The 219,449-nt window shown below is 36.5% G+C and overlaps 1 protein-coding gene across 1 annotated transcript; it reads right to left on the reverse strand.

Annotated features, from left to right (window-relative positions):
* Positions 1 to 1,750: 1,750 nt before the first annotated feature.
* On the reverse strand, positions 1,751 to 218,997 carry plxdc2a (plexin domain containing 2a). Its single transcript, XM_088643400.1, has 14 exons — positions 218,043 to 218,997; positions 140,042 to 140,259; positions 91,023 to 91,169; positions 79,908 to 79,977; positions 68,206 to 68,328; positions 64,263 to 64,381; positions 62,022 to 62,121; positions 51,511 to 51,606; positions 51,237 to 51,318; positions 35,924 to 35,984; positions 35,044 to 35,200; positions 27,129 to 27,167; positions 8,412 to 8,572; positions 1,751 to 6,146 (listed from the first exon to the last, which is right to left on the reverse strand). Exons 1-14 carry the CDS (start codon positions 218,146 to 218,148, stop codon positions 6,027 to 6,029), a joined length of 1,599 nt encoding a protein of 532 aa, XP_088499526.1. The 5' UTR covers positions 218,149 to 218,997; the 3' UTR covers positions 1,751 to 6,026.
* Positions 218,998 to 219,449: the final 452 nt, after the last annotated feature.

Genomic DNA, 219,449 nt, shown 5'->3' on the forward strand with positions numbered 1-219,449 from the left:
CACTCCATAATCCTTTTAGTATACTTAATTCTTGGGTGTTGTTATTCCTAGTAAAATCTTATTTAACTAAGTCTATTGACTGCTTACACATTCATGCCACATTTGCATTCTGCCTGTATGGAAAACAGACTTTACAAACAACTATGAATAAATGTAATTTAATGTGTTTTATGACACAGAAAGTTGTGCAAATCCATTTTTAAGATATAAATGCATTAAAGGCAGAGGTGTCCTTTATTTACCTTATACAAATATGGTAATATTTACAAATGCTCTCTTGCTGAGCTGTTGGAAGCAGACTCATTTTAAATTATGTAACCCTAAAGTACACGTTCTATGCATGAATATTCTGTCTTTCTTCTGACCTGTGTTTGCAACCTGCAGCTATAGACAATCTGAGCAAAGTAAACTATAATAAATCAATATTACAATAATTACATTATTTTGTAAGAACTGTAACCATACATATTGCACTGCTTGTCACATTCTACAGAAGTGTCTTTTACAGCATATTTCTCCAGTGAATTATTTCCCATGATTTGAGTACTTTTTTTCCTTTATGCTGAATACTTACTTTATTGTCCCAGATGGGACCCAGATGGTCCCAGATGGGCTAGTATTATAGTACTGCACATACAGTATTAATAAGATCTATATATATATATTCTAGGAATAGTATTTTATGCTGAACATATTATTGGTTATATTACCCTATCTGTACCTTGTAATATATTTTTTAATTGGTTAGACTGTAAAATTATTTTTCATCCTGGTAGTACAATGCATTGCTTACTTACACTTGCATATGAAGTTGTACAAATGATCCAAGTGTCTTGGATAACATCATCTGTTAAATTAATAATAACAATATATGGTGAAACTGAAGCGTCTTTCTGCTCCCTTGATTGGGTAAATTGAACACAAATGTAGTTCTCATTAATTCCTCTTAGTGCACCATACAACATACAACACATACAACAAATACATAATTATACATTTAAAAAAACCTAATACAAAGTTTCTATATATTAAATACCAACTATAAATGCATTTTACATAAGTGGACAATGAAACCTTGTATATTGCTTCAGATGTCTTCTGATTTGTCAACTGTAGTTACGCAAGAACAGTAAACTTTTTTACCTGCAACATGCTTTCAAACCCCTAGCTGAATCTTTGGTACAACATTCTGGTTTCAAAAGTTGAAGTATCTGGCAAAAATGTTGAATAAAGGTACTGTATATATGTTTTGGTAGATTATACAGCAGATCTACTCACCCTTCAACACTTCTGATGCACCCCATTGCAGTACTTGGTAGCAACCAGCCTAAGAGCACCAAAATGATCCTGTAGGTGTTTCAATCACTGGATTGGAAAGGCAGTAAATTGAGTATGCTATTATATACAGGTATCTAAAGACACATTTTGAGGGACATAAATTTTGACTCTTACCTAGAGGTCTGCTTTTTGTCAAAATTAATCACGGAAGACTTGAGCAGTACAGAATAACATTTCATTACATAAAGAAAAAAACTGATGTGGGATTTGTAGCTTTAAACAATCACTTAGGAGGCAAAGGAAGGTGATGTGCAATGATACGGTAGTTCTACATTAGACCTTGTTTGTGTTGGCTTTTTTAAAACTGATGGTATCACTGTAGTAAAACTTTCAAGGAACTGGCTATTTCTTAGCATTACCTAGATAAGACAAAGGTCATCAAACTCTCACTTTCAATTAAACAAACACATGGTTAAAACAACATTCTTTATTATTTCAAATGTAATCAAAATGACAGTAGTTACAGAAATTACAGATAGGGTATGATTTCTGTCTTTAACTGAACCCTAGAAGCAATGGGAAAAAGCTTTAAACAACCACCAACCTTACAGCTGTACATTTTCAGATGTTATTTTTTCACATTTTCAAAGAATACAGGCAATCCTAATTAAAGAAGCACAATGTGTTCTCCCTGCTTCTGTCAGCTCATGATTGTTTTCTTTTAAAATTGTTGCAAAAAGAACAGCCCACTTTAATAGTGTTATAATAACATCATAACATTGCTTTCCTCTAAAAGCATGTTAAGTTCACTTAAAAGTTAGGTAAAATGATGAAACTGGTTAAATGATGCAAGTGTCTAAGGCAGTACAATAGACCACAGCAAATGGATTTCAGTGGGGGTAAATCCACATGATTAACTCTTTCAGCTTAATACTATTGGAAAGTTTACTGCAGCACACCTCTCCCCAGTGAGGAGGAAGCATCATCACCATTACCTTTTTGTAGTTTATTTCTTTGTGCAACTTCAATGCGTCATCAAACATTTGCAGATTCAGGTAAATATATTGGATAAATTAACTGTTAAAATACTTGCAAGGTCATTTTCAAAGCTTTTTGTTGTCTATTGTAAAATGTACTTGTGGTGTGCTGAAATGACTAGTAGCAGATAATGAGAAAAGAAAAAGACTGATGAAATTAATGAATATGTCAAAGGTTAAGCTGGTAAATTCCGGAGCTAATACGGTTCCAGGAATTTTCTCACTGGAACAAAAAGCTTTTGAACTGTTCTCGTGAACAGCTTTTACTGTTTTATAATGGACAAAACACTTCAGTCTCCCCAGGTCACCAGCAGTTGCTATATTGTATGTATCACAGGGAAGTGAAAACCTAGAAATGTATTGCATGTATCACAGGGAAGTGATAACTTTGAGATTAAGTCATTGGCTCTGTAAAATGAAACAGTAAATAAGAATTAAAAAGGCTAAAAGCTGGTTGAAGCTGACCTGTGATGATTCTTTGGTCTCAAAGTAGTTCAGAGCAGATAGATGTTCAGCAGTCAAGACTCATCGGTGCCATTAGTGATATTAATATGTGATTTGCATGTGCTTATTTGGAGTTGTGGCATGAAAGTTAATAATCCAATTTATGTTTTAATTTTTTGAGTGATACAGTATTGCAAACACAGCGCTTTTCAATGAGTTACAGGGGTTGGTGTTGCATGATAAGCTGATGATACCTGGGCAGAACCAGTCAGCCCCAGTGGTGCTTGGACAACAGCATAGGACAATAAAGTATGTTAATCCTGGTCACTGTTGTTTTATGGCTCAGACCGGATTAATACCTGATCTCTAAATGTACTGTACACTATTGCACAGTTACCAGAGTCACCAGCAGGGGCTATGTTGGGATCAGCTATCCAGAATTCTCACAGCTCTTGGCAAACTGACTCTCCAGCACTCCAGGGTCCTGAACCGTCAAAGAGATCAGAGCTCAATGGCTTTGATGGGTGAGCAAGTTAGAGGATCTTATCTGCCTATTCTCATCAACCCTGTTCAGTACAGGTGTCACCTCTGGGAGCTGAATGTGAAGAAATAATAGGTCACTCTAATCTAAAGATGAAGAAAAACTAAGGAGAACAATTTTTCCTCAAAAATATACTTACAACCATAATTAATAACTAGTGCCTGTACAGAAAAATTCAGAATTTGGGGGAGTTAAACAATTTTCAGAGGTAGCTTTTGTTATCCTGGGTTAAAAAATCTTTGATGTCAGTGCACAATGTACTGTAAACACAGTTGAGTGCAGCCTTCTGCAAACGTGCTCATTTAAGGACAAAATGGCATAAATGGAAACAGCTTCATAAACAGAAACAACAAGTGTTAACTGTAAATCTTATTTTTTCTCAATTTCACCAAACCAACCAGAAGAAAATCTCTCTCTAACTGCTGTGGCTTACAAATGATTAAAACACAAATGCACCACATGCAACAGAACACAAAGTCAGGTTTCTCAGATGGTCTAGCTAGCCTAACCATCCATACTTGAATCCTGGCATGAAAGCCAGTCCTGACAGGGCACAGTAATGGGCGCCCCACTCCCTTCCTCATGGAATGGTAAGTTTCAATTTATCAATGTACAATAGCCCATTACACCACCCACCTTGTTTTTGGGATGTGGGGGAAACAGGAGGACCCAGTGATCAGAAGCCTCTGATCAAAAATCGAAACCCTGGAGCTGTGAGGCAGCAATGAGAAACAATGCTTCTAGTCACCCTTTTCAAATGACTTTCTCCACCCTAATTTCCAGTGTTTTATTTATAAGATTTCTTCATTGAAGATACCTACCACTCTAGTTTCTAGCTCTATACATTTCTAATCTAATACAGTTTTCATAAAAAGTAATTGTAATATTACCATGTAATGTCATTTAAGCACTTAAGGGGCAATGGGATTTTCCAGATTTCTATTTTTTTCAACTCCATAATCAAGCATTTTTTTACTTTGCTCAACAGTAATAATTCCCAGCACAGCAAATACTATGTCTAATAATAAATTTGCGGCAAGCATATTGCAGTTATGTCCATAGCAACGGAGCAGAAACAAAATGGTTTATTTTTTAAAGATGCATTTTAAAGGAAGGGATTACGTACAGCTCTGGAAGAGAAAATTAACAGAAATGTTGATGAGAGAAATGATATGCATGTTAAAATGTATTAAAAACCAAGGCTGATTATATTTTGCTACAGCGTATATTAAGGCTTTAAGGGAAGGAAATCTAAACCCATTTCTGAGACACAACCTGAAACTGCAAATGTTTTCAATATTCTTAATGTGACGTTTTGTAAATAGATAATTAAGAGATGTTTCCAGTTTTCATGTCAGAAACCCTTGCACTGCGAGGGAAGCATAACAAAGAAAAAGACAATCCACCCGATGCAGTGCAGAAGAGCTTCTGCCAGCCTTCTATCCTTATCACCTCCACATGATATAAAGAATTCTAAAATAACCCAAATCAATTCATCAGGATGAATTAAATTGCAGCATCACCATTCACACAAGATCCAGTCTAGCATACACTAAAAAAATAATGTAGAAAAATGTGCATTGATAGGATTGTGCAAAACTTCAGAAATCAAAATATTGAAAAGTTGATGTACCTCATGTACCTAAAGAAAGTAAGCCAATCTAAATTAACTACAAAAAAAAATTATACACACATGGAACAGTGTAACCTCAGTTTACAATGTGTTGGCATAAAAACATCACAGCTAACCACTGTCAGCTGTGATCACTTTTTCTGCTATGAAAAGCCACTGTACAAGACAGGTATCTGTCCAAAACAACAACTTAAAATGTATATTTAAGAAGCAGGACTTAAGAATATTTTTGCAAAAAAAAAGAAAACATCTGAAAATAGATCATTTTTAAACCAAAATAAAAGAAGGATCATTTAAGCAAAATTAAAATCCTAGTTTTTTCATGTGGAATATCACCAACTGTTGCAGTCATAAGAGTTAGCACCTCAGTGTCTCTTAACACAGGTCAGTTCTAGTTAACATTCCATAAAACATGTTAACTGTAAACATTTCAATCAAAATAAGGAATTTTGGGACAAACTGATGCATTTTAAAATGGTGTAGGGAATACCGTATAAAATCACACCCAAACCCCTTACATGATATGAGAACCTAACACCTTACCTAAACTTAAAATGTGAAATCTCTGCTCACAAAAACTGCTTTGTGATTTGAAAAATATATAGTCCCCGCCCTTCAAGCCTTACACCAGCAGAGCTGCAGAAAATAACACCTATTAAGCTAAATCCCTTAAAAAATTATTTCACTGCTTAAATGCTTGTCAACAAAAGAAGCTGGCTTCCACTGATCTGTAGAATTCGGTTGTAATTTAGCTCCTTGATAACATGAAATGTACGATTCACATTGCAGCTGATCTTTGTGAACCCCATGAAGAGAGAATCTCAGAACACAGTCATTCTGGCAGCAGTCCTCCCTGTATTTCCTGTGTGTGTCCAGCTGGTTCAGCCCGGGAGGAATGTTTCAAGATCGCTAAGGAAGACAACTATGGAGTGGTTCTCTCAAATTAGATGAGCCTCTTATTAAAATTCAAAGCTCATCCATGATTTGTTTTCTTCTGTCAACAGCTGTAGGCTAGAATGTGTGGTTTCACAAAGATGCCACCCAAACTCCCACACCTGTAAGCCAGCACTTGCACATGACCCTTCAGGAACATTCAGCACTGTTCTGACACAATAAATCCTTCCTTCTCTTGACCCACAGGCTCCACCTCGGCATAAGCTGGATGTCCAGAACCCCTGCGAAATTTCATAGCAGGCCATCTGCTTGGACGTCTCTGGAAAGCAGAAGATATAGGAGAGCAGGTATGTGACTGCTTGAGTTTTCTGGACTTCATTTAATTATTTATGGCAAACATGACTTGAGTCCCTGCACTGCTATTAAGATTACAGGCAAATATTTTTAAGCAAGGCACCTTATATTCATAAAGCTTTATTTTGTGATGCCTAATTATCCTGTTGCATAGCAAGCATTTGGAAGTCTGGAGACACAGTATACAGGACCTTTCTCAAAGTACTGAAATGTAGAATGACCACCAGTAGTGTTTGCCATATAATGATTTGTTTTTCCTCGTTAATGGGTTGAATGAATGACTTCTTTGGTTAAGGTGTGTCTGAAACTTTTGAAGGCTAGATGGCAACATTGATTTTTCATTAATCTAATTAAAACCGTTTTGATGGTTCAGTTTATTCATTTCCCGAATCACACATCAAAAAAGCTGGTACCTTGTTTCTTACTTGTTATGATTTTTAACATTTTTTTTTTAATTGCAGTCCATTCTGCTGTGAGTGTGAGTTATGAACTCATTATTTTTTTTCAAATTTGATACTACCTACTATGTTTCTCTTTATTTCCTCAGTTTGGAATCTCCAGTTGCTGCTTATCTCACTGCTACAATCTTTGAAACAGAACACAAATGTGCATCTTTTTTTACCCTGTATCAGAATTAGCACTGAGCAGAGGACAGTTCATGTTCATTCAGTTCATGGGCTGCTGGCAGGCTGCAGAGATCACCTTACTGCACCTAATACTGAGGCCACACTGGCTGACTAAGACCCTGTAAAACCTAACAGCACTTGGCCATTTCTGCATTGCTCCTTAGGGAGCCAAGGTTACAGATATCAAATTCTTTAGTTGCTGCTATAAATTGAGGGCTTCTTATCATGCATAGAACCCTACTCTCCTGAAATGTGTAGGCACGCATGTTCTGTGGGTCTTAAAAACATGCATGCAATATCACTCACTGGGAAATTCCATTAAAAAAAATGTTACTTTGTTTTGGATAATGCAACATGATAATGACATAAAAAATGATACAGCCACTTAGGAGTATGACACTGAACAATAATCCAATACAAAATTAAAGATGTAGGTAATTTCTAAGAAAATCTAAATATCAATCAATCACACTACATTATTTTAAATCAGCTCAAGCAAACAAGATAAAATCTTTAATGCATTCTCAATGAATTATCAACAAAGGAGAAATAATGGATGGCTAGTTGAATTATATATTTTATAGCTTAAATTACAAAGAAGTCATGAATATTTATTAAGAGTCCAATAGGTAAAGTTTAATGGAAGATTGCCTGCCAAAGCATATATTAATTATAACCATGCTCCAAGAGCTACTGTTTTAATCCAAAATTCGCTCATCTTAAAAATGTTTCAGTACAAAAGCTGTTCTACACAATAACAACCCTCACACTTTTTTTCCATTTTGGGGGACTACCTGTAATTTCTGAATGATAATTTTCACATCATAATTTAAAACTTCGAAATTTAATACAACCATTTAAGAGATCTAGCAATGCTCACAAGAGAATAAAGCTGTACAGGATGCAAAGCCGTTTGCCCATATCCTGAGGCATTTTGAGTGCTCTGTCATGCTCAGTAAGGCACTTTTATTGTGTTAAATCGATTTTGTTATTAGACTGTGTTTCTCTATACTTCTCTTGTGCACATGGGTACAATTTTTCAAGTGTGCAGACTTGTGTGTACTCCCTCCTGACTGTAGGGGACTACTGTTTTTTTACTTCTTTGGCATTATACCAGTTGTGTTTTAGCTAGAAATGGAAGCTTGCCGTTTGTTTTGATTCAACCTGTTGCCAATAAAACCATAATGTGGTGAAATAAAGTATTTATGTTTACGTCATTCTGTTGCCTCTGTAAAATCTAGATGTTAGAGAGACAATGCACCACAATTTATATGCCTTATTCTTTGAATTCAGTTAATTACTAAAGAAATGTTTTATTTGTTCAGCTTAGGTAATGCACAAATGAACCATAGCAAATGAAAATGTTTCTAGACTGTGTGGAACCATGCCTTTAACTTAATTTAATAGAGTTGCCACTACTGACAAAATGTTTGCTAGAATACGAGATGTGTATGTTGCTCAGGTCAAATTAATATTTCTTCAAAATCCTCGCCCTGGAGAAATGTGCAAACATTTGAGAATGCAATGTAGGAAATCTACCGTGGTGCATTTGTGAAAATAAAGATGCAGTGTATGTTTGAAAACCAAATCATGCAGGAACTCACCTCAATAAAGAAGAGACTTGCAGCAGATGTGGGATTGTGGTACATGTAGACAGTAATCAGGATGGCTGCAGCCAAGATGAGCACGATTAATAGGATGCCAACTATCAAACCAGCATGCAGTCTACCTCCTTTCTGTTCAGCTGTGCTGTCAGCTGGAGAGGCTGCAAAATATCATAAATGCACATTATAGTGTAGAAGCTAAGAAGTGATAGCAGCTATCCCTAGAATCTATGTAGGGATATACATACAGTAGAATAAAGGAGATTGGTTTACAAATCAGGATTAAGCATGACAAATGACATAAACATGAAAAATGGCAGTATCAAATAAGGTAGACGTAAGGTGAATATAGCTCAATATTTTTCTGTCAAACATCACTCAAAGTCAGTCTACTCATTCTATAGAATGAAGGTAGAAGACAGAATTTAGGAAATTTTCTACCTGAATGCTAACCTCTGGAAGCTTCCAGTCAAAGAAAAAGAAGCAAGAGGAAAACAACTGTTTGTGATTTAGGATAAAATGAGGGTGTGGCAAAACAGACACAGAAATGTTAGTCTTTCCCCAAACAAATTTATATCAGTGAACACCGATGTCATAGCTGGCTATATAGGAACATACCAGAAGACAGGTATGAAGATAACGTCCTAAAGAATCCTGCTTTGTGAATGTCGTAACAGGATCTTTAACCCATTCTTAGTCTGTTTATATAAAGCCAATTTCTGTTGTGTATAAAGGTAGTAATTAAGTTATTTATAGCACTGCCAATAATGTAATTAATTGGAATAACTATGATTTCTAACGAACATTTTTGGGAACTGCTTAGAAAGGTTTTGGACTGTATAAGAGAAGCCACATTATACAGTAAGTATGTGCAAATGACAAGGTTGGCATGGCTGCAGTGGTTGAAAATTAAGGTAAGATCTGTATTTCCAGTATCACTTCTTCAATATTCTCTTAACAGGATTCCCCTGCCTCTGCTTTTCCCCCAGCAGAGGTCACTCTGACCATGCTTCCTCTCTGCTATACTGATCACAGGATGAACAGCAGAGCTCTCTCACTACTCCCAAAACACAACAGCTTTTATTTCTTCCTTTTAATAAAAATGCAAAGTAGCTAAATATTACATAATGACCAGACCATCAAACAATATGCACATCGTTTGTTTTCCTTGCATTTCAATTTATATTTCCATGAAACGGTAGACAGATACTACAAGACGATGAGCTTCTTCCATGTGTGAAAGGCCATATCACATACATCTTAGTGAAAAGAAGGCCAAAGGTTCTTCTTAAAGCAGACACTACACACTAAAAGAGCCTGATGTGCATTCTGTAACAGTAAGATCAACATTGCTGTCTATCCGATTAGTTATTCAGAAGTACTGTAGATGCCTTGATGAAAAAAAAAAATCTCATACAAGGTTTAAAAGATCCTGCATATTGCATAAAAGAATATTACATTTACAGGAGGCACTTCATAAATAAATAGTTTTGCAAGTTTGGAACAGGTTTTACTGCCATGTTATAGAAGCTGATATTTTTCTTCTTTCAAGAAACAGCTGGCTGATGCTCATATTCTCATATCATTTAGTTACTAACAACCAAAAGAACTAGATGGGACAAATGGTTTCCTCTCATTTGCAACATTTCTTTTCTCTAGTATGCAATAACTTCAATTTATTCTCAAGGATCCCACAACACTTTTAAAAGTTAGATCATGAATTGCTGAAAGGAGACTGCGAGTCTGTAGAAACAAAATAAAGTACAAACCTCTTCTGACTGAGACCTCATATTGCATCAGCTGAAGAGAAGCAATTCTCCAAAGCCTCTGAAACAATGATATTCCAGCTGTGGAGCCTCAGATTAAGATCACATAGCTAAAATTAAACAGTATTTGGCCTCAAGATCCAAAAGCAGTTAGATAAGCCAAGGCAATTTAATTAGCAGGTTGTAATCTTCTAGCTACAATTATAAATGAACTGTACAACTTTGTGTTCTGAGATAATTTTGTTCTCCACCATTGTTATACTATCCTACTGATACTGTAACCTGTCATTAGTAGGGCCATCTGAAAGACTTCATCTTTATTGGCTGGGTTCTAATTCCTTTAGATTAAGGGTATGCTACCTAACCATGGCCACCATGCATATAGATTTGCTGAAGAAGAGTTTAGGAAAAAACCGGTTAATAAAGCTTTGAGCTTCTTGCTGGTGAAAACTGTCATATTTATACAGGTAACTTTCCTGTCAGCAACATTAAATATGATGCATCCTTACCTCTATTTAATCATGCTCTAACGTGTTGTTACACAGCTGACTGCAGTAATATTTTGAGGCATATTCCTTATAAACCTGTCCCAGGATTAAATTTGATTTTTCTCCCCATTCTGTCATTGTAAATTAGAATTTGTGTTCTAACTGACTTATCAAGGTTAAAAAAAAATATATTTTAAACAATTACATGTACTAGGTGACTAGGGCAGATGCTGCAGTAACTGACTGTATAACATCTTCCAACATCCAACATCTTTATACAAAGTGACTTTATAAGCAGGCCTACAGGGGTGCGTCATCACATCCGAATGTCCTTCCAGCAGAGTGAGTACTAAGTATGAGATCAGCTCACTAATGTAATAGGAAAGATGAACAGTTAATAGAAAAAGGAAACAGGTTACTGCTTTCAAGTTTGCCTAGAATGTAACTATATATTTTTATTGGTAACACAGATATTGAACATGCATATACAGGTAGCTATTGCAATATGAGACTACCAATTTTGGATGGGGATTATTTTCAAATAATGCTGGTTTGTAGAGTTCCAACTAAATTAACAAACCACAAGAACAATTGCCTTTCAACACTTCAGGATAAAGAATACAGGCTTAATGAAAAGCGAATTATTTACTGCCAAAGGAAAGGTATGCTTTCATTTTTCAAATGGCTTTTCCTAGATCTACATGTGTGGAACATTTTCAAAATATGAAGAAGAAAATAAAAAAAACTGATAGAATATAATTAAAAAAGGAGCTTTAGAAATATGGCTTTTCACATGATTTTCAAGGTATTAACATGCATATTAAAAAGTTAAAACCGACTATCAGAAGAAACAGGTATAGTACTATGGAATGAAAAGTGTTTTGTTTAAAAGTTTGAAAAAAGCCAGTGAATTGATGAAAGCAGTAGGAGAGGCAACCCTCAGCCAAAATCATTATTACAAATTGCCCATGGGTTTTATTTTGTGGACATCGATTGTACATGTATCACCAATCAATTCATTGCACTTCTGCTTTTATTTCTGCCCTTGTTGCTTGTTCATCCATCTGATGTTGCCTGAATGCCTTACTAATTTTAATCACAGATGAAAAATAATAGTGCATTAAACACGGATGGATGAAAAATATAAAGGAAAAAAGCACCTTTCCAAAGGTTAATTTTTCCACGTATGTAATTTTCCTTGTAGTGCTGGTAACTATTTCCGAATCTCTGGAGTAGTGTGTGTTATTGCCAACATTGCCAGATGCCAAATGCGGCAGGAACCAAAAATGATGTGAAAATATTTGAGAAATGTCCTGTCGGGACAAACTGGCAAACATTGGAATAACAAGTTTCTAAAAACTGTCATGTTTAACTATCAATCAATGAACTAGAATCTAGTTTACTGTATATTAATGTCTGTTTAGTCGAATGAATATCATCCTAGTATCCCATTTATAGCACCATGTTAAAATACATTGTCTTGAGATTCCATCCCTGTTTCCAGCAATATGATACAAATCAAAATCATATTAACCAAAGCCTGGAGTATGGAAATCGCTACATATCTTGCTCCATAAACACAGGGGTCTAATGCAGCATTTTAATCTACTGTAGGGCATTTTTGTATTAATGAAATAATGACCCTCATATTCTAATATATTTTAGTTACTAACAACCAAAGGAGCTAGATGTACTAGAACTAGGTGCTTATTTCTCTGTTTCCATTTCTATACAAGAAATGCAATTTTGTTTTACAGCAAACTCCCTAGTACCAAATGTGTGATGTGTAATACTTTCTCTCACACACTTCAAACAATCGGAGCGTTAATGCGCAAAATGAGAAAATTACAAGATTTGAGATTTTACAGTACATCATAATGACATAATTATTATTTAATCATTCCAAAAAAAATGAAAACCTGATAAAAGGAGCAAATTCTTTAATCCTGGATTAAAGAATTAATCTTTATGGACAGTTGTGTCATATTGTACAATGTGAAACTTTTAAGACCAGGGAGGATGTAAGCAAAAAAAAAACCTAAATAAGAGCAGCAGCATTATCAGCTGGTAACCAGTTATCAGAACCTAGACTTGGCTGGTCTGGTCTGTGGCACTCTTCCCTGTGAACCAGAACCCCAGTATGATGATTGTACTTTGGGTGACACATGTAACTGAGGTCCCCAATACATGGTCATCAAAGATCCCATGACACTGTTTGTAAGACAAGAGGTGTCACAATGGTGTCCTGGCAAAATTCTTCTCTGAATTTGAATGATCTGGCCTGTCTAAAGCTTCTGCTTAATTCAGCTGATGAAGTAATTTCTCTACCTGATCTTTTAGTGAGGCTTCTGGTGCATAATGGCTTCATATAAAACGTGGGTGAAGTGGTTCTCTTTTCCTCCTTTATATACAGTAAAGTGCTTTAGAATTCTTAAGGATGTAAAAGGCTAGATAATGTGTTTTATTACAGTTTACATAACCAAAAATGTTTTCTAAACAAGTTTTCATTATAAATCTTGTAACTTATGAAAAGTCACAGTAAATCCTTGCTGTTAAAGGTCAGTACAAGTTAGCAATTACACACAATATGATTTATAAATTCACGAATTAATGCAGCATCTCACAGAATAAAATGCTTTACTGTTTTAAGTGGAATCACTTTCTGTTTTTTGTAATTTTCAAAATGTATTACTTTCAAGAAAAAAAAGTAATTCCTATAATCAGACACTGAATTTGTTATCTTCGGTCATATCTCCAGCCAGATATTATACTTGCATATAGATTTTTGTTGTTTTGAAATATACCTTACCTTATAATTTAATTTATTCCATAGAAAACTGGTCAGCCTTTAGGACAAACATCCGGTCAAAACCATGACAAGTCTAAGTAAACACGATGAAAGAGTTATTTCTATTGTTGTACTAGCTCAGCAGGAATTCTGGTTTGCTTCAAAACAAAAAGCACTGTGACGAGGGAAATTTGCAGAATTTACTATGGAGATCTGTTGTGATCCCAGTGGGGAAAAAACAAGAAAACAGACTGACAACCATCACAAATTGTTGGATATTTTCTGTCCTAAAACTCTGTAGTAACTCTTCAGGGTTTACTCCTTTGTTCACCAGTACCCCCCTAGCTTACTTTAACCAGATTTATTTTGTTTAACTATTTTATTAGAAAGGCAATTCCCAACCTGGAAACCAGGTTTGCCTGCTGCTTTTTTCCAGAAAGTGTGTAATCTTTTGGTATTTTTGGAAGCACACTCAGGCTTCTACCTCCATTAGCCTGTGAGTGAGAAATCACATTGTAGAAATGGTGATATACAGTTTGTCACTGACTTTAAATTTGATTTTTAAATTGTTGTTACCACACACAGTGAAAACTGTCAACAAAAAGCCTACTGTCATAATCCCAAGTGATAACAGTTATGACAATCCAGAACAGAGAAGCATTAAAGCACAACTCTGTTATAGCAACACAGAAAGTGCTTGAGTGATTTTATGTTTTCAATAATCAGAATGACAGAGACGGTTTAGAACCATGACAACATTAGTGTGAAATACTGTTTCATGGCCAACAGCATGGGAAATTGGTTGACCAGTAGAGACATGAAATAAATTCTGGTATGCTGTTCTACTCTGCTTCAGTGAGGGATGAGAGAAATCTCACTGAACTGTCCCTGAACTTGTTCTCAATTTGAAATGGATCAATAGTATGCCAGATGCCAATCGCAATATATTGACAATTACAGTTATAAATTGCAGTCTGTACCAATGATTTATTAAAGACTGTATAAATCATGCAGTAAGTGTGTAATATTTTGTGAAGGTGCATTATGGTTGAATATAATCAATATTTTCTAAGGTTCTAGTGATGTTATTAAAAAAATAATTGTCTAACTTACCAACGAAAATATGCTGTTTCACCTTAAAAATATTTTTTCTAAAAAATAGTAGTTCTCTGTTAGTTGCTTTAATGTGATACTGACTCAAAAGAAAATGGGCTGTAGACCTTTTTGTTTCAGTCCTAGATAAAATCATTAAATTTCTGCAATGGAACAAGTAATAGGTTTATTCCTTGCTGAAAAGAGAAGAAAGAAAACAACGTTTCGGCTGTGGAACCTTCTTCGGGTTTCAGGTGACACATTTAATGGCCAATCAAGACATATTAAATCACAATGTTGTGTGTAAGGAAGTCTGTTGCAAGTTATGAATATTTCAGGTTTTAGTTGAGTTAAAAAATAGAATATTGTTCACTCTTGTAATAGAGCATGTAAACACATCAACCATCTGTATGTACTGTATTTAGAAAACCAAGAATATACAACATGAAAACAGATGTCAAACTTTAATTTGTAAAAGTCATTAATTTAAAGTGACAGTGTGAGAGATACTGTCTGAAGCTGAGAACAGCTGCTAAATTAATCAATAAATCAATCATAGCTGAGCATGTCAGCATGTTGCAGACAGATTTTAGACAGAAGTGTATTAGTTTTACTGTACAACACTACGACTAAATACAAAAGTTAGCCTTGGCAGTTCTTTAATAAATTTGTTTTAAGAACATTATCTACTCAGCAGAATTATAAACACACTGAAGCTTCAAAATGAGCATGCAGTAAAAAATCAAATAAGTGGCCTAATGGAGCAGCACATCGGTTTTCCACATGATAAACCTTGTACAGAGGGTAAAGCGTGATGCATTTAAGAAAATGCCTATTAAATGAAACACAGACATACATATATACATATGTACATATTATACTGTATACATATAACTGTCATGGTGCCACTTTAGGTAGACCCTGAGAGATAATACTTCATATTTCTTTTAGTACCTTTTCTTGAACTTATATTATTGTTAAATACACATACTGTACTGTAAATGTATTATGAGCACTTCCTCCCTCTTGTCTTATTATTTGATTGTCACTGATTATACGATGGTGTTTCTTAATAAATAAGAAAGTGAGATACATTATCATATTGCTTGGCTTGTATAGCTGGGGTGATTACTTTGATGACATAATAAGATGCATATAATCAAAAACAGAAAAGACAAAGCAGGAAGGCACAGAAGTACTAAAAACAATGACAACAAACTTAAGTCTCTCAACACTACGCAGTTCTAGAAACAGAGCTCATGAAGCACGAAACCATTTTCCTCTCAGTGAATAAAAATTCTTAATTTGGCAGCAATGTGAAGTGGAAATTCTCCTTTGTCTCATAGTGCATTATTTACAAGTTTTTAATTTAAGTATTATTCGGGAACCTGTGAGATCAGTGTAAATTCAGCTATCCAAGAAATCAGCACAAAATGCACAACAATCTGTGTGCTTGTATCTTAAGTGTATGACATTGGTATTAACTACGAAGAGTAAAGGTGAACTAAAACCCATAAAAATTGCAAGCTATCAGAATTTTGCAGAATGAAATAAATCCTCATAGGTGATACAGATACAGTATTAACAGGTGAAAAGGAAAAGTTCTGCATCATTCTGCAAGTGTGGAAAGCACATAATTCTGCCATCATATGGCCCTCTTTCCTGCCCACATGGTTATTAAGTGGATAGACTGTCTGATACTACAATGGTATGAAACTGTCCATGACTGAACTGCTGCGGGACTGGTAAGGGAGGTGCAACAGATGCTTTTGGCAACCAGACTGATGTTCAGTTCTTGTGTCCTAGTTAAAAAAAAAATACGTACAGTACAAACAGAAAATTCAATAATACAAGTCATTAAAATAATTACATCAAAGCCGCATTCATTTATAAAGCTTAAATGTAGGGTTGTAACTGTTTCCAGTCACATCTACCTGCAATTTAAATAGACTACTATTCCAATAACAAGAGAGTCACAGCCAATTAGAGAAATTTTTGGTTACATAGCAACACTAATTTCCTAGTTTTTAAAGACTCTGCGATAGAGAATGTGTGTCTATTATTCAATGTAATTGAATTTAAGAATGCAAATGGTGTTTACTTGGTGGATTATCATATATATATATACAATACATATTGTATATTTCAGTAATTTGGCCAAACCATAAACCATAAAGAGGTGTAAAGGCATGAATTAGACAATGCTTTACTGTCTAATCTTTCCTGGCTGAAGAGAAATCGAACCTGCTACAAGGGTGGAGAATGGGGTTGTCATGATCGTCATCCCTCCTCTAGAGGGTGCTCTGACCCTTTTGTGTTTTTAGTTTCATTATCACGTACACCTGTCCCTGGATCCACCATCCTTTATTTAAACCCAGTGCTCTGGAAGCTCGGGGCTCTGCTATGGAATGCGGACGACCGGAGGCCCGCCTAGCATCAAGTAACCCTACGTCCAAAAGTCCGAAAGGCTTCCAAACGGCATCCAGACCAGCTGAGTCTGGGGCTCGGAGCACCTGGCCTCGTCACTCTGTTTTTAATTTCCTTGTTCCTTTCCCTGATCCCATTCCTGGTTTTAATTGTGTGTCTTGGAAGGATCTCCTGGCACTTGGACCCTGGACTGTACCCTAGTTTCCCATTTTGGACTACCCTCGTTTGGACTTGTTCGCCTGCTCTCCCCCATGCACCTGGATCACTGTCGGCACCGCCCCCTGTTCGCCATCCCTTCCATTCCTAGCATTGTTTTCCCCGTAGCCCTTTTCCAGTCACTTCCGGATTTTCCCGTCTGCACATGGTCCTAAACTATGCACTACACGGGAGTAAGGACCGGCTCCACTTACAGGTGTCAATGGAGGAAGGCAAAAATGAAAGTGAGTAATCTTGAATCTTTCTGAACTTTCATTTAAAACCTCATATATGATATATATGGTATATACAACTGCATTTTTAGAATCCATCTGAAACTGGCCATTGACCAGAAGTTTTTAAAACTCCAATTCTATTTTTTTCTGAAAAAAATTATTTTACTGATTAGATTTTTGTTTACCAATCTTTCTTTCAATATATCATGTATCCTTTTTATAACCAAGCGCATTGTTTTTTATATATGTTCAAAGAAATTAATTTTAATTCAGATGCTTCTTATTTCAACATGAGAACTTCAGGACAAGAAATAAAATATAAATGACCCCTCGTTTTCTATGAGAAGTCACTAAATGCTTCATTAGGGACTTTTATGTTATTTCTATAATGAACATAAAATGTAATGGATTCCAATTCTAATTTCTAATCTCTCAATTAGAAATTACAATTCAACAACCAGGGCAGCACAGATGCACAGTGATTAGCATTGCTGCCTTGGCACACTGGGGCCCTGTGTCCAATTCCTTGTTTGTTTGTTTTTTCTTCTCCCCCTTGTTGTATGGGTTTTCTTTTAAGTGCTCTGATTTCCTCCCATAGTCCAAAGACATAGTGGTGGGTTAACTGCTTGCTTGGAAAACTGGCCCTGGTGAGAGTGAGTGTATGTCTATGTTTCTATCTCCTAAAAGTTGCTTGTAACTTTTGTTGTAGGCTTTGGTTCCCCCATGACCCTGAACAGGATGAAGCAGTTAGGCAACGGATGGATGGAATTTAATAAGTGGAGAACTAAAATATAATTTTAACTGCTTTAAGATTTTTTATTTAAAAACCTTATCGGTATTGGAGCTGAATTTCTCATAGGCAGTTATTATGAAAATGTTCCAAAAGACTGCTTACACCTAGATTTAAACAAAATGTCTAGTTTCCTCTGACTCAATTAAAGATAATAATGTTGTGTATTATACTCCTGCACAGAACAGCAAAGACTTTATTAACCTCTATTCATAACTCTGTACCTCTGAAGTCTGCCCAGACCTGCTTAAGATTAAAATATTCTTGAAACTACTTGCAACTACCCCAGCGGACTGCCAAATAGGTGGGGCTTTTAGATGTTCACATAACTCTGCAGGTGTTGAAGGCAGTTGTTCAATCAAGCCAAACTCCTGGCCTTGGCAGCATTCTCATATTGTACCTGAGCTTCTGCTGGCTGTGAGAGAAAAAAAAGTGTCTTCAAATACAGGTCAGAAAATAAGTTTTAATTTAATTTCTTCTTATGAAGATAAAGACCAATTTGATCCACTTTAGCATAAGCTATAGGCCACTTTTGTTACTAAATGTGGACATTAAGCTTTTTGCAAAGGTTCTTTTTAAGCGAATACATACATGTTCCACCTAATACGTCACAATCAAACAAGCTTTTTAAAAAGGTTGTTTTGCTTGAGATCGTATATAATGCCTTATCTACACAACAGTCATTTTCTGCAGCATTGGATTGTTTAAAATTGAACTACCCCAGTGAAACAAATTTCCTTGCAGGGACTCATTACAACCAAACATGGAAAGCAACAGCTCTCAAGATGCTGGTAGTGCAGATCCTGAAATTCAGCCACCTGTTTTAACAACTTCACACAGTACTCTACACTAAAAGATAAATGGTACTCTGTTCTCAGAAACACTGCAATAGATACAGTATATGTATCCGCATTAGGGAAAGGTGCACTGCGGTATACTAGTTTTGTTCAACATGCCAAATTCAGCTCCTTACTGCTCAAAGAAGATAGGTGGCACTTGGGTTGCGTTATGCACTTATATAGCGCATTTCTAGACACTTCACTTGAAGCACTTTACAGGTAATTGGGACTCCCCTCCACTAATGTGTACGTAGCATCCACCTGGATGATGCGATGGCAGCCATAGGGCACCAGTACACTCACCACACACCAGCTATCAGTGGGGAGCAGAACAGAGTGATGAAGCCAATTCAAAGATGGGGATTATTAGGCGGCCATGATTGATAAAGGCCAATGGGAAATCTGGCCAGATTTACCCCTACTCGTTTTGAGAAACACCTGGGATTTTTAATGCCCTCGGAGATTCAGGACCTCGGTTTTACATCTCATCCAAAGGATGACGCCTTTTTACAATATAGTATCCCTGTCTCTATACTGGGGTATTAGGACCCACACAGACCACAGGATGAGCACCTCCTGCTGGCCCCACTAACACCTCTTCCAGCTGCAACCTTAGTTTTTCCCAGGAGGTCTCCCATCCAGGTACTTGCCAGGCTCACACCTGCCTAGATTCAGTGGGTTGCCAATTGTGAACTGCAGGGTGATACGGCTGCTGATGTCACTGAAACATTTAATCTGTTAATCTGTTTTTTTTGTTGTCTAATAATCATATTTCTAGAAAATATTACATCTTTGATGTTATTAATATTTGATGTTATATAAACATATAAAATACACAGCCTAGCTACTGTTTTAAAATGTAACATGGTTAGATCCTTTAGATTTAAAGCTCTCACATTAGACTTCTATGTAAGGTACTGGAAACCTATTTTTTAAATCCACTTAATATGGACTCAAGAAACTAAAGGGACATTTTGGTTGCTTGATGTGACACTGCAGTAAAGTTATTTCATATGTAAAGATATTAGCTTGATTTTGATTTTCTGAACTTAATTGAATCTTAACAAAATGATTTAGATATATCAAATGGTTTCCATTTTGTTAAGCATGATTTGTGAATTTTTTACAGCCTTCACTTCTTTTAAATGCCTTTTGATTTTTGACGCACAATGTTTCAGATGTCAATAACTTTAATAATAATAATAATAATAATAATAATAATAATAATAATAATAATTGCTCACACTTATATAGCGCTTTTCTGGACACTCCACTCAAAGTGCTTTACAGGTAACGGGGTCTCCCCTCCACCACCACCAATGTGCAGCATCCACCTGGATGATGCGACGGCAGCCATAGTGTGCCAGAACACTCACCACACATCAGCTATCAGTGGGGAGAAGCCAATTCATAGATGGGGATTATTAGGAGGCCAATGGAAAATTTAGCCAGGACGCCAGGGTAACACCCCTACTCTTTTTCAAGAAACACCCTGGGATTTTTAATGACCACAGAGAGTCAGGACCTCAGTTTTACATCTCATCCAAAACACGGCGCCTACCGTATAGTGTCCCCATCACTATACTGGGGCATTAGGACCCACATGGACCGCAGGGTGAGCAACCCCTGCTGGCCCCACTAACACCTCTTCCAGCAGCAACCTTAGTTTTTCCCAGGAGGTCTCCCATCCAGGTACTAACCAGGCTCACACGTGCTTAGCTTCAGTGGGTTGCCAGTTGTGAGTTGCAGAGTGATATGGCTGCTGGCTTATAACTTTGCAAGGAAAACACAAGACTTCAAACCACTGGTATTTTAAAGATTGCTATTTATTAAAATGTTCACATCTTTTATTCAAACAATGTCTATCACCTAGTTTCAGTTTTTCTAAAAGTTTCTAACCTTACCTTTTTGTGTATTTGTAATTTTGTGTATGTGTTTATTATAATAATATAATTATAGTGAAGAGATTTATGTATGTGCTGTATATTATGTAAGTGCTGTATATTAATGAATTGTTTATTAGTGACCCAAACACATTTCTAAATGACGTGCTGTACAGTTTGTTTGTAATAGAGTTCACATCAACTCTATTAGAGTAGAGTTCTATCAACACTGTTTCCAATCATGATAGTAGCAAATAGCAAAATCTGGGTTTTCCATTAATCTGTACCAAGAGATTTTGCTATATATTTGAAACTATTTTATCATAAAAGAAAATACTCTTTGAAAATTGTCCGCTTTTTAAAAACATTTAACGTTACAAACTCTACTGCAATTGTAGCATCAACCAGCAGTTTGAGGAGAGACCATTTGCATTCATTTCCCTTCCCCCAGCAGTTGACAGAAAGCGTATAAATTGCATGAGAGATGTCTTTATCATGTAAATTGCCCATTGTTGTTTTTTGTCAATGGACAACAGGGATAAATGCAGTGACACCATTTATAAAAAAAGGCTGACAGACTAGTTTTCTTCAGAAACTGAGGTTAAGATGGATAAAGATATTTTAAAACTTTTCAAAAGTGTTTTAAAATGCTTCCTTAGTTGTTTGTGTGGGAGCATCAGTACTGATAATTGTAATAGGTTCAGAAAATTAATGAAGATAAGCAACAAATTCATTGAAGTAAATTAAATAAAACTGAATACCCTAAATGCATCTCTACAAAAAAGGGTACTAAATAAGGCCAAGAGTATTATGGAGTCTGGTTCACAACCTCTCCACTATGAATTTACATTACTCTCATCTGGTAGAAGCCTCCGTGTCCCCAGGTAAACTTGTCAAACCTGCACTGAACTGCTCTGTGCCTTTTTGCATTACACACTGATTTAGGCAATTTAGGCAATCAATATGTGAACTGTAAACATTAGTAACAATTCCAAAATAAATAAATGCTAGTAGACTAGTCATGTTTGAAGATCTTATCATTTTTGTAGGGTTAACAAACACTGTAAAATAAAATTAAAAAAGATTTTGATAAAATTCATATGTGGGCAAATACCTGATGTGCAGATGGTGGGTATACTTTTTGCATGCAAGAAGTGAAAATGCGATCTATACTGTATGAATACAAAATGGAAAATGCAGAGCTGGAACAGGATACTTATGAAAAAGTTTAAAGAAAAAATGCATTTTTGGGGGGCACTTATTTTTTTCCCCCTGGAATTGTGAATTAGGATGAAACTACTATATTTTAATTAAGGACACCTGTTCCAATCAGAAAACAAAGAAATTGTTTTGGGGCAAAACTGAAATAAATTTTTCTTGGGGACTTTAAATGCTTAGGCAAAGCACTCAGAACTCTATTATATATAGTGAACAATGTGTTGATTCCTTTCCCCTAGAGCATTCGTTACTCTTTTTAAGAAAACAGTACAGGATTGCACTACAGATGCATAAAAATAGACCTGTTTAAAAAAATACTAAATTCTGTCTGCATTCTGCCATTCCACTGTTTCTGGTTTTTCCCAATGAGCACCAGAGATTCTCCTTCACCAGAAATTCTCCTATTTGTTGTTTAGAAATATATTGTTTATATATGATATTGTTAAAATGGGGAAGGGGGTTACAAAATCAGTAAATGACCCCCAAACTTGTAAGGATTTCACCGAGAATATACTGTACCTGAGCATTTTCATGGTTGGTATAGTTAAAGGCACATGATTTCTTTGTTCTTTGTCACAGCTTTGGTGAAAAGGGTAATAATTCAGTCACACTTAGTTAAACAAATATTTCTTAACAATGACAATACACACCACACTACACAAAAAATAAATATACAACATACAAGTTTCCCTATTGTATGTACATTACAATTTTACAGACAAGACATTTCAGAGACCTACAGTAATTCTTGACCACCCATTAAACCCCAGACTGCTATCAAGAACCACTATCGATTTTTATTCGCCAGTAAATTACATAACATACCATGCTGCAGTATCGCCAATGCAGTACTAAGAATTAACGGATGTTCTGAGTGGCTGCATCTCTATATAAAAACAAGCATTCAGGCACAGGCACTTAACTGAAACAAGGGACTCTCCATGGGTCACACTTACAAAAAGCCTTCAAAGGGCACAATGTTAGAGGTATACCTCAGGTTACCACATTAAGATATAAATAATAAGATAGTCTTTCAAGGTTTTAGGTTTCGTTACATAGATTGGAAAACATAACATGACATTTTAGTAGCTGAAACTCAGTTTCCTAAGGCTAAGGAAACTAAGGCATCCTTAATCAATTTCAAGAAAGATAGACTGAGCAGGATTGTCAGCTATCAGGGAACTGTGATCATAATATGATATGCTTTGAAGTATACAGTACCTTGAATGCAACAGTTTTGTCAGCTACAGTAGGTACTGTACAAGAAAATACAAAGAGGTAGAATTAACTGCCCTCCTGTCTCACCCCGACTTCAACAAGAAATGACTAGGTTGTGCTGCCACCTAAACAAGACATCTACAGCAATTTCAGTATAAGTTCACCAATTTCCATTCATATCTCTTTGCCAATGTGGCCTCTACCATCTTTCCTTTTCTGGGCATAAAAGTTTCTCTATCAACTCCCATGGACAGCAAACATAATTACATACATAAAGTACTGATATCACTCAAATTTCTACTATATACTGTACACAGAGTACAAGAGTTTGTGGAGTACTATCAGGATCTCTGTTAGGATTACTGCTCTTCAATCTAGAATCTGGAAAAACTAAGGAGTGAATGCTCTAATAGTGGTAGTAGTGGGGCGTGTAATTAGAGGAACAAGTAATAGGTTTATTCCATGCTGAAAAGAGATGAAAAAAAACACACCATTTCGGTTGTGGTGCCTTCTTCATGTGTAAGCTTACACCCGAAGAAGGCTCCACAGCCGAAACGTCATAGTGTAAAAATGATAACATAATATATTATTGTTACAGTGGTGAAAATAGTATTGCTCTGGAATCTGTCCAGAGAAAGCAACAAAGAAAAGCAAACATATTCATTTGAATTTTCTGCACTGACAGGCTAAAATAATTTTTTTATCATTTATAATGTTTCCCCATCAAAAGCTAAAAGACACTGTATATGAAAGGTGTTACCAATTCTGCAAGTGCTGAAGGAAGTGTTTGTTTATATGAGCAGGTTTTCATAAATCCATGAAAGAAGAACACGTGCAATATTCTGTATCTACTGACAATTCAACTGCAATATACTGTATAACATACTCGATGCTTTATGTGGGATTGTTATTTTTTATATTTTTATAAAGCCTAATTATATCACTCATTTTCTGTGTTATTAAGTATTTTATATCTCTTCAAAAAAACAAGACTATTCCCCTGACACGTTATATACAGGTACATGTTCATTTTAGTGCTTCATTGCCTGTGATAATAATGAATAAAATGGATGTGCCATTACGTGTCAATGGCCACCGACCATCACTCTTACACCAGGTTTACAGTATGTGCATAAATTGCAGTAAATGACTAATTGAAGTCATTACTGCAATGTGATGACTGTTTATTGAGTAGCTTTAGGAGAGACTCTATTGACTTATTGGTGACTGAAATATAATTTAGAACATTTTTCAGGAAAAACTAGTATACTATGATAAAGACCTGTAATAAAGAGTTTCTGGCTTTCTGTAGTTTACTGTTAGATCTAACTGCTATAACCTTGTGAATGAGCCTCAGATCTATCTTGTTGAGTCGGGTTAAGACTGAGATAAGTCGGCTTAATTCTTGGATCTACTCATTTATAGAAATTGTTCTTATCAAAAGAAGTACAGCTAGCTATGCTTGTTCAATAACTGGACAGTCTGGAAAGATGGATTGTTGTTTACAAAATATTTTTTATATCTTCTTCTTTCTTTTGTTTTTGAATATCCTTTTGTTCTTTATTTGTTCAATGTTTATTTTCTAAAATGATCATTCAAAACCCTTTTTCTTATACTTTTCTGTTGTACAGCTCTAAATTTTGGTCAGGTTTTAACTGGATTGAAATAAGCAGTAGAGATTCAGCATGCCTTTCTACCACAGCTTGATTTTCAATTATCCAAGTGGAAAACTTGCATTCAGGAATTTAATTTTTTCTTCCATTTTTGAATTTGCCTCAAGGATAACAGTTGATGTGATTGACTATCTTTGATTCTTTAATTTTTGCTTGTTCTTGAACTGTAACAGGATTAATAAAATTGAAAGCCTGAAGCCTATAGTACATATTCCCGATCACTACTACTACTAAACTGAAAGACATGGTTTAATTTGCTCCATAACTCAAGGTCCATCCAAAATGTTTAACAGGATATATCTCTTTAAATACTTTTCACGCACAAGACTCAACGTTTCATGATGAAACTTCCATACATATTAAACCTAAGTGGATCGTTAACTGCATGGTTTGATTAATTACATAATATTAAAGATTTTCTGTAAACAATTTAAATCACCAAGACATGTTTCTCATTTTTATCTTACTTGAATAGCCACAAACCCTACAAGTTCCATGTTTAGTCACTGTTGCTGTTCTCTGTTCCACAGATTAATAATAATAAAATTGTCATTCAACTACCTATGCACTCTGATTATATAAAATCATTAAACGAATTCCTGAGAAATCAGACAATGAGGTATTATATCATAATCTAAAATTGTACCTTAGCTTACTATAAATGGAATACATGCAACAAAATCTTTTTAATGGTATTTAAAAATATTCCTATTGTATCCCATCTAAACGTGTCTCGAGTCACTTTTTAAGCCTCCTCTGTCATTGACAAGTTACATCAAGTCGTGTTCTGGCCAGTCTTTTGAATTAATTCTCTTGACTACAGTAAATAAGATTTCATGATCACAAACTGTTTGATAATGTGTTTCTTGTTGAAGAGCCATCATACAGGAATGTGTGCAGCAATTGGAGTGTCAATCAATTTATATCTCCAAATCATTTACATTCATTGTGTAACTCCCGCCTCTCTTCTAGACTGGGGCTCCAGTCCTCTGAATCATAAGCAATGGGTATGTTTGATAAATGTTACCTTTTAAATGGTTCAAGTCACCCTCAAGTTAAAATGACTCTGAAGACAAAGTTGCTGTGATTTTGTATAATATATCTTCACATTTAAAAGCAGCCTGCAGCTTACATGTCCTTAATGACAAAATGATTTATTGCTTCACTAGAAGCACTGTACGGTGAATTGTTTCAATCACTGGTGAGTAAAGGGTCTAAGAGTAAACTGACGTGTGCACTTTTGTACAAGAAAGCAAGAACCAATTTTATTTAAAAATGGATAGAATCAGTCAGTAAAAAAATAAAACATTACCAACAAAGTGGAAATCTGATATGGAAATACAAGTCAGCTACAAGATTTACAACCTATAGGAAAGTTTCTAGAGAAAAATAGTGCTGTGTTGATAATATAAATTGAACATACTGTATCTCTGCTGACACCTGCATCATTATACAGAAATGAACTTTTTAGTACTCTCATGTGTCACAGACCTCCAGAAGAAATTTCCACCTGGAATAATTCCCTTAAACATTTTGTAATTGTTTTGTAATTTTGTAAGTACAGACAGCAGAGGCAGATGTAGGGCATACATTGAAGCTATAGAAAAACCTCAATATAATGTAATTTCTCATTTACCAAAATGTTGCAATACCCTGCTATATTGTTGTGAAAGTGCTTAGATGGTTTTGCAATAGGGATAATTCTTCTGTAACTAGTTTATAAGAGTGCAAATCTTTATCTAAGAGATTAGGAATCTCTTTAACATGATGCTAACAGCTCTTTGACAATATCTATTTCTATTTATTTTAATAGTTGTGTATTTTATTAATTAGCTTAATCAAATCAAATAACAACACATGTAAAAAGTGTAAAGGCCATACAGACAGAAGCTGTTTGTAGTTTAAAACAAATTCCAAGTCATAAATCTTCTTAAGACACACACTCACACAGCAATGTCGATGTGAAAATGAAGAAGTCTCTTCAGTTAATGAAAGGTATTAATGTCACTCAAATTAATGATGTGTGAAGACTAATTGCAACAGATTATCATGAAGAGATGTTGTGACCATCTTAGAGTCACACTTAGGCAAGTATATAACTTACCCCCATTGTCCTTCAGGTGTAGTGCAATCTTTGTGTCATCTGAATAATGAAAGTAGAAAAGAAAAATGTAAGATAATGTTATAATGATTTTCAGACCTCTTAGCATTTAGCCTGAAAAATTCATTTTTTTTCTCACCTGGGTCCTGCTGACAATAAATGCAAAGGTATCAGACATATCAGTTGCAACAGAAACACTCCTATTTCTAAACATGAAAATGTTTCTCTTTGATTTATAACACCATCTACTTACATTCTCTAACATTAATCAAATTATGATTTATGCCTCGTAAAACCAGAGTCAAATTATCTTTTATTGCATTTGCATTGTAGTTTATTATGTGATTTATGAAGAATTGTTATAATTTGGAGTAGGTTATTTTCTGAACCCATTAACTTTGATTTTCCAACATAATTGAGGTCACGAGAAATTGAAAATTAAACTCCCCATTTTTTGTCATACATTATATAAGTTAATGCATATTCCTTCCAAAAATACATTGAAAAAATGTGGAAAATAACATTTATAATTATACATTTTAATCACATTCTGTTTACCTTTTATTTCAAAACACAGCATTGAGGGATTAGACAGAATAGAACTACAGAAAAAAATCTGGACATACTTGCTGTTATGAGTACAGCTTCCATAAAACATGAATTCAGACTGGAACTGTATTGTTTACACAGATATTATTAAAGAAATGTAAAGTAGAGTTGCAAGGGCACAAACCATTTCACAAACATACTGTTAATCAGTTTAGCCCTCAGAATGAATCACCTTGCTACGAATAATAGAATAATACTTAAATAATTTAAACAAATATAATGCATTTTTAAAGAAAATAACTATCAAGCTTAATTACAAAGTGCCTATCATTCAGGAAAGGCAGACACATTTCTGAAAATGAAATCATGGTTTGAGCATTTAACATAAAAAGTAATGCTGAGAACTGAAACACACTTTTTCATTCTGTTACTAATAATCCTATTTATTCATTATCTTCTTTATGATATTCCTTCTGTCCACATTACTAAATTGTTCTAAAATGACAACTGTGTTTATTACCCACACTTACACATTTCCCAATGTTTTAAACAATGATTTAGTTGTGTATTGCCACCATCATTACACGGCTATAATTCATAAACTGACCTACTCATTTTTCTGATTTTCCATTTTCTAACCACTTTATTGAATACAGGGTTGGAGTCACACTGGATGGGACACCATTGCTTCCTCCATTGCTGGACAAACACAGACACAAGACACGGTGACACATCATGTCAGGACCAATTGTCCCAGAAGCCAATTAACCTACTACTGTCTCTAAATTGTTAGAAGAAACCAGGGCACCTGGAGGAAATCCATGTGAACACAGGAAGAACATACAAACTGCATGCACGTAGCACCCAAGGTCTGGTGTGAACCCAGGGCCCCTGCGCTGTGAGGCAGCAATGCTAACAACTGCACCACAGTGCAGCCCTTTCTAGTTTCTTTTCTCCCTAAATTATTTTTTACAACACAAAAAAGGGTGAAAATACTGTATATGTAACTTATTGAATCCCTTTTACTGTTGACCTACTGTAGTTTTATACAAGATTTTACCTTTCTGTTAATGTGACAAAAACAAGTTCTCATTAGGGTTTCATATCAGATAGGTCTTGAGAACTCACATTGAGCCAGAAACATAATTGTGTGGGTGCCTTAAGACACACACATGAATAACAAAAAAGGCAAGTGATATTCAATTGTGTTGTAAAATAAAATATTAACTTAATGAATAACTAAACACTCTTCACAGCAATAAAATGAACAATAAAACAAAATAAAATGTATTGAAAACGTATTGTGATATGACTGCAAGTATTAGATTTGACAGCTTCCTCCTGTATATTATGCCAGCCATCAAAACTAATCTATTTTACAGCGGAGAAGAGAATAATGAAAGAAGGAAATGTGACTTCTAATTCTAGGCTTCACCACGTCTTTCGAAATAAAGTTATTTCATCTTTGAAGAGCTTACCAATCACAGCTTGTGTGACTCTTTGGAGTATATACAGTACAGTACTCTATGCAACATGCATAGATGGTAGGCTATCATGAAAAAACAGTCCATTGTTGGTCTTTCCCACAGACTGCACCAAATGTGCAGGTACCGACTCAGTGTAAACTAAAGATGTTTGTACACTTGGTACGGCTACTCCAAACACCAACATGAACTCTGCTGAGGTATCTAAGTGTTTCTTGCATACAAAGAGGAGATCAGACTAAGTCTACTTGTTCATTTTGTTCACATTCCAAAATTTTAGAACACAAAATGGGTAAAACTAAGAATGCTTGCAAAATAGGTTTACACAAACCATACGCCTATGTATGTTACTGCTCCCGTCCTCGGTGTGACATTTCTATTTATAAAGGGGAGCAAAATTAAACAGTATAAAGCAAGAATCAGTATTCCTTAAAACTTTTTTTTTCCCACACACATAATCTGGGAAAAAAACAACTTTATAATGGATTTAAAAATTGTGCATTCTGTGTAAATGCATAAATGGTGACTGGTCCTGTAATGGAAAAAAAAAATCCTGGAACTAGTGTACAGGATGCACAAAGACAGATTTTTATGATTTATTTTATCTGTTTTTTTTTTGGGGTGCAGATACATTTGTTTTTTTTTAATGCAGAATCATTTTTTATAACCTTTTTTGGTATGAACTATAATCAAACAACTTGATATACCACTACAGCTCTTGTATGTGGACGGTAGAACTGAAAGTAATAATATGCAATACATCCACTAGTTTTCACAGTATATCTACTGTATGAAAAGATAAACTCCCTCCTCTCTTCTCTGAAACTCCCTCTACTCTAGGTAGAGTCACACTACTGATTTTTGGTAGAAATGTTTTGATTGCAGTTAAATTGAAGGTATTGAGGAATGAGAAGGCCATTTACAAGCAGTTTGTATTGATGTCCTAATATGTACACCATAACATAAGACACAAAACACTCCCATTGATAACATGGCAAACTCTCAGGTAAGCACCAGAGAATGACTGGTGACTGTCACACTCATACAACCCCAGCAGTGCTCTGCCAACAGTGTTCTGTCCAATAGGGAATTGAGCAACTTCAAAAGCTCATTCAGGGTCTTTATTCTTTCATAATACCCACTCTCAAGCCAAGCCAGGGTACGAGCCTATCTTGTACCCTGGTATTTATTAATGTTTCCAGTGAACCATTACATCTGTTTATCTCATGGCATCCGGCCGTGATGCTTCACACTATGTTGCTTCATGCAATGGGGTACAATGATAGTTATGAGACAGATTTTGTGGATCTATAAAGGGAGTTTCCCTACTGATCACTAGGGAAGAGAAGAAGGACAGACTATTACCAAAATGATAAAGAAATAGAGCACAGCAGATGCTAAATGTCATGCCTAGGGCATTTCAAAATTCACTAGAATGAATCCCAGCTGCAGTTCCGTATCACCTCCAACAAATGCCAATGCAGTTAATGCTTAGTTACAAATGAGAAAATTAACTTAGTGAGCTATGGAAAGTATTGTTAAAAGCACTAAAGGATACTTATTTAATCAGATATTTGAACCCATGGAAAAAGAATGTCTATAAATAATGAATTATTCACCCCAAAAATATCAGATGGCTGGCATGGGCTTAGTGCTGAAATCAGTCATCAGTCATTCACCACACATGCTGTGTTTGTGGCATGGAGCTTTAAACTCTTATTTAGTAAAAAAGCAACCTCCTAAGAATGAAACACATTGTTGAAGTGTTCAATTTCTGAATTGCCTGCACTAAACCTTTAGAGAAGCTTATTAAAGTACAGTTTAGCTCAGCAAGCATTCATTTTCTTGGTGGGCAGGGTGCTTACAGGAAATCTATTTAAACTTTTTAAGAGGGTTTCCACATAATCTATCCACTTGTTTAAAAAATGACATAAGGCAAAGACTACAAAATCTGTCCTCTTGAATGTTAACAATAAACAGAATGTATACACTAGTATTTGTGTTGCATTTGAAAGAAAAATGAATGATTGCGAGGAGCTACAGTAGCTTTAATTTATCTAACAAAAACAGGTATAGAGTCAGCACACGACTTGCATATAGAATTAAAGGTTTCCTTAGAGAATATTTAAATAATGAAACACAATTGCTATTACGGGCATCATTTCAGTGAGTAATGGCATTTTTTATTATATAATGCAGACAAAAATGAATAAAAAGGCATCCACATATAAACTAGATTATACTGTGTTATATTAATTCTCCAATCCTGATTTGAATGTCTTCCCTGTTGATGGCTTTTATGTAAGTAACAGGTGATAACTCACTCAGTCAACAGCAAATGATGACAGTTTTATAGTGCTTTCTACAAAAGGCAATATGTACAGTGTTACAGTACATACTGTACAGCTACACCGATGTATATTAATTATAATGAATATTTACAATTACTCTTCAAGTTTACAAAAGATCATAGCAGTCAACTGTCAGGCGGTAACCAGACAGGTTTATTGGAAATGACTATTACTATCAGCAATTGAACTTTCGTTTTACAACTAATTCTAGTTGTCAGAATGATGACTGCTGCAAATATTGGATCTTTAAAGTTCGATACTGTTTAATGTTATGTTTTACAGTATGATATTAATTAATAAGATAAAAAGATTTTTCATATTGGTATTCTAAAAATGCATACACTAAATATGGTCAGGCATTTACTTGTAGCAATCCTTAAGTAGAACATGTAAAACATGAATATGAAAAAGATTTTCTTATTCACAGATATCTCATTTACCAAATATCTAGGCACTACACAGTCTGGTTTTCATAATCATAAACCTTATCTTGTCCTCAGGAAGAATTACTTTGCATGAATGTTATTATGAAAAAAACATGGATTTGCATAACTTTGAAACTTCTGTACTGAAATAAACAGTCAAAAGTCTGAGAACCGCAAAGCAAAAAAAAAAAAGCATATGGACCATATACACAACAGGACATAAACAAAGAAAAAATGTGAATAAACACAAAAACTGTAATTCTGTAATTTCAGAGAGTGTAAAAAGTGTATTTATTATGTATAATTCTCCATTCCAGCTCTTAATTTAACTTTTACTTTATTATGTGATATTTGCTTAAATTAATTGTTTTCATGCATAGACATTAAAATCCCTTGATTCATGTAAGAATTTTTCCTAGAGATTTAGAATTCAATTTCAGTATTAATGGAAAATGTGAAAAGTATGCAGATTACATGGTCAATGACATTTAGAGGTCACACTGCACAAATTCTAGCAGTTTGTCAGTAATCTCATTTCAACTGAATCTGTTTTAGAATTTTGCATGGCTGTGTCATCTTCACAGCCACAGGTGGATTCCCTCTACTAATGAAGGATTTATTTTTCTGTTTTTAATGCTAAATGTAATTGATAAAATTCCATGCATAATATCCCCAAATAAATTATTATATATACTGTAAATCAATAAACTTAAATTTTACTCTGGGGTTCTTTATGACTTCCTAGATGTTTTTCTGTGTTGCTCTTTTTCAGGAGATCTTGGCAGGATGACTAATCCTGGGTAGAGTCACCATGGACTTAAATATTTTCCACTTGCAGACATCTGGCATTTATTTCCGTCCGTCTGACAGTGGAAAGATGTACATCCAGTTGTTTAAAAGTGGTTTTGAAACCCTTTCTTGACTGATGTACTGCTCTTTTTCTGAGGTGTTCTGAAATCAGTTTTGACTGTGGCATGACGTGTTTCTACTTGCCTTTATGGTGAAGGCCAGACTCACAAAGTTTCTGATCATTATATAGGACATTCCCCAAAAGAACTGCTTGCTTACTTGTTACTTAATTATTTAACCACCAGATTCTAATTAGTCCCTTAATTGCATTAAGTAAACAAAGGGTTCACTTAGTATTTTACGTACAACAATTCTTAATTATTCATTTTTTTCCTCTTCATACACCATTCTGTCACAAAAAGATTGAAGAGGTAAATATAAACCTTTTTACTTAATTAAGACAAGACTGGTTTCAAGTAAACAATGGAATCACGTTAAGACATTTCTATAATTATATTGGAGGGTTACAGACTTTTTGTGCACTTTATCTATATTATTGATCATGTCTATTAAATAAGCAATTTACGCTCCACTGTTCAGTTTTACAGCATATTAGGGAAAAACAATATTCTGTAATCTTTTATTTGGCATTCAGAAAAAAAACACTTATTAAATTGATATAATTGTAATTACTTGATTTGAAAAATCTTTTCAACTGCCATTTCTGTCCAATGTAGGAACTACTCTTGAATGCCTTGATGAAAAGTCTTGAAATACATAAGTGAATTCATTGTGAGCATACATGGAACTTTATGACCATTAATTTCTCATACATTTACCATAGATTTGAGTATGTTTATGAGTATGTTTCATTGTTAAAACTACAAAAGTACCCCTTAGCTATCATTTCATACCTACAGTACCTGGAATATTGTGGCACACAACTGGGTCAATGAATTTAAAGACTGATGCATTTATTTTCTCTGACAGAAAAATGATTAACTGCTATGAAGAACATTAACATTATTTTGCAGTTTGTCAATCCACTCCTTCTTGGTAACCTGCCATTAAGCAGGTTCACTTCAAGGCTTTAAAATTTTGAAATAGGTTTATTTAGCAGTATTTGTATTTCAGAGATGACCAAATCAAATTTATTGCAAATGTTCTAGAAAAGAAAGAAAATATTCTAGAATAAAATAGCAAATGTTTGGCAGCAATTAACACTATCACTTGTCCCACTTATCCTGAGCTTATTATCTTAAACATATTGCCATCCAGCCATCAGATTTCATGATTTTTTAATAAGAGATATGTAATAAATAAAAATAATAAAATAAATAAAAATAAATAAAAACATTTATAAGAAGTCCTTTGTCCCCTCTGCAACAAAACTACTCAATGAAGGTATGTAAATGTATTCCCCCCTCTACCTATTTATTTTTAATTTACCAAAGACAAATTTCCACAGCAGTGAACAATAAAGTATCTATCTAATTCAGGAGTGCTAATTGCTGTGTCTTGTGTAATAAACTACATTAAGGGCCTGTGAAGATATCAGGAAATTAATAACTTGAGCAATGAAAATTAAAATGCTTGTACAACGGACCTCCTGATTGGCTTAGCTGTTACATGGTCAGATATCTGCACTTCCCTGAGTGCAGTATGAGCTCTATGAACACAGGCTCGATCCTGGGTCAGGCTAATAACCAGCTGTGGTAAGCACCACTAACAGTAGGGTGAAATTAGGAGTAAAGGTGCTTTTGAACAACGCACTTCTCCTCTAATTGACACTGAATCTCCAGGTATAACATAAATAAATATTATTACTAAATTATAAAATATAAAATGTGCTGTACTGTATGTGAAATTGAGCATTTGTATAATGGCCAATTGTGTATACAGTGGAATAAAGCAAAACATGTCCTAAATGTTTTACCATTTCACTCTACAATCAGATGTTGTATTGGTGTTATCCAAAAGATCAACACAGTTCTGATATCTCAGACAGCTAAGATATTTTAATTACTTATGCAAAAATAAAGCAATGCATGGTCTACAGCACATTGTGGAAACTACAGTATATGGAAACTATATTATTTCCAGAAAACTTCAAACACAGGAAGTATAATTAGAAATTGGATACAATGTGTAATGGGAGACATTTAAATAAATCATTGAACTTTGCCAAATTAAAAATTTGGAATGGAACTTTGGCATTCAAATGCTTGCATTTTGTTCAGAAAAAGTATATTTTATCAATGAAAAATAAAATTTAACAATGACATAATGTTATACTGTAAGTGCTTCATCTCTTGCCTACCTTCTGTTGGGATGCTGGTTGGAAAGTGAGAGGTAGAGGTTGAAGTGCTGGTTGTCGTGGTGATCCTGCTTCTTGGTGATGTTTTAGGAGCTATAGTTGTTGTAAAGGGGTAGAGCTGTGTGGTGTTTATGATGCTTTCACAGTTTTTTCCTTTAGCCTGCAAAGATAAGGAGTTTTCTTAAGATATTTTGCTCTCTTTTATTATACAGCACATACTTTTTCTAGTTTCTTTGATTTTAGTAGCTGCATCTGTTTATAGGCTTTTGCAGCTGACAAAACACAATAATAAAGAAAAAGAGTTATCTTTAACTAATAATTAACGACATGTTACTGTTACAGAAATAAAAAAAGCTGAATTTCATGTTTTGTTGTTTTGTATTTTTCAAGTGATACGTTCAAGATTTTCCTGCCAATCTGGATTGACCTGATTCTAGTAAATTCTTATAATATATAAGCTAGTATTTAAAAGTGAATTGAAAGTGAAACAATCTGTGTCATCAAAAGGCTTAAAAATTAGAGTGCTGCCAAAGTGGATGTTCACAGAATTTGTATGCATTGAAAAGTTCTTTATTTTTTAAATACCAAGTTAACTGTTGGAGATGTTATCTGAACTTCCTCAGTTATTGGTGGCGTTATTTACCTATTCACATTCATTTGGTAAAATCTAGATAATTTTATCTTTCTATTCTTAAAGGTTTGGGCAGTTTTTTTCCTTGGACAGAAGACTGGATCTATCCAGCCAATGGGTCTCCAGGTTCTAGTCATTCCAATGGTGAAACAGCCCTGCTAACTAAAAAATCTAACTAAAGCTAAAACAATTAGTAAGCTTTGACTCTGCATGACTGAATACTATCATTATAAGAAAATTATATGTCTATACCTCATCAGGACAGTTGCTATCTACCCAGTCTTGGCGATGACGGTCAAATCCACTGGAACACCTGAAAAGAAAAAAGAAAATATTTATTAAACTGCCCCATATTACAGATGAAGTGCTTTCAGATCCTTTGGACTGAAAAGCTCTACAGAAATTCAAGCCATTATTATACATGTTGTCTCTTCTCAGGGCACTATTATCAAAGATATGATTTAATTTTTAATCTCAATATATTTTAAGACTTGAAAGTTAGTGGCAATAAAAGGGTAATCAGCTGCACATAAACCTTTTTTTAAAATAATCAAGCAAAACTGTGATTCAGTATTAGTACTTATGAGATAAGATGTAAAAATTCTGGCAACCACTATGAAATAAAACCAAACTGTGCCTAACATACTAAAACTGAATTTACAACTACATCCATACATATCAATGTCAGTATTTGCTACAGATACACTATTATTCCTAACAACACAGAAACACTGGACACAAGACAGAACTACATCTTGGCCATCTCAGACCACACACAAGCACAAAGGGACTGTGTGAGAGCTGCCAATTAACCAACAGAGTATGTGTTTGGAATATGGGAGGAAACCAAAGAACACACAGAAAACCCTCATGTCTCCAGGGTTATGCATGCCCTCATGTCTCTTCAGTATATGCATGCATACTGAAGAATTAAATAGACAAATTAATTTGTTCAAATGTTGCTGCCTTGGGATGTTGTCACACTATACCTCTTCATTTTATTGACTAATTAATGCAACAGACAACATTTTAATTTTCTATCTTTTAACGCACAGCTAAAAGCACCTTCGTTCCTTCTCTCAGCTCTAATAGTTCATCCCCTTAATGCAGGTGTCTAGAGCCTTGGTCCTGGGGAGACCCAATCCAATTTTACAATTGAATTTTGTTTTACAGCACTAAATCATCAGTTTCTGAAGGCTTGGAACAACATTTTCACGATCATTTAAGCAGGACATTTGTTTAATCAAGTAGTTTATTAAGTAATAATTTGTAACTATAATCCAAGTAGTCTTCAGCACAAGAGGAGCAGTTTTTGTAATTGAATATATTACTTGCTTAATTCATCAATAGCTTACAGATGTTTATAATCTTTACAAACAAGCGACCTACTGTATATGACTAACTCCACTTCTCAAAGTTGACATACAGTAACCAGGAAATATAACAATCTCTAGCCTAAAGATGCACATGCCATGAGTATACGAAGACTTTAAGCACCGACATTTAAAAGCAACACATTGAAGCTCAGATTTTCAGCTACATTGCAAAAGGCAGACTCTTTACCTAGTAAACAGTTGTAGCTGCATATATATATATTTATGAACAAAACATAAGATACATTTGTGCTTAGTCAGAACAAATTTGTAATTGGTAACAATGGTCACTGATTATGGTTTCTTCAAAAATAAATTATGTCCTTGCCTCTGCCTTTTAAAAATTACACATTTTACAAATTTAAGGAATTTCTTTAAGGAATCTTTTTTTCCTAATTTATTTACTGATGTGAGATGCTTCAGAACCTAAGGACCTTAAAATGTAGCTAAAATAATTATAGCACTAGGAATAATTTTACTAATGCTTTCGATGTAACAGAACAAAACTGTTCAGACTATGTACAGTATAGAGGTGCACAATGAAGACACAGTCTTTACATTGTTTTACATTGATGGATCATTGAGTACATCCATCCACTTTCTAACCAGTTTATCCAAAACAGGGTTGCGGAGGAGCTGGAACCTATCCCAGTAACGGACACAAGGCAGGATTCACCTTGGATGGGCACCAGACCAATGCAGGGCACACTCTGGACACAAACACACTCAAACCAGGGACCATTTTCCCAGAAGAAAATTTACCTACCAGTCTTTGGACTACGGGGGGAAACCCAAGTGAGCAAGAGGAGAACATGCAAACTCTGCAAAGACAGGAACTGAACACAGGGCCCCAACACTGTGAAGCAGCAATGCTAACCATTGCGTACCTTACCGCTCACATTGAGCACAGTGCTATTTACATGTTTAATAATAAGCAAAGATTTTGAGAAGTATTGTGATTTCAGAAAAATGCCAGGTGCTCAATATTTTATATTTCAGTTGAATTAAACTGTTGATTAAGAATCTTTATAAAGAGAAAGTCACCGTGAATTTATTTAATGAAAGAACAAGGTATTTGATGATAATGCTTAAGTTGTGAAAACTTTCTCTGTCACTATCAGAATGACTGAAGGCAGCTTATACACCAACATACTATTCCTTAGCAATCGGCTGACTGCCCCAGACAAACCAGGAAAGCAGCTCTGTGAGCGACAGGACTTGTCCTGGAAGGCTGGGGATCAACACAATAGCCTTGGACTGTCAGGTCTGCAAGATCTGCCTGCATAATTGAGGGCAACCTTACTGCTCAGTGATAGATTTGCAAGTCCTTGAGCCAACAGTTTTTTTTTACATTTTGGCAAGCTGAATACAGCAGGAGGATATAAAACCACACATTGCTAGCATTACAGTTTCAAGAAAATGTCAAGACCAGCCTTATCTCCTGATCTAGGTCCAACAGATCATCTGTGCTATCAGCCTGCCAATGGCATCAACAGGAGATATTGCAACCAGCCAACCTGTGCCAGCTGGCTGCAGCTGCAGAGGAAGAGCAGTGGAACATCTGCAGCAGTCTATCAGGAGGCCCATAAGCATGTGTGAATGCTGCTGGAATTGTAATGCTCAGGGAGGGTCACATTCCTTCATGAAAATGTATCATGATTCTTTAATCTGTATTTTTCAAATATTCTGTATATTTTGATATCCACATTATGCTAAAAATAATTGACTAAGTCTATCAGACCAGAGAGTTGTGTTTCTTTAGTTTATCAGTATATTTCCAAAACTTGATAGTACCCTTTATCCGATATTGATATCTATCCTCAACATTTCTTATCTAAAATTGAATTTTATTTAATTGTAATTTATATACAATATACAAGTAAAAATATAGAAGTTAATAAATCAGATAAGTATTTTCTATATGACATTCACTGCATAATTCATTTAAATTGAATTTTCAAACATTTTGCATACTGTAGATTCCCCAAAACACTGAAATAAACATCCATTCCAAGATTGTTCTGGAACTGATGGTTAAACTGAGGACTTAGAGTTTTAATTAATTTCACCATACAGGCCAAACACAATTTAGTATGAAACTAGAAGGATATTATAGTCACTGATGTTTACATACAGTAGGTATCTAGGTATTTATGCATGCATTTGTGTTTGTGTGTATTTTACACCTTTTGAATGATCATTTAAAGGGAGAGACAAGCAGTGAAAGGTGACAGTGGAACATTACCCTTGGGACTTTGATATAAAACTCATGGTACTATCTTACTGGAACACTATCATACTTAACAATCAAAGAGATAAGCAGAATATAAATTAATCTCACCTACAACTGCAAGATGGATGAAAAAACACTCTTGTCTATAACTATTATTTCTTATTTAAGCTTTTTGTTCAGCAATATGTACTGTTCAGTGTTTGCTTTCCATTGTAAATGCAATAAAAACAATCAAAATGAAGTTTACAATCTTAACACTAGAACTTAATATAATTATGGAAGCTATTTTGAATTGGATCATGAGTTTAAACTATAGTATCAGAGGAACAAGTAATAGCTTTATTCCATGCTGAAAAGAGAAGAAAGAAAACACAATGTTTTGGCTGTGGAGCCTTCTTCGGGTGTGAGAAAGACAGGGCAGACAGCAAAGATTAAATAGCATTGGAGCACAAAAGCAGGGAGAGTGGAGGAGGTGAGAGCAGGGGAGAGGCAGAGAGGCCACTCAGGTGGTGCGAAGTGAGGAGAGGTGAAAAGAGGGGTGAAGTCGAAACCTGCATGTGAATAGAGAAGATTCCACAAAAACAAGTCTGCCATTGAGAGAAGGGGGAAGGTGTGAGCCAAGTTTCAGGATAATTTTTGTTTCTGATGTCTTTCTGCCATAAGAGTTAAGAAGCCCTTCTTTGAGAACATAGATAGAGAGATCAGTGTGATCATGGGCATCTGAGGTGAAACAATGGGCTTGGAGAAATCTTTAATCTTTACAGTCCTAACTTGTTTTCCGAAGCGGTCTCCTAGTCTCCTTCTGGTTTCCCCAACAGAGATAGCTGGGTATTTACTGCAAGATATACAGTAAATGAGGTTGCTGGAGGTACAAGAGGTCGCCTGGGTGATCCAGAATTGTCCTGAGGGACATTGAATGAGTGTGGTGTTAGATATGTACAGTACTTGCAGGTGATGCAGCGAGCTTTGTTGCAGGGGAAAGTACCTGGTGTGGATGATTGCTGAAGGCGGGCGAGGGAGCTGTGAACAAGAAGGTTACGCAGACTAGATGGTCGGCGATATGAGATGATGGGGCGGTCAGAAAAGAGGGCCCCAATGGAGGGATCATCCTGTAGGATGGAAAAGTTGTCGTTAATTGTCCTGGGGATAGAAAGTGTGTTGGGGTGGTAGGGAAGCACCAAAGGAATGCAGTTGTTAGGCCGGGAGTTCTTGATCGAGTTGATTGTCCCAAGGGTGTTTTTGGCTCGGATGAGTGCCATGTCAATAACATGGGTGGGGTATCCTCTGTTGATTAAAAAGGAGTGCATTTTGAGTGCTTGGTTCTGGAAATCCATGTCATCACTGCAGAGTTGTCGTGGCCGAAGAAACTGTGCAAAAGGGAGAGAGTTTGTAATTGACTGAAGTAGAGAGTTGGGGATGGTTTATGGATAGGTTTATATCTAGAAACGGAAGAGTAGTGGAAGATATGTTAACTGTATATTTGAGGGACGGTTGGTGATGTAGAAAGTGCTCTAACTGGTCATTAGAGCATGTGGCAGCACTGACGCAGTCATCAATTTATTGTTTGTAGAGGACAGGGACAAAGTTAGAATAGGAAGTGAAGAAGTGTTCTTCTACCCGACCAACAAAAATATTGGCATAGCTGGGTCCCATGACCTAGTATCAGAGGTCATACAGCAAAGAGGCACAACAGCAGAGGAGTGGTAACCTTCTTTTAGATTCTCTCTCTAGCTCTCTTTCTTCACCATAGTACTAATAGAGTTGTGTTTTAGGATTTAGTCAGCCACCTACAGTATATGCTAAAACACAACAATAATAGTTTACTGTAACCACCTGTCTGAATTAATGAATATCCATTCCCATTTTAGATTCATACCATGGTTCAGCAGAATCCTGTAATTATCTGTAAAATTGTATAGTTTATCTATTTGATAATATAACTTTTAATAAATATATTTTACAAAAACATTAGAGCTTTGGCTTTTCATGGGAAATCCACAGTGCTTTTCTCTGACCTAATTTCACTGTTTGGACTGTCATGAATTTGTCATTGAAATGACCAGTGAAGTCCAGTGACCGATAGACTATGTGTTTTCTGAAGATTACCATCTTCAAGACTATCTGATCAAAACAATAAATTGCACAAGGAATTGGGTGTTTATTGTACTTTAAACACCACGTAATGTGAATTATAAACCTTTTAAAAATACTTTAGCAAGTTTAGAAATCTCTGATAAAGATCTATTGAAGATGAACCTCTGATAAAGCCAAACAGTGTCAATTATAGGAACAAGTAAAGGTATATTCCATGCTGAAAAGAAAAGAAAAGAGACCAACGTTTTGTCACCTGAAGAAGGCTCCACAGTCAAAACGTTGTGTTTTTTTTCCGCACGGAATAAACCTTTACTCGTTCCTTTGCAGCCTATGCATGCTGATGCAGCTACCTACTTGAATTAGCATCAATTATATACCATGCTGAAAAATAAGACCAAAAGGAATTATCTTAATGAGCCCTTTTTGTTACCTACATTTGGAACTGCTGGAACAAAAAAAGAACTGTGGGTTCGCTTCTAAATTAAATCAAATTTATCCCAATCCCATTTGTGTACAGGTCACAGAAATCCATGGCCAAACCTCTAGTGAAAGGCAAAACTTAAAGAAATGTTATTGGTTCCAATGCACATTTCAGGAGTCCTGTCATATTCCAATTAGGACAAAATAAACTGGCAATATAAAGGGATAATTAATAATAATAATAATAATTGCTTACACTTATATCACGTTTTTCTGGACACTCCACTCAAAGCACTTTGCAGGTAATGGGGACTCCCCTCCACCAATATGCAGCATCCACCTGGATGATGCGGCAGCAGCGATAGTGCAGCAGAACGCTCACCACACATCAGCTATCAGTGGGGAGGAGAACAGAGTGATGTAGCCAATGCATAGATGGGGATGATTGGTAAGGGCCAGTGGGAAATTTGGCCAGGATGCTGGGGTAACACCCCTTCTCTTTTTGAAAAACGCCCTGGGACCTTTAATGACCACAGAGAGCCAGGACCTCGCGTTTACGTCTCATCTGAAGGACGGCGCCTTTTTACAGTGTTGTGTCCCTGTCACTATACTGGGGCATTAGGACCCACATGGACCACAGGGTGAGTGTCACCTGCTGACCCCACTAACACTTCTTCCAGCAGCATCCAGGTTCTGACCATGCTCACACCTGCTTAGCTTCAGTGGGTTGCCAGTTGTGAGTTGCAGGGTATTATGACGGCTGGCTAGCATACTTAATACTTAAGTGTTTAGTGTTAACTCACCTGAAGGTCAGAGCTGTCACCAATCCCCAGAAGGATTCCCAAAACACAGATTTTCAAATATGAAGCTACTGTAGCACAAGCTTGTTTAATTTTGTCATGTGTAGAGTTTGATCTACTGTATGTGTGTAAAAGATTTAATTCTAAATTTGGTTAAGCTTTGCTGAGGAAGACAGGCAGACACCTGATTTTGGCAATTCAGAACCAGTGGAAATGGGGGATATTCATTGTTAAAAATACTATTTTACTACAGTATGTATAGATATATTTATGTGGGTTCTAAATACTGTACATATGCAAGAGTGTCTGTCTCCTAAACATAACATTTATGGCAAAACCTCATATTGACCAGAGCAGTAATCATAATATAAAAAGTCCACCAGAAAAAATACTAATCTGTGGGTCGCTGTTAATCTCTCAGAAAATGCCTTTCCATATGATATAAACATATATCAAAACTTTGATTAAATGCATTGTGACTACTTGAATCTTTACATTGTACATATGCGCAATGTTTTAGAGGATCATGGATGGAGACTGAAGAGAATGAGAAACATATGATACAGGTGCAGGAATGCAAATCAGTGAACATGTGGGATTACAGCCACCAAACACAAACTGGAGTAAGACTGGAACTCTGTGTGGTGGGTAGCAGGAGACACTGTGGTGACCCTGAAACAGTATCTTGAAATGAACTGAACTGAGATGGAAGTAGGATAGGAATTGGTAAAGTAACTGCTTGCTGAAGTTTGCCAAAAGTGAATAAAAGAGAATGGATTCCATACAGAATCCGCAAAAAAGAAGAAATATCAGTTACATTGTTACATTACAGTTACAAGTGTGGGGAGGAGTAAGTGTTGCGGGCAAACACCTCATCAGTTGGGTGCCAATGGAATGGGGGAAGCAGGGAAGAAACCTGTTGCTGTGTAGCAGCCACACCTGGGGAGTGGGCACCAGCGATGGCGAGAGTTGTGAATGAGTAACGTTGTCCCAGTGCGGACTAATGCCACGCACTTGTACCTTCAGGGTACAGGGGACATCAGTGACTGGGGGGACAGCAAAAAGCAGGACTAGGGGTGGATTGGACACTTGACTTAGACTGGACAAATGGCAAAGGGGGGGATGAAGAGTTAAGCAAGCGGGCATAGTGCGAGAAAGATGGGAGAATGTGGGGGATGAATAAGCTTGGGTTGTTCTGATGAGTGAGGGATGGTTGACAGCATTAGGAGAAGTGGAATTAAAGAGCAATCCTCATCACAGCAAGTATGTGGAGTCTGTTTTTGCATAGAGAGGTTGAGGTTGAAGGGCTGCTTGCTTGAGATAAGGTAAATAAATGACTCCCGTCCTGGCTCGATGGAGGTATATGGTCAAAGGTAAGGACTTGCAATGTTGAGTGCGAGAGACATTCTCCTGTCTCCAACAAGCCTGAAATTCCAAATGCTATAAAATCTATACATAGAGTTGTGGGCAGCAAATATTTAAGAGCAACCAACAGAATTTTTATGTTCTCCTGAACTTCTGTTTATCAATAGAATTTGTTATGTTTTCAATACCTGTTAGTATGTACTGTATGTCTGAAATGTAAGTGTAATTTTTGATACAAGTGACTGAAAATGTAATAAAGAAAAATTACCACATTGCCAAGAGAAGAGTATTGTGTATTAACGAAGCTGTTGTATTTGTATATTAAATTTGCACTGAGGAACTATGAGAGCTTTAGAAAAGCTTTGAAAAGGAGAAATTTTGATGATAGTCTGCTTTCATAAAAAATTAAGCTGGTCTAAAAATACTCACACCCCTGTAATATTTCAGCTTTGTGCTTTTGGGCTTGACATCAATTTACCACAGCCCTCACCAGATCTTACTTATAATGGACAGATGGATTAAGATAGCCCTGTTTTTAATTTGTGTCTGCACTAATGTAACATATTTTAGCTGCAAAATACTCTATCTCTGTGATTTTAATAAGTCAAATATAAAAAACACAGAGTGACACATACAAAATTCCCAATTCTGTGTCAACAGTGAAGTCTTCTAACATTATCTATCACATTGGTTAGATAGAAAAGTCTTACCAAGTCACTCAGCAATTAGTGCTGGCCAAGTCTGGGAGATTGTTTTGTTATTGTAATGGAAACAGAATAGAGTGAAAGACTGTTATGAGCTGCTCCAATTACTAATGTCTCCAAATGTTTTGCTTCTTCACAGATGAAGCTGTCTGCTCAGTAAGCCAAACTAAATTCCTACAGTTTATGCAGATTCTTTCCTCCCATCTCTAGAGATGAAGCTGGTGCTTTACCTAAATTATCCCCTGCGTGACACACCGCTCATGTGTTTATTATATCTTCTTTTTTCTCTTTGTGGCCATTTAAGACAGTTTCTTACACACTAAGCTCCACAATTACTAAAGACAAGCTTACCATTCTCAGCATGTTAAAAAATAAATAATTAATATGTTCCATACAGTACATACTGCCAAGCAATATTATAAAAGATCATTTTTATATTACATGAAATAGATTGCTTTTTTCTCAGTTAGCTGAAACCTTGCCATGATACCATTTTCATATTTTCATGTGGTAATATAGTTTCTCCAGTCTGCAGTTAATGGAAAATATCAGCTCACATGGAGACACAGCTGTGTTGCCTTCCAAGAATCAAAAAGCCAGAGGTCAGACTAATAAAGCAACGTGAAGTGGTGGTCCCACAAGCACTCCTCTACCAACTGCTTATACAGCATTCCTGTAAATGTCTCCTGAAATACAGGTTTTATTTCTACTTAAACATGTAGATCTTGAGCTCTTGAAAACACTGTGTATAACTAGAATATTGCAATCTGATGTAAGGCTCTTGGCAGAGTATCTTTTGTTTGTTAGTTTTAATTAAACAACAGGATATCCGGTTAGAACTTGAATTTGAAGGCCTTTCAAAATTCTATAGGAGAGAAAAGTGTACACACTGCACTTTTAATGAAACAACCTCCAGATCAGGAATTGTCCCATGGAGTATACTTTATTTTAGAATAACAAAATAACAAATGGAAATTTTTGGAAAGGGAATGAATTTGCTAAATTTCTGGGCATTTTTTCAAAATAGAAAAAGTTGCTGGAAATCAGAAATATGTTTAAAACATTAGGAACACGATCTTAGATTATTTTGCTTTTTTCCCTCCCATCAACAGAACTGGCCCAGTCGTGTTATTTGCAACAGAATAGTGCCTTCCATAAATACTGGGATGGTAAGGTGAAAAATTATTTTTGCTTTACAATGAAACAATTTGTATATGTGATCATGTGATTAATAAGAATGATAAGAACATCAAAAATACAAATTTTATTTTCTATTTAAATACTCAAAAACAAACTGATAAGGTATGCATAAAACAAATGCAGACAAGATACTTATGTATATGAGAGACTTACTGTCTTCCCCTTATGCAGGATTTACTTACAGTATATTGATATTTTAGCTCTTTCACTTTCTCATCCTGAAATCATGAGGTAAAAAATCAAAGGGGTACAGTAAGATTTAGTGTAGTTCTTCCAATCTGTTTCAATCTATTCCACAAACAGGTTGCAAATACAGCATCAGACTGTCTGGTCTGTCTATGATAGACACGGTCTATCAATTAAAATTCTTTTTAAATATGATATACATTAAGCAGGTGTCTTGTTTAGTCTATGCAAACATCCATCCATCAATTTTCTAACTGCTTTATCCAATATACAGATCCAGCCCTTCAGAATGATCGGGGGATACTGCAGTACTTTACAGTTCAGGTGCTGCAGAGTACCGAAGCTTTTTAAAAATACTCAAGAGACTGCACTACTTTGTAAACCACCAGGTAGGGCAGTGAAAGCTTAATGTGGCATGTGGAGAGTTTGGGCTGTTCCCAGAAAACACAAGGTTTCGAATCCCAGTCAATACTGAGGGACTATCTTTTTCCAACTATAGAATTTAAGTTGTATACTGTTTAGACTTTTATCAATTTTTAACTGTGTACTTCAGCATGTTAAATATTAAACTAATTAAAATGTAGGTATATTTTATAAAAGCAAGATTGCTCAGTTGGATATATAAAAAAGAGTTTATTATTATACTGTAGCTTGTGAACCCGATGTGCCTCTTTCAGGTTTACATCCACATAGAGAAAATCCAAAGGTAAATTTTGGTAGTGGAAAATAAAAACAATAGTATAACGTAATATATGAGGTGCCGTTTAGGCCATTATTTAAACTTCACCTCTCAAACACACAAAAGGCTCTCAAATTCTCCATTTTACCTCTCACATTCATATAAAATGCTCTCACACTCTCCATTTTACCTCTCGCATACACACACGATGCTCTCACGTACACAGAAAACCCTCTCACATTCACTAGTTTTACCTCGCACATACGCATAAAACACTCTCACATTCAATAGTTTTACCTCTTACATACACTACACACTAAATGCTCTCACATTCATTAGTTTTACCACACACATACACATAAAATGCTCTCACATTTACTAGTTTTACCTCACACATATACATAAAACACTTCTTTGCAATGTAAACGTGAGAGGTAAAACTATTGAACATGAGTGAATTTTATGTGTATGTGAAAGGTAAAACTAATGAATGTGAGAGCTTTTTGTGTGTCTATGTGAGAGGTTAAATGAAGAGTGTGAGAGCATTTTACGTGTGTGAGAGGTGTATTATGGCCCAATGTTCGCAGTCCGTCTAAATGCTCTCACACTCTCAGAGTGTGTGTATCAGAATGAATTATTATAAGTAATGGTTTTGTGTTTAAGGATTTCTTCACAGAATTCTTTAAGTTAAACAAAGGATGAAAGAAGGGTTATTTTTACAATTGCGATTAACTGGAGAACAGCTTATCAATATGTTCAAGCCGTACCATGACAGTGAAGACAGACGTGTTACATCTTTAAGTGAGCCAGTGACTGTTGTTTACTATGTTCTGACAATGTTGTGTGGCTCTGCAGGAATTGTTCTGTAAACTGAACAGTTATAGAGGAGACACGTTGTGTATTGTCTCTTTTTATATTTGAAAAACGTTCCAATTTAAATGCAATAAGGAATATATTATTAATAATAATAATAATGAATGACCATGGACAAGCTGTAAACTAAAGAGTTATAGAGAAGTCTTGTCTTTTCAGCTTAGAATTACCTTTAAAGCGATCCTTTTGGCTATATTTTTTACATAGCTGGATGCAAAAAAATAGTTTATTATTATAGCTTGTTGCGAACGCGATGTGCCTCTTTCAGATTTACATCCGCATTAAGAAAATCGATATTTTGCCTTAATACAAATTTCAGCAATGAAAAATTTAACTTAAAATTTTTATTAATAAAAATATTTCACACATACTGTACTGTAGTGGCTTTGAAACCATACGGTATCATACTGTATATACAGTATATTTACACAGTATACGAACACACTGCTGATCATTGCCGTGTACGCTACTGTTTTGGCATATCTGTGGATCTGACTTCATAGGATTCACATGTTTGGAACAGCAGGAAGTGAGACCTGGCGGGATGGGGTGGAGGGTTTTTCTTTATTATACTATGAATGAGACCCTGAGGCATATTGTCCAAGTTTCGGAATTATAAAAAATAAACCTTTGATGAGTTTGAACGAGAGAAATCTTTACAGAAGTCGTGTACTGCACAAAGTACAGTAGGTGAATTTGACAAACAGTTAAAGTCGCTTAAAGCATTTAAAATCGTTCTAATTGTACTGTAGCTCTCATTTAATTGAGCAGAAAATCACCTTGCTGTTATAAGCGGCTCCTTCCTTAATTTAACATCTGATAGGCCCCCAGTAAGCCGAGAGACTAAAACCCGCTATTGATTAAACATCTCTCTGGCAACATTTCTCAAACTGCTCCAAAGTCGGGTACAGAATAAAGTAATCTAAACTGAAAGCCATGATGGACACCACAATTACCCGTAATACAAACTGTATTACCGTAATACGTGTAATACAAAGGACCACCACAAACTAAAACAACGCCAAGTGCAGCATGCGTGAACCCAGATAAAATATCAGCTCCACAAAACAGATCAAAGATCCTGAACAGGCCCCCAAATATACTACATCCTCTCTATAGTTACGGCAAGGTGAAATTGGTAAGAAAATCAAAAATAAGAAACAGCACCATGTCCCTGCCTAACGTAGACATTGTATGACTTTAAAAGCTTAAACTTTAAACAGTATAACTTCAATTATATTCATCATTGTATTAACAGTTACAACAGATACAAATCTTAACACAAATTCCAAACCTTTTAAAACAGAAGCTGTTAACTCTACTTTACACATGCATGTCAAGATGAGGCCCTGAGGCATAGCATCCAAAGTTTTGAAATGATAAAAACAATCAAACCTTGTGTCAAAAATCAAAAGTCAAGCACTACTTGCAAATAATCTGATTTTGACAAACCTTAAAGAGCTAATTTTGCTTGAAGAATTTAAAATCTGTCTGCCTGACTGTATTGCAGCTTATTTCATTGAACTGTTCGGATACCTACGGAGATATCCGATCTAAATTTAAGGTCTGCTTCTTTCACGGTTTTGTTATGCGAAATGTTTTTGACACTTGATAAACTCAGAGATCCTGACTGATTTGACTTTATATTTGCCCAATTAAGCTAAAACAAAAAAAAGAAGATATTCTGTAGTTAATCTTTTTGGAATCCGATTTATTTATTGTTCATTATAATATTGTCAATAATTATTATATTATTTTTTAGAAAACCACTAACCTTGACACAGGTACTGCTGCTGCTGTTCATAGACTCTCCTTAATTTAAAATGCACTGAACTCTGCATGTATAGGAAATGGATGCCATGACAAGCTTCATAGTCAGAAACTTTCCTCTGATTTACTGTACCTAAACATTGCGATTCCTTCTAATATGGTATTTCTTAATTTCAGTCTATCCATAGTAATTTTCAGCTTTACTTTTGTATGTATTCTATCTGCTTTAAAATGAAAGCATCAAATTTCTATTAAACAAATTTCCTGTGGAAGTTAATCCTGATGGAAACTTTTCAAAGATGAAAATGAAATCACAAAAACTTGAATTAATCTTTCAAATACCATAGTCCTGTCATAAGAGAGACAGTTCACATACGCCTGTTTGTTTTTCTATAGGTACTGTTTGAAGAAAATGAAAAAGTCTAGTGATAACATTCCACGGTCTTCTAAATCTTTCATTTCGGAAATAAAATCCACAATGCTTTGAATAATAGATAACAAGTAAAACAATGTCTTGTTCAAAATCAGTCTTATTGTTTGCTTTGTGCCAAAGAGAAAATAAATGTTGGACTCTATGTCTAGAGTTGAGAAGGATGAATAGAGCTTTTGGGGTTCAGTAAGGATTAACAAATGGGCAGTTTTATAATAGAGCCAGTTGTTCAAACAGCTTACTTTCAAAAGCCATATCTCTCCTAGTCAGTCGTAACACAAAAACAAGACAGTCCACACAGCTTTTATCTGAAGATTTCTTACAACAGTAGAACTCAAACAAGACCATCTTTCCCAACTCAACAAAGAAACAAAAAGTGCACCTGAACATATTAGCCGGCATAATGGTCTCTTATAGTACTTAAAGAAAACTTTCACTTAGTTATTGTCAAGGATGTGCACACAACTATGTTACACTCCTCCCTAGTTATAGACAAACTGACAGCTATAGATATCTATGTTGTCACACTGTATTTTAAATCCATAAACTTGCAAGGTCCACTAATTTACTGCTTGCTACAGTGATTGTATGTTTAATAAGCATGGATACATGGTTCTTGAAATATTAAATATACAATGCTGGAAATTCTATCACTACTTGTACTCAGAACTACTGACTACACAATTATGCTATTATTACAGTAGAGTTTTGACATTTGTGAGGGTTCAGTGCAGAGAACGATAGTGAATAGCAAAATTTAAAATATTACCAAATGCACACCTATACCATCACATAATGTACTGCAATACAGCATGGTTTTAAGATAAAAGTTATATAAGGTTATAAAATATATAAGTAACCCTTGCTTATAAGATAATTAAAGTACTAATGTACTGGCTTTCAGTTAATGTTAATAGCATTGATCAACTAAAAGAAACAACAGTAATTGCAAATTTAAAGTAATCAGTTAAAATAAACATGAAGCGTGCACACAAGACCACGCTGAGATGCAGATGCTGGGTTGCAGGTACATGGTCAGGGGGCAGGGAGAAGCTCATTCACTAGCTAGATTCATTTCATGATTCTAGTCTGTTCCGTTGCTAATTTGAAAATGACAGTCAATCAGTTGTAGTCAATCTGCAAGTTGTGTCTTCTGTCGGCTTATCCCACTGTGCTCTTCTTCCGTACGAGACCTCGTCAGCCAGACTGAACCGCAAATAAGCAAACTTACGAATGTTACATTTGCAGATATGAAGACCATACTGTACATGGTACTGTAGTTTGAATTATACCTCAAGGCAGATTTAATAGTTGTAGGTTATTATTCTGATGGGAAGGAAAACAAAAAAACAGAGTGTGTCTACATGCAATACATTATGAGTACACCTGAAAGAAAATGTAAGAAATGCATATATAACCTGTCGCTTTAAACCTTTACCTTTGGAGCTTGTTACACCAGGTACAGTTGAAGCCAATTTCTGATGTGACACAAGGGCCGCAGCTTGTGAACTGGAGGCACGCTGAGGGGGAAAGCAAAGAAGAATTTCATATTAAATGTAAATGATCGTTTGGCACTGGAATAAGAGCATTGGTGTGGCAAATAATTTGGAAACTAATAATACTGATTCAACTTAATTTCATGAAACAGCCACTTCCATAAGCTGCTGCTGTCTGGCTAAACTATGCTCTGAAAACATCCCATACGAACTTACTGGGAAGGGGCAACATCTCGACGGCAGAGAGGTTTGTGATTTTTGTCTTGGGAAGCTCCACGCGGTGATACTCATAGATTGTCCTTCTGCGAACATCTGTTGAAAAGAGAAAATAAATCGTGCTGTACTGTACATGAAGCTTGAGTAAATGGTGAAAGTAGGACAAGAGGTCCCGAGAGAAACTGGGGCAGGCAGATTTGGGACAAAAGATATTTGCTGGGTTTTTTTGCACAGAAAACATCCATTTTTGGAACTGGATATTGAGTTAATTAGTTAATTAGTTTATGATGATACACCAGTATTCTCTCCACACAAGATGAGTCACTAATGTAATGTACTGTATACAGACAGCATATATTTGTATAGATACAGTAATGTTAACTGATATTTTTTAACAAAACAAAATGGTCTTGCATTCTAACTTCACTGTCCCCAGCTTTCCATTGTACGTATTACATAAATGTTATTTTCTGCTTTTATGTCTTCATTCAGGGTTACCACTCACTATCCCAGGTTTCCAACCTGCACTGACATCAGGGAGCCAAAAATCCTATATGGCTATCCTCAAAGATTGCTTCCAATTTGTTTCTTTTCTCTCGCATATTCAAAAATACAGAATTCCTTCCCAGGTGACAATGGGCTAATTACCCACTTCTTAATTCAGTCCGAATGTCAGTTCTTTAAGTGGAAGATCTGCAAGCCAAGACTCATTCAACCCAATCCTGGCAGGACCTATCAAACTCACACCTGTGAAAACTGCTGAGCACAGTCAAGCTCTGTCACAACCAGCTACCCTTACAGCTACGCTGGTCTTCAGATGTAGGTTTTTATTAGATGGTTCATTGAGGAGTCATGTATGAAAGAAATTTTAGTAAAACATATTAAAAAGGGGCGGCACAGTGGTGGAGTGGGCAGCATTGCTACCTTGCAATGCTGGGGCACTGGGTTCAATTCCAGACTTGGGGTGCTATCTGAGTGGAGTTTGTATGTTGTCACTGTATGTGTGTGGGTTTAATCCAGGTACCAGGTACCAGGTACTCCTGTTTGCTTCCACAGTCCAAAAGCATTATAATAGGTTATTTGGCTTCTGGGAAAACTGACCCTGTTGTGAGTGTGTGTGTTTCTGCAATGGACTGCTGTCTCATCCTTGGTGTATCCTGTCTTGCACCTGTTGTTTGCTGGGATAGGCTAGAACAGATGGATGGAAGGATCATATTAAAAACACATTAAAAATCTATATGTGTAACAGAATTAGAGGACACTATTTTATAAAATCTGTCAGCTACACTGGTCAGCTGTTAGAATTACCCCAAAACCAGTTTTGTGGTATGAATGGCAGGTAAATAACGGGCTCCTGCATACAGTAGCTCAAACAGAAGAAGCACACATTCAGAAAGCAGGTTCAATCCTACTACCCAGACATCACCAAACAAACTGAGCTATGCATTCAGCAAGCTGTGTCCAGGCACGCATCTGTCTGAGTGCTGCTCCTCTAGAGTGGGCGTGAGCCACCCCGGGCATTCTTGGCCTCTGTGCATCAGTGACCTCTAGGACCGTTTGGGTGCCACAGAGCAGCCCCTGAGCAAGACAGAAAGTCAGTAAGAGCTGCATTAACCGCGCCAAATGACACTAACCCCCCTGTAACCCCCCACTTTTACACAGTGTGTAAAACAAGTACTTAGTTATTCCTCCTCCACATGTGGATAAGAGAGCTGTGATAACCCCAGTTGAGTAGCAACAGCAGGTTTAGAATTTCAAATATAGAAAACAAATAATAAAACAAAAATATAAAAAATCTTTAAAAAAGAATGAATATAGGAATTGTTGTCTCCAACATTTATATTAAAACAGGTACTGTATGACAATATTCTCTTTTTAAAGATGTAGAAAAAAAATTGCAGAGATAGAGCAATTTATAAAATGCCAGGAAACAGATTTATGACTGTTGTCCATAATGCTACATATGAAGCATGAAACAGAAGCAGGGGCAGGCTGTCAGTGCTGCAAACAGTGAAAAATATTCTCGTGGTTTTCTCTGTTGGGGCTGCTTAGGTGTTGGGAACACAGAATGATACTGGTCGCCCTGGCAATCTGTCGTTTTTATATCTTCCTAATTTATCACCCATTGCACAAGTGAGTGATTTTGGTTACCATTCTAAATTATATTTTTGAATGGTAGATTTCTGCTTGCATTGGCTGGGAAAAAAAAACAATTACTGTACATTTTGAAGATGAAAATACAGCAAAGAAAGGGACCCGTTTTGCAGTCTGATATTATACCTGTTTTTTTGTGTGCAAGTGTGTAACTCATTCTTTGCATATTTTTAGATTTGAATTGAAATTTGAAGTATACATTTTATATTTGAAATTTAAATTCTTATGTTGTATTTTATTTCTTACAGTGTAATAAAATATTACTATTTTATCAAATCATTTTTCACTGAAATGCAATTTCTCCTTGTCTTTAGAATTTACTAAGCACTAATCAGAGAACAATGGCAGACCAGCGGGGTTTCTTCGTTAGTGATTCCATCTCACAATAATATTACATTTTTTTAATGGCATTAACCTAATTGAACACCTTATGTGCTTTTATGCTCTTTGCAGTCATCGAGACCCATCCGTCTATTTTCTAAACCCTTTATCCAATTCAGGGTCGCGGGTCAGGGAGGACATCGAAAAGAGAACACCATGACCGAATTGTGCACAACCTGCCAAAAAATGTCTATGGATTCCACATTGGTCTTATCAGTCAGCATTTGGTTAATGGAAAATGGTTAGTCTCCACCGTGGAAAACATAGGACTGATCAGCTACCGTAACATCTTCCCAGGTTTTGCAAATACCAGTCTCATACAAACTGGTGACACCAATATAACGTAATACACCCCAGATCATCCTTTAATTCTTAGTTAGCTTGTAAATTGATATAAAACAAAAAGTACTGATAAGGGTTGAATGCTAAAACTGGAGTTATATAATTAGTAGAGTACTACAGGGATTTGTGTTAGGACCACTGCCCTTCTTAATTTGTATCAGCGATCTGCTATATATTCTGATAAAGTCAGCAAACTAGTCCTGTTCACAGATGATACCAAAAAAAGGAGGATTACCAAACCCTTTGGAAGAAGCAATCCAACTTCAAAAATACTAAAATTCAAGTCTGAGCAACCAGTTGAAGCATGACATTTAATGTGGACAAGTGCAGAGTGTTGCATGTTACTACAAATATAAAATGGGAAACACTGAGCTTGAAAAGCCTACAGTACATAAAATACGTTCACACTTCATTGTTTTCCTCTGGATAACGTGGCAATGCAATATCAAGGCAAAACCAACATTAGTATATGTACAGTAAAGCAGGGGTGCCCAACCAGTTGATCGCGATTGACTGGAGTGCTTGCCAGTTGATAAATCGCAAGAATGTTTGGCAAAAAAATAAATGGGCTATTAGACTATTTACTTTTTTCAATAGCCTAAAAAATCATTCAGATCTGTGCATATAATGCCATACATTTGACTGCCCTTGTGTGTGTTTAACCCTTGTCGAATGGGTTGTAAGAGTCTCTTCCCTGAGCGCTGGCTTGGAGTGTTGTGTGTGCTGCCCAAGAACGTTCTCTTGGTTATTGCCGCACAAACCCCACATTTGCTACAGTGCATAGTGGAGTGAAACAGACTGGCCGTGACAAATTGTTTGATAAGCAATCAGTTTGATAAGTTTGATAGCTTATTTGAGTTGTACTGTTTGAGCGAAAATAATGAAGTAAAGAATCCGAAAACTTACCGTTACCACAAGGAATGGGAGTATGATTTTTTTTTGTACTTTCAAATCTGAAAAGCTAGTGTCTATGTGAAATATAGAACGAAATTTCAAAACTACATAAAAAACGTATGATGCAGACTTTCCCGCTAAAAGTGAGTTACAAAAATTAAAATCTCAACTAGCAGCAGTCGGTTTTCACGAGGCCTAATACAAGAGGGAAAGCGGTAATCATCGCATCGATCCGTGTGAGCCACGTCCTGGCTAAACACAAGACGTCCTTAAGGGATCGAGAAATAAAAAAGAGTTTGCTGAGGCTTCTGACTTGCTGTTTGGAGATTTCAAAAACAAACATTTTTGGCAAGGTTCAGACAGCTTATGCCTGAAATCAAAGAGTTTCTCAAGTCATCTAAACATGGTGAATATGCCAATTAGAGGATGACCAGTGGCTTCTGGATTTATCATTCCTCACAGACTTGAGCTGCATGTCAAGCTGCATGGACAAAATAAAAATGTAATCGGCACGATCAGGAGTGTCAACACGTACAGTATATGAATATACATACATATATGATATATATGAATAAATGTACATATATGATATGTGAAGGATATATATTAGGAGACTCAGAGACCGCTTCAGAGAACATGTTAGGGCTGTGAGGATGAAAGATTTCTCCAAGAACATAGTTTCTCATTTCACTTCTGATGGCCATGATCATACTGATCTCTTCATATGTGTTCTCAAAGTAGGGTTTCTTAACTCCTACCAGAAAGACATCAGAAACCAAAATTATCCTGAAACTTGGTTCACACCTTCCCTCTTCTCTCAATGACAGACTTGTTTTCTTGTACTTCTCTCGTTTCGTTTCGTTTCGTTTCATACCTCTCCTCACCTCTCTCGACCTCGCACCACTTGATTGGCCACTCTGCCTCTATCCTGCTCCCACCTCCTCCTCTCTCCTGGCTTTTGATTTCCCAAGCTATATTATCTTTGCTGACTGGCCTATCTTTCTTACACCCAAAGAAGGCTCCACAGCTGAAAAATTGTGTTTTCTTTCTTCTCTTTTCAGCATGGAATAAACCTATTACTTGTTCTATTGCAGCCTACGCATGCTGACACAGCTACCCACCTGAACTACTTCATTAGTATATGTAGTTAAAAGTAATACATTTTAATTTAGAGATATTCTGTTACAATTGTCACCACATTACAAAAAATATATTTATAGTCTGTTAGCAGTCAAGAGAAGGCATTAAATGTCTTCCCAGGCTTGAAGGAATGTCGATCATAGAACCATACAAACATAGAACATAGAAAGTGTTCTATGAGAAAGAACCAGAACTTTTCATCCTTAACATGGAAGACTAAAACTCCTCAACTGTCGAGTGAATGGATATTTCCAGAACAAATAATAAAGTATGATCCAGAGGACACAAATGAAATGTGCATTTGAAAAGAAATTATGCACTTTTTCACAAAGGGTTGTTGGCGTCTGGAACAACCACCAGCCTTGGCGTCAAAACGGACACCTTGCCTTCTTTCAAGAATATGACTGGATGAGTGTCACGCCCTCTGCAGCCAGAGGGCGCTCCTTCTCTGTCCTGTCTCTCATTTCCAGTTCTTTGCTGTCCTTCCGGTGTTTCTGTCTCTCTGGGGACATATATTTCCGGGTCTCTCATTCTGCCTTGGTTCAGCATTGACGTTCGGATGTCCTAAGACCCGCCTAGCACCAGGTAGGCCCATGTCCACTACCTGAGGGCATAGGTTTCTATACGGCATTTCCTGAACAGCTGAGCCCAGGCTAACCCCCGTCTCGCCGCTAAGCATAGGGTCTTTTCGCTCTCCTGCCATTCCACGGTTCGTCCTGTCCGACATCCGTGACAATGAGATCCTCACATCAATTTGTTACTAGAAAGCCCATGAACTAGATGGGCCAAATTGCCTCATAACTTACATTGTAGTTTATTTTCTCCTCATGCTCCTTTTTGCAGCAGGAGAAAACACTGGTAGGAAGAGACATAGTATTCTGTAACTAGGTTAAAACTGAAAGAATGAAAAACTGTGGGAATGCAAAAATGATTGTTTTCTTTAGGGATTAAGACAGAAGTGAAACAGTGTATTAACCTTAAATAAAACAGTATTAGCAATTACACAATTACAGTGTGTGGGGTAGTGGTCAAGGCTCTGAACTTGTTATTGTAGGATCAGGACCTGGGTGAGGCACTGCGATTGAAGCCTTGAGTAAAGTACTTCATTTGATTGATTTAAATACCCCAGATGCATAAATGAGTGCAAGTTATTTGACCAAATAACCAAAAATACCAAATATATAAAGTGGGGAGGAGAACAGGTGATAGAGCAAATTTATAAATGGGGATTATTAGGTGGCCATAATTGGTAAATGCCAATGTGCAATTTGGCCTTGTTGTGATAATATCCCTACTCTTTTTGAGAAATACCCTGGGATTTTTGATGACCACAGAGAGTAAGGACATTGGTTTTACGTCACATCCAAAGGATGGCGCTTTTTTACAGTTTTACATCTCTATACTGAGGCATTTAGAACCCACACAGACCGCAGGGTGAGCTCTACTAGTCCCACTAATACGTCTTACAGCAGCAACGCTAGCTTTCCCAAGAGGATTCCAATCCAGGTACCGACCAGGCTCAGACCTGCTTAATCACAGTGGGCTTGCAGGGTGATGTAGCAGCTGGCATCAGAAATGCATGTATTATTATCATCCTATATTTCTTTTAACAGTGGACATACGCTGCAAGGATCCCCTTTTGATTAAGGTTTTTGCCGTTGTTAATGGCAATTATAAGAGTTGCTAGAAATTCTATGAATTTGTTGCAGTTATGATTTATTAATTTAGTTTTCGTATTCTAAAACTAAGGGAAGATATACAGTATATATATATATTTATTTCTATGTTACATGGTTGCTGTCCCAAGACTGAAAGGGAGGAACAGTTCTTAACATCTAGACTGTAAAAATGCTCTTTATTTCCACTGATGGAATTTGAGAGAAATTTCATTAATATTGTTTGGGTCATTGTACAAAACCATTCAAAAACGTTTAGCTTGTCCTTTGAAAAGTCCTTGCTGTCCTGCTGATCTGTCCATTTTCCCTTATAAAGGAAATTCAGTCTGAGAGAGCTGTGGGTTATGGTGTTGTGGAATTTCAAAAGAAGAATCAGAGAAAATGAACTGATGCAGCAATCAATATGTTATTGAGGTTCATCACAAGTATTAGAGAGCTGATCTGAATTCCTGTCAGTGTTTACACTAATGTTAGGAGTATGACATTTCAGAGAAGAAAATTTGAAAGAAAGGGACAGAATTTTTATGAGCACTATGGATGACTCAAACTAAATTCCAAGGTTATGTTGTTTTTTTCAATTGCTCTGGGGAGAGGGTTACAGAATTTCAAGTCTCTGCTATGTACTCTCTTTTTTCCTGCCCTAGAAACCTCCTTTAAGCCTATGCATGTTTTTATTACTCAAATTATTACCTTTCAGCAACCATATTTAAACAAATACAGAAAAGTGTATATATATATAATATATGCAATTTAAAATGTTTATGAAAAGCAAATTCTTTCCAATGTACCCACAGATGAGGTTATCAGAAATTATTTTCCAAATTATTTTCTGCTTAATTATCTAAAAAAGACTTTAATAACATTTGAAATAGGCACCAGAGGCTTCAAACATGAATATGAACATGTTTCTGCACTGCATTAATATTGTCTTATCTACCACACTTAAATATGAATTTCACTCTGTGTAAAAAAAAAAATTCACAAGGCTAGTCATTAAAAGAAATGTTAACCATTTCATATTTGGCATGGATAAGAAGATGATTCCCATAAACAAATATGTGTAGATACATAATTAAATATGTTTTGTGAAATCCAAATATTTAACTTCTACTTGCTGTAATTAGTAACTGTCAATACTAATAATGGGTTGCCTAAAACAAAAATAACTTATAGTTCCAAAATAAATGCGAACAATAGCTTCCAATAACAGAAACTGCAAGGTGGAGAAGATAAGATACTCTCTTTTTCATCTGTATCTCTTAATCTACAAATTAATGCAAGTCTCTACATTTAAAATTTAAATCACACTACTCTGAGCACTTTTAATATTTCACCAAGTCATTTTTGAACAGCATTATGTAGAAGAAAAAATGTTAATATTGTAGAACAGCCTGTTGTCTTGAAACAGGAATAAAATTCAATAAAAAAGTGGAGTTTGTTCAATTTGTACTTTCTTAACTTTTTTCTTCCTTTTGGGACTACAAAATAAATTCAATCCAGTTAACCTTAAAAATTCCATGCTGCAGGTTGGTGATTTGGGACACACTGCATTGGAATGGGTCCAAGGGGAGAGGAAAGCACACAGAATGAATGCACAGCCCATAGTAAGATGTATCATTTTTAAAGCTTCAATTCATTACCAGTGGTGTCCAAAGAAAATCTTTTCCCCTGAAACTAGTCACATCTTATAGCTCAGCCCACTGAGAAAATGTTACAGTACTTGATAAAAATCCTTGTAACTGTTTGAAGAGTGCAAAGCTCCACAGAAAACAGGTCTAACAATACGTTCCCCAACTGCACAATGAAGAGCAGTTCCATTATTTGATATGTCTGTGGCAAGAGAAATTAGAATTGAATGCCTTACTTAAACTGTGACACCACAGTATATCCACAATTTGCAGCTTGTGTGCTAACTAAACTTCACACATACCTTGGCATATAACCCCTGATCTAATAACCCTAATCAAACTGTTCCTGTGAAATATAGATTGTATTTTAAGGCTTTTCTGCTTACATATACAGTAGGAAGGAGAGATTGCAATAATTTGTTAGATCCTGATTACCTTTGGAACTTGCTAGGGGAGTTTAGTCTAACCTATAGTGGCAATGCTTATTAATAAGACATAATTAAGTGTTGCTATGCTTTTCCCATCTCTCTCATCTCTGTGGTCCAAACCTTTTGCTTGTTTCTTTGCAGCCTATGCATGCTGACGCAGCTACCCACCTGAACTACTTCAATTTATATTGTATGTCAATAAAACTGGAACATGTTTCTAGAACCTGAATAATGCTATCAATTTTGACTTTCAAAAGAGGCATGAGAACAAAACATGTGAGAAAGTATACTCCTGTTAAATAACACACACAAGCAGATTCAATTAAAAGGATCTTAAGTTTGCACTTAAAAGAATCTGCAGTTTCAGCATTCCCAATACTGTCTGTAATGGAGTTCCACTAGCACAAAGCACAACAACTCCAGCATTCTCCAGCCCCAGCCGCCTGAAGTTGAAATCTTCACTTTGCCAAATCAAGAAACAATTAGGAAAATATGAAATATCTATCCACTGAGGACTTAATATATTCTTTCTATAGCCCATAAACACACATTACTGTACGATGTGGATGTACTAAATATACATGATTGACTTGAGCCAGCAGTTCATACCTGAATGTTCTCTTTATAGTATATTTGACAACATGCTGCCAGGAAGCCCAGCCCATTGCTCTCCCTCTCCCTTTTTACTGCAACAAGAGGAATGCTGAACTCCCACTGGCTCTTAAGTCAATCGGGTCCAGTGTCAAACCCCAAATCAGTCATTATTCTTCACTATACAGAAACTATACAGTGTCCACCAGGGCTCTGTTCTAGCTTTAGTTTTTTTAGTATCAATATGTTAGTTACCAATGTGCTAAAAACTCCCTAGATATGACAACAGCTTTCATTTCTAAGATGCCCAAATTTATGTTCATATGACCCCTAGCTTTACTCAAGCATTCACACCGCTTAGATAATGTTATAATGTTATAATTTGACAAGATCACATTTATGCTGACTATCTCTCCTCATGAACTTTGCAAATGTATTTGGTAATTGATGGTCCTGGAATTAGTCCAGGTCATGTATCAGGTCAGGTATCTTAAAGTTGCCGAAACTCATTTTTGCAGTGCTGTGACGGTCTATTTTGTTCTTCTTTTTAACACTGTATCTGAACACATCTCTCCCAGTCTGATGCAGAAAAATGAATACATGTTTTTCCAGGCAAGGTTATTTGAAAGCAATGCATGCTGATACAGACCATCTAAAATGCATGAGAATAAAATCAACCATTTTAAATTTCTAATACCTTCTCCCTGTGGATTTAGATTAAAATTCAAAATACTGCTGCTTGAATGGTTTTAAGGGCTTGAATGATTTGGCTCTTGTCTACATACAGTACCATAATCGTGAATTCACTGAACTGATAACACCTTATCTAGTACACCTAGTTTGCACTCTGCAAAATTTTTGCAAGTGTCAGATCTTTCAAGCCAGTCAGCACTTTTAAAACCTGTCTTATAAGTCACTTTCATACTTAAAAGCTTTTAATTATTTTCATTTTACTGCATTAATTTATACATATCTTTTTTGATTGCTTTACTATAAAGCTTTGTTGTAAAGTCCCAAAAAAGGTGAGGTACTTAAAGTAAAGAGTATTATTAAAACAGTGTACCTAAGTGTTGTAAATTGTAAACACAATAACATTTAGATTAATAGAATGATAATAATTTAGGTTAATAGGATGTACCATGACAATCACAATATCTGCATAAATGTAAAAATTAAAAAGCTTGTTTTAGAACTTAATTGTGGAAATCTGATGATAGAGCAGAGTGAAAGATGCATATAAAATTATATTTTAAGAGTTGGAAGCGTTTTCTACTTACTGGGTATTTGCTGGATCCTGTGGACGACCACAAATGCATCTGAAAGTCCCACTTTGACAGGGTGATTTACCGAGCTTATCTGTGTTACCATAACTGGAATCTGAGAGAGAACATAATGAGAGCATAAAGAGACCCATCTAGTTAAGAACTGGATTAATACATAAACAAAACGGACGCTTTCCAAGACTGGAAATGACAATGGTATGACTTCCTGAAACACATACGGTATGGTACAGCATTATTAGTACATAAGTTAAACATGCCTCCAGTTGAAAGTTGTTTTCAGTGGTATCAGACAGTAGTGGTTAGGGCTCTGGAGACTCAGCTGGAGAGTTGATGGGGAACTGGGATCAAGTCCCCACTGTAGGCACTAACATATTCTTGGCTTTTTACCTTGATGTTTCCAGCTCACCCAGCATTGCTCAGGATAAGCCTGAAATAGACAGCTTATTCTTGTTGGGGGTAATGTCAAGTTTGCTTAACCCTACAGAGACCACAGTTAGCTCTGACTTTTCATTCTACCCAGTGCTCTTAGACATTTCCACTGAATTTTATCATGTGTTGTATTTTTAGGATGTGCAGTAGTAATAGTGTTTCTTGCCAGAGTTGGCATAGATCTTTTCACCATGTATAACTCTCAAGTATATATTTTCATTAATACTTTTATTACAAAAACAGAGTTTACATTTAATTAATAATTGCTTTTCCTCTAATCTCACATTGGCTTTTTGGAAAAAAATAATTTATAGGTGAATTCAGCCTTTAAGCTCCCAATATTGCACATTTAGAGGTTTTATCACTACCATGTTATTTTCAACTGCTTTTGAACTAAAAAATCATAACCTATCTATATGTTATCAATATACTATAACATAGTATAGTGGTTATTCAACCAGTAGTCTGCAGCAGTTGTCTAGATCAAATTCAAAGAACAAAGTGCATTGAACAGCACTACTGTATGTTTACAACCATTGCTCAAAGTTTAAACAAATGATTGATTTATATTTATCTTTTGAAATGTCACTATTTCCACATTTTACTACAATTCAGTGCATAAAAAAGACAATTACTGTAGTAAAGGTTTAGTAAATAAGTGAAAAATTGTTTAAGGTTATTCATTTGAGTGGTTTTTAATTTTAATTTTATTGTTTAATAGTTTGTTCTTGTGAACAAATTTCAGTACTCCTATTTTACTTCGAATTTGTTTAAATAAGGGAAGGATCCAAAATCTAACGGGGCATCAGCATTCCTTAGAGCTACCTAAAATACATTAAATCTCTTTGGAAAGACTCTGACAATTAGTTTTCAGTGAGACACCTGCAGAGGAATATTAAAAAATTCCTTTCATGCACTACAGATTAAAGATTGAACCAGTGTCAGTATTTCAAGGTCACACATGACACTAGTTAACCCCACTAGTTCTTAAAATTTTAATATATTAAAAAATGTATATCCTTACTGTTGCAGCAACAGATCTTAAAACTTTAAATGTGGCAAATCTTTAAGAATGAGTATATAAAACAAGATATTTTTAGAAGTAACCTGAAACAGAGAAATCTAAATAGTAAGGTAGCAAAATACTGGTTAAAAGCTATGTAAAACTGGTGAACCGTACTAAGGGAAAAAGTACTATTTTTAGCTGTTTCCTTTGACTACATATACACACAAACTCAGTTTTCAAAGTCAAAAGTCAGTATTGTTTCCTATAGCTTTGTGATTAGACAACGCACCAGTTAATTTTGATGCACATAATTCACTGCACACCTGACGAAGGTTCCACAGCCAAAACATTATGTTTCTTTTCTTCTCTTTTCAGCATGGAATAAACCTTTACTTGTTCCTTTATATCTAATATAGTTATATGCTATTGTAAGAAACATAATGCAAATTATAATGAATGCATTCTGGATTTTTAAAATAATAAAAAATGCATTAGATTTTGTATTATTCCCTCTGCAGCGTGCATTTCCCAATCCATTGCAAGTCTTTAAAAACGTATTAAAATTTGTCTCCATGGTGATCATATTTAACACAGTCTGCTCACAAAGGAACTGAAAAAGTCCTTTTCACATATGGTTTATTTGAGAATGAATTAATTCAAAACTTCAACTCCCTCACCAATATAAAAATCTAAAGTTTTTTAGTGCCCCTACATGACTGCACACAATCACAGGCATGCCAGCCCAAGACCAAGTGGACTCAGAAGAGGGAAGGACACCACATATAAGACATAATACTCACCTCCTTGTAAGCGAAAACTATGCGCCCATCACTGTGCAGTGTAGCCTGGAAAGTGAAACTTCCCAAACTGTAGTTGTCTTGTAGATGAACATGGTCCCACTGAACCACCAGAGCCGTGCCTTGAAACAGAAGGAAAACTGATTAGAACAACAAATGAATCTATAACAGAACAGCAGTACTAAGAAAGTTTTGCAAACTGAGAAAGAGAATATTTTAATATTATATTTTTATAATCATACAAATATAACAATAAAATATTTAATCTTTGGACCAAACCAGTACACACAGAGGGTCGACTGTATCAAAGCTGTGAGGAACCTTTCTTGCCATTTTCCTTAAGTATAACTGCAACTTATAAGCAACCCCTAACCGAGAGTCTATCTGACTTGTGGGTAAGCGCTGAACCTGAATACTCATTTTGTTGCCAATTCCAGCCACTTAAACATCCACTCTAATTGACTTACCAAACCAACAGACTGAACTAACCCGAAGACTCCTCCTGAGTTTTTACCCCATTTAAAGAGAAACTTAAGAAGAAAAATGCTCTGTTGGCCACACCTAGTTTCTTTTCAAAGCTTAACCTGACAATAACATCCCAGAAGGACAGCCTCTCTGTTACAGGATAAAATAACAAAACAAACTTCTGTTTCTGCTCAGACTGTAAGCAATCAGTGATAGTTCAACATTCTATCTGCAGTAATCAATTGTAGTTTATGAAGAGATGCAAATACTGATGTAAAAAATAAACAAGATGGGTTGAGAAGCCAAGATAATAAGAAAAAAAATCTAGAAAGGTTCACGTTAAAATTATTTTTTTTTTCTCATTCATATTGAATTCTGTTTTGATGGATGGAAGGACAGTGAGATACATAAATTAATGAAAGATATAAACAATTCAAAAACATTATTATGACCATGCTTTTTCTGTTGCTGCTCCTTTATTATTCTGAATCTTTAAAAGGCAAATTATTTGAATCTCTTGAAATCTAAGCTCAAAACTTACCTTTTTACCAGGATCTATTTCTAACCACCCTACTTTATCTTCTATATGTTCCTGTATACATTTTTCTTTTACTTTTTGTTGTACTCTTCTGTGTTTTTCCTTATCACTATGTATAGCGTCCTTGGGTTTGGAAAGGTAAAATTAAATAAAAGCTCTCATTCTTATTAAGAAAACAAATCAGAATGTGATAAAATATGGCACTTTAGAAAGTTCAGTTCAGAATTAAAAGAGCTCACTTCAAGAAGGCAGATTAAGATAAAAATGCTTCCAATACAGGAATGCCAAGGTGATCTCATTGTGAACCTAAATGAGAATAATACAAAATAATTCACTGGAAAGTATAAAAGTACATAAATCATAGTGTAATCCAAATAAATGTGATAATATTATGTATGTTGGGGAGAAATCCCCCAAACAACTGGGTCTTGCTGTGTTACAACCTGTGGTGTGAGTTGTACATACAGTATGTATTAAAACTCAGGAAAAGAGATTCAGTTAATATAAGCTAAAACAGTGCTGATCACATATTCTAATTATAGTATGTAATCAGGGGTTCACATAATTCTAAAGTGTTAGTGTTACTTCTACAGATTTGCATACTATATTAAAGAGTTATGAGAGAACATCCTATACTGTATATCACACATATCTTGTGTCACAGTGGATCACAGCTAAACTGGGTGATGTATGTACTGTAGCATCTTGGGCATTTAAAACAGTACCATGAATTGCAAGCATCTTCTTTGATAAGAATCATTCTAAGAAACAATATAGAATGAAACCTTTTCATGCTCAATATCAGTCTTCAAATATGAGCTGAAGTACATAATGTAAAAGGCAGGAGGATGTTAATAAAACCCATTGAGAGTTGTATAGTGTTCTGATCAAAACGTGGGCTCATGTTTTGCAAATTCCCTTAGTGATTGGACATCTGTATTATAACTGCCTATCAAGTATTTCAACAGTATGTGCAAAGTTCATTGCCAATGCTCAACTATGTTAACTTAAAATATCTGTAGCTACTTAAAATGTATTGAGTTCACAGAGAATTCCAAGAACTGCATTCTCTTTTGGGTCTTTCCTCACTCCCAGTCTCTCAGTCAAAATGAATGTATTTATTGACCTTATTTTTCAGCTGCCTAATTTACATACTAAATCGCTTTGATATGACCGTTTCAGGGAAGGAAAAGGAGAATACATTGGATAAGTTGTATGTTTATTACATGTCTAAAATGATCATATTGGAGGCACTGCCATACTGTTATTTTTAACACTACTAACAACTAACAAAACTGCTAGTATAATTAGAATCACCCAACAACTACTAGCTCAGTGAAAGAATCATTCTTCACTCATATCATTGATATACTATATGAAGAGAAATGCACACCTCACCAGTCGTTCAGCATTCACAGAAAAAGGAAAGCATGTTGGACTGCTACTATATTTATCAGTTCCCCTTTGAATATACAGCAGCTGTCTGTTTAGGAATGAAAAGATAACTTTCAGGGGACTTATAGAAGATGAATAAGCATTCATCTCTATCCCACTCCCTAGTTTTTATTCACTGGTGTTATGGCACAACTCCCAATAAAAACTGTATGTTTATTTCCGTTCATTTATTAGAACTATGTAGGTGAGTGTAGGGGAATATTTAATCTTGATAGCAGGTTTGTGACTGGTCAATATTGTGTATGTTCTTTGTTCATGTTCTTCATAGACAAGCATTTGTTAGGTGATAGGTGCTTGTACCATCAGTGGGTGGTTTGTTAATAGCACCACACCTTCAAACTCTCGTGAGAAAAACCCACAAAATGAACTGACATCAATTCAGATAGAAAATCACTTGCCTGTAACTCAAGAACATGGGGCACGGACCTTTTCAAGGTTTACTCTGTGTAATTTATACTGTCACGACCAGGAAGTAAACCTACATGAGAGTATCATTCCCATTGCAAAGTGTCTGTAAATGTTAAGAGAAAAATCCAGTAAGACAGCTTTACTGTGTAAACAGGCCCAGCCAAGAGGGTAAGAAGGGCTCATAAATCAGGTCACACTGCATTTACTGGAGAGCTGAGTACGGGCTGGATCAGCAGTAGGTCCTGAAACATTAAAGCCAAAGGAACATAGTAACCATATCCAAATGCCAGCTGAGCATCAAATATAGTTCGAATGAATGACAAATACAGGGTGAATTACTGTAGGTAACTGGCCTCATTGTGCAACATCAGCCTCTGTCTGTGAAAAATTCAAGAACACTAATACTGTATAATGGGCACTGATGAATACATATTAAACACTAATGAAAAACAGTAAAATTATTTGTTACCAAATTAATAAGTAAAAAAGTCAAGTACTGAAGACATTATCAATAACATATCAGGATAATTGGTTGGACTTTTGACAACTGCTACTATAAAAAAGGAGAAGAAATTGAGGTGTAGAGACTGTAAGTGCAGAAAATATATTGTCTGTTGTGAATCCTAAATGACCCATATAGAACATGTTGTAGTAAAATTCACGTTTAAAAAATTCTGCACCTAATATTTTAGCATCAGATTCTGCACCTAATACTGTATTTTAGCATTATATTTTGAATGGATGCTTTATTCATTGTACTGTAGCTCAGTCAGTGTTCCAAAACATTTGAAAATGAAGTGCTGTTAGAATATTGCGATTCTGGCTATCACCATGAAGTGTGTTAAGTTTTTGTGATTGTGTCTAACCTGAGAGTTTCACAAGATTAGGATGAACTGTGCCTTATCATATCATATCTAGTTTTATGTGCTATATTAATTTACAAATACAGCACTATATTTTATTTTGTCTTTCAGAGGGAAAACCTCTGAAACAAATACGCATCATTCCCCATTTTCTGCATATGCAGTATATTTTAAAGAGAATGGATATAGTTCAGTAATCTAACTAGTATCATCTTACCATTGTCAAAATAAATAACAGTGGAATTCCTGGAGACACTTGGGTCAAAGTTTGCCATCAGTGGAGCAATGTACTGGGTGGCTGTCAGCATTCTGTGGACCACGTCGCCTGTGTAGATGAAACCTGAAACAGACAGAGCAGCAAATGAACCTGCGGTTTTCAATCCCAATGAATTAGCCACAACATCCACAACTAACAGCACAGGGAAACTCATCATCAGCCGTACAAGCCACATAGTCCATCAGTTTTTGGACAATGTTTCATACAGCAAGTCCCTACATTGCACATCTGTATTTTTGTCATTCAATAATGTGTCAAAACCAGCTGATAAAGGAGATTCCAGGACACATGACACTCATAGTCTTTCATCTTCAGTCACTTGTTTTAAACAATTTATCACTTTGGTAAAGTTGAGGTCAGAGAACTGCTGAACACTGAGGTGGAAAAGAGGTGTCAATGAAGAGAATATGACCTTAAATATAATAGTCATAGTCAGTAGTAATGTCACCCTGCAACTCACAACTGGCAACCCACCGAACCACAGCTGGTGTGAGCCTGGTCAGTACCTGGACTGGAAACCTCCAGGGAAAGCTATGGTTGCTGCTGGAAGGAGGGTTAGTGGGGCCAGTAGGGGGCGCTCACCCTATGGTCTGTAAGGGTCCTGATGCCTCAGTGTAATGAAGGGGACACTATATTCTGTTAAAAAAGGCACTGTCTTTCAGATGAGACATAAATACGAGATCCTGACTCTCTGTGGTCATAAAAAAATCCCAGGGCATTTTTCGAAAAGAGCAGGGATGTTACTCTTTTCAAGAGTGTCATGACAATATAGTAAAAAAAAATAGCGCTAAACTGGCAATTAAAACGCTCAACTGAGTCTGTCAAAAGCACTGAAGACCCCCACAGCAGAGAAGCGTGCATTGGGCTTGGTGTTTATTTGGACTCTAGAGATTGGTTCCCCCCTAAATTATATGTAAAGCGCTTTAGGATTCTCTGGGATGAAAATATACAAGTATATCATTTACTCTATATAAAGTAAATGTGTGTTTTCATCAGCCTATAAACTGCTATGCTTCCAGGTTAAAAAAATAATTCAAACCATTGCATTTCACTGTCAGTAGCAAGACAATAAAATGCCCTATAGCAACTACTGCCATCCTCTCATGTTTTAACATTCTTTCAAACATAGATGGATCCTGGAAGCATGACTTCATAATGAATAAAAGGATACAAAAGAAATCTGCCTTCTTTTCAAATTGAATTGATTATACTTTTGTGGGGAAGGAAAATGGCCTTTTTGCTAAAAATGTCCAAGCTTAAAAGGGTATATTGCGAAGTTGCTGATTTTGCACAGCATTGCTCCCCGCTAATAATAAAATTAGGGTCAGAAATGGAATTAATAAACTGATTTCTGAGGGAGCTTCCACAAAGACTTGGCGAGCAATTGCTTACAGCTTTCTGTGCCCCAGTTTAATGCTATTGTAGTGATTCAACTGCAGGATCTATACTTTTCCAGCCCGAATGCTCCAGGATCCCATTTCCTCAATCACTTAATCTTTTTCAGAAAAATGTGGCTTTGCAGTAACTGTTTCCATTGTATAGAAAAGCCAAAGACAAATGGTTACAGCCTATCCAACTGATTACTGTACTATTTAAAAAGTTTAAAAAATAAACATGACTTAAGATTCTGGAATCAAGCAGGCACATGTCAATAAATCAACTAACAAAACTACTGTTTGCAATTATTAAATTAAACATGGATATTCATGGATATATTTACATATATTTACTATATTTACATAGAGAGACAGAGGAGACACATGGACCATATTAAAGCAAATGTAAAACTGAATGTTTGAAAAAACACTTTTTTTTGTACAACAAAAACAAAACAAGTAGAAACAACAATGTTTCTCCTCTCAGCGCAGTGGAATGAAATATATAATTTCACAGAAAATTAAATGTGTATTCTTCAGTTGGTAATAAATAAGTATACCATACACTACTGTTCAAGTAAAACAGTTTTCTAGGCCATACTGTTTAAGCAGCACCCACATCAACATCTGTTGTAAACTAAGGAGCAGTCAGTTTTCTAGACTGTAATCAGGACAGCACCCTGAGTCTCTGTAAGAGGTATGAAGTTTTTTTTTTCTCTAGCAAATATAATAAATGTAATTCTTGAGAATGTCAAGATGTAAAGATTTTTCTATTTTTGTAAACATTTACAATAAAAAAGAATGTTTGAATCACAGAATTTCCAGATTTGACGGGATAAGCACTAAGGCATACAATATACAATACTAAGTTAAGCAACATTATATTAACTTAAACCTTATACATTATGTCAATGCCAAGTTTATATTGTACACAGTGCTGAAAAAAATTGGAAAAATATATATATAATATGATGTTTTTAATCTAAATCTATGCTTTTTCTTAAAACTGAATTTATGTTTGTTTTTTGTTGTCCATTATTAAACTGCACTTAAGCTGCGTGAATAGATATAGAGTGGTTTGACAACTTCTTTAACTCTGACTATAAGCTTATTCCACCACATTAAGTGGGCTAAGTGGTAATAGAATGAGATGCTCAGTGTTATTCATTTTCTGATACAAGAATGGATAAAAGTCAAATCTAGTAAAGTCGAGGCAGAAGCGAGGTGGGAAAACTATATCTGAAAAGACTGTGAGGGCAAAATGAATATTCAGTCTTATATTTCATGACAAATAACAAAGTATATAGTAAAATTCCTTCCTTTAGGTTTATTTATATTTTTTTATCATAAATGTAGAATCATAAATAAAGGCTTTAAATCATAAGTCCAGGGTGTATCCTGCCTTGTGCAGTTGGTTGCTTGGATAGGCTCCGACTTCCCCACAACCTGATGAAGCTGTTAGAAAATGGATGGCTGGAGGTTTATTCCACAAATGTTTGTTTGTTTGTTTGTTTTTTCACAAATCTGCAGCTATATATTTTAACAACTGTGTGTGTTCAACCATAGAACTTCTACCTGTCATTTGACACACTTATTAACTCAGCATGATTTTAAGACTCCTTAAGACATTGGTATTCCATAAAAGACCATGTAATTTTTTTCTGATTATGCGATAATGATAGCCTAGCATTCTTTCTGTTCTGATTACTCCATTTAATAATGAATGAGACAGGAACAATTAAGCAATCAATACATGCTTTTCCTTAACTTTGATCTCTACTGTCATAAAAAGATATTTATGACATCATGAATTATTTTAACACATTTTGAAGCCATAATAGTTTCGCTGCTGTGCACAATATAAAGTAAGATATCACGCCCTGTACTCCTAGAGGGCGCTCTACTTCTGTCCTGTTCCTAGATCCCTGTGATTATTCATGTCTTTCCGGTGTGTCTCCTCTGCTCCTGGCTCAGCTTTGAGGGTATGGATGTCCTGAGACCCGCCTAGCACCAGGTCGCTCCTGTCCATGGCCTGAGGCCATAGGTTTCTTACTGACATCGTCTGACCCCCTGAACCTGGGCTAACACCCGTGTTGCCCCTTTTACCGCTACGCATAGGGTCTTTACTGCTCTCCTTGTCATTCCACGGCTTGCCCTTCCGACATCCTTGACAGTAAGACTTATAAGTAAAACACCAAACTCTTCTTCTGAAGCATTTCCAACCAAGATTTTCTGATGGTGCCATAAGCTGAAAAATGCTAAATATTAGGAATCATTAATGCTAACACAAATTAATGCTAAAATATTACAAATGTTTTACTACTCACTACTACTACCACCTCCAATTAACTTCTCATGTTATTTTCTAGTTTCTGCTTTGAAAGCCATACTGAAAATAAATCTGCTTTTTCTTTCTTTGTATTTTATAGGCAACGAAAGCCAAATGCACCTGAGTATTTTCAAATTTGAAAAATGTTTAATGTGCCAATTAGAGAAATTAAGACATTTATTATTCTATTTTCCCCTACATTCATGTCACCATTTGGACAACTGCATGTATTAAGAGCAAGCTGATAAATATGTGACTACCTAAATTAGTGTTTTATTAGACTGCGGTTATGCCAGAAATTGTTGTCAACGGATTCTCTAATACAAGTACCATGCACAAACCTTGCTATGTATTTTTTTTAAATGCCTTCTTACTGTACATACAGTAAATGATCAAACCACATACCAGTGTTACATGAACTGATGCATTTAACTGAAAATGTTCACTGGATATGAATATGTTCATATGAATATGGTTACACAAGAAAATATCAAATATCTCCACAAATACTGTGGCAAGGGTTTTACAGAACTTGCTTAAACTAAGAAAATACAGTGTTTCTAAGACAGGAGCTAACTACAAATGAGCTACTCGACTACACTGGCAGAATGACTTATGACTTATGTATTTGCTCAGAGATTTATGATTTTGGAACATAAATTGAAATTCAAGCAATTACCAATTGCATAATCCATGAATTCTAAATTCATTACAGCTTAGTGGAAGACAATCAGTATCACAACAGAAAACTAATCTTTAAAAGGAATAATATAACAGAGTTTTAGAAATAAATAATGCATTTTAAAATTCACTAGAATAGTATCATTTTAAATACAGACCTTTTGCATTGTTTTTTTCTTAAATCTGATATATTGGTAGTCACAAATGAGCACAGTTAAAATTAATTTACATGACGCAATTATTGGATTTCTAGAAGCTTGGAAGGAAGGAGATGGAGCAGCAATATTTCAATTAGGAAAAAAAAGTCTTTCATGAAACGGCTTTCATTTTCTTACTGCATGATAACATAAATCACAAACTCCTTCGGAATGCCATGCTGTTATTAAGTTCTTATTATCTTAGATAAGCTATTATTTTGAATAACTTCAAGATCTTTAAATAAATTATCACCAACTACTAATTTAGTGTAACTGGCTGGCACTTCTATACACTGCAGCTTACATTTTTACCCATTTATGCGGCTGGGTATTTTACTAAAACAATTCTGATGAAGCCATACCTTGCTCAAAGGTACAGCAGTGTCTCACCTGTGATTTGAACCCACAGCTTTCTAGTTACGTGTTGAGATCCTCTTCAACAAAAATACATAGGTGTTAGAAAGTGTTATAAGATTTTGGAACAGGCAATTACATTATCAAACTATTTGAGATAATTATTCTGCATAGTGCATGTGCACCTATGAGCTTTTATTTAGAATGTCTTTTATACTGTATATTCATCAATCCATCCATCTACTTGATCCAATACAGGGTCATGGGGAAGCTGGAGCCTGTCCCTGGCAAGCAATGGGTGAAAGGCAGGGTACACCATGGCCGGGACACCAGTCCATCACAGAGCACACACACACAAAAACAGACACAGACATGTTCACCCAATTTTACCAGAAGCCAATTTACCAATGAGTTTTTGGACTGTGGAAGGACCCAAGTGAACACGGAGAAAAGCATGCAAGCTCCACACAGATAGCACCCCAGGTCTGGAATTGAAATCAGGGCCCCAGAGCCACAAGGCAGCAATTTTAACCACTTTGCCACTGCGCCAACCTAGTATATGATTTTTTCTTTTACATAAACATACAAACGGATCTTAAAGAGAATGTTTGTTTAAAGAGAATGTGGGTTTCTTAAAAGGGAATTTGATACTGCTTTTTTTAGGTTAGGCCTTAATCATTAAAACTCAGAGCGATTAATGGGTTTCATAACGACTCATTTGTGTGTACAGTTGTGTGGTACAAATACATTGGCATTTAAAACTGTAAGCTTTACTTTCACCATGTCTGAATGGAAAGCAAGGAGAATGGTAAAAGGATCATACTAGACTAATAGGCAGAGAGCAGCAGACAAAATAGGCAGACAGAAAATGTGGTAATGAAAGTCACAGGATCATGCTACTATTACCGTACTGCCTGTCCTTTATCTTTCATCTGATTTTCAGAACAGATATCTGAGACCTTCAGATCTATGCTGTGTCCCTATAGAACAGTGTGGAAATGTATCTCTTACACATTCTGCTCAGTTCAGGCTGCTTCAGCCAGCCAGCTCAACTGCATCTCAACTGTTAGACCTTCCAAATACCTCCCAGGAGCTGTACAACTAAACATGACAATAAACAGAAGTCTCAAAAGACTTAACAGCAATGAAATACTCTAATTTGGCAGCCTGCCAACTAATGATTGACATTGGGGTCTAAAATAGAATTTATCACAAACTGTCCACACAATAGTGATCAGCTGCAATGTGAAGAATTTAATTATGGGTTACTGAGGTTATTGATTAATTTTAGAAAAACAACCATTTGAATGTTAATTTGCAGCAAATTACATGTCTAAAGACTTCCCTTTTATACTTCAAATGTTCATTACAATCAAATCACATTAAAATACTTCATTAAACCATTTCTACTTTAAGATTTCCACCATTCCCTGACACCTGTAAGCCAATTGCTTTTTTGCCCATTCATGCAAGAATTGTACTGTTGTATAGTATGACTCTCTTCTATAGTGACAAATCAATCAACAGCAGCCAACAGAAGTATTAAGTGTTAAGGGCATGAGAGTCTTGCTCAGTCCTGGCCTGCATTTGGCAATAGAAGCTCTTCATTGTTCCTATGAGACAGTCCTATTCATTTCCCTCAGGTTGTCTCAGGATTCTTCCACTAGCTTAAATACAATGGCAGAGAAAATGCAGCATTAATTAAAGAAGAGCCACCACTGATTTAATTGGCTTAATTATTGGCCCTCTTTTGCTATGAAAAGAAAGAATTGATTTTAGTTTTAGTTGTGAAATAGAGTACAAATCCATTATAAATGTGCTTATGTTTACAAAAATCCTTAATATCTGTATATCATATTCATAGCTTTCACTTGAGTCTCACATGCAAATGTAGTACTTACTTTTACTCTGCTTCGATGTGGGGATCAATGCACCTGTTCTGATGCCAAAGAGGAAGGGTGTGGACCATTGACAAAGCTCACACTGTGTCGTAACTATCCACTGTGATGTACAAACCTTTGCTAACAAGCACCTTAATTCCACTGTAACTCAATTAAATCCAAACTGAGCTGAAATCACCTTCAATTAAATTTGACTTTTTCGATTAAACTGTAACCTGATGTGGATTTGTGGTATGATTCCTTCAGTTTTGAAGTATAGCACCTCTCAAGGGGAAATAAATGCCTGAATTGTGTGAAATTGTGCATCACCTGAGACTGCCAAACAAAACAAGAAATAACAATTGTCATGTTTTATCCAAACAAACTTTTTAACATTATCAGCATAAGATTCATATTGAATGTGAGTCTTTGGATTAACAGCCTTTTATTCCTGGAGCAGAATGGTGAACATTCCCAGAACACCTTGGGAGAGGCTGACTGTATATGTTTGTGTTTCATTAAATGCGCCTTGTGTGTCTGCACAAGTTAGCATCTTTTCCCTGCGACTTAAAGACATTCCAGTTGTTAAAAATGAGGGGGTGATTTCCAAATTGACAGTACCCCTGTGTGTTATCCCAGACAATGGGGAAGTTTTTATGTACAGTATGTATGTGCAAACAGCACTCTGAGGACAGCTCAATAGAATCAGTTTTCCAACCAAAAGCCCAAAGCCAAAGGAAATGAATGTATGAATTCCATTTACAATTCCAATTTCACATTGGAACCTGGAATTTGCATGAAAATGTAGATAAGCCTGTCCTGTGACAGCTTTCTGATTAGAAAAAATATGACTCAGATCACAATGTCAAAATGTCTCTGTTGGTTTTCAGCCACGATCTGTACGTGCACATATTAGGTAGTACTGGGTTACTAGTAAACCCCTGGGTTGAGTGTACAGTATATATATTCAAGGTCAGGTAACTATTTAGTATAAATATTTTTAATTTCTAACTCCATGTCACCCCATCAGCATTTGACAACTTAGACATGTTGTCTTAGACATTAAATTAGACATTTTTTAGAAGACCAGACATGGAACTTTCACAATTCATAGTTGTATTACCACAGGATAACATGATTAAAGTAATTGAAGGGATTAAACTTTAAATCACTTTCAGAGCATGCAAATTCAGGTGTTCTCCCCTCATGTCCATGATCTCTGACCACAGAAACTGCATGTTACGCCCTCTACACCTAGAGGGCGCTCCTTCTCTGTCCTGATCCTAGATTCCCTGTGCTTTTCTTGTCCTTCTGGTGTGTCTTTGTGTGGGTCTATACATTTCCGGGTCACCCTTTCCTCCTCACTCAGCATTGAGGGTTCGGATGTCTTGAGACCCGCCTAGCACCAGGTCGTCTCCTCCGCGTTTCTACCCGACATTGTCTGACCTCCTGAGCCTGGGCTAACCTCCGTGTTACCCCTTTTGCCGCTATGCATAGGGTTTTTAGATAGATAAGACTTTATTGATCCGGAAGGGAAATTGATGAGAATTATTATTGATTAGAATTTATTGTTCTCCTTGCAGTGAATCCTTCTAATAGTTCAAGTTCATTTGTCATTCCAGCCATACAGTATACAAGTATACAGAGGAGCGAAATATCTTTCTCCAGGTCTCCAGTGTGAATACAGACAAGGGACTGCCAAAAAAATGCTATAGACAATGTAGACATTGACATTTCTGACAGGGTACAGGGTACATAAAGTGCAATGTGCATAGTGCAATTTACTTTACAGGATTGTGCAAAGAACTAAGTTTCCAGATTTGGAGTAGGTGCAGGAGCTTGTTGAGGAGTCTGACAGCATGAAATTACTAGAATAACAGCATATTATAAAATATTTTAGGAGTTATAAATACTTATATAACTTAACAAAACTCGCTTGTTCAAAATATTGTTTATTGTTTTAATTTGAAACATGCAAGTTAAAAGGAGCATTTTAAACCTTTTCCAAAAAATGACAGCAAGAGAGAGAGCAAGAATTTGATGCAGAAAATGTTTATGAAGAAGGGGAATACTTTTGTGTACCTCATTTTTTTATTTTATCATGCACCACTACAAGCAATATACTACATTGCAAATATATATTGATATTTCTAAATTAATATTGTTAATAACATTTTGAAACATTATTATGCTTAAGTTATTTTTATTTTGAGCGAGCAAAAATTTCCCTTTAGTTACATGATTCCATATTAATATTCAAAATTATGTGGATTTAAAGAAGTAGTGCAACAGATTTAATGAAGCTACTGTTTCACTAACATCTAACACACCAGAAGTGCCACCTATTGATCTTCTTTGGGCAGTGAAAAGCTAAATTCGGCAAAACCAAATCATACAGCTGCACTTTGCTTACTGCAGACGCGCGTTTTGACGTGCTTTCCGAATGGCTGCATCTGTACAGTATATACAGTAAATCAAACAGTAACAGAATTAACAAAACTGATGCAATTTAATTTTTCGCATTCAAGGAACAAGAGATTAACAAAAGTGGTTTACCCTGCAATTTGACTTGAACCAATGAATGAAAGAAGTGAAGTGAAATGCTGAATTACACAATCTGCCAGCTGCTGATAACTCCTCCTCACATTGCCTGCAACCTCAGTATACCTTAGAGTGATCAAGGTGCCTTATCACAGAAAAGCACCTCTGCCGATTTTCTGCATCAGCTCTACAGCAACTGGAAGGTTTATATCCACTCGATTAAGGTGCTTGGAGAATCTGTAGATGTGTGCTCTCAGACTTAGCTGCTAAGTGAAGGCAAATGAGAAGGATGCAGCATTCCATCCTCCTATTAACTACATTAAGTATTGCACTTAATATTCCATGTTTTTTAAATGGGCCCCATTTCATGGTGCCACATAAGGTCTCGATGGTACCTTATCTTGCATATCAATAGCAATGCAAGAGTTCTGACACACCAACTTATTTAATGTATGAAAGTGGAGTCTTGTGATTTGTCCTGTGTAAAAGTACCGCACAATCCAATATTCCCCTATTGCAAAGAGCTTTCACATACAGTATGTGTCATTGTGAGTGTATTCCATACAAACTGTGAAAGGCGATGAACAAAGTTTGAATGTAATTGCTATAGCTGAGACAAAGATTTAAATTTTATGTCATTTTCTTAAGACACTGTACTGACCTTTTGTTCATGCTCCTTTTTTACTAAATGTGTTTGAAAGAAAAATAGATTTTTTAATTGGGCAAGAACACTCAGAGTGTATAATGTCTAGTCTGGTAGCCAAAGACTGTGCCACAGAAATTACAAATAAGGCTTTCTAAGACAGAAAAGTCTCACCAACTTTTATTTAAATATTTTAAATATAACTGTAATTACCAAATGTTTCAGATAACAATTATAAAGCTATCTGAAACACCAGATAATTACAGTATGCTAATGTCCGTGTTAATGTATTCATGATTTCTATTTTGCATTACATTTATTTCTATTATTTTTCTATTATTCCAACAGCTGAGAGTCTTTTGTTGGCAATACTGTATATCATAGTAATCTCACATCTTATACTTATAGTTATAAACTAGGGCTACTGGGCTTGTTGTTTCTCCCTATTTTGCTCTCCTCCCTTATAAACTGATTGGACCCATTAAAAAATGCTGTTTTATATGTTTTCATTTTAAAATGTTCTCTGTATCTTCTCCTTGAACATTGTGAGCACAGTGATTTAAAAATCAGCTTGTTCACATGTACACTTTTTCTGCTGGTAAATTGCCCTTGGGGCTGACATACCTTAAGTGAATGAAGTTATTGGAGCACATCCTGCAGTAAATCTCAGCCCAGAACATCTCTGTTCTCGATGCAGGGCAATTTCTTTGTACAGGGGCAGTTATTATAATAAGCAACCAGTTATTCTTGACAACAACTGCTTTTTATGTTAAAGTAAAATTTCTCTCATGGGTAAATGTGGTGTCATTACCGAATAGGTTGTCAAACAATAGTTAATTAACATAAAAACAGTTGAAGAGAATATAACAAATCTAGAGGGCTTGTACATTGTGAGTTGATAGAATGCCAATTTTCTTATTACTATTTGAAAGCTTCCAAGTATCCTGGTTCACTTACCTTTACAAAGAGAACAATGAGATATACTGTATCCTCAGTAGGGAAATGAGGGTAGCCTCTCATAAAACAAGGTTACATGTGAACAAGATGTAACAAATGAAAGTGTATCAATATTAATTGACTAATTTACATGAAGTAAACAGTACAGTAAAGCTTTAACTAAAGCATATATATATTTGGTTGGCACTGTTATCCCACACAAATTACATTTGCAACCATTTATACAGCAGGGAGTAATTTGGGTGAAATACCTTTCTCTAGGGGAAAACAGCGGTGACTCACCTGGGATTTGAACCCACAACTTTCTAGAACCTAGAACCCAAACCACTCCTCCACACTGCTGCCAAAGGACAACTTTAAGTTGGATAGAGTATAAAGTTTCTTACATGTATTCTTCCTTGGCCGCTTTTTATATAGTCATTAAAGTCAGTGGCTGCTATGGATTTGTACTGTGGTAAATGCCAAATAACAGCTTTGGAACCATATTTTACTCAAGTGACTTGATATATTTTAGATGCTGCATTGTAGAAGTTAGTGAATAAACCTGCTTCATGAAATTGTCCAGTCAGCACCAATACTGTTACCCCCTTTAAACATCTATTACCCTCTTTTTATTGGCAAACACAGTTTAACCAGCACTGTAAAATGTAAAAAATTATGAGCATTGGATTGATGTTCACTTACCACCGGTCGCCACGGTGATCTCACGCAGGAAATGCCCATAAAATGGAAAATCAAAGGACAGATTCACTCTCTGCATAAAATTACAAAAGAATGAAGTCAGTTGGAGGAGTGTATGAAGGCAATAAACAGTATATTTGTATGTCACAGATGTATTGGATGTGATTATTAAGGAGCTTCAGTGCTGTAGTGCAGTTTGTTGTTTTACTGCTGACAACAATATTATTATTACTGTCAAAAAATGCTTTTCAAAAAGCACAAAAAGCACCAATTTTCAAATAATACAGTGTGACTGCAAGCCAAGAAACACACAAAATGATCCTTGTCACTATCTGTGCTGGCTAACAAACAACCAGAATAACAACCTGGAATATATTAAACCTCATAGTAACCACTTTTGACTTGATATTTCACAAAAGATGGCGCTGCAAAAATTGTACATTAAATGTACAATTTAATGAATAAGTAGTGAAATGAATTGTTATTTCGAATACAGTACATTAAGGTGTTGTCTTCACTTAATATAGCTTATTTTGACATTTAATGATAACATAGTTCATGCAATGCTTTTCAGGTGACCATAGTTAATAACTGACTATAAAATGCAAATAAGCCTTTAAGATATCTTCATGATAAAGCATGCATCAAGCATGTTGAATAAAGTAGCTCACTAGTACATTGGTCCTCTTATTTGTATGTTACAATATTACAAAAATATATGTATAGATAATATAGACTAAAGTAAAAACAGTACTTCTTGTGGTTACTGTACTGTAGATATTCAAAGTCTTTCAATCTAAATTTCTATCACTATTACTGCATGCAACATAGTTTACTGTATTGACAATATCTTTGCCAAAAGAATCTGACTATGGTATTTACTTATTACTTATTTATCAATTATTATTATTTATTAATTGCACATCTCTGACAGTGCTGCAAGCTTTAAAGACACCTAGCAGGTACTAAAGGTTGCATGGAAAGGTGGAGAAACCCTTGCTCACTTTAGTCCATTTAGTCCATGATGCTCACCCAGCCGTGTGCTCCAACAAGAAGTAATCATCAGTTTTTAGTTTGTTAATAAAACTTTTTTTTTGCCATTCTATTAGGTTTTCAGAACATTCCCTCCAGAAGATTCCTTAGCATATTGCAAAAACTGAAAATGGGAACACCTTTTGTGTCTATGTTCTGGTACATCTTCAGAAATGAAGATGCACGTGTGTACAGTAGATACCAGGGTGTAATCCTGCCTTAGGCTCGTATCTACTAGGTTAGATTCCTGCATCCCATAGCCCACGACAGGATGAACTACTGTACTGTATATCTTTTAAAGTACTGTAGTTTTCCATTCAAACATCAGGAATAAGCAGGTTACCCCATACCAAATTCAAAGACACAACTTTCAAAGACACAAGTTACTGAATTTCCCATATAAAAGTTAGAAAAAAGCTTCAGCTTTGTGTTAAATTAGCCAGACCCAGTTCTCAGTTCAGTTCAGGGTGAAGCTTCTTCCCTGGTTGAATGCTCATTGAATTAATGCACTGCTTTTCAGCTGTATTGAACGTCTGGACAGAACAAATGTCTGTGAAAATATGTCTCCCGCTAAAGAGAAAGCACTGTTCTGTTGCGTTGTTTAGTTCTTCCATTTCCAATGAAGTGGGATAAAAGATATATTGTCGTAAAAGCCCTTTTTTACTTTTCATTTCACTGTTTTTTTTTCTGGGGCATGCTGCTGTTTTCTTCTTAGTGATGTTTTTTTTTCAACATCTCTAGTCCTGAGAGGATGCACAGACTGAGCCACTTGATCAAAATGCTCTTCACATTTGCACACAGAATTTGTTTAGGAAGGGCCAAAGGGAAAACAGAGCTTTTCAGGAATGAAATTCACAGACAAGACTGGCTGGAGTCATACAGCCAAGGTACCAATAAAATGCCAAATGGGAAATAACTATGGCCTGACTTCTGGCAAAGTGAAAGATAAATAATTTATCCTAATGCAAACTTCCTGATCCAAGTTTAAAGATTAATTGACAACAGACCTTTGTAACAATTCTTAATGTAATTAGAAGTGGACTTTCACATTTTGAAAAAGGGTAAAGCAATTGTGTATAATATATAACCACTTGAGGACAGCTAAAAAGAAAGAAAAGAAACACACACCATTAAACCTGAAGTACTGGAAAACCTAGACAAAAGCATATTCGAGGTTCTAGGCTGGAGAAAGTAATTCAAGTGATATGTGTTGTTAAAAATTATCTTAAGTATGTATATGTCAGTATACAGTGCACTGAATTGAATTATCAGAAGTTGGCATATTTAAAAAAGGACAGAGAATGTTTTTTCTGTTCTTTAAATTTTATTTTTCTAAATGTCCAGGAAAGGGGTATAAAAATTAGTTTTTAGCTCATAATGCTATACCATTCCTATTTAAGTCCCACGAAAAGCAGATAATTCAAATAAGATAATAATTAGTGTATAATTTAAATACATTTTAAATTATTATAAAATATTGTTATAAAATATTATTATAAAGAATATTTATAATAGTTGTCTAACATATCTTGAACAATAAACTTCAACAAAGACTTCTTTCTTGAACCTTCAGAATGGTGTGTCACAGATGTCACCAAGGAAAGCTTTCTGCTTCTTCCTGACTGAAGTGGGAAGACTTGACGAGAATATTGGCTTTTGTGTAACTTTTTAAGTGCATTACTACAGTATTTACAAAAAGCTGATCTAGCAAACTCATGACATGACTTTGTTGATAAAAATGAAAAGCTATAAATTTTACAATGCTTCATTTGTCTTTTAGATGCTATAAGGAAACATATGCTGTTTTAATAATATCACCCTCATTCAAGGCATTTTTGATAGGGAATTTAGATGGAGCTTAATAAACACTAATTCACAATTAAAAAAAAAGCAATCCTTCCTTTCCAATCATTACTCTACAATTATTATTCTGATTAAACCTTTAGCATGCAACATATGGAAGAAACAATTTAAATACCTTGATAAAATGTAATGGTTTTCTAGACTTACACATTTTACACCTTAAGCCTTTTTTAAGTCTAATACTTTTCTATATCATACATATATACATACATACATGTGTGTTAACAGAGTTAATTTACTGTACTCCAATGTGTTGGTTACATCTGGATAATACTACTACATTAATATGTGAAATGGATAACAAACTTTACTTGAAAGTAATAATGAATAACCCTGTTTTAGAAAGCTTAACAAATACAAATTTAAAGTGGGACGTTAAAATGTCTCAGAATTTCTAATCTCGATCTCGATTTGAATTTCCAAAAAATCTAAGTTGCTAGCTCATCTTGCTATCCCTTGTAAGTCCCATAAAAAGCAGATAAGTAAAATAAATTAATAATTAGCTTATAACGTATGACACATATTACTTATAATAGTTGTCTAACATGTCTTCACCAATAATCTACAACAAAGACTTCTTTCTCTTAAACCTTAGAAGTCTCCATTGGCCTATATTCTATATACCGTTCTTTACTTTATAATGACGCAAAGTTAAGAGAATGAGTTTATGAGGTGTGGTTGTGGTTTAAAATGCACACAGAGTTTTATACAAGTTAGTTCCCCCATTCCAGTCGGAGGTATGCTGTACATTTACTATGCTCACTACTTAAGATTGTAAGAAAGGTTACAAATTAGAAAAATTAATTTGGTCCAGCTAACTCATTTGGATGCTACAGAGAGTCACTACTCTCCCCAAAGGATCAGATAATACAGTATGTCTGTGACTGGCCAGTCTTGGAAAGGACTGTTAAAGCAGTCGACCTGCCACTAGATGCTATCAAAGACCTCTCTCATTTCTAAATAGACACACCAGGTGGCAAGTATGATGTTGGTGGTGGCTGGATTTTTGGTAGGTGTTTGGGGGTGACTGCTTAGGACTGCTTTCATGTGTTCGGATCCCTGGGACCAATTTTTTTTAAGGGTGGGGTCTGTCACAGTAATTTGTTTAAAAACGTTTTAAAACGTTTTACACTGATCGTAATAATTGTCAGAAATAATTTCATTCCAGAAAACATAGGAGTTGTATTTATTTCCACCTTGTAACTACTACTTTAAATAAAATCCAACAACACCAAACGTGCAGTATCATCCTGCTTTTTGGAAGTGTAAAAGAAGTCTCCAGATTTATATGTTTTATATGAATTAAAGAAGGAGACACTCAGAAAACACTGAGCAGCAGCATGTATCATTTTGGATGAGCCTTCAGAGAGCTTAGTGAGGGTCATAGAGCTCACTAAAGGACACAAGCAAATTTTCATAGATCATCTCTCCATGTTAGGGAATGTCTATTAAAAAATCACAAAAAGCTAAATCTACTTTTATTTCCACTGGAGTGCCATTATTAAGAAATTTAAGGTGACTGGAACAGTGGAAATACTGCCAAGAACAGGAGGAGCATCTTGCAAACTGGTGCTGCGAAACAAGGAGGCAATTGTAAATTCAGAGAAAGAGCTGGATATCTCCAACACAAGCTGGTATCTTCAGGATACATAGTATCTAAAACTACTATTCAGTGTTTCATGCATGAATGTGGCCAGATTGCAAGACAAAGCCTCTTCTGAGAGCAAAGTATGAAATCAGGCAATGCAACTTTGTCAAAGAACATCTGAATGAGAATTGGAACCACGTTTTATGATGAGATGAAACATAAATTGAGGTTTTAAGCCATGTTCATTTGGCATAAAAAAAGTGAATATTCATGCCCACTAATATCTTCACCAAACACCCCAGGAAGCTCACGTCTGGTCAAAAATTAACACTCCCATCAGGGTGTGTCCCATCTTGTACCCATTGCTTGCCAGGATAGGTTAAGTAACTCCTCATGACCTGATATGTGATCAAGTATTTAGAAAATGGATGGATGACTTTGCTCTGTGCAATAATGTTAAGATTACTGCATAAGATGTTTAAAATTTTAAAAGCAAAACACATTATCCAATCTGAAATTCTTATTGGTATATGGTGTTTTTCATTTCTATTTTATTTCTATTGTTTCATGGGAGGTTTAGGTCATAGGATCTGATATTGAGGTATGTGTGCTCATTTAGTGCCTGCATCACTAAATAGTGGAGGATTGGTTATTCCTTGTAGTTCCTCAAAGGCCAGAAGAATTGTGAACCTCTCTCTGAAGGACAGTTGCAAGTCATGATTATAAAACCATTTGGGCACAAACAAAGTAGGCCAGGTCATTCACAAGCCAAGGAAAGAGACTGGTTCCACAGATAGGATCATAAATCATCACTTAGCAAGGAATGCAAGAAAGGATTTTTGTTAGGCTTCAGTTTTAAGAAACTGGGCAAAACACCTTAAATCATTCATATATATATATACAGTATCCTATAAACACCATGTTTTACCATTCTATATGTATTTAGATAGTAGATTATTCTGATCCAAACATATCAGATGATGGACCAAGTTTGAAAAACCACATTATTCCTCTAGTGGTTAAATGAGACACAAACCCTTCCCACTGCTTGCATAGAAAATCAGAATTTTGATGCACTACAATAGTATCTTTCATTCTTTATTGATAAAAGACTATGGGGAACTGGATGTGTTGCCACAATACATACTTCATTTACTTACAATAGGGTAAACAAAATATTCATTTAAAATACAGTATAAGGCACCACGATTATTTCATGAAAAAAGTGGGATATGCTTGTTTTGCATCAACTGAATGGGCAAATCATGGGCAGTTCAGAAATCTAAATATCAAACCTAATTACTCAGAAGACGTTATGAGGTTTCCCAAATACTGGACATTTTATTCTGTCTCTTCTGATAGAAGCAATAAAAATTCCTGCAGGAGAGATAAGCAGTTCGAATTGGCCAACCAGAACCCTGGAACTTTGGAATGTCTTTGTCTGAGACTAATAAATAGGGCAAGACAGGAACCACAATTTGGGAAGTTAAGCCTGGGAGGATGGGAGGTTAGGACTATGAAGATATGTCCAAGAGAACCGGAAGTCAGGATCAGGGACATCAAGACCCAAGGAAGCTGGTACACCAGGGAGAGAGCCAGCATCTACTTGAACTCCACAGCAACGCCGGATCAGCTCCTGAGCCAGATCACACAGTTCCTCGCATTGACAAATCTTCAAAGATCAGGTGATGCCTCCTTTTCCTGGTATCCAGAGCATAAGCGATAGGAACACACCAAGCTCTTCTAGTTTACACATTTCCTAAAGAAATAGTTTGCATTTGCCCTGTGTTTGGGTTCAGTTCATGATAGGTGCAGTTTATCTTGATAAGAATGTAATTGAACTTTATGCCTTTTGCCTCTTATTAGAATTCAAGTTTATTAACATTTAACATTTAATTACCCGATTCAAGATTTTTTTGTTCCATATCTTAGCAACTTTCACTTTTCTAATTTTCTATTTTCCAACCACCTCTTTCCAATAAGTCTTGCTTTTTGAATTTTTTTATTTTTAATAAACTTAGCTATTTAACTAAAATGAAGCAGTCCTGATCTGAATTCACGCAGATCAACTTTACCGCTATCTTGAATTCAAGTTGTTCAGCATTGTGTTAATTATCACATTAACCTGATTATGTTTTCAGAGGACTATAATGTGTAAACCATCTGATCCACAGGGGCATGTATGAATCTGGAGATTCATTGATCTGAGTAATTGATCTGGGCTTTTGAGGTAGCTTGTTCCAAACTTTTTACACAATGCTTTGTGTTAAAAGTGTCTCCTTTTCAAAAACACATTCTCTTAGGTTCAATTTGTGTCCACAGCTTGATTCATTGGGTGGGTTTAGTCAACATTTTTAAGGACATGAATTCTTGAATCAGGTCACCATGTAGTTTTCTCTACATAGGACTAAAATGACTCATTTATTACAGTCTTTCAGTGTAGGACATTCCTTTATTGCTAGTGGTGTAGCTGATTGCTCTTCTAAGAACAGAAATATATTTTTGTAACATGGTGACCAAAATTGTGTATTCTGAATAAAGCTCAGTAGTGTTTCTTTCTGTTTTAACATATAAATTCCTTAGAAAAATCTGCACTTTGGATATTCCAATCTAGCATTTCCCAAGTCTTGTCATAGATTGTGTTTTTGCTATCTATATGTGGCATGCTGCACTGTACAGTACATTGTGTTTGCCCAGCCTTGAGTTTTAGCTAAATCGATTTTCATTTGTAGTAATTATTTTTTCATTCTCTTTCAGCATCTATGGTGTTCGCTGATCCTCCTGTTTTGGTATTACTGGATTCATTTAAAATTCTGTAGTATATTAAATAACTCGTTATCACACAGACATGCCAAATGTAAATTTATTACACTGATTAGGATTTGTCATCAACAAAGCTGTACTGTGAAATCACGTTCTAGCAGCATCTTTTGCAGGTGTTAGACGCAATGCAATTTACCATGCATGCATTGCATCAGGTTACAGATGTATAGGATACTGTCCCATTTCTCTCATTTCTCATGGAAAAGCATGAGCCTGATCTTGAGTCTCTGAGGTATAGATGCCATGTGCTGTCCTAGCTCATCTCACAATTGTTCAATGAGGCTCATGTCTGACTAGTAGTACAACAGCCACATTCTCATTTTGCAAGGAAGATTTTTTATCTTTCTGGGATGCTGTCAAGTCAGTCAAGCCAGCGGGAAGGGCAGTGAGTGAGGTCTTCAGTGTAGTGATGTGAAGTCAGATTGTCATCAATCACTTCAAGTGGAATTGTGTTATGGCTAAGCACGTCTTCCTAGACCATTACATCTGGATAATGATGTTCTGAGTTCTTGTCTCTCTGGCTGTGTCCTACTGTATCTTTTATGGCCTGTGTTGGTTTGTAAGGTCTTGTTACACTAGAAGCTGCTGGCTCTGAAAAGCCCCAGTCAACAAAATGTGCTGACTTAATCCAGCAATCCAATATACAGATGGTATATGGGTAATGTTCTCTTGATAAGTGTATGTTTTCCTTCCAAGCTTTTCTTTTTCAGAGGGCTTGTCATTCAACAAGGTAAAATCGCCTTATCACCTGTATCCAATCAACTCTCTCAGTAATGAGGTGATTTAGTGCTTATGCAACTGTCATAGGATCTTGAATGTTTTATTGTCAGTCATAATTCATACAAATTATGACACATATAATAAAATACATATAATATATATATAAATTATAATCAATGTTACAGTTCAAGTAAGTAGCTGCGTCAGCATGCTTAGGCTGCAAAGGAACAAGTAAAGGTTTATTCCATACTGAAAAGAGAAGAAAAGAAACACAACGTTTCGGCTCCACAGTTTATTCAGCTCCATGGCTTATTCTGCATGGAATAAATCTTTACTTGCTCCTAATCAATGTTATAATCAATGGTATGTTTGTTTCTTTTGATGGTCATTGTAAATTAAGGACTGAAGTGGTCCTAATACACAGCCCTGTGGTAGGTCACCACAGTTTAACCATTCACCCTTATCTGGCTGCTCTTATCTTAACCATTCACCCTTATCTCTTTTCTATTAACCTGTTCTCAGCCCAGAGATACAGTATACATTTCCTTGTGAGGCCTACTGCCAATTTGAGAACTTGAGAATCTTTTATGAGCAGCATTACCACAAGATTTCAGAAAACTTTTTGCTGTAGTTGTATTCATCACTGTTTCAATTTTGTTACCTTTTTTTGGATGGCTGCTAGATTAGTTATTTTCCAGTCAATGGAAATTAACCCTTTCCAAAGTGATTGTTGAAACAGTTTTATTCTATGAATAACATTGCTTTTTTGAGTACAATTATTACAGGCCCGTGAGATTTCTTAATCATAAGAGCATCTAACCTGTGCTACACTTCTGTTGATACGTCTAAATATTTTACTCAGTACTTGCTCCTGGGACACCAGAGTGAATTATTAATTTAATAAATTAGCCATTCAGCTTTCATTGCCTATATTTTGAAAAATGAAAAAAATATATAGCCTTCTATCCTTGTTTATCTATACCCGCAACTTATAGTACTCAAGTTCCTTTAATGGGATGTTTGCTAATGCTATGTTTTAAGGAGAATATTTTTAAAATATTGTCTTTCACTTTCATCTTTCATCCTTCTGATTTTGATCTTATCCCTTTACACTTCTCTCAATTCTATACAGTTGTCTTGCAATTAACATGGTCGTGGCTTTACGTGGTCAGTTATGGAAAATAAAAAATATTGAAAAAGTGCTTTATTATCTGAAATATTAATCAAGCACACCTACAGTACGAGAGCTGCAAAGAGAGTTAGTGAGCCTATACAGTCGTCTTATTTACTTTTACTTACTGTATTTATACTTACATTTAATATCTTGAATTACCGTGAGAGGTTAATAGGAGGTTTCTATAAAGGTTATAGGGTCAAATTTGACACTCTACCTACTGTATACAGCTTCAAAACATACTTAAAAACACATTGTCAAATCCCAATGTTTCCCTCACATCTGTTTTCTGAAAAGACTACATCAATACAGGATTCCTCCAAGTAGGTATTCTGACAAACAACAAGCAATGGTAAGTCATGTCTACCATGTCTATCATTTCAGTTTTAGTTGCTGACAGCCTTGATAGTTTTTCCAAATTAACAGTGGAAAATCTTAGTCTCACACTTATTCCTTTATACTGTATATACACATCCCGGATTTCATTCTATCAGATTGTAATACAATTTAAGGGTCTGTACCATAGTCCTAATATTATTCCCCTTGAAAGTTTTTTTTAAATCTGATTCATATTGATTCCGACACTTGATTTGCTGATGTTTCTTTTTGACACATATTGCTACACCAACACCCCCTCCTGTCTTTTCCAAATGCCGTGTATCCAATATACTGTATTCATCACCATCACTCTCTGTTGGCCAGTATATGTGTTTCCAATTACTGGTAATTTTAGCAGCAGGCTCTTTTTGCTGGATTTTGTTCCAAATACTTCTGGCATTTAGATATAAACATTTAATTACCTTGTGCTGTGTGCTTTTTTTGTCTTGGGTTTGCTTTTTGACTCTGCTCTTTGTGTTGTCTCTTCTATTTTTCATTGGATTCTTCCATTCCGTTCTAGTTTAAACGTTTTTGAATTTCTCTGTAGATCCTTACCCAAAGCTGACCAATGTCCATTGCATCTGTACAGATACATTTTACCACAGTAGGGTTTCCATTTGCCAAGAAAGCTAAAGTCTTTAGCGCAACCATGTCCTCAATCTCAATCAGTCATGTGGATGGATTCACATCTGTAATTACTCACCTTTGAATGGTGAATTAAGGGTCCATGAGGAGATGACGGATTTTGTCATATTCATCATTGTGTGTCTAAGATCTTTGAATTTGTTTATTATGTTGCCAACAGAACAGTAACAACTGGGTCTACACCTGCCTTTGCAAGAGACCTGACTACTTTCTGACTTTCAACCACATTGAAAGGGTGACAGTATACCATCTTACTTATTCTTATTCTTACTTATTGTGTTTGTAAGTTTCCATCAACTACCACTTCAGTTTCCTTGTCTGTTTGGTAGCACTGATTGAAGCTGTTGAGAGTGCAATTTGAATGAGATGTGAAAGTGGAATGCTGGGAGCGAGCTGCTTTGAGCTTCCAACTGTATTCCTCAACTGTCAACTATATTGGTACAACCTGTTAGGCAACGTGGTGCTAGGTAAGGTTGTTAGGATAGGATACTGTATTTTACTTTTTTTGTGAACCAGTGATCAACTCCTTTCTGTCTCTCTGTGTTATTTCTCTCACGACTAGGGATACACAGCTCCATGAATGTAGGATTTGCCCGTACCTCCATTTCATCATACTCTCTCAGTTCCTGCAACTAATTCTCCAGTGATTTTACTATTTTAAGAAGGAAAGTGATTCAATTGCAGTTTTTGCTCATGTATTTCGGCTGTTGGATTGTTCCAGCATGTTGTCCATGCTGTGAATTACAGGTTTAGGGATAATTTCTAATCTGAATACTTTATAGGATAAGTTTATGGATAAAATGAATAATGTTTTATCCTTAGTTCTCAAGAGGACTATTATTCACCTGTTTTACACTACAGTATCTACTTAATTAAATAAATAACCTAAACTTACCGCAGCTTGCCTGTGAGTATTTGACAGAATCCCATGAATCTTCACTTTATCCTTTTCCATTTGATCAATATTTACCCACAGGTTCTGGCTCATGGGATCTGATGGTCCATATGTTTTAGATGTGTAATAGTTGTGATCTGAATCTTCCTGTTAAAAAAGAACAGAATCATTATTATACACTGGACTGTATTAGGTATACTCTAATGTGTTGCAATATAATAGTACTACTCATTAAAAATGGCATATTATCATAGTAAAAGTAACAGTGAAACACATAAAATGGCAATTAAATACACTAACTGAAAGGAGAATGGTTAATCTTTTGACCAAACAAATACTGTACTAGATCTGACACCAAGTGACAAAAATAACTAAAGAAAATAAATAGAAATGAAATACTTTAAATGGGGATGTCTCCAGGCTAGAAAAAAATATATCAATGCATTTGCAGGTGCACCATAGATGAGGAATACAGTGTGTTAATCTATATTTAAACAAAACTTTTAATGTGTCCAGATCTAAAATATCAGATTATAGTTCTCCTAGAGCACCATTAGCAATGTTCATAAAATCGATCTAAAAACCTGAGGTCACTTTTTTTTATAAGGTTGTATCTATCAATATCAACTACATGAACCTCAAGAAACTGACATTAGCATGCTGGTATCATGTGGTAAAAAATATAAACATATTAAATAGACTCATAATGTTAGATTGATATTAATATTATAGTATATAGAATATATTGTATATACTGTACTATACTATATATGATATACACTATAGTATAATATATATAGTTTATATATATAGTATATATTTATAAAGTATGCATCACATTAATATTTCCTGACATTCATGCCAGTGAATTCCAAAGATGACCACCACAGAGGACTGGATTTTCATGTTACATTTTGGGATTCATCTATTAATGAAATATTCAAAACTAATTATCCCATCACATTATTTAAAATTCATTATAACTAATTAAAACATTGCAACAAATGTGCGTTTTTCATTTTTTATTTTTCATTTATAAGTCTATGTAACCCAAGAATAGATATGATGACTGCAAATAACTGCAACTCTATTAAGAGTCTTTCACATTAATAAAGAAGAGATTGTAACTTCCTCTCTAAGCATAAAATTACCTACCAAGTTTCACATGTTCAGCTGATATACATTCAACCATTTTTTTCTCCCTTTAAGGCAGCAAACGAGACATTTAAGAAGGACAAATTTTACAGTGGTTTGAAAATGACAGCTCTGATGGAAATCTGCTAACAGTTATACGAAGGATACAATTTGTTAGAAAAATACAAAACATATGTTTTCAGAAATGCTCTTGTGATAAATCTAAAGTTCTTTACAAGCAACTCAGCTGCTTGAATATTGAATAAAACTAAAATTCATGAGCGTGTTTCTGCAGTTTTAAAGTCCTTACCCTGGTGCTCACCTTTAATAATTTGGATTTCCTTGTCTTTTATCTATTTCAGTGATGTTTACCATTATACACACCTACAGTATACTGTAAATCTATTGTGCTCCTTGAACGCTGGCCTTCTTTCAGAGTCAAAACTAGATAAACCTTGAAACACTGTTTCTTTCCTACTGCTCCAAGGCTGTGGAAAAACCTCCTAGCCTGCACTAGACAAAAGTCAGTCAGCACTTTCACAGCTGGTCTTCAAACTGGATTAATTTATGCATACACATCTCTATTAAAAAGCCTTCGTCTTGTTTTAGTATAAAGTTCCCTGAGATTATGTGTGATACAAAGTTCCTTATATAATAATGAATATTAAAAATGACATTTTTATGTCATTTTTAATAATCTAGGAAAAAAACACATATGCTGACAAAGGTCTGGGAAAAAATGCACATATGCTGATAATAGATTATTCAAAGCCAAACCATGTACATTATATATTTCCGAGATACATGATCCAAACCAGTCTTTGTAACCAATATAAAGGCTAAAGACACTTTGTGGGGGATTCTAAATGTAACGGATGACCTCAGAACAATCCGACATGCCAAAATGTTTTCCAAATTAGAATTTCCAACCCTTGTAAAATGATGAATCTGAATTGCATTTGCCAACCGTTTTTGTTTACCTAACTGTAATATCCCAAAGTCTGGCTGCTGTGAAAAACCTGTTCACAAGCCTGATTCACACACGAAAATTAGAACTCAGTGAATCTCATTCAAAACTTGTAAATAGCACTCGCAATGCAAAACTCCAAGCAGGCCCCTGAGAGGTGTTTTTAGCTAAATAAAAGGAGCTTTGGAAGCCATAAATTTTTTCCAGGTCTTCCATGCCTCAGTTCCTGGGGTACAGTTTACATCCTTTCACGTCCATTGTTTGAGGCTTAAGTTTGCTCTCCTGTATAACATAACACCAAAACTAAAATAAATCTGAAACATACAGAATGATGTAGAACTAGATGGCTCTAATATTTAAAAAAATATGTCCAAGGCATGTTGCTTTGGATATAATTTTTACTTTATCCTGCCTTGTTATTAGCACACAATGTTGATATTAATAATGATTGCAATGAATTAAATGTTTTGAAAAATTTCAGCGATGATTTTCACTTTGTCCTGCCTTGTTATGATCACATGACATTGATATTAATAATAATGGTCATGATGATCCATCCATCGATTTTCTAACCTCTCTTTCCAATATGATTCATGGGGGAGCTGAAACCTGTCTCAGCAAGCAATGGGAAAAAGGCAGGGTTCACCCAGTCTATCACAGGGCACATGTAGACACAAACAAGAGCACACTCACAGCAGGGGCAATTTTCCAAGAAGCCAATTAACCTACCAAGATAATGCAGGACAGTACAGTAATAGTAAGGGGTAAATGATGTGTACATTTTTCATAAAAAAAAATAATTCCTAATATTTAGCATTTTTTCAAAATACAAAATATCAAAACAAACAATCCCTTGAAACAATTCCAGTTTTCATCGTGATGCCAATAAACAATGTGCTTCTGTTTTATAGAATACTGCACAACACTGTAATAATACTAAAGTACACTATACAAATTTAAAATGAATTAGTCCATAGCATTGTTCTGATGCTAGCTGCAGCCTTAATGTATGTGTTTCCAAGACCACTAGTTGTTGCTAGAAGACATTTGAAGCTATAATTCATGGATGGTTACTTAATCTTAGAATTCAGAACTACAGTAAAGCGTTGTAAAGAAACTTGGCTGGAAATGCTTCAGAGGAGTTTGGGGTTTTACCTATAAATCTTACTTTATATTGAACAGAACAGTGAGAATATTTGGCTTCAAAATGTATGTATTTAAACTATTCAAGATGGCCTTTATGCCAGTAGAGGTCAAAGTTAAAAAAACACTGCTAAACTGTTCTCGTCTCTCTCTTTTGTCACTAAGTGCATTAATCAGAACAGAAGGATTATTAAGTGCTAGGCTCTCTTCATTGACACTTGTCGGGGCTTTGACATATTTGTATTTTACATTATTTTTCAAAGTCTTTAGGGATCTTAAAATCGTTAACTTAAAAGTTGATTTTGTGTCCCATTATAAGTGTAAAATGACAGGTAAAATAAACCTAGCATGTGGTCTGCTGTTTTTTTTACATAGTTGAACACACACAGTTGTTAAAATATGAAGCTGCAGATTTGTGAAAAAAAAAACAACACATTTGTTTAAATAAACCTCCGTTCATTTATATTTTAACAGCTTCACCCAATTCAGGTTTGTAGGGTAGCCGGAGTCTATAATAATAATAATAATAATAATAATAATAATAATAATAATAATAATTCCTTTCAATTGTATAGCACTTTTCTGGACACTCCACTCAAAGCACCTTACAGGTAAAGGGGACTACCTTCCACCAATGTACAGCACCTCCTGGATGATATAGTACACACAGTAGGCTCACCACACACCAGCTATCAGTGGGGAGGGAACAGTCAATTCATAGATGGGGATTATTAGGAGGCACCAGGGTAACACCCCTCTTCCTATAAAAAAACACCCTGGGATTTTTAATGACCACAGCGAGTCAGAACCTTGGTTTTAGAATCTCATTCGAAGAACAGAGCCTTTTTATATCATAGTGTATACTGGAGCATTAGAAACTGGGCTTTGGAACCCAAAACATTTCAATGGTATCTTTAGAAGGGAGAAAAGGCATTGACTCAATTTTAACAAATCTAGTTGTGACAAGTGAGAGGTAGAGGATCATTATTCATTACTTATTTGCCCTAATTGACTACACCATGGTTAATGTACACCACTGACTACACAAACTACACATCTACAGTACAGTACATCAAAACACCTACAGAGGCATGATAAGAACACATTGATTGCTTTCCTTTATAAGTTGCCTTGATCTACAGTACATTTATAATGAAGCTTCAAACATTACAGGAATCAAAAGCACTAATTATAATCCACAAACTGAATAACAGGAGCTGCCTGATATCTTAGTTATATCTACTGTGTATTCTAGACAAATACACAGTATCCATATTATTAGAAAAACACATATAAACTGAAAACCCACATTAATTCTATCACTCACCCAATCATATCTACTAATATGCCTTTTCTTGAACTGAGTTTGAGATGCACGTCTTTCTATATTAGTTGTACAGTATGATGGGATAACATGTAACTTGTCAGGTTTATTGTTTTAATAGCAAACAGGCTCAAAATAGCTCAAATATATTGGCATTTGCTTTCAAATTTGTCTACAATCACCTGCCAAATTATGGGCACCCTGGATAAATGACCAAATAAGGCTATGCAGGTAATGTTTAATTTATGCACAAAATATGGACAAACTTTATTCTTTGCATTCTAATGCAATTACTCAGAGAAAAATAGGTATCAAAATTATTGGCACCCTTAAGGATATTTAGGTTATAAATAAAATCTAACAAAATGAATTAAGCATTAATATTCTACTTTTACCTGTTTTATGTTTTATGTTTATCTTAGTCATAGGGATCTATATTGTGGACTTCTGTGGCTTCTTGTTTCACTAGGGTAAAGAAATGAGGTACAGTAACATGCTTGTGAAATCCCTTTGTCATCCATCACCATGGTGAAAGGCAAAGAACTCACGAATGAAAAGAGACAAATGGTTGTTGACTTTCACAATCAGGCAATGAGTAAATAAACAGATAAATAAATAAGACTTTTTGCACTGTTAGAGCAATTACTAAGAAGTTTAAAACTACCGGAACAGTGGTATACATGTCTATCAGAGGACACAAGTGTATCTTGCCCTCATAGAAAAATTGAAGGGCTACAGCTGGAGAATCACAATTTCTTGTGTTTTGCGAAAAGATGTGGAACTCTGTAAGGTCGTTGGCTGCCAAACCCCAGTCATGTCAAGGAAAGACAAGTTGTGCATTTTTTTTATGGGTCTTTCAACACCAATGTCGCACTGGACTGTCTGTTGACTAACTGTAGTCCATCTGTTGTTCAGCCTCCTTTCACCTCTTTCATTAATGAGCTGTTTTCAACCACTGACCTGCTGTTGGCCAAGTGTACACATGGGACACTGTGGAGCTTGAAAAACCCAGCAGCGTTACAGTTCTTGACACACTCAAACCACTGCACATGGAACACCCCGTTCAAAGGCAGTTAAATCTTTATTCTTGTCCATTCTCCCTCAGATGCACAATCCATGTCTCAACTGTCTCAAGCATTAGAAATCCTTCTTTAATTCATCTCCTCCCTTTCATGTACACTGACTGAAACAGATTAAATCAATTAGGGATCATAGCTTTCATCTGGATTCACCTGGTCAGTCTATTTCAAGGAAAGAGCAGACATCCCTAATTTTGTGTACACTCAATGTATCTATTAAATGAATGTGTGTGCAAGTCTCAGTTGATGACTGCGGTGTTTAAATACATTTCAAAATTACTGGACTGAAATCTGTAGTGTGCTTGTCCATAATAGCATAGCATCTGTTTGTCCTACCACTGCATGACTGAGAAATTATTTGCTGTGTGTCAGCCTTATGCTTTGCTGTTTATGCATGTCAAATATTTTGCTTTCTACTATGAAGGAATCTCATTCCTATCACTAGATGAATGTGCATCTCCTTGTCAACCAAATTCCAAATTTGGTTTTACTCACTAAAAACTGCTCCAATGTGTTGACTGCTTGGTAGCTAGTATACTGTAGAAGCAAACCAATCTCACTGAGCTAATGTGCAGAATAACCAGACCACACGCTCTATCATCAAATATCAAAGGAAGCCCACATTTAATGGGTGCATTCACTAGCTTTACAGCTCATGAGGATAACTAGAAACCGTTTTAATCCCTTCCTGCTTGGAATGTGAACATACTATTTTGTGGCCACTTCATGCAGTGCAAGATATGTATCTGTTCCCATGTTAAATTTACATAATTATTATTTGTGTGCATTTCAAAATCACAAATAAATGAAACATTTTAAAATGAATGCAAATGTTAAAAAAGGATGACAGTAACCAAACCACAAGAATATTCCTAGTTATTTTTTCCTTTCACAAAAACAGTTCACAGATGTGAAATAACCTGAATTTCCTAGATACGTGATACAAACCGGTCTTTGTAAACATTATAAATTGGAAAGACACTCTGTTGGGGAATAGTGAAATCTGCCCTTTTGCAATCAGAATAGAATGGGGGAAAAAAAGCAGGCATTGTGGAATTTGCTGCACTTTATCCTATACAAACCTCATGGGGTGAGTGGTAAAGCTATTGCATTAGGAATTGTTTTCCAGTAATGTGATAGTAAAAGTCGATGACTCATCTGTTACATACTAGTGAAGAGGAAGGAAACAAAGCCATCAAACAAGATCACCACGCTAAGGTCTATGGTCTATCTTGTTTTGGATGCTGGGGATATCTTCCACAATACTGTGGAATGTGCCAGGTGGAAAAAAAGCAGGGGCACCATTTCCCTTATGAACATTTAGCAGGATACATTTGGTCTGGATTTTTCTGTTTTCCCATGCTTTCACCATGCATTTGCTTTCCATGGTGTCTTGTTACTTTACCACAATTCTCTTTGCATTCCTTATGGTTTTTACTTCATTAATTCATTAAACGTTCCATTTAAATTAATGAGTTCCATGCAACAGTGGGCCTTTTGTTAATGCTTGCCAAGCACTCCATTTGCCTTTGGGGTCAAACATGATCTGAACTTAATTGCTTTGATAGGTTATAAAGCATGTTTTAATCTGCTGTCTCAGCTCAAAACACAATTTGCACAATAATAATTGAGCTCAAGGCTGTCAAGGTTGCTTTGCTAGGTGTTATTCAGAAGATGTACAGTACTGCATTTCATTCATCTGTTTGCCATGCACTGTTCTGCACTGAGCATCAGGGCACGGGGGATACCAAAGAAAAAGAAGAGACTTGCTTAGCTACATAGCTACACAACACCTATCTTTAGCAGACTTCTCTTGTCAGCCAAAGCAACAGGACTGTCAATTGATTATTTAGCAGAAACACTAATTATACACTGGTAGTAATAACAAACCAGAAGTACAAGTAGTTTAGTTAGCAAAAGCTAATTTTTATACTGTTCTGAGATTTTACAATGAAATATTACAATTAGTAATGTATTATATCATATTGATATGATATACTGTACAGATCCAGCCATTCAAAATATGAAAAAATACGAGTTAAAACGTGGTGGGCGTGGCGCAATACCGCATGTTAATTGAAATATGATAACAGTATCCCGAAGCACCTTGCAAAACCACCAGGTGGGGCTAATAAAGCTTAACATCTCATGTACAGCATTTGAAAGTGTGTATTACAGCATGTTAAACATTAAACATTATAAAGTCTGTAAATTTTATAAAAGCAAGATTGCTCAGTTGGACAAAACTGCACAACCTTCCACCTTCATCATAAATAATTTAGTTATGCATAAATATTTTATGCATCAAAGTTTAACTTGGTAACTTGGGTAACTTGGTAACAGTGGGTTCTGGTTTTAACGTGCTTGTTCTAACATTATTAAGCTTATATTCTGTACTTCATAAAAAGTTATAACATTTTATCCTTTTCTAAGAATAAGTAATAATAATAATAATAATAATAATAATAATAATAATAATAATAATAATAATAATTGCTTACACTTATTTAGTGCTTTTCTGGACACTCCACTCAAAGCGCTTTACAAGTAATGGGGACTCCCCTCCACCACCACCAATGTGCAGCATCCACCTGGATGATGCGACGGCAGCCATAGTGCGCCAGAACGCTCACCACACATCAGCTATCAGTGGGGAGGACAGCAGAGTAATGAACCCAATTCATAGAGGAGGATTATTAGGAGGCCATGAATGGTAAGGGCCAATGGGAAATTTGGCCAGGACACCGGGGTTACACCCCTACTCTTTTCGAGAAACGCCCTGGGATTTTTAATGACCACAGAGAGTCAGGACCTCGGTTTTACGTCTGAAGTAGTGATAACACCACTCGCTGTTATTGTAAATGTTGTAGTGATTTAACATCACTTGATAGTAATATTAATATAGAATTGTGTAACTAAGCAGCTAAAGTATCACAAGTGGACGTTTTGGAAACATTTTGACATTCTTTTAAAAAAAAGCTTCTATTATCCTTGTAGCGAGCTGCACCCAGGCGGTTCAAAGCGCGATCAGAGCATTACTTTCGGTTTGTTTCTCACAGAGAAATAAAAATAGTCCACTATTATAGCTTATATTATAGGGTGAATATAGGGTTATATTCACACATTGTTTATCACCTCTTATATTTGTAAAAACATTCCAATTTAAATGCAATACAGAATATATTATTAATAACATTGTAATGAATTCAGATTCTTTGGCTTGTGCCCTCACTGCTCTTGCCCCAATTCTCCCTTCACCACATGGGCTTGAACCCAGGTCTCCTGCATCACTCAACAGAGGTTTTTCCAGCTGAGCTACAGAAGACCTCCTTCAGCACCAGCACTTCAGCCCTTCAGCAGCCCTGTTATGCGCAGGGGAGCAGAGGGCTGTACTGTCACCACACTGCAACTGGCTTGTACCATCTGTATGCCTGCCGTTCGTTACAATATTAATAATGAATGACCATGGACGAGCTGTAAACTGAAGAGTTAGACAATACATTCTTTTCAGCTTGGAATTTAACCTTTACAGCTATCCTTTTGGCTATATTTTTTACATAGCTGGATGAGTAAAAATAGATTGGATTAATAACTGGAGTAAGAAAAGATATTTCACACATACTTTGAAACCAAACGGCTTTGGAACAGAGGGAGGCGGGACCCGGCTGGGGGTGGGGGTGGTATTTTGATTTTCCTGCGCAAACCGTATTCGCTACAATACTATAATGAGTCCCTCATTAGTATAATGAGGCATACTGCTAAAATTTCGCAATTATACAAAATTAACCTTTGTTGAGTTTGCACGAGAGACAAAAGGTACCTTCTGAGAAACTGTGTACTGCTTCCAAAGTAGCAGATTTTGCCAAACAGCTAATTTTGCTTGAAGATGTTAAACTCTGTCTGTACTGTAGCTTTACTGAATTGAGCAGAAAGTCACCTTGCTCTTACAAGTGGCTCTGTTAAGCAGAGTTTGTGTTAAAACACCACACCCTTTTGAATGGGTTTTAATTAACTTTGTCAGTTAAAAAAATGACTGCGGGCACTTTTCCTTGCCCCCTGGTGTGAGGTGATAATGCGGAAAATTGTTTTTTTATTTTACTGGGAGTGAGCACTGGGGCGTACAGTGAGACTAACACACTAACATAGTGAGATTACTGAGATGGATAGTTTTAGTAAATATGTTGACAAATATCTGAAGTTTATAATCACTATTCTTGCAAGCACATTTTGGATTCAGTTTGCTTCTCTGTTTTAGCTGGTGGGCAAACGTTCAATGTAAAAATTATTCCACAAGGAGTGTAACTTTAAAATGGAGAAGACAGCACGAAATGTTTCCAGCTCTGTATGATGATTAAGCCATTTCTCTTTGGCATTTTAGTCATAGAGGTGGGAAGACACCTCCCTCTGCCTGCCTGCCTGACCTGTTCCCAGTTTTAACCATTCTGTGTCACAGGTATTGAACTTGGATCACCTACATAGAACCCCTATCGGCAAACCCACTGTGCTAACAGACTGCTCAGAAACATAGCTGAGCCGAACAGCTTAAAAATGTTTCTAAAGTAATCATGCGTGAATGAGTCAAATTAAAAATAAAACGTGTTTACAAAGAAAGTTGGTTACAGTAATACCACCAGCAATATAAAAACATATATTTAGATCCTTAAATTTATATTGTTATTAATTTCTTTGTATAAGCGATTCCATATTATATTCCCTATTTAGCGGATTCTAAAAAGTATGAGGTTTTTTACTGTGATAACGAGTGCAAGTATTCATAGAAAAGATTAAAACAAAAAATACAGAGGGCGTTTCAGAAACTAAATAGAGGTCTGGAACACCCGGTCTCAAAAATAGACGTTTAATAAATTGAAGTTTGTGAAAACAGTGACAAATCACCCCAAACAAAATACAAGCAGTTTGAAAGTATTATTTGTTATTAAAAAAATCACTTAACTTTGAATGTGTTGTGATATTTAGAAATCAGTACCAACAAATTCAATATAGTGTCAATAATATTTACTATTTTAGTTTTTTAAAGAAATGTTTATTTGTTCAAAGAAAACTCATGATGAGAGCTGGGTTCAAACCCCAACCTCCAGCTTGCAAGCCACACACCAAAGCCATTATATCAACATACCGCTCGACAACTTAAGCTATAGCTGAAAAGGGCAGGCAAAAGGTTTCGAAGTAATCGCGGGTGAATGAGTCAAATTGATGCAGATGTTTACAAAGAAAGTGCATTACTGTGATAATTTGAGCTATATGAATATAATTTCCTATATATATAAAATATATATCGTTATTAATTTCTTATGATATGCGATTCCATATTATATTCCCTATTAATCAAATTCTAAAAAGTATGCGTTTCTTTTACTGTGATAACGGTCGCAAGTATTCATAGAAAAGGTCAAAACTTTATAACTTTTTATGAAGAATATAAACTTAATATAGTCAGAAGGAGCATGTAAAAACTTTTCCAAAATAACCATAGTATGCAACCAAATGAAAGACTTTGTTCTTTAAAATGTTTATGAAGAAATTGGAATACTGGTGAGTATTTTTTTATTTAAACTATCAGTACCAGCCATATACAGTTTGCATAATATGTTTATATTCCTAAATTAATATTGTTTATGACATGTAATGCTCCTCTTCTTTTTATGCTCAGCTACTAAAATTTCCCTTAAGTTAAAAAAGTCCATATTAATTCAATATTATGTGGTTTTAAAGAAGCACAGTAAAGAGATTAAATGAAGCAATCGTTTCACTCACAACCAATGCACCACGAGTGCCGCCTGTCAGTCATTTTGGCCAGCCAATCACGTACCGCGGTATAATTTCGCGCAGTACAGGGTTTTACCACGCATTTTGAATGGCTGCATCTGTATAAAGCTTTCACTACTAAAGGTTTTTTTGAAGAAAAAGGGAGCCTTTTCTTCAAAGACCACAGAAATGGTATTCAAGCTTTTCTTTTCTTGGTAATCAAAATCTCATTACATTACTGGTCAGAAGCCGGTACCAGGGAACAGTTCACAAACAATGGCAAGCATGGTGAAAAAGCAATATACTGTAGCGTTATGCAAGGTGCAAATGTTGCGGCATGAAATTGTGACAAAGAAATAAATTCCTACTAGAAAAAAGGAGCAAAACAATACAGCATTCAAAATCTTAGCATACAAATTTAACTCCTGTAACTCCAAGATGGAAATCAAAACACAACATTGCTTCTTAATGTTGGGCTCTGTAGCAGAGTCTAGAGGAAAGAGAAAAGAACGAAATGATTAAACCTAAGCAAAGCATGTAAAATAGATGTACATTAAGATTTTAAAACATTTGTGAATGAACATGTGATGCAACATTTATGAAAAGGAGTGATGAATTCAATTATAGCATACATATAATAATCAGGTGGGCAGCTGTGTCAGCATGCGTGGGCTGCAAAATAACAAGTAATAGGTTCATTCCATGCTGAAAAAAGAAAACACAACATTTTGGCCGTGGAGCCTTCTTCAAGTATGAGCCTGACTATAACAATGATTATGCGCATTTCTAAAGGCACAATGTTAAAAATTGTTCATTCCCTGTACATACTGTATGCTGAAATAAATATATTTTATTTTTTTCCTTATAGAATATACAGTATTGAAGCTTCTACAAAGTTACCTGATTGTCACTTAGTATTAAGAGAGCCTGGACACTGAAGCAAAAGTTCCATTTCCAAGAACTGTCTGATGATCTAACGTAAAAGATTATCACACTCAACAACTGGAGAGATGACTAAAAAATGCAGAAGACATTTCAGTTTTGATTTGACTATGGTTATCAGTGAGTATCCACTATATCCGCTATCCGCTATCCACATATACATCATCATCATTCTCAGGTCTATGGCTGCTTTCTCAATATAAAAAGAAAAGGCTAGTGTTTAGTAAGTGATAATGGTCCTAATCATGACAGCCACTAGTCATTTTCCAATTATTAGTTAATTGGTAAAGATTTTATGAATTTCACATTCTCACATTGGTCTAAATAAGTCTGGGTTTAGTATAAAAGGGGTATGCATGGTTTTAGTGATGTAGGGTGATTTGTGGAATTATCTTTTTGGGGTTGTGCCCTAAAATAACATTAAATAAAACCTCCTTGACAATTCTTCTTGTTGCCATCATGTGTTTCTATGTGTGCAGATCTTGGGACCACACATACAGTACTTAGTTTTAATTGGTAGAGTAAGTTTGTTACAAATTATTCACGATATCCAGTGAGATTCCTGAAGTGCACAGCTGAGTGCCTCAGTATGTCATATTACAGAGACCCCTGTGCACTAGGAAACACCTAGAAACATTAGAGTGGTTTAAGACAGTGGTTCTCAAACTATGCTACGCGTACCACTTGTGGTACGTGGAGCGCCGCCAGGTGGTACGCCATATGACCCCGGAACGTTGTTGTGTGCACTGAAAGATTGGGACGGGTTTTCATATTTTCCATTTTAATACATGTCGAATACGCAGCCTACGTACTACGATACAGCACACACTAATACTTGAATGGGCACAAGAGCTACAACGTAATTCTATACCATAGTATAGGAATGCATGCTATGAACGTAAGTGACCAATTATCTCCAGGAAATAGGGAGGTAGGAGAATGTGCGTGATTTTGGAACACCGCCAATCTTGTAAGCACAGGAAAGCATAGAAATGCGTGCTACGAACGCTGGCAATCTTGTGAGCACAGGTAAGCATGATAGATAACAGAAAAATATTTAAGAACTGTTCTAGGTTAATTTGAGAAAAATACACTGAGCGTCTCTGTGTTTCGCTCCTATGCGCATGAAATAAAAACTTCTTTTAACTTCTGAGACGGACTCCTGAAACAGAAACGGGGAAAAATGCAAGCTTGCGGATTGCTAAAGCAGGTAAGCCCCACACTACTTTTGAAGAACATTATTTACCGTTTGCAAAAGAGCTGACACGTATTATGTGTGGAGAAAAAGCTGCTAAACAGCTCGACCTGCTGCCCCCTCTGAAAGACACACTCAGTCATAGAATTAGTGATATGGCGGATGATATCAAAAGTACGCTGACAGCGCGCGTTAAAATGAGCAAATGCTTTTCACTGCAATTAGATGAGTCTGTAGTCGATTTGGCCAATTTGCTTGTTTATGTTAGATATGAGTTTGAGGGTATGTCCCATGAGGACTTTCTGTTCTGTAAGCTGCTACCAACAGGAACTACAGGAGAGCACGTATTTCAGCTTCTGAATGAATTTATTGAAGAGAATGGCATTGACTGGATAAAATGCGTCGGAATTTGTACAGATGGTGCTAGAGCAATGACAAGCCGACACAGCAGTGGAGTTGCATGAATAAGAGAGGTTGCTCCAGAAATGAATGGACGCATTGCGACCTTTGCCGTCGAGAAAATGCCCGACGATTTAAACTATGTTAGATTCTGTTGTGAACTGTATCAAGGCTCGAAAAATGAATTCACATCTGTTTTGCTTGACTAAACAGGCTCACCCCTCTCACTGAAATTGTGCTTTTTAATTGTTTATTTTTAATTGTTGTTGTTCCTGTTGTCATTCTGTAAAGCGCTTTGAGAAGCCACCTTTAAAGGCGCTATATCAAATAAAGTTTATTATTATAATATTTATTATATGTGTGTGTGAGTGTGTGTGCCCACACGTGCGCTCATGTTGGTCATTGATATTTTCTGGGGTTCCTATGAGATCAGGGGTGGTACTTGGTCCAAAAAGTTTAAGAACCTGGTTCAAGAACTCTTTAAAAGGCATCTTCATCTTACAGTGTAACAATGAAGGGGAGTGGGGGGTTGTGGCATTAAAATGATCTCATTATGATCAGCAGATTCCAAATAAGCAAAAAAAATCAGAACTATATTTGATCAAATATAAAATAAAACTCCTGGACATCTAAAAACCAAATGTTGGCGTCCTACTGAAAAAAACAGTATAAAACTCAAGATGTGAGAAAGGCCAGCTGGAGTTGTTTGTTCCAGTTTTTTCTTTCACAGTGTGTTGACAGTGTTCACTCTTATCGAACAGCTGTATTTGTCCAGTGTGGAATAAGCTTAGCCTCTTAGAGCTCAGGCTCCAGCACATTAAACTTTTTTTTACACAATAACCAACAAGGTGGCACAGATTCAGCAAAACTGGAAAAAGATGACCTGCTGGCATTAAACAGTGAGAGCCTGTCTGTGTGTCTGTGTGTGGGGGGCGAGGGGAGTATATTTGTGTGATCCCCCAAAAAATGTGAGGCTGTGTTCTCACACTCTCTAATGTGTTTCTAAACTTTCAGGATTAATCTGCAACACAAAGCTCAAGTTCACCTTTATTTCTCTGCCTTGAATGTGTTAAGATGTTTTACTCAAATTTAAACCTTAAATCGCTGTTTATAAAACATTCACACTTTTAACAGGAATAAAAACATTTTGGATCCTGGATTGAATCACAGACTGAAACACCTTTATTGTGGAGTTTTCTGAAATCACCCTTGGGATTCCTTTGTAATGCCCCTCTTTCCTCCCAATTCCCAAAAGACTAGCATATCTAAATTGTCCCTAGGTGCTTATCTGTGCCTTGCATTTGACTGGCATTCCCAGTCAGGGTATAGAACTGTGTTGGGCTCTATACTTCCAGGATAGGCTGTGCATTGAAATGACCTTAACCATGGATGTTTAAACAGTTTAAGTATCTTACAAAAATGGTCTCTAAGATGCCTGTGTCTGTGAAGGATGCATGTTCTTCCTGTGTTCATAAAATATATTTTTTTTATTTTTTGCTTTGGGTTTATCTCCATGAAGAAAGAAGGTATGAGCTTGGTCAGTATCTAGATGGGAGGCCTCCTGGGTTTGCTGCTGGAAGAGGTGTTAGTGGGGCCAGCAGTGGGCACTCACACTGCAGTTTGTGTGGGTCCTAATGCCCCGGTATAGTGACAGGGACACGATACTGTAAAAAGGTGCCATCCTTTGGATGATACATAACACGAGGTCCTGATTCTCTGTGGTCATTAACATCCCAGGGTGTTTCTCAAAAAGAATAGGGGTGTTACCCCGGCATCCTGGCCAAATTTCCAATTGGCCTTCACCATTCATTGCCTCCTAATAATCCCCATCTATAAACTGCCTTTATCACTTGTTAGTGTTCTCCCTATTGATAGCTGAAGTGCGGAGAGTGTTCTGGTGCACTATGGCTGCTGTCGTATCATCCAGAGCATTGGTGGTGGTGGAGGGGAGTCCTCATTACCTGTAAAGCACTTTGAGTGAAGTGCCCAGAAAAAGTGCTATAGAAGTATAAGCAATTATTATTATTATTAGAAGCTCTGGTACCATTGCGTCTTTACTTGACCATAGTGCCATTCTTCCCTATGCTTTAGGGTATGTAAGTATACAGACATCAAATATTGTTTTAGATTTTTTATAATTAAACTTAGGGCAAAACAGTGGCACAGTGGTTGGCACAGCTGCCAGTCAGTGCTGGTGCCCTGGGTTCAACTCTGGACCTGGGATGCTGTCTGTGTGGAGTTTGTATGTTCTCACCATGTTTCCTCCCAGTACTGGATGGGAGTGGTTAGAAAATGGCTGGATGTCTAGATAATTAAACCCAATGTATTGTAATCTCTTCAAACATAAGGTGTTTTTCATAATGCCTACAGCACAGACAGTACGTCACACCTATTATACAACAGGTCTTACCTATATTAAATAAAAACTACAATTTTAATTCAGTTCAAAATTTCACTTTTGTCTACTTTCCTATTTCATGCCATTTTTCATGATTTACAAACATAGAACAAACATGGAAATGCTTCCATTTCAAGAAAAGCTTTTTTTAGGAAAGGTTGAGACCAGATGAGCTCAGGTCATAGAATTCATAAGAGTTTAGTTTAATAATTTGACATACCATAGGAATTAATACAGATCATACTCGTAACACTACAGTGCCAAGATAGAGACAGATTCTATTCTGCAGGAAGATAAGAAGGTTAAAATCCCCAGTTTCCCTGTTGATACACTCAATCTATTTTGCACTGAATTTTGAAGGTTCTTGGTCAGAGTAAAGGTGACTTATGATACAGGTCATATTCATATCACAGATCTCTTTGACTAAAGGTCACAAAATTCATTGAGTAGAATTGTTTAGTAGCGGATACATGTAAAGAGTTAACTGACCTCAAAGCTCTTATGTAAAGCGGAGCTTCATGTTAAAATTATTGCACAGCTGTCAGTTTAATCAAACTGTTTAAAAAGTGTTTTAGAGTTTTCATTCAAAAAGCCCCATTGATCCAACAAAAACAATGGTTTTCAGAGAGTGACATAAGAATAAATGAGTTCCAAAATCCACTCTTACTCTATAGACATAACACTTTCAAGCCTCATACTGAAGAAACACCATTCACAATGCTGTGAATGAGAGCAAAATCTCAGTTCACACCATTTAAAATCTGTGTTCTGCACTACATCAGTCAAATGAGACAGTCTAAATAAAAATAATAATTACTCACACTTACATAGCACTTTTCTGGACACTCCACTCAAAGCAATTTATAGGTAATGCGGACTCCTCTCCACCACCACCAAAGTGCAACACTCTCCTGGATGATGCAACTGTAGCCAAAATGCGCCATTTTTTAAAAGGATTCAAAAATCCTTTTTTAATACTAAATTGTGAATGTAGGCTGTATTAACTGAACACGCACTGCAGAGTAATAAATATTCACTGTTTGCTTAAATGGTTGGTTTATATCTATATAATTATCATATAATTAGACTGAAGGATTTATCTTTTGTCAAAATCAATGTCATTGTGCAATCCATTTCTTTAAGCCTTGTAATCGCTTCACTGAAATCATAACTACTCAGATAAATCACATCTAGACAAGGCCACAAATAAGCTCTGTGCCTCAGCATTATTCACACCTCTCAGCTGTGTCTGCTGATAGTGTTTATAGTCCATTATTTTTTAAAGCAGTTAATTTAGACAGAAGACAGTGGTCTTCAACCTTTCAGACAAAGAAAGTAATTAAAGGCAGAAAACAAAATGTGAGTTATTCACCATTTCTATTGATAGATTTGTGTGAAGACTAGCTAACAGAGGCATCATAACTGTACCATACTGACCAGCTGAAGCTAAACTCTTAGAAAGATGTAGCTCTCCTCTTCTCAACCTGACACTTGGCAGAGAGACACCCTTGACCTGGATATTGCTGTCCACTTAAGAAGGGAAGTGATGGTAACTGGTGCCAGAAGTGGACGTTCCCCAGGGATTTACTGTAGTAGTTATGGAGTAATACAGACCACTTAGCAAGTTATTTAGTTTGTGCCCAGCCCTTCATGCATGTAGTAAAGAACTTTATGCTTTAGTTCTTCAAACACCAGTGTTCTCAGGTTCTTTCAGCAACATCACCCTACATTAGGAAAAAAAATGCAAAAAAATGTTTTGGAAGAACTTATAAAATAAAAATATTTTTTTTATGTTTGGCTCTCATCCATGGTATAGTCCAGCATTTTTGTTTTGCCTTCTGACAAATTAAGATTAATTTAAACAAATGTTCTAAGCTCAGAACACTGTATGAGTTTTTATATTTGGAAGAATTCAAATCTACAGTACAGTATTAATTCATATTACTTGAATGACAAAACAATTACCATTGATGCTTGCTTTACCACTAGCCTGCAATAATGGACTATGACATGCAACATGGGACAACCTCTTCCAAAGACAGCAGCCTAAGACCTCAGTCACTCCCTTCTCAGGTGTATGAATAACAACGCATCTCAGCTCTAATCACCAAAAAATTGGCCCAGTTTTTGTACATGAAAAGAAATAATAAAGTATGAGTTTGTGAATGTTTTTGGCAAGTACTACCATATAATTATTTAATCCTATGGGTTTTTATAACCTACACTAGAATGCTTTAGAGTTTATTCCAGGACACAGAAAATATGCAGATTTCCATGAAATCCTTGATGGCTGATGTCATGCAAGTCTGTAACCCAATACCACAAGTCAAGTTAAGATGCCAGACTCCTGACCTAATGTGGCAAACTCTAACACTACAGATGGAAACTTGCAAGAATGAAACTAGATATGTTTTAAATCATAGCTCTGTGCTATATATTTCTTTGTTTTATTTTTATAGAAACATCAAAACAGCTAAAATTATATAAAAATATAAAGTTGCATGCATTTAGGATATTGTGAACAAGACCGTTTTTGTGTATTCTTGTCCATGCATCCAAAATACTGCTACACAAACTGCCGACTAAACGTTTGAAGGAAGTATGAGGCTTAGTAACACTAGTCATCAATCAGAATTTCATTCAGTACAAGGTGACATTACAATTTTAGCACAATTGTTACAGCTTGTAGTATGTCACTTACAGCACTATTCTTTTTCAAATAGTCCAAACTAATTTTGTTTAATTAAGTAAAACATTAAACATTTAGTTTTTGTAGTCTCTGCTTCCATCAAAATATCTCCTATATAGCAAGACTGAAATTAAGTTAAAAAAATCCTGGCGCTAGAAGACCATTCGAATTTACTTTTACCAAAGAGTCCTGATGTTGAAGGATGTCATTCTAACAGTCAGCTGACATTTCTACAATAATGACACCGAACTTGATTATATAAGTGCTCAGGCAGATGACAAGATTATGAAAAATGTGTCTGAGACCCAGCAGTCACATGGTAATCAAATTAACAATTAGAATATGTCAAATGTGCTTAGTAAGGTGTATTGTAGAAGGTAAAGATAATTTAATAATCTGCCTTTGGAAGCATTTTAAATAAAATACTTACAAGCAATTAATAATTGATTGTTTTAGGTCCAAATTTATTAGAAAAGGATCAGAAAAAGTTTGTTACAGACACATTTTTGAAGGGAAAAAATTCAAATTCTTTCTAAAAAGTCGAATTCACTGTTGTGAACAAAATATTTACCTGTACACGAAAGAAGTAAGGTTCAATTCACATTTCTGTCTGTGTTCTACTTTACTCTGATGCAGAAGTCTGGATTTGATGCAAAAGGTGACATGAAGCATTGTATCACAACTATGGAAAGGATCTGATACTGTACAAGATTTTGCTAGGGAGGAAACTGGAGCAAATGATTTTCCTCCCACTGCTCTTTCAGTCATGTTTGAATCCTTTTGCACTGCATTTTGTATATTTGTTTATCTTATTTAATACTTTCTCACACTGTCCAGAATATGTAAATAATGTAGCAGCATAAACACTTAAATAAATTGAATCCTTTTCCTTAGTAGCCTCTTCCAGCTCATGTTCTAACTAGTGTTCACCATTTTCAATTTATAGTTTATGCTTTTATTACCTGCATACACAACCCTGCACTTGTCTACAATAAACCTCAACTGCAAGGTGTTTCCCTATTTTTGACTTTTGTATCTTTTTGAATTTCCCTTGTTTTTTCTACAGTGTTCACTAATTCTTCTAATTTGGTATAATCTGCAAACTTGACTAGTTTACTATCTTACTGACTATCCCAAAATCTAGATCAATGTGATATTATTTTTTCACATAAGCTATTTTCTTTTCTTAAGCAATTACACACATTAGATCGTTTTACCGTCAAAAGAATGAATATGTTAACCCTTTTACCCTTAATTATGTTTCTTGTGTTGAGTGGTTGAATCTTGTGGTATCAGTAGATGATGATGAGACTAAAAGAGAGAATATTAGAGGATGAGGATCAACTACTGTACCATCTCATCATTGCTACTGTCATCAAATACCATTAAAGAAAACTTAGGCCATCATATCTAATTAAACATCCAGCATAATGGAACTACTACAGTATGTTTATTATTTAATGTACAAACTGCACTAGCACTATGTTTACTACTCATTGTTAAGGAATTGCAAAGATAAAACACAATAAATCTAAAATAAGAGACAGAATGTCATATTGTCACAATATGAGAGAACACAGTAGGACCTAGAAGCATTGCTGAGCATTCTGGTACACAAGTTGAGCATTTTCTGGGATCACTCACAACTTAAACAACTGAAGTGCAGGGATTTTAGTTCTTCAATTCACCAACTGCATAAGTAAAAAACAAACTATAGTGGGGCAAGTACAGTATAACCTGTTTTGAACTTTTCATTTTTTGTTTTAGCCTTCATTGCAACATTCCTTTCCATCCCTCTCTTGACCTTTCTAATATCCTTTATAACCTGTACTTGCAGTTCATTGTATTCCATTTCTTTAACTATTGTAGGTTCTGTTGTTTCTTTTAATAATTTCATAATTATTTTCCCTTATGTTTTTCCTGATTGATTTATTGAATGATATGGGAAACAGTTTTCAGCTTTTGATTTGCTAACTCTTATGATAAAGTGTCTATGATTCAAACACAGTCTTGTTGTCATCCCATCTCCACTGATTACATAGCTACTGTATGTACTATTTTTACCCTATTATCATTAACAATACACAGCACTGAATATCCTCGTACTGTACGCTTCGTCGACAATGCACTTTTGATTATTCTGGTGTTGCACCACTGCTGTTGAATTTTGTAATTGAGGTAAGAGTGTACCTTTGATTGTGTCATTGATCAAACACAATAACCACTTTGTTCCTGAGAGTTTTGCATTCTTTACAATAACCAACTTTAATAATATATTTAAACAGGTAGACACTGACTTCAATAGATGGACACATTTTCCCAAATGCTCTAAGCTTGACTTTCCATTATAAAATAAATGTACTTTCTTTGTTAACTTTTGTTTATTATTACAAACAAACCACATTCTAGATTCTCCATTCTGCAGTGTGAGAGATTTGCAGGGGCATTAGCTCTGACAAACTTTAAAGTCTTTTTCTACCAGGCTGTAGAAAATGGTGCACTGTTTTGCCAGAACTGTCACTTTGGTTTAACCATTTCTTGGCATATTGTATACGTGAAGATAGACTTCACAATTTAAATTCACACAGCACTGGCTTCAGAAACAGTATTTTCGACCTACAGTATAATTACAACTTGACTTAATTAAAATATCTATAATTAAATACAACTTTGTCTTGTGAAAAATATTCATGAATTCTCAGAGGACATAGCATATCTATTCACCTATTATCTACAACCATAACCATACCTGCAATGAATGCCTATAGCTTTGTCTGTGGGACTTTTTCCCCATAAGAATCAAGCAAAATAGGAGGTGATAGGCACTGTAAGAATGTCAATTTAGGCTAAGCATAAGAACATTAAAAAAAGGTTACAAACAAGAGCAGGCTATCCAGTCCATCTAGCTTGTTTGGAAACTTGTAGTTAATTGATCAAAGGTTTTCATCCAGGTGATTCATGAAATAAGCTTTGAACATGGGTAATGCTATCACCCCACTGTCACTCAATATGAGGAATTTAGAAGGGTGACAAAACTGAATTATGTGGGAAGATGTGTGTAGGGACCATCTGTACAGTATAAAATTTACTTTCAAAAATTCTAATAATCTAAAAACTTTCTTCATTAATGTACTGTGTTGTACGCTAAATCCTGTTAGATTATGTTTAATAATAAATAAAAATACTACTACTTTAAATTATGAAATGTCTTTCAGTAAGAGAAAAAACAGAAGTCATGTAATGGACCTTGGTAATGTATGTAGCAGCACCGACACAGTCATCAATGTATCGCTTATAGAGGACAGTGACAAAACCAGTGTAGGAAGCAAAGAAGCATTCTTCTACCTAGACCGCACTCGGCAATCATCCCCACCAGGCACCTTCCCCTGCAACAGAACTCACTGCATCACCTGCAAATACATATCTAACAACACGCTCATTCAGGGCCCCTCAGGTCAATTCCGGATCACCCAGATGACATCCTCTACCTCCAGCAACCTTATTTACTGTATCTCCTGCAAAAAATGCCAACTATCTATGTTGGTGAAACCAGAAGGAGACTAGGAGACCGCTTCAGAGAACATGTTAGGGCTGTGAAGATTAAAGATTTCTCCAAGCCCATCGTTTCTCATTTCACCTCAGATGGCCATGATCACACTGATCTCTCTGTCTCTGTTCTCAAAGAAGGGCTTCTCAACTCCCATAGCAGAAAAACAACAGAAACAAAACTCATCCTGAAACTAGGTTCAAACCTTCCCCCTTCTCTCGGTGAACAACTTATTTTAATATAATCTTCTCTATTCTTATGCCAGTTTTGACTTCACACCTTTCTTCACCCCTCTCCACTTTGTACTTCCTGAGTGGCCTCTCTGCCCCTCCTGCCTCCTCCCCTCTCCCAGCTTTTGTTCTTCTGTGTTATTTAATCTTTGCTGTCTGCCCTGTCTTTCTCACACCTGAAGAAGGCTTCACAGCCGAAACGTTGTATTTTCTCTCTTCACTTTTCAGCACGGAATAAACCTATCACTTGTTCCTTTGAGAAGTACGCATGCTGACACAGCTACCCACCTGATATACTTTATTATAAATACACTACAGTGGCTTTAAAAACATAAAGTCTTATATTGTATTTAAACACAAATAAATATGTAAAAAAACTTTGTGGGTTGTGTACTGTACAGTACGTTGCATTGTAGCTAATAGAAGTCTGTACTATGTTTAGATAAGTATATTTAAATTGTTAATATGGCAGATTGCAATTGAGTATGCACTGCTTGAAAAAAAAAAAGCAATATAATTTTAATGATCGCTTGAAAATCCCCTTTAAAATGACATCACTTTTCTTCTGATCCACTTTAGATGGATCCACTTGGACATTGGAGTTTTATGCGTCTTACTAGCCTGGAATTTAATACATAAACAGAATTTCTCACCATATGCATACTACTGTATATATGGAATAACAAAGACATTAAGTACTAAAAAAAAAGCATATTTGTGGTTAGTGGGACAATTGTTAAACAAAGAGGGTAGACTGTTGACTTACTGTACTCTGAATTTTTGGATAGATTCTAGATTCCATTTACCCCTTAGGAAAATACTGTAACGCAACGGGGGCTCAGGCGGGCGCCCTTGCCGCATCTGGTCGGCCCCATCCCGACTGGAGGCTCGAACCCGGGACTTCCGCGTCTCTCTGCAGCGACCTAGCCCCGTGAGCTAAAGAGAGATCTCTTCACAGCCCAGTAGCTGTGGTCCTGCTATCACAGGGAAGGGCGGTGACGTCACCCGCTCTGGTACGCCGGCTCTTACACACAGTGCTTGTCAGCCGTAAGCGTTACACTCTCCCCCGCTTAAATCGCCGTCCCCGGCGAAGGGCTATCCCGCCCCGCTTCTGACACCAATGTAACGCAACGGGGGCTCAGGCGGGCGCCCTTGCCGCATCTGGTCGGCCCAAAGTATAGGTGGCTCGAACCCGGGACTTCCGCGTCTCTCTGCAGCGACCTAGCCCCGTGAGCTAAAGAGAGATCTCTCCACAGTCCAGTAGCTGTGGTCCTGCTATCACAGGGAAGGGCGGTGACGTCACCCGCTCTGGTACGCCGGCTCTTACACACTGCTTGTCGGCCGTAAGCGTTACACTCTCCCCCGCTTAAATCGCCGTCCCTGGCGAAGGGCTATCCCACCCCGCTTCTGACACCAATGTAACGCAACGGGGGCTCAGGCGGGCGCCCTTGCCGCATCTGGTCGGCCCAAAGTATAGGTGGCTCGAACCCGGGACTTCCGCGTTTCTCTGCAGCGACCTAGCCCCGTGAGCTAAAGAGAGATCTCTCCACAGCCCAGTAGCTGTGGTCCTGCTATCACAGGGAAGGGCGGTGACGTCACCCGCTCTGGTACGCCGGCTCTTACACACAGTGCTTGTCAGCTGTAAGCGTTACAATACCATAGTTTTTGTCACTGTTCTTGAGAATGTGTTCCGTTTGTTCGAGGGTAATTTAAACTCTGTATTGACCTTCTGTATTTTACAGTTAATCTGTTCTTGGATGGATATAAAAGATAAAAATGACACATTACCATATAAGGAATAAGTGGAAACCCTGCTTCATTCCTCCCTGTATATGCTTTGGAAATGCAATATTTCAAAAAAATTCCAGAAATTAGTTTGGACAACTACACTGTATTTTGTACATTATTGGGTAAATATTGCCTTACAAACATGGTTAAAGAAATGACATTTAAAATTGTTCAGAGTTCAGAAAGTTAAAGAGACCTTGTTAAACTAGCACAAATTATAAGATGATTTATGTGTTCTGGAAGAGAAACTGACATATTTATTTGTCACCTGTATATAAATGAAGTTGTTTTGGATAGACTTGTAAAAACTTTATCTTTAAGCAATTAAATGTAAATAATAGATTTAAGGAGTTTGATATTATCACCTACTTTGTAAGATGTAAAATAGAAAAAGAACAATTTTTATAATCTGTTACTAATACTGGGTAGATACACAAAATGGTCTAATCTTCTCCCATTGTTAATAATCATAATATGGAAATGCAATATTACTTCAAACATATTAAGACAATAAACGGATTTAGGATGAGTGATGTTATGAAAACATACCAAAAAAGTGTTCACCCCTGAATCTCCCCCCCGAGGACAAGAAGGCTGGGACCCCCTGCAGAGAGAAAACTAACCAAGGGGTAGCTGTAGAGGTGGAGGAGGGGTGCGACAGGCAAGATGTGAAAAAAGTCAACATTTTTTTAAATTCAGGGAGCACTGGGCTGGGTATTATCACACATTCATGTCAGAACTAGTGCTGGGCACCTGATTATTTTAGTTTTTCAAAGAAACTCAGAAATAAAAAAACAAGCATGTGTCCCCCCCAAAGTTAAACATACAAAAGGATAGAATGAAAAACTCCAGATTGCATCTTCAGTTTTAAAAAATATTGAAGGATATGCGTAATATATGAAGGATTAAGACATGCTCATTAAATCCTTTTAAGAAAATGTCTCCTAATTTTCCCTTTTTAAGGCTAAAACAGCAACTAATTGTGCTTACATTGGAGACTGACTTAATTTTACCATTCACACAAACACACAATACCATCATTCAAATGCAAGACATTCCTCCCCACCCCCCCACCCATATAGACTGAGAAAGCAAATTGCAGGCATTGTATCTTTGAATTCCCTTACTCTCTGAGCATCTGGGAGATTGTTGGTTTTGTGGTCAAGTGGCTGGTTTCTTTTATTCAATTTACAGTATGGCAGGTTTCACCAAACTGATAGCTTTATACATTGGTACATCCATGTTCATCTATGTTATTATTACATTTATTATTGACGTTAATTTAATATTAGGTTTTATGTATTATATTAATTACTTATATATTATATATCACTTATATATTATATCACTTTATATATAACTGTGATATTTAAAATTAATAAAATGTTATTTTTATATTTGTATTATATTTTATAATCAGATAAATTGTCTTTATTATCCTCAAGGGGCAATTTGTTAAAGTACAGCTTGTGCTTTGGCCAGGAATTGAACCCGGGCTTCCGATGTGGCAGGCATTGATTAGTTTATGGATTTATTTGATCGGAAGTTTCATTTTCCATTAGACTACAAAAAACACAATACCTATTATTTATATATACAGTATATATTATTGTTACAGCTTTAGGTGACTGAGAAGTGTCTCTTGGATTTCAGATACAGTTTGTGACACTTCGAAGAGTCAAGCTTCTCACTTCAAAAGAGAGAGGATGTTTGCTGAGGTTTGGGGGGTTCCTTGAACAGAAACAATTGTAAAGTTTATCTGAGTATACCTAAGCAAAGTTGTGGGTTAATGATTGCAAAGAAGCAGGACAGAAACAGACAATATAAGATCACAGGAAGAGGACAGAAAGAAGGGGGAAGGAAGGAGAAATGAGGAGAAGCAGGGAGAAGAGAGAGGAGTCTGCAGGGGACTTGAAGCTTGCACTAGGCGAAAACCCCTACTTCATGATCATTCAATTCATAATGACTAGAGCTAAGTGTTTGAATCTTGTTAGAGAGAGCATGCTATTCTGTGTTTGAGGGAACTTGGGTTTCCTGGTTAAAAGTTACCTCAGTAGAAACATCTTTCCTGCTAAGGGTGAATTTTACGGATAGGGAAGTAGGCTCCTATTTATTTTATGGCATCCAGGGTGCAGAGAGAGATTTAACTGCAGGTTGCTTTGTATTTATTTAGAAGGCAGCTCATCTCTTGTGTTACCTCTTTAGGCATATTAAAATATTATTGCTAAGTAGTGTTCTGGGGATTTCTGGGTGATGTAAGGCTTCTGAAACACCTTGTTTGTAAATACTGTACATGTGTTGTATGTTGTGTGTAATGTAGTTTGTGTTTTGTCATTGTAATAAATATTTATTAACCAAGTGTGTCTGGATTGTTACTCCTCTCAACAAAGCTGTGCCAGAGAACATAAAATTCATGTGCTTTGATTTGCATTCTAGATGGCAGCATCTGTAGCAAATAGTAATTGCGTCTTCAAAATTCCATGACTGCAAGTTTTAAAGCAACATGTGAAAAAAGTGCAAAGGCTTGAATACATTTACAAAGAATCAAATAATGAGATTTGACATTTACAGAGCCAAAATAAGGTTAATGCACTTAAATTAAGCTAAAATTAAACATTAATGATTACTGACAAAAGTTACATGTTGTCTCCTGCTTGCCGCCTCAATGCAACTGTGAGGAAAGGATAAAAGCAAAAATGCCAAAAGTCTAACTACAGCACCACATGGATGTGAATGATTGCCTTTTTAAAATACATCCAGACGGAACTAGACAGGCCTGAATTCTGTTTGAATGTATGTTGAATGGTAGTCGGCTGTCTCTTATTAAAATATACAAGAGGGAAATAAATAAAGCTTAAATCGAACAGACTAAAGGCCAGTAACAAAAATGGACTCAGAGGTAATCAAAGGCTGAAAACTGACTTTAATTAAATTCTGAGGTCCTGAAGATGAGATACATTCCTGTAAGATACAGGGCACAAATAACTATGGTTAAAAAAAATCTAAAATAATTAAAATAAAATTCTCTATAAATTATACTACTAATTTGTAACTTTATAAATTCATATGATGCAATTTATTATTTATTCAGTTGCTTTGAACATGGATAACCATTAAAATGACCTTTAAATACTGGATTCAGACAGCTCACCCTCACACCAACTTTTTGCTATGTTGGAAAAGATAAAAATAAAGTACATGTTACTAGAATTAATAGACTTCAAGGAAATGTACACACCTTTTATGTGTAAGAATGTGTTTATCACATTATTCCTGTCTGTGAGAGATATCTTCTCAAGAACAATGTCACTAGGGCAAGCAAGAAAATGCACAGCCAAAAAGTAACAAAAATATGAATGTATTCGGAACACTATACTGTAAGTGTATTTGTAAGTCAAAATGTGAAACCTATATACAAGTCAAGATTGTTCCACTGAATTATTTTACCCACAGATCACAATTTTAATAAAGAAATCGTGGTCAGGAATGTAACATCGGTCAACGATTGGATATCATTTGTAAAGCCTGGTCAGTACCTGGATGGGAGACCTCCTGGGAAAAACTAAGGTTGCTGCTGGAAGAGGTGTTAGTGGGGCCAGCAGGGGGCGCTCACCCTGTGGTCCACGTGGGTCCTAATGCCCCAGTATAGTGATGGGGACACTATACTGTAAACAGGTGCCGTCCTTCGGATGAGACGTAAAACCGAGGTCCTGACTCTCTGTGGTCATTAAAAATCCCAGGGCGTTTCTCGAAAAGAGTAGGGGTGTAACCCCGGCGTCCTGGCCAAATTTCCCATTGGCCTTAACCAATCATGGCCTCCTAATAATCCCCATCTATGAATTGGCTTCATTACTCTCTGCTCTCCTCCCCACTAATAGCTGATGTGTGGTGAGCGTTCTGGCGCACTATGGCTGCCGTCGCATCATCCAGGTGGATGCTGCACATTGGTGGTGGTGGAGGGGAGACCCCATTACCTGTAAAGCGCTTTGAGTGGAGTGTCCAGAAAAGCGCTATATAAGTGTAAGCAATTATTATTATTATTATTAAAGAACTTTCTGTAGCAATTTAAATACATGTTCAGGTTTCAATTTTCAACTTATAAATTCAATTGCAGAAAAAAGTCACCCAAGCATCATACTCATTTAACATTTCGATATCAAATGGTATCAAATAACTTCACATCACACTCCTGGACTTAAATAAGAAAGTAAAAGAAGAGTATTAACTCCTTTTATTGTGAAAACTTATGCTCAATAATGTGTTGCAACTGTTGATTTAAACCAATTACAGAAAGATTTGGAGAGGCAGCAGGTAAGAACAGTTTTATTTTTATCTGTATTGCAACAGATTCTTCGTAGGTATGGCATCAGTTGTCAATTCTATGCTGATGACACATGGAGGGAGTTCTTAACTGATGTTTGGGAGGGACAATGGCAACCAAGTCACTTTCACCTTAGTTGTTCCAAATCATAATCATTCCCGACGCCATTTCCCAAAAGCTATAGTTTTAGTAGACCTCTCTGTTAAGCAGGTTTTTTTCTGCTTCTGGACTGTGTACAAAGCAAATTTCCTCCTATCTGCTTTGCTGTCACTGCCTCCCAGATCTCCAGAAATGCTACTCTGATGATGATCTTTCCAGACTCAAGGAACAGTTCTTGGCTCCTCACAAGCAGTTGCCTGCTGCATCTTCTCCATCAGCTGGTTTTACCTATCTAGTCTCCTATTTCTGAGCCACATTGAGCTTCACTGTCCAGTCTATTTAATCAGGCTTTTCTACCTTACTGAAGATTGAAATGCACTGCTGCAATTTACATGCCTACAAAAATACTATCTAAAACAATCATCTGATTTATCACCCTAACCAAAGCACTCTGCTGGATTCTGTTAAATAATTATTAACTTCTTTTTCTCCTTAATCTTCTCGACGAATGTGTTCTGATCTCTATTTAAAAATATCAGGGCCCCTTCTCACCATGGATAAAACATCTGGTCCCTCTAAAGCCATTGAAATAAATTTCCACTTGCCTGTCATCTAAATCTCGCACTACAAAGAGGAACTCCTGTCTTTGGTGGGTCTGCTCAATCCCACAAGGCCGAGCATTCATTTAGTTCTTGCCATATTAGTCTTTACCTTCCATCACCACATAACTCATTCAGATTGCAAGGCAGAGCTTTGGTTATAGCATTTACCTGAGGATGAGTAAAATGAGCTGCCCTTGTTTCCTGTTTCCTGCATTTCTGTTGTCTCATGAAGCTGATTGACTCATGACCTCATGACCTCCAGAATTTTACTGACAGCACCTCCTGTCAGCTATGGATAATAATAATATAATAATAAACTTTATTTTATATAGCGCCTTTAAAGGTGGCTTCTCAAAGCGCTTTACAGGATGACAATAACAATAAATAAGAAGACTACAACAATAAATAAGAAAAATTTCACAAGACAGGACACAATTATAATTACAGCAATACAACAATAACAATAGAGGAGACCGTGGAAGATGGTATTAAGAAGAGCAGAGGGGTGAAGAATGGAACCAGTTAAGTAAAGGCTTTTCTGAAAAGGAGGGTTTTGAGTCTGGATTTGAAGGAGTTTAGAGAAGGTGACTCTCTAATATCCTTGGGCAAGGAGTTCCAGAGCTTGGGGGCATAGCAGGAGAAGGCCCTGTCGCCCATACAATGTAGACGGGCTTGGGGGACAGTAAGGAGGGCAGAATTTGAAGAGCGGAGGTTGCGAGGTGGGGAGTAGGGCGATAAAAGTTCAGACAGGTATTGAGGTGCCAAGCCATGTAAAGCCTTGTAGGTGAGCATGAGGATTTTAAAGTCTACGCGGAATTTGACCGGAAGCCAGTGCAAGGACTCCAGGATAGGAGTAATGTGAACACTTGCACTAGATCTGGTCAGGATTCTGGCTGCTGAATTTTGGACATACTGCAGCTTGTTCAGAGTAGATTTAGATACCCCAGGGAGCAGAGCATTGCAGTAGTCAATTCGAGAGAATACAAATATGTTGATCAGCTTTTCAGCCACAGTTAATGATAGCATAGGGCGTAGTCTTGCGATATTTCTAAGGTGAAAAAAAGATGTTTTGACAGTATGCTGTACATGTGGGTCGAATGTTAAGCCAGAATCGAATATAACCCCAAGGTTTTTCAATTTTGATTGGAGCTCAAGTACAGAGCCATCTACAGACAGGGTTACAGGACTGGCTTTGCGAAGTTGATGGGGGGTACCAATAAGCATGACTTCAGTCTTGTCACAGTTAAGATGAAGGAAGTTTTGAGTCATCCAAATTTTTATGTCAGAGATGCAATTAGATAGAATAGAGACAGCCACATCAGTGTCGGGTTTGGTATGGATGTGTATTTGAGTATCGTCAGCGTAAAAATGAAAGCTGAGGCCATGTGATCTTAAAAGCTGACCAAGTGGGAACATGTAAATGCTGAAGAGCAAGGGGCCCAGTATTGAGCCCTGAGGGACACCAGACTTGACAAGACCAATTTCAGACCTGTACCCATTGAGAGAGACAAAGTGACAGCGATCAGTGAGGTAAGACTTAAACCATTTGAGGGCAGTGTCAGAGACTCCAAACACAGTCTCGAGACGAGAAAGCAAGATGTTATGGTCAACAGTGTCAAAGGCAGCACTGAGATCAAGAAGGATGAGTATGGAAAGAGAACCATCATCAAGATGGATGCCATCATTCAGGTCAATGACCCTGAACCTCTGATTTTTTCTTCATGTCTTCTGTATCATCCATAAATGGAGTCAATTCTCCAAGGTTAAAATTTTATTATCATCTCAATGGGTCAATCAGTTTCTAATCATCACAGCTCAATAAAATCATTAACAAAATCCAGGATTATCTACAGAACAATTCTCTGACCACTCATTTTGCGCAGACACAGCCTTCTCAGCAGCCAGTCAAGATATTCCCAACTACACAATTAAGCAGTGTGGTAACTGGTCATCAGGGGCAATCAACGCATATATCAGAACGAATTCTAATGTCCTGAAATGAACATCGCCCTCTGTCAGACAGTCCAATAAAAGTCCAACAATTTAGGTCTTTCAGCCTAGTGCTTTCAAATTCTTCCCATCTTTCATTTTATGCATTCATCTATGGCCAGGAGGCTGGCTGCCAGCCAAGCGAGTTGAGGCAAATCTCACTATACTTCTATAAGCATTTAATAAACATCCTCAAATGCATCTGATTCTTGTGTATTGTTGTTCCTAGAGTAACCAAATTTTTGTTTGCAAGAAATCTGAAGTTAATCAAGCTCTATCTACTGTACATACAGTAGTCATGTAGCCTACACTGCTTTGATGGCACTAAAAACATTTTTAACATAAACTCTGACAAGACCAAAGCTACAATTGTGTATAACTCTGCACTTACATTACGTACATTTTACTTTAACTATTGATGGCACTTGAATAGGTCCAGCTTCTTAGATAAGCAACTCAGTATCACCTTTGATCTGAGCTCTGTGTTTGAATCTCATATTCACATGTGTCTATCCTGCATCTTTAAACCACTGTTAATCCATTAGTGTCTCTCCCAATCTGATTCAGAAAAGCCAATGCATGCTTTTGTCTTTTCTTGACTTGATAATTATAATTAGCATTTGCATGATAATTATTCAGCAACAAGCTGAAACATAATTGAATGCATGAACATATTTCTCCTGTTTTAGGCTTGATTGAATTGCCTCACAACTGCACCAGTTAACTGTAAATTCTCTGTAAACCTAGACTTCATTTGTACTTTTTGGACTATGCTTTTTCTTCTTTTACTCAAAGACTGTGGAATTATCTCACAGCACATTTCAAATCTTGCAAGTCACTGCACTTTCAAATCAAGTCTTTTCAAACACTAGCTCATAATCCTGTGTTTATACTGTTTATCCGTGTATACGTGTCTTTTTTATTTTTGACTTTATCTTGTTTTATTGGTAAGTGCCTATACATCAAATACATTTATTTTTATAAAAATGAAACAATCAAACTGAACATTGTCCATTGTCCATCTGAGGGATGTTAATATATACAGGCAAATCCCACAGGAAAACCTTCTTGAGTCATCCATAAATATAAAAAACAGGTTGAAAAATAATACTTTAGTAGGAAAAAGACCAGTGTCAATGTCAAAGAGAGTCAATGTCCTTGAGTAACCCAAGTCCTGACTGGAATCCAGTGGGAAATGTATGGTGAGAGGTGATGATTGTAGTCCATCAGCAATCATAAACAAACTTGTCAAAGCTGGAACAAATTTCTCAGGAGGAAAGGATAATTACACTATGCCATAATTACACTTTGCCACTATGCAAAGCTGGCAGCAACAGATCCGAAACTACTGACAGCAATAATTGCTTCCAAAGGTGCTTTCACCAAGTGCAGACTTTGCATATCTTCCTTGCAGGTTTTTCTGTAGGATTTGCTTAGACCTTGCATAACTTATTTTCTCTTATTTCTGACAAGCGTTGAAGTCCCTGCTGAGAGGCATCCCCATAATAATAATAATAATAATAATAATAATAATAATAATAATAATAATAATAATAATAATAATAAACTTTATTTTATATAGTGCCTTTAAAGGTGGCTTCTTAAAACGCTTTACAGAATGACAACAACAATAAATAAAAACAATACACAAGATAAAACACAATTACAATATACAGAGGAGACCTTGGGTGGTGGTACTAAGAAAAGCAGAGGGGTGAAGAATGGAACCAGTTAAATAAAGGCTTTTCTAAAGAAGAAGGTTTTGAGTCTGGATTTGAAGGAGTTTAGAGAAGGTGACTCTCTGATATCCTTGGGCAGAGAGTTCCAGAACTTGGGGGCATAACAGGAGAAGCCCCTGTCACTCATACAATGTAGACGGGCTTGAGGGACAGTTAGGAGACCAGTGTACCTACAGTAGTGTCACCAGCAAAGGTTGCAAAGGGGGGGAGTAGGGCAATAATAGTTCAGACGTTTAGAGAAGGTGACTCTCTGATATCTCTTAACAGGAGAAGGCCCTGTCACCCATAGAATGTAGATGGGCTTGGGGGACAGATAGGAGACCAGAATTAGAAGAGTGAAGGTTGCGAGGTGGTGAGTAGGGCAATAATAGATCAGACAGGTACTGAGGTGCCATGCAGAGCCTTATAGGTGAGCAAGAGGATTTTAAAGTCCACACGGAATTTGACAGGAAGTCAGTGCAAAGACTCCAGGATAGGAGTAATGTGATCACTTGCACTAGACCTGGTCAGGATTCTGGCTGCTGAATATTGGACATAGTGCAGCTTTTTCAAAGTAGATTTAGATACCCCAGCGAGTAGAGGATTACAGTAGTCAATTCGAGAGGACACAAATGTGTTGATCATCTTTTCAGCCACAGTTAGTGATAACATATGGCATAGTCGAGCGATATTTCTGAGGTGAAAAGAAGATGTTTTGACAATATGCTGCACATGGAGGTTGAATGTTAAGCCAGAATCGAATATCACCCCAAGGTTTTTCAATTTAGATTGAAGCTCAAGTACAGAACCAGCTACAGATAGGGTTACAGGACTGGCTTTACAAAGTTGATGGGGGGTGCCAATAAGCATGACTTCAGTCTTGTCACAGTTAAGATGAAGGAAGTTTTGAGTCATCCAAGTTTTTATGTCAGAGATGCAATTAGATAGAATAAAGACAGCCACATCAGTGTCAGGTTTGGTATGGATGTATATTTGAGTATCATCAGTGTAGAAATGATAGCTGAGGCCATGTGATCTTAAAAGCTGACCAAGTGGAAACATGCAAATGCTGAAGAGCAATTTACTGTTTGCTGCTATAACATGATGCTGCTGCCACCATAACATGATGCATGATGCCATAACATGATGGTGCTGCCACCATGGAGTAAGGATGGTGGTGTCTCGGTGATACGGAATGGTCGGCTTATACCAGACATAGTGCTTTGCATTTCAATCAAAATATTGTTATTTTGACCATACCGTATATCCTTCAGCCATACCTATAGTATATCATGTTCATGTTCATTTTCAGTAAATGTCGTACTAGACAGACTACCAGAAGATGTGTCCTGGCAACCATGGCAATCAACAATCCTGTTGTTCCATCTGCCCATCAATGTGTTAAAACAAAGTGGCAGGGAGTCTGTCCCACCTGCTCGCTATTAACCCAGTACTTACCTAGCAGTTATTTAAAACCAGTTTTCCCAGTATTCTCTGCCCTGTCTTTGTTTCAGTTTCAGCTGGATTTTTCCTGCGCTCTACTTAGTTGTTTCTCTGGCCTTGAATCTCTGTCTGTGCCCTGGTTTTGCTCTTGGATTTTCCCTGTTTACTTTTCGCTATCCTGTGGGCTATGAAGTCTGCTTGTTTCTGACTGTAGCTTGGATTGCACTGATTACCGACACCTGCCTGCCACTTTGCCTGTTTGCTCCGCCTGGCATCCGAGTCCACCACCTTCATTCGCTGCTCTTCGCTGGTAAGAGCAGAGCTTATTAGTAAAGATTAGTAAAGAGTAAAGATTTCTTTCCTGCCTCTCACCCACACAAGCCAAGTTTGTACAGGGACTAGGATATTGTACAGTAAATGTTCTGTATGAACAACAATTCCTATCTCTAGCATAGGACTTTGCAAGTTTTCCACAGACACTTAATGATTCACAGTAACATCATAGATAGATAAGACTTTATTGATCCCGTAGGGAAATTGATGGGATTTTTTCCCATAGGAAAATAGGAAAAAATCATCAACCACTTTCCTACTTTGAATGCTAGTCAGATGCACATTCCAATTCTTAATAAAGCACTTCAGTGTACAGTACTTCAAGGGATAAGAAACTTTCTCCTGATCCCTGATTTGGTTTAAAAGCCTTGGTCTTTGTGGTCAATTTGTGTACGACTGCAAATCACTGAGTTTTTGGCTTGTAATTCAATATTTATTTGAGGGAAGTTAATGTGACAGATGCATGTAATCTGAAGTTGATTGAATCCAATATGATTCGACAAAGCCAGAGACTGTTATTATAACGTGGTGACCTTTCAGATTGTTCTTTTGCACCTAAAATGATTTAACGGTTCCACAGCAAATGGGTTAAATACATACAGTATGTAATTGAAAATCTTGTATTTATCTTAAAAAAAACAATTTTATTTAGATAATATCAGCAAGTTATAACTTTATCAGTTTTGAGTAGATTGTGTAGATTCTAAATATAGGATCATATTGAAAAGTGTAATAATTGCAAGTCTTAGACATCAACCAAATGTGGATACTGTGCAAGAGGGAAAATACATTGGCAAATGAGTACACTGTTATAAGTTTTCATTGTAATTATCCATTACATCAGACATGTTCTGTGAGGATTTCTTGTGAATAAATGCTAAGAAATGAGATTGGTGAACTTCATCAGTATTTCACAGGTTTAACTCTGTATTTAATTTATATTTCTGTACCTATACTCTTGTCATAGTGTGCCTTTTGATACACTTGTAATAATTTCAGTTGACTTTGTCTAAGAATGAAAATTAGCATAATTTAAAGGAGAATTTTGTTTTTCTTTGTAACCCTTTGATTAATCTTTCTCATCCCTGGTCACTTCTACTCCCTTCAGAATTCTGCTTTTCTGTATACTAACCCATCTTCACTCACATACTACACCAGCTAGGATTCAATCTCCACTGAGGTTTGCTTTCTGAAATATTTATTAAGCTCTGCTGATACGTATTTTTTTGTAAAAAAAACAAATAAAAGTAATTTAAGACCACTCTAACAATCTATTTCACATAATACTTTGACAGTATTGAGCAGCACACTTCCAGATTACTCCTGCAGCCACAGCGTACCATGAAAAGTCAAAATCCCTGCTTCAGTAGACAGAACCCTTCATTAAGACATTTGGAGACACATTTAACTATTAATCATTCAAAACTGTCATCCAAACTGTGAAATAAAAAAAAGCAAAACAAATGGAAAACCTGGATACAAGTAATGATATTGCCCTTGTTTTTGCTGAAATAGCCTTGAGACCTTTGACTATGAAATCTTTACTCATTTTCAATTTAAGCCTAGCACAGAACTGCATGGAACAACTATTTGACTACATCTAATTCTCATTAGCCTTCAAATAAATATCACAATTTTATATATGAGAAGAGTTCTTCTAGAAACAATATTTGATTTTTTAAATTAAAAATATTAAATAGAAAAATAAAAGTCCTTTATATAATGTGGCACTATGACTTACTACAATATATTGTAGCGCTCTCGGGTTCACGTGGGTATGCGCCCTCACCACTGCCGCCTCAGGTCGGCCCCTCCAGCGTCACTCAACAGAGACCCAGCCTCTTGAGCCAAAGGGAAATCTCCCATCAGCCCGTCGACTGTAGTCCCTGCTATTCACAGGGAAGGAGGGTGACATCACCACGCTGGTAAGCAGTCTCTCAGAAGCAATGGAGGCCGTATGCGTTACACTCTCCCCTGCTTAATTCGCCGTCCTCAGTGAAGGGCTATCCCATCCCGCTGCTAACACCAATGTAGGGCTCTCGGGTTCACATGGGTATGCGCCCTCGCCACTGCCACCTCAGGTTGTCCCCCCACTGTCAGAGATTAAAACCCGGCCTCCGGCATCACTCATCAGAGACCCAGCCTCTTGAGCTAAAGGGAAATCTCCCATCAGCCCGGCGGCTGCGGTCCCTGCTATTCACACGGAAGGGTGGTGACGTCACCGCGCTGGTAAGCAGGCTCTCACAAGCAATGGAGGTCGTATGCATTACAATATCAATAGAAAGGCAATAACTACCCTTGCCTTACTGCATATAATTAATGACTGCTCAGATATCTGTCTGCTATGTGTTTTGAAGAAGTACAATGTTATGCAAAACTATTTTGACATTTTATCTTATTATTTATATCGTACTAGACTTCTTACTATATCTTACTATTATCAATCTTGTTTCTCCCTTTTTGTGGAGAAACTCAATTTGATGGTGATCTTACATTGAAAATGTACCCATTTCATTTAAAGCAAACAGTTAAGCCTGATAGATCTGTGTTTTGTAGTACAAGGAGTAGCATTTTAGCTTTATGAATGTATATTAAATTATATTAAAGACAAAGAACACATGACAATAAGGCAATTAGATTTAGAAAATGCAATGGATTAGCTACTATAATTCATATTATTCATATTGAGTTTTTGAGATAATGTTTTTAAGATTGTTATCACTCAAACTAAATCAATTTAATGATGAAAATAGTTATTACAGCATAATAATAAATAAACTTTATTTTATATAGGTGGCTTCTTAAAGTGCTAAATAATTGTTTAGAATAATTGTTTTTACTTATACAATTTGCTCTACTTCTTCAGTGCTGACTCAACTGCAATCAATCATTTCTGTTTAATACTTTCATTAAACCCTTATGCATTGTGAATTGTTAGTCAACAGAATATCTAGTGCTGCCTACAGCAGCAGTGAAGATGATCCAGTAAAAAAACATTAATAAAATATGGCCCAGTCAATGTTTACTTCAAAAAGACTTCAAAAAATCTACCACTGATTTGTCTTTCTATTTTCTGGAAAATGTTTTTTTTTTCATATCTGAGGATTACTTCTCTGAGAAAGATGGGACCCATTTGCTTAACTTTTGTGAATTTGTGAACACGATTTTTGAAAGAGGCAAAAATAACAACTAATTAAAAAAAATAAAATCTAATTTATGTAACAAATGTTTTTGCTTTACACCTACAGTAACTCCAGATTATGTTAATTGTGCCATATTTTATTAAATGAAATATAACATTAAAAATGAAACCTATAAAATTAGTTTAGACAGATTTTAGAAAATTTACAACCTTTCAAATATCTGAAAAAAAGTTCTGCAATTGTTTTGTGATAAAACTTTGGTTCCTAAATCAGCCATCACTCCTTGAATAACAGAAGAGTATGATGGACTGTCAATTTTGAAAATATTTTAACAATACAAAACATGCAGCTTTGCACTGAGATTGAAATGAATCTAATTCGAACTTTATACACTCATATAACGACCTTACAATCCTGGACAAAAAATGTGCAAACCATCAGTAAAGTGCATTTAAGCTAATCTTAAAGCTGCCTTTTTCAATTAAATGTCCTACACTAAAATGTATTTTAAAGTTACAAATGCACATTCAGAAAACACTGACTGTTTTCTATATGTGTTCATTTACACTTATTGCATCTCTCTTGTGGTAAATGTCTCCATTTAAATGTGACAGTTTATCATCAGTTGCCAACACAGCTGTTACCCTGGAAGTCTTTCAAAGCAATGGCAGAGGATTTCATCTCACAGCTTCGGACTGCCATGTGCAATGTTGGGCTGAGGTTTTGTGTACCTTCATATCATTGTATGGAATCCATGAGTAGCGCTTGTAGTATGTAAATGTTCTTCAAACTGCAGGGAGTTACTTAGTGTAACATTTCCCAGAATTGCTACAGACTTTAAACTGGGGTTATTTTGCATTTGATTGAGAGTTTGAAGATGCTTAATTCAGAAAAACTCACCGTACTCCTACCATAAAACATTGCAAAATATTACATTTAAATTTTGAATACTTCAAAAGGAAATACATGTAAACCAGATATAAAAGAGAAAAATATTTTCCAAAAACTGACAACAGGAATTGTATTACATCATTTTACATACTGCTGAGGAATTACATTACAGCAGGCTATTTCATTCATGGCTACGGTCCTAACTAAAATTTCATTTGCACAGCTATGATACTGTACTCACAAAAAAAGGCATATTTAATTTAAATGCCTTACAGCTGGTTAAAAAAACATTGCTTACATTTTAGTTTCCTCATTTGTTTTCATCTCCAGTAACTGGGGGCCACAGTTACTGGAATGCCCCCAACTAGCTCTGTTGGTAGAGCATGAGACTCATAATCTCAGGGTAGTGGGTTCATTTCCCACATTGGGCCCAAGGTTTTCTAATAAGCCATACTGGGGAGCAGCACTATGGGGTGGTGTTGGTGGCGGTAGATCATGTTTCTGTGACAACAGCAACACTGGCATTATCTGCGTGGAAGAAAGGCCTGGCAATCTACTTCTGTATCTTGCTATGAGAACTCTATGAATAGTGACGGGGGAACTATCCATAGGGCTGCCATGAGCTGACACCAACTCGATGGTTGTCATTCAATCTATCCCCCAACTGGTATGAGCAATATGGAGGTGGTACAGATGCTCAAGAGCCACTCACAAAATGGTGAGTTAAAAACACTATCACTGTGATAATTTTACAAGTCACTTAAAACCAAACCTCAGAATAATCAAATTCACTGGGAACAAATGATAAAACTGGTAAAGTTAAATAACTACACACTCAGAGATGTGCAGAGACCTTTTGGTGGGCAGTGGCTCAGAAAGGGAGAAGGAGTATTTTCCCGGGCAGGATTTGTTACATTAGAGTATCCTGGACACAATTCAGTGCCCGCTTGTATTTCTGTGTTTTTTAATTTTACAGGAAGTTTGGATGTGACTTTATAATATTCACAACCTTGGCAAAAAAATGATTGTCCATAATTGATTATTATGTTTGATTAATAGACATTAAGATATTACAGCCCCTCTACTGAGCATATAAAGTACTTTATTTTCTTGATATAACACATCTTAACAAGATAACAGAGCACATAAAAGAATTACAATCTAATGACATGCAATACCAAATGCAATCTCTTTGCATCTTAAGAGCAAGAGTTCACATGATAGCACATCAAATCAAAGATTTGTTTTCCCCCAAAAAGTGTATATTGTGGGACAAATATTCAGGAAGTTGCTAGAAATTGGCATCTGCCAGTTTAAATAAAAAGTTACATAAAAGTTAATAAAAAGATACAGATCATTTACTTGTCTTATAAAGCATTATATCTGTATTATTATTATTATGATGATGATGATGATGATGATGATGATGATGATGATGATGATGATGTACTGGATACCTCTTGAAATTGCTCAATATACACTACTAAAAGTTTCAGCATTATTTTATACATCAACATACATGTTTATAATTACATATTAGGTAATTCCAATAGAATTATTTATTGGTCATGTCCTAAAAAAAACCTTGGCAGAGATATCCAAAAATGATTATGGAATTACTACTCATATAGACTGTATATTTTTTGTAAATAGGCTACAGGCAGTTTTGATATTCATCGAAACTTAAGTCGTTCAACATGAACGACAGTACCGATGAACTGGCTTTTTTGATGACCATTTACCTGTTCGTCTGCTGCTAGTTGTGACCCGTTTATGAAATGATCCCTTTAGCTGCCTCCCTAAATTTTCTCTCTCTTATTTTTCTTATTCTTTTTTCTGAAGGCATGCTCTCCTGTTTCTGTTACCGAACCATATATATACAACAAAGAATATGCATGTTTGATATGTTTATATCAAACATAAAAAGACTGGCTTGTCTAGTCGGTTAACTAAATTTTCTTAAGGAAATCTCAGATCTACAGTGCCTTGCGAAAGTATTCGGCCCCCTTGAACTTTTCAACCTTTTGCCATATTTCAGGCTTCAAACATAAAGATATAAATTTTTTATTTTATGTGAAGAATCACCAACAAGTGGGACACAATTGTGAAGTGGAACGAAATCTATTGGATTTTTGAAACTTTTTTAACTAATAAAAAAATGAAAAGTGGGGCGTGCAAAATTATTCGGCCCCTTTACTTTCAGTGCAGCAAACTCACTCCAGAAGTTCAGCGAGGATCTCTGAATGATCCAATGTTGTCCTAAATGACTGATGGTGATAAATAGAATCCACCTGTGTGTAATCAAGTCTCTGTATAAATGCACCTGCTCTGTGATAGTCTCAAGGTTCTGTTGAAAGCGCAGAGAGCATCATGAAGACCAAGGAACACACCAGGCAGGTCCGTAATACTGTTGTGGAGAAGTTTAAAGCTGGATTTGGATACAAAAAGATTTCCCAAGCTTCAAACATCCCAAGGAGCACTGTGCAAGCGATCATCTTGAAATGGAAGGAGTATCAGACCACTGCAAATCTACCAAGACCTGGCCGTCCCTCTAAACTTTCAGCTCAGACAAGGAGAAGACTGATCAGAGATGCAGCCAAGAGGCCCATGATCACTCTGGATGAACTGCAGAGAACTACAGCTGAGGTGGGAGAGTCTGTCCATAGGACAACAATCAGTCTTACACTGCACAAATCTGGCCTATGGAAGAGTGGCAAGAAGAAAGCCATTTCTCAAAGATATCCATAAAAAGTCTCGTCTAAAGTTTGCCACAAGCCACCTGGGAGACACCCCAAACATGTGGAAGAAGGTGCTCTGGTCAGATGAAACCAAAATCGAACTTTTTGGCCACAATGCAAAACGATATGTTTGGCGTAAAAGCAACACAGCTCATCACCCTCAACACACCATCCCCACTGTCAAACATGGTGGTGGCAGCATCATGGTTTGGGCCTGCTTTTCTTCAGCAGGGACAGGGAAGATGGTTAAAATTGAGGGGAAGATGGATGCAGCCAAATACAGGACCATTCTGGATGAAAACCTGTTGGAGTCTGCAAAAGACCTGAAACTGGGACGGAGATTTATCTTCCAACAAGACAATGATCCCAAACATACAGCAAAATCTACAAAGGAATGGTTCACAAATAAACGTATCCAGGTGTTTGAATGGCCAAGTCAAAGTCCAGACCTGAATCCAATCGAGAATCTGTGGAAAGAGCTGAAAACTGCTGTTCACAAACGCTCTCCATCCAACCTCACTGAGCTCGAGCTGTTTTGCAAGGAAGAATGGGCAAGAATTTCAGTCTCTCGATGTGCAAAACTGATAGAGACATACCCCAAGCGACTTGCAGCTGTAATCGCAGAAAAGGGGGCTCTACAAAGTATTAACGCAAGGGGGCCGAATAATTTTGCACGCCCCACTTTTCATTTTTTTATTCGTTAAAAAAGTTTCAAAAATCCAATAGATTTCGTTCCACTTCACAATTGTGTCCCACTTGTTGGTGATTCTTCACATAAAATAAAAAATTTATATCTTTATGTTTGAAGCCTGAAATGTGGCAAAAGGTTGAAAAGTTCAAGGGGGCCGAATACTTTCGCAAGGCACTGTAGCTAGCTACATAGCCATGCAGACAATAACATGGCGAGTTTGTCGGTTTGCAAACTTAGAATAGATTAATTAAAATAGTCTTTCTTAAATACAAAGTGCTCAATACAACACCTTTGGTGTGTTAATTTTGTACAGTCCTTCTGAAAACTCTGTGTATCTTCTCACCGTTCAAAAATGTTTAACACGACCTTCACAGGTGTAGTAGCCTATGTTGCTTACTGCTGCTTTTTTCTCTGCTTTTTACAATGAACAGGAGGCGAACACTCGGGCCAATGAGGGCAAAGGGGAAGGGGCTTGAACCACTGTAGACTCCCCACTCTGCATGTCCCTGTACACACTGTATACAGTAAAAGCAGTGCAAAAGCAAAAATACAGAAAGCTATGTAAGTGTTTACAAGATGCTGTTGTGATGTACATTTTGTTTTATCACATTGTGCAAAAATTACTTTATGTCTGAGGTAAAGATGATTTAAAACAACAGTGCTGTGAATCTGTGACTAGTTCAATATAGTTGGATACAAAATGTGCTGTTCAGATCACGTAACATATTACTGCCATTTTCCTCACAGCTATCACAAAACTTCATGTTTCATGTTCAACAGTAATTTTGTTTTTAAATAACACCTCTTTAAATCTGTATGGATCTATACAATCAGTAAGTGACAGTGGGTGAGATGTAACTTGATGATTGAGAAACACATTTTCCCATCTCCTTCATATTTCATGTTTCAATGAAAGTCACCAAGGCCATTTGGAACAGAAAATTGCAGTAGGTATATATTTGCTATCTGACTGCTATTAGTCTCAAAAAACAGCTATTTTTCTCCAATACATCGACCATCGGAATAGTGCAGTTTAAAATCTAGTTTCTGCTCAAAAAAAGGAAATAGCTTCACTACCCAATGTGTAAAGCAGTGCTAGGACACTCACATGATTCCTTAGTAAAAGACATCTTCAGCTCTGTGTTGGAAGAAGCCTAATTGGAAGAAGCCTAAATAAATATTCCTGGGGAGGAGATGAGGAGACTGAAGGCTCTGTGATCAAATGGCTGTCTACTGCAGAAGAGTGCTGTGTTAATGTGGATTAAATACTGTATACCAGCAAGCTGTCAGTCCTGATAAAAAGATTGTTTGACATGAATATGTTATTCATTGGGTCTGAACCCAGATGTATAGGAATGTGTTTACTTCCAATGTACAGTAGGTGAACCAAATTTAATTTGGGGGAGTTTAAAGAATTTGCAATCATACAATAATAATCCATGAACATGCATTAGTGGTTATCAGCAAATTTCTGGATCCTGCCTTTCACTATGCATGAATTAATCATTCCTGCAAATCGTGCATCCTGTGCCATTTTTAGTCTGAAGGCCAAAAAGAAGAGCCAAGCAGTTTTAACTAATCGGAACAGCACAGAAGCTCTTACACAGTAACAGACACCCTTTACATGATCCTTCATATGATCTCTATCCATACAGGGTCACTGAAGCCCCAGCATGAGGGCAGACTGCAATGGACTGAAGTCGACTGCAGGGCTCACACACACGCGCATTTTACTGTTAACCTGGATAGCATGTCGTTGGCATGTCTTTGGACTGGAATCTAAAGCACCCAGAGAAAACCCATGCATGTCACAATAGTAGTCCCTCCTCCTTAAGGGCGCTCCGGTTTTTTCACTTCGGACCTAATTTTGTTCTAACCCTTGTTCCAGCCTCCTTCCTGTCCCCCTTAAAAGCCAGACACCAACTCAGTTCAGGGCTCTGCATTTGACTCCCATATCATGCGAGCCTGGGATCTGTAATCGCCTGGCTCCGTTATATTTTTAAGTTTCTGTTCCTGTTCCCGTTCTCCCCACCGGTTCCGACCCGGTTCCTGTTTTTAACCTGTCTGTTTTTGGATGGACCGCCCGGTTTTGGACTTTGCCTGTTTTTGGATTCCCTGTTTGGATTACCTCTGGATTGTTTGCCCCGGACTCACCCCCCTGGACACCTGTGCACTTTGGACACACTCCCCCTTATTCATTCCTTTCTGCCAGAATGTTCTACTAAGCTTACTAAGGTAGCCTCAGTGTTTATCACCTTTTATCTATCATAAGTACACAGTCCTTTCTATATTTAAAATATTATTTTAGTATTTCAGTTTATAAACTGTATTTTGAAATACTAAAGAGTACTATGTATGAGATTATGTTAGTACAGACATAAGAGTAAATACTTTTCTCTGACTGGCTGATATTTTGACTTGTAATTTATAGCTGAAAACTATATTAGACTTCCATTCTCTCCTGTCTACAGCCCCTGTTTTCATTTGACTGCATCCTGGAAAAGCCAGAATTTCCCATTAAAATCAATCTTCTTAAGGCAAAAAAAACATTTTAAAAAAGGGGGTAAAAATGTAAGAGCAAAAACAGTACAGAAAAAATGTAAACACCATTGAAACAAGGAGATTCCATTATGTTCTCAATGCTAGATTACGGATTGAAAAACTGGAACTATTTTTTTACATTAAGGTTTTTGGCTAATATTTTGCATTTTAGCTGACATGAGTCACACTCATTGCTTCTGAACCCAGAAGAAATTTTGACTTTTACTTACCGAATACAATATATTTTTAGCATCAATATTACCAAAATTCTCCCTCGGAGAAATAATTAAAATGGGAAAATCATTTTTGTGAGTAAGGCAAACTATAAAAAATCTTTAACCTATTTAAGCACAGCATCTAATGATAACAATGGTGAAACACATCACCATGTAGTTTAATATCTTCAGATAGAAAAGTTTTTTTTTCAAAGTATAGACATCTACAGAGTGCTCAGCAGAAATGATGAATTGTGATGTCTGAAAGTAAATAGGTCACAAAATAATTTTGTTTTTGCAGAAGATTTTTGTAGAAATGTATTATGGATCACTAGAAACATAAAACTTTTTATTCAGATTTTGATATGCATGACTGATTGTTTTAGGAAGATTTATACTCCAAAGTTTATAATGTGGTTGTAATGAAGAAGGAAGAGGCTATAAAAAGATCAACAGCTTTTCAGACTGAGATAAAATATTACCTGTGGGATATACAGCACATTTAAACATCCCCACATGGACTGTTTTTCTTTTTACTTTTTCTTTTCCTATTTCTTCAGTCTACACCACTATTACAAGATAACAAAGTCTCTGAGTCCAGGTTTCTGACCTTTCCTGTTGTTTCTCACGTTCTCATATTTGAACCTGTCATTAGAATGATTAGATTGTTGAGGTGGTCCCGGTCTTCTTAAAATCTGTGGTTCAGCACCAGGAACATCTGGAACTTGATGTTCCACCTATCATCACTATGAAGCTCCTCAGGTACACTTCAGGTACCGCGTCTCATTTTTGTGCAATGGAGCTTCTGCCCCTTGTGGATGAACTCGCATACTATAGAGGAGTCTATGGACAGCAGATGCCCCATGTGCAGCAGAAGTCACGAACATCTACATGGTACCCTCCTGAGTAGAAGTGGGCCTTTAGCCTCCTCACAGTCTTGGCCAATTTAACGTTTCCTTTCAAGCACCTCACAGACTGCCTTCAGCACCCTCAGGATCACCAGCAGCCATTGTTGCTCCCTACTGCCACACACTGCCCAGCTCTGGTAAAACACCCCATTGAAGATTGCTTGGGATGACATTAGGGCCACAAGCCCTTTAACAGACTTGGAGCAACCTAACCAACCCATTCCTATTCCATTCAAATCCGTACCAGGGCCAGGTATGGATCTCTCCTCTGGTGTATGCTGAGCTTGTTAGCAGCAACCATGGAAACTGTAACCTTTTCCTCTTTGTACCATTCTGCCCGGTTTCAGTGATCTTATTTATTCATGCACGGATGCTGAGCTCCAGAGTTATGTTTTACAGTGAAATAGTATTTCTCCAGCCTACAGGCACTATAGAGAAGCATGTTCAGAGGGGACCAAGAATGGCCTTCCATTGAGGTAGGGAAGAAAGTTTCGAATGACCTTGACAAGGGCCAGCAGCTCCAAGTACGTGACACAGTAAGAGATAAGATCACTTTATTAGCCATATACAATTTATTACATTAGGAATGTGTCTTTTTGCATATGCCAGCTTGCTCTCCATGAGACACAGACGCACAGACAGAGAGAGAAGCTTGGGGTCAGAGCACAGGGTCAGCCATTGTACAGCGCCCCTGGAGCAGTCGAGGTTAAATAGCCTTGCTCAGTGGCCCAATGGAGTAGGATTCCTCAGCTGGCTGCTGGATTTGAACTGGCAACCTTCCAGCTACAGGCACAGATCCTTAGCCACAGTGCCACCGCTCTGCCCCGAAGTAGTTACTCTCAGGATGACTACCTAGCAATGCAGCAGAACAGCCAGATCTACAAACCCTTGCACCAACCTGCAGTAGTGGGACACGAGGACCAGGAACCTCTGGAGCTCCTTCATTGTGCTGGGGTGTGATCACGTTGTCATCACCCTCTCCTTTTTAGGGTCATTAGAGACATTCTGGTGCCTTCCCATATGCCCCAGGAACTGTATGTCCATCTGCAAGGACTGCAAGTCTTTGGACTGAGCTTCAGCCTTGCCTCCCAAATATATTGGAACACTAGCTGTAGGTTCACCAAAGAGAATGACTCAGAACTCTCACAGCCCCCTCGGCATGGGGAATGTGGTCTTGTGGTCAATCACTCCTCTGGTGCCAGCTCAACCTCCCAATAGCCACTTCTGAGTTCCAGGGAGCTGAACCAACATGACCTACCAATGTTCTCCAAGGTCTCATTGATCCTAAGTAGAAGATAAATGTATTTACTCATCATCTGATTACGGTCCCAGCTGTCCAAGCAGAATCAAAATAAGACATTCTTTTTAATTAGCACTGACCGAAAGAGCCATGGGATGTCTGACTGCTCAATGATCCCGGCATCAATCACGTACTGGAGCTCCTAGAGTGTCGGGGTAAAATAGTGTTGCACCGGGTAGATTCCGTACCGCAAAGATGACCAGAAAGAACCACAGAAGCTCTTTAAGCTGCTGCTGCTGCCTCAGGCAGAGGTCATGACAACTGTATCACAAATCCACAATAGCCCTCTGTGACAGAGGAGTCTGTCACGGGGTACAGATAGCACAGCAAATACAGCATTCATACACCTTCTATTGAGCTGTTGCTAGATAAGTTCCTTAGGGTGCACACTCAGGGCTTGACTAGTAACTGCTATTACTTAATTTCATATATATTCACTTAACATAAACATACCTTTTTCATATAAATTGAAATACCTAAACACAGGTATGAGTGAGTATGGTGGTAATGGAGAGTGCTCTCAAAATGGATGTTACTCACTGTTTATTTGGTGTAGGTACTTCCAGGGTGAGTCAGCTTATGGTGGAGATAAGGAGGATTTACCCTTATTTGAATAATTCATTTTGTTTCTTTTTTTTTTTTTTGGGGGGGGGGGGGTTGTTTTCTGGTGTGGGGGACTGCGAGCACTGTAAATAGACTGCACTTGTTTTGCTTGGGTATTTTTGCGGCGGAGCCAGTCTGAGATAAAACAGACCTATTTTGGCCTTGCTCAGGCCACTGTGTGACACCCTCTCTAACAATACCAGAGACAGTAAAATAGAAAAGAGGCACTAAAGGCACTCTGCTCACGAGTAAGTAATGAGACAAAGAGGGCATCTACCTTCCCCATAAGGATAAACCTGGAGGGACACTTTAGAATATCCAATAAACTCTAACCTATAGTATAATGTATGTCCACATCAACTCAACACTGACAGGTGACCTGTATTGAACCCAAGAGACTAGAACTGTGAGACAACACTGTTAACCACCTCACCATAGTGCAACCCAGTCTGCTCTTAAAAAATTCAAGAGCCTTGGAGACATTCTGACTGCACACAATTTGAGCAATATTAACATAAATGGATAATGCAGAAGTGGTTTTGAAAATGAGCTTATTTATGTTAGTTCTTCCATTAGACCCATTAGGACACTGGTTAACTGGCTGGAAACTGGATCTTCTCTGTAATGGCACTGCAATGATTCTTCATGTAACCATTTTCCAGCAGTGTGTTTCTTTTGGCACATCACGCTGTGAGCTATGTGGATCTAACTTGTTTGGTAATTTCTCTATGCAAAGTATTTCTCTTACTTTTATTTCTTTCTGATACAGGTTTCATAATGTACACAATGGAATACAGTAATTTCATAGAAAACCAGATAGCAAGGTTTCAAGCATCTGCATTCGGGGCATTCAATTCCCTTTGTGTTTAAATCAGCCTCGTACCTCTGTTTGAGTGTTATTGTCATTATCCTCATCAGATGGCATGAGTGGGAGCCGCTCTGAGTCAGACGTATCCTGGTCCTGGCTTGCTCTGTTGTTATCCATAGGCTTTGGTTGTGATGGCCAGGTCTGTCTTTTCCATCTGTGACTATAAAGCTTTACATCTACAGAAATACTCTCCTCTGTGGAAGGTATTCCCTGGACATACATGTATGGTACTCCTGAAAAAGAGAGACAGACAGTGTATTTGCAGTAAATCCGCACAGACACATGGCTCTTTTGAAGTGCTTGTCATGTTCTTTATGTTGCAGAAATAAAACTATTTTGTTTTAATTAATTAGACATGGGACCATAAAGGGTCTAATATAGATTTATATTATTTTTTTATTAATTCTATTATTAATTATAAGATATTTCTGGAATCAGTCCAGAGAAATACAACCAGATGGGGCTTAATGGAATGTCCTAAACTGACAGGCTGAAGCAACTAAACTTTATCAGTCTTGAACAGAAAAGATTACAAGGGGATTTGATATTAGTATTAAAAATCCTCACACTGGCAAATTCAACACATTCAAAGTCAAATATTCAACAATACATCTCCTTAGAAATGAGGAGAAAATTGTTTGAAAAGATAAAAAATCATGTTAATGGTAAATTAGAGTACTATGCTGATCAACAAAAAAATGTTTGACCGTGTTACACACCTGCTTGTACATTTTTTAGTCAGGGGCTTATGAATATACAGTAATGAAAAAGATGAGAATTTCACCCTATTTATTGTCAATATGGCTACCTATGGGTTTGTTTTTAATGTTTGTTGCTCTGCTCTATGTCTTCTGAGTGTCAATCACAGTCACTTGTGTGCTCAGGTCCATGCTTTGCCATTCCCTAGAAAGTGGCAAACTCTGATGCACCAAAACATGGCTCGATGCACCTTCTACTGTGGCAGAATTCTATATTGTCTAGGCTTCAAGGGGGTGAAGTGACCTCTAAAACGTGTTCATTGCAGTTCTGCCACAGTATCTACAGTGTAGGCTAGAGGGAGATACAATCAGATACTGAAACCCTAGAGACCTGACAGGGAGCCTAGAGAGTGGAAAAGTTTTTAAAAAATGAATAGTAAAGAGTAGGTCTAATTGCATATATTAATAGTATTTAAAGTTACTAACAGTAAAATGTTTTTTAAGTTACCCTTTTTGCATTTAATCAAAATTTGTGTCTTGAAAATGCATTGAAAGTTAGTAAACGCATATTACTGTTAAAATCTCTGGTACCTCCATTGTCCCTCATAATGTGCTCTCTCTCATTCACATTGAACACTAGCACCTCATTGTTAAAAATGAAACACTGAGTGGAATGCATTTTCATTTTAACAAGACCTATACTGCATTTAACCAGACCTAAAATCTGATAGTAAATTCAATTAGTTAAAGATGTATTTTTTAAACTAAAATTTCAGGTATATGAACTTCTTTGAAAGACAAATAATGACAGCTACTCTGTTATCATGATTAACTGGTACAGACAGGACTCTCAGCCCCTCATGTCACAGACGTCATCATCATCAGTGGTCTGAGGAGGCATCTGTACTGTAAGTGTAGTTGGGAACCCAGAATAACTCTCTTACTACTGGACTAACATTCTTCACAGTGTGTTCTTCAGACATAATCATAAAACATAAGACAAGAATGTATGTAGGAAGTAAAACAAATGCAAAAGATGGGGAAAGGTACTGTATGTGCTTATAACAAATGTGTGTTTATCAGTATTCAGAGAATATAATGAAAGGGGCGTTTTCTTTTCCTGTTTTACATGGGGATTTCATTATGAGAGCCAGCTGCAACCTTTTAGTTGAGTTCTGAATTGTTCCATTATTCTCAAGCAAATCAGCACTAGTGGAGAAAAAAACAACTTTTCACTATTTTTGTGGATTTTTTATAATAATCAATTCAACCAATCATGGATTAGCTCTTCTTATTTCTGTTATAGTGTTTTAGAAAGGACTGACCTCCTGTTAAAATAATAATAATAATAATAATAATAATAATAATAATAATAATAATAATAATAATTGCTTATGCTTATATAGCACTTTTCTGGACACTCCACTCAAAGGGCTGTACAGGTAATGGGGACTCCCCTCCACCACCACCAATTTGCAGCCCCACCTGGATGATGCGACGGCAGCCATAGTGCGCCAGAACGCTCACCACACATCAGCTATCAGTGGGGAGGAGAGCAGATTAATGAAGCCAATTCATAGATGGGGATTATTAGGAGGCCATGTTTGGTAACAGCCAATGGGAAATTTGGCCAGGACGCAGGGGTTACACCCCTACTCTTTTCAAGAAACACCCTGAAATTTTTAATGACCACTGAGAATCAAGACCTCGGTTTAATGTCTCATCCAAAGGACGGCCTCTTTTTAGAGTATAGTGTCCCCGTCACTATACTGGGGCATTAGGACTCACATAGACCGCAGGGTGAGTGTCCCCTGCTGGCCCTACTAACACCACTTTCAGCAGCAACCTTAGCTTTCCCAGGAGGTCTCCCATTCAGGTACTACCAGGCTCACACCTGATTAGCTTCAGTGGGTTACCAGTTGTGAGTTGCAGGATGATATGGCTGCTTGCCTATCGCCCTAATAAAAATACACTGTTTCACCTAATATGTACACCTGGTAAATAATAAATACACCTAATAAAAAATACACCCAGTAGAAAAATACGCTGTTTCTACTGGCCAGGTCTTCACCTAGTGGTTTCTAACTCAGTTAGCCACTTTTCTGACTCATAATTCATCATTTCAAACAGCCACTTTTATTATGGCATACAAAATGACACCTGCTTTTTTTGCTAAAGCATATTGGCAATTATTCAGCAATCAATTAGACAGTCAGACACACTCATCCGTAAACTTCTGACAGCAAGACAAACATGGGAAATTCTCAGCTGAGCTATGTCCTTTTAAAAATTGCACAATGGGATTTTTAGTTCTTTGAAATTAAACACTTAATAAATGATAAACAATAGATGATGATAGGTGATATAACTGGGAATATTATTTGGTGAATACACCTTCATTCTCAGTACTTCCAATAGGGCTATAGTTATTACCCTTTTTCTTTGGTTTATTTTTATAATATTACCCTTATTACCCCTTATATTTATATTATTTTTGCCAATAATAAACCAAATATTGTATCTTTAGTGACGCTGGAACTAACAATTCAGATGCCATATGAAGAGCTTATGTGAGGAGTGTTTCATCTTCTCAGGCCGACTTATCATCGCACTGATAAGGTTTTAAATCAATAGGTCATTGAAAGCATGCATAATTTTAAATGTATAAATGTATACAGTATTCTGGATTAGGGGATGACATGGTGGTACATGCCTTTCAATGCTGGGACTCTGGGTTCAGTTCTGGACCAAGGATGCTATCCGAGTGGAGTTTTTATGTTCTCCCTGTGTTCTTGTGGGTTTTCCCCAGGTGCTCCCGTTTCCAAAGACTTTCTGGTTGGTTAACTGGCTGCTTGGAAAACTTTGCCTAGGTGTGAGGGTGCGTGTGTGGGTCTTTGTGTGCCCTGTGATGAACTGCCATCCTGTCCAGGGTTTATCCTGCCTTGCTCCTGTTTCCTGCCAGGGGCTCCCCTGCAACCCTTTATCCTGCATTGGATAAAGAGGTTAGAAAATGGATGGATCGGTATTTGTATTTGTATTTTATGAATGTATGTTTTTGTATTTTAACAGGAAGGAGACCGGTCTGCAGATAACAATATACTGAGCACAAGTCATGAGATTTCATCAAAATTCCAGTGCTTGGTATTTGATTTGAATTACAAGTGTCCGGATTAATGCATTAAAAATGCATTTAAAAAGCCATTCAAAAGAAATGATTTTATTTTATGCAAGAATACTGAAAGACATGGCTCTGCCAGAGAAATGAAGATTGCCTGTTTGCTGTTGACATGATTGAAGGCAGCCTGTCTGTAACAGAGTATTCAATCATTGAGGAAGTTAAGGGTAGGCCACCTGGAAGTCACCACACCAGCACATTGGTCACCTTGGTCTGATCCATCTGTAAAACTCTTTTAGACTGTGGTTGGCTGCAGTATGAAAAATTCCAGGGGAAAAAAAAGGTTGAATGTCTGTAAAAATGATTTGGTTGCTTGGAGACTGTTCAGGGGCAACGTTCATTTATTCAAAAATGAAAAATGATATTTTGCACCTGATAGGCTAGACAGAAGACAAATTTGTGTCGAGACATGTTGGGAGCTGTGCTGACTGCTGCATTTTTCTGACTAACCCTAACTGGTCAGCCACTTCCAGCTGGCTGCTAATGCACAGGAGAGTGACAGAAAATTCCACAGCCATCTATACAGAGGCTGATCGAGGCTAGGTGTCAACACTGCCAGGATCATGCTGATACTCAGGATGTCAAGCACAATGCAAATTTCTAACATCTTTTTTGTCAATCAATATATTCTCCAAGATAATTTTTTAAATTAAAAGCATCATAGAGCTGTGCACAATTTACAAATGTAAATCTCGCCAAATGAAGCCCTTTATGATTATCAATTTTGCCACTATGAATTAAAGCTGATCAAATAAGTTGCGAATCTCCAGTAAAAGCTGATCTCCAGTTGCGAATGTGTCAAAATACACTTTTTTGAAAGTGTTCAAGATTCAATTTTTAAAACCAGGGCTAACGATCATACAGCACAGAAATCCCCAATGAGCACAAAAAGAAATCTGATGGAGTATAACATTAAGAAAAGAAGAAAAATAACATTTTATGTTTTTTCCTACCTAATCAAGCAGTATTTTCTGTTTATCTGCTGCAGTATGATTTGGTGGAGATGGTGTGTGTGGAATCAGCTGCTGCGACTCACACCCACAGCACTTCGGTGCTGCTGTAAGGAATTCATGAGCTATTCTCACTGCACAATGTGTTTGTCACGAACAGTTCTTTCCGGGCCCTATGCAGACGACACGATCCGGATTAGAGAGGAATCACTTGGGAAAAAGCCATGCAGGAGAGGGTATGGAGACAGGGGGCGTGTCCAAGGGGTGCAGGTGTCCAGGGGTAGTGATTCCGGGGCGAACAATCCATGTAAAAGCCCAAACGGGTAATCAAAGACAGAAGCAAGAGTCCATAGCCAGGCTATCCTTCCGGGGTTAAAACACGGGAACCGGGTAGGAACCGGCGGGGGGGATCAGGAACAGAAGGTTAAAATCATAACGGAGCCAGACATAGCAGGACCCAGGCTCTCAGGAAACGGGATTCAATGAAGAGCCTCGAGTGACGTCTGTGTCTGGCTTTTAAGGTGGAACTAAAGAGGGGCTGGAATAAGGAACAGGTGTGAGGAATGAGGTAGAACAAGGAAGGGCTGGAGCGCCCTTAAGAGGAGGAGTAGCGATCGTGACAGTGTTCTGTAGAGATGTTAAAGTAAATGGAAAGTCTGAATGACTCTGCTTGCCATAGTTCAGCCCGTTGCATGTGATGAATGTTTCTGATGCAATGGATGACTAATGTGTTTTGGGGTGGTTCTCAGGTAAATAAAAGGGAACATTTATTTTAAAATTCTCATGAAGAGATTCAATGAAGCATACCCTTACAATTTCCAAAAGTTTAGTTTGCATGAGTTCAGTATTCCACTGTTCAGTGGCAACAAAAACAAATATAGTTATTCATAAAATCAAACCATGCCACTAGGCAAATGTTTCAAATGCAGTCAGAATTTTGTTCAAAGTTCTTTGCACATAAATTCAATGCTAAAATGTTCGAAACACGGAGCTCTCGACTAAGGTTGACTATGGATACATATAAAGTTCACATAATTTCAGCACGGGGGACACTGCTTTCCATATCATCTCTTTGATTATTCGCTCAAAAGCGAAGTCTCTTCGGATAAATGTCCAGGTTGTTAACAGATTTTACGGCTGTAAACACTAAGCCAAACTGGAAAGCAAATTCTGGGTGCACATGTCAGTGTCGCTTCACTAAATGTTTCCCATTTTAATAAAGCAAAATCAATGTCTTTTTTTTCCTAACCTAAGCTAGACATATTTACACACCTGCTAGCATCCCTCCTAGCTCAACAGATGTACAGAGTTATATCTGTTCTGTAGCACTCTGTAGCATTCACAAGCCTTCACATAGGTTCAGAACAATGAGGCAATGGAATAATCTGCTCAAATCTCCTTAATTACCAAAAGCTCATTACTTGCTCGGCAGTTGCTACTTGCAACTGTTTGCATCAAAGCAGAAAACCCCTACTGTACAGACTAGATTCTTAGACAACATTGCCTAAGAGTAGTCACCTACTCTCAATGGTCTTAATGGTCAGAAGCCCCCTTGAGTATATTCGACAGCCTCATATGGTCTTTCAGTACCCCACAGATTGTGTACACATGCATTTTAACAGAACAACCCTCATGGAACAGTCACAACAGTGCTCACAGATCAATACCTGAACTGCTTATTACTTCCTTCTTCTTATTGCCACCATGACCTTATATGCACTGAATTATGCCATTTAGTTTAGTGCATGTTAGATATGGGAAAAAAAACCAAACTGCAATATATATATTCTGCAGGTTGATACATTCCTGATAACTTTCCTCAAAATTATGATAACACAAAAAATTTGTATTTGTCATTGGTACAACAGATTCATGGGACATGGCAGCTCTTGAAAAACACATTGTCCCTTCTCAAACAGACTGATTAATGTGAGATTAGCCCTTATGAAGTTCCAGATCTATCAATATCAATCTATCCAACTATTGACATTGTCATGTTTTTATTTGTAATACATGTTTTTTTCAATTTTTGCTCTTGATCAATTTCAGAAGCTCATGTCAGGTGTACAGAAATTGAGTTATATTGGGGATTACAAAGCATGCACATGCAACAGGCACAGGCGGAAGACTGGACAACCAAGGATTGTCTACACAGTTACAGGGAGTTGATACATTTATACTGTATGCTAATAGTTCGATACAAAAACACCTGTTTATGATATAAGTCTTTTCAATAATTTTTATGGCTGTTTAGTTTCTACACTTTAAATATATATCAGAATATCTTTGTTTTTAAAAATGCATTATATTTATGTTGATGAAGTTTTAAAGAACATATCTGGCATATTTGTTTATTTGGCATATGTGTAAGTTCAGTGGAATACTCACAACTCAATCAGTACTGCAGTTTTTCAAGTGTCAAAAACCAGGAAAATAAAAAATGTGATTAGTTTACTGGAGCAGAGAGCTTCATTTCTGAAAGTCTATTTGTACCATTAACTCCAATGTAGTGAATTCTTTGCTGTTGGTGTTTCGCTGCCTCTCAGAAACAATGGTAGCTTTTCATTTTGACAGTCACAACTCCTTTCATTAACCTACAGGAGTGGAAAGGCAATACTATAAAACCAATACAAAAGATACATACAGTACAAAGGTCTCTGCACATTGATTTTGAAATGAAAATGAACAATACAGATGTCATATTAAAACCTGGCAAATTATAGTAGTAAGAATGATCTTCATTTGACTGATGATTCCATCTGAGATGATATACAAAGGATAAAGTAGGAAAATACTGCTTTAAAAGTGCAGTAAGAAACACGGGTACAGTAAATGTACAGTACTGCAAAAAATTTAATTGCAGAACTCTAATATACAGAGTATAAAAGTATAGCCGCAGTGTACAGCAGTACATTATTCAGGCATGAGGCAGGAGCAGATAGCAGCATCTACAAGTACACATCACACTACTTTGACACCTCATAAACTGAGAAATCTTTCATGCACCATGCGGCGTTGCGGGTGGATAAATTCAGTTCTGGGTTTGTGCTCACACCATTGATTTATCTGTACCGATTCCATCAAGTTCAGTGTAAAATTTCACTAAATACAGCAATGTGAGAGAACATCATTGACATTTTGGATTGCTGACTCATTGCTGAGACACATCAAGAGTAAAAACATTATCACATAGCTGAAAATGAAGAACTCACACTCTCCATACCCTCACTCTCCTAGAAAAGATCATCATGTCTTATTTCCTTTGGGGCATAGTCTGGTGTTCCCATGTAAGAGGAAAACAATCAGGCTTCAGGGAAAAACAAAATGAGGAGCCTTCCAGCCAACACTGAAGTATATCTCTTCAACGGCAATATATCAGGTCCCAAGAGGTGATTTAGATCTTTGTGCTTGTACTTACAGTAAGTGAGATTTCCCCTGCCTGGTTCCTCTCAAAAGCAATTACAAATTGCAATTAACACTTGCAGTTTCAGTTTTGTATCAGTCTATGTAAACTACTAACTCTTGCTTAGAACAATCCTGCCTTTATCTGTCTACCTTTATCGTGGCAGGATTATCTGTAAAGATAACATTGGGAGCTCAACCTTTACTAATCTGCTCTAAGGTATTTTAAATGATACTAAGGATTTTGAACATATAATGGCTTAGAAAACATCTTACTTAGCTATCCCAGGCTTCAGGACTTAATTGTTAAATCTTCACTACCTATGAAAAGCATTGAAGAATAACTGCATACTCTATGGTGTTTGTCAGAAAGCCTAACCAAGATTCACGTCCAGCAAAGCAACATGATTGTTATGGGAAGAAGCGATCATGTTCATTCAAGGCAGCAAGTGTAGTCTGTAATTAGTACCCTAGAGCTAACCAAGTGCCTCTGCTGTGGCCTGTGGAAGAAATCCAGCTAGTGTAATGTCTGAGCAGCAGGAGGGAAAACCAGTGTCTAAAGACCTACAAGGTAATTTAAACTTAAGGGAAACCCCTGCTGCACCAGACGGAGGTGAAGGGATGACTACAGACAAACATAACACATAGACCTCTGCAACAACTTCTGCCATCCCTGCCTTCATATAACCCAGTTATTTTTCTCAGGGCAAACTCATTTGCAAGACACGGTGACCACTAAATCATCTCTGTAATTAATGGGGTCATTTAATGAATCTCAAGCTCAATTAGTTAGCACTCACATAGTACTGCCTTTTTGAGAAAACATCATCAGAGCACAATTGAAAGGATGGGGGAACGTGGACAAATGCTATATTTTTCTAGACAGAGTTTTTTTTTTTCGGAGGGAGAATTCTTGTTTTTGTATATTGCCCCAGGAAATTGCGTTATTTGATCATTGTGACTGGCTCTTGTGTTTTATATGTGAATGGAATGTGAAAATAAATCTAATTTATTACATTTGTGCCTTAACTGTGCATGACATCCTTGTAATTGATACACTGTTTTTCTAAATAAAATGTGCTTTATCCATGATCTTAACGGGGGCATTTTACAAGATGTGCTTCCTGCTAACTGCCCAAAATAAAAATTAATGAGGATATTTGACTATTTTTAAGTTTAATATTTAGTGTAAATTCTCTGCCCTTGAGCTAATTTTGTTTTTTAATGATTGTAGCAAAGCCAGAGCATTGAAGAGGGCTCACAGAAGACATCATCCTTCAGTTCACAGAAGACAATCGTCCTTCACTGCAAGAGTCAAAGAATGAATTAATAGATCAATCGATTATTGTTAATCAGCACCACCAGCTACCCAGAAATTTAGAGATGCCCCAGGTCTACATGCAGATACTGTCACGATCGTCATCCCTTCCATTCCTAACTGTGTTTTCCCCATAGCCCTTTTCCAGTCAATTCCGGATTATACCGTCTGCACAGGGTCCTAAACAATGCACTACACGGGAGTCAGGACCGGCTCCCATTACAGATACAGTAAGTCAACTCTCATGTGTATCTGTCTATAACAGGGCAATGGACTACAGACAGAAGTCAGCTTCCACCCAACCAACAATGATAATACAATGTGTGACTCAAATAAAGAAAAAATCAGAAACCAGGAAAGGAACCTATTTAAGTGAAAAAAACAATGTAAATTGCTGTATTAAGATGAGATATTAATTTGAATTGTTCTAAATCTATTTAACCATTCAAATATCCATTTCAATTAAAAACAAACAAAAAAATGGAATACAACAATCTGTTCCAAATATCCTTTCCCAACTCCTAATGCTCTATCAGGATTCTAAGTTAGTTTTATTGTACTTTGTTTTCTTTCTTTCTTGGCAAAGGTAATGTACCACAGAGAAAAGTTTGGTTCCAGGAAAGAATCAAACAAATGGCAGTGTGTTTTTACCTTTTAAAAGAAGGCTCTTGTTACTTTTACATCACAAAAACCAGAGCACAAGTTGATTTACGGAACAGAACTATGCTCAGGAGTAGTTTTCAAGTCTTAACCAGGCTTAGCTTCCAGGCACATTTAAATAAGGTTTTACAGAGTACAAAAGTAATATATTTTTAGACTGCTGAGCCGAGGGCATTCCCCATAGAATTTTAAACAAAAAACTTCAATACAAATGTACTTTGCTGTACATGACACTTAAATTTAAATTTTGTAACACATTATATCTGTTTATTTTCAGAGAGACAACAAAGTGCTGCATTTAAATAGTTTTAAATTAAGCTAACTTTACAAGCAGAGTTGATGAGAGATAATCAAAAAATGTCATGCTCTCTTTTTAAATTCAATGCTGGGGTGTTTTTAGAGACATTAAATTATCTGTCTCTAAGTGATTTTTTAAGCTTTTTGCTCTTCTTATCCAGTTTCCAAAGATAAACTGTACATAACGTTCCCAAATAATATTTTAATTATAATACAAGAAAAAACAAGCTCTGTTACTCAAATACATATTTCTCTTATTAGATGTGCACCTATAAAGAGTTATTGAACTTGTAGTTGAACTTTAACTTTATTGCCATATGTAACCGGTACATGTACTGGTACAATGGAATTCTTACTTACAGAAAGTCTCTTGATTGTTAAAACAAAACTGTAGCTTAGTATTTCTGTAAATGTATTTACTATTACAGTCATTATTTTTATTACATAAAAACAGTAAAGCAAAAACTATGGTCTCAGAACAACCAAGCATAAAGATTTTCCAATTTATTGAGCCTAAGTTAAAGGCATTGTTTACAGTTTTATATTTTTCTCTTGTATTTTGTGCGCTTAATGATGAATACACCCAGGTAAATTTGTATACTCCTGGAATTTGAAACACAAAAGTCAATTTCCCTTACAAAGATTAAATACACTGAACACATGTTCTTGGTACTCTTTTGAGATAAGATGGCAGTAAACTGTTCAGAAGTGTGATAATGTTCAAGAGAAAATGGACTGTTGCGGTGCTGTTCGCTATGTAAAACCCCTTCTGCCAATGGAAACAAGTGAGGTTTCTCTATGCGATCACAAGATTTGCCAGTAAACTGCATGAAAAATTCAAGAGCAAAAAAGCAGAAACAATAATTTTTTGTGCTCTCTAACTTGCCATTACCTTAGTTACTTAATTAAACCAGGCCCCTTGAATCAGTTATGCTCATGAAAACAAATGTACTGTAGCAATAATTCTGTAATGAAGTATCCTATCACAAACTTTCAACTGCTTAGCCAATTCACAGTCAAGGTGGCCTGAAGCCTACCCCAGAAGCATTGAGCAAAGGCATTGAGGGAAATGACGCAGGCTGGGGGTAAACCCAGGACAAGCAGGTTAGTTTGCCCGAGTCTTAGCCATATAGAGCCCAAGTCTACTAAAGAGAGCAGGCATCCTGTACTTGTGTGTTTGCTACAATATACCTCCTCTTAATTGCTAAACACAATACAATTCACAAACATTTGTCATTGTTCTCTCCATGAATCAATATACTGTATACTGTACATACAAAGGAAATGTGCCTAATTTTCTACAGCAGGGTGTCTAAAGTTTTTCTTTCTGGAATAAAGGGATAAATCGTCTTCTATCCTCTTTAGGCACACTGCGACAAGATAGCATTTTTACCTCTCATATTAGTACTTTTTCAAACACATTTATTTACAGAATGCAATACTTCAGAAATCTACTGTACCCTTTCAGGGTTTAACTGTTTCTTCTTATTATTGTAAAATGTTTATTTTAATTAAATATTTTCCCTCTATTATTCTATTGGTGATTAGCAATCGTTAATCAATTTAAATGCATTAAAAGATTTACTATAACCTTATACAACCTTTCAAGCAAAGTAAGATTTAGAAGAAAACCCTTGTACACTGGAATGTGGATATCTATCATAACTATGTTTCAAATAATATGTGTATGAAGATTATTATACATACTGTAGGGAATTTTATTTTTTCTCTTTAAAAGTCTGTGCTTGTCCGGTAAATTCTTGATCGTTCAATTTATTTCTTGTAAGAAATAAATGTTAATTACAAAAGAGCATTCATCAAGACATTGCACTGAGCAGAATTCACAGCTACTTCAAGGTGTGAAGCAAAACTACCAGATGGAAGAACAGACTGCTACAGTACACACTAAGAAAAAACCTGTAACCTAGGCAATGCCAAGGGGTTACCTAGGGATTCCTAGGTATAAGTTATAAGGTACAGAAAGAGAAAGAACAATTGAGTAATCAGAAAATGTTTTCCCCTAGATACTAGGTTTTGGATATTAAAAATGCAAAGACTGTATCAGCAAGACATTAATCAGTCTACCTATCTGAAAACACAAAGGCATCTGTCCACCTCAAGCACCTCATTTGAAAGTCTAAGTGCTAGGCTGTTTTGTACATGTACAATATTAGTCTGCTCTAATTACTATGCAGATCTCAGTGCTGTTGTTCTTAGATGGCTGAAGCAATTCCTGTATCCTAGCACTTGTTTGTCTGCACAAACTGAAGTTCATTAGTTACATTCACAGACAATGCAGTCCCAGCTCGAGTTCTCACAACTGCCTCTGCATATGTAATTTTCAAGACACCTATACATTTCCAGGACACACTATCCTTTCAAGTCCTTTGAAAGGGTCTCACTGCCTTTGGAATACAAACCTAAATATGTGATATGTGCTAATATGTTAATTAAATAGATGATATGCAAAGCGGAAAATTGCTGCTCTGGTACATAATACCGATAATGAGTCAAATACTGCATAGGTCCTTCTCTGTAGATTCTTATGTAAATTCTCTATAATCCAAAATCCCAATTAATGTTAACTGCAAGTACTTGGCGTAAAGTTCAAATTAATTTTTCACACACCATTGCTGTTTATGATGACATTTTCCCTATGTTGTTGGAATATTAAAAGCTATCACAAGATCCATTTTGCATCATACTTATATTTTTTATTAACTGAATGTTCTTTAATGATCATCAGTAAAACTTCACCGGATGACCCCCAACTGGAATATTTTTTCCTGACCCACCTATCATTTCAGACTGCCGACCACTTAATCAACATAGCTTTCTTGTCTACAATCCCCTTAACCACATACTACCCTGCAACAGACGCTATTGCATCACCCAGAGATGTGTATCTAGGAAACTCATTTATTGCATCTCTTGCAGAGAGTGCCTTGACATTTACATTGGTATCTCTGGAAGCAGAGATAGCTTCAGGGAACCCTTCAGTGAGCGCGGTGAGAATCAAAAATATCTCCAGGCTGATAGCTCCTTATTTTACCTCTTGTGGTCTGGATTTCACTGAGATTCCAAGACTCCTAGTCCAGAAAGACATCTGAAGCCACAATTATCCATCAGATGGGATCACACCTTTCACAAGCTCTCAATGACAGAATATATTAAATTGTTTCTACTGAAAAAGTAAATCACACTTCAAACTTGCAGTCTTACAACACAGCACTACCGCAGTAATAAAAAAATCTGACTATTTTTCCGATACAGAGCACAGACATTAAAACCCTTGTTAACCCCTAAAACTGCCTGGGTGTATCACTTGTCTGGACACTAGAGCCCATTATTTTTCAACCTTGATAACAAAAAGCACAACATTTATGCTCGGTGTGCATTTGCAACTACAGTTCTGGCTCTAGATACCAGCTCATTTTTTTCCTCTCTACTCAATCAGAATCAATCCTAGGCAGGCTTGCTGTCATGTATTCCTCACCACACACTACCACACAGTGTAGCTGGAATGCTAATTCAGCTCATAGAAAGGAAACAAAACAGATACAGTGCCTCCTAGCTTCAAAGGCTCCTTTTCAATATCTTTTTGTCATGTTGGTCTTTGCCAAAACCTGTAACTCTCTGGCAAAAATCTAATGTTTACAGTTCAACAAAAAAACAAAATTATCATTCTTCAAAGGCCATGTTGGATTAAAACATCAAATACATTTTTCCTGTGTGGGTTAGAATGTCAAGTCTTTAAATTAAAGAAGAAGTTCTAGTGGACAGTTGTAAATGATAATATACTGTATTAGTTAATTAACAACAATTTTGGCATTTGCAATATGTCACTGTGATATTAAGAAACTTTCCTAGTCAGGTTTATAAACTGAGGTTGCTGCGAGCAGTTAACGATTGGTAATATCTGGACGTATTTGACATGTTTGAGCAGAAATTTAAAGGGGAATCAATGAAAAGTATTATTTTTCTCCTGGAAAAGTGTGATTTTAATTGATAAATGGGTATATAAACCAGAAGGAATGTGCAGTGGCTGTTTAGAATTATATAATGATGGTGTGTCTAGGGTTAAGGATCCTCAATCTGACAGCTCTTGTTGTTGATAACATCACAGAAGTAGGGTGGACAAGCATAAGTGATCCAAAAACTCTACAGCACCTGGATAGAAAGATTTCCTATAAAAGTGGGTCATAGTGTAACCCCACATACTGTACGATGGAGGTTATGACTATCTTTGAGGTTATGACTGCATTGGTATAAAGAGTCAAGCTTGTAAATAGCACTATCCCACTTAATCAGAAGCAGCAACTACAATTCACTTGGAATGCTATGTCTAGAATTAGAGACACTGTTTGCAAACATTAAGAAATGACGTACAATGAACTGCAAGCACGTTAGAAAGGCTATTAGAAACTGGAAGAGAAAGAAAGGAATACTGCAGAAGTTAAAACATTTTTATCAGTGTTACAATAGAAAAGGAAGAGTAAAGAATGAAGTAATGTGTCTCAAAGATAACAATTATAGAAGTAAAAGTTATTTATTCAGGTTCTGTACCTCTGTTGCCACCAATTTTATAATTTTGATCATTTTTATGATTGGATAGAAGTAATACTAGTAAAACCATTACTAACAGAAGGAATACATAGACTTTTTTAACTAATGAAGGCAACAGGAACAGTCATATGAAGAGCCAGTCTCTTCACTAAAAAAAAGAAGAAAGTAGCAGGGAAATCAAATGTGATAAAACTAATATGAGACATACATAGCAAACCTCCTTATTGATTTTTTAGTATAAATACGTTTTGTGTTTTTATATGTAGAACAGCTACTGTACATAAATATATATATATATATTTTTTCTGATAATGGACAAACTTAATTTAAACAAAAAAAACACAGTAAAAAGGGGTTGATTTATGTGTAGCCATGATCTACATTTACCCTCATCTTTAAAAAAAATCTCTTTATAGTCTAAATTTTCAAAACTGTCCTTTTCCTTTTTTCTCAGCAAACGTTTGCTTTTTTTGTCTTGACTGTTTTATAAATAATTGCTGAAACAGCTACTAAGGCAAACAATTAATAACAGACAATTTTTATTACATTTTCTAAGGATGTTGTACATTAAAATGTAAATAGTTGACAGTTACACAACTTCAAAATAATCACATTGGTTATATTAACAGTTTCTGAGGTACTGTACATGTACATGCAAGGGAGGTACTGTACATGCAAGGGAGGTACTGTACATGCTCTTGTAAGGGAAGCAACATATTTCATTCAACAGTTTCTGATATACAGTAGATCAGGGAAACTCTAGACTTAATGATACAGCATTACTCTATACACATCATTATCTGAATTGAGGATATGTGCACTGCATCTTCTACTTTGGACTTTTTGTTTTATTTTAGAAATTAACATATCAGCACACATTCATTTGTTTTATGATTAAAATGTCTGAAGCAGTGTTTTCCACCTCAATCAACCAGGCATTAGTTGAGTGACCTTCTTGTGGAAGAACTGTTCCAAATCCCTACAGCAGAATTCCAGACAACATTAGACTCACATCTGATCAATGGAAGTGGAAAGTACTACTTCAGGCATTTCAACTATAAATAAATGCTTGATTGGGTTCAGATCTGGAGATTGAGAAGGCCAAGACATACAGTAAGTATGCACAAAATCAGTGTCATGTTCTATGGATTGGGGGCATTGTCCTCCTGGAAGACACCCCCCGACAGGGAAGAAACACTGAGTGGAGATGATCACTCAGGACCATTAAGAAGCGATTAGAATTGACCTTGCCTTCTAAGAAAATGAGTGCACCCAAACCATACCAAGAAAATGTGCCCCACAACAGTACAGAACCATGAGAATTCATCAGTGCTGGAACAGAACATGCAGGGCTGTGAAGTTCTTTCGGCTGGCACCACATACTGTATGCACTTGCCTGTTTGTAAAGAACATGGTGAAAGATGATCCACTCGACTATATCACATTTTTCTACTGCTCAGTAGTCCATGGCTTGTGCCCATTCCAGCAATGACCTCACAAATGTGAATTTGCTTGTGTGATGATTGATTTCTTACAATGGTAACCTGCTCTGCTAAAAACTCAAAATATATAAAAAAACATGTTGAAAAATAATAATTAAAAATAATGATATATAAAAAATCATCACCAAGGTGGTCTCCCTTAACAACACATTTTGCGCTGTTCACCATAGTTTCAGGCTTTTCCATAAATTATGTGATGCAAATACCTTTAGACAAATACATTCAAAACACTTTTTTCCAGATTTAAGTGAATGGTCTTCATATAATATAACACATAAACAAAGGTAAAAGTCAACTGACAGACAGTCACATGCTGAAGATTTTAAGGCTGACTTGACTTATTAATCGCAATTAATCTTCACAAAAATCTTAAATAGGTCTCCTGCCAAGTTCCCAGCATTACACTGTATATCACTGTCGGGAAAAGAAACTGACGTGCTTTCATCTGCAAAAGGAATGTTACACAGCAGCAGGACTGGAAATTTCAGAATTGTTTCCAGCCATCACGCTATTTTCTAAGTTCAAGACAAGCATAGATGCAACTACTAATTGTATATGTTTGCTTCACAGTTCAGTAGAAATTTGATACATGCATCTGATTCGTCTTCATCTTCACAAGTTTCAGAAACACAAAGCAAAAGGAAATGAAAGAATATGTAATTGCATATTAGAAATAGCACACTTGAAAATAATTTCAAAGCAAATGGGAGCATTCAAAATAAGCTGTAACATACACTGTGAGAAGCAAACAAAAAACAATGTAAAATCCCAGAGGTAGAATAAACACACACACCCATGAAAGACAGCTCTACATTATGCATGAATGCCTACAGTTGTCAGCACCCAAACAATTAAAGCACTTGGCTGAAGTCCACAGGGCAAGTTGTTGAACATGAATCTTTGAAACTGACAAGCTGTCTCTGATAAATGTGTAGTTTCACCCTCTCAGTGTATTTAGTAGTCTAAGCTAATAAAAGGTATGTTTTCTCGTGAGAAAAAAAAACAGCAATATCTATTTGATTGCTGTACTAATTAAATTCAATTTTTTTAACCGATGTAATGACCAAAAACATATCCATGACAAGATTAAAAGGTGAAGGTGATAAACAACAGTGATAAACGACATTGGGGCAACCACTACCCATTTGTTCACAATTGTCACTTTTATTTTCTTACTTAATGGTATGCGGTGATAATGTGATGAGTAGTACCAACTCAAAACACTATACACTATGGAGGCACACTGACCTACAAGTCACTGCCAGAGAGCACACCACAATGGGAGAGTGGAGGTCACCTTACAGGTTGGTGCAACCCTGACCTGAAACTCTTTTTGTCATAGTTTATTCTGAAACATACTGAAATAATAATTCATGTTCAACTCCATATCAAAGCTGGAATTTAATTGGAGAGAAAATAAAACTTGAAACAAAATTCAACTTATTTGAAAGTATGAAAAAACATGGAATTCTTCTGGCTACCTACAAGAGATACTGTTTTTTTTTTGTATATAATAATAATAATAATAATAATAATTGCTTACACTTATATAGCGCTTTTCTGGACACTCCACTCAAAGCGCTTTACAGGTAATGGGGTCTCCCCTCCACCACCACCAATGTGCAGCATCCACCTGGATGATGCGACGGCAGCCATAGTGCGCCAGAACGCTCACCACACATCAGCTATTAGTGGGGAGGAGAGCAGAGAGTAATGAAGCCAATTCATAGATGGGGATTATTAGGAGGCCATGATTGGTTAAGGCCAATGGGAAATTTGGCCAGGACGCCGGGGTTACACCCCTACTCTTTTCGAGAAACGCCCTGGGATTTTTAATGACCACAGAGAGTCAGGACCTCGGTTTTACGTCTCATCCGAAGGACGGCACCTGTTTACAGTATAGTGTCCCCATCACTATACTGGGGCATTAGGACCCACGTGGACCACAGGGTGAGCGCCCCCTGCTGGCCCCACTAACACCTCTTCCAGCAGCAACCTTAGTTTTTTCCCAGGAGGTCTCTCATCCAGGTACTGACCAGGCTCACACCTGCTTAGCTTCAGTGGGTTGCCAGTTGTGAGTTGCAGGGTGATATGGCTGCTGGCATAATACCTATGCCTAACTGTTAGTAATCTCAGCCATTTTGTATTTCTTCAAACCAACCACACGTTTTTACAACACATCAATTTGGATATAGGGATCTCCTACATTACCTGTTCCCCTTTGGATAAACAAGCACATAAAAGTTTCTCAAAATCTAGAGACTTTGGATGGAGCCAGGCGTGAATGCTGAATGTAATATTAACAATACTCAATAGCTTGTGTAGGCTACTTAAATATCACACAGACACTAAGTAATGGGTCCATAAAAAGGAAACAGACATACTGTATTATTAGCCTGTATTTAGTTAGATAGCAGCTTTGTTGTGTAAAGTTTCTTCTGTTTAAACCGGTCCTGTTTAGAGGCAGTACTACTCCATGATCCTGGGCTGGTGTGAGAAAGAGCTGTTGAGAAGACACTCAGCCAGAGATCTGACAATCTGCTGGAGACCCCTGCATCTTACCAGATTTCTCTAGATCTGAGAAGGAGGTATTGCAGTTTGCAGCTATTTCTGTTCCTGATTGGGCATAATAAATGGCTCAACATGTCTGGCAGCACAAATCTCTGAGTACACAGGTGTATGTATTTCTGCAGCTCTCGTGGAGTCAGAAAATGGGTACACTGGCCAATGAAGTACAATACGGCTCATCGGTTTTAATTGGAAAATCTACGCAGAAAAAAATAAAAAACATTTTAAACTGCAGAAGAAAAGCAAATCACTGATTAGGACTAATCTAGGACTTCTTTATGTTAATTAAAGTAGGCCAGTCCTACTGTAGATGCCTGGAGAGATAGTCTTGAAATGCCAGTGAGCTCTCCACTAACTAGGCATCTACCCATTTTGAAAAGAGCTCTTTTTTCACATTGAGGAGATTGTGGCATGATGAAGCACATCACCTCTGGATAATATAATTTCAGTTACTTCAGAAAATCCTTTTTTGTTATGCCAAGTCAAGAAATCAACTTTTCCATTCTAGTACTAATTTAATGAAATATAATACTGATATTGTCCATTTCCAGACAAAGGACCTTAATGTGATCAATTATTTGCAAATATATAATATATTCCTCCTTAGGATCTCAAAATGGATGGCATATTCTATTATAATTTATACACTACATGACTATAACCTGTCAACAAATTTAAGAAAAATGTAAGACATAACATTTGATTGCATAATAATAAACAACAATACCAATGATAAAGATAAAACATGTCAATTTTGTATTTTAAAACAATTTAAAACATAAATTAGTACTTCAAAAATCTTTGGAAGTGTTGGAAAGGTCCCAAAAATAGTGTTTCACTATTAACAAGATGTCAATGAATTTTCTGGTTTTATTCCAGAATTAAATTAGTGTATTAGATTCAAATAAACTGTAATTCCTGAATGAAAACAGTTCTGGAATAAAAATCATACTTAAATTGCAAAATAATACAATCATTATTAAATACTGTAATATAAATTTATTATGGAAAAAAACAGGCACAGACAAGAAAAGGTGTATTTTCTCAATCTGGTCTTTTATGTTCCATTACACATTAATTAATACTCTAGTCTCTGAAATTTTTCATGCCAGTTTTTTCATGCCAGTTCAATCAGAAATCGTTCCAACATTCTTTTATTTATTTTAATGAAGACACATCCAATGATAAAATACACCGAATTCACAGCTGGTGTTGACCTTCATGGAATAAGAAGATATTCCTGCCCAGATGTTAAAGACCTGGCTAGTGTGTAGCCTTGGGCAGGCAGGTGGAATATTGAAATCCACAAAGTAGGCAAAGGTCCAACTGGATAAGGTTGGACACAAGGGAAGCACTGAAATTGGGTCATTTTAAAATGTTCTAATGTTCTGCCTGAATGGTCAATATATGCTAGTTAGCTATTTAATCTTCTGCCTGCTGCTTCACATGTATAATGGTCTAATAATATTTTCAGGCTGAACTTAACTGCCCCAAATAGTTTTTGTTTCTTGTGCCTAAATCAGCATTCACTTCAATGTCTCATAATGTTTGAAACTAGATGTTAGAGAATTATTATCATATGTATATTATATACAGTATATATATATATTATATACTGTATATAGAATTTATATTTTAAAGATATTTAAAAAAATAAAAAATATGCTTTCAGTCAATCTGAGAATTAAATGATCATCGAGAGTTTTGGCTTTATGTAATTGTGGGTGGCTCCCTTGACAAATGATCCGGTTTTAAAAAATAGGGTCATTTTTTTCCTCTTTAAACACATGCCGTAAACCATGACTCTAACCACTTTGTGATTCTACACTCCTTCTCTTCACCATGGTGGGTTATTTCATATAATCTGTGGTTCACCCAATTCTTACTAGTCAACACCAAGTTTATGTTCTAAATTCAGCAAACTTAAATGCTTTTGAACTGAATTATGAGTGACAAATGGATCACAGAGTTTACTCTTTTAAATGTATAATGGTATATATATATAGTAAAGCTGGGGTTGATGGTAACAGACAAAGATAAGAAATATAATGAATAACCCTATGCAAATAATCAAATCAAGTCTAGGTTCAAGATAAGCATGGTAGTTCACATTTCTAAATTTTGTAATATGAAAACCTCACCCACTACTCACAGGACAGGTTTTGAATTATTGAAACAATAGCCCATTAAATTATTTATTCTATGTGAATACTGGCATTGGTCAAATATTTAATTTTAATAACTAAGAATATGAACATGTAGTATTTGAATAAGCAGAAGATCTAATGAAATTAATCAGATTAATTTGTTCTTTTTTATAACTTGCAGGCTGTACAGTACAGGTCCAAAGTCACTTGGTTTGCTGACAAAATTATTAAATAGCTATTCTGGCAGATTTTACACTCCTGTCTTGTCCAACTGTCATAACAATCTGATGTAACATTTCATTTTCCCTGTAGTGAGTTAAATTAAACCAAATAGAATATGTACTCTTAAAACTATGTAGCAAAATGACTCAATAAATTAAGAACATAAGAACACAAGAACCGTATGCAAATAAGAGGGAGCCATTTGGCTCATCTTGTTCTTTTGGTAGTTTAATATCTGAGTGAATCTTAAATTTAATCTAGCCTTTTCTTAAACATGCCCATAGTTTGGTCCTCAACCACCTGGCTGGGAAGCCTACAGTATTCTAGATTCCCACTACTCTTTCAGTAAAGCACTGTTTCCTATTCACTGTCCTAAATGAATTTCCCTTTCTTTGAACTTTCTAAGCCTGTAATATATTTTTTGTGGTATGCTGACCTGAACACTGTATTCCAGATAAGATTGTTAAGCAGCAGGATGTGGAATGTCTTTCACATTAGGTGAAAGATGTGGTCTTAAGCATCAGTGTTGCACAACAGGTGCTGTATAGTATGTGTGGAAGTATAAAATATGAATTTCCCCCAGAAAAGCTCTAAATATTCTACAAAATAATACACCAAATACACTGACCCACTACATTTTAGACAGTCCTTGTCACAATAAAATGTTTTTATTTTATTTAAACATGGTGCCATTTCAATAAAACTGGGAAACAACAGCAAAAGACCAGCTACTAAAAAGCAATTGAGCCAGCCAGCAATATTGGTGTTCACCAACTACTATAAGACCTTTATATAGACTGTCATTGTTCAAGCATGGTTCCCTCACATAAATACAACAAGGACTTGCTTAACAGAGAAGATATTATTGTCCAGATTATTCCTTTGAACAACTTTGTCATACTGTAAGTGATGCAGAAAATGCTACTATTTAATCCAGAAATACTAATAAGGACACACAACCTCTTTAGGTTAGAGGTTCCCAATCCTGGTGCTGGAGAGCAACACACATGATGGTTTTAGTTCTAAGCTCTCAATTACACAATTGTACCCTTAATCTATCATAGCCACTTGTGTCACAGTATCACAAACCACACTGGAAATGCAACTAATGACAGATCTGTCAATCAGGTTGTTGCCTTGAGAACACGATCAGTGTACAAATTAATACCATATATTTAATACCAGAATGTATTTAAGACCTGTCCTTGGGATACTGTACTACGGCACCCAGTCTTAGAGTGTTTTCACCTGGTTTCAGTGTTTCTTAATGTGCTGATTTGTTTTTCGACGGTGCTGTTTTTTTTCCCCTTCAATATTTGGATTTTCCCTCTGGTGTTTTGCTCATGTTCTTTCTGGGTGTGGAATTTTTGCCTTCTCCTCCTTTTGGCTTTTGGATCTCTTCAGTACCTTGACATTTTTTTTCATGGCATCGACCACTGCCTGTTGGCTGACTTCCAGCTTGTGTTTTCAGTGTCTCATTCGTTCTGCTCAGCTACCCCGTTACTAACCAGAGACTGGATCCCCTCTTCAGCTTCAGATTGCTTCACTTAAAGTAAGCACAGCATCATACATAATCAAAATAATAATATTTTGAAGTACTTGACTGTCTTCAGCAAAAAATAATTTCAAAAGCAGTTTTTCTTTTGCCTTTTAACTATTGCATTTAGTACAGTAAATTATGTAAAATCCCAGACTTATGAGAGGAAAAAAAAATGCAAATATTCCAATCAATCAACTTTTTAATTTAATGAAGTCTGCAACTAGGTAATTAAGCTCATCTGGAATGAAACAAGTATGTGTGCATTACTTCAGGACCAGGACTGGGTACTTTCTTAGGTCACCACATCTACATTTTGCAGTGAGTTTTCAAGTTTTCTCCCTGCAGAGTTAGTGTCAAATGAACACTATGTTCAAATAGACCATTTTATAGTGCCATAATCAATACCAAGGCAGTGTGCTTTAATCATCTAACTCTTTAAATGAAGCAATAGGATCTACCACCAAGCTAAGTGGGCTGTATAATCAAAAGGAATCACAAAGCAGGGCAAGGGTGGCGTGGACTTAATGACTTTAAAATAAATTTTAAAGTTTAGCTTGAAGGTACAACACAGATAGTAAAATATTTTCTTTTTACTATAACAGTTAGGCCAGCCTATAAATCCAGTGTTATACAGGACAAGATAAGGGATACTGAGAGAAAAAGCAGTGTTATTCCAAAATTAATTCCTGAAAGGTTGCAGGCCATAGACATCAAATTATATTAATTCCCTTTATATGTCAGGAACCTTCTTTACTGCATTTTAAAACAGTTGTTACCTGAGAGTCTCTGTGCCTAGAAAAATGAAGTAGAAAACCAAAATCAGAAATTATCATAAGAGAGCAAGGCAGGAAGACAAACAATTTAATTGACTCCATAACATTTATTGTTGCTGTATGAATTTACTTTGTGTTGGGAAATAAATGGTTTGACATCATGCCGCTGCATGTTCCATGTCCTGAAAAAGTGCAGGATCTCCCACTGGTGACACAAAAGTACATTAAATCTAAGCCATAGGGTTTCTCAGACTTACCCTACCGGTAAGAAATTGCTGAAATGAGTAAAGGGTCATGTGTGTACATCCTGTATTACCTCCTTCCAACACAGCAGACCTTTAATCAATGCCCACTTTTTAAAGCAGTAACATTATGTGTGTGACTCACACATCAGTCTGTGAGTGAAAATAAGGACAACACTGGAAAACATTTTCCAAGGCCCCTTGCATAAGCTACATTAATTTGAATCCCAGCACGAATCATCTATTTTCTTAGATGTTATGTTCCAAGCAGAAAAAAAGGTTTAGGAATAGGGTTATTTCTTCCCTATTACCATGTGGTTAAAAAAATCAAAACCCACTAATGCACCCTGTGCAGGAACAAGCTTTAAATTTTTCACCTTTCAAATTACTTTACAAGATACTGTATCTGTTTTGTTAAGGTGGTTTTCTGTTAAAGTTACAGCTATATGAAATAATGCTAGAAGTAGTGTAACAGTACATGCATTTAAAATAAAACCCTACAACCTGGTGTTTGGATGTTTGGACAGGACAAAGACTTTAATATGTGTCAACATAATCAACTAAATTGTTTTCACAGGTCAGTTGTTCTATTTCTGTTGCTTTTTAAATATTTGGCATGCATATTCTTCTTGCTTACATACAGTTGCTTTACAGGCAATGTAAACCACTAAAACCTTTGGATTAATTACAAAGCTGCCACTTACTGCTGGGCCAAAAGTCCTAAGTACTGTACCAAACCATAACAGACTACTAGCTGAGTACCCAAGGTGATTTATGATATAGCATATAGCCCCTTTTAATGACATTTCATTACACTCTCTTTTGTTCCCAAAGAGTTTTGCAGTAATACATTCTATGCCACATAAAAAGGCAACTAAAAATAATACTGAACAGGGTTTTTGTAATTAAGGTGGATCCTTTATTTTTTGTTAATTAATCCACACTAAGGGGAAAAAAAGGAAATACTACCCATATTGGCTCATTTTTTTGCATCACCAAAACAGAAAAACTGTAGATTTTATCATACGTTTTGAAAGCTGAAATTATACAGCAAATATGCTCAGGTTGAGCATTATGGGAACCAGTATAAACAAACTGACTAGATGGCTGGACTGGACTGAGGTCTTTATCCACTTTCTTTCAAGAGTGGACACCATCATTTTCCCACTTCACTAACAGATAACAAACATGATAGATCTATTACATGATATCTATATGTACAAATATATATAGTGTCTTGTGTTGTATGCTTATCCAGGTTATTTTTCGAGTACTTATTATGACTTTCGTGAATATCTAATTGTATTTTAGGATTAAACTATACAAGAATTCAGACCAACCTAAGGGTTCACAAACATTTTCTTGGCACTATAAGGCCTTAAATCCTAAGGACTAATGTACAAATCATTCTCTTTTACTCTACACGTCTCATTAACACCTATTTAATTATAGTATCTAGTTAATACTATTTAATACACCTCATAATCTAGGTAAAAATTATTTTAATAATAAGGGTGATGTCATCCAAACTAACACCCAACATCACCTAGCTGTTTTATTTATCTGACAGATGTCTTGAAAATGAAAAAACAACAAGACTATTCAGAACACCTCAGTTATTTGCTCACAAACTGTCAAAGAAACAGCTCCTAACATAGTCCTCAAGATTGTGTGAAGCTCAAAGGCCGAAAATTACTATGGAAAAAACAAACCAGAAGCGTCACTTCCACTTCAGGCTGGGCTTCAGATTATCTTCAGAAGTACTTAACAGGACAATCTTTACACTACAGCTAAAAAACGTTTTTTTAACAGTTGACATAAAACTCACTACAATACCAAAAACTGTTAAACTGGAAAAAGTTATTAATCTTGACATACTCTTACCCACATTCAATGCACATTCATTTCATAGCCCAGGTACAGTAGATGTAGACAAATGTACTGGGCAGCCTCGTCTGAACCCAGTTACTTCACCTGAAATCTGCACTACTACTTGTTAGAATGAATCAATATTTAACAACCTTCAAATAGATATCCTGGACAAATATAAATACTTTAGTACATAGTTCAAGTTGCTAATATTTTTTGTCTGCAGTACAGAGTCAATATACTGTATAACGCAACATTATTATTCATGTTCAATCAGCTGGAAACTTCAATTTTGAATTTCTACACCATACAAATGAGGGAGCAACAATGAAACAGTGCTGATTAACTCGCACTATATGAATAACACACAACCATTGCCCATACTTGTTGTGGTAATTGAAATATACTTGGATTTCCTCTTAAATATTCTCCACCAGCTGAAAAGGTTGATTAAACGAGTCTCTGAAGTCTTTTAGGAAGTGAAAACACATTCCCACACTTTTCAGTGTAACTTTACTTATTGAGAAGCTGGAGTGATTATAATCACTGAAACATGCAGTATTCACCACAGTGCTCCGTCGGGAACCTATTCTGTTGAAGAATTCTGTGTCACTTATGCACAACATCCAGAAAAGAGGCTAAAGTACAAAGAAGCTCTGATTCCAGCAAGTGACTTCATTCAGTCAATTAACTTAGTGATTCGTCAAAATGTCTTGTACTTATTCACTTCACTTCCCTGAAATTGAAATGCCAAATTAATTGACATATTACCAGATAATTCCAGCTAAATTATGTTAAAATTAACTGCTCTCATGCAGAGAATAGCAGAACTAATGAAGCAGTGGGAATGTGATTTCCCACATTATACATTTTTGTGGCATGCTGTAAAGAATAATGATAACAATAACTTGTGTTATCATTACCTTCATCACTGACATGAAAACAAGGACTGGCTTTAGATAATTGGGAAAATAGAGTCATTCTGTATCTGTAAAAGGCCATCTTAACTACTTTGAAAGATTTATACATTTCATTCTGTTGCTAAGAAGCATGTATGTTTGTCTAGGGTGAGAGGTCAAAACAGAAGCTGCCAGCTTTGTTCCTTATAGGCAGGATTAACTTTTTAATTGACTTCTCCTGGTCAACACTAACATCTAAGGATAGCAGATTTATTCATCTCAATATATTGATTACTTTTAGATGTAATACAAATATGTACTTATCAATTATGTTATTTACATAATTTTATCCTATGTATACTGATTAAAGGTTCTACTTCTGTAACAATAGCAACACATTTTCCATTATTCAAATTACACAATACTGAGGTTTTGTACTGTATCAACATATAACAGTTGGGCCATGCAAACCTTCAAAATGAAATACTGGTAGGCTTATGACTTGGGAAAGTGAATTTCAATTTGTGAAAAGAAATTACAATCTTGCACTTGTAAAACATACTCGTATAATATTCCATAAGAGTGTAGCCACATTAATAGGAAGATTGTACTAGTTTTATATACCAGCTCTTAAAAACAGACCTTTTATATGTATAGTATAATTTCACTTTGTCTCATAAAACACATAAAACAAATGTAACTATTCTGAACCAGCCAAGGAATATTGTAGGAGAATCATGAATCAATCAATAAATATGAAATATTCTATTTAATACATTTTCTGGACAAAGTTCCAGTCTTCTTTTATTTGTCCTAACACAGAAGATCCTGCTTAAAGGGAAAAAAGCATTGAAAAGTGGTACTCAAACCCCATTTTACATAGGGAACTCGTATTCCATGTTTGATAAAGTAGAGGAAACCTATGTGTTTACTGTAGGTTCCATATGAAATACTGTATAATCCTTTAAGCAAACAGAATGAATTTAGTATTCTGTTCACACAGACTTAAATGAAAAAAAAGAAAAGGCAACTTCAGAAAAAAGATTTGATCTTATCTAAACCTGAATATATGACAAAACAAAGACAGTACTTTCACTAGCTCCTAATTTTACACTTTTTCATTGGGTTTCTCTGGCATTTCTATCATTACTTCATAACTATGTGTCACCTTACAGTATAGTGCATTATGAGCCTGTTAGAGTGCAATTAGGATCTGCTCCTGTGGCTGGAAGGTTGCCAGTTCAAATCGCACAACTGGCACAGGAATCCTACTCCGTTGGGCTCCTGAGCAAGGCCCTTAACCCCTGCTGCTCCAGGGGCGCTGTACAATGGCTGACCCTGCGCTCTGACCCCAAACTTCTCTCCCTGTCTGTGTGTCTCATGAAGAGCAAGCTGGGGTATGTGAAAATACAAATTCATAATGCAAGAAATTGTATATGGCTAATAAAGTGATCTTGTCTTTTCTCCAAACCCCCATGACAAGGAACCTGATCTGTTTGTTTCAACCTCGTGACTCAGGTGTTTGGTATTTAACCTTGCATTTGGCCTCTATTTTTCTAAACTAAGAATTTTAAGAAGGAGGTCAAATTTCTGTTTCTCTTGTTATTTGATTTTGACTTCAGATACCTACAGATGAATGAATCAAACCAGTGTGTGCCTTTCAGTACTTGCTGAGGTACTGTAATAGACACACTTTAAACAAAAGATAAGAAATACGATATTTATAGAGCATCAGCAAATTCCCAGTCCTAGATCACTAGTGAGTGATGGCTTGAGCCACAGGGAAAACCCAAGTTCCAATTTACCAGTTCCTCGAAAGGTAAGCTACTGAAAGTCTTGGCTTTATAAGAGAAACAGCATTAAATTCCAATACAGTCAAGAGGTGAGTTCTCATTACAGGCTTTAGTCCTTTGTTTGGGCAAGATATCAAAATACAAGAGTAAAGTGGGTCAGGAAACTTAAAGAAAAATATTTAATTGCACAAAATACCATGGGTAGATTACATAAATACGTGGGCACTAGTGAAAAGGGAAAGATACACTTAGACTTATTCAATTGTAACTGTGAAACAGTGAGAATGTATAATGTTTAATTTTTGTCAAACAATACATCTCCACTTGTTAGAGAATCGCAGACTTAAAAAAATCATTTAAAAAATCATTAAAATCATTTAAGTCTCATTCAATTAATAAGTCTCTTCTTATTACATAACATAACATTTCAGCTATGAAGCCTTCTCCAGGCTTGCTGTCCAAGGTTTTATCCTGGTTTGCACATACAAAGCTCTTTAAGGTCAAAGTATTAAAAGAATAAAGTTAGGATTTGTATATCTTTTTCACAGTCTGTACAATCAGTTTGTGACTCATCTGGCTTTGGACTTATAGCCAACAAAATTAGGACAAACTGACACCCAAATTTGGAAGACATACCCTTCTTCCTGGGAAACATACTCAGCAGTGGCAAAGCATGAGAGAATTAAAATATAGTGTTACCCAATTTTGTTATATAAGGCACAAACAAACTTGAATATCAATTGCATGAGACCATGGTTTTACTGGTACACTTTTGCAAGGATTAATCAAGGATAGCCCACATACTGTATGCTCCATATGTTTCATCAATAGTGATCTGCCAGGACAGGGCAGAACTGTGACACCCTGAATCTCTTTCTCCTCATTTTTGCATTGCATGTACACTGTGAGGTGAGGAACCACTTTCCATAGCAGTCCTACCTGGGACGGATAACCATAGACATAAGAATTTTGATGTATCTGGTGGTACTGTACTTCCAGTTCCAGAAGACCAAAGACTAACTCAAATGAGTGAATGCTGAACAAAACCACTTTGAAGGATACCCTAACATACTGTAGAATTAGTGGCAGGAATAGACTGCTATTCCACAGAGAAGCATGACTGATAATACCCATGCAGTAGGTGATGATGGGTGTTTTATACAGTGACTTGTTTACATTGTATAAGGCCTGTAGTTGTAGCCGGAACAATGACATACCAGAATATGCAGATGTTTTTGCTCAAAAGTGTAAATGTATGGAAGTTTCCCACTGTATCTGTGTCTTGAAATTGTATTTAAATTGTAACAGAATACAAAAGTCAATAGCACTGGTTTCAAAATACAGTATAGATCTTACAGGAACCTCTGTGTTTACAAGCACTGCCCAAATGTCAAAACTCTTCTGAGAAAATCACAGCTAATTAATAACATTCCAAGAAATAATTCCTGGCTCTATTATCATAAAAATGTATAAATCATTCTTAATGTGTGCAAAAATGGAAAATAAAAGTATACAATTATAAAATACAAAACATTGTAGTTTGCAAATTTCCTTTAAACAGTGTGTTCAAAGGAATTTTCCAAAACATGCCAGCAGTTTACATATGTACAGTATACTTATTCATTTGGGGATGGACAAAATGAGTATATATAAATGAATATGGACTCATGGGTCTGTAATTTGCATTAATATGAGGAAATTAAGGCAACAGAAAATTGCTGTATAATTCAAAATATAAACTCCAGAGAGCCCTGACATGATTCTCAATCATTTAATTTTCTTACAGCTGTCACATTTTATTCGCATTGTCATTTTGTACCCTCTTCAGCAGCCTGATCCCTGTACTGCACGAAGAGATGGGTAGGTATTGCTTTTATGGTATGCTACCCTCCACACTAAAATTGCAACTCAATTCTAAAATATGAGTGGTAGTCACAGCTCATAAGACTATCCGTCAACAAGCAGAACAATGATGGCAATAAGGGGAATTACACATTGTTTTCATCTGAAAGGAAGAAGAGAAAAAAAAAGACTTTTATCTGTAATTACTATACCGGAATGTCAAAAATGATTTTTTTCATTTTCTCTTTCAGGACACATACAGTAGTTCAGGTTGATACCTAAAAGATCTGCTATTAATTTGTATAATATACTGTTAAACAGACTCAGTGGAACCTCCTAAATACTTAAGACAGATTACAATTAAACACATTAGTAAAAACTAGAAATCTGCAAGCAGGTGCTCCTTGGGAGATATCTGTTTGACGACTGTGTCATCTGGTCATTGTGTGCACTCTTCAATGGTCCCTTTGCTTCTTCATTCTGATACCTTTGGGTCTCAAAGTGCTGGGCCAAGTAAGTCAAGTAACTGATAAATGTTCTTTTTCAACACTGAATTCAGAGATATTGTCTCATTCTTCAAGGCTTCACAGAGAAGGCAAATTAAGGAGAAAGAAGCTTTCAGATGTGTGTTAGTGAAAAAGGAAAGAAGCGTAATGACTCTGTTTAGAGTACATGAGATAACCTCACACCTGTCTGCGTATGCTGAATGCCTGTCTGGCCCTCTATCTGTATTGAATCCCTGCAAGTGCAGATTTGTTCTTCAAAAGAGTTTTTATACATTTCCTTTTCTTTGTATTATATCTTGCTTTCAAAGGGAAAAGCTGGCATTGCATGTGAAATACTGGAAAGGTTTCTCTTTTGCCAACTTCCAACACTACACTGAGGGCACAATCTTTTTGAAGTCATCAATACTGGCTATCAGCTTCTCCTAAGACATTTCATTATTCAAATAAGTTGTCATACTTGTATCCAGATTTTGGGAACAGTACAAATGTATTCAGTCTACTGGCATGTATTTTAGAGTTGAAGAACAATCATAATAATAAAGATTTAATCATTTTAAATATTTCAGGTGCTATGTCACATGGAAACTCAAAACTCATAAGATTCAAAAGCTGAGCTGGCTACATGACTACATTGGTGCAGGAGGTGCCACTGTTCTTGCTGAACCAGAAAATCCAAACATATGCTCAAATGGAGCTACAGATAAATCTATTGTATACTGTAAAAGGCTCCATGTTTGAGATGGGACCAAGGCTTCTTCCATGCTGTAGGCAAACAGATTGGAAATCACATTTCAGTCTAGGACAGTTGTTGACAGCAGAGGTAAAACAAGTTATAATAAATTAAATAGCCTGCTTAAAAAAGAAAATTAGCTTGTTCTAATTGCAGGTTAGTTTGTTCACAACATCTAGCTGTTTCACCAGATAACTTTATTTAATACATTGACAAAAGTCTGGATTTTTGGTTTCACAAAGCAAGATTGAATTATATCCTCTAACTCTTAACCTGCTCGGAGCAGGTTAGTTGAAACTTGTTGAAGCTTGACTTTGTAGTTAAGAGCTCAACTACAGTATTGATCCCCTTCAAAAAATGATGTCACCTTTCTCTAGGGATCCAGTTCAACAGAGAGAATGAGAAATAATTTGTATTTGAAAGATACCACTTCAGCAGACAGGGCAGACTTTACAAGTATGATCTCTTAAGTCCATACAGCACATTGTTAATCCTGTTCATCATACAGTGTAGCTCAGAGTTAACAGAAACCTGAACTCTGTGCATAGGGCTGAGATTCCTTGTGACTGGTGCAGCTTTTGACTGCGTTGGAAACTCAGAGGGTTTCAGTAAAGCTACAGTTATCATGCAATAAGGAAAGCTGGTTTGCACTTAAACAGTTTGTGTATGAATTCATAAAGCTTCTTGGCCATACATTAGTGAATACCACCAAACAGGGGTTTCATGAAATTGCTGGTAATATTCTCATATATAATTTCATCCACTGTATAGTACATGTAATTTCGGTTTCCTTTAGCTACTGTATGTACCATGATTTATACATTTCTTGTAGCATTTCCTAATATAATAGGTGCTCCAGACTGTACAGACATCCCCATTTAAGACCCCACTGGTTCAAATGCGACTGATTTTGTTAACAGAAAATAAATTTGCTGCATAAATGTATGGGTAAAAAATACAACTCTAGCCTCAAAATATCAAAATTGATTGCACAGAAGACAATAAAAATAAGTTTTTAAGCATGTCCCTACAATGGGTGTACCTAGAGCGAGTTCATAATGTAGTATTTTCATCATCACAATGTTTCCTGTATTATCAAATGAGCAATGCCAATATATGCATGCTCTCTGAATTTTTATAGTTTTTTCATATCTTGAGATTTTTTTTGATTTTCATAATTAACTTCCACATTCAATTTATCGGCAACTCTTTGCCAGACATCTTCTCTGGCTATTGTATTGGCTACAGCATAGCTCCTCTCTATTACAGTACTACAGATTTTTATTTTTGCATTCTTTTCTTTAAGGAGTCATAATTCATGGTCACTGGATTAACATTCTATTAACACGTTTTTCACTGTGGTTTTGCTGGTGTGGATGAAGAATTCAATGCTGAACCCCGTGGTTACTGAAGTGCAGGGTGGAAGCACACTAAGGTTGTTTAACCCCACCTCGTTTCAACCAGACAATTGAATTCAGAATTTAAAGGTGGCTTCTCAAAGTGCTTTACAGAATGACAACAACAATAAATAAAAAGAATACACAAGATAAAACACAATTACAAGACACAGAGGAGACTGTGGATGGTGGTAATAAGTCAAGTAGGCTCAGAGGGGTAAAGAATGGAACCAGTAAAGTAAAGGCTCTTCTAAAGAAGAAGGATCTGAGTCTGGATTTGAAGGAGTTTAGAGAAGGTGACTCTCTGATATCTCTTAACAGGAGAAGGCCCTGTCACCCATAGAATGTAGATGGGCTTGGGGGACAGATAGGAGACCAGAATTAGAAGAGCGAAGGTTGCGAGGTGGTGAGTAGGGCAATAATAGTTCAGACAGGTACTGAGGTGCCAAGCCATGCAGAGCCTTATAGGTGAGCATGAGGATTTTAAAGTCCACACGGAATTTGACAGGAAGCCAGTGCAAGGACTCCAAGATAGGAGTAATGTGATCACTTGCACTAGACCTGGTCAGGATTCTGGCTGCTGAATTTTGGACATACTGCAGTTTGTTCAATGTAAATTTAGATACCCCAGCGAATAGAGCATTATAGTAGTCAATTTGGGAAAACACAAATGTGTTGTCAGCTTTTCAGCCACAGTTAGTGATAACATAGTGTGTAGTCTAGTGATATTTCTGAAGTGAAAAAAATATATTTTGACATGTAGGTCGGATATTAAGCCAGAATCAAATATCACCCCTAGGTTTTTCAATTTAATAATAATAATAATTGCTTACACTTATATAGCGCTTTTCTGGACACTCCACTCAAAGCGCTTTACAGGTAATGGGGACTCCCCTCCACCACCACCAATGTGCAGCATCCACCTGGATAATGCGACGGCAGCCATAGTGTGCTAGAACGCTCACCACACATCAGCTATCAGTGGTGAGGAGAGCAGAGTAATGTAGCCAATTAATAGATGGGGATTATTAGGAGGCCATGATTGGTAAGGGCCAATGGGAAATTTGACCAGGACACCAGGGTTACACCCCTACTCTTTTCGAGAAACACCCTGGGATTTTTAATGACTACAGAGAGTCAGGACCTCGGTTTTACGTCTCATCCAAAGGACGGCGCCTGTTTGCAGTATAGTGCCCCCTTCACTATACTGGGGCATTAGGACCCACATGGACCGCAGGGTGAGCGCCCCCTGCTGGCCCCACTAACACCTCTTCCAGCAGCAACCTTAGTTTTTCCCAGGAGGTCTCTCATCCAGGTACTGACCAGGCTCACACCTGCTTAGCTTCAGTGGGTTACGTTGTGAGTTGCAGGGTGATATGGCTGCTTGCCGGCCAGCAGCCATATCAATTTAGACTGAATCTCAAGTACAGAACCATCTACAGATAGGGTTACAGGATTGGCTTTACAAAGTTGATGGAGTGTGCCAATAAGCATGACCTCAGTCTTGTTAAGATGAAGGAAATTTTGAGTTTTTATGTCAGAAATGCAATTAGATAGAACAGAGACAGCCACATCAGTGTCAGGTTTGGTATGCATGTATATTTGAGTAACATAATAATAATAATAATAATAATAAACTTTATTTTATATAGCGCCTTTAAAGGTGGCTTCTCAAAGCGCTTTACAGGATGACAATAACAATAATTAAGAAGACTACAACAATAAATAAGAAAATTTCACAAGACAGGACACAATTATAATTACAACAATACAACAATAACAATAGAGGAGACCGTGGAAGATGGTATTAAGAAGAGCAGAGGGGTGAAAAATGGAACCAGTTAAGTAAAGGCTTTTCTGAAGAAGAAGGTTTTGAGTCTGGATTTGAAGGAGTTTAGAGAAGCTGACTCTCTAATATCCTTGGGCAAAGAGTTCCAGAGCTTGGGGGCATAGCAGGAGAAGGCCCTGTCGCCCATACAATGTAGACGGGCTTGGGGGACAGTAAGGAGGGCAGAATTTGAAGAATTCGGAGGTTGCGAGGTGGGGAGTAGGGCGATAAAAGTTCAGACAGGTATTGAGGTGCCAAGCCATGTAAAGCCTTGTAGGTGAGCATGAGGATTTTAAAGTCTATGCGGAATTTGACCGGAAGCCAGTGCAAGGACTCCAGGATAGGAGTAATGTGAACACTTGCACTAGACCTGGTCAGGATTCTGGCTGCTGAATTTTGGACATACTGCAGCTTGTTCAGAGTAGATTTAGATACCCCAGGGAGCAGAGCATTGCAGTAGTCAATTCGAGAGAATACAAATATGTTGATCAGCTTTTCAGCCACAGTTAATGATAGCATAGGGCGTAGTCTTGCGATATTTCTAAGGTGAAAAAAAGATGTTTTGACAGTATGCTGTACATGTGGGTCGAATGTTAAGCCAGAATCGAATATAACCCCAAGGTTTTTCAATTTTGATTGAAGCTCAAGAACAGAGCCATCTACAGACAGGGTTACAGGACTGGCTTTACGAAGTTGATGGGGGGTACCAATAAGCATGACTTCAGTCTTGTCACAGTTAAGATGAAGGAAGTTTTGAGTCATCCAAATTTTTATGTCAGAGATGCAATTAGATAGAATAGAGACAGCCACATCAGTGTCGGGTTTGGTATGGATGTGTATTTGAGTATCGTCAGCGTAAAAATGAAAGCTGAGGCCATGTGATCTTAAAAGCTGACCAAGTGGGAACATGTAAATGCTGAAGAGCAAGGGGCCCAGTATTGAGCCCTGGGGGACACCAGACTTGACAAGACCAATTTCAGACCTGTACCCATTGAGAGAGACAAAGTGACAGCGATCAGTGAGGTAGGACTTAAACCATTTGAGGGCAGTGTCAGAGACTCCAAACACAGTCTCGAGACGAGAAAGCAAGATGTTATGGTCAACAGTGTCAAAGGCAGCACTGAGATCAAGAAGGATGAGTATGGAAAGAGAACCAGAATCAGAAGCTATTAGGAGATCGTTGGTGACTTTGACTAGGGCGGTTTCTGTGCTGTGAAGTTGACGGAAGCCAGATTGGAGGGGTTCGAAAAGGTTGTTTGTCATGAGGTGGTTATGTAACTGAAATGTGACAGCACGTTCTAGAATTTTAGAGAGAAAGGGTAAGTTGGAGATGGGGCGAAAGTTGTTAAGATTGTCGAGAGCCATGTTAGGCTTCTTTGGCACTGGGGTAATAGCAGCAGTTTTGAGGACCGTTGGTACAATGCCGGTTCTCAAGACTTCAACATCAGCATAGAAATGATAGCTGAGGCCATGTGATCTTAAAATAGTGTTTTGGACCAAATGAATACATTGAAGAACAAACAGGTCATCAGATGTGGTCAGGTCATTTTGGTGACCTTTTTGGTGACAAGTGCATTGTACTTCATTTTCAAAAATAGATGTCCCACTGCTGTGTGATGCAGAAATCTATGTAGCAAACATAAGAGATGGAGAATTTACAAAGTTTTGGTTGTTGATGGAATCTGTTCCATTTCAATTCAGTGCAGCAGTTCATAATAAGCTTTTAACAGTTTCCGAATATATTAAGTCTGTAATTTTGGGTGACACAGGATTCCAGTACTGTCATACAATTTAATGGATTGACTTGTCTCAGTACTCTTGTCTATCATTGTATAATGATCTAGTGCTGCCTTGACCACCTGCAGTTTTAAATGCTGGAAGAAACTCAATACAATTGAAATAGCCTTCCAATTAGAACCTTAAAGCTAGGCCAATAAAAACTACTTTTATTAAAATAAATTAATGTTGTGCATGAACATAAATGAGAACTTCCATCCATCCACGAGAAAACTGGAGCCTATCCTGAAGCAAGGCAAGGATACACCCTGAATGGGATGCCAGTCAAATACAGGGCATATGCAGACACACACACCTTCACACCAGGGTCAGTTTTTCCCAGGAACCAATTAACCTACCAGTATGTCTTTGGACTGTGGGAGAACTGGAGCATGATGGAGGAAACCCAAGTGAACATGAACATGAGGAGAACATGCAAACTCCATGCATATAGCACCCCAGGTCTGGAATTGAACCCAGAGCCCAGCAGTATGAGGCAGCAATGCTAACCATTGTGCCAAAATGCAGACCTAAATGGCACCTTAATACAAATACTTAATACCTCATACAAGATCTAGTGAGCGCTAATCTGGTATAAAGGCGATAAAACTTACACTCGTATTCAGTAACATCACATACACTAAATGGCTCATATTTTGGGGCTCTTAAAAAATCAGGGTTTACTGGCATGAATACTAACAAGACAAATCATACTAAATTTAAAGCAATCCTATTAAAGAATTCTAATGCTTTTATTTAAAAAAAGAATGTATAAAAATTCTGTGCAATTACTGTTTCACTGCACAATTCACTGCAAAACCTTGCACACAGCCTCTGTCTTTTAATTCTAGAACTACAGTCTAAATAAGATTTAACCAGCTATAAAGGTTAACTCTAAAGAAACTGTTAATAGTTTCAAGTTTTAGAAATACACCCACTTTCTTCTAAAGGCAGTAGTATGCATGTTTTAAAGGCATTTTTTAAATATACAGAGTATATATTTTTAAATATTTATTTAAATACTTTTGTTGTTTGTGACACCCTTTTAATCATCAAAACGTTTTTTTTAAATTTTCTATATCTGATATTTATAAAAAAATATAAGTTTACATTTTAGAAATAAAAATATTATAGCTTTTCTTTATTTAATAACCACTCTTTCTGAACTTGCTGAACGTTTTCGATGGATGATGGATTAATCAACAAGAGTATTTGCTGCAATAAAAGTACTAATGAAAGCAAAATGAAGGTCTGTCAGCAGCATTAAAGAAAAGTCTGAAGAAAAGGCCAACAGAAGCAGGATAAGCTAAAGACTCAAATTATATTGAAAGTTTTAAAATAAATTAACTACAGTGAAAAAACAGCAATATTATGGGTTTTTTTTTCAACGTGGCCATTTTCTAACATATTAAGAACAAGTAAAAAAGGTCACATAGGCCTTCCTATATTATTCATAAACCATTGCACATACAGTATGCACAGACAGACCATATTTCCCAACAAGAATGCATTTTAGAATATACTTCTGTACCAAAGTAGATTTTTAAAATTTAAAGATTTTAAAATGTTCTGGCAAGCAATTCTAGCAAGGCAGGATACAGTCCATCATAGGGCGCACACAGAGACACACAAGGGGAGAACGTGGAGCAAAACTCCAAGCAGACAGCACCCCAGGATTTGAACCCAGGACCCCAAAGCTATAAGGTAGTAATGCTAACCAATGCACCACTATGCCTCACCTATATATGCACTATGATAGAAGACAAAATAAAAATAAAATGACTCAAAAGATGCCTCTGAAAAAGCTCTAATATTTCTCTTTCCCTTTCATTAAAAGACAATGGTTTCATTATCCAGCAAAGAAAAATGTGACTGACACTGGTATCTACCTCATCAACAAAATGCCACCTCTGCAAACCTCTGGGTTATCAAGGGCACTGCTCATCTGTACTCTAAAACTAAATATTTTGTAACTATAAAGACACTTTGAAAAGATGTGCTCACATAAAGTGCCATTAACAGAAGTGCTACACAAAAGGTCTGGTGGAAGGCAACAAAAGTCCTTAAAATCAAATGTGTATTAGAAAAAATGAAGCCTTCAGATGTTTTATTTGGATTTCCTGTCGTCTAGTCAAAAGCCTGAGATATGTACACCAAATATGATGAACCTGAAAAGGGTAACTTTTCCAGATGAGGAGATGGATAGCATTGCCAAGCCAATTCAATGTAGTGAATCATGACACTGTGGCTGCCTGCCATAGTATGCTGCTCCAGATACTGTCCCAGATACTGTCGTCTGCCTGCCTCTCTCTCTCTGAGGGAATATGGATCAGTTTACACCCAGATCACAATCATAAAAAACAAACTACACAAATAAATACAGACCTGGAAGGCACGCTGAGAGCATAATAAAGCTACCAAAAGCTACACAAAACATCTATTACACCAAGGTGCTACCACGTTGTAACCTGATCTTGTCAAATATCAGAAGCTAAGTAAAGCTGAGTCTAGTCAGTACTGGATGGGAGACCTCTAAGGAAAACCAAATTGCTACTTTAACTTAAGTAATGCTGGAGGACCAAGAAGGCATTGTTCTTCCTTCTGGACCAAAATCGCCAAAATAAGTCTCTAGAACACATGTAGGAAGTGGCATTTTCAGATGAGACATTAAACTCTCTTCCTGAGTACTTGCTGATTAAAAAACTTATGGCACCATTTGTAAGAGTAGGGAAATTTACCCCAAGATCAATGCTAAATAAAAGTTTCTCTAAAAACAGTTGAAGAGGCAGTTTATCTACCCTGTAGTGGAGGTGTTGGTACACAATGGCTCCAGGACATTGCTCAGATGGGTGCTGCACTTCACTGATAAGTAGCACATTTTGTGATACTTTTGAATAAAAAGCACCAAATAAATACAAAAAAAAAATTTCTTGTCTCTCATGTATGTCCGAATTGAAAATAAATGTTGTTAGGGACTCTTCATCTTGCCATAGCTACTGTACCTTAAGGTGATGTTATTTGTGGATCACACGATCACCACACTTCCTAATTTTGTATCAATGATCATATTTAAGAAACTAGTCAAATTTGCAGATTATACCAAATTAGGATGACTGGCAAACACTGTAGAAGTAGTAAATTAAATCCAAAACAGTTTAATAAATTTCAAGACTGAAACACCTGACAGATTACAGGTGTAATATAGACAAGTGCATGGTTTTGCAAGCAGGTGGCAAAAACAAACTATACAGTAAATACAAAATGTGGAACAAAGAGATAGAAGAGGCCATTCGTGTAATTTAATGAGCCATTCGCAGTTTCACTGTACCGGCCGTGTGTACTTAGACATGCATGGCTTAATCTTTGAGACAAGCATATGCTACTGGCAGGATCAACCAGGTAGCTGTACTGTAGCTGTTTATGTTGACACATCATTTAAAACACCTAGATAATGTGAGAAAGCAATTGAACAGGCAAACAGAATGTTAAGATATATAATGTAATAAAACATAGAATATAAATCAAGGGATGTTATGCTAAATTTGAATAATGTACTAGTAAGACCTTATTTAAAATACTGTGTGCAAATCTGGACCCCATGTTATTGGAAAGACATTGCTGCTTTGGACTCAGTTCAGATAGAGCAACTGTTTTAAGGTTTAGTGGTCCTACACTGACAATCTGAAGGAAGTGAAATTTTATAGTCCTGAACAGAGAAGATTATGAGGTGACTTGATACAAGTATTCAAAATCCTCAAGGGCATAGACAAATTCAAACCAGTAGACGTCTTCAGACAGAACGCTGGAACACCAACAAGAGGACATAAGTGGAAACTTCATGGAAGAGAAAAGGAGGTACTTTTGTACCCAAAGCACTCTGGGAGTAACTACTGTAACTACTAGCCACTCTGTTGGCGCTGTGATAGAGTCGGATCTGATGGGGAGCTGCCTGAGTACCGGCAGAGCGCTTCTTAAACCTTTGCAGCGTGCCGGTGTGTAGTCGTCTGCAGAGGTTTCTGTTCTGTAATATAGGAGGAATCCTTTCTCAGTTCGGAGTAATTGTTTGTGTTGCCGGTGAGGAGAACACATTCGGTCCTAAACTGAACCCCGTCTGCGGGTGTGTGGGGATCTTAAAGCGCAGCCCTGATTAGCGTCAGGTGCTGTAGCAGCGCATTCCCATGTGCCATGGAGTGGGGAGTGCAGTGGGAGGTGTGCTCCACTGTCACAGCTCCAACACCCTACCTTCCATCAAGAAATGGTTGGTTGATCAGTTAGCTAATCTCTAGAAACTGGGCAAGTGGCCTCCTCTCAATGTAACTTTATTGAAATCTTTAGTTACTGTATATACAGTGCACTCCAGAATTATTGGCACCCTTGGTAAAGATGAGCAAAAGAGGCTATGAAAAAATGCCTTGGTTTATCAGCTTGATCTTACACTGAAAATATGAGAGACATCAAACCTTTTAGTGAGGTAAAATTATTCAAAGAAAAAAATCCTTATAAAAACTAAACATTTTTCTCAAAAACACATTCCTATTCCTAAAATCTACTTGACATATATTTCCACTCATATTTTACCTTTTATAAGCACACCTGAGTCTTAAACTCAACCGGGTGTGCGGGGTCTTTGATGATGCTTTGAGCTTTCCTCAAGCACTGTCTGTCATAAATGTCCTGGGTGGATGGGAGAGCAACCCCAGTGATGGACTAGGCCGTTTTCACCACCCGCTGTAGGGCTTTGCAGTCAGAAATACTGCAGTGGCCATACCACACTGTGATGCAACCTGTCAGTGTGATTTCTGTAGTGCAGAAGAGGGCAATAACCTTGCCCATTTGTCTAGTTGCACTGGTATGCGGAAATTGTGGTAGTATCAGATCTTGGCATTTTTCACTGAGCAGGATCACACTATCTGATAATCTACAAGGGGGTTTCAGATACTACTGTCCTACCACTGACAGGCTAAGCTGTGTTATTAACAGAACAGCAGAATTAAAAAGGTTTTTTTTATTCAGTTGAATTACTAGAGTTGGCTTTTTACTTCCATCTGTCTACAGTTTGTCACACTTCAGAGCTGCAGGCAAACATACCAATAAAATAAAACATATTTGTACATCAAAAAGTAAAGTTCTGTATGAAGAACAAACAAAAAAGCAGTCAACAGAATTTAAAAACATGTAAAGTTTTCTAAGTTGTGAGATATTAAAGTGTAAAAGGTAATTGTTTTTTTTCTTTTTTTTAATATTTTTAACAGAATTGTAGTGTTGCTAACAGTGCACACATGTACAGTAAACACTACTATTATGCTCAAACACTGAAGTGGCAGAAGTGAGTCATTTGTTGATTCTGTATCCAAGCTCTCCGTGTATACTATAACAGTCATGTTGAAATGATGGTTTCCCTTGAAGGAGTATTTTATTATGTAGCGGTGAGGGGTCATCAGGAATTTGTAGAGAATTTGAAGGTATAGCCAAAGTGTCAAACCTTGTGTTATTTGGAAGAGAGTGACTGTATAATATTGTGCTGTTTTCAAAACATTTGTACGAATGGTGTGAATGGTTTCACAAATACAGGTGTGTGAGATAAAAACAACCTGGATGACCAAAGTCTGGTGTCACAGAGGCCATTATCCACATTATCCTGATGTACTGACATACAAAGACAGGCATGTATCTCTAGCAACATACTGTCGCTACCAGAGGTGTATCTCAAGGTACAATGAATAATTGAATCTTGAGATAAAAACAACCTGGATGACCAAAGTCTGGTGTTACAGAGGCCATTATCCACATTATCCTGATGTACTGATATACAAAGACAGGCATGTATCTCTAGCAACATACTGTCGCTACCAGAGGTGTATCTCAAGGTACAATGAATAATTGAATCAACAAAACTCTAACATTCTGCAACCATGTGTTAGGTTTTGCCCTAAATATGAAATGGCATATTTGAGAATATAATTAATAATAGTTATAATAGTTATGATTATGATGATAATAATAATAATAATAATAATAATAATAATAATAGCTTACACTTATATAATGCTTTTTTCTGGACACTCCACTCAAAGTGCTTTACAGGTAATGGGGACTCCCCCCCACCACCACCAATGTGCAGCATCAACCTGGATATGCCACTGTGTTCACCAGTTACACAAGAAGTGCCTATTTCTGTTGGACATCATCATAAAAAATGTTCAATTTTACAAGGTTGAGAGTATACAGGCATCTATGCAATGGATATAAATATATTTACATATAAAAAGGCAGTGTAAGAAATGTTCACCTACTGTATTCTGAATTTTCTCAATATTGATTTACCTTCTTTATACTTCCCTAAGAAAAAAGTTATCATCATTTGATTACTGTGAAAAGCTTATCATTTAGTTTCTCACAAAGGAGAAATTCCCAAGAAATATCTTATACTACAGTTGTTCATTAAGACTATACAAACAATTGGCATTGCAATAAAGACCATTAAAGCACACTCTTTGTAAACAAGTCATTAGTCAGCACACGTCCCTCATCAAGGAAGATATAAAACAGAATTAAAAGTAAAAAAAGGTACAGTATAAAAAGAGACATGAAAACAGGAGCTTCAATGTACATTTATATATCAAAAGCACACTGTTGCAAAGATTACTGTGGTGATAAAACAGAGTTTATGCTGTTAACAAGCTTCAGATAGCTATCATTTCATGACACAGTTTTAATCACTAATAACCCTTGAAAGAGACAAAAGAAGAAAGCCTGAAGAGAGAAATATTCTCCTGTCAGAGGAGAAAGGGCTCTGAGTTTGCACCAAAGGATGTGACGGGTTACAGCTGTTTATTCACTCTAGAGCTGGCCTGTTACTCTGTTCTAACTGGGGGTTTATACATCTGTTTGTGGCAGAATGAATCAGACCTGAATTTACTTCCCTTGAGCAGCCTTTCCTTTGTTTTATTGTTCTGTCCTACACAGGGCTGGACTTGTTTGCTTCAGAACAGCTGTGCTGAACTTTATGAGTATTATAAGGTGATTCATGGAAAGGGGGGCACTTTTTTATTTTTTGGTACCCAAAAGTCATGCAGATTGTCTATTGTGACCTCTTCTACAAAACAGTGGTGGATCCTTGACAGCCCATTAGAAAAATGCCTTTATTTAAAATATATCTTTCTGAAAAGGGATCGATTTGAGGTTTTCAATTCTGCATATGTACATTTACATTCATATCAGTGTAATTTAAAACAAATGAACATCAATTTCAGAGTACTTATAAGCCACGTGTTAGATGTTTATGAACAACATATCTCCTAACATGACCTTTTGTCACAATTTAATTACCAATACAGTACATATCCTATAACTTTCACTAATAAGGCATGCATTTCGGATGTGCTGCAGTAATAAAGAGTGCCTTACAGGTGACCCCTAAAATACCAACATTTTCCTGTGATCTGTAGATGTTTTACTAGCATATCTAAACGAACATAAAAAAACAACAGAAAAAAAGTAATGGTGCTTGTTCATTAGTCATTTCTGACCAGAACTCCCCAACATGCACCCAGCTGCCATCAGGATTAGGTGAGCTTTAGTCAGCCAGTCTTCTCAAATTTTCCAACACCAGTGGCTACTGGGATTGGCTGGGAACCTACTAACTTGCAGTGACATCACGGAGATGTACTGTACACCCTCCCTCCAGTTAGCATTTACTTTCCTGGAAGACACTGCAGAGCTGGCAGCTTGTACAATGATGTACAGTATGGCTCAGACAGGTGGGCAAAACAAAGCAGCATACAAACAGTTCCTTCAGTCAGAAACTGTACCAGTGAGCCAAACTGATGAACAATTACATACTAGCTGGCTGAAAAACAGGAAAAAAACTGCTAATTACACATTTTTTTAAATAATCAAAACATAACAAACATGCAGGGATAAGACTATACATTTTCCAAAGGTGAAAGCAGAGCTTCAGGAAGTCATGGCAAAAGTATTCTTAAGGACAGAGAGGTAAGATGTGAAGCATGATGCCACACAAAGAAGCAGAACAAAAGTAAATGTTTGGTGTAAGGTTGGTCAAGCCATAGAAAAATTAAAATCCTGCATAATTAAGGTGGCAAACTGTCTAAACAGATGCCCCGAGGGTCATATTGCTCAGTCAACAAGCACTTTTATCTGCTGCCCTTTCAGATCTTTAGAGACCCAGATATAATATGAAATGACCTGTCAGCTGTGTCGGTTACTGTATCTATTGCATTGGTGATGGCTTATTTATAGTCAACTTGGTTATAATCCTTTTTCAGCTTCAACTGGTGGCGCATGAGCAGTGTTCAGGAAAGCTAGCAGTTCCAGTGGATCTTATTTCAAACTTGGGTGTTTCAAAATAGCACTAGGACACTTATAATTACTGCCCTAATCCCCCCAAATTTCATAGGTATGTCCGCCCAGAGCTGTGACTTTGTGATCAGCAATGACTGCTCTACTTGTGAGACATTTTATGTTTTTTAAGTAAGTTAAGATCCATGCTTTTACATTTTAAAAAGCTTATTCCTCATCTGTTTATTCTATGAACTCGAAGGACTTTTTTTTTGAAGAGGTAGTGTTAAATAGAGTAGGCCAATTAGCTATTCTCCCCTTTTGGTAGTTTACCTAAAAAGTGAATCTACAATTTTATCCAGTTGTTTTTTAAAAGTGCCCAGAATCTGGACCTTAACCGCCTGGCTGGAAAGCCTGTTCCAAAAATACAAAACACAAAACACAAAACTAAATGAATTCCTTAGTTTTCAAATGTGACCCTGCATCCTTGTTTTGCTATAGAGTCAGAAATACACCCTTGGGTTGATCCTTCTCTCAATCTCCATTGCTCTAGACTGACATAATTTAATTCCAATTAATCATTCTTATTATTCTTCATTGAGGCTACACTATTACGTTTGTTGTACGGTAAGCAAAACTGAACACTTTTAAGATATATATATATAAGTCCTCTATATATATATAAAATATATATAGAGTCCTTTGGCCAGGGACTTTCCTCAATATCCAACACTCGTCTCCATTAAACTGTGTTAGCTAATTTGTGATTCCACTCTCTCTCATCTCACACCCAGAGACCCCCTGTTGGTATGTTGAAGGTAAGGCATAATGAGTACTCAGAATTCAAGAGGCACCATCTACACTCTCTCAGTTGTGGGGAGAAGATAACGTTGCTAACTTGCCAAGCAGTGCCCCACTCCTAGTCATCCCTTATTTAGCAAGTCAACCTTGTTCCTCTGCAGTACACTTCCTAATCATTGAGTCTAGCAACAAACTACAGTACCACACAATACATCTGTCCAGCACCTGTGATGTCTGTCAGTATAGCCTACTTACTGTAAACTGTAAACTGTAAACTGTAAACTGTAAACTGTATTTACTCAAGCCTTTCTAGCTCACTGAGTCTCCCAGGCCTGCAAGACAGCCCAATTTGTTACTAATGGCATCTCTGCACTGGAGCTCTACCTCCTGAAGCCTAGACATAGACTGATACCCTTTTCCTACCAGCTAGTCTAATAAGCTTCTCACCTAGCCCAAGGACCAATTCTACACAAAGCCTTTCCTAACAGCTCCTTTCACTCATGAGAAATTCCACTCCCTCAAAGTGCTAATTACTCATTAAGACTAGCTGTGCCTCATTCTACAGGTTCTTCTAATTAACAGGAGGACATCTTGCCTCAGGGCCACACACTGGGCCTAGGTTTTGAGGTAAGATCGTCTAAAAAGCCAACTCTGACTACCTCACATAAAGATTTCTAATCTCTTTAGATGTTTAGCTTTCAGTTTTTTTGATACACAGTATCCCCTTTGACCTGTTCATTGTTCTGAAAATGTCTAGCACTTAATTTTAGATTCATCCTCATTATCTTTTCCTAGCCATATGTAATTTCTATACCATATTAGCCCTACACTTGTAGCATTCAGATTTAAAAATGGAAGTTTAAATGTAATTTGTTTTAAAGTTCTTTTTTGCTCTCAGAGTTGCCCTAAGCTTTTCTGATCCCACCAGAATTGGCTTGGTATAAACTCCATCTTCCAGTTTTCCAAGGTAAATAGAACTCAACAACTCGACACATACAGTACACTTTTCCAATACTTCAGTGTCTGTCTGAACGTTTGATTTAATAATGCCTGCATCATGCATTAAGACAGTATTACATTATTTAAAAGAGCTTTTAGAACTACGATATAAAGTGTTCACTATTTAAAGAAATAATATCGAAGTAAAAAATAATTGATTCATATAAACTAAAAACATAGAAAAGTTTAAAAAATATATACTGTATATATCTACTGCATACAAACATGGAAAAAAAGTACTGCCATTACAATTTTTCAGGCTCCTAGCTTGTGGTTACAACTAAATATTTTAACAATGCCGTACATTTATTCCACACCACAGCCATATACACTTGGCCCATACGTCTCACACAGTGCATTTAAAGTATTGCACAGTGACCACAAGGGATTAAATGTTCAAAGGGAGCCAACATGAGGCCCTGTTCTACTGCTGCAGGGCCTGTATTATACACAGCAAGCAGACAATTGATCAAAGATATATAATACAAGGATGTATTGGAAAACTTGAAAATTGAAAAAATTGTCAATATTGAAAAAATATTGCATATGTGTAATTATTAGTTTATGATTATATGTGTGACAATGCACATCAGCAGTCACAAAGCTCTTTCTTAGTGCCCAGTGAACTCCAGAGTATTCTCTGCTCTTCATAAGGGGATTGTGTCTCAATTAAACCATAGAAGAGTCATTCCTTCTGCTGATGCTGTGGGATTCATAACACTAGAAGGCTTCTCCCACCCAGGTGGATATTATGCTATAAAATAACCATCTAATCATTGGCCATGTGGAGATGGAACATTCACAGGCCACATCTCTGTGAGAATACCTGAACAACAGAATTTGTTGAGATATTAAAGAATGTTATCAATAAATCTGAAATATTGAGGTGAGTTTAAACTGCACTTTACAACTGTGAAAAATGTTATAAGTTCAACAGTATTGAGTGTTTTTCATTAAAAACAAAAGTGGGGTAAAAATAAGAAAACATTTGATGGTAGAATGTCATGGAATACGCAAAAGCACAGTCTTTGTATCAATGACGAAATGAACCATTTTATATTGTTGCACTTTCATCTAGCTGAATCAAAATTAAATTTCATGTGTATCTGAGGAAGTTTAAAATGTCAATGTAACACAAGAACGTGTGAACTGGATATGAATACTTATTTCTAGTACATAGTCAGAGGTGTTTTATATTGCATTCAGATTAAAGCAGCATTTCTGAAAACATGTTATTAAATCTCTAAATCGACATTATACATTTTACAATCATATCAGCATTTAATTGTCTGCTCTCTTTTGACAAGCAAATTATCAAATATAGTATATGCTCCATTTCTTCATTCACAATCTGTACTTGTGCATGTAAATTATCAAAGGGTTTGTTGGTTTTAGAAAATGTGTTCTTCTGGTTCTGAAGAGAGCAGAAGAAAATGGTCTCAGGTCATCGAAAAGAGAAAATACTGCCATTCTCTTTCGATTCATTGTGTATGAGCTGGTGTCAAAGGTTGAAAGACAAAGACACTTAACAGAACATAGATCTGTTATAAAACCACATTACCACATTGACAGCACACGTTAACAGTCTTTCTTTGGGAATAAAATGTCAAAGGTTATGTAGGGAACAGTAAGAAGCACTCTGCCAAGCAGCACCTCATCAGAAATGCAGATTGAGAGAAATGCAGTCATCCACTGGATTAGAAATACAATCTGCCTTGTGAACATGATGGATCAGGTGGCATTTCCTGCACAGCTATTTTAATTTAACAGCTATGAATGAGAACAGTCTCTGGAGAAATGAGTACAGAACCTCCATGGAAATGTTTTTTAAATGTTTTCTTAATGTTATGATGGAACAGAAATCATCTCAATCAGAATATTTTTTTTCAAAACTAAAATGGACGTTACTTACTAAAATCTTACAGTTCCACAGAAAAGTATCCACCTCCCTTTCAGATTTTCAGAATTTCTGCATCCTTTCACCAATGAATCTGAATCCTAGTGGTATATAAAGACCAAAATTTGTTGTGTATTGTGTGAAAACGTTAACACCCTCTTGGTTCAAGCAATTCAATTACAGGGATAACTAGGGACAGCTGTATGTATAATTTATTAAACAATCAGGGCTAATATGGGACAGTCCTCCTCTATAGACATGTCACAAACTTTGGCTCTGATCATCACAGCAAAGTTCTCACCACACAGAACCTAAAAAAACATTGTGGCCCCTCAAAATATAATAACCTATGAAAAAAACTAATTGATACCTATCATTCAGAAATAGGTTAAAAACTATTTCTAAAGCCCTGGGGCTCCATCACTCCACAGTCAGACACACTGACTTAAAATGAAGAAAACTTGGGATAATAGTGAATCTTACCAAGAGTGGCCATCCTGCCAAAATCACTCTATGAGAGTAGTGTAAAATCATTCAGAAGGCAAAAAGCACCTTAGAACAACATCCAGGAATCTCCTCAGCCTCTCTCACCTTGACTAAAGGTGTGCTTATGACTCCACCATCAGAAAAGCACAGTGTAAAAACAGGATTCATGGGAGGGTAGCAAGGCGGAAACCACTCCTCACTCAGTAGAACACTGACGCTTATGTCAAGTTTGCCAAAAGCATCTGGATGGCTCTCCACATATCCCCTCCATAGGAATGTTCTACGGACAGATGAGTCAAAAGTGGAACTTCTGGGGCGACATGGGTGCCGTTATGTCTGGTGAAAACAAAACACTGCATTCTACAATAAGAGCCTCATAGCAAGTCTACAAGAGAATAGATGAAGAAGACAAAATTCAATATTTTGGCATTACCAGCCCTAAATCCCATAGAAATGTTGCGGCAGGATCTGAAATGAGCAGTTTTATACTAGAGAACACTCCATTGTTACTGAGCTAAAGCAGTTGGCCATGGAGGAATGGGTCAAAATTCCTATACAGCTACTGTATGTGAGAGACCACTCACATTGGAATCACCAATTACAGGGAAATGAGTACCTATCCATGGTATGTTGAATATAAAAATATATTGTCTTGTAGATGATGTGTGTGAGAAAGATACCAACTGCATAAAGCTAACAAATTATTTCATATTTATTTTTCTCTGAAGTGCGAAGCACATCTAACTAGCCTCTAACTTCGTGTTCAGCTAATTATGTGTGACCTGGATCTGGTCAGGGAATGATATTGGTAGGAATGTCTGTTGGCTTTGGAAGAAGGCAAAGAAGGGAGCAAATTGTGCCAATATAGTTATAGTATTCATAACCACAATTCCTCACCTTTACATAGTGCTGTTAATCCCAAAGGATCTCAAAGCACTTTCTATATACTTTCCTGCATCACGGAAACCTGACTTTGTGTTGTATATTTTACGTTTGTCTTTTAAAAACAGTTTTATGGCAAAGAAATTGGTGGCAGGACTGGCATTGATGTCTTTCTGCTCAATGCTCATTATGGGTAACAGAGCAGAATTTTGTGTCAACATCCTCACTACACAGCTGTTCAGGTGGAGAAGTAATAAAATGCATCACGTGTGGGACTGAAAAATAAATTCCACACAATAATGTCCTCTTTAGGTGAATGAGTGGTAAGATTTTATGACCACTGTAAATCTACTCAATTAATCTATAGTGTGGAAACATTATATGTAAATATAACTTAAACAGATTGCCGTGACTTAACAGTTAACAGGAAGGGGGGCCTGTACTACAGTTCTGAAATGCTGCCCAGAGTCTTTCTGAAAAAGATTCAGATATGCACATGGAGGGCTAGGAAACCATTGCTCCTCATTTATCATCTCCAAGAAGAAATTGGAAATGTGCTTGGAAACGCTGAGTGGAAACCAAATTATTTAGCACAGCAGCTTTAGATAAGGGAAATGCTAAAAAATTCCATCTATCTCTCACTTGCCCTCTCTGGAGTAGTAGTGTGCTATATCGCTCAGAAGATGAAAAAGAGCAGTTCTATAATTAAACATATTTTGCAGGAAGGTTGATTTCCATTCTGTTTAAGATCTCTCATTCGATAGTTATTTTATTAATTCTCAATGCACTATAATTTGCTAAGCAAGTGATGTTTCCCCTGTCATTTGGAAGGGATATAGAAACTTCTGTCTAAAACAATAATTAAGTTTAGATAATTGCTTGTTCATGCATTTTATAACATAACATATACAGTATTCACACTTCAAAAAGATTCCCAAACTTTTTTATTTTGTATTTCATGTTTTCTGAACATGTAATGTAGGATAACATTTCATGACATTTTAGAGCAAGACTAATTCAACATGTTTTGAGTATAGACTTAATAATTATTAATTAGGCTGACACATTGACTGGCAATCAAAGTGACTTGAAAAAAAGTTATACAAATTTTTTTAACGAATTGTCTCCTCAATTTCATGCTGAGGAATACAGTATGTAAATGTCCATCTTTGTGTCCAATAGACTAGAGCCAAAAACACGTTGAATTTAATTTATCTGCCTTGTGTCTGGAAAAAAGAAGATCGTCCTCCACTTCAATATTAGATTATATAATTTTTAAAGAGCTAATTAAATAACTGCAAAAAACTGTTTTTCTTTATAAAATATATAATGATATGGGAGCAGCTGTGTGGAGTAGTGATTAGGGCTCTGGACTCCAGATGAGATGGCTGAGGATTCAAACCTCAAGACGGGCAATTCAAATTGGATATTATATGGGAAGTCACTACAAATGTTAAACATGAGAATGACACCCCTTACAATGCATTATATTTTGTAATAACAAAGAAACTTCCATATAATAGGCATACTTAAATAGCATAATGCTGCAGCAAATTCCAACTTTGTATTAACACATGACTTTATAAATTAAATTACAAGGCATGTAGCAGGTACAACATATGACAGAAACTGGTACAATAAATAATGAAACTTGGCAGGTCCTGTTAGTAGATAATAAGACAATTTAACAATGATACATTTGATAATAGGATAACATAACTGCATCACAAAAAGCAAAGGTTACTTGAACACAATAATCTTATTTATAAAAACTTGTGTATCTTTTAAAACCAGTATCCATTTTTTTCCTTCTCAATGTACTGTGAAAGAGACAATTAGAAAGACAGAAAGTACTGTACAAAGGGAGAGGAATCCTGAAGAAGATCATCAGAGTTACGACCAAAACAGAGTTTGAGCATGTCAGCGGGAAAAACCAACAACAATCAATTACTGGAGGATTATTACAAACTTTCTTCTCCATTTAAACATTTATATAAACAAATAAAAATTCTAAAAGATTGTGAAATAAGATTTCACATTATTACAACAGATTTTAGGGCATGCCAAAAGACTATATTTTGTATTGGAAATGTAAGCATATTTCAAGCATTTCACGACAAAGTTTTCATAAGAATACATAAAAATAGTTTTGGAGAGAAACTTCTAGCCAGCTCCCACTACATCACAAAGAAAGCCTCTCAAGGCATTTTATGAGTTGTATTCAAATGGCAGGGAATAGCATCAATTTGAAATCCCTCAAAACACTACTTAGGCAATTTAATTCCACATTCATTTTTCCTGAAAGCAAGATTAAAATCACTTGTATTGATGCTCAACACTTCTTTACACTGACCATATGCCACATGCTCATAGCTTTAATTTAGCTTTCTGTGGGCATTTGTCCAAATCCCAAATTTTTCAAAAATTTATAGGGAGCCAAGGATAAAGAAAACAATGATGAATGTCCGAAGGACTACAAATTAACTGTTAGCAAAGCTGAGGTGGGAAGAAATGGATCCAGAAGAGAGGGGGCCATGTGGCCTGTCCAACTTATTTGGTTGCTAGTAGTTAAGTGATCCAAGTACTGTACATCATCCAGTCATTTCTTGAAAGAAGCCAGGGTGTCAGCTTCCAAAACATGGCTGGTTAGCTTGTTCCAAACTCATACAACATTTTTTGCAAACTAGTACTTCCTGATTTCAGTTCTGAATGCACTTCCACTGTATTTGTTATGCTACAGGGATTCCTTATGCTTTGGGGCTATTTTACTGAACTTTTCTTATAAATCTATTGAGGGAGTTTTCATTCTCCTCTTAAATATATATATATATCTATGCATTAGGATAATATAGAAATGTTTCTATACTGTATATAATGTATCTGCTAAATCAAAGCCTACATTCTACTCCTTTCTCCATTGATAAACATTAAACCATGCACCCATTTCTTAACCAAGGAAACAGACCAAACAAGTTACTATACAGTATATACTGTACAGTATAGCCAGTACCATTAAAGAAAATGTTGATAAGATAAGCCATTTACAGTTTAATGAAACACTGAATTTCCTGGCATTGTATTTTAGAAATACTAGATTCATGTCTTAAATGTTCTGCTGTGAGACATATATTTTTTTAATTCCCTAACGGTATAAATAACAAAAAGATTCTATGCATTAACAGAAGTCAGTTTCTCAGTACATACAAGCTACTGATAAAAGATTCCAGGTCAAACATTATCCACGTGTCAGGATAGCTGTGTTATTAAGAGTATCCTTCATTATAAAATTACTAACAATCCACATCTACTACTATTACAAATGGTTACAAAATCCAGACAGGTTTGAAAAAAAGGAACTCTAAATCACACAGGCTGACAAACACAACATACCTGCCTAGCTTTTGCTTACCTGCTTTTATTTCCCAGTTCTTTACAAAGTAACAAAGGCAACTACTGGTGTGGTGGTTGCCATACTAAACTTGTGTAGGGGTTGTATTGGTGACTATTTTGGCAGCTACTGCTAAGCCAAATGCTTCAGGAGCTGCCAAAGCACCTAATAAATTCCAGCTTTATACTCAGCCTTGTACAAAAATTCAGGGAAAACTGATCAAAACTGATTAAATATGACACTGACCAGAACTACTCAAGATGAGAGTATCACCTCTAGGTAGATGAGTTATTAATTAATATGTTCATACACCAATAAAAGTATTACCAAAAATCAAATAGTTTTTTTTTTGTTTTCAAATACTCAGATGACAATGTGTTTTAAAAAGGTAGATAAAAAATCTGTTTACATGTTTGTTGGCAATGAAATGATCTGCTTCTGGAAAGATATGCCTTGTCTTTAGATTCCAGTCCCTGTGAAATGCATTATGTCTACTGACTGTGTTCAATTAAGTTTCTGTAAGTGTGTGATGCAGAGCCTTGGCTAATTGTTCTGAAATTATTCACTAGCTAGGTTTTTAGGTAAAAATGAAAATACATTATCATTGAAATTAAGCGTAATTATAAAGCTATTGTGTATATGAATAGCTCACTGACAAAACATGAACTGCACTGCAATAACGTGATTGCACACCAACAGGAGAATTTCAACAGACATATCAACAGGAGGAGGGAGATTATGAACGCTATTCCTGTTGCAGTAAACAAACCCATGTGTTTACCACAATATACCATCTGGATATCCCAAAATATACCCTTCTGAGTTTTTATTAGTTAAATGCAAGTTACCTACAAAATGTTTTTTCATCACAGTTAAAAACAATAACACCCCTGGGGTCTTCTAATTTAGCTAGAGTGAATCACCCATTAAAGGTCAAAGTGGATTTGAACAGAATTTTAACACTAGAGCCAACAGTCAAGTCATTTTTGTTATTTATTTCTATTTATTGAGACTACAGTATTCGATATTACACTGCCTTATAGATACTAGAGACTTTCTTTTATCAACTTTGATAAAATGTAAATTTACAGAACTTACCCTTCAGCTTTCCCAGTATAATAGGTTTCATCTGTGTTATACTGCTATGATGATTTTTTGTTAACTGACACTGTTACGATGATTTCACTCCTCAGGTGACTCTAGAATATCTAAACGCTCAGCAGCAAGCGTAGTAGGTTTGGTGCTCGGCTGTGCTATATGAATCTCACTGAAAATAGTACACCCATGGACTGCAGTGTCCACTTTGATGTTGTTTTAAGACATTATTGAGACAGACTGTAGTACTGGTATAATACCTGAACCCCCTGCATGAAGCTCTGAGATTACTTTGGAACAAAAGTCCTGGTAGACTATTTCTTCTTGTTGGCCACAATGCATCAAGGAATTCCTATTATATTATATATCCCAGTATATTGTTGAACTCAAAATAAGCTTGAATCAGTGAGAAAATGCTGTAATGAAAAAAGCTACGTTGCTGAGCTATGTGATTTTGTTTGAGAATTCAATGGGTTATATCATGTTTAGTCAAAGTTATATTTATTTCTATTAATAATCTAAGATCTTATCTTATATCATGTTAAGTCAAAGTTATATTTATTTCTATTGTATTCCAAATAGGTGAATGGTGAATTAATTTACACTGCTTACAGAAGTGATTGTGATTCTCATATCTGGCTAAAACAGCTCTTCTGAATGTAATTCTGACAGGGACTTTAACAAAATTTATCTTATTTTAATATTCCAATATACAGTATATTGTTTTAAAACAAACTAATTGACTTTAAACAACACCCTGAAGGATTTCTTAAGAATTCCTTTATGAAACATTCTACAAAGCCTCCACAATGAACTTTTTTATAAATAAGTCCTATGTTTTGTGCACTTACTGTATGTACCTCAATTCTTAGGTTAAGACATCAACACCAAGCTGTTAAGCTTGTGTACAATAAAGACCATGTTTATTACAGAGCATGTCAAGATACTCTATATTTTGTCTTGCAGTTTCATTTTTGAAAAAAACATTTTATGCTTATGTTTCATTCACAACAGAAAATTAGATCATAGTCTCTAAAACCAAATAATACGCTACTTATTTTTATGAACATTTTCATATTATCTCTCTGAGTGATATGAGTTTTTAACAGTCTTTTAAAATAAAAACAACTTAATTATTTAAAATGTGTTTTTTTATTCCTCTACCCTTTTATCCAGACACCAGTGTAAGTATATTTTCAATCAAAACACTTTTTCAGGCATGTAAGAACATAACAGAGTGCTTCTACATAATTATAGATACAGGTAAGTACGTAGGCAGATGTGATTAATGGATAGAATCTTACAAGTCTGGGTCAGACTTTTTATAAGATAATTCTTATAGTAACTCAAGTCTCTGTTAATGAAGCATGTTCATTTGAGATGGTATGACTGCATACTACATTAGCTCTTAGATGGAACTTGGCATCTTTTAATTGTTTCTAATTTAATTTAAAACCAGTTTCAAAGCAAGGGGGTATTTTCTAAGATGCAGAGAAACTTTGATCAATGCAAATGTTAAGTTTACCTTAATTTACCTTAGTTAATTAAGTTCTAGGTAAATGAATAAGTGTCACCCAACAGTCCACACCATAAAACAGGCAGGTATAGAAGAAGACAGGGACAGATTGAAGGGGAGGAACAAGAGACAAGAGAGCATGAAGGCAAGAGCTCCTTGTTCCAGATAAGCTCTATTTGTAACCCACAATTTGTAACAATATTTGGAATAGATCATTCAGAAAGAACAGATTGTGTTTTTTCGGGAACTCTGATTTCATGTGTAAAGGATCCTTTGGTTAAAAACAGCCTCTCCTAGTTAGTAGGTACGTTTTAAGCACAGGGACAAAGGTTATTCATTTGGTGGCATCTGGGTTTACAGAGACAGAGAGCTAACTACAGATTGTATTATATTTAGTTTAGAAGGCAGTTTATCTCTTAATTTTGCCTTTGTAGCCAGGAGCTATAATATATTAACAACTCACAACTTGCAACCCACTGAAACTAAACAGGTATGAGCCTGACCAGTACCTGGACTGGAGACCTATTGGGAAATCTAAGGTTGCCTCTGGAAGAGATGTTAGTGGGACCCTGGGACCAGTAGGTAGTGCTCACCCTGTGGTTGATGTGGGTCCTAATGCCCGAGTTAGGGGATATTAAAGCAAAGTGACACTAAACCGTAAAAAGGCGCTGTTTTTCAGATGAAACGAGGTCCTGTGGGACCCTGGGACCAGTAGGTAGTGCTCACCCTGTGGTTGATGTGGGTCCTAATGCCCTAGTTAGGGGATATTAAAGTAAAGTGACACTAAACCGTAAAAAGGCGCTGTTCTTCAGATGAAACGAGGTCCTGACTTTCTATGGTCATTAAAAATCCTAGAAATGCACTATATAATAATTACAATACTACTACTACTAATAATAATTATAATTATAAGAATAGGTATATTCTCTAAACGCTTTAACCAATTGAGGGTCACAGGGGAGCAGAAACAGGCACAAAATGGCATACCCCCTGGACAGGATGCGAGTCCATCGCAGAGCACATACAGATACAAACATGGACACCATGGCAAGGACAGTTTTCCCAGAAACCACTTGAAAAAATTCTTCAAAATCAAAATATGTTAAAAAAAACCTTTTCATTAATTAAAACAAAACTCTAAAGAGATCTCTCCAGGCCAACAAAGTTATTACACTTACACTAAATGCAATCGACAATGCTGAACCCAGAAAATATTACTAAATATAAATTAGGATACATTTTCTTCTAGAACAGAACAAAGCTAAGATGTATAACAATGATCCAACTGGTTTACAAAAATAAACAGGCCATAATATATTGTAATATATATTATAATAGAAATCACAGTCTTTACATTTTTTAGCAAATAGCAGAGATTTTCAAATGTATTAAATTAAATGTACAACAATATTCATTGACTCAATAACCTGTTCTGGATCTCCATTTACTTTATCTTTTTAAAAATCGGGGATATAAAATCCTGAAATCCAAAATGACTGATTCTGTTGGACAACTTATTTTAACCATTACATAAAAATATTGCAATTAATACAGTATGTGCATATGCTTTAATGCATTCCCTGTGAGTGATATTTGAGGACTACTGTTGAAAAACACTGGTAGTTTAGCACACATATTGAACAAACATGTTGGAAAAGAAGATGCTGAGGAGCTCTCATCCATTCCAATACTCATTCCAGAGAAAGCCTCAGGCTACTGGTAGAATGAACCCTGTAACAACCTACAGTTCAATGGTTCAAGGTGCTGCTAATCTCCAGATGTAGCAGGATTAAGCAGGGTTAGATTGGTCAATCACCTCCCAGTCAGTCCAGAGAGTCTGAGAGGGAATCTCTGTCAAACAACCGTACCTCTGCAGCTGAGTGGAGAGCCTGCAGCTTTAGCAGTGCGAGTAGAAGCCGCATCTGCTTTTCATAAACCTCTCAGAGAAATAGTGACTGTGCAGCTTCATTTGTCCTCCAAGCTCAACAGAGAATGTTAAGTTGAGATGAAAAACAATCAGAGAATCGCAACTGGAAAATATAATAGATACTGGCAATTAGAGTAAAAAAAATGTCTTATATAATCTGTAAAAAAATAATAGTAAGTTCATCATGAGGTAAGATCAGGCAATCTTCTGGGCACCATAAAAACATATGAAAAATTAAAAACAAGAGGAGGTAATAACAATATTAGTAGTAATAATATGAATGTCCTATGCAGCATCTACATTGCACTCATGTCGCACCTCCTGTCAGTACCCAGGCAATGCCCGGGGAAGATAATGATCTGACTAGCTGACAGAGGAGAAGAGAAGCTTTGGGAGAGGACTCTTGAAGTATGTTAGTCCAAATCCCAAAGCCAAGATGATAAACAAAAAGAACACCATTGCCAGGCCAGCAGCCACGTGCAGCCTCATCGAAGTTCTTGCTGCTCAGCAGTCAAAATCACTCCTTTACATTTCTTTTATTTGGGGCGGTGCCTTGGCTCTCTGGCTAAGGATCTGCGCCTGTGGCTGGAAGGTTGGCGGTTCAAATCCAGCAGCCAGCAGAGGAATCCTACTCTGTTGGGCCCCGAAGCAGGGCCCTTACGGCAGAGGTGCCGTATAAATGGCTGACCCTGCACTCTGACCCCAAGCTTCTCTCTCCCTGCCTCCCTGCCTGTCTGTCTCATGGAGAGCAAGCTGCGGTATTCTAACAGACGAATTCCTAATGTAAGAAATTGGTCAATAAAGTGATCTTATCTTACACATCCGATGACTATAACCCACAAGATACTCAAAAAGTTCCAAAACAGTCCTCACCTGCTAATACAGTAGGACATATTTAATCCACCAAAGACAGGATTGCCTTTAAAAAAGCCAATCTGGAAAAATTCTCCCCAACAAGACCAAAGCAGACTTCATCTGGGCTTGAGAAAGGGAATCACTGGGACTAAACAAACAAGTACTTCATCATTTCCCTAACCAACAAACTCCAGGCTTTCAACTTCCAAGAAAAGAGTGTTCCACTCTGAACCACTTTAGGACTGGTCATGGTCCATGTCTTGCCAACTTACAGTATATAGTTTGGGAATCAGTGCAAACCCTCTTTTTCCTGTGGAATGGAGCAAATTAAGTAGCACATCCTACTCACACTGCCAGACCAAAAGCTATCACTTGGCTTGACTTTGCATTCACTAAATAGTTTGCAACACTGACTAGTCAACTAATTAATACACCAGAACCTAGACTGTTGATATAAATTAAGTTCAGTGGTCCTAATACAGATTCTTCTGTTACTCCAAAGCTTTATGTGCCCAGAGGAAACAAAGTAATGGCACTTCAAATGGCACTTCAAGGTGTTGAAGCTTTATAAAGTTTAAATGACCAAAACTACTATCTACCATCAAACCTCAGTTGACTCAAGATTTATCATTTTTGTTTTATTTTCCATTTTCAAAAGTGTTTCTGTATTATTTGTAATTTGCCATTTTTAAAAAGTGTATCTGAGGTATACAGTACAGGCCAGTTTAGGTCACTGATTCAAGTGCCTCAGGTTGTAAAGGTTAGTGATAGAATGGTTTATGAATAACCCATGAAGGCTCATGACCAGGGTCAGTAATTGGTCATGTATTCATGGCTGTTTTGCAAAACTTTTATTTTTTTTTATTGGGTGACACTTATTTTTTATTTTTTAAGAATCATTTGAAACTGAACTTGAACATATGACACAATAAGAAGAGAAATAGTAGTCAATGCAACCTTACAGTTTTATGCATTTTGTGATTTCATATTGGGTGGATAAAAAATAAAAAATAATTGATGATTCAAAAATTAAAATAAAATACACCAGAATTTGGAATCGTAACACAACTGGGGTAGACTAATAATAGTTTCTATGTAAATGTGTCTAAATTCTCTTGGAGAACTCTGTATTAATTGTCTGTCCCTTCTCCCTCCCTTCTCCATCAGAGCAAAGGCATGATTTATGGATGTGCTCATAAACAATGCCTTAATACAGAATAGGTATGTTCAGATATGAACAGGAACATGAGCCCGCTGTTTTTGTTCCTGGTAGACGAATTGTTAAAGCAATAATAACTGATGATCTAGATTTAAAATTAATGACTTAGGCACAGCGGCGCAGTGGTTAGCATTACTGCCTTGCAGAGCTGAGGCCCTGAGATTAATTCCGGACTTAGGTGTCATTGGCGTGGAGTTTGTATGTTTCCCCTGTAATCGTGAGTTTCCTCCAGGTGCTCCGATTTCCTGCCATAGGCAAAAAACATACTTGATCTTGTAGGTTACTTGGCTTCTGGAACAGTGTGGCCTGTGTGTGCATGTCTTTGTCTCTGCCCTACAAGAGACCGGTATCTCACCCAGGCTGTACCCTGTCCTGCGCCAGTTGTTTATCATGATAGGTTCCTGCCTCCCTGCGACCCTGAATTGGATGAAGCAGTTAGGAAATGGAAAAAAATGGGCTAATAATCTCCAAGACAACTCTCTAGAAAATAGTTTCATATTAAACTCTTTCATCCTTTTTCTTGGAGTCTGAATGAAATTAGACAGACTTCATAAGGTCAAAGGTGCTTTCCCAAACAGTGTTTCAAACACATCCAGGTGTTTTTCAGTTTCAGGATAAAGCTATGGCTAATTAAGAGCATTTTCATAATGCAAAACGAGCATTTCAGGATCTCAAAAAGAGCAAAATGTGTAAATAAAATAAAAGTTACTAAACCAACTTTACAGTATCAGGCTTTTCACAATATTTAACATAGGTTTGAATGAAAATGCTAGTTAGCCCTTTTTTATTTATGAAAAGAAGAAATGAAGAAAATATGCTTATCTAGGCTTTAATGGTATACTGTAACTAACAACTTTCTGTAGGCCAGCTATCCAGCTTTGATACCAGTTATACTGCGTATTAAAGTTCCATAATATATGGTGTGAAAGTATACTTCACTAGTGGGAAAAGATAACAGCATAGAATTCTTTGATGTAAACTATTTGTGCATTTAAAATAAATCTGACATCCAAAGAACATAAGAAGAATATAAGAAGATATTATATTTATCATGCTGAACAGTTAAAAATTTATGTCAAGAGAAGGTACCGTGTTCTTTGAACTGGATGAATTTGTGCACATTGAAAATGTGGAACCTGCACAAAGCTCTGTGAAGTGTGAACTTGGGAGTCAGATAGAGGATGACCCACATCATCTGGGGAGCTTCCAGCTGACATGGAGACCAAGGTCATCTGTGGTCGACCAGTGCACCCTTACGGTAAAACAGAATTGACAGATTTCTCTGTCAAGCCAGAAATAGCTGTTTCTATACCAATAATCAGGAAATTGCTACAGGAATATGTGAAACTTCACAGCCACAGTGTCGATGGACACATGAGCAATAGTGTGGTATCTAGCAAGCAGCTGCTACAAATTCCCATAATTCAAAGCAACTGCCCTTAACGCTGTAACTCTGCAAGATGTGTCTTGTAAGATACATACAGTGGGCTCAATAACTATTTGCACCTTTGATAAAGATATTGAAAAAAAGCCCTATAAAATAAACAGCACAGATAATGATCAATATTTTATGCTCCCCAAAATGAGAAAACTATAGGCTTTTATTCTAATATAATTGTGTATCAAAACTTATATGTTTAAAAGAGCAATGGGTAAAGATTTTAAATGAAAATGAGTAAATGAAAAAACATAGGTTTCCCAATTATTGTGTCTCCTGTTTCTCCTGGTGCAATCTCCTCTGGCACAGATAACAGCATAAAGCCTTTTCTTAAGGTTGGAGAACACATTGGGAGAAATCTTAGACAATTCCTCTATGTAGAAATTTTTCAGATCCTCATCTGTCCTTATGGACTGCTCCCTTCAATTCAGACCATGGGTTTGCAATTGAATTTAGATTGGAGACTGAGATAGCCATTGCAAATGTTGATTTTGGTTTCATTTCTTTGTTGACTGTTATTTGTTTATTGTCATTTTCATGCTGCAAGGTCCACCTGCGACTAAGCCGCAGCTTTCTGCCAGAAACAACCTGGTTTTTGGCCAGAATATCCTGATACATAGCCATTGATCTTAACAAGGGCCCAAGTGCCAGTGGCAGAAATAGAGCCCCACAATATCAACGATCCACCGCCCGATTTCGTGGTGAGTATGAGATTCTTTTCTTTTCCCTTATGTGACACCAAACTGATGGTATGAGTTGCCAAAGAGTTCTTTTTTTTGTGGTCTCTTTACACCATAGCACCCGTCCCAATTCCCCAATGGTGTTTGGCAAACTCCAGCAGTTTAAATTTCTTTCTTATTGTCAGCAAGAGCTGTCTTCTGGCAACCCTTCCAAATAGCCCATTGGCATGGATGCACCATCTAATTGTTGATATGGCGATTTGGTGACCCTATGATTCGATAATAACAATAAACTTTATTTTATATCACGCCTTTAAAGGTGGCTTCTCAAAGCGCTTTACAGAATGACAACAACAATAAAAAGAATACACAAGATAAAACATCATTACAAGACACAGAGGAGACTGTGGATGGTGGTAATAAGTAAAGTAGGAGCAGAAGGGTAAAGAATGGAACCAGTTAAGTAAAGGCTCTTCTAAAGAAGAAGGTTTTGAGTCTGGATTTGAAGGAGTTTAGAGAAACTACTTGGGAAGAAAGTATGTCAGAGCTTGGGGGCATAACAGGAGAAGCCCTGTCACCCACAGAACATAGACGGGCTTGTGGGATAGTTAGGAGACCAGAATTAGAAGAGCGAAGGTTGCGAGGAGGGAAATAGAGTGATAATAGTTCAGACAGTTACTGAGGTGCCAAACCATGCAGAGCCTTATAGGTGAGTATGAGGATTTTAAAGTCCACACGGAATTTGACAGGAAGCCAGTGCAAGGACTCCAAGATAGGAGTAATGTGAACACTTGCACTAGACCTGGTCAGGATTCTGGCTGCCGAATTTTGGACATACTGCAGTTTGTTCAATGTAGATTTAGATTCAACCAGACTCTGCAGTTCTCCAACTGTGACCCTTCCAATCTTTCTCACTGTGCGTGGGGACAAGGTGCACTTGCCTACTTTTCCTGTAAGTTAACCTCTCTTTTAGTGGTTTTGAACTTCTTGATTAATAGTGTCTAATAGTGTTAAGTGGTATATTTAACTTTTTATGTATTTTTTTATCAATTATTTGATTCGTGAAGATCAACAACCATTTGCCTCCTTCAATTTGCCAGTTTTTTGCCTTTCCCCACGGTGATGGAAGACAAAAGGTTTTCACATGTGTGTTACTGTACATCTTTATTTAAAGACCAATGAAACAGGAGGTCCACAAAAATCATTCCTTCACACTGGGTTGTTTTTAAGCAGAAATTCATTGCATATTTCCTGATGTTTGATTTTCTTGAACAATGTTGGAGATCCAGTAATTTTGATACTTATGTTTTTGAGAAAAAATAGTATTACTCATTTAAAAACATTTATTTTGATTATTATTCTATGTAGGAAATAAATATAGCTACAGAAGATAATGTCTGTATGCCTAAAAAAAACAAAGCATCCACCTAAAGAACCTGCTATGTTGAACCCGTCTTGTTCAGACTTGCACACTGCTGTAGATTCCATCAGGTGAAAAGCCAACTGCATTTTTTACACTGAAAGTATCTGTAGAGGAGACTGGGTGTTACAAGCACTGCCGGTGGAAAAAAGGAATGTCAGCTCCAGAAATCAAAGTTGCATGACTTGTTTTGTACCTTACCTCTGATTATGCACAATACATTATTTTTATGTAAAGATGCATGAAAAAGGTAAGCTACAGTATAATTAAAACTACTGTACTACTATATTGCAATAAGTATTTCATAAACATACAGTAATGAGTCCAATCACAGTGGCTTGTTTGTGTCGCATGGTTTTAAAATTCAGTTGGGAATTAATCTGAAATAAAATCCGAAAACAAAACAAACAAAAAGACTTATATCACAAATGCTGTCTGCACACTTAATTGTAAGTCCATCGAGTTCTATTTAAAAAGATGACAACTTGCTAGCTATGTTCAATTTAATCGAGTAGACTGTGAAATTCTTTGCATGCCTGTTGTTCAGTATGTAACAATAAGAATGTGGGGTACTCTGTGCATAATAGCATGTAATTAAAATATTTATGCAGTGTAGCCCTCCTTCTTACAAAAGAGATCTGTCCTCATGCTGTGGTGAGGAAATGAAGCTGCTTCAGAGGAGGACGGGGGAATTAGAAAGCACTGGAGGGTCAGTACCCCAGCCATTGTTTGATGTTCAGCATGCCCAGGCAGCATTTTAGCAAAGCCAGCTCAACATTCAACATAAGGGAATGCAGGACACAGAGACTTCATGCAGGCTTTTCGACAAGGACCTGTGACTCTGAGGTGACTGAGAAACCCACCACTGAGCCTCAGCCCTCTTTAGCATGGCCACAGCAATAAAAGGCCAAATTAAATAGTTTTATGTCCAGCCCCTTCTTGTCGTACAAGAAGATTCCTGACAAAGATTTTCTGAAAATGAAGATGGTGTATATGAACAGACATTTGCATTGATAAGCATCCTGTTTATTATAGGCTTTATTATGAAGAACAAAACTCTACATAATATTATTTTAACAAAAGTGCTTCAAGCATACACCATGATATAGTCTTTATAAATGTGTTATTTCACCCCCAGAATACTTTCATCTGAAATGACTGAGTTTCTAAATGAAGACCCTGTTCAAAGGGTCAAAGGAAGAGATATCCAACTGTCATAGCAAGATAACTGCTCATGGAATATGTGTAGAAGATTGTTCATATGGCGTAGCATGCATTGACAATTGTCTTAGTTATACAATGATCACATTTTCTTATAACTTTTTGTTCAAGACTAATAACAGTCTTTAATTCCTTTAATCAGTCTGTGTATGATATTAACTGTAAGTCAGCTTGCTCTTCCTTAAGCTCTTTCCTGAGGAAAGCTGTACTTTTTTAGTGTGGTGGGTAAAAGCATAAAATAACATTATGAAACCTAATCTGTAACATAACGTCTTGGATTTCTGCACTTTCAATCTTACAATAAGGACAGAAAGAACTGTAGATTAGGTTGCTCTCCATAGTGTGACTCTTCTCAAAATTACAAACAAAATAATATGTCTTTCCAACAAAAATGCATGCAGAACTCTACTTTTACATTTTTCAAAGAAACTAATAAAATGCCCTTTACTGTTGTACCCTTTTGAATGCATAGAAAACCTGACAAAGTAATTTTTTTTCATTAAAGCACATTTTAGTACATAATCTTCTGAAGAGATTTTTTGTGTAAGAACCCCTACTGACAGTCCACTGGCGCTCATGTCTTTCACTTTCATACCTCAGACCACAGTATTCTACTGTAACATCATTGCAGTAAACAGTGTGCTACAGTACCACTCTCCATTAGGGACAATGTCTGTCAGTTTATACTTGCTAAACATTTATGAAGTAAATCATGTACTGTATCTGCCTTATTATCTGTCTCACCTTATTTTTGATAAAAGTTGCATTTCAGATCCCTTTTCTTTTTAAAATCTGACAGCTGAGAACAATTTCTTTACCAACGCCTCTAGAGGTTGCATACGCCCAAAGCAGTTCACTTTGCAGAGTGACTGCTTGTACCCTTTCTTCTTATCAACACCACCTGCAGAGCATTGCAAGTGTGACTGCTCCAATGCACAGAAGGATTATCGCAAATGTTTGTGCAGTGGTTCTGAACCACAGGTGTAAATTCAGCCCTGGCCTCCTGCTACTGTGAAGTACTTTCTGAACAATGCGGAATGTTTTACAATGGTTGAAGTAGCATTGGCTAGCCACTAACACAGGCTTCATATTGTACATTTACTATAAAGATGTTTTCTGAACCCCATCTTTTAAATTATACTGTATGCAATATCATCACATAAAGGTGTAAATATACAGTTAATGGAATATGCTCATCCATCTTTAACACAATCTTGTTGAGACTTTCTATTGCACGTCATCAGAAAAATGCATACAAAAGCTATGTAAATAAGACTTGCACAGAGTGGTCTGCCTTTGTATCGTCATTCTGGTGCATCTTCAAACAATTCCTCAAAAAGTCCTGAAAGACACGAGTGTGTGTCTTATTGGACCTTGGGTGACACACAGGGAGGGTTTTCAAAGTACATAAGAGAGTGCATGAATCAATCCACCTGGATTCAGGCAAGTCCTTGAAAGCCTTGCTTTGAGAGATCAGGGCAGATTACAACAGGAATGCATCTGCTACTGTAGGCCCTGCCAACCTTTTCCGGCACAAAGGAATACTGTACTTCACTTTGACAAGGTAGATATACAAGTTCAGGAGTCAGTTTTGTTAAGTTTCACATCCAGGGATTCTTAAGAAAACTTTATGATTTAATGAATGATTTAAAGTTTTACAGCAGATTGATGTTATCTGTTTTTCTATGTCCTGTGACATATCAAACTGTGATCCTTTCCAGTACAGTCTAAAAACATTGACCCTTAATATGTTCAAATGTGTCAACATTTCCATTTTACAAACAGGTTTCAAAAGCACTAATATGTGTCTAAAATGTGCTTTTTATTTTTTGAACTGACTCAAACACTCAATATTGGAGAAACCATAAACTATAGAGAAGCTGGAGCAAACTGCTGATGACACATTCTGCTTTATCATCCAATCCATATTACACAATGTGTCACTCTGTACGGGCCTATAGATCATTCCCTGGACTTCCAAATGCTGTCTCTATCACTTTGTGAAATAAAGAGCTGGTGTGGAACTGACATCATTAGTCCAGTTTTCAACTGCTGGTGAACACACTGTAGAAAACAAACACAGGGATTTAACAAGCAGAAACTGTTAGACTTCACAGCACTTTTAACAGCACTGTCTGTGCATGTCCTATATTCTTAACATACTGTACAGTACATGTATTTGGAGTTTTCATAACTCCCAGTATGAAACATATAACTACTAGTTAAAGAGCCATGGTGCCAACAGCAGCCTTGCAAAACATGTCACCTACAAGGAGTGGAACCAAGCTACAATATGAGCTTTGTGATCACCACTAAAGGCCTAGAGCACAGTGATGTGATCCTGAGGGTGTATAGTACACAGCTTAATTTCTAATTTATTGACAGAGGTTTGTAATGAGCAACAGGAGTGAATTACAGGACAGGACCCTCCCAGGCAATTAAACCACATTCAACCGTTGCTCACCTAAACCAATGAAGTGACAAGAGTGTAACCTGTTCATTACAAGAAGAAAATGACAAAGTCTGGATTCATACCAAAGACCACTAGGCTGAGGCTTTCTTCAGCAAACACTAGATGTGAGTTAGAAGGCATATTGTACAACTTAATACAGTATATCTCAACATTCAAAATATGCCCACTGTCAATGTTAAGATCTTCCATATACTGTAAGCAGCACACAAATTTGATGTGAATTTGCCTTATCAGAGTGTCAGATATGCCTTAACACTACTGAAAATAGGTCATTGAATTTTATAAGCCTTATTATAAGCCAATTTATAGAAATTTACTGTTCTACAAAACTAATTTGGATCAAAAGACCTCACAACTGTCATGATTTTAAGAACGCAACTTGATTCACCCTGCAGACATTAATCCTCTAACCTCCTTTACGTTTTTAGCACTGTAATGCATTTATGTTGATCTTTGATGAAGAGGTCTTTTGACCTTCACTACCTGATAGGAAAAAGACTTCAGGATTGAAAACGATTCTACTGTTCTCTTCCAGTTATAGTACTTTAGAATTGCCCAAAATAAACCATTATACATCTAAAGCTTTCATACTGCCCTGTATACGGTAACGTCTTCCACAACAGAATTCCTCTATTATTAGTAACATTCACATCTACCATATTGTCCTATTAAAAAAAGAACAATATGTGTCTTAGTCTCAGTTCAATATAAATTTTCAAAACAAAATGACTGTGCAAATACTCATGTACAGAAGGCTTCAAAGATTATGCATTTTGAGATTGTACAGGTGGTGATGCAAAATAACGGGAAAGTAAAGCAGGGAGGGAACAGCTTGCAGCCCTATTCCCCATTATCCCAGTCATGACACATGCAGACCACCCACTTAGCCGGGGGTGTCTGGGACCTAGGTAAAAAATGTTTAGCCTCCATGATCACTAATGCTGGACTAACTAGAACACAAATGTTACCCTATGCAGTCACAGTTACATGATATGGCCTAAAATATACCAAGACACTACCAGAATAATTTCATTTCTCAAATAAAACATGACAAATGCAACAACAGATAAAAGTTTTGGAAAGCCAGTTACAATGCTAAAATTCTGTCATTTTCTGCTTTAAATTAATGTTAATAGCTAAATCTCTGACTGCATTCGTGATGGCTGAACCTCAGTAACCATTCTTGTAAATGACTCCAGTTGCAGTCCCTAGCTTTGCAATACGCATAAAAACAAAACATAAAAAGCCCCAGCAGCCATTTTAACCACTCCTTTCACTGCACACCTTCCAATAGTTCAGCAGGTTTCTCATATACATTTTACATTCCTTTACAGGTCATTTTTTATTTTTATTTTAGTACAGCTCTGTAGAAAGTACAATAGAGGACGATTTTGGAACAATGCCAGTATTATAACCTGAACTATTAAGTTGTGCGGTCTGTTTTAAATACAAATCAAACTGAACATCTTCTAAAACAGTGCAATGGTATGTACGTCTTAAACAACCAGTTTATAGCATTAACTTCTTTTGCTTTGCTTCGGAGTCTCTTTTCAAATCTTATGGTCACTGCACCCAATGACCTCCTTTTTAATGGTTTACCGTTCCCCAACTCTGGCTTCAGGAATTCCCCTCTCCCTGCTGGAGCCACACCATGACTAATGCCTGTTCCTTGTGTCCCTGTGTGGCCATGGGGCTGGGGGGGTGGTGGCTCATTCCAAGGGCCAATGGCTTCCTTTGCACTGGTGCTTCACAGAACGCTCCAAGACAACACTCACTCACAATTTTGAATTCACTGGAGCCTCTTTTTGTCGCTGTGCTTTATTCTTCGGAAGAACAAAAAAACCTCATTGTCTGTTGTAATAAAGCAGTAGAAGTGCTGTGTCATGAGTAGCTCCGAAACAAGTTACTTAATGTATCTGCAGGAACCATTATCCTGCTCTACAGATAATGCACATGACATTTTGAGGTATGAAAAAACACTAGAAGTGAAAGTTCCTGCTTGTTAACAGTGTAATGAGGTTTTGAAGTACAATTAAAAATGCAATATACTGTACCCTGCTGTAATTGAAATACAGTAGATGCTTTTGATTATAATTCTGAAGTATACCTCATATAATGATTGCACATACTGTACTGTAACTTAACATAACCTCAAGCATAGAAGCCCTTGTGTTTTCAATTTTCAGCTTCAAGTATTTGAGAGAACTTGGCTTTGTCTAGTTAATGTTTATCATTTGGAAGACTTGAACAATATATTCAGGCCAAAATAAAATTTCATTACTTCTGTGTTTAGGGGAGAACATAAACTGCAATTACAGAAGAAGGCGCCATAGTAAAGTTAAAACTTTCTTCTCAGGATTCAGTCTTGTTTAAACACATTTCAAGGCCTAATGACTAGGATATGAAAAACTGAAAAAAAACTGCAGTGGAGCCATTTTGATCGATGAGATGGTAACAACAGCCCAGTCTGTGAATCAGGCTCATCCACATGTTAGAAGTCTGGGAGATCACTTCTTCAAAGTGGATATGATACAAAATAGCTGTTACACATCTGCACAGTGGGGGAGCCACCATATATCTGAACATAAAATAGTATTTATGTACAGAAATTACATAGCTTTGAATTTTCAATGTATAACTAAACTCATTAATTAAACCACACTTTAGGAAAACAACACTTTTTTGGTAAATTAAAATGGAAAGAATAAGTCTATGTTTACTTGCCAGAGTCCCGTCGGGTTCCATGGTTGCAGAGAAACCAAAACTCTCCCAATTGAAAGGGCGTGATAGAACAGACATCATTCTCTTTAGAAAGACATATTTCAAACAAATCTATATACTAATAACATATCACACACACAAATACTACAGAGAGTGTGCAAATTATTTATTATTTTTCTATCTTTTATCTGAAGTCATATTGATGGTGTGCTTCTTGCAAGGGACCAATGACCTCTGATCAATGCTTCTGAAGTCCAGACATGTGAAAAGTACAAGTATTCACATGGGCTTAAATGTGAGCTTAACCATGATCACTGAAGAAAGACACTACTCTGTCTTCCAGGACAGTGGGGATTAGTGATAAGCCAACATATTCACTTCACAAGATGTGATACGAGACTCCTTTTGTTGTTACTTCGTCTTTTCATTAAATAAATTAAGGCTTTTAAGCCCCAACAGTGAGCAGACAGTGGATTGCAGAACTTCCATGTGATTTAGGTCCAGAACTTAGAACACCATCAATATTTCAGTGTTCATAACACCATCCAAGATCCCAGTACTACAGTTTGAACAGAAATTGTGACATGAATTAACCAGCTCTAAGACAGCAACACACAGTGCAGGAACTGTCAATTGGGTTTCTGAATAATAGTGATGATTAATACTGCTGTTAAATATACATTCCAAGTCATTGGTAGCCTAAAGTGTTATTCAGTTGCAAATACCAGAACATATTTATAACCACTGACATAAGTATTTATATATACAATATATTTGAATCCCAGATCCACCCTATTATGTAAATAAGGACTAAGAAATGTTGTACCAGTTATATTGTACTGTACATACCCCATATGAGAGGAAAGTGACAGGAAAGACCTATACTAGCAATTGCTGCATTACCCTATGGGTTAAAACAGTCAAGCTGGAGAAGCTGTGTGCAACAGAATAGCACATATTCTAAAAATAACTTTAAATGTGGGGCAGAAGTAAGACTATTCCAGTTACACCATAAGGACACATTCAAGCCTCAACAACTCAGGGAAAAGCTTCCTCACCTTTTTCTGTTATTCATTAAGACATGATATGTCAGGTATGTCAGATTATTTATATTTTATTTGTCAGAAATATAAGATTTTTCAAGGAACTATTGTGAGGGTTTTTATTTATAAATGAGTGTGTATTTACAGTAAATAAAATCAAGAATATCCCTGGTAAACAGGGTCACTTTCATATATGAATCCACTTTATCCTAAAGTCATTCCTTTGGGATTTGAAAATCCCATCTCGATTATAAAGGCATGTACAACCAATTAACTCAATTAGAAATACAGAATGTTATCTTTAGTTAGTGTCAGTGAGAAAAATGTTATAAATTAGTTTCAGCCAGATGTACAGACTGCTGTTTGGTGATTTAGGTTCTGACACTAACATAAATACAGTACCTTGATTGTAGCAGTGAAAAACAACTAAATATGTCAAATAACTATTCCATCAGTATCTTGACTGAGACAGAACTGAGGAGACCGAGACAGTGGTTCCTATTATCGGTGACAGTGGGACCAACCGACAGTGGTTTTACAGAGGCTTCTCTCACAGTGAACCATCTGCATTCACAACTACAGGATGTATCTTCCATAATAACATAATTCCAGCTGTGATGCAGAACTGTTGACCACCCTACGACTGTACACAGTGCAAGGGTGATACTAAAGAAAACACAGGCACACAGTACTAGAATTTTTTTTAAAGTTCCAACCAAAGCCAACTTCATTTTCATTTCATTTGATCCATTCCATGTCTCTAAATAAAAGAAATCCAGGAAGCCAAGAAAGGAATTGCTTCTAAAAGCATTAATATTGATAATGGGTTTTGAGGATCAGTTAATTTCACACACAGCTTCCTTTTAAAACCTTCAGGTTTAACCTAAAGGCTTTATATCACTTTGATGGAAATTTGGATTTCTCTGCGTTGCTCCAAGTCCTTACAAAATGCTGGCCCAGGTGTCATAAAAGCCAATAATAGAACTCCACTGCTTTTAACAATATATACTGTATACTCAATAAGATAATGTTTAAATCCATTTAATGGGTAGAAACTTAAAAACAGACCAGGAAAATTAAAAACAAATGCCCTTTATTTCGGTATGTATTAACCACTACAAATGCAGTAACCAGAGCATGGTGAATAGCTTAGATGTACAATAAATGAAGATAAAAGAACATTATAAAAAATTAAATGCAATGTAGAGAAAATGGGACAGAAGCAAAGCACAGCAGCATGATTTTCTGTATACGTATAATAAGGCAGAACAGAGAACAGTAGGTCTGCATGGAAAATTTTGAAAGTGTTCCCTCACATCTACACAATATTTCTTTAAGTGGTTTAATGAAGAAAGAGCTTTATCAAGACTGTTGCTAAATACTCTCATTATCTTCAAATTCACAAAGTGACTAAGAAGCTTGTTCCTTACAACCACAACCCTTTGTGTAAACAGACAGCTCCTGTTCTCATAATTTTAATGTACTTACTCCAATATTAGTACTGTCTAATTCTGGTGAAGGACATATTCAAAACAGTTTTTGTTTATGGTTAAGATCAAATACTTCAAGCAGGTCTGTATTAGTACTTTAACCAATGCCACATTTTGTGCACTTAATGTCTATCAATACAGTACAGTGCAGTATATGTCCAATCTTTCTTGGTTGTGTTACTGTTAGCACAAATAACTAGTTCTTTTCCATAAACATGCTTACAAACTGTGTTCCACTTATTTTATTACACTCACCTATTTTGATACATTACATTTGTATGTACTTTACATTTGCCATACTTGTAAACACTGATGGATTATTAAATGTGTTATGTCAGAATCCAGGTGCCATGGTGATGTGGCAGTTCACTGAGCTGATTCACAGCTCTTGGGTGCGGCATCTAATTCCAGTCTGGAAAGTCTTCTGTGTGGAGTTTGCATGTTTTCTCAGTTTCAATTTGTCTTTGGTATTTTTAATACTGAGGAAAACCTGTAGTTTGGATTGAAATTGATTTACCAAGCAGTTTACCCAAGCATAAACCAATCAAGCATGTCTGGGTTCACCCTGAGAGCACTTGTGTACATCACAGCACTGTTTAGGCTTGAAAACAGACCATAGATTTCAGAGTAGAAACAAGATCTTGGGAAAGACTATTATCAACCCCATTAACCATTTAAGATTGATCTGCTTTTCACTGATTCCAGAAACAAATCATATTTATGGATTTACCTAATAATATCATATTAATAATGCAAACTACTGTAAAGCTCATAAAATCTGCATATAGGAATACATGAAGTTGCTGGCAGTATTGTAACAGAATCTTATACTGTATTTTATGCATATTCTTGATATACAAGTTGGCTGTAATCTATTTTATTTAATTCTGCCTAATAGACATATCTCAGCAACTTATTTCATTTCCCAAACAGCAATAATACACTAAAGAAAATCATACCAAAAAAGTAAAATCAACAAGATGATAAATTCTGTTGTTTGGTCACAAAATGCTGTTTAGATGTGAACACAAATTTGTCACTATATACAGTACCACCTCAAAATAAACAGGCGATATAGCCACTTGCATTAAACAAACATTTTAAGAATTTTAAGCATCTAAGCATTTTTAGAAATAAAGATGCATGCATATGTACTGTACTTTAACTTAACTAAAGTTTGCAGCCAATATTCAACAGCAGTACATTGAAATCATTCGCGAGCATGTTGTCTCTGTTGTATTCTCTATTCCATTGTAATTGTTGTAATTTGTTCCATTACTTTTAGAGCATTTTTAATGCTAATATGCTAAAATACTAATTTAGTCAAATTTATATTTTTTATAGTAATTTAGTCTGTTCCAAGTAATTATTACACCTGCAACACACTAAATTGAAGGACTGGTACCTCTTTCCTGTCGTGAGCAATTTTGGTCTTAGATTCAGAGAGAAAAAAGGAATCTCCAGCACAGAATCAGACAAACTGCCAGAAAAGCCTGATAACAACAAAGCCAAGATGGAACTAGTTTCCTCTCTTATCCATCTGTTTTTTCAGTGATCTTAACTGTTTTGGTGCATCTTAAAATGCCCTTTCACAAAAATATCACGCTATCACAGTACAGTAAGTAGAATGTACAGTACCATAGAACATTTATAATCCATTCATTTTCTAAACACTTCATGCAATGCAGGGTCACAGGGGACAGGCTGGAACTCTGGACAGGATGCCAGTCCATCACAGGACATACACAGACAAGGACACAGCACACACTCACAGAAAGGCAGGAAGCCAATTAACCTACCAGTATTTGCAATGCACAGGTAAGAATTATTTTTAAAACAGTATGTATAATTTATAGAAAAGGGATTTCTATTTAGATTTGGTTTAGACTGCAGTAACCAGATACATTTCCAGGTTTAATGTATAGGTATAAGCCAACGTCTGATAAGCAGTGAATACTTTTAGTCTTCAACAGAGAAACTACACAGGGACTTGATTCAAGTATTCAAAAAAATAAAAATTCATTAACAGAGTGAACCCCATCAACTTCTTACAAATTGACAATGAAACATGAACCTGTGGCTCTCTTTAATGCCTTAGCCTATCAAACCATATAGTATCCTTGACAAACCCTGAGATGCACACTCAGGAAAACATCAGGGAAGTGATAGGAAATTCCTAGTCCAAAACAAAACTGGAATAATTGGAGGTGCAATAACTTTTTTTTTTATTTCAATCACTTTTAAAGCTACTTTTTGTAAATGTCTGTCATATTTTTAATAGCCTACCTAGCAGCTTCCAAATCAACAGTTGTGACATCTAGGCATATACTGTAGCTGAATCCTATACCATGCTGAGAGATATTGTACAGATGGGCAGGCATACTTTTCTGATCGGCTCACCTATTAACCTATTCATCTTAGTACTCTTCGCGAGCTTCATAATGTCTCACAGAAAAGGTGGCACTTGCAGGTGCCCGGAAAGCCACAAGAGCCGCTGTTTCCTGGAAAGCTGAGAGAGGCTTGGCTGACCCAACATAGAGCTGTGGTCAGTGGTGCTCTGCCAATTGAACAGTCCCATGTGGAGAATTCCAGCTACAGTCATCTATAGTGACACGACGCAGTTTCAACTGTGAAATCTGGATCAGAGTCAAACCTGGGGAGTGACAAGGTGGGGAATGATAACACATAAAAATAAAATCTCACATTTCCAAAAACATAAGGAACATAAGCAATTTATATCAGAAAAATGTCTTATTATGGCTGCATCAGCCTTCTCTTCACTACAATTTCTAGGTTGTCCCATCTAAATGCTGCCACGTGCAGAAGCTGAAAACTGTGGGAACTGAGCTCCACAATCCATACACACTGTGTGGACAGCACAGATACTGTGCCATGGTCTAGAGTTTTTCAACATTTGCACCCCCAGTCCGTTCTACCCTATCACTTGGAGTCCTGATATAATTTCTCATAGAATGCTTGTGTATAAGTGTATCATACACTCCTCAATGACGCATTTGCAAACTGGAATATAATATGGGCGATTTCTTAGCCTACGTATGTGTGAAGTATCATATATTTTACTGTGTGATGGAATAAATAAAGGTTTATTCCATGCTGAAAAGAGAAGAAAGGAAACGCAACATTTCGGCTGTGGAGCCGTCTTCAGGTGTCACTTTGGCTGTCACACCCAAAGAAGGCTCCACAGCCGAAATGTTGTGTTTCTTTTCTTCTCTTTCTTCTCCAGCACGGAATAAACATTTACAGTACTTGTTTCTTTGCAGCCTACACATACTGACGAAGCTACCTTCTTGAATTACTTCACTGTGTGATGACAGTTTAGTAGGATCTGAGACTCTTGGAGGGACCTGCCCGTGCATGCCAATGGTCATCTTTTCAAAAACAGCAGTATTATTGTGCTAGCTCCCATGGCCTGTGCACTGGCTAAGCAGCATGCATGAATCTCACTGAGCACATGAAGGATATCCTCACTCAATTCATATACAAAGAAATCCTTTTGCAGGGTCTACTTCATACAGGACCTTTGCCATTATGGATTACAATCTCACAAAACAAGACTACTAAACCAAAGAACTCAAAATGCCTTCACTATAACCATTAAGAAAAAAAATATCTGAAAATATATGAGATAGACTTATATTTTACTAATATTATGTACTGTAGGTTTCTGAAATAAAGTGGTTATCTTTTAAACTAAGGTCTATTTATTGAAGCATAAATCACTTTGCAATTATGATGGAACTTTGAACGATAAGGTACATAAGGCTTAGTATTTAAAGGCACATTTTTTATTTTCACGATTTTCAAATAACTAAACACTAATCTGTGTTTAAGAAATGAATAGTTTGGAATTCAGTGTAAAATAACAGGACTACTGAAGATCGTCCCAGTAAAAACGCCTTGTTTCATCTGTAAATATGCTTCGTCAACCCCTGAAATTAACAGATGTAGCAGCGAATCATGAGTCCCGAATCTTTTATACTGTAGTTGCAGCTATTTAGGTTATGCTTAAAAACTTGAACACACGTAAGCAACACGACTGGTAACAAAAAACAGGACCTGAATAAATTCCAGAAATAGACTAAGAAAACCGTACAATAATTGTAAAGCCATGTCATCATGATCCTCAGAAGCTTTACCTCCTGATTTTTCATGGTCAATAAACACTTTGTGTAAATATGTATTTTCAATAAAATTTCTACTTTTATTTTTTCAACCCATTTAAGACTCTCCGAGTCTAGACTTTGTACCTATAGTCATGTAATGTACTACTGCACTGATATAATAAGACATCGGAGAAAAATATTTTAGGTGGAACACCTAAAGCCTGCAATACTTATAAATGCTATCGTTACACTAATATTATTACTACATCGATAGTTTTAGTGCGTTTTGGTGCCTCGGTTACAACCTTTTAATAGATGTGCAATCACATTTTAAATACAGACGGTAGTATCATGGCTTAATTTTAGTTTCATAGTGCGGTGTCCTATTTTGACCCAGTAAGCAAAACCGAAGTTACCGCCTATTACTTCATGCAGCCGCATATCAAATGTGATAATTTTAAGGCATTGTTGTTTTAAGATTGTCATTTAAAATCTTATTAGCATATGCATGGACGTTTAAAATTCTTGAGCTCATATTTCTGTAAGGCTGTCTGGATTACTCAGACCACTAATGTCAGAGCCAAGTCAAAAACACCAAAGGTGTTCATCTCAATAAGTAGGCAATTTATCTGCACAAGATAATTGAGGAAAGTCTTTAGAGAATAATCAGTCATGTCCCTGACTATTAATCACTCATTTTGAAGGGGACGCAATGGATTATTTCTTTGTATTATAATCAGCTAAAGACGTTACACGAATTCGAATTTCGCAAGGCACTGTAAAACGTATATCTTGCAAAAGTATATTGCCCCGTGACTGGTGACAGAGCCGGAGAATAAGCCTATGACTATCAAAACATCAACAAGCAGCTATACATTTTAATGTCGTTTACTTACGTTTTTCATGCTCATAGTTAGCCTGAATACAAGCTGTATAAAAGATGTTACCTTACAAAACTATAAGACAGCATAAGTTAACATTGCGTGGAATGCACGTACAGTAAAATATCAACAATAAAAACTTTGTCATAAATTCTGAAATTGTCAAACGACTTAATAGTTTTGCAGTACCCTGCGTATTAGCTGGTCAAAAAAAATCACACTTGATAAACTGATGCTTTTTTTTAAAAGGGAACAATGTATCGACACCTCCAAGTTATCATATCAGTGTTCATATAAACAGTGCGAAAACATTTAGACTCGACTGTTTAGACTAGTTCTCAATAATAAAATGTGTTCTTCGAGGTTTCGCACACGCATGAGATGAACAGAGGTGTCTGTAAGTTTGTGAAAGCAGCGAAAGGAGATTTAAGAATTTGTGTGAAGATGAAGGTTCCTTACCATTTGCTGGTGTGCTTTCTCCCCGAGTTAGCCGAAAAACATTTCCAAAAGACTGTAAAACTAAAGCAACTCCGACAATAAGGTCCATTTTCTTTATCAACGCCATAATGGACCTTCACGGAGGACAACCTTGGCGTTCTGAGATATATATTCACTATATAAAACAAAAAAGGCTTTTAAACAGTCTAAACGCTTCACAGTTCTGATCTCACTTGGTCAAGATTGTCCCGCTAATCCCCTTGCTTGTTCTTCACAGTACAGATGGCGAAAGTGAAATGTGTGCGCGTCCTGCAGCCACACGAATCCTATAAAAGAGTGCAGTAAATAATAGGGTCAGTCCGGGACCATACAGGTCTAAATCTGTTTTTAATCTAAGAATAGGTGACCCATGTGTTTTCAGAACATGGAAAGAAATCGCCTTCTTTTTTCCTGACTGTTGCTTCTGACTTGCAGACAGCCAGTTCTAGATTCTTTCATTCACAACCCTTCCAGGAAAAAAATAAAAGAATGCGCTCTCAACTTTTTGAAACTTGTCCAGATTTTTCTTTGAACGGTTATAATGCACAGAAGACGCAGACTGAATCATTTCCCAATGTTCTGCTTTTCGTTAAAACTGTTTTTACGTTCAGGCTTTATAAATCACAGACAGCATCTTCAGTAATGACATCCACCTCGAATTTCCTAAACCTTTCAAACAGAGCTTGCTGCACAGCACTCGTGCGCCGCTTGCTTCTAGCCTTCACTTTGGCTTGTTAAGAACCAACAACAGTTTTCCAGATTTTTTTCGTAGTGATTTGGTTATCCGCTCCCGCCGCCCTGGGTTACTTCAGGAGAGCATCTCCCAGTTTCTAAAGATACAATCTGTCGGTAACCGGAAGTATTCTAATTGCTGGGATTTCAGAAGGGTAAAACGGGTGGTATCTGTGAACTACAGCTTCACAGTCACGACTGGGCTAACACAACGCTGTCAGGTAACCTACTGTACAATATGATAACTAGGCTGGCGCGTTACGCACGGGTATTGTGAAAAACTGATGCACCAGCTCAAAATCGGTGTTCTATCTCCTGTAGTGTTAGCGATTTATTGTGTTCGCTTTATTATGTGCAGTTAACAGTTGCAAAAATACGTGTTTATCCACGTATGTTTGCAACTGTAAATTGCCCTAGTTAAGGGCTCTGCTAAGCTAATAAATACACACATAAATAATATGTATTATTTCATAATATAAACACTTGAAAATAAAAGCAAAGTAAATATATATATATACTTAACAGATTTACCTAAAAGTGTAATCTAAAATTAGGGATAAATATTTTGCATTTAATGTACAGTACAGTACTACTGGGAGTGCCCAGGTAACGAGTGTAAACCTGCGTAGGAGCATTGTGCTCCTACATTCTGCTCAA

The sequence above is a fragment of the Lepisosteus platostomus genome, chromosome 8 (assembly GCF_059453375.1).
Source record: "Lepisosteus platostomus isolate fLepPlt1 chromosome 8, fLepPlt1.hap1, whole genome shotgun sequence".
NCBI classification, from domain to species: domain Eukaryota; kingdom Metazoa; phylum Chordata; class Actinopteri; order Semionotiformes; family Lepisosteidae; genus Lepisosteus; species Lepisosteus platostomus.

Coding starts and splice junctions, on each gene's coding strand:
- plxdc2a (XM_088643400.1), bottom strand. CDS start 218,148: ATGGCGTTGATAAAGAAAATGGACCTTATTGTCGGAGTTGCTTTAGTT. Junction 91,170..140,041: donor ACAATAACACTCAAACAGAG/GTACGAGGCTGA, acceptor CTTTTTTAACAG/GAAGATTCAGATCACAACTA. Junction 35,985..51,236: donor TGGTGTAACAAGCTCCAAAG/GTAAAGGTTTAA, acceptor TTTTCTTTTCAG/GTGTTCCAGTGGATTTGACC.